The sequence below is a fragment of the Corvus cornix genome, chromosome 5, assembly GCF_000738735.6.
Source record: "Corvus cornix cornix isolate S_Up_H32 chromosome 5, ASM73873v5, whole genome shotgun sequence".
NCBI classification, from domain to species: Eukaryota; Metazoa; Chordata; class Aves; order Passeriformes; family Corvidae; genus Corvus; species Corvus cornix.
The window spans coordinates 38,847,744-39,091,536 of record NC_046335.1 but is presented as its reverse complement, the minus strand read 5'-3'; the positions used below and the strand labels follow the sequence as shown (position 1 = coordinate 39,091,536).

The following is a 243,793-nucleotide window of genomic DNA, read 5'->3' as shown; positions in this document are numbered from 1 at the left end:
AATAAATAAATAAGCCAACCCCGCTGCGTGAACGGCGAGGTGGAGGAGGAACACCCTCCCTCCCTGCCCGGCCGCGCGGCGAGGCGGTGCGCTATTCCTGCGAATAACATGGCAGGCCGGCGATGCGGGGAGGGGAGGGAGGGAGGAAAGGAGGGCGGCTCTTGGCCCGGGCGAACGGGCCGTGGCGCATCCGCACCTCATCCACGGGGATGAGGCCGCCGCGCTCCCGCGCTCCCTCCCGCCGCCGCCGCCGCCGCTTCCTGCGCGCGCCCCCCGGCCGCCCCCCCCGCCCCGCGGCCCTGTTGCATCAACTTCCTGTGCGGAGCCCCTCGCGGCAGGGCCCCGCGCGCCGGCTCCTCCCGCCCGCGCGCGCCCCCCCGCCCTTCGCTTCCTGCGCGCGGCCCCGCGCGCGCACCCGCGCGCCGCCCCCGCCGAGCCCCGCGCGCCGGGCCGGGCGGCGCGGGGAGGGACGGAGGGGAGGGTGGGGGTGTGTGTGTGTGTGTGTGTGTGTGTGTGTGTGTGTGTGGTGTGTGTGTGTTGTGTGTGTGTGTGTCTGTCTGTCTGTCTGTCTGGGGGGTGCGGGGGGGTCTCGGCTGGCGCGCGGCCGCCCCCGCACTGCTCTCCCCGGCTCCCGCGCCCTCACACCCGCCCGGTACCGGCGGTGCGGGGCGGTGCTGCCGCCCGGTGCCCCCCGCGGCCGCGGCCGGCGGCGCCGCTGCTCCGGCAGAGTTTGGTGCCCTACTTCACTCTACTTTAGTTTCACTCACTTTACATCCGGGCTTTTTCCCTAGGCAATGGGGGCCGCAGCACAGCCCGTTCCTTAGGCAAAGGGAAATAAATTCGCCGCACCGACACGTCAAGTAGTCCCCCCTCAGGAGAAGCCGCCGAGCCCGCCCTCCTGGTTCACCCCCCTGGCCTGGCCCGGGCCCGGCCGGCGGTGCCCCGCCGTCGCACCGGGGAGGGGGGAGCGTGGGCGTGGGCCCTCCGGTCCACGCTCCCCCCGGCGGGTCTCCAGCGGCGGGCCGGGCCGGGGCGGGCGGGGGCGCGCGCGGCGGCGTGTCGGGAGCGCGCCCGCAGGCAGGCAGGCAGGGAGGCCGGCGGCGGAGGGATCCCGGCGAGCGGTGTGCTGCGGCCGGGCCGGGTGAATGGGATTGAAGAAGAGTTCAGCTTCTCGGCTTGTTTTTGTGTTACAGTTTCTCTCCTCCTGCGCCTCTCCGGCTTCGTGCCGCCCTCCCCGCCCGCTCCCTCCTCCCCGCCGCAGGAGGAGCCCCCCGCGGAGAGGGGGAAGGAAAAGGACCCCACAGAGGCGAGAGCGAGCGAAGAGGAGGAGGAGGAGAAGGGAACAACCTACCATCTTCCACTCCCCGCTTAGCTTAAAGAAAGTGAGAGGAGGAGAGAGAGAGAGGCGCCCAGAAGAGGGGGACAGGGAGGCCCAGAGGAGCGGCGGCGCCGGCACCCTCCCCCTATGAAGAAGAGTCCTCCCCCTCACAGAGAGGTCCTGCCAGGGGGACCCCGGCCGGCCCGCAGCAGCACCGCCGCCGCCAGCAGGGTGTAGTATCCCACCTTTCGGATTCGCCTCCTCCTCCTCTTCCTCCCTGCCCTCCCCCCCCGCGCCCCCCGGGCACCGTCCCCCCTCTCCCCCCCGCGCCCCCCCGGGATGGCGCCGGCGCGCCCCGCACTCTCCGGCCAACTTGGCGATGAGGAGCAGCAACTTCGCCGCGGCCCCCCGGCCCCTCCCTCGGGGGGGTGGCGGGAATAGCGGAGCGTCCCGGGGCGGCCCCCCGGCCTCCCCGCAGAAGTTTGCGAGCGGGAGCGGGAGAGGTGGAGGAGGGTGACACTTGGGGTAAAAGGAGGAGGTGACACATTGGGGTTGGGGGGAGGAGCAGGGGAAGGAGATGACACATTGCACTGGGGATGGGGTGGGGGAGGGAGGCTTATCCCCTCCCCTCCGGTTTCCTTCAGGATGATTATTTCCAGGCCCTTTTCTCTCGGTCGGGTCCTTCGCCGCGATGCTGTCGGGGAAGTTTTATTATTATCTGGGAAATGATGCCGCTCTCGGTGATGGATAATTCGTAGTAAATCCGCTGCTGCGGTTTTTTTTTTTTTTTTTTTTTTTTTTTTTTTTTTTTTTTTTTCTTCCCTTCCCTCCTTCCTTTCATTCGTCTTTGTGGCCCGAGCAGCGCCGGGAAAATTCCGTTTCTTCAGCAACTTGTTATTCCGGAGCCGGGCCTGCCCCCCTCGCCCTGGGGCTGCCCTTCCCACACAGGTACGGGGCCGGGGTGCCCACGCCTGCCCCAGCATTGGGCACGGACAATTCTTTATTTTGATTTGTTTCCCTCCCTCCTGCGCCCGTGTAGGTGGAGTGGGGCTGTATGTGGGACTCTGCCATTTGGTGTAGTCCTCTTATGCATGTTCCTTTCCTTTCTTCACTTGCCTTCCTGCAGGATTTTTTTTTCCTCTCTTTTTTTTTTTTTTGTGGTGATGTGTGTTTTGTTTCTTCCTGTTCTTTATTATTCCATGCTTCACTGTCGGTAGAGCTTTCTCCTCAACCACCTCTGTAGTTTGGTGGGTGCTCATAGGTTTGTACGCTGAGGTTTTTTGGGTGAATTCGTATTTTATTAATGCATGGAGCTCTTCATTCAACTTCTTCTCAAGTGTCAAAAAATGAGGCTATGAACAGATGTGTTTCAATATGGAGAGATTTTTAAGTTCCTAATTCTTGGGGGTGGAGGAAAGAGTGCCATTGGAGAGTGGCTTTTGTTTTCGATTGGTGAACAAATGTCATCACATTTCAGTCACGTGCTGTAATATTCTTTGTTCAGCTATCAAAGTATGATATCTACTACACCTGTTCCCACTTTTTAATTGCAAGTAACGGTGATTGCCTGCAAATCTTATAATTGCAGAGAGGAGCACTTTCTCCCTTTCTCCCCCTTCTATCTTCTTGGATATTTGTTTGGGCCCAAGCACTGAGCTTGACAATGAACTTTTGTTCAATGTGAATACTGCATGTAAAAATGTCCCACTGGGGGTAATAACGTGCGTGTCACGAGAAAGTTGTGTACTGTGATGTACGGTGGGTCTGAGCATGGAGAAATCAGGTGGGGATGCGCGTTCTGTAATGGCAGGTCTTGAGGAAGAGGTAGGCTTCTTTGGGCCAGGGAAATTTTCTTGTGCTCTTGCTAGTTATCAGGTTAAAGGATAGATACTCCTGTACACCCATATGTGTAGGTAGATGCATCTTTTTTTGCTTAGCTGTATATTTTCTGGTATCAGAAATAAGAAGGATTTTGGCTGTCTGTTTACTTTTTTTTTTTTTTTTTTTTCCCCCCTCATTGTGCTCACTTCTAACAATGAAGACACCTGCTTAGTTTCAGTTTTGTAAATCGGCTTCCTCTGGCTTTCCTGTGATTTCCCGGAGTTAGCTGGTGAGGCTGGATCTGCTACATAGCAGGGGAATGTTCAACTTTGATGAAGAGAGGCTTATTTTGAGGCTTCATATGTGAAAAAAATGACATGCATTTCAAAGCCTTTTTAAAAAAAAAAGCCCTTTAAATTTTAAAATTCATTACTTCGACCAGGTTAACATGTAATGCCAAGACTTTAGTATTAAATTTGTTAGCGATTGTGTATAATATAACTTTATAGTTTTTATTAAATAGTTTCATTAAATTAGTACTGAGAACAGGATCTTAAAGAAATAAAATTATGCATAACTACCCATATTAGTTAAATAAGTTGATTATCATACTTTAGGAGAAAGATCACAGTCTTTGGAAATTTTGTTTATATCTGTGCATGCTTCACGATAGCTAAATGAAACTTTCTTTGGGGGCATTTTTTATTACTGTTTTCTGGAAAGGAATTCTGTAGCTCAGTAAATGAAAACTGTATTTAAAAAAGTAGATTATGAGATTCTCAAATGTTTTTAAAACTTTCATCTTCACTATGGTTGAGAGATTATTTTATGAGAGTTATATCAGCTAGGGGTTTGAGCTCATACAGAGGGATTATGGAGCAGCTTCTCTATCCATTCATTTCATGTTGTATAGTAGCATGTATAGAGTATGTCTTCAAGGTCTTAAGAGACCTGTTGTCCAGCAGAAGGTAGGTGCTTGCTCACTGAGAGTGCTTGCCACCAGATGGATGTCAGCTATGTCATATCCCAAGATTTTAGCCATAGTGACCTGAGCAACAGGAAATTTGGAGTGGATCCCATTATGGGTTTTGGTGATTTTTCATTTTACTGGCAAAGCTAACGCGTTGTATAATTCAAAATGTTGTATAGAGGAGTCTTTTGTTATTAGTAATTGTTTTGCCATTAGTCTTAGTAAGACTTTTACCTGAAACTTTTAAATCTTTGCTCTCCTCTATGTGCCTCCTGAACTAGTTTTGGTGATGGAAGCAGGCATTTGGAAGTGGTTTTCTTCCTTTAGGGAATGAAAATAAAAAAACTTTCCTTCAAAGAACTTAAAAAAAAGTGAAGGTAGGAAATTAAAACCTAGGCTGCTTAGAAAAAAGTGCTGTTGTGTTTTTCGGCTTCAACAGTGAGATCTCTGCTTTAAGTTTAGATTTTGTAAAGATATCTCTTCACTGTAGGCCATTCAGCTTCAGCTGTGTTTCAAACATTGGGCCTAGCTATTTCTTATTCCAACTTTACTTTTTTTTTTTTTAAAGAGATGAGGTTTTGTGTGTGCCTATTAAACTTCAGTGTAGAAATTATTATTTTAAAAAAATTAAAAATATCTTGGTATGGATCCTTACAAAGGACACAATTTTCCTGGACTCTTTTTTTAGAAAATAAGATTCATTTTATTGACTCCTTTAAAATTTGTATGATTCTGTGTGCAGTTGAAAAGCCTTGATAGTGAGCTTGGCTATCACTTGAGTTGTTCATGCAGTTTGTTTATAATGAACACATTGTAGCTGTTCAGTTCCTTTATCCTTACTCTCAGAGCCACGAAGAACTTTCTTTGGTCAAATGAATTGATACTACTGGAAATTGTTTGCAATGGAAATTTCTCTTTTATTTTAGTCCAGTTTGAAGGAGCCTTGATGGACTATCTTATTTCATGTGTTATTGGCATTTTGCACGGATACCAGAAACTCAAGATGAATGTCATGTGAGAAACATGTGTTGGTGACCCTAACCTTTTTACTGTTGTTTCAGGTTTGTTGGTTTTACTTGTTTAAAATCCTCCAGAAACAACTTCATAGGGTGATAGAGCTTTGCTTTTTGGAGAGCCATCTCACGGAGATGTGAGCTGTAAAGCGTCGCCACCAGGAGAGGCTTCTTGTGTAGAAGGGGCAGTGCTAAAATCCTATTATTAAGCTTCTAATAATATTTCTTCACTGTCCCCTTCGCCCTTTATGCTCACAACTGTGCAGTCACATGCGTAGCTGTATACTAGAAGTGTAAGACTCTACAAAAGGCCTGGCTCCTGTACGTTCATGAATTGCCCTTGTTCAATTACTCTGTGCCAGAAAGCAGCTCACATCCTGTTTCTGATGTATTTTAACAGCACAAAGGTTATTTAGGAACAAAACATATAGTGGAAAGGTGGGGCAGAGCGCAGAAGGGTTTTGAGATGTCTGCTGAATGCAAAGGGCTGTACTTACTTCTGTACCCTGTAAATAGAGGGTATAGAAAGATAGTTTTTATAGGTATCTTACATTAATATTTCATGTTCAGTATAGCACAAAGCCAGTGTCTGGCTTGTGCTGGTGGTAGAGATATGCATTATGCAGGCAAAAAAGAATTTTATTTACATTTGGAGGGGGCGGGGGGGCAACTTTGTATTTTCTCATTTTGCTTTCCTTTTTTTTTTCTTGTGGCAAATACAATCTTATTAAAAAAAAAAAAAAAAAGAGCCCCTTTGTTTCTTTCATAAGTTTTTGTTTTTATGGTTCCTGCACTTTACAAAGTTCCTCTCTGGACTAAAATCGTTAAAATACGATTTAAAATTTGTTTGATTCTGCTTTTGTTATGTCAAAACTTCACAAAAGTGAAGTGTAGTTCATAGAATGGCTGTAAAATGTACAGAAATTGAAAGAGTTTTTAAAAAGTACTTAGTGCTGAGGAAAGGTGCACTTGCATGGCAGTCAGACTTTGTGGTTAGAATCACCCGTCCCTAAAATCATTTTTATAGCTGTAGAAAGTTCTAACAGGTCCCTTTCTTTGGTCTGAGAGGATTTCCCTCCCTACTGTCCTAACAAAGCCCCAATCTTGCCACAGAACCTTTTGTTTTAGTACTTCGATCATTCCAGGTTTTTGGGGAAAACATGTGCTGCTTGATACAGGCTTATCTGCCGCATTTATTTTATGGTATACTGTTCACACCATTTTAATCTCTGATGGAGTTATCAAGTATCCTGTGCCTTAAAAGCTCTTTGCCTAGATGGTTTGACCTATTATTTGTTCCCTCTTCCCTGAGATTTCTTGTTTGCTGTGATTACAAATGCTCATTCTTTTGATTAGAGACTCATGCTCAAAGCATGCTTTAAAAAACCACACACCACAAAACAAACGTGCCGCCTCCATCCCCAGACCCCCAGCCCAAGCCTAATGTTTGTTGTTACTGGTGGGAATGCATCTATAAGTGGTACAGAAGCAGTGAGGCTCTGCTTCATGTGAGCTCTGTTCTAGGCCACGTTCATACAGCTTCTATGCATTTTTAATGTCCGATTTCTTAAAATGTGTGTTTTCTGATTCCACCCTTCCACCCAACAGTACTGCACTTGTAGGAGTAAGTTCACTTGGTACAGAAGTTGTGTCACCTGCCTCTGAAGTGAGGGACTCTGCCTTTGCACGTGTAATTAAAAGTATGCTTTGAGAACGTAGCTGGTGTGTTTCTTGAATTGCAGTATGGATATGTGAATGGTTAAAACAAATGAGGGCAGATTTGAGCCTGTGACTCTTAAAATGGCCTGTGAGAGAACTCCAGCAGAGCAGCCAGGCTTATGGGTGGTTCAGCTTCCTTGTTTCTGCCTATGAAATACAAGCTGTCAGTACGAAAGGGAGAAGGAACATTGATTCCTTCCCCTGTTCCACTTCAACCCTGTGGATCCAAGTTGACTGTGTGGATCCCAAAGGCAGCGTAGTTGCAAACAGTTAATTGAAGAGATCAAGTGGTATCCTATTGAAGCTTTAAATTATTTTAACAAAACTTCTGAGTAATCGCAATAATTATTTTCTGATAAGCTGGCTGATAGTAACTATGGCAACAGCTGTCTGGCCTATGGACAGCGTTACTGTATTGACAAAACCTTTAGATGCTCCTGAGGCCTCTTGCCTCTATAGGGAAATGCATCAGGATGACTTTCAGGTGACTGAAGCATCACCATTTCTTTCTCTTGCAGTGGGATGCTGTCTTTCTCTTGTCCCAGCCTTTTGCTTTTGCATGGTCCTTTTTCTTTTGCATATTTTTGCAGGTGCTGCCTGCTAGCCTGGAAATGCTGCAGAGACTGTCTTGTACTACAAGGACTGGGGAAGCATATAAGTACTTAGATGGAATTTTATATCCATATTATTGTTTTTTAATTGTTTTAATAATAATAATCCAGAGCTCAGGGAAGCGGGAGGGGAAAAAAAAGGAGGTCTTATTCATTTTGTTCCCTGGTTGTTTCCTTCCTCGATTAAAACCTTCTTAGAACAGACTGGTAGGGGGAGCTGCCATTCCCTTTACTGAAGTACAGCGTATTCCTCTCTGAGGCCTACGCTGAGACACAGCTCTTTAATTTTCAGCTAAGAGCCACTTCTTTTTAGAAGCGAGGCAAGCCCTTGCTTCAGCACGTTGTAGAAACGGAGGAAGAGAGCAATTTGTTTCCAGATAACTGAATTCTGGACGGGAGAATATGCCCCTCACCAAACATACTTTTCCTATTGCTATTCAAAATAGTACTCTTTAATATTATTAAATGTAGCAGTCTTGGGAGAAAAAACCCATAAATTCTTGTTGCACTTCAGTAAAAGATGTTAAAAAGCTACAGCCAACTGTGCGTGTTTGAAAGTAGACAAACTGCTGATTATTCTTTAGGGACTCTTGGTTAACTGATGCTTATTTCTGCAGAAATCTTTGGCTTCTTAGCTTCAACACACGAGAACTGGGTATCAATTACCTGACGATTACCAGCAGCAGTCTCCTTGTACGGTGTGTGTGTTGTTTGCAGGCCTGTGGAAGTGTGCAATATGGCCTACATCTGGTCTCATCTTGAGTAAGAATGTGGCTCATGGAAAACTACAGGCCCCAGTGTGCAGTGCTGTGTTTTTATTGCAATGGCCTGCCAGGATTGTGCTATTCTAAGGCATCCTGGGACCTGTAGTTTTCTTGAGCAGAAGTTGGGGATTTGGAGTGAAGAGTAAAAGATGCTATCACGTTCTAGAAACACAGTCCTTGATACCTTCTGCAGTTCTTGTTGGTCAACTTAAGCCTGTGCAGTCAGGTATTTTTATTTACAAGTCGAAAATGGTTTATAGTTGAGTAATATATTTAGACAAAAGCAGTTAATGAAAGAAGTCTTCCAACTGCTTACGTGTTTTTGTACAAAGAATGTATTAATTGTACTAACACCTTGCTTCATCTGTGATTGCAAGTATCTTATTTGATATTCTGGGAATTTTTAATCTTTCAAGTGATGTTATGGATGGAAACATTTGGCAGAAGGGAATTTCTGTTGCTGGCAGTATGGCAGCCATGTTGTCCTTTCCAGTTGCCAGGAGGACAGTGGGTCACAGTGGATTTCTTTTCACACAGTAAAAGAGAGTTTTAACAGCGTTTTTACCTGATGAGAACTCGCTTCTCTGCTGTGTTTCTTGAGAGTGAGTGATGATATAGCTATAGCATATATATCTTATGTATCAGAGCAGGGGTCCCAGTTTGTGTTCCTGCTGTGAGGGCCAGTGACTCCATTGCTGGTTCCCAAGGGGACACAGAGTCACAAGCACAAGTACTGGCAAGTGCAACCAGAATCAGAGCACATCTGGCAGTTTTTGTCAGGTGTGTTTAGTCCCAACCGCTGCGCTTGAACTCAAGTCAGACTCACATCAAAGAATGTGAAGTGTTTCTGAAGTAGGGACAGAGGAATAGCAACTTTTCAGAATACTTTTTATATCCATAAGAATTGTGTGTTCTCACACAACACTCTCAGATTTGCCGAGGTTAACATGGACATTAATTTGATTTTGGTTGTTCATCCAGAAGCAAGTTTAGTATTTGCTGTAATCTTGTGTGCCGTGATTTGGACAATGCAGTTCATTTTCAAGTGAGCGAACACTTCACTTTAACTGACTCCTGTCAATTTCTTTGTTCTTCAGTTTGTATGAGATATTAACATAAAAAGGCTTATATTTAAGTGTCACCCAATATGAAATAAACTGGTTTTATGTTTTTGGAGAAATTAATTAGAGCTACAGTCTTGCAAGAATTCATGTTATTTAACACTTAAGTCCTGCAGAATGCCTGAAATCAGAACCTATATAAGTAGCAGCAGGATTAAGACCTCCAAGCTTCTAGTGTTGGAAAGTAGCTTCTTTGTAATCACCATAATTAGCTAATATCTAGGTCTGTGTGGCAAAATTCTTCTTCTTTTAGTAAGTCTCCAGAAATTCTGCACATTATAGATTTGGAATTCACATGTGCTTCAGAGTTGTGCAAAAACCTCCCAAAGCCTAAAAAAAGTTGCTCACTCCTTTACCTGTACAGATTATATATATATGACAGATTTTTAGGTGGTAATAGCTTCCTTGAGGCAGGGATTGTATTTTGTCAGCCCTGATACATTGTACACACTGTATGTTGCTGATGCTCAGTTTAAAACTGATACAAAAAGGTGAAGAGATTCCTCGAAAACCTTACATATGCTGTAATTGTAAAGGACTTGGGAAACAGTAATATAGTTTTCTTTAAGTGTTCCCAGCCCCTTCGCAGCCCTCGTGGAGCAAATTGCTGACAGGACATGCGCTTAGCTGAAATAGTTACTATTAGTATCTTGACATGATTATAGAGGCTGACATTGTTGCTGTGCAAGGATGAAATTCCCTTTCATTGGCTGATTGGGCCTACACAACAGGCAAGAGAAGAAACCACGATAAATCTATATGTAGTGGAAAGATGATGTATCTTGTCCTTCAGGGATGTTTTACCCTCTGTAGAGAGCCTGCAACAGTGCCCTTTGTAACGCTGATGTATCAGGGTATTCTAGATAAGGAATGTGACTAGTAGGGATGTACAAAAGGGTTTGATGCATAGTTGTAAAGAAAAACTTCTGTAAGTGCTTCTTATCTCATAAGAGCAAATCCGTCCTGATCTGGGAAGAAATTGTGGTCCTGCTCAAGCCAATGAGAAACTTCACAGTTGTGTGGAGAGTACCAGGATTTCATTCTTTTCCCCCAAAAAGATAGTTTTAAGTGGATTTTGTAGGGCTGAAGCACTGGACAAAATTTGAAGAATCTGGCACCTGTTTAAGATGCTGCTGCTGACCCCTGGGGGATCTCACACTGGGTACTTTGTCTCCTAGTGTCTTTGCTATTCCTTTTAAAAGTGGCTAATATTGAGTTCTTGTAATGCTTTGTAAGAGCTTGGAATCTATTTATTCAGGGCTTTTACTTAATTTACTAGCGTGACAAAATTTTACATGAAAGCCAGAAATTAGTCCTTGATGTGTCCAAGGAATACTTTTTGTCTCCATCCCTCTTGCTAGTGTGACAAAACTGTCCCCATTGAGATATTTGGTCTGAAATTTGAATAACCTGACTCGTGATGGACTTAAAAAAAAAAAAAAAAAAAAAAAAGCCCAAACAATTAAAAGTGCAATAAAAATCCAATCCCCCACCCTCATTAACAAACTAACAAACATTTTTCATAACTCTAGAAAACAACTACAATGGCCTATATTACTAATAATGAAGCTGTTCGGTAATTTGCATCTAGCTGGAGCTCTAGATACCATTTCACTGCTGCTTAGCTTGCAGTAATTGTCTCTGATAAGCATCTTTATCATGTAAATCTATTGTTGTGTGTAGCGTGAATTTGCTGTATTAAGGATGCTTTTGTCAGTGACCCCAAATGGAAAGGATGTGGCTACCTGCGCTTCCCTTTTTACTCTTTCAGAGAGTACATTCTGGTCAGAAATAAATTGGGAAGCACTAGCAAGGTTTGTGTTGTTTCTGAATGCCGGGTACCTGCCCTTGAGTCAGCTGCAGTTCCTCTCTCAAGGAGGAATCCCACCACACCATACCTCTTATTTTGTGGTCTTAGGGAATTGTGCTGAAGTCAGTAGATTTGTCACTATGAAACTTGTTTCAGAATCAGAGACTTAGTTTCCATTTTCCACCTGCAATTTGGCATATGTCACATGCTCTACTTTTATTTTGAATGTCAACCTCTGAAATAAACATGAACATGTCCTCCCTTCCCATAATTCTCATCCCTGAGTGGCAGTTTCTTCTTGCCATAAGACTTACAAAGTCTTCTTCCACCTTACTTCTTGCAGGAATTATATTTTGATGCATCACTGTTGAGGAACTTGTGTAATGTTTAGTGTAATCACATGTTTTTTCCTGTGGTGATGGGCTGCTGTCTTTGCAGTCAGTCAAAACTTGGTGGTGTTGGCCTGTTAGATGCAGGTGCCAGGTTAGTGCCCTGCTGTGGTAACAGTATCTTCTCAGCTGCAGAGCTGATTAGTTGGGCATAGGGCAGTGACAGTGCGAATACCTGGGGCATTGACGTTGTCATTGCTACAAAATTACATGAGCAAAAATACTGATCTTAAGTTTGCTCCTTCCTGAAGTAAGATAAAATTGTACAATTCCTCACCATTTGGGACCTTCTTTCCGGCTTCCTTTTGCTAACTGAATCTACACTTCTGTGCCCTGCTTGTTTTTGTTAAAAATTGCTGTTTCTTTCCTTATATTAAATTCATTGTTAACATATTGGGTGATTTCATCATCATGTATATAGATCATCTCACTCTAAGACTTCTGAAAACTTAAATTAAAGGAGGGCACATGTATCTGTTAAATCTCTGTTTGTGTGTAGAAAGTACTATATATTAGACATGTCTGTACTTTTCTCTCAGGTATACCAGAAACTCCTGCCATTTCTTTACTCTTGCATAAATTGGGAAATGGAGTTAAATACTATCTGCGTGTTTTTAAACATAATTTTTCCATATTCCCAGATATGCAGGATGCATTTTAATCTTTCACTTATGACACCTCTTTGGTATTCCAGTAGGCAGTGAGACTCATATGGGTTTCTTGGGGATCAGAAGTTGTATTAGAAGGGGACTTATACAAGAACATTTATTGTATGATTTTATTTCTGGTCCTCATAGCTTCCCCTCCCTCCTCTCCAACACCCCCCCCCCCCCCCCCCCCCCCAGATAATAACCAGAGTTTAAATTGATAGGAGCTGTGATTTTTCTGAAAGGCATTTTAAAAGGGGGAAAAAAAACCCCTGTCCTTGAAATGGAAAGGGGAGGAATATGTAAGGACAAAGTAATGAGAGGAGTGCATGAGATTTGTGTGTGTGTGTATGTGTCTGTGTGTAGAGAGATATGTTTAAACATCTTTTCTAGTACACCAATAGCATCATTAAGAATCTGGGCATTAATTTTTAAGCAACAGAATTTGTTTAAAGAGTAACTTTGCAAAGCAGTCTCCACAATGATGGGCACTGCACTGATATCACAGTAGTGTGAATATTGGTCTTGATACAACTGCATATTGGCATATATAAATGCATACTGGCATAGGCAGTACTAGTTTAGTGCTCCACACTCTTTTGTCTCATCTTAGTCTCTGCTGTTGTGGTAAGTCTTCTTGCCACGTGGTGGTTTGCTCCATCTTCTAGGACAATGTTGGAGTTAGAGCTGTTGTATGCATGGGAATCAGTGGATACCAGGAGAGCAGGAGAAGATTGTGATGATGTTGGTGTGAGGGGATGTGAAGGAGTGTCCCTCAGGAGCATGTTACTGCCTTTTCCTCTGGGTGAAGCACCCAGGCCCGGAATAAAAATAGTTGGCTGCCACAACAGCCTTCTTAAAACTGCCAATCCTTTTGTTTAGAAAGTGCAATCATACCATGCTCCGTGATGCCCTTTCACTCTCTGTCAGCATTGTGAAGGTTGAAAATGATATGCCTTTCCATTGTTTATAGTAGCCACTAAAATTAGATAAACCTACAATTTATTCTTCCAGCTTTAAGTAAATAATCAGTTAAAAATCTGTGGCAATCAGTGTGAGTAAAACTGTTTTGGACGCTTTGTTTTCTTGTACCTGAAGTCTACATCCATTGTACAGCAGTCTTGCACTTTTCTTCCGTTAAATGCTAATTGTATGCTTATGTGATTCCATGTTAGATTGGCCCAGTGATTCAGTGTTATGTTTGTAACCTAGTGTGTAAATCGTTTTACTTGTATTGAATAATCATGGTTTTGTGAAGAAAGGAGCTAGGAAGTGTATGGTTACTTGAATTCTTCCTTTCAGATTAGTGACTACCATCAGTACTCCCACACTGAGTGTGACTACTCCAGCTACAAATACCATTCTCCGGATGCTACATTTCCCATTTGTGTTCTTTTGAGGAGAAGAAAGAAGAAGAAAAAAAGTGATTTTGGGGGTAAGGTGGGAGAATATAATAAAAGGGGAAAGAAAAACAGAATTTGAGATTGATACCTGTGTACAGGGAGCAGCGAGAGTGCCAGCTGACTGGCATGTAGGGGAAGGAAGATCAGAGCACATCAGTGTAGTAATTTTGGAGTGCTTCCTGTTGACTTGTTAATACAACATGGAATTTGGCCCAGACAATCTGCTGTTGTGAATCAGCATAGTTTATTCACTGGAGTATAGGTGTGCTTGTTATTATTTGAGAATCTGCTGTACTTAGAAGATAACAGGTCAGTCTGGTAAGTAGCATTATTCCCATGTTTGGATTAGAAATTGAGACAGAGAGAGAAATTGGTTTATTCTGCATTGCAGTAATTTTATTGAAGACCTTAAGCTAGGAATGGAGGCCTTCACTTGTGTGTTTAGTCCAGAAAACTGCCTGCTTCATTCATATCCTTAATGTTGCTATGTTGTAAACAAAAGTGAGCCTAGAACCAATATATTGATTAAGTATGGGTGGTGTTGTCCGAAAGGAAGTGAGATTCTTGTAAAACTGGTTGTACAAAATAAATAGGGTACATTTTTTTTCTTTTTTGAGTGTTGGATATATTTTTTTAGGTTATCTTCGGTTGAAGGAAAAGTAAAGGGTGAATGGGGATGGGAGACCTTCTGATACATAGGGAAGATAATGATTAATAAATGTGAATTTGAAATCCGGTACAATCTGAGTTGCATGGGTGAGCATTTGTGCAAAAAACCAGTCCTAAGTTAAGTTCTTCAGAACATGAAAAAAAGAGAAGAAAGGTGGTGGTGGCGGTTGTTGCTGTTGAAATTTTTTTTGTCTACCTTTCTAGCTCTGTTGTAATATACTACAATTAATACAAGAAATAGCATGTTATCATGTAGGCGTGATTGTTTCTAAAATATCTCCTGAATGTACTTATTTATGTCCTGCATGCGAATGAGATTCCAGTAACCTTACTGCATACCATCTCTGTTTCTGTGTCACACTTTGAGTCTGGTACAAAGGATTTTACAGATCTAGTTGGGTGGAATGGTTCAGTGCACAGCAAAAGTAACACTGAGTAACGAGTGTCGTCACTGCTGAAGTCTTAACCGCTTGTTAAAAGTATTTTGTGTAAAGCTTATGTGAGCAGAATTCTTCAATCCTCCCAAGTGAGTACTGTTCAGGGACAGATACCTTGTTCTGTTAATTTGGAGAAATGCCTTTTCCAAGTGAAAAATCAGCAGAGTTGGCAATACTCAAGTTTCTGCATCTGTCCCCAGCTGTCTGGGTCCAGTGTTGCTTCCACTAAGTCTTAGTGCTGCATAATAAGGGCACTATATTCCAATGTGAACATGAAAGTGTGGCTCCTTTTTAGTTATATGCCTCAGTGTTTACTGTAAATGGCTCACTTAAAACTGTGAGTCTCGTGCTTAGAACTCTGTGTCTGTGACTACCCATCTTGTTAAGCTCGGGTTCTGGTGGTATGTTGAATCATGATCTTTTAAATGCATGTCTCTTGTTCTGGAGTATCTCCAGCTACAGCCCTTAGTGGCACTGCTGGTGGTCTCCGCTGGTGTCTTAGAATATTTGTGGAACACAGAAACTTTGGCATATGCCCCTCTAATGTTTCGTTAGAGTTGTTCATGTTTTGAGACTGGCTCTGCATAAGCCTGGAGTTGTCTTTCATCAGTAAGGGGGGTTAGTACTGAACTATTTGTATGTTGTGACATCTCTACTCTGTAACTGTGGAGACAGCTTCAAGGCCAAACACAAGGCAGCTTAAATAACTACTGCATCTCATACTCCGCAATGTGACTTCTGTGAAGTAGAATTCTTGTTTTGGCCATGTCTTGATTTATAGATGGGTATAATGAAATTTCAGAGAGTATCTTCTTGTGTTAACAATTCAGTGATTGGCATGCTTCTCCTGTTCATGTGCAATTAGTCCCGCGTACATCACCACTGCTTAATGAAATGTTTGTAAAATAAATCTCAGGGCAGGGTATATTGCCTTGGCATTAAAGGCCTGAGATCCAAACAGACATTGTTGGCTGGCACTGCATTCTTTAGAGAGAAGACTTTAATTCTTGTTCTTTGTATTGCAAAAGAAGGCAGTTCTGCTTTGTGTGGAAGTGTCATGGAAATGAGAAGTACACAACTTCATGAGAACCGTATTGCACTGGAAAGATCAGCCTTCATCATCACTAAGATCAATAGCTTGGAATTGCAGGCAAATAGGCATAAATCTGGAGATATCTGTACAGTTGTCCAGTTGTTCCTCCATCTCTATGCAACCTAATGTGTGAGAAGGGAGGAAGAGGAATCAAAATACCTGTATTTTGGAATAAGTGGGAATCAACTGAGTTTTCCTGTGTAATAGTTGAAGAAGTATGGGTAGGTATGGGAAAAGAGCAGAAACTCACCTTGAACTTGAGAGGAGAGCAAGAGGATGAGCATTTGTTTTTTACTGGGAGCAGAAAATGTGAATGAGATTTGAGAGGAACTCTTTGGAGCTCTTCTATACTTTATCTATGCTAGTGTTTGCTCTCAATGAGACATGGAGCACTTGAGAAGAAAACTTTCCGAGTTATGTATCAGGAAGACAAATTATGCATGTGTGATGGGTTTACTGGTGGGATGGAGAAAAGAGAAATGTTGTTCCAAGGATGATCAACAGACGTACTGAAGCATGAATAAACTCAGTACACACACGATTATACCTTCTTGTATTTCTCTCAGGAATATCAGCAAATTCAACCTGCAACACTGAGCCTCTGTCAGTAAGGAGTGAGAAAACATCTAGTAAATCAAAAGTTCCCAGCTACCAATAAGAGTGCCAATTTCTTTGAATTGTTAGTTTGTAGTGCTAGTTGTTGCTGGTGTAGTTTGCACAAATGATCTCTAGGATGACAAGGGCATTGTGTTGCTGTTTACTTTCAGCAGGACCAATTTCAATGCTATTACTGGTCTAGATGATAACTCCCCCTGAAAAACAAAATGAAAGAACCCCAAACAAACCTATGTGATTCTGCAAGGAGAAGGTTATTTAAATAACAAAATTATAATTGCCTCTATGTGAGATGAAGGGGAAAAAAATAACATAGCCTGAAATTCTTATTTTCTTGTCTTTTTATGTGACTTAAGAGATTTCTGGTGTCAACTGGATCTTTCTCATATAAACTGGATCATGGTCAGCTTTCTCAACAGTGTAGATGAGCAATAATCTCATTGAGGCAGTATCTGCGAGTTCATGAAACTGCTCATAAAGGTGCTTCTGGGTTTTTTGCATGTTTTTATCCTTGATACTTGCCATGTTCCTGGTAAGGATGATAAGCTTATTGGGTATGTTCAACTTCGTCTTACTGCCTACAGCAATACTGGAAGGTGTTATATACTGGACACTTGCTTTGTTTTCTAGACCTGTTGTAATTTTGGGCTTTAGAAAATGAAACTTCCCTGTTTCCCACAGATTGAGACCTGCTTGTTTATCCTACATGGCTTTCAGTTTGGCTATCTTCAAAAGCTCATCTGTCAGAAGAGAAGGAAGCTGACAGTGATGACAAGGCAGACATTCACCAAATTGTTTAGGCAGTGCTTTCTAGCAGGATTAGCAGTACTTCTAGCAGAGTTCTGTTTGATGTTTGTCCTGGGCCTCAGCTTGAGCTTATGTATTTTCTGTGACAGTAGTACTTTTTCACCTAGACTTCCTTATTAAAAGGGAGAGCATCCTGCACTCTTCCAGGGTCAGGCAGGACCTGAGACAAATTCAGTTTTCTTGGAGAGAAGTCAGACATTCATCTACATGTTCCCTTTGAATCCATTGGTTCAGGAGATCTTTCCTCTGGTCAGCTGGGAGGATGCCAAATCATTGCCAGTCTTAAATGGGTTTTGGCAGTTTTCGCAGCCAACATCCATGGCTTATGTTTAGTGCTGCTTTCCAACTTCCTGAGTCTTTCTCAGTTAGAAGGGACTGCCTGAGTATCCTTGCTTTGACACCCTGACTGGTGAGGGGCTTGGAGGAGAATTTTTCAGCAATCTGGTGGGTTATATTTCCAACTTCCTGAGTCTTTCTCAGTTAGAAGGGACTGCCTGAGTATCCTTGCTTTGACACCCTGACTGGTGAGGGGCTTGGAGGAGAATTTTTCAGCAATCTGGTGGGTTATATAAAAAACTCTATAGTCTTGAATACTTGCTCATGGCTTTATTTCAGTGTTGCATTACATTACACAACAAGCATAAACCAGTTTGATTTCTGTTTCAGAAGTTGCAATTTCTGCTTTTAACATTACATGCTTGAATTATAGCCTGGTTTATTTACCAGAAAACCAACCTCCAAAACAAACCCAAGACGTACACCAGCATGGCTGCTCAATGTAATTAGACATAAGAACTAACATACTCTGCTGGACCAAATGTCCATCTAATCCAGCATCTTGCCTTTATCAGTGTCTAGCAGCAGCAGCTGACTGAACAGTGTAGGAAATGGGTGCATTCTGTCAGCCACTGAAATATTAGCAGTAGATTTCTGACAGTTGTTTAGCTGCTGTCTGAGATGGAAGCTACATTTGGGCTATTGCACTGTGAATAGCAACATCAAACTATTTATAGGTGAATTTGCTGCCTTTTTGAACTAATTTATAAATATCTGTGGCTTACACAGTGTTTCACAGCAGCAAGTTCTGTGCAGTTTACCTGCATTTTCTGTGTGTGTGATCGGTTGATGCAAGAAAAAAATAGTTTCATTTGTTTAAACATGCTCTGTTGTTGTCATTCCTCTCTGTACCATTTCTAGTTCTCCCCTTTTTGAGATGGAGCAGCCAGAATTATGTGCAGCATGCATCACAGCAGAATGTTCCCTGTTTTTTCTCTGTTCTGTTTCTAATACCTTCTGAGATTTTTCTCTGGCTTCTTGCTGCTGAGAGTTGAACTGTTTGCTTGCGGTAATCTTGAAATCTTTTTTGTAAGTAGTCATGCCTAGTTTCAATTCATCGTTGTGTATTAATAGCTAGATTATTTTTTCCTCTGAGCACATTATTTTGCACTTCTCGACCTGGGACAACAAAGTGACAAATGAAAACCAGTCATTTGGTATTATCAGATCCCCTGTAACTCTCTGAAGTTTACTTTAATTAAAACTATCTGCAATGATGAAAAGCATCGCAATGTCTGCAACCTTCCTTTTTGCCAGATCAGTTAAAAGTGTGTTCACAGACTTAACCCTGATCCTTGTTGTGGTAACTTCCCTGCTCTTTGGCTGTTTAGTGTTTTCTTCCTTTTTTTTTTTTAATTTTATTTTCTTTATTACTTTTGTGTAGATCCTCTCATGGATTTTACTCTAAGGTGGTGTGAGGTATACAAATGGGTTTGGTTTGCTTCCTTTTGTTTTTGTAGCAATATGGTGTATGAACCTTTTGGTATTTGAAATGTAGGTCTTCCAGCATCCCTTTTCATTTGCTTTGAAGTTGGATGTCCAAAAGCTTCATTTCATTAAGATTGCAATCTTTTATAAGAATACTTGGCAGAGAGTGTTCCTTAAAAATGTGAGGGTTTGTGTTGGGGCTTTTTTTTTCTTTGTATGTGTGTGTGGTTTTGTTTTCTATGTTTTGGGTTTTTGTTTAAATGACCAGTGCTTTGTAATCTTAGTATCATGAATTATATCACCTTCAAAGGGTGATATAATTCATTCCTGCCTCTATAATTTGTTCCTACATCCTGCCTCATCCCAGCCTCTTTTCTTCAGTTCTTTTCTCTTGCAGTTTGTGGAAGTCCTTGTGTTGCGTTTTTAACCAAGTCTGTGATGTTTTTACTATGATCAGCTGTGAGTTTATTTTTTTAATAGATACCAAGAATCCACTGCTCATCTCATTTTGTTATCGTGGTAGAATTTTAATTTTTTTTATTTGATACTCTGGTTTGAAACTCAAAACTTCTCACTTACCTAGCATTGGTATCAATGAGTTTTAACGCAGTTTGACTGTCAGGCAAATGGCAGGTGTTAACTTCCATAGGTTTGCTCCTTGTCTAACTAGACTATCTTAATTTGATTATGGGGCAAATTTGTATTAATTAGTTGAACTCTTAGGCGAATGGGAACAGGCACTTCTCAGAGAAGAAATATTGCTAGAAAGTAATGCTTCTTTTGAATATTATGCTTCTATATATATGAATTTACTTTTCCTTTGCTACTCTAAGTATTGATTGGGTGTTAAATAATTAAACTCACACAGTAGTGTGTGAATGTTCATTCCTATATCTGGAGGGTAGGAAGAAGGGCTACAACAGACACTTCTGTCTGGAAGACTCCTAGTCTGGAGGACAAGGAGACTAATGTGTCATGTAGGAACATGCAGATGTGACATCCAGACTGTAACTCGACAGAGGATATTCAAATGAACTAGTTCAGACCTTGGCAACACATGGCAGTGCTGATTTACCCGCTGTAGGAATTGCATCCTTTACTTCAGCTTTGCTCAGTGTGCATGGATTATACAAATTTTCAGATATCTAGATGGTTTAGGTTATTGTTGGGGGAATCAATCCTCCTTCAACTTCTTGCTATTTGTAAATGCCTTTAGTAATTTGAATTACAATTTTACATTATTGTATTCAGAAGCTCTTAGCACTCTGTACTCTTGTGTGGGTGCATGCAAGTTGTGGAAAAAATATTTTTTTAGTAGGTTAGTATTAAGCTGTTGTGGAATTTGAACAGTCTGTAGTGTACTGTGGGACTGCAGCAGGAACTTAATAACTGCAAAAAGTTTAATTCATAAAGATTACTGTAACCTTGAATGCTTGAGTAAGAACTTCGATGCAGATTTTTAAAAAGCAAGACTGACAGTTTTTGATGTTCGTGAATGAGAAGACTGAATAATGTGTTTTGGTTTTGTAGCTCATGAAGTTAAGCAGCTGAAGCTTGCTTTGGTTGTCAGTCCCTAATTGGACAAAGTGTTGTTTTGTGTGTTGGTGAACAAACACTTAAAACATACAAAGCCAAGAAATTAATACTTGCATTGTTATAAATCAGGTATCATTATTTTGTATTTGGAAGATGAAACTCTTAAAGTGACTTGACAGAGGCAAGCAAATGAACTAGTTCAGAAATTGGCAACACATGCTACTGCTGATCCCAGGGTCCTTTGGTCTGTTCAGTAAACAACCATTCCTGTCCTCTTCAGAAAAAAAGTATTTCTTGCCATTCGGCCCTCTTCCAGGACTGGAGCTTGTTGTGTGTATGAAAGGATGATGTACAAGCCTCTTCCCCCACAGAACTTGTGCCAGATGTTATGTGCTTCGTAATGCAACTTCAGAAAATAGGGCTGAAATAATTGAAATTCTTACTGTTTCTCCAATAGATGATTTGAAAATAGGCCATTTACCACAGGTTAAAATGACAAGAGGGACTGTTACTCACTGGGAGTGACTTCTGAGACATTAAATACCTCTGGTTTTAGACCTCTTTAAAATGGTCATGTTCGTTTTCAGGAACTTAAATACTTTGTCTGGAACAAGCATGTTTTTTTTTTGCAGCAGCAGCAGAGGGGACTGAAAAGGGTGTGGAGAGTGGTATCATCCTTCTTTTCCTTCCTTCTAGGGCAGGTGTTTTTTGAAAGACAAGGGACTGAAACAAAACTTGTAATTTAGTTGAGGTATATTGTGCAGAAAGGAGGAAACAGCTGCTATGATTAGAAAACAAATCTGTAATGGAGAATAGAAAACAGGTCTTTCCAAGGTGTGTGTATGTAAACTTGTTCTCACTTGTCCAGCTTTTTTGTGTAGGTTGTTGTCTAATAGTGCTTTAGGACTCTGTCATAAATGTTTTATGTATCAAGTGTTGTCAGGGTTTCCATTGCAATGAGCTAGTTAAATCACTGTTTAAATAATTATATATATTTTTTTAAGAAGTTGTTTATACTCTGGATTGTCTAGAAAAATCTTTTCTTTTTGAATCAATGTGAAGTGTTCCCTGGCAGAAACAAACTGGCGATTATTTTTTGTTTCGTTTAGATATTTTTTTTGAGTGTGGAATTACATTTTTTTAAGAAAATAATACAGTCAAACAATTTTTGCCTCCAGTGTTCAGGGAAAGTTTGCATTTCTGTACTTACCTCTAAGTCTTAGTGGTTTTTAAAGGATTTTTTGTGTGTGTTTATTTATTTGTTTATTTAATGCAGTATTCTGATATATGTTTGACCTCCAGAAGCTTACCCCTTTTTGTTTGGCTTGGTGAAGATGAATTTTGGGAGTTCATCTACACTGTAGTTGATGGTGTTCTGTTTCCCCAGTAGTTTTATGTCAGTCCCATGAGGCTGTGTTGCATCAAGTGGTTCACCTGAGTGTCATCCAGGGTAAAGCTCTAAGAAAATGTGGGTTTTATCTCACCATTATTCCATCTTGCCTGAATGAGAAAGTTCATGACTTATAGAGATAAAACTCTTTGTCCTGAACCTGAGTGTTGCAAAGCTATAGGGTAGATTAGAAATCCCAAGAGCAGGAAAATACTGCTTTAGGTAAAGTAAATGGCTCAAAGTAGTTGTCAGAATAGGACTACCCTGGCAGAAGAATCAAATTCTCTATAAAAGAACTTCTGAGGTACTTGGGCCACAGCTTAGTTGCACTTTTATTTAATAGTTTTGTATGAAAATAAACAGGGAAATAATGAATTGGTGTTGAAAGAGAGGAATGTGTGAATATTCAACAGTGTTGGACTTGTGTATCTGTTGGGAGAAAGGAAAAATCCGAATATTCACAGTGCTCAGCAGGAAGCAGGAAGAGGAGATTTTCTTCCTCTTAGAGGTGTGCTGTGAAAACAGTGATGCAGCCTGGCAGATCAAGTCCTGTTGCATTCAAGGAACAAAAAACAACAGCCGACAATGGCTCAGAAGCTGCAGGGTAGCTGGTGTAGTAAAGAAGGAAAAAAATTAGGGCCGATTCTTGCACAGTAAATTGTGATGCTGTCGTCTTTTTAAATACAGTCATTACTGCTGAAGGAAGCAGAGAGAAAAAGCTGATGCTGGAACAATCTGGTTGTTAAATCTAAGGGAAATAGGGAGAAGGGGTGGACTCCTGCTCATCTGCAGCAGAACTGCACACAGAGCCTACCTGATTTAGGCCTAGCGACAGTGCGTTGGAGGCCTTGGGAAGGCATATAGCTCCGCCAGTGTGTTTTGTCAGTGTGACGTACTTGGGAGTGTGTACAGCCTGCATGCTAAACGCCAGTGGCTGCCTTTGACTTCGCTTCTCACAGTTCTAAGAATGTAATGAAATCCCTTCTCACTCACGCTTTTATTTTGGGATGGAGGGGGAGAGAAAGGAGCTTTCAGTATTCTAGTTAGTTCAGAGTTTGAAACAAGCGTGTTTTACCTAATTCTGTTTACTGCCTTTTTATTTAGGCTGTGTGTGAAACACGTTGATACCTTTACGTGCTCTATCATAATTTATCCGTACACAAAACCAGAAACTCGTGGAAACCCTATTGATCCTTATCTAATTAATCTGTACACAGGGAATACAGTACTTACTGTTAGAAGGTCTTATGCTGTTTTTTTTCCCTTTTTAAAAATTTTTCCTTGCTGGTCTCTGTGCTCAGGAGATCAGGAGTACCAAAATGACAACATGGTTTAATGAAATAATAGCTGGTGAAATTGAAATAAGTTTGGCTAAAAAGTGAATCAAATGCAAATATAGAATGAGAATGGTTTTTACTGAGTGTGAGCAGGCTGTACTTAGAACAGATGTTGTAGTCAAAAGGAGAGGAAAATGTGATACCTCTCTGGTAGCAGCAGAGGGTCCCAACCACCTTTTCAGAGTTCAGAGCACCCGACAATCAGCAGAAGTCTGAGACTGTTTTACGTAGAACTTTGTGAAATTAAATTCCTGTATTCTTTCTAGAAAAAAATCACTTTCAGCACATGAGAAGCATTACCTTTTTCATCTTGTTCATAAAATCTGAAGACAGATTAAGAAAGAAACAATTGTTCTTTTGATGCTTTTTTCATGTGAACACTTGTTCACTAACAAATAGTTTTCATTTTGTCTTTTGGCAATTATTTAGAAGGCTAATGTATTAGAGCAAGTGACCTGTAGTGTTGTAAACGCAAGAATTTACGTATAGTTTCTCATTTTGAGCCATATCACCTTCTGTTAAAATGGAAGCTCTACGTAAGATGAAACAAACATCTATATTCTTACAAGTATTTTTCAGTACCATAAAGTACAGAATATGCAAAATGCTCTGTCCTGTACCAGTATAGCACACTGGAACTCTGTAACTGCTGAAGGAAGGAAGGAAGGAAGGTCTCCCTTCGGCTGCCAGCTTAAGCTTGTGCATGATGTTCCCCCGACCAATCTGTGAATCACTTCAGCTTTTTGTGGAGTGTGACACCCCCTCGCCCACTATTCCCCCCAGAAAAACTGGGGACTGCTGGAGGTAGGACTTCACAGCTGGAAGAGAACATAAAGGAGAGTGCCTTGGTCAGCTAGATTAGCTGCCTCTGGGTGTGTTATTTAGCCTGCAGGCTAAATGAAAATAAAGAAACTGGAGTTGAAACTATAGACTTTGAGGAGAACTAGGCTTCACTTAGGCCTCTTGATGTACTGGTAGTCTAAACTTTTCTTGTGCATGCTTGGCAAACTGTCATTTATGTTTCATGGACACATTGAGACGAGTTTTACTGAAAGTACAGCATCTGATTTTGAAAGAACTTTATAAATACAGAACTATAAAAGATTATGTGTTATTTTAAGGTGCCCTGCCATATAATCACTGATCACAATACACCTGCATTTTTAAATGTTTGCTTGTTAATTACATGTGTACCTGGCTTCTATCTGATGTTTGTGGAACAGTAACATCAGCAGAAGCTTGTGTAGCTAATCTCCCTAAATCTTGCACTGAAAACCTCACTGCTGCTCCTTGTGATTCTCAGCCAGTGATATTTTAAACAGAAAGCCCTTGTGATTGCAGGGCTTGTCTTTTATTCTTCATTGCAAGTGCCTGTTCAATTTCTTTGTTCAACAAATTATCACATTTTGCTTTTTTATTTCCTAATTTTAAAACGCATTGTGTAATTGTCTGTTTCCTGTCTGTTGCATGCAAGTTGCCCTTCATCAAAATGCATTTAACACGAATTTATTCACTTAACCAACACTCCCTTTAAGTAGTTTTCACTATACTTCATAAGCATGGAAATGCTGTATAGATAATATATAAGGTAGAAGGAAATTCGGGGTCTTTAACTGGAGCCCTGCTGTTCTGAAATCTCTTGGGGAAAAAAAAAGTCCAGACTCTTGGGATTCTGTATAAATGTAGTATGAAGTCTTCTGTAATGCAGAATAATCTTACAGAATATGTGTGCTCACTTTAAATAAATTAGTTCATACATTTATGTTGGGTAGTCCTTGAAAAATATATAATCTTTCAGCTTAGTTCTTTCAGTTGTTTAGTCACAATATTTTGCTTTTCATTAAAACGCTAGATTTAAGAAGACTTTAATTGATTTGCAGTCACTCTGTGCTAACATGAAAGTGAAAGCTTCCTTTTACTTGCTTGTGTTTTGGACTTGCACTTTCACTGTTTCCTCTCTAAATTCTGGAAGAATGCTTTGAGTCAAATATACTTCATTTATCCTGCTTTCCCTCTCAGAGAGCAGAGTCTCTTCCTTCCATCTCCACTGAGGAGACGTGTGTGGTTTGCCTAATTTTATTCCTCATGTTTAGTGTTTTCTCTCTTAACTTTTTTTTCCCTTCACTTGTTTGGCATTTCCCCCTGCTGGCCGACTGCGGTAACAGCACCTCTTTCCCCGTGGAAATGGAAGGCCAAGGCTGTCCTTGAATGTCACGGCTGTGTGGTTGAGGCGTTGGCTGCTCTTCTGACATTTTTTTGATGTCCTCTGAACGTGTCTGGCAGATAGATAAAATTCAAAGAATAGTCTGTGCAAGCAGGATGTGCACCTACCTGAGGTTCTCTGCATTAGAAGTGCAGTTGCACTTCCAGTGACAGTCAGAGATACCTCTAGTTTTGCATTTGATTACTGCAGTCTTGCAGCACTACCCAGATCATCTCCTTTGTGCTCTGGACCTCTTCCCAAAACTCTTAAGGCACTTCTGCCTCACTAATGCATCATTCCCACAAGCCAAACATAAAGTGGGTTGCTAGAAGGGGAAAAAGGGTTTGGCACTCAGTAAGAAATTTCTCCTCATGTTTAAAAGGATAAAACCAGAAATCAGAGATCCCTCCCTTCTTAATGGAATTTCAGGGGGGAAATTAATAGGTACTGGGGTAGGGTTTTCTTAATTTTTTCTTGTTCCTTGCATCTTTGGTTGTTAAATCAGTTACTAGGATTTACCACGTGTGTTCTTTCTAGAAAGAGTCTTCTCTCCTCCTCTCAACTCCCTCTCCTCCCCTTTTTCCCCTCTGTCTCTGAAGTATGAAAGGAAGGCAGGAACTTCTTAGTGACTGGAATGAGAAAGGTACAACACAGGTTAAGAACAACAGAGGTTAATAAACTGATTTTGCTCGACATACTATTAAAAAACCAAAACAAAACCATAAACCACAAATATTCAAATAGCTTCCCTTTGCATTTCTTACAAATTTTGAGACCAAACAGTGGGCTCTTACAGCTAGGAGGTGACAGCTCCTTCTGTTTTCTGTTGAGCTTCCATCTTAGTTTCCTTCCCAGTGGTATATATACTTTGTAAATAACTTGAAAATAATTCAAAAAGAAAAATTAGAGTTTTAAGACTTAACAGATTAACTGACATATTATTGAAGTTAAATTGTTAAACAGTGTTTTCTAAAAAAAAAAAAATTTAAAAAGTTTAAAAACCACCTGTGTTACCAGCAACTTTCCGGAATGTCAAATAATGCAGCAAAAAATTTTTAGAAATAAATGCCAAACTCTGCCTTCACATCGTGTAAATATTTTAATTTTGCAAAAATTTCCTCAGCTCCCTGCTTCAAATATGAAACTTTGCTGTTACACTGTTAGTAAAACGTAAACTTGTAGATCTTATTACTACTGGGGGTTTTCTTGGTGTGTGTTTAGCTAAACAGTCCTTCTAAAAAGTAATTCACTGAAACAAAAGTCCCGGTTATACAACTTTTTTTACCTGAACAAGAATTTAGCTACACTGCACGTAGGATGATTTTGTGTGTTTCTAAAGCCTGGTGAATAGTAACTCACTGAGCAAAGTGAGGCTTAGTGGTTCTGCAATACTAGAACTTCTGAATACAACAGTGCTGTAAAACATCCCTGTACACTGGTGTCTGGGTAAAAAAAAGGAGAATTTTATTGATGGTGATTTTGTGAATGTTAGGATTAGATGGGGAGACCTTGCTACCAAGTCGGAAAGAACATCTGCCAGGCTTACTAGTGGTCATAGGTTAGAGAGGCTTTTCTGATTCAAGAAATAGACAAAGACTGTGCAAAGAAGAGGGGTTTATACATGGGTAAAAAGTGTAGAGCCACATATCTTGGATCTGCTCAAGTGACAGAGATGATTCTGAGATTTTAAAACATGTTTGTGCTAATTTTCTACTAGGCCAAATGTAGTTAATCGTTTTGCCAGAGAGTGTGATTTCATACCCCATCCCACCCCCAAGATGCTAGGAAAGACTGCGTTCAGGAAGAGTTACTAATGCCCAACGTATCTGTAGTCATAGGACGAGAGCTAAGAGGGTAATCTTCAACTGTTTATATGTGTTTGGTGCCATGGCAAGTTTTGGTTGATATTTTAAAAATCTATTAAAAAAAAGTGAAGTGGTTTTATCTTTACCCTAGAGATGGTCTTTTAAACTGTAATGAGTCTTCTAGCTCATTTTCAATGTGTTAAATATAGTACTGCTTCTGCAAAGACAAATGATGGTGTCGCACACTTCTATTTAAACTTAGTTTGATGGTTTTATGAAGTGTTTCAGAGAAGGTGAAGCAATCTATCCCCAAGTGAAGTCAGCTTCAGGTGTCTTAAACTCCAATTTGCATTTGTTTCATGGCGAATCATACCAGCAGAACTTGGAGATAGAACTGAAGTTTGTAGTTTGAATCCTGTAAGTTGTCTGCATGCATAAGCAGAAAATTCAGGCTCCTTGACCAGTTTAGGAGGAGTTATTATATGGGGATAGGGAAGGAGGAAGAGAGAGCAGTTGTACAGATGGACAAACTGGAAGGCATGGCTTGTACACTTCAGTGCAGTCTCAGTTATCTTGAGCAATGTTGTTGGTCCCTTTACCACCTGCCTGGAATGTGTGACTGGGGCTGACTGGGAATTCTCCCAGCTGCAACACAACAGGAAGATCAGATTCCGTGTGCTGGCACAAAGGAGGCTTGTTTTTATCACAGAAGCAATAGCACCAGCACTGCTAATGATAGTCATTGAAACATGAGCCTTATAATAATTTATTTTGAAATTGGTTATATTCCCTATCTGGCCTGTGTTTGGTCTTTTTAAGACTGCAGAAATCCCACCCTGTTAAGGAATATGAGTTGCTGACTTGAAAATCACAGTAAAGTATCTGCTATGACTTGTTTTCTTAGAAGATAGAGATAGAGTGCTCTCTACATACAGGATATTATTCAAATATAGGAGGGAGAGCTGTTGCTTTGAGGAGTTCACAACTAAAAAAAAAAGTCCAGAGAAAAAATTCTGAATCCCTTCGGTGTGGTATGTATTTTGCATAAAAAAAAAAAAATTAATAATGCTTTACCCTCATATTGTAGGGCAATTCCCTGAAATGTGAAAGAATATCAGTCTCACAATTGCTTGTGCACAGCAATTAGTCCTTTTTTTTTTCTGAGTTCATTCTGTGCACTGAACAAGACTAAGATCCTTTTGGCAAAAAGTAAAATGTACATACTTAAATATTGTAACATGATATGAATGTATAGAATCCCATGGTCTGACAGTAAACATTTGATAGCTTCTAGATTTAGGAAATACGCAAAGAAAAAATTGCTGAACATGACATTTAATTCTTCCCAGTTTTTTCAAGTGAGTCTCTGGTTACAGTAGCATAAACTTTATTGTATAACTTGAAGGTAGTAATAAGTATCTAATTGTTATAATCAGACATCTTAATATACAGATAATTAGCATTTAAATAGTCTTAAGCCTTTGGGTGCTGTATGCTAAAATGTTTTCACCACCATGTGTTCTTCTGATGTCCTCAGGTGCTACAAAGCCTTAAACATAGGAGTTTTGAGATCTTAGTTTTCGTAACAGTCCCATGAAATGAGTAACTATTCTTCTGATTCAAAAACTTCAGTAAAAATCTTAAAGTTGAATTGCAGAATATGATTGTTTTGGCAATGGTGTTTTTTTTCCTTGCATAAGCTGTATAAAGTTATTGAAAAGGTTAAGAGCCTTTTCCAGGAGCTGGCATGGGTGTTACTGCTGTAAGTATATGTATATGTCAAACTACCCTTGTTAGTAATATTAACATTGGATTCTTAAGTCAATCCCACTGAGAAAAATGTATTTCTAAAAGTGGTTTATTTGGTTAATTCTAGTTTTGATTGAATTTTTGTTTTAATTAGTGGTGAACATAGGTAAGCATTTCTCAAGCTTTTTTTCTAATCGTAGGTCATATATATATTTTGGGAAGAAGACAGTGCTCTTAATTTGACTCCCAGACCTGGGGTTTAAAAACCCCCAAAATATTGCCAAATATACTGTAATAATCTGAGAGTTAACCTTGCAGGTTCCTACTTTGGACAGTTTACAGCATGTTTTTAGAGCCTTCAAAAGGCTGCCTCAGTAAATTGGATAGCTGAGATTTTGTGATACATTTCTGCTATTGAAGTTTTTGTTAGAAATCCCTGTATAATGCTAAACTCTTCAGACTTCTCTATTGATATGAGTGATTGTGAGCTGTCTAATCTTAACTTTCTAATGTGTTTTGTAGTGAGAATGAGAGAGGCAGTGTGAGTTTCTATATGTACTTTTACTGTGCACAAGAAATTATCTCATTTCTTCTACAGAGCAGACTTTATCTCTTTTTCATTAATACTATTCTGTGTTGGTTCCCAGTATCCACAAATGCAGGAGTTGTCAAGAACCAAAGTTACAGATTTAGTTGGTCATATGCTGTTCTCAACTATAAAAATGCTAAGAACAGTTGAAAACATAAATCTGTTTAAGATGCTTGGGTTTACCAATCTTGGGTGTTTGATCTTTATTTCTCTGTCTCAATTCTCTATTTAAGAAAACTTGCCTGTATCAGGCACAAGTTTTTCTGTGGCTCTCATCAGTCTGCTGCTTATGAAGAAATGAATTTTTTATTTGTCCTAGGGCTTAGATGTTGAGTTTAAAAAAACATGCAAACCAAAAGTTCAGAATGAAAAGAGATTCAACTGATACTTCATTCTTTGTGCTTGTCCTCTGTACTAAATGAGGCAGGGATGTTAGTAAAAATAATATACCTGCATGAGGGCAGAATTTTGTGTTGCCAGAGGTTTGACATTCAAAGATTAACCTGTTCTAAATGCTTAAGAAAAAGCCTGTAGTAAATTATGTGCAGAAGAGGATGCAAATGTATTTCCATTCCCTATATAGGTCCTCTCTAAGTGACTTCTCCAAGGCAACACAGTAGTTCACTTGGATAGTCATGATTAAACTCCTTGTGTTCTAAACTTTGTCCTTCGGAGCTCCTGGATTCTGAGTCTGGGGTTGCAGCAATATTAAATGCAATCTGAAGGTTTGTAACTGTGCAGCTTTTTTCTGCAGAGCTCCATCTTGATGGAACTAGGGTCCTGCTATGGAGGCGAGTGTCTGTGTAGGGGAGAAAAAAGGAAGGAAGGAACAGTTGCTGTTATTTTTAAGTGACAGCTTTCTTGTCAGGTTGTGTGTACTCGTGCTACAAGTAAATTGATATTTTTCTGTTTTTAAATAGAAATCATGCTTATTTATTCTAAGACTGCATTTGCAGATGTGTAGCGCTGACTATTTTGTTTAGCTTTCCGAAGTCAATAATCTAGACCAGTGAGATTTTTTTAATTATTGGTTTTTTATTAATAGCATGGATGTATAGTTGTAGTTGCTTGTTGAAGAGGGCAGTTAGTGCTTGCATGATGAAAGGGCTTCCTCTGTAGGTTTCTGGACTAATTAAATGACTGATTTATAGTGGGAGGTGGAGGTGACAAGTAGGATTTTAATACCAAAAAGAAACAACTAGAAATTGAGAATAATACCTGTCTCCTCAGCACCTTCAAAAATGAAGGTATTTAAAATTCTGTGGCATCCAGAGTGAATGTACTTACTTTGAATATAACCTCAAAATAGTCCGTACTTCCCAGTTCATAACCGATCATGCTAGCAGCTGGATGTTATGTAAACTAACCTGAAATTGCTCTAAAATTAAATATAGTCTAATATTTTGTGGTTCACAATGCACAGTAAAAATCGAGACTAGGAAACTGACAATACTGTCACTGCCAACAGTAGGCTTCCTGTTTTCTTTTCTGCTCTCAGTGGTCATAAGCACCCGGTTCTGCTGGTTGGTAAATGAAAACTTCTCCACTTGTGCTGGTCTCCAATGAGTGAGAGATGATTGTAGCTTTCTATTGCTGATCTTTTTATAAGGCTGGGGCATAAACTTCAGCTCTATGATGACTTACGTGTGGATAGAAACATCTGCAAAGATCTTGTTAGCTGTGAAGTTAAAGCTTAAAATATACTAATATTCTAGTATTTTCCTAGAAAATTTGGAGTATTTTGAAGGCTTTTTTTTAGCATTAGGCAAAGTAATTGAGCAAATGAGTTATCGTTTATATTATAAGTATCTTTTTAGAACTCTGACTCATGAGTTTTTTATGATTCATATGGCGATTTAAGAGGTATTACCTTGCTGTGCTACTGAATGTTCTACCTGTGACCCAGGCAGAGTAACGGGCAGTGCCTCTCCTCGGCCTCCACACTTCATGTCCCACCATATTGGCTTACACTGCTGTTTGTTTCAGTCTCCAGTAGTACTCTGGGATTTGAGCTCTAGTGACTCTGCTGACCTACCACCTGCTCTACCATCTTTGGGTGTTAGTGTAATCTCTAGCAGAGCTGCTGGGCAAATGTCTAGGGTGGGTAACCTTGTCATATTTAGCTGTGGCAACTGACAGGGCTTACGATACAGATTTTAATAAATGTGGTAGAGAGAAGGTCTTTCCCCCACGGGAGGAGGACACTGGCCTTGCATAGAACTAGAAAAATTTGTACCTATAATCGCTTCTCCACCTAGTGACAGTAGTAGTTTGTATTTTAATACAGGTTGAAATTGTAGGTCTCCTTAGTTTTCCCTGCCACATCAAACAGATTTTCTTTCAAAGTGGTGTTTTATAGTTAGTTTCAGCATTAAAAAAAAAAAAAAATTACAACCTCCCTGGAGAAAAACCAACCAAAACCCTCTTTCTAAAATCCCAACCCTTCCCTATCCAACTTTTCAAATATTTGAATTCCTTTTTTTTTGTTTCAAAGTCTAGTTAAAATATTTGTAATTATCTTTTTTTTTTGTTGTTGTTGTTGTTTTTCTTTTGTAGGAGGGGGTAGAGAGCTGAAAGGGATAACTTACTCAAAACTGGTAAGTACTTCTTCCCAAGGCTAAAATGGCTTACCTAAGAATAGATAGTATGAAGATCTGGTATCTATTCCTGGAAAAGTTTGATAGTTACTGAAACTGAAATTCTATCTATTCTTATATTCAGAAATTAAGTCTTAAAAAGTAAATGTTATTGATGGAAGCCCCAGTCTTATAAATAAAATCTCTGTAAGGCTGAGATTTGGGCCCAAGGGTCTGTAAAAGGGCATTTAAATTCATCTGCTCAAAAATAATAATATTAAGTTGGTTTTTTTTCCTGTGTAATGTGAAAACCAAATTTATTTGAAGGGATTTTTGGCTCAGAAAGACTTCTCTCTAAAGTTCCGAGTTATTCAGAGTCCTTCCGTACACACAGAAGGCATTCATGGCTTTGTGTGTGTCCTACCTTTGTTTGTATAAATATATATGCCTTGGCAGCTGTGTTTCTAGTGTAACTTCCAAAATAGCCGTAGTCTAAATAGCATTGTGATATTTTAGAGTTTCCCATGTAGATTGTATTTAATTGAGATAACAGAAGTGTGAATGCACTTATGTGATTGTTGTAGAATTTAAGGTTTCATTCAGTTTTTGAATATTTAAATAGCCCATATGCAGTGCATTGGGGCACTTATCTGAGTATGAAATTATAAGTCTTGAAGCAACCACTTAAGAAATAAGTGATTATTGGTAATAAATGAATGCCAGCAAGAAATTGAATGGAGGACTGCTGCCTCCAGTAGTTGCAATCCATCCAAAAATGCCTAATTTACCTCTTGCTCAGTGTTCTTTCTGACTGAGACTTGGAAGTATGTCCGGATGTACAAGAGATGTATGCGCTCCTGAATCCTGTGCTTTCCTTTTGGAAATCACTGATTCTGGCATTGAGCAAGGCATTTGCTTGTTTTCACTTAGAAATAATGGGATGAAGGATTATTGCAGGCCAAGCCACCCATGCAATTTCAGTCATCTACAAGCTTTTTATTTGAAATTATTCCACTGCCATAGGAGTAAAGGGGAAAATGTACCATGTTCTATGATTCATCCAGAGATGCTTTTACACCTCTTCGAATGTGGTACTATAGGTAGTTTATAAGGCCACCGAACTAAGTTTTTAAATCTTCCCTTTAAGTTCAGTCTAAAAGAATAAAAGTTCAAAAATACTGAAAATTTTTGCACTTGCAAAATGTATGGCCACTTAAGTAGTTTTGTGCCTCCTCTCAAAGGAAGTATGAGCAATATTTAAGCAGATGCCCTGATAGATATTTATAGGCATTATTCTATGTAAACCAGAAAAATGCAGTTTAGGTTTTGCTGGATGTAAGGACCGATTCTTTTTTTTTGGGGGGGGGGGGGGGGTGTGGTTTTTTTTTGTTTGTTTGTTTGTTTGGTTTTTTTTACTGTATTGTTTTTTTAACATTGGATAAGCATATAAGGTCCTTTGGGGGAATTCTAGGCAGGGATAACTAAATAGTTACTCCTGCTTGCAAGGAAGGGAAGCTGCAAGTGTGTGTTCTAGAAAGAAACAATTGTATATATTTCCTATTCATAATTTGGCAGCTTGACCAAACTTCTAAATTAAATATATTTTTTCATGTTTTTACCCCTATAAACATAGCTAGGCTGAGCAACAACTGAGCTAGGCTGAGCAAAGCAGTGTCACTTTTTTCTTGAACCTCTTAAAAATTAATTTTGAAAAATCTTGCTAGCTGTTCAAGGCATAGATGCAATTAGCTTGGATTAGTTTTTATGAACCATCAATACTACAATTTCTATCTGTCAAATTAAGTTGTGCATTAATAGAAGTAGCTTAATCTTTATATGTTCTTTTACAGAAATTCTGTGTCATATTTGCCAGGAACATGTATTGGACATTACAGTTACATATATTTAAGTGATGGATATTTTTTATATTCTCAGTTGAGGTAATTGTTTTGCTGTTCTGCACTCAACATTGAAGTTAGTGTGTTGCTACAGAGTGATACGAACTATTCATCATGTGTGCCTTCTGATTTGTTGAAGACACACTGAGAAAGAAACTGACCTTATCTGCCTGTATCTTTACACTGAAACTGAATTTCCAAGGGTCAAAAAGACTTCTTGCCTCTGTAGTGGGTTCCAGTTTTCATTAACCAGTCTCCCACGTGGTTTTCTGAAGCATGGCTTCTTTTGAAACTGCAGTGGTAGGGACTTGAAGCATGCTATAATTGTTTTTGTCAGTGAGTGGAAGTAATAATCCATGATTCTGTTTTCTCATTACTGTTTGTGGTAATAGGACAGGGAACTATATGTAATTTCCGTGTATCCCTTGATACAGATTACAATTTTATAGAGGCTAGTGCTGCAAAGGCAGCTGTTTTCACTCATCTGTGTCACATGTGGGAGAGGCCCTTTCGGAAGGTCATTTCATGTGTTGACTAGAAAGTTTGATCAGGCTTTTGTTATTTAAATAAGCAACTTTAGGCTAACAGCAGACAACACTGATGAAGAGTTTAAATATAATGCTTTTTAAACCCCCTTTATAGTCTTCTCTTTTTGTAACACATTTCTGTTTGAAAAGATAAATGATAAACAAACAAAACAAAACACACACCTTCAACCTTTTTATTTCAGGAATTCACAAATTTGTCCACTACTTCAGTTTACTGTAGTGAGACAACATTAAAATAAAATTCTTTAACTTATCTGAGTTACTATCTTTTTACAGCCTGCATGTTTAATCTAAGATGTCAGGATCCTTTTGAAAGCACTGTAGTCTCATTAGGAAGGCCACAATACCTGTGCAATGATTGTGAGCAATTTTCAAAAAATAAAAAATTAGGAACTATTTTAACTGCAGCAATTCCTTAATTGTGGTGTCTGGATGCAAAAGTGACTGGAAAAATTGCTATATAACGTTTTCCAGTGACTTTCATGTGTATGTATTTATAGATGTTTTTACACAGGTTGCCCTATGATTTGAGCATATGGGAATCTCAATCCTGTTTCAGAAGCTGATACTGTTAACATATTTCTGAACAGAAATCTCTTGTCCAGTATTCAAGGCTTTTAGGAGTATGTCTGATAATGCTTTTCTATGTCAGAGATTGGGGGGATTAATTTGTTTGTAGTACAAGTGAAGATGGTAAACTTTATACTCATGATCTTACAAGTAGATTTCCAAGATAAAAAATATTTTAAAGTTAATCTTTTTGAAATGTCTTGTGCTGTTTCATATCACTCTTCTGTCCTTCAGAACAGATTTCAACTGAAATTACTAACTTGGCACAAACTTTAGGCAGTGGGTTATCAATATATTAATGTTGTTCTGTTAGATAACATGCACACTGTCCCATCTGAGAACAGCTCTATAGTATCATGGAAGTGTGTTAATGCAGTACATTCAATTTAACTATTTATTGCAGTTGTAGAATTTTATTCTCTAGAATAAGTTTTCATCTACACAGATTTTTAAAACATTCTTGGTAGTTAAATTTTCTAATTTAATATGCAACTGCAATAGGATATTCATAGGAAATAGCCGCCTGCAAACTAAGATAAGGGATAAGTATGTCAACTTTGGGATATGTGGGAAGTAACAAATTTGGCTAAATGACTCCAAAGCAGGCATTTTGTAGAGCCTGCAGATTTCTTGTGTTCAAAAGACTGACTGTGTTTAGGTTAGAAAGCTGCGTTTGAGTATAGTTCACTATTGAATTCTTGTTCTGTTAAAATCTTCTTTTCTCAAATTCACTTTTCTCCTTCACCAACCAAAACAAAACCTTTATTTTTCCATAGGACTGGTGTTAAGGAGGAAACCAGAAACTAAAGGCACTGGAATCAGCAAAGACACTTCTAGAGAAAGTGGAGAAGGTAGAGAATGGAGCTGCAGACTCTACAGGAGGCTCTGAAAGTGGAAATTCAGGTTCACCAGGTAATTTATATTCTTTCTTGCTTTAGAGCAATAGCAGCATTAGTACTGCTGACAGTATTACTACTAATGGGAACATTAAGCAATAGCACTACGACTATAGTAATAATTGTTTTATAAGCTTGAAACTACTTCAGAATTTTATACTCTGCATTTTGACCTCACCACCTGTTGTTTTTTTGGCAAATGTGAAAGATCTACATATCAAGCTGTGGGTGGGGATTTGTTTTTTTTAGTAATCTGTAGCAGTAATAAAAACATTCTGAAAACCATGTTCAGCTGCTTCTGTCTGGAAGGTTTTTCTGATGTTCTGAAGCCACCTTCAGTATTCAGTTTGCAATGGAGGAATATGGTGGAGGAACTTTGAAGTGAAATGTATATAGTGCTGCACAGTTTAATCTGGTGCTTCTCTTCTGGCATGTTTTCTACTTTAGTAGCTTCTAAACTATATGTTTGATAACCGCAATGTTGTAGTGCTTGGGCTCTGTAAATGTTTACATGTTGGGTCTTTGTACTAGTAACCTGTTCCATACTACATGGCAGTAGGGTTGCCATTTTTGTTACAATGTTTTCTTGCCATTTTGTTACAATGCCAATGAGGAACTATTAAAAATAATGATAATAAAACCTAATTTAGTAAAATAGGAGCATATATGCATATTAATTCTTGGAAGAAAATTACTACAGCCATAGACACAGACTAGATGCCAACTTGAAACATTAAATTTAACAAGGAGACCTTCTCCAAACACAGTTCTCCAAGTATTTCTGAAGCTCTTCAGATACCTGAAACTCACAACTGTTACACAGTAGATAAAAGAAATATATGATGTTACGTTGATCAGTGTAGTCCATCATATGAAATTTGGAAAATGTTTCAAAATTACTTGGTGGCTTGTCTAAAATGTGATCTGGATGGCTTGTTCTGTACTTGCTGCAATGATGAGCATATTGCTAGAACTCGAATGGGTGAATTAGTAAAATCAAGCTATGTCTGCTTTAAAAAAAAACAACTTAGAGTTAGGGAGGAAAACCTGAAAAAGCTAAGGATGGATTTCCAGAACTATAGATGATGAATATTTTGTTCTCCTCAGAAACTCCAAGGCCTTTGTATTCAAAACTTCAGTGAAGTTTTTTTGTGGGGGTAAGGAAGTTCAGAAATTACCCATGGTATTTTGTTGCAGACATAGAAATGTTTAAGGCCAGTAAGTAATTTTTTCAAGTATTAACTACTGTAAAGCAATCCAAATGTTAATCATGCTTGTATGACAGTGTTTACCTCTTGTGTGCATCTTCATTCCCCTTTATGCCCAAGTGAACCAAAAATTTTAAGACTGTGAATTTTGAATAATCTTTGGCATCTGTTCATAATGGCACTGTTGAACAGGAAATTGTCCGAAAAGACTTTTTTTAACATCTTAAAGTTGGTGGGGCTTTTTTACTTTGTTTGCTTTAACTTTGCCCAGTTGTCATTAAAAGTGAGGTCTGCACAAGCATCAACTATAATTAAATTCGGTTTGAGTTGGTGAAACTAGAAAAACCATTATATCAGAAGGTTGTCCTTTTTAATTCAAGACACTCTATATTTCTATAATTAAGGCTAAGAAAAAGCCTATATGTTTACAGTGAAAAATAACACTTGCAACAAAACGTTGGGTGCTTCAGTAAAGGTTTTGCCGACCGTGCTTGTGTGGTTATTGCTTGCCAGTATGCACACTGATAGAAATTAAACTGGTTGGGGCACAAAAAAGAAAAACAAATCTTCAAATGAAATGCTTTAACTTTTTTGTATAGCTCTGAATTTTATAACCTAAAGACATACAATATGTTCCTTCTTTTTACTCAGGATTTGTAGAGAATTGTCTCTTGTCATCCTTTACTTCTCTAGTATTTTTTTTTCCTGAGGACTCTCTAACAAAGCTTGCCAACGGTCACACAGTCATGGTTTGTTGTCCCATTGGATGTGGTAGACAGGTGTCTGTGATGAACATAGGGAATTCAGCTCGGCACTGTAGCCAAATCCTCCCAGCTTCCTGATGCAGTGTGTTGCCTGTGGCTGCTTACGCTGTGGCTGTACAGGTGATGCTCAGTATGATGGTGATTTTGTTTGTAGAATAGCTCCTTGGGTTTTGCCTCTTCTGTTTCACTTCCAGAAGTCTGTTGGAAGCTTTCATAATGCTGCTTTGGCAAAGTGCATCTTAAACTACTACCAGTAAGGACCAAAAAAAGGTGTTAGTTGTTCAGAAAAAGCTACTTTTTTGGTTTACTTTCTATGATCAGAGAATCCACCATGAATGACATCTGACAAGATTATTTCCTGTATCAGTGTACAACTTGAATATTCAAATGTCTTCCATGTCAAGGCTATATTGCTTGTCCTGAGAAGAAATGCATCAAGTCTAAGTAGTTCATTCTGCTACTGTGTTGACTTAATTAAGATTATTCTGAAGCAGTTTGCTCTTCATAGTTTTGATCACAAGAGGTGTTAAAGGACTTATATTTAGCTATTCTTACAGAAGGGTTGAGTTTCATTGATGATTCCTCAAGCTGATGTGTGGAAGGAACCTAAAACATCCTTGTTCTTCTCTTATTTCATGGCAGAAAGACCAGTAGCTTTTAAAAATACCTTAAATTTAGCTTATATTTGAGGTCAGTGCAAAAAAAAAAATTATTTTTCCTTAGAATTGTATGACATAGTACTGTGTGATCCAAAAATTTAGCAATATTTTATGAAGAGTTTACAGTACTGACTGTATTGTCTTATGACTGTGTCTGCAGGAGCACTTTATATAAAAACTAACAGATTTGTTGCTTGTCAAGCTCCAATGTGGCAGGAAGCACTGAGGAAAAATAAGCTAAGTGTGTTCCTGTGATACTGAATGGCAGCATGACGAAACAATAATATTCAGTGTAGATAAATGCCAAGTGATGCACTGGGAAAAAACTGGCCCAGTTTTACATCTGCAATAGCAGGCTGTGAACTGGCTGTTGGCACAGTGGAAGGAGTTTTTGCAGTAGAGAGTACTTGAGTGTTTTGTGTAGTTTTAAACTTTGTTTCCAGGTGATAGAGACAAACTAGAGAATTTGTGCATGAGGAGTCTTTCAATCTGAAGAAGTGAGGACTGATGGGGGAATATGTGGTGTGGAAAAAATGTAAGAAGGAGCCGGATAGAGAAGCTGCCTTTGAATCATACAATGTTTCAAGTTGGAACTGATCTGTAAAGATCATCCGGTCCAGGTTCCAACTCCTCTTGACTCAAGTCAGCTCTGGTTTTCTGTAACCATATTAGTCCCCCATACTTGCATTGTAAGGAAACAGATTCAAAAGAAAAAGGTGGTCATCCATTTACGTAAGAGTCCTGTAATTTAACTTGGGAACTTACTGTCACAGAATCTAGAATGTTTTCCTGGTTCAAAAAGTAATTAAAGCAGATCAATGAAAGAAATGTGTGTTAGTAGCTACTAAACCTAAGACATAATCTTTGAAGACATTAGAGATGTAAATTTCTACAAATTTACCAAAAAAGATAATAGGAGTTTTTTGTTTGCGTTGTCCTCTTCATTCTGGGCTCTGGTTTTCTTTGGTAACTTTCTCCTTGCTTAGCAATAGACAACATTCTCCTGCAGCTGCCTGAAGGAAGTGAGGGAGGAAGAATAGTGAATGGTAACAATCTGTCTGTTTTCTCTTGGATGTGGAGGGCATCTTTCCTACAATGATCTCAATCTCTCTCTCTGAGGGAGAAAAGTGGCAAAGATACTTCTGAACATGGGTCTTCCATCTGGTACAGGCCAAGCCAACACACAGGCAGAGCTTTAGTACTTGAAACATTCTGCCCTTGAATATACAAACAGCTTTTGTGCCCGCAGCCGTTATCTGTGGTATGTGTTTCTTGCGACTGCAAGCAAAGAGGGCAGCAGTTCTAGAGGAGACACAGCTATTAGATTATCTTACCCAGCTGGCTTAAATTGTCTTTAAAAAGCATCATTTGTTCAAGAGCTGTTTAGGAGGAGCAAAAGTGATGGCTGAATACAGTACTTTTACTATATTAATAAGAATGGGTTTGGAAATGTTATAATACTGGACTCCAGGCTTTGCTATTGAAATGTTGTAAACTGAATATTTTGCTTTTACAAAGGTTCTTAAAAAATACTGAATTTTAAACTGTTCAACAAGATTCGTAATGAAAATCTTCATTGTATTGTTGCATCTTTTTTCTTTCTAGAAATTGGTTGCCCAAATGAAGCAAGATCCACAGGTAACTATTTATTTTCGTATTGGATTAATTCCATTAGAAATGCAGGAAATAGCAGTGCATGAAATTTGAGGATTTTAGATTTCTAGATCACCTTCTTCCTTGCTAACAAAGTGTTTAGAAGAAAACTTATGAACAAGTTTTTGAACAATGACTGTTGGATTGTTTAAAACAAAACCAAAATTCTTGCCATTATGGAGCCTTTTGCCTCATGCATATTCTTAATAGTCTAAATCAAGCGACTTTTCTGGGCTATGGTGCCGTTCAGATGTGCAGTAAGTTTCTGATTCTATTGGAAAATGCTCTTTATAAAAGCCGCCATTATTAGCAATCATTTTTTCCCTTTTTGGGAGTATCAGAAGGCTCACCGTACAAGAAGAGAGGGGATATTCTGTCCAAGAAATTTTGTCCAAACAATATAGCTTAAGCTTGTGTTCAGATTGCCTGTCTTGGGTATCTTACCAGCACTGTAGTGTCCATAGAATGGGCACTTGGCCTTGGGAAGTTTCAGAGCTACTGAGGTTAGATAACTGGACTCCTTGCATAGACAGCAGAAGTCATCCCTCTCCCAACAGCTGCGTAAGGTCCCTGGGTTTTCTTGTACAGCAGTTAAACACTCCAGGATGCTGGATAGGGAGTTCTGTGGAGCTCTCAAACCAGTCTCAAATGTTGAGTAGAGGGACAAAGGCCGCTCACTTGAGGTTTGCTGTTAAGAGCTCCCATCCCCATACAATAGTAAATGTCCTGTAATTTTCTGAATGTACATTTTTTTCTGAGCTCAGTGAAGTGAGAAGACAGCTTTTAGTAACACTCAGTTAAACCTCTGACAGGGAGGGTTAAGCAGGGTGTATTGAAAAATCTGGTTTTTTAAATGTACTTATTCTGATGGGATTTGGGTAAGATCTGCTGCTCTTATTCGCTGGTCAGGTCTGCTAACAATTAGTCTGCAGAGCAGTTTGCTTTCAGTTCATATTTGCTGAAAGTGACGTCATGCTGCAAGCAGCCATGCAAAGTTCCTAGAGTCAGGAAAAGTAAATCTGGTCCCTGTTTCCACTGGTCTTAATGCATTTTTATCCCAGATTATTAGGTAGAATCTAAAAGAAGGGAGGATGACGGGGCAGTATCTGGTTTTGCTGGAATTGGAGACTATCTGCAAGCTGAAATCAAAATGCATTTCAAAATTCTATGGAGGAATATAAAAATAGGGAATATGCATGAAGTTCCTGTGATGATATTAGTCTTATGTTTTAATATTTCTTCTTAGCAGACTAAACCTGCATAATCTAGTATAAAAACTTTACAATGTAAATGAGAGCAAAAAAAGTGAGAAAGGAAAAAAATTAAGGAAAACGTGCTTCCCTGTCATGTTTCTGCAGAGCTTTGCAGGTTTTAAACTAAGGACAGATGTTTCTTTAATTTCTTTTTATTTCAGTAGAAAAGAAAAAGTCCTGGTAAAAATTGTTTTCTGTCTACATCTTTCTAGTGATGCTTATGGCTTTAAAATCTGAAACTTAGGAAAGTGCTACTGTAAGCAAAATGCTGATATGAATTATGTGCCAAGGCAAATGTAATTCTCTCTAGTACAGTCTAAGGCATAAACATACATGGAAATAAGGACTTAGGTATGTTTTCCTTCAATTGATATATGTGTCAATTAAGATTTAATAGATACATTTGATACCCTACACAGTTAAATGTAAATGTCTTTGTATAAGTAGCATAGGTGAGAATGTTTTAGATAACATACCCTAGTGTACTGTTATATACAGTATGATACTATTGTATTGCATATTAACAAACATTTCTGGTTTAATTTGTAAACTTGGTGAAATGTACAAACATGCTTTATAATGTGAAAAGCACTAATGGATGTTTTAATGAAATCTTCTTTCCAAACTGGGCTATCTCTCTGAGTGCTAGAAAGGTCCTCTGATTATTGTTGCACTCAGCAACTTAAATAAGGCTTTGTTGAGCCATTTGAATTTTATTGACTGTACATCCAGAGGTGCTGTATTTATAGTACACTATGCAAAAACAAAAAACCCATCTTCCTGCTACTACTCTATGTTAACAAATGGAATATCTTTCTCACAGATATTTTTTCTTTCTAATCAGAACGCTGATTTGAAGAAACAGCTTCATGAACTTCAAGCCAAAATCACAGCTCTGAGTGAGAAACAGGTAGGGAAACAGAGATGTATTTTTAACACTGCGTTCTAAAGATGTCTCTTTTCCCAGCTTCCAAGAGAGCTGCTAAATCTTTAAGTGCAAAAATAAGCGTGGGCAACCAGACATTTTTGATTTTTATTGGATTTCTCAACAAAGGATAGGATGGGTTATTGTGAGTCTATCAAACAAGAAACTAGTTTAATCAGTGGGAGCTATAGCAATTTTTCTTGTGTTGAAACTAATGTTTTCTATTAAGGGAGATGGAAAAACGGATTAATTTTGTCACTTTCTTTATTATTATCTTGAAACTTCTAAACTTGACCATTCTGGTTTAGGCAAATCTTTAGATTTTGGCTTAGTACGTCCACACTGTGTGTATGGGTGAGTATGCTGGAATTTTTCTTAATGTTAAGACCAATTAAATTTATGTCAGTTATGGGTACTTAATAGACAATTTGAAAATTAGTTGGATGCTTTTACCGTGATAAATTACACCACAATTGTATTATGTTTGCCATTTTGTAGGAATTCTCTTTGACAGCTCTAAAGTGTGAGTAGTAATTACAACTGAATGCTTAATAGAAAGATTGTTGAACTTGAACATGGGCCTTGTGAAGAAAAATAGTAATACTAGTAATAGTAATACTGAGGTACCCACAAAACTTGTTCTCACTTTTGTTTTTAAAAAAATTAAAGAGCTACACATACACAAACCCCTCATACACCACACTATCCCATCCCTAGTTAATTAACTAAAGCAGTCCCTTAATTGTATTGCTTAATGTGTCAATAATGGAACCAAATTAGGTCAATAGATTAGACCTTTGAAGAGGGAAAAAATTTTAGAGCCTAGGTAAATGCATGCGTGTCACAACTAGATACCTCCATTCATCTGTTACTAGCTGCATGTGTTCTGAGAATTACTATCCCTAAGAAAATGGCCAGACAGTGATTAACATTTATCTAGAAATTTTGTTTACTGAAAAAATTACAGTATGTTTTAATAGGGGAACAATGAATCTAGGAAAAAACATGTAAGGATAATAAAGAAAATGATTTTTTAATGAGAATAGTAGTTCAACAAAAACAGGTTTTGCTGATGTGATAGCACGCCTCTCTTGAAGATGATTTATTCTCTAAAACCAGCATGAGCCTCTGCATGTGGCTATGTCTCACAGCAAGCTGTTTCAGGATTCTCTGGTAAGCTCTGGATGCCCATGGTAATTTCAAAATGAGCTTGTCTTGATGCCATGGAGCAAACTGTATTGACTGCCAGTTCACGTGATGAGCATGGACAGGCAGTGAGATATTGAGTGGAATGTGAGAAACCAAGTACATCCTACTGTAACTTTTAAACTTGTTTTTATAACTCTCTAAAGTTGTGCTACAGAATGGTCTATACTAACATGTATTTTAAATTACCCATCACTAGAAATGGAGCTGTATCTTTTCTATTGAACTCAAAGTACTAAAGCACACTTGTTCATGGGATGACCATGGGTTAAGTTTCCAAAAGATGTTGAAAAATAAGTTTGACTTTACTTCTACTACACAATGAATACAGTCAGCATGAAGTCACAGTAGTTTACTTCTTTGTATTTTTGTGGGTTTGATTATCAGAACAACAGTGAACTTCTCTATGGTTGTTGAAGTTTAAATATTTTGTTATCTCTACCACTGGACTGCAGAGCTGCCAGTGTTCCAGACGATAATGTTGTTAAAGTCGTATGACTGCTAAAATGCAATGATCATGGTAAATGTAAGTTCTGGGAAAAGAACTACAACTTCTCTATGCAGAGAAGTGCTCACTCCCTCTTTATTTACAGCAATCTATTGTATAGAAATCTGTGGCTTAGCAATGCAGTTGAGCAGCACCTTAGAGACTACAACAAAGCCCTTTTTTCTGTTTTCACTTTCACTTCTCTTCAGGAAAAATCATTATTATAAATTGCTTTATGGATAGAATATTAATCAACAATTTAATTTTTACACAGCATGGAGAAATGTGCAGTTTTGCATAGTAAATATAATAGTTTACATCATGCAGTGCTTGTGTTAAGAACAGGTACAACATGTGTAATCTGTAGTCTTGTTTAGAGTCAAGTAGTTTTGATGCCTGATATCCAATGAATAAACACTGAGGGCCCAACTCCACTGTGGACAGTTATAGGACGCATGATGGTCACTGTTCAATAAGCTTTTAATGAAGTTTGAGAAACTAAAGTTGCAGCCTGTGTGGTGTCCCTGTTGGAGACATGGAGCTGAGACCCTGGTGTTAGAGAGGCAGAATAATGAAATATTTCTGGCTTGTGAAATGTTATGTCAACCTAATGCATGCTTTTTCTTTGCTGTCTTATTTAATGAAGTTGGATGAAGACTTGTGCAAGAACCAAGTCAGCGGTAGGTTTAGCTAAAAGCTTTTAGTTGCTTTAGGACTTCCCTCCATTTCTGAAGCATTGTGAGAGTGGTGCCGACACTTGCTGCCAGTCGCTGCAGTGATTCATAGTGACTTAGGTATCTTGCTGAGAATTAATAATGACAGTTCTGTTCAGAAGTTTGTGAAATTGAGGAGATCTGGCAAAATACAAAAAGAAAGCAAGTAGGCTGTACAGTGTGTAGGCTTAAACCTAAAAAAAATTGTTAGCTGATGCAGGGTTGAACTGTTACAGCATAAGGTATGTCATATATTCATATGTTTTTTGAAAATGTCAGAGGTGAAAATAAAGTCTTTGATTTGTTACACCTGAGAGACGATGGAGCAGTGTATGCTGAGTGTGTTAACACTTGAAAGGAAAACTGCAAAAAGAGAAAAAACTTACTTGAAGATAACTTGCATTTGAAGGGCAGTAAACTTGAATCCTTCAGTCTAGCAGATTTCCCTCTGCTAGTCTCTTTGTGTTATTTTCACAGAGTTCTAAACTGTGCTTACTTCTTTTCTAATCTGAGGGCAATAAGGGGAATTCAGTTTAACAGTCTTGCTCCTCAGCTGTAAATGTGAGAGCTGCAGTCTGGAAACTCTGAATGCATTGGTTTTAAAAATGGTTTCCTCTTTCTTTCCCCACCCTCCTCTTCAGTAAAGAGAAGTCAAGAGTAACTTTTTTCAGAACAGTTGTAATTGCCAAATCTAAGCTTGGGTTGTAAATGTGAATTAATTCTGTTGCTTTGGAGCACTGTTTTTTATTATGTTTTCACATCTTTGGAAGAAAGTCATAGTCTTAGCACTTTTTCCTTTATATCCTATGACAGTGTCTTCTCTTGGCATTCTGATTTGTAGAATTTTACCCACAATAACTTATCACTACTTGGCTTTTGTCTGTGTTAAATACACTCTTTACAATAAAAACACCCATAAATAATGTATTTTTAAATTTTTCCATGAGGAAGTTTATCAGTGTATGCATCTCTCCCTGGTGCCTCTTTTGCCCCAAACTCTCTTGCAAAACTGGTGTTATAATATTTTGTATATGACTGAAATATTGCTAAGCTGTCTCAGACCTTTTATAAAGCTTAAATCATGATTAAACCCATACTGGCATGTAAACTTGGATTTCCCATTCTTCTCTTAATGTAACTCCACCTAGACTTCTCACTGTTGGTTTGTGAACTTAATTTTTGCATATCTAATGTACATTAACAGTGGAGTAACTCAATTTAGGAAATGTAAGTGACCATTTTTTTTGGGGGGGGTGAGGTGGGGTGGAAATTGTTACCAGTGACACTAGTGAAATACTGAGGTAGAGCACGGCTAGCATAAAGGAGCAGGAGGGATGTAATCTTGAAATAGTACCTTTTCTTCTGCCTCTTTTCCCCCCATAGTTAATTTAGAAAAAAGAATATGAACTGACAGATATATCGAGTATGTATCGTAATAGAACTTTATTTCGCAGACAAGGAAGAGGTCATGTGGGCAGCAAAAAATGTGGGGTTTTTTAGCAATATCGTGTCAGATATAGAGGAATTTCTAAATATGTCCTTATCATAATCTCTTGGAAAAGTTAGAGCAATATTCTGTCTTAAATGTGGAAGAAAGCTTACACAAATAGTCTTTTCAATCTATGATAACAAGGTGATGGTGATAAGCATGTACTAAAAAAATCACACGGCTCTTTCCCTTCTATTTGAAAATAAAATGCAAATGTCTCTTCCTGTAGTTGCAGTGAAATTCATTGAATCTTCAAGAAAAGTGTTGTGAAAACTAGACTTGTATTCTAATGTATTTCCTCTTGACATGGAAATAATAAAGTGGATCCCTTTATTATTTTGATTTCTGAAGAGCTGTATATATGCAGGAAAGAGTAATCAAAAATAGTTGTCAGCATATATATGCTAGATGGAGATACTTGTGGTTTTATTTTTTCACAGGGGAAAAACTCAAACATACTTTATTGTAAAGAGCAGTTGAAACTGTGGAATATAATTAGAAAAAATGCACACCATAAAAGCAGGTTTGTCTCTATTATTATGAATAGGCAAATCTAGTGAATTTTGCTTGTATTTAGAGTTTACAGCAAATTGAGATAGATGAGGTTATTCTAAATCCTGTATGTTCAGTGTGAGGCTTCTTTTAACCTTTTCACTAAGTAGCAAGTAATGAGAAAGGGGATTTGGGATAGATTTTAAAAAAGTAATTTAACCATGGTTTTGTATAGTTGAATAAGTGTAAACATGTGGTTTAGATTGACAAAGGAAACTTGTTATTTCAGTTTTCAAAAACTGTCAGAAATAGCTTTTAAGCATTACTGTTGCTATATTTATTACAGGTACCATAACTGAGTAATGAAAAGATTGGTAATGTGCATAAATTCATCCTATGAGACTGTTCTTCTTGAACAGTTGTCAATCATCATAAAGGTGAATTTTTATGGAGGCTTTTTGAGCACATTATCAGAAAATTGTACCTGGAGCATGTTCCATCGTGTTCTGTAAAGAAAAGAAGCAGTGTTTTGGTGAGAGGAAAGTAAGCTCAAGAAAGCTAGAGAGCAGGAGGAAAACTGGATACAGTTAACTGAGTACAGGTAGGAAAGAGCACTTCATGCTTATGCATAAGAAGGTAGGCAAGTTGTGCCTGTGTGTTGTAGATATACCTGATGAACACCATCAGAACTTAGGATTCAAAATCTGGAAATAAATAATAAAATCACTACTTACTCCTGCCAGTTTTGTCTGGAGTTTCTGATACCTCCTTTCTCCAAGATTGATCGAAGGTGTATTAAAATGCCAGTTATTCTGTCAGCAATGGATCAAGTCTGCAAATATGCCATATGAACGTTCAGTTACTAATAACTTCAGGCAGGTGATGCTTAATTTCAGTTCCAGTTGTTTATCTGGAACTGTACATATTACTAAACACTGATCTTTTTTAAGTAAATGGCATGAATGATAAAGATATGCTAATTTCCGTGTAACTGCAAGCATCCATTTATGCCAACTGTTTATAAAGCAGTTGTAAAATATAGGGAAAAAAACTGTTTGTAGAATCTTTCTTGGACAGTTTGAAGTAGTCAGTCATTTTTTCCTGTCAAAAACATACTGGTCTATCTGGACATAAAGAGAAGTCAGTTAACTGCCTCAGTGAATTGTCAGATCCTTTTGAACCCTCTAATCGGTGTGAACAGCACCTGTTTAGAGGTGAATATTTGAGAAATCTGCATAAGCTTACTATTTTAATCTTTGGCATTTATTTAATTTGCATCCAAATATTGTGTGAAAATGTGACTATAATGACTTCTCATTAAGTTATCATCTCCCATATTCTCAAGATATACTGTCTGAAGCAAATTTTGGATGTTGCACAGATGATTGTAGATAGGCAGAGTGCACGCATCTCTCCCTGGTGCCTCTTTTGCCCCAAACGCTCTTGCAAAACTGGTGTTATAATAATTTGTATATGACTGAAATATTGCTAAGCTGTCTCAGACCTTTTATAAAGCTTAAATCATGATTAAACCCATACCGGCATGTAAGCTTGGATTTCTCATTCTTTTCTTAATGTAACTCCACCTAGACTTCTCACTGTTGGTTTGTGAACTTAATTTTTGCATATCTAATGTACATTAACACTGGAGTAACTCAATTTAGGAAATGCAAGTGACCATTTCGTGATGTCATTAAAAAGAAGAAAAACTCTCCACACCTCTTCCCTGCTACTCTTCCCTCAGCACTGATTTTCTGGCTCAACTTTTAATTTTTGAGTTCACGCTGTATTTAAGCCAGATTTGGAGGCAGCTGGAGAACTTTTTTAATTGAACCTAGTTGGATACATCTTTCATCTTCGTATAAGCCAGGGCATAACTCCAAAATAGCCTGCTCTGCTTGAGAATCAACATTGTAGATAGAAAATGGGCAATTAAACTACAGTGTTTCCTTGAAAATCCCCTACTGATGGAGAGAGTTGGTTATTAGCTGCTCCTGCATGTTTTGACTTGCTGGATAACCTCACACATCAGTAGTTATTTCAAGGCCTACTATTCCCTTTTCCCTTCTATACTTGAAGGGAAGGCAAGCGAAGCATTAGAAGATGACTGGGATTTAGGTTGTTTTGTATAGCACCCTTAAATGCCTCTTAGTTGGATGCTGGGAAAAGGGATTAAATCTACTAATGAATTTTTATAAATTAAAACAGATTAAAGTAGTTCATTCTGCTCTGTTCGGCATGCCTCGGTGGAACAACCTCACAGCCACAGAAGCAGTATTTTGATTTATTCCAAGTGTATCAGGGTTAGAAAAGGAATCAAATCCAGGGATCTGCTTTTTCAGAGCCTTACGGATCTTTGGTTGCTTTTGGAATTGTTTGGTCCCCAGCTTTTCTGAAGTGTGTTGAATTTTGGAAGGGAGAAGAGAGAAAGACAGTATGTCCAATATTTAGAATACAGGCAAAAGCTTGTCTCTGCTGTTTGTTCTCTGCTGCCTGCTACTTGCTTTGAAAATAAGCCACTTCCTGAAATGTGGTGGATTTTTGCGCTATGAGTTACTGACTGTAGTACAGCTATGGGCTAAAATACTTTTATTAGTAAATATTATCTCATTTGTTGGTACTACACCAAGAACAAGACTGACTTGGGTAGACAGTGTTAGGTGGTATTTTCCAACATGTGGGTCATGTGTTACACCCTCATAAGGTATTGAGGAACCACTCAGTTCAACTCTTGGTGAGTACGTTTGAAAAGGACCGAGATGGATGTGATAATGTTGCATTGCTTCTGTAGTGCTAGTTTGGAATTTTCCTGTTAATTGTACTGGCTTTTACAAGTGGACTAAGGGTCCTTTGTGGTGGAAAAATAAAGAGGAAATACACCTTTCTGGAAGTGATTTAAAGAGATGACATGTTAGGGAAGCATGAGTGGGCCAAATGCATGTACACTATTTATAACAGTTTTTTTTGGGTTTCACTTTTCTAATTGAATGTTATCTGTCCTTATTACTCTCACTATGAATTTTTTCCCTCATTTTATTGTGGAGACTGGGATAGGCTTGGATTTCAAAGGGCTTAAAGAGTGAACAAACCTAAAGTATTAAAGGGTAAGAATGCCCTTCACAGAGTTTCATGAGTCTCTGTGGTTTCTTTTCTATATGGACACTGTTGGAAGCAGAGAATGCAGTCTTCATCCTTACAAAATCTTTATGTTCACTGAGTGATAGTCTGGTATACATTTTCTGTTCATGGAAATAGTTAAGAATGTTTTATTTTCTTCAAGTATGGGCCAAGTTGATGCGAATTCACCTAGTCCTGGTCATTCTACAGAGGCACTTTCTTTCAGTATTCTATTCACTTCTGAGCTAACTTCTCAAATAGTTCTTCTGACCTTCAGAAACTCCTGAAAGAGTATGGTCTCTTTAGAGCAACTTTTCCCCTGCTGTTAGATTGCAAGTTAGCAGAGACACTTGACATAGTGTCAGGGAAGATAGGTCGTGGCCAGACAAAATGCAGGTTTTCTTGGTGTGGTTTTGGTTTTGTTTTGATTAGGTCCATTATTCTTTGAGCTTCTCTTTTTGTTGTCCTTTGTCCTAAGTTTGTCAAAAGTGGTAGTGAAGTGCAAGGGATCTTCTTCAACTTTCCCCACTAATTGTAACACAACAGGTTGATTTAGGCAGTGGTGACTGCAGAATTCTGATGGAAATTTTGCTGAAATGAAGTCTGAATGTGGGGGATCAGTAGAGTGGTGGAGACTCTACCAGGAGACAATTCAGACAAGGGAACTTAATTTTTACTGTTCTGTGTTGGCTTTGTGAAGGCAACTCTCACTCTACTTACTATAAAAAACTACTATGAAGATTAGGCTTCAGTTCACTACTTGTTTTCCCTACAGAGTTTATCTAATGTGTTTTGTGATAAAGAATTCTTGTTCAATTCTGTCTCTTTTTAATTCTAAGTGTCTTCTTACAGAGGGCTTTTGAAAGCTAGCAGGGAGAAAGCCCTTGACGTAGGATGAACCCAGACTGCCCTGTGTAGCAAGGAGAAATGAGCCCGTTTTTTCCTTATTCAGCAAGAGAAAACATCAGTGATTGTTTATACTGTTTCTAGAAGGAAGAGTTTGTTTATCTTATTTTTCCTTTAAAAACAAAAAAATTACATTGGAACTGTAATACATGATATGAATTTTTGAGATATATGCTTTAGAGCTGCCTGATGTTCTGCAGAACAGCGAGTGACTATCCTTTTATTTCAGACTTCTGAAAATTTGAATACTTGGCAGTATTTAAGCCTGTGGAGTCTTGCTCCATATCCATTCACTCTCTTTATAAATTGCTTCATTTTCAGTCTAATATGGCAGTTTTTCAGAGCAGCGGTTGGTTCTTTAGAGTTGCGGCCAACCCAGAGTGGAGTGGAAGTGCATGAGTGTCAGCAGCTTTCTAGCATCAAAAGCTCCACACACACACCTTTGGGCTAGTAATAAATGCTTCAGCAATCAACTTGGACAAAATTAGGTTCTTGGATTCTCCAATTCATCCTAAATTTTGTCATATATCTCAAGAAACAGACGTGTCCCATTCTCCAAGTAAATAATTTGGTAAAAGCAGTTTGCAGCATCCCAGTACACTAAGCTCTTAACATTTGTCTGCTGGGCAATTAAAATTGTGTGGCCTAAAGGTACTGTTCTCTGTTTGAAACTTGGAAACTTAGTGTATATTAACTTCCTTTTAATATTCACTTAGGCATGACTATCACAAAATAGATTTGGAATTTATAGCAGAAGAAGGTTCTTAGGAGAACCAACGAGAGGCTCAGTAATTTCTCTCAAATTACTCTTAAATGCATTCAAGTAGTTGCATAGCTTTTTTCTGACGGTTTCAAGAATCAAGAATGAAATTTCTGCAAAGGTCTTAATTTTTGAGCAAATACAATTTAGTTAAATGGGAAATGCAGATACTACAAATTCAGTTTTGATCTGTTAATGGAAAGATCTTTTGGACAAGATTTTTAGTTATGAAATGTAGGAGTTATGAATTTGCAGATCAATTTGCGTTCTTGAATATCCTCTACAACCTTTTGTTTAGAGCTATGTGCATCCTCTGCTAACAGGAGCATTGGGCCAGGCCTTCAGTGAGTGTCAATTCAGATTTTAAAATCTAATAAATCCTATGGTAGTGTTCAGTAAGCACTGATATGAAGACACTTTTAATTATTAGCTTTTCATCTATTCTTCTGCTTAGACTAGCAATCTGAAGGCCTTTAAATCCCACTTTCATGGAGAGCTATAGAGAGAAATCTTCAAGAACCCACAGAAATTGACACTTAGAATTCAAACATCTCTAGGTGCTGCAAGAAGTCAAGCAGTCTCACCAGCAGACAAACAAAATGGTCTGTTGGGCAAACTAGCTTGCTGGCTGGATGGATTTGCAAACAGGATGTTTTTTGTGGTGACCAAAATTTGCTGGGTGTAATATTAGTCATAAAACCCGAGTACTTAGAAGAGAGGAAATAAATAGCCAAACATTTTTGGAAACAACTGTACTACCTGGGTGTACCTTACTGATGCTCTACAATACATTTTCGTGGATAAACCAGGTAAAAACACAGCTGATGGTTTTGTTGTGTCTTTGTAGTAAATGCCAAAAGCATTGCTTTTATCATTTGCAGTAGGAAGGTGCATTATGGTAGTATAAAAATGTGTCAGGTTCTGTATCCCTAAACCTTCATTTTTCTTTTGAGAATGCAGGCAATAATCAAAGTGTTATGTAGGACAACCCTGCAGCAGCGGTGTGACACTATATGGGACATTAATATAGTGTACCTGTTTATGGTAACATCACCTTGGACTGCAATGTGGCAGTGGTAGGTTTAAGTCCATATATGATACACTGGGGTTTATATTTGAATAACAAGAGACAGTTCCTGTCCTCATGGTCAAGAACAAAGTTTCCAACTTGAAATTCTGTATTTCTTTTATTCTGCTTTTTAGTTTTGAATAGAAAATGCTACCTTTAAATTTCTTTAGAACAAGAGTTAATATTTAATAAGCTTGTACATCCCCTATGATAGTCAGGTGTGCTCTGAAAGCACTCGTGCTACTGCACAGTGCATATGAAGTAATCTAGGTAGCACTTTTTAGAAAGTAAGGGGTAAATAGACAGGTTCTGCCCTTTCCTCTTTCTTTTTCCTGCTTCTCTTTTTGCTGTATTAAGTGATGTAAACACTTTATTCCATCATTTCATAATGGGTTTTATGTCATTTGGTTTTAGCTGTGTGGAGCTAAACTTGATGTACTTCTGAGAATAATCTTTGTGAGTTCCAAGTTATTCAAAAGTTGCTTGAATGAAAATTGCTGATCATTTGAAGCTTTGCAGGTGATAGGATCTCCTTCACCTTCATAGTTCACTTAATTATTTTGAATGCTGTCTGTTTTGCTAGATTTTAAATTTCTTTGTTCAGGAAAGTGTGTTTTAAACACCATGTGTGTTATGGCATTTAGCAGATAGTTAGCTTTCCTTCTGACCTCTCTCGAGTTAGCAGGAGACCCGCTTAACTGACACACATACAGTCATTTTGAGCCTTAGCTTTCAAAAATATTTTAGTGGGTCAAATGTCTCCAAAATTTCATTTCATCCTTTATTTGCCTTTAAAATATTAATGACCAGCTCTTGCAATATGCTGATTAGGACTAGAAAATGCTGAGACAAAAATTCATCTTAGCACTTATGGTCCTAGAGGTTTTTCTGTGTTTAGTTACATGTATGAGCCCATATAAAATACTCTAAGATCTTTTTAGTTTGAGTCCCTTCCTTGAAAAGGCAAGGTTTGACTTATTGTCTCATATACTTCTGTATGAGAGGGGGAATGCTTTGTTGTTTAAAAATTTACCCCACTTTGGGGCATGTGACAGTGGTATTTTCCTGTTTGTTTGGGGGTTTTTATTACAATTATACCCACAACCCACAGGATAGGGTGTCTGTGCTCTATTGAACGGATTGGGATAGCCAGTAAATCTCAGAGCATAGATCCCTTGTCCCCTTCCTCCCCACTTTGAAAATTAATTGTATAAATTTCTAAAAAGTTAAATTTTCTGCTAACAGCGTCTAATACCAGCATCACATTCTAAGGCCATGCAGAAATGCTGGGTGCTGTAATAATCCTTGGCTCACTTGGTAAACCCTACAGTAAGACTTGGTAGCATTACTGCTGTGTCAGTCTGAAAGATGAATCCAATTAGCTTGGACCAGAACAGGGGCAGGAGTGTGTCTGAGCCAAAAGTGAGGAAGACAGGACTGCAGAGGCCCTGTTAGCAGCCAGCTCTGAGGAGAAAGTTTGCACTAAACTTGGTGTTGTTACTGGGTCTTTTTTCTTATCAGTGAGTTTGGGTATTGGGGTATGTGTACTTCGATTTGAAGGTTTTGTAGGAGCTTGGCCTATTCTCACATGGTCTTTGTCTGCCTTACTGGTGTTTGGTGGGCAGTGTTTGTATCTCTTTGGCTGTAGCTTTCTCTCTGTTATTGAAGAAGTCATGACATAAGGTGCTGATTGATGCCAGAAGAGAAAGTTTTGCCTCTGGTGCTTGGGTTCGGATTGTGAGTTGCACCCAGATGCACTCTCAGCTCTTCAGAACAGTTGCCAATCTGTTTGCCCATCTAGGCTCTATTTGCTTGGTGTTTCCCAGCGTCCATTTCTGCTTTCATACCTGCTTTTAATGGAAGCTGTCCAGCTGTGCCATGTGTTTACCTCTTTCCTGCTTGGACTATTCCTATTCACTGGAGATTAAGCCCTTTATGCAGCCCACTTACTATTTCTGGAAGCCAACAAAGAGGAGAGAGTTTGGAGAGAGGGAGGGATGCATCACCAGAAAGGATGGTGCGGCTTGTGCATATCCTGTTTGCACTGATGTATGCTGTGGTGGTTTTACAACTGGGAAATGGCCTTCAAGTAGGCCTGTGCTCTCAGTGTGCTGGGAAAGATATGAAGACGATGGGTAGCAAATGTAGTATCATAAGAAATAAAAATCACGTATTATAAGGCTTCAGGTAATTTAATGTTTGTATTTAAACTGCTTTAGTAGAGAGCCCAATTAAGTTCTATAGAAAACAAAGTAATAAGAAAGTATCCTTAAATGTATTTTTTTTCTACAGTGCATTCTGTTACCTTGCCTGCCTTAAAAAATGCAGACTGTTTTGAAATCTTTTATTCTGTAGGGCTGAGTGCGTTTCCATAAATCATTTAATTGTTGTATGGCATATAAGGTATAGAAAGAGTTATTCTCTGTCTGTGCTGCCCATTATAGAACATAAATGTTTCTTTAAGAAGCTTTTTGACTTTTTATTTTTGTAACAGGCCTTGGGTAACTCAGACTAGAGAAGTACCTGCTTTTTTAAAGAAATGCTTGACTTACACAGAAAATACCCCCCCAAGCCTGCTTTTTAAAAATTGCTATTTTCTTTGTCTTTTCCTAATGGTCCTTGAAAGACTGTAAGCAGGTTGCTGAGAAATACCTATTTAAGAACATCCTGTGGTTGGGCTGATGATAACACTTGGTAGTGTCATTATGTGGAGTTACTGAAGCACTGTGCAGAAATGAGGAAAGTCAGATTGCACTTCTTTATGTTGTCTTCCTCTGGAGCTAGTGCTTCCAAGGCATCAAATTCACTGTATTTCAGAGACAAAACTGAGTTAGTATCCCATACTTTATCATTTTGTAGGCTGTGATTATACGGCCACTTTGATTATGCTTCAGATTTGAAAGCTGTGACTTGTCCTCCTACCTGGTCTAGCTGCTGACTTCTGCCCCTCTTATGCTGGAACTAGTGCTCATGTTGCTATGCTGTGACTGGAGTCAAAAAGTTGTCTGGCTGAAGACTAACTCTGAGATGTGCCATTTTTTGAGCATGTTCCATTTTGCTCACCTGGCTTGTGTGCAGTCACATGAACACAGCTTTTGACATAAGGGAAGTAGCAGAAAGGAAGGACTGAAACAAAGGAAGGGTGAAACAATTTTCATTTGATAACTCTGTATTTATCCTGGACTAAACAGCTGTGTAACCACAGCTTTGAACCCAGTCTGTGGCTTGGTAGTCTCCCTTTTCCAGGGATGCAGATCCTGTAAATGTACCTGCAGCTCCTAAATGGCAGAAAGGAAGGTAGGCTGTGTCTCTCTTGTTTCTCCCACTGGAATAGCTGATCCACACAGTAGCCCTATGCATGAAGCAGCCACAACAATGGTAGTGCGCCCAGATGACTGGGACTGAAGTACAGAGGATGGAGATTATTACAGGTGGACACAGAAAATTTCTGCTTAAGCTTTGCATTTTGTTTGTCACAATTGATACTGTTTTCAGTATTACCTAACAGTACAAGTATGAAGATGAAGCACAAAAAGAAATCCAAAATAGTTCTTGAGCATTCTTTGAAGAACTGAATTCCTGTAACTTGAGTTGTATATAGGAAGAGCAGCTGAGAAGACTTTTTGGAAGCTGACAGCAGAGAGCAACCTGGTTTCTGACGGCATTATGATTTTTGTTAAGCAAATTTCAAACCGAATTACTTGGAGACAGAATTTTAAATTCTGCTTGAGAGTTTATGTTGCAAATCCTGAGGGTTTATATAGGTCATGTGTAGTAGGTCCAAGCAGGAAGCAATGAAGTATCTGAAATCTTATATAAAGTCCTTGTTTATTCCTTAATCTCTGGCTTTGAATAAAACAATTTATGGACAACAGAAAATCAGACCTAAATGGTAGTCCACTGTGGCTATCCTCACTCCTGCTGCCCAGTTGTGAAAATGGAGGATGCTGGTAAATTCTGCCTAGGAGGATGTGAGTTTTTTCATCAGCTGCTTTTGTTTTCAGTGGTCTTACACAGCCATAGCTACAGTGAGAATTTTTCCTGTATGTGGAGCTTGGTTAAAAATTGTTGGGTCGTTTTTTATGTGTGAATTGGAATATAAACAAGGGGATTTTTTTTCCTCCTAAGTTCTTCAGAGTTGATTCAGCTTAAATAATAATAAAGCTATTTGTTTGGAACATCTGGGTTGTATTGGTTTTGCATGGCAAAGTTTTGATAGCAGGGAGGCTACAGGGCTGATTTCTCTGAGCATCTACTGGAAGCTTCCCCTATGTCCGACAAAATGATTCCAGCTGGTTCCAAGATGGGTCTGCCATTGACTGAGGCTGAATCCATGAATGATGGTGGTAGTGCTTCTGGGTTAACACATTTAGGAAGGAAAAAAATAAAGTTGTTGTGCAGAAGAAGATAGCAGCCAGAGAAGGGAAGAGTGAGAATGTGTGAGAGAAATAGCTCTGCAGACATCAAAGTCAGTGAAGAAGGAGGGGCAGAAGATGCTCCAGGTGCTGGAGCAAACATTCCCTTGCAGTCCATGGTGCAGAACGTGGTGAGTCAAGCTGTGCCTCTGCAGCCCATGGAGGTGTCCAATGGAGCAGAGGTCCACCTGCAGCCTGTGGAGAAGCCCACATCAGAGCAAGTGGACGCCCAAAAGAAGGCTTGTGACCCTGTGAGAAGCCCTTGCTAGACCCTAGAGAAGCCCTATTCACAGGCAGGACCTGTGTGCCTGAGGAGAAGGGAGCCCACGCTGGAGCAGATTTGCTGTCAGGACTTGTGATCCCATGGGGAAGCTATGCTGGAGCAGTGCATTCCTGAAGAATTGCACCCCATGGAAGGCACCTGCTCTCAGCAGTTTGTGATGCACTGTAGGAAGGACTCAGATTGGAGAAGTTTGTGAAACTGTCTCCTATGGAAGAGACCCCACACTGGAGCAGTGGAAGGAGTCCTCCCCCAGAGGAGGAAACAGTGGCAGAAAATACACGTGATGGACTGACCATAACCATTCCCATCTCCCTGCGCCTCAAGGCAGGAGGAGATAGAGAATCAGGAATAAAATTAAGTCTGGGAAGGAGGAAGGGGTGGGGGGACAGTGTTTTTAAGATTTGAATTTGCTTTTCATTATCCTTCTCTGATTTCCTTGGTAATAAATTAAATTTCTTTAAGTCGAGTCAATTTTACCTGTGACAGTAATTGGTGAGTGATCTCTCCCCATCCTTATCTTGACCCACAAAACTTTCTATTTCCTCTCTCCCCTGTCCAGTTGACAAGGGGATTGACAGAGCAGCTTTGGTGGGCACCTGGTGTACAGCCAAGGTCAAACCACCACAGGGGAGATGGCTTTGGTGTTTTTATTTAACTGTAAGTAGCAATCGAGCTACTGAGGAAGACAGCTTTTCTGCACTCATGTTTCAAAGTGTAGCTGAGTCTAACAGAAAGCTAGAAGTATGACTTAGCAAAATCATTTTCAGAATCAAGAATTCTAGAGGCTAACTTCAGTCCAATGTTGTAGGGTATCATTTTAGATTAATATGTTGCAGTTATTCTTAGGATATTTGTAACTTGATCATTAAAAAAATGCTCAAGAAACTCAAAGAATGCTAAAGCATGAGAATATGGGCATTCTGATTTAATTAAAAATTACCTTTTGGGGCAGGCACTTAGAAGAGGTCTTCTGCTTTTTCCAAGCAGGGCCACTTCTGAGTTTTCTGCTCCTCTGCCCCCTGAAAATTGCACATCATAATTGCTTTAAACGGTAGCAGGGTGTGGGTAAGGAGGAAAGACATCTGTGAAACTTTAACATGCTGTGTGCTGATGCAGTCAGGTTGTTCCTGGACAAAGCAGCAGCCAGGTCCTCAAGAAAAGAATTGTAAATGACAAAGACTAACATAATGGTGCTTAAAAACAGTTGAAAAACTTCCTCCTGCCCTACCAAGCTACCGCAGCCACTACAATGAAAAAAGAAATTTGGAGAAAACTCTCTTCCCATTCTCAAACAGTCTAGATATTACAAACTATATCATCTCAGAGATGCTCACTATGCAGGGATAGGCTTTGTTACATCCTTTGACCCTGGCTTATATTTGTTCTATTTCGCCCTCCTCAAAGTGCACTGCTAATAGAGCACATAGTTTGACTCTGGAGACACGAACTCCTGTAGGATGCTTCTTGGAAGTGAGTTATGCCTCAGTGGTAAGAAATAAGATTGTTATGAGACAGGAAAGTGAAAAAGATGGAGAAGTTCAGGCTTGGGGTATACTCAAGAGCATATAATGCAAGTTTTATTTTTGTAATGTTCATTCCAGGCTGATACCAAAATTGGTGTTTTGATGGGGTAAGTTGAAATCTGTAGGTACAAAGGGAGCTACAGGGGTCAGCTGGTACAACCTCCTGCTCAAAGCACATATGTACTTCATGAATACAGAGTGATACCACTCTCCCAAAAGGATTGATTGACTGGGCTTGCATTATTTGAATGGAAGTACAAGTTGTTTTCCCATTTGTGTTATTTAGTATCCCTGTCTGATCTCAGTGCATGTGCCATCAGTCTTAATACATTCACTTGTATATTTGACAATTTATTTTCCTGGGATGGAAAACCCCCTCCATTGCAATGTTTTAGGAAGATGTTTTGAAAACACTGGTGGTTTTTTTCTAAAGCTTTTCCAGGGCATTAACATTGCTGCAGCTCTGCTGGCACTAACACCAAAAGGAGGGGTGCTGTATGCAAATATTTTTTGTTACTGTAGTGTCTGCTAACTTAATGTAAAAGTAAGCAACCAATGCCTCTCTCCTGTGCATCCAACCTTTATTAAATGCAGTAGATTTGGAGAGGTGCTATGACAAGGAGATAAATGTTTTCGTTTGTCCATCTGCAAGGTCTTATTCCAGTCTGAAAAGAGTCTTAAACGGAGTGTTCCAATGTCAGTGTTTCAGATGGGATTTTTCTTACTCAGGTATAGTCTAGAGCTGTTGCTAAACTTGTATTTATTTTTTTAAATTAGTGTGGTTTTATGAGAATGTGAGGAGTGCAAAGCTTACTGCATTTTCCGCTGAATGTCAGCTCAGTTTATTCTCTGTACACATGTAAAAGATTATTCTAGAGCCAGCTCTGTCCCTTACACAGTTAATTAACCCCCCCTGCTGTGGGCCTAGATATGTGCTCTTGCTGTTCAGTGAGGTGTGTGAATTGACTGCAGAACACAGAGTCTTGTGCAGGCTGTACAGAGGGAGAGAGCCTCCAAGAAACACAGTGAAAGATGATGGGGTAGCATGTGGCTTCATAATCCGTCATGCTGGATGCTAGTAAAGCTTGCAGAAATTGGGGATTTCGGATAAAATAGGTAACTACAGAAAGGTACAGCTTACCACTGTATGTAATAGCTAGTCAGTTTTTAAGCCATTACTTTAGGAACAAACAATAATAGATGAAAACATCAATAACCTGGAAATGTTCTTCAGTATTTCAAGTATTTGAAACTCTCTAGTAACTACATAATCTGATACAAGTACCTGTTAAAGGACTGACTTGTGCTCTTAAAATACAGATGCATGCCATCCTAGAGGAAGACAACATACAAACCCTGGAAAATCAGTAAAAACAGTAACAATGCTGCTTCTGTTTAATGAAGTTTAATGAAAAAAATAGAATAATTCTTTCGATGTGTATTTTTATTGCAGAATTAACCCAGTTAGTTCTCAGGAGTTTTCACAGTCTTATTTCTATAAAAACTTCTATACAAATGCACACACCAAACTTCCACTGAATTTGGCATGCTTTGAAACTCAGCTGCTGCAGCAGAGTCTCCATTAAGTATTGTACAGTATTTTTTAATTGACCGCTTTTGAATAGTAGTCTATTGTGATAGATTTTAAATGGCTTTTTGTAGTTTCTTTCTGTTGTGTATATGGAAGGGTAGGCAAGTTCTAAAAGTGGGAAGGACATACCACTTACTATAAAAAACACAAAAGCAAGCTGTGCTAGGGCCTGAAGTCCTATCAGCAAATAGTAGGTACTTTGTTACCTGTGCGAAGACAGTAACTGGGATATAGCAAGAGTATCCCTACTCCCATCAGCTTGAATCTGCATGCCAGTCATACTAGCAAACTGCAGCATTAATATGCAAAGTGCTTATCTCACCTTCAGGGAAGTGGATGTGGAAATTAAAGCCTTTCTTCTGTCCAGCTCGAAGTGTGAATTTCAGCCTTGTTTCAAATTTCCACCAGGCCTTTCCTTTCGGTCTCTCCTGTGTTGATAGTGGCATTACCTGCACATTCATGCTGGGCCAACTCTGGCTGCTGATTGTTTTGGTTCCTGTGTGTGACACTGGCTATGGGGACTGTCCTGCTTTAACAGGGTTGGCCCTTGCATGTAAACATTTATTCTGAGTCCTATTACCTTCCATACATATACATGTTATGTGACATAATTTAATTCTTGACTAGGTTGCTCACTGGAAACGTGGATTCAAATGTGAATTTTGCTTAACTGTGAGCTGGCAGATGTCAGTCTGTATTTAAGGATATACAATAAATAACATAAGATCTGCAGTGTTTTCCTGTAACTTTCATGTGTCTTCATCCCATCTGCGAATGCTTCCACATTTTACACAGTTGACTGAGGAGTCAAAAGAGTTTCAGTAAAAAGAGGTAGGACGTATTCCCCCACATACTGTGAAAAAGGGCATGTTAGCACTCTATGGCTGTGCAGAAAGGGCACATGGATGCTCTGTAATGTGGAAAATCTTCAGACCAGGGATAATCAAATTTGAAAGTTTGATTTCTAATGCTGTTGAAGTGATAAAAATACAAGGGGCTTTCTGTTTAACTAGTGTCCCTTAAATGGCTGGTTTAAAATTTAATTACACTTATGATATGCTGATCTGTGTTGCTCACCCTAAAGCATCCCAGCTGCTCTGATGATGATTTTCAGTTGCTTGGAAGGAGGAAGGAACTGAGAGGGTACTCATGAAAGGAAGGGGGGAGGGGGACACTACAGTTTTGGTCATTCTCATTATGAAGTTTAAAGCAAAAAAGAGGAGGAAAAAAAGACGTTTACCATCTGTATTTTCCCCTTACTGTTTCACCATATTCTCTTTTCACAGAACACATTTGCAGCACGTTCTGTTCAGTGAGTAGGTAAAAAAAAAAAAAAAATCATAGTCTGAAAGTTAGGAACTGCTCTGAATTCTAATTCCTACTTTCCTGTCATTCACTGGATGTACTTACAAAAGCTTTTTGCTTCTCTGTGCCAGATCCCTGTTCAATTAAACATGGCTCAGAGTATTTCATCAAGTGACTAAGTAGCTGAAGATACATTAATTTCTGTTTACAAACTACCTAGAGTGTGCAAAGAGCTACATTACTATTAAATATAAGCAATCTGATACTGCACACATGGGCATGGACATGGAAGCACACTGTTGTCCGTATAGCTATACATATAGCTATGTATAAATGGTATGTCTTCTGATTTTTAAAATAATGTCTTTTTAAAGACTGTATTTTTTTAAAACCCTTTACATGTGGAAAATCGTATGTGGAAAAACTTTCAGATATATTCTGGTCTTCCAAGGGAGAATGCATGCAAGGCAATAAAAGCTTTTTCACTAGGCAGTAATGTTTGTGCAAGTGCATTACTTAAATAGTGAATTTAAGGAAGGGAAGAAAGAGAGAGCTTCTGCAGGACCCCTCCTCCTTTCCCAACAAAAGCAGTTAAAAACAAATCTAAGCTAAGTGTAAATTTAAACATTTTAAGATGCAACATTTTAACAGCACATACATTGCAAACAAACATGCATTAGTATTAAACTGGGGGAATTGAAACTTGGTTGAAGCTCCTTGCAGCAGGGTGATAGTTTAAAGAAGGCTGATCAAAGGCTATCAAACTAGTTTTACTTTCTGCTGAATTTAAAGAAGGCATAATCTAGATAGAAATAATGTCTTGACGTAAATTTTTTTTGTGAAGATTTGGGTAGGTTGTAGTGTTTCTCCACTTCTTTTCTTCAAGTACACTGTATTAAAAGTTGTCAGAATCAATCTATCCTTGAGCAACTTATCTCAGTTTTGAAATGGGTTTCAGTCAGTGCCATAGTGGTAAGTTTATGCTGGCCTGAACTTCAGCGCCCAGTGAGAGAGTTTTGTTAATGTATGGGAAAGATGGAAACATGTTTAAAGCTGTTAGCAACAGACCCAAACGTGCCCAGTTCCCTTGATTTACTGCAAATTCAATTATTAAATGGCCTGATATAAATCATTAAATGCACATTTTACAGTTCTAAGAGAGATTAATTTTTCATTGTTTTCCTCACATGTAGCCACCTTATCTACAATTTATAGTTCTGAGGGCTAGGAAAATTATTAGAGGAATGTCCTTCAGGATGCTGAAGTGAAATACTCACATCAGTAATCCTGTTTGGAATGTTTGCTTCTGGCATCATCGCTCGTAAGTGTAAATATTCATATTCCACCTGGAACAAAAAACTGCTGATTTTTGAAAGTGGGTAGTTTTCTTTAGAAATGAATCTTTTGGCACTTTTTATTGTGTGTATTTAATACTACATCAAACCCAGGAAACTGTGTGTCAGTGTTTGTCTGTAGATGTATTCTTCTGAAACTTAGATACCTTGACAGATCCACATATGGAGAGAGAGAGCTCATTCTCAGCCATATGAAGAAGGCTGCAAATGGGAAAAAGCACTATATTGTGGTATAGGCTCAGTTTGTCTTGTTCTGCTGTTTTCTTACTCACTTTAACTAATTCATTTAGAAGTAATTATGCTGTAAGTCACATAAAATGAAGATTTTATTCCCTAGTGCATGAAATGAAAGCACAAAAAATTGTTCCAACATAGAGAGTTGTAGAATGTAAAATTTCTACTTTGTAGAATTTACTTCTGTAGACTAACTTAAAAAAGACTTTCCAGATCAATTTGTTAATGTTTGTGTGGTCCTTTGAAGTATTAAATTGTCTCACACAATAGTGACAAAATACTATTATAAACTACTTTGATTGCTCATACATAAGGAAGGACAAATTCTGTTATAATCCCATTGGTTTGGTATAATGCCATAGTGTCTGGACACTGTCTAGATGTGTGTAGGTGGAGAACCATCTGTGTAGACAAGCCTACAAATAAAAACACCTATTTAGGACAAGGTCTTAATGTTCAGTAGTTTCACATGTGAATCTGGAACATACTTTCGTGCTTCATTTTGCTATAAAATGGAGTGTGGAAGGAAGAAAATAGAGTCTGATCTACTGCTGGTGATCTTCTCTCTGGTGTATTTACTTTATCTTATTTAGAAAGTTTTGAGCTTCTTCAGGAAAAAAATTGAGATTTTCATGTCCTTCACAGGTTCTTTGATTTTGGTTTGTCTCTCTTTAATGATGGCTTTCCCTTGCTCTGGGAGAAGCTCTTACAAGGCAATGGATTTTAGTTATTTGCTTTGTGTTGGAAGGACAGAAAAAGAATGAGTGGGTGGCAGCTCTGCAGCTAGGGCTCTGCCTTAAAGTAGCCAAGGTATTTCTGTAGCAAGTTGCTGCCCTGTCAGTGGAGGGAAGGAACAGGTTGAATGTTGAGTGCCACTTCAGTCCTGTATCATATCTCAAAATCAATGTAGTAAGTAGGTGTTTACAATGACATCACATTGTGAGCGGGTGTGGTTCTGGAACAGAATTATCCTCTGTTCTATTGATCGATTTATTTTTTGTGAACTAAATTTAGAAAAGTAGTAGGTTAATAGGTGCAGTGCTTGGAATGGCTAACTTGCACATCAATTTACACTGCTTGTTCAGGAAATTTCAGTGTACTCAAGACCACTCATGAACGTCAGAATAAAAATGGCACAGAAAAAGATACTCAAAATTTTTTTGGGTTGAAAGCCTGACTTGTTTACCTGTTGATGCATATGATGGGAGTGCTAAATACACTATACATATGTCACAATATTCGCAGGGGAGTTAGATGCCACAAGCACTGTTGTTTTATGCTCTCTCTTTTGCCCTACTGTCATTGGCTACTATTAAACATTCACTTCTGATCAATTCTAAGGATACTTTTCTATACAACTTAGCTAAGTTTACAGAAGGATAGGCTATGGGTTTTTTTGTTTGTTTTTCAAAACAGTAGTCTTAACTTCAATTTATGAGGAGAAATTCTGGATCAAAAAAAAGTCTCAACAAATATTTTCCTGCTTTTTAAAGCAGGCTAAGTAAAGTAACAAGATTTAAAAAATAGACCAAAGTTATTGAACAGTAACTTTAAAAGTTTGTTTGAATTTGCCTTGATATGAAGCAGAAATTCATAAATTTTATTGAATAAATCCTGTGTGGATGGATTCAGCAGTATTTAACTATAAAAGTTTGCAAAAATTTTATTTAACTTTTATAACTTACAAAGTCTGGTCTCCCAAATGGACCAGAATATTTACAATTAAGGTATCAAAGAGTTTTTCTTTGGGTATTGCTAATTATTTGGTACAATGTATACCATGTTCTAGCACCTCCCCAAATTTTATTCTCATCAATAAATATGTTTTCTGCTTACTTGAATTGGTACAGAATCAAGCATCACATGGAAAACTTGTATTTTCTGAATATCACTAAGAAATAAAATAATTGAACTCTAAGCTGCCTTTCATGTTTTGAATAAAAAATTTACCTCTGTTGTCAGAGAAAAGGGAGCTATAGCTCTTGAAATGGAAGCAGGAGGAGAACCTCCAGAGGAGAACCCAGAAACGTACTCCAACCATGGGCAGCCTGTGCAAAGCAGCCTTCAGGGTAGCATTCCCTGCAGTCATCCTGAACAGTATTGATGCTCTTAAAGATACCAGATAGCAAAACGGTGACAGTGTCCATAATGCTCTTAATCACTACACCAACCACAGAACTTTCTGAGTATTTAAAAATTATTATTGTTAATGATCATGTAATGCATGAAATGTGGTTTATGTCTTTCATTAATGTAAAAATGCAGATCTATAGTGGAAGTGGGTGTGTTCTTAAGCAGTTTTACTGGTCCTGCTGTCAGTTTTCACCTATCCAAAAATGAGACTCAGACACTTTTGGAAAGATGTCAGTTAGAAAATAGAGCCAGTTCTTGAAGTGCTCTTTGGGGTGAATTGGCAAAAAATTGTCTTAGAATATTGGGAGTGAAAAACAAGTGTGTAGCTTAGGTATTTAGTCCATATGTAAAAGTGAAAGTAAATGAAAAATCCTGGAAACACACCATTAGCAACATCTCTAAGAGCAGTTAAACCAGGCAATTAATGAAATAACATTATTTGCTAAGTTTTTTGCCAGCTTTTCTGTTACATCCTAGTTGTGTAAAAAAAATTTAGTTTCTGATCAGCTTTATTGATTCTGATACGTGTGTTGCAAACACAGGAACTGCTGCCTAAACAAAACTGCTTTTAATAGTGGTTTGGGTTTTTTATAAAATTGTGGAACAGACTGTCAATCTTGCTTTTTGTAGGCCTTAGTTCTTTCTCACATTTATTTACTTGTAGTCAGCCTGGGTTTGTCCATTTCAAATTTGAATAAATGTCCAAAGTCAGGACTTGCTGACTTCCATGAAGGTGCAGACTTTCAACTATCTACTCACCTTGTGCAAATGGAAAACAGACTTTGTAATCATTTGGACCATTGTGGAAAATTTGTCTTTATTTAACTTTGAAATTATTTTCTAAAGATTGCAGCAGGTGTAATGGAGTATAAAACTATAGCCAGGCTCTAGAGTTCGTTGGAAAAAAATATGGAGCAAACATTTTGCAAATTTTTTCAGTGTTCAGTCTTTTATTGCACTGGTACAAATACGGGTCTGTTTGTTTTGAAACATTGGTAAAATGAGTTAATTAAACTGAGTAGTCCTTTTTAAAATTAGAATGTAAATAGTGAAAAATATCTGAGGCTTGGTATTCAGATGATGCAAAGCAAAAAAAAAAAATTAGCTCCTTTTATAGCCTCTTGACTCTTCCCCAGTTATTTAATGAGATCTTACTAATATAAAAATGTTAAGAAACTATATTGTATTCTTCTTGTCAATGATACCTCCAGGTCCATTTTCCAGTATTAGGCAGTCATTCATATGATGTTTGTCAGATGCCATGTCATCAGCTGAAAAACGGCTAGAGTTATCTCATTTTTTAAAATCCAGATAGCAGTGAAGCTGATGTACATTTTCATATTTATTTCAGTGGGGCCAAAGTTTCACCTTTTGTCCTCTTTCTGTCTCTTATTCTTAGTTTTCTTTTTCTGCTACAGACAATACAGTCTTCAGTTTCTATGTTATTCAGGTGTGCAATTTTTAGATTTTTTTTTTTTTTTTTAGCATGTTCATTCCATTGGTTGTAGTCATCTAGGTCAGGTATAAATCTGGAGCTTGCTTTCCTAGCATCTTAAGACATGCTTTTTTTTTTTTTTTTTTTAAATCCCTATGAGCAAGCCTTATTTCATGCCTTGTCTTAAGCAGTGCACTATCTTCAGCTCTGTTCTAGACATGTCTATTATGACAGAAGGAATAGAGACTTTTTTCACTTCCTAACATGTAGCTGTTAAAATAATGCTTCCTGCTTGCTGATTTAATTGTCACTCTTATTTTTGTATTCCCCCTACTGTTCACCACCCATATTTGCATCAGTTTTGAGCTCTTTTCAGTACTTTCAAAGTTCTATATAATTCTGCCCTTCCTTACTTATGTTCCTCGATGAGTTTCCTGTCTCTCCCCCACTCGCTCCACTTCTTTAATGTTCCCACACATCCATCTGTCACTTCTTAGGCAGTTGCTTCCATGTCATCTACCATGTTACCATCTATGCATCCTGTGACCTCCCAGGACTCATCTGTACAAGTGCTTAGATTGGCCGCCTTCAAGTCCCGTTTAACAGCACACTTCTCAGCCACTTTTATGGAGCTGAGCTGGATTTTATTTTTAAAAAAACCCCATCTTTCTTGTTTATTATTCCTCCTTCTGTAACTTCTGTTGCTGTATCTATAAACTGTACGCTGCTCATATTACCAGCTCCCTTTGACTGCCTAGACAAGATACCCTTCTGCAAAAATGTCTCGAATAATTTAAGATATTACCAGCAGCAGTTACATCTTGCGGCACCTCAGCTAATCAAATACTTCAGATGTCTTAAAAGCTGATAGTGACAAAACTTGGGACTAAGTGGCCTCAAGTTTTCCTATGCAGAAGAGTAGAACATAGAAGTAGAAATGGGGATTACGAGATGGTATCTGCCGGAGCCCACACTGCTGGAAAGGAACCAACTAGCGTGTTGTTTGTGTACCAGAGGTATACTTTTAAACAGGTATAACCTCAGAACTTGCATTATGCTTGCAAAGATTAGGAATTACTTTCTGTGTAGTATCAGTAAGGGCCTGGGCAGGAATAGGAATTGATACTTTTTAATACTGACAAAACTTGAAGAACAAGTGAAAAGTTCTGGTCATTATTTCTTTGCTTGTCTGTGTCACCTATATTGATACTGCAGTCATGGTAAAATTTTGGTTGCTATTGAAAATTTTAGCTCAGCATGATCTTGTTAAGACTGATATAAGAGTGCAGGTAGTTGCATCTTGGGGGGTTTTTGTTTCTTTGTATTGGTACAAGACAGTGTTGTCTCTAGTTGTAGCATCCTGCTTGAAAAAGTCTGAAGCAAACAACTCTGTCTTGTGTTGCTCTAAAAAAACGAAGACATCAAATTAACCCTGATCAATGTCTTTGTTCTGAAGCGTGATGTCTTTTGCTGAGAGCATTGCTTCCAGCTTTCTTGAACTTTAAACACCAGTAGGTACATTGTACATGTTGATTTCAGTATTTTAGAGGAAGTGTGCAGTAGAAAATGTAGTCTTTAACTGATCACGCTGAAAATTCTGAAATACAGACTGTGTAATAACACACGAGTGTATTGAAATGAAATAATGTGCCTTCACTGGAAACAGCTACGAAACCAACTGGACTTTGAACTTTTTGGCCAAGGAGTGTGCAGAAGAATTGTGACTGCATCCCCAATTACTTGGGACATTATAATCATTAACAGCCCTTAAAGAAAATTTTTACTTGGGTACTCTGTCTTAAAAATGCCACTTATAAGAATATAGTCTGATGTAGTGGTATCTGAACATACAGTTTTGTCAACAAGATGAGATAAAACTAATACTTGTCTGACAAAGTAATTTTTCTATAGTCAAGAGAAAATACTTCTAAGGACAGAAGGTAAGTGTTCAAGTGGGAACGGTGTAAAGACTTAATGCAAGAAAATGTAAAATATTACAATTTTGTATTAAGCATTGTACTCTGAGAGCCACACTTTATATAATCACTCCAGAATGGTAATTATTATAAAGTATTTTAATGGCATTTCTGTGTGTAACAGAAATAAGTTGGCTTTGATTATAATTTGATTTTTATTTCATATGTAGTTTAAAAATGAGCTGGCAGACTTCCAAGCATGCTTTTCATTATGTTGATATTTGAAGAAGTACCTCACTGAGTTGGATAGTTTGTGTTGCTTGTATTATATAGGCACAGACTGGACCATCTTGTGATTGTTGCTGCAGGCTTCAGTGTTCAGGTGTGTATATATTATTTACCTGTGTCTAGTAGCACAGGCAGTTCAGTTGTTTCTCTAAGGACAGCTGAATTGTAATACAAAACATTTAATTTATAGCAACCAATGCAAATGTGCAGGCCCAGTTAGTGTGTACACATATACAAATCTGGTAAACAGTAACAGGTTAGTGGAGAATTATGTTCATTGTGAATAATCTTAAAAAACAAATGTATTTGTGCTTGTCACACCTATTGCAGAGTGTGGAGAAAATATGCAGAAATCACTACGTTGTGTTAGAAATCTAATAGAAATGGAGGGAGAAAGCAGAATGATGAGAGACAGCTGCTGCTGCTGCTGCCCAGATTGGCAGCCTATTTATAATCGGGCAGGCTGGTAGCTGGAGTGCTGTGCTGGGCTGTAACACATCACAGACCAGTGGTGGTTGGTTGTATATATACATTAAGCATTTTGTTTTTAAAGCAATGCATATTTTTCACATTCTAAAGAAATTAAATAAATGGACCAAACTGAATTTTCAGTGTTTTAAATAATTTTGGATGGTGTAGTACTTTCATATAAAGAAACTCTCTTTACCACTTTGTTACTGAATTTTTGCATGAATCAAACCTGTTGGGGTAGTAAGGCTTGTTTACATGTCCTGAATGCCATCTGAAATGATAACGTTAGGTAAGATTGAGCATCACAAATTTGGCTGCATATGAAAATGGGTATGTAGCAGTTCTCAGCCTGTTTCGTGTTTTGCTTTTTTCCTTATTTTTAATTGACATTTTAAACACATGCCGTGGTAATGCCTTACAAATACCTTTTTAAGCACTAGGGCAATTCCATTTGTAAGTCACATGGGGGAACTATAAAGGCAGGCATTCATTCCACTTGGAGGTGATTTCAGCCTAGGTGTCTGCATAACACACAAAGGCACAGAGCCCAAGTGACTTGTTTCACCACTCATATGCAGAAGTTTTACCAACTGATTTGATTTAATGTAAATGTCATTCTTCTCCAGCCTCTTACCTAGCCAGTAGTCCCAGCTCCTTTACTCTGAAACTGTGGCAAGCTTCCAAAATCTTTAAAAAAACCTCCATTTTTTTACATTTGGAATTGTTTCATGGTAAGATTATTCTAACCAGGCTGATACACAGCTAAGCAGTTTGGAGTATTACGTTGCATCTTGACCCGATCTGCTGTTTGGGGTACTCCTGACAAGGAGACAGGTAAAATATTTTTATATATTGAGATAATGTAATTAGCTTTCCTGCTTTCAAAATGTGCTATGGAGTTGTAATTGATTTGGTACCTTAACCCTTGAGAAAATCAGACTTTGTCTTTTGGGGACAAATGGAAAATAAAAGGGTAAAAGGAGTCTTTTCTTTACATAATGATGTCCATACCTAAATAAATGGATGCAAGATCTTCACCACACTACCTTGTGGCTATAAGTCCTGAAAGTTACTAAACAAAATCAGTTTGTTTCTTATTTTCCAAAAATCATTTGTTTAAATTTTTTTTCTAGATTCCTTTGCTGTTCAGTTTTTAAAAGGGCTAAGAGGACTTTGTTTTTTCTGTAGCATTTATTCACTCAGCTTCATCTGAATCAATTATGTAAGTCTAATTAATATGAAAATCTTTCTAAATCTTATTTATTTGTGTTGTCTACTACTGAATTAATGACACTTCGGTTGTTTCTGAGATCAGAATTAGGAGAATACGTACTCAGGATCCTAGGCCTACTGCTAATTCATAACATGCAGTATCATTTGTGTATTACATCTTTGCTTTTTCTAAAAATAATTTTTCACATTGTGTAAAAACTGAGATTCCCAAAGCAACATTCCAGTTTTTCAATGTCAGATATACTTATTGATGGATTTTGCTATGTCATTGCTGACCAACTTGTCTGTGCTAAGCAAAATGACTTACACTGAAGAAAAGGTGGTTAAACTGTCATTTCTGGGATTTCTTTTTGTATCTGTTGATATAGTTATAGTATTTACATTTTAATGTGGGGGTGTATATAAAATGCCTGTTTCTGTCACTTTCTCAAGTCCTTCATATTACGTTCCTTCATACTTTCATGGTATTTTATATGTATTCTCAGTGCTTATTTCTCCTGTAATTTTATCATCTTGATTCCAACATCTTCTCTTTGGCATCTCCCTTATCATATCAAGATACATGAGAAGTAAAGTTATAGGCATATATTCATCTTCTGTGAAGAAGACCTGTTACAAAGACATCATTTTGTTTTCTCTGCAAATTTTTGACCTGAGCTGTCCATTGATTCCTCTGCAGCCCGTCAGGTTGGTAGCTTCCTGCTTTGATGCGTTTCAGGAATGCCTTGGTATTGCTGGTGTAGCTCTGCTATTTGCTGTTCACATTTCCTCTCGTGTCTCCTTATTTCCATGTTTCATTTCACCTGTCACAACTGATGCTTCCTCCTACGGTTTGTGAGGGGTGAGTTTTCCCTTTGAAGGTTATACGCTTGCCTCTAATAACCTCTTCAATCACACCAGTAATGAAATGGGTTATTTTTTACGTCTTTCCTTCCTATTCTGTATGGGTTCTTTGCTTATTTTCTGGTATTTCTGAGTCTTTTTTGCTTGGTAAAAGGCTTTCTGGTAAATCTTGGTGTTTCGTTTCCCTGCTTTTATTTTTAGGCATTTTGACCCACATAATTTTTCTGAAGTTTTAAGCTGGCAGTTAGTGTTTGGAATTCCAGGTGTACAACACATGCCCTTTTCCAAAGGGATCCTCTCTGGAGAGTATTCACACACATTTGTGTGTATGTGTCTGCTTAGCTAGCTTGTGTGTTTGTAGGAGTTTCCAGGCACAACCGGAGAAACTGGTGGAGCTTGTGAACTGAGCCAGGGGGTAGTTCTGGATTTTTTCCCTCCCCTTTTGAAACCTAAAGTAACACAATGCAGACAGCTGTGCCGATGCTTTTAAGTTTTTGGCTGAGATTCAAAAGAAGTGATTTCCATTAGAGCATCCCCTGCCCGATAGACAGATATCACGGTTGGAGCCAACATCCCCATTTCATGGCGTTCCCCAGCCAGGCTTTCTGCTCCCTTTCCTCTCCTCCGTGCTTCAGCGACCTCCACCTTGTGTCGTCTTTCTGCTACTGCACTGACTTTCCTCATTGGATTTTACTGTCCCTGGCAGGAATCTGTTCCAGCCCAGAAACAAAGACCAGATCAGCTCTGGGCGAGTACATGTATTTCTCATTTCCGTGTGCTCACATAAGTCAGCTGCATGTTGGAATGTATTTCCTTTCACCAGTCCTCCCTCAGCACCCGCAAAGAACTGTTTCTTCTGTAATTATTTTAACAACCTTTTTGTTTGTGGGGGATGGAATAGACCAAAGTTGCAGGGAAAGTGCTGACCCAAAGCAAGGTCAGGTTTTGTTCCAAAAGATCAAAACGGATGTGTAAGATAGAAGCTGAGAAAAAGTTTGTTCACTGGTTATTAGAAAAAAATGCTGTGCCCTAAAGGGAAGTGAAGATAAATTAAGAGCACCAATGTCCTGCTAGGAAGTTATTTAACTTGAGCTAATATGGCATAGGATATACCATTTTCCTGTGGTGAATAATCAGAATAGCCAAAGGAGGCAATGGTAGTCTTTCTACTTCTGTACCATAGAAATCCATGCAGGAGGGTGTCCTCCCTGTGTAAGTCTGGAGCCAGCTTTGTCCTGCTTCATCTTAAAAACCAAAGCAAAAATGGTCCCAGGCTGGTGCTTTGGTTGCTGTAATTCTGACAAAGGTGGCATTGACACACTGTACAGTTCTTTATTCTTCAGAGTATTAAATAAAGGCCTCTCTGTGTTCCTATATCTGAAGAAGTAACAAGCATTCCTAGTTGTAATTAATTATTAGAAAAATGTAGGTAAGATAACAGCCTACAGAGTGTAACAGGACCTGGCCAACCATGCTACAGAACTGGACACCCATTTTATTAATTACGGAAAACAGTGTAATAAAATTTTAAAATATAATAGTAATAATAATACAATATTATAATGTAATCAAAATGTTAGCCCACAGTGCCAAATGTCTAAAGTCATACTCTGGAGAAAACTTGTTTTCACAGGCTCAGAGCTCCATCTGCTTTTATTGATTTTAGTGCCTTTAAAATTAGTCTTTTTTTGCTTAGGTCTTGACACTGCATTTGGGGGACCTATACTTGATTTTTGTTTCTAAATTAATCTCTCTGCTTCAGTTTTCCCATATGTGAAGTTAAAGAATAATGACTGCTTTACTCCCTACCAACATTACAAGGTTATTGTGAAGATTAACTATGCTTGTAAACATTATATAAAGGCCTGAATATTGCCAGCAGTATTACTGTGCTTTATTAGGTATTTGCCTGGTTCATCCTATAAATAAATGTGTAGTGTTCGATGATGAGTAGTTAGCAGTTGATAATTAAAAAAAAAAAGCCAAGAAAAAAAGATTGTTCATTTAAATATCTCCTTTTATTTTAAAATGCACCTACTTAAAATTATTGCAAATCAATGTCATGCCCTGCTTCAATTTGAATAAATCTAATTTTAATAAAGATAATATTAAACAGTACAAGGTTGTTTCTGACATCCTAAAAAACTCAAATGAACCACCTCATGGAAATCACTTGGTACACTGCTGAAATTGTATGTATGTGTTAAATTGAATTATGACAGTAGTAGTCCCTTCTGCAGGTAAACAGCATATTTCCTCATTAATGTGTATTCAGTTGATTTTGGTTTATAATTGCTTCATAAAGAGCTGAAAAACAATGATGAAGAAACTGTTTTCTATCTTAATCTATAAGTAAAAAGCAGCTGAAGAAAATCTTGAAGGACATGTTTACTAAAAACAGTTCAATTTTGTCTTATCAGATGGTCCTTCTCTGTTTAATACATCTGTTTTAAATGCAAATCAATCCTTGATAAACTTCTATTCCCCTCAAATACACAACACATTCAATACATTTGTACTGATCTTCTTTAAAATGTATAGTATTCTGGTACAATAGTAATATTCTTCTTGCCACAAATTATAGTCAGAGATTAAAACAATAAGGTCTAGTAACATGAAATATTTTTTGAACATAGCAGTGTATATGTGCATGATTTGAATAAATGTATATTTAGCTTTGTTTTTACTTTAAAATTATATTGATCTGAGTTAGAAAAAAAATAAGTAAACAGTTTAGGGACTGTTTGTTACATTGTTTTATAGATTCACTGCCAGTGAGAACCAGCTTTTTTTCTACAAAGTTACAAAGAAATACAAACTCAGGAAAGATTAGACCTCAGCTGTTTAAATGAAGATATTTTTGTTTAAAGGAAAAAATGAAAATCAAAGTTCACAAACTTTCCTGTATGCCTTAATGAATAAAATGTACCCTTAGATTTTAATTTAACTCATCTGAGAGTGTAGTAGTACATACAGATCTTTGTGTCTTGGAGTCACAGAGGGCAACAGCATTGCCCAAGTCTCTCTTTGTCCACACGATCTGTTTTGTTCGTAATGTCACTACTTTATCCTTCCAGTGTCACTGGATGTTCACTTCTTTATCTGCATACCTGAAGAGAGAGGTGTGTTAAAAGCAAAGGTCAACAGTATTGTGCTTTTGCTGCAACATTGTAGGTTGCTGTACGTTTTACTATTCTGTTGGCTGGCAGATTACCTCCTTGCCTTCCCTGTGTCTCGTGTGTGTTTTAGTCCAGCCACAGTTGAAACAGCAGACCTGAAGAAATGAGTAGCAACGAGGCTGAACTTTTCAGTAATGTAGCCATGTATAATAGCAGCATGTAACCACAGCCTTGCCATCAGCATCCAGAAGTGAATGTGTGATTCTCCATACTGGAATTGTGCTAACCTCATAGTTTACATTTTGCTGTTTGATTTTTCAAGAGGATGATTCTACAGTGCATTACTTTTTTTAGTGAAAACTTCTGTCATTTCAATACGTTTGATAGGTTCTTCTGGTTTTTTTATTGGATGGACTTAAATGGATAGTCTTTGGGGTGGTTGATATGAATTAGAATTTCACATTTTAGTCACAGCATGGTTTTGTCGCACCTGTTTGTGCATCTACCCTGATTAATATTCAGCTGATGTCATTCTGATGTAACTTGATTTGAAGCCGAAGTCCTGAGCTCATCAGAAAGAGCTTCTAGTGGCAAATGAGAATGCTGACACTCCAGAAATGCTTTAGAAGGCTTTAAAAAACATGTGAAGTGGCTTTTCTCTGTATATTCAAGAAGTTAAAGCAAAAGCCAACTATTTAAAATGAAAAATTGCTGGCCCTCAGACAATACAATGTGTCTGTCATAATGTGCACACAAAGGAACCATGTTAATTTTTAATCATCAAGGACATAGCTGATACTATGTGGAGAACTTCAAAACTGGGTATTTTAAAAAATAATATTGTGCTGGTGTATCAACAATACTTCAAACTTCAGAAAATGTTGATATTCACTGATAGGCCTAGGCTTTCAAAGCATCATTACTTCCCTCTAGGAGCTGACTTTCAAATAGGTCATACTGGCCTCTGTATATTTCTGGAAGTTTAATTTAGAATTATTGCTTAGTGTCCCTGTTCTTTTGTATCTTTAACTGGGATCCTGTCACAGTGAAGATGTGCTTTAGCTACAGATGCATGTGGTATGTGTTAGTTTTGCAGTTGTTCTGACAAGTCTTGTAACTTTTGCCAGTGCCTTGCACTGAGCTATGTTATTGTAATTTGTCATCTCCATGAGAAGCAGGCTTGGACACCTGCTGGTTATTAGAGATGAAGAGAAAGAAGGTGTTACGTTATCCTGCTGCCACGCACTCAGTTACTGTTCTTACTGCTTCACATTGTCTACCTGGAGTTACACAGAGCATCTGCATAAGTACACACAAACATTCATTATTGTTGTTTGGGGAGCTGCAGTAATTTCTGCTGCAAGTGTGTATTAGTGCAGTGTGTTTCAGAATCCAAAACGTGCAACAAATGTACTATAAACTATCAAAAGGCAACATTTGGATTTTTCCTAGTCTGCATACGGGTCTGGGAGTTCTGTAACTGATTTAGGTGGATTCTGTATGTGCTGTATGGACTTGATACTGGAGTTCACTTCAGTGTGAGAATGAACTTTACAAGGTACTTTTAGAAGAGGTTTAAAAAAAATATTAATTGATATGATAGACATTTCAGAAGAAATTTTGTACAGATTGAGAAGGGACAGCAGCTGCTGCTCCTCAGCTTGAATGGCAGAGGGAATTGTTGTGGCCTGCTGGTCAGCCACCCTGTACAGACAGGCCTCGTAATTTTCTAGTAACTTCTTAAAGCTACTGCTTATACTTTGGGTTTTTGCTTTGGTTTGGAAAGAAGGTTTTTGGAGGGGGAAACAGCAGTTAGTGGCATTTTTTCCTCTCTGTAAGAAACAGGGAAAAATATTTGTAGTCTTAAGGTGTAGTTATCCACAAATAACAACCTCATTTTAATTTTTTTCTGAGGCAACTGAGGGTAGAAAATGTTTTTAAGGAAAAAGGCTCTGAGACTTACTTGAACAGTTTCAAACAATTTAGTGCTTTGCATGTTGCAACACAGTTGTTTTCTGCTTAGAGTTGGTAGAGTTTTGCAGACCAGAATTTCTGAGTTGTGATGTTAGAGAATTTCTAAGAGTTCTCTTCAGTATATTCTGTATACAAGTTTTCATTACTTTGTATACAGTGTTTCAAGAAGAAAGTAAAATAAAAATGCTAGAACTATTTGATACAGAAGTTAATAAAGGAATCCAAACAAGACTGAGTAATAATATTGATTTAATTGATTCTTCAAGTGAAGCAGATAGAACCTGTAGGTAACATGTAGCTTTTCCACGTAGAGCTTTAAGACAGTCCTCCCACTAAACTGAAACCTGGCAGAAGCCCTTTGTGTGTGATTCTTGGTGGAATCTGGGTAGCAATATGCCTCTGGGATGTCTTGCAGAGCTTTGTTCACTCCATGGGAGGAGACGTGGCAGTGACTGAATGAGTGCAGAAGATGGAATTTTATAGTTTGTGTGCAGTGGAGTGGAAGGGGGGTAGTCCTGATAAGCCAGACTATATGGGAATGTATGGTATCATATGTATGGTATCTGGTGATTTTAAACACAAAATTAAAATAAACAGATGCTGGTGCTGGGACCAGCATTCTCTCTCAGGAGAAATCCCTCTGCTTTATACTTCCTCTTCCCTTCTCACTCCATCCCTGTAAATCTTGGGTGCTTTTCTACACTGAGGCAGAGAAGGGGAGATAAGAAGTGTCCTTGGCTTAGAAACCTCTTGGGGAAAAGAGATGTATTTTTGTATTATCTTAAGCTGAAAGGGGAAATGAATGTCATCTGTCACTTTTTGGGCAAGTTCTCCAACCACAAGGATATGTGCAGCCATGCATTGCCAGAATAATCTGGGTAGATGCCTAAGTGTGCAGAAAAGATGTGATTTCAGGCATTCTTTCTCTTCAGGATTTCCTTCAGGCAGATTTGGACTGATGGGATGCTAGGTGTTGTAAATACTTCTTTTGTGTTAGCTCTGCTAAAGTGTAGTGTCTGGAGGCTGCCCCAGCATGGTCATCTGAGTCTGCATGTATGTAGTCAGGATGAGGCATTTGATTCCACAATGTGGAGCTCCGCTGCACTAGGCAATAGGAAAAAAGTTTAGAAAAGTAAGAGTGAAGTAACTTGAAACTCAGCTCCAGGAGCTAGAGTGGCTTTTCTTGTACAATTCATTTGGATCCAGTTCAGTAATGGTTATTCCTCACATTTCACATGCAAGGGGTGACAAATGACTTTGCTAGCCTTTTAGGTTTGAGGCTTACATACAGTGGTTTCACCTGCAGTTTTTGCTTTCTTAATCTCTTTATCAGTCTAGAGGAAGCAAAAGCAGAGATGGAGATTGGGTTGGTAAATTGCCATTGCTTTTCCATTTCTCATAGGTGTAAAAAGTGAATGCTAAACACGTCTTTTGTACAGCTTTATTGCTGTATAGCCAAGTATGAATTGTGGAAAGTGAATTTACAAGAAGTAGAATCTTTCTCAAATTAAACGCATTCTTTTATTTAACTGTTGTGGTTAGTGTATTTTTACTGTTTTATTTTCCTTAAAAGTATTAGGTTCCCGAAATACTTTAGACGCAGTTAATATTAATGAGTAATTTAAAAAGAAAAGTTTAATTATTAATAGCACCTCAGAAAGTCAGTAATGTACTGGAACAAAAACGGCAGCCTCCTGAAACAAGATTGTTGGAGTAAGGCTCTTCAATCAGTGATTTCCAACAGTATCCCGGAAAACAATTTAGTAGAGTGCTCTGTTCAACATCTGGCTTTCTCATTTTTAAAACCTCTGTTCTTTCTGTTTCCACACTTTTATAAAAAGGTGCTTCTGTTTTAAGTAGAGAGATGTTCTTGTTGAGATGAAACAGAAAAATGGTTACATTTCTGTTTGATTCTATGTGTTCTGATGCGTTTTTTTAAATTACTACATTGTTATTTTTAGCTAAGTTCATCCTTGCACTTTCCTTATTTAAACATCCTTTTCATGTGATTCTAATTTTATCTTGAATTTTTTGTAGCATATTCGTCCTTACATGTTCAAACCTAAATTGAAGGACAAAAAGGTTGATGTTTTCATTCTTTTTTGCATTCACCAATATCAGTTTAACTCACCTCTTCGAACTTTTAAAGGCTTATTTTTGCTTAATAATGTAAACAGCCAGAAGACCTAGTTAGAATTAAAGTCTCTAGTATATGAAACAATTGTACTGACAGTTGTGTTTTTTCCCCTGGAAACAGTGCAAAAACGTCAAGAGAGAGGAAAGGAGGAGGTTTTTTTAAGTGCCTGGATACATTTAACTGTTTTATTTATAAAGTTTGGGAGCAGCAGATTAATCTCAGAACTGTGGAGTTAAGAAAAATCAATTCTTGTTCTTTCCAATGCTGGAGTTTCTGCTGACCCATCAGCCCCTTGGGCTCCTGCTCCCACAGAGCTGCTGGGACAGAGGAGGGCGGCGTCTCAGCCTCCACACACAGCGACATACGGTGTGTGGGACATCATCAAAATACATGAGAAGCGAGTGAAATTTCCAACACCTGTCTTCTGTTGTATGTCCATGTAATTTCAGTTATGATATTTTTGTCAATGATGATTTTTTTTTTTAGAAAATATTCATGTGTATTAAATCTGACAGTTATTTATGAAAGAAAACTAAGAAAAAAACCTAACAACCAACTAACAACAGATTTTGCTACTGGCTACCATAATAAATATGATACTTTCTGTCCTCATGCAAGTGGATTACAGGAAGGTTTGAAACAAGGGCCTTTCATTAGCTCTCAGCATGGCTCTGTCTTGAGGGAGTTAATGGAATAGTGGGAAAAGTAACAAAAGCAATTTGTTGGTGTGTTTGCCAAAAGTACAGCTATTTTTAAAGTAATGTTTGAATGTGCATTGGATTTCCTACAACCTCCTCCTATTTTGAGTAGAAGCACCAGATTAGAGCTGTGGTTTTATGCAGGACAGTCAAATATATGGATTTGACCTGTCAACTTAAATGCTGACTGGGTGAGTCTTTTTTCATTTGTATTGGGACTGTGTTTCATGTCTGATATTGAAGAAATGCCCTTGTGCATTCTATGTTAATTCATTTATAAGGGAAAAGAAATAATTTGTCACCCTTACAGAGGTGGAATGGTTTGTGTCCAGGTTCAATAATAAAATGTTAGGACTGAACAGAAACATGAATAGCAGTGAGTGAGTGTTCCTTGCCTTAGAGTTTACTGCACCTTCCTTAAGGCCACGTATTTTGTAGAACACCCTTTTTCTCAACTTCTGCTTTGTGACTTTGCCTCTCGAGGGGCCTTACTGACTCAAGATCTGAAACATTAAGATGTGTGATGCTGGAGAGGCCCGAAGTACCTGTCGGACAACTGGCACTGGCACACATCTCTGAGCGGTGCTCGTTAGAGTCCTGGCTGTCAAGCCAGCAGTAGAAGTGTCTGCTGCTCTTGAGTGTGAAACTTTTTATGTGCATGGATGTGGCCAGGCAGATTGCTGTTAGGAGCATGTGCAAATTAGTATCTGTTTTCAGATGATGGAATGTATGCCTCAGCATACATCAGGCATCCATCTTCATATGTAATGCAGGTTAGAGCAGGGTGCCAAAAATGCCAAGGTTGCGGGGTTGATCCACGTACAGGCTGTTCATGTAAGAGTTGGACTCAATGATCCCTGTGGGTCCCTTCCAACTCAGAGTATTCTGTGCTTTTGTAAATCATACTTTGCCATTACAGAAATTCAGAACCAGATTTCTTGTAACATTAATTTATTCACATTTCTCATATATATGTCTGTGTTGGTTTGGTTATGTTCTTCTCATTTGAGGACAGATGAAACTGGACCAGCCTTCGCTCTAAGTTGGAGGAGCCTGAAAGCCTTTTGCTGAACACCTGCTTGGCTGTACCTCCGTTGGCCATGAGGGTGGATAAATCTGAGAGTGGACGTAAGGTTCAGCTTTGGTTGTGCCTGGCAGTGAGCAGTGCCCAAGCTCATGTGCCAGCTGTGCCACATCTAGGAAGGGGCCCAGGCCTTGGGGGGGTGCCTGGGCTGCTCTTCCCACTGGCTTTTTCCAGCTGCCATGAACCACTGGAGCAGTGCACAGCAGCTGGAATGGAATTGGCAATGCAAGACTCTAAAGTCTTGTTCAGTCTTCTGTTAGAGCCTATGCAAATGCCATAATGTGCATTAGGAGTAAATAATGTCACACAAGAGAGGTTTAGTGCTGACTGTGGAGTTAAATCTGGAACAGTTTTGTTAGGAGATGAGCGTGAATGAAAACTTTACAGTGCAAGAGTAGCGCTTCAGTTTCACTGCAGACAGCTTTAGGTGGGGTTTGGGATCGGTAAAACCTCGTAGGAATTTAAGTTCCACGGTGGCGGTGAGCTTTTCCTATTGCTGCAAATTTTGATCTCCGCTGGGGCCTGATGAGAGCCGAGGGAGGGAGGGAGGGAAGGCGGAGCGGCCGCCGTCCCCGCTAGATGGCGGCCGTGCCCTCCCGGCTCCGGCGCCCGCGGAGCCTCCCGCCCGGGCGGGACGGCGTTTCTGCGTCCTCGGCGCTTGGGGACACCCGAATGACTGACTGCGTGTGAGAGCCTGGAGCCTGCCGCTTTTTAATGATCTGTGTAACTGCTTGAAAGCTTCTGGTTTCTCTGGCTTGTTATCATTTTAGAAAGTGCAGGTCGAAACTCTGTTGAAACTGGAATTTTCTCAGTATCTTCCAAGAAGAAGAAAGTTTTATAAAACAGAAATAACAACTAGATGATTTGTTAGCCATTGTGGTCGTTTGGCCGCAAGGAAAAGTGAAGTAGAAACCTCTTGTTTATTTTTAGGTTGTTTTAGTTTGGTTTGGTTTTTTATAGTATCCATTATTTTTAATTCTCTCTATAGTCAATTTGTGAGGTTTTGGAGTTTTTTGTTCTGTAGCAGTTTCAGCTCATTTAAAAAAATGCAAAACTTAGCACTTTTCTTTGTTGTTTTTTTGAGGGAGGGATGGGGTTAATGTGAAGAACCTACTCATGTGCATTAAATAGGTCATTTCTTTGAAGACCATTTCTTGAGGATGTCAGAGTTTCTGCTAATAACTTCCATGCTCTGTTAAAGTAAATTTTTAGTCTTACAGTGCAAACATCCTGGAGTGCAAATTCTTTGAGATGCATGGAGCAGCCACTAGTTTGAACAGCATGAGTTTATTTTCAGTACTTGTTTTTTACTGCCAGAATTTTAGTATTCAGGTTTCTTACTCTGAATATAATTCCAAGCCTAATTAATTGAAAAATAATACAAAAACATTTGTAGAGGAAAGTTTCAGAGAACATAGGTTTTTGCAGTGTGCACATACACTGTATAATTGAGTAGGTTTGGAAAAAAGTACAAAAGCAGAAAATAATAGGCTGAAGTGTTTGATACTCTAATTGACTTTTGAAGAAAATACAGCAGCAAAAGTATTTAGTTGTCTTGCGACAATACTTACTCAGTGTTGTTAAGACTCTGCATAAATGAAAACAAGAACACCAGTTTGATATTAATATTGCTAAGACTTCAAGTAAGTGAAAACATGAGCATATATATGATACCTCAGAAAGATGACAGGTCCAGAAGAAGGATGTGTTTTACAGATGCAATCACTTAAATGTTTTGGCATGGAAATACTTACTTTTAGCCATTATGGGGGTTACAAATGTTAATATATCCTAATTTTTAATCTGTGAAAAGCCTGTTGGAAGCAGGTAAGTTGCCTGCTTTTCATCGGCTTCATCCTATTCTGTTCAGCAAACTTTGATGTATGTCATCTGTTTTTATTAGATGTGAATTTAACAGAGGTCATCTTATTTACTTCATTGCTTATGCATCTTCAAGACTGATATTGCTGGTTCAGTTCTAAAATTGTCATTTACCAGCTACTAAAAAACATGCTGCTTTAGTTTCTTGTGCAGGTGATTGTATTTCAGTATAGTCATAGAGTCAGGACATTGGAAAAGCTGGAAGTCTAGAGATCCTTAGTAGTTTTCTAGTCTTGTGTACATTAATAATCTGGGAGAGATTACTTTCTTTCATTTCCCCTTCCTCACCAGCTGTGGAATTTCTGGCTGAAACTCAAAATGTTACAATGCAATATTGTATAGAAATATTTGTGCCAGTTTACCAATAGTATCTTGACCCTCTGCAAAAAGTTGAGTTCAGCAAAACTCAGTGTTAGGGCTCCTTTGATGCTGGAGCTAGTCTGTGGGAATTATTTGAAAATGCTTTGGTATTAACCTGAAGTCAGTCAAAACAGTATTCAAAGTTTAAAATATTTAGCTGAATATGGCAGAACTGTTTTAAGGGGATTTCCTAGATGCTCCGTGAGATAACACCTTTGTTTCTCCATTATGCTCATAACCAACCAAGATGTGTATAGACCATAGGAGATTGCCTGTGAATCTTGTCACTGTGGCAAAGGAAATGATAAGATCTTTGATTCTAAGAAATTACAATCAAGAACACCAGCCTTCTACAGTTGCAAAGCGGAAAAAGCACATTTCAAGCTATGAACACATTGAGAACAGTCACTCAGTTTTAATTGAAAACTGTCAGTCAGAGAGGAAGATGTGGGTGGTATTTGTGAAACAGAGTAAATGTCAGCAAGGGCAGAGGTGCAGCATTGTATTGCCTGTGCTAGCAACAGGATACACATCTGTAAGTCATTGCTGCTGTCAGCAAAGTGGAGGATGAGTGTGGTGGACAGATTCAGTTATAATATCAAACAGCGGTATATGCATACAAGTAATGGAGCAGTAAGGGATCTGGGGAGTTGAGGAAGAGATGTTCTATCTAGGGAGTCAGATCAGGGTTTCTAATTTCAGCTGTGTGAAAAGTAGTCTAAACTGTCTGGAATTTGTGAAGACAGGTCACGTGCCCAGCATTACTTAGTATGTTTGTGTTGTTGATGGCGCAAGAGATTATTTATTTTTTAATTACAGTATTAGAAGAGTTGAATACCATCCTAGGTACAAATTACCTTATAGGGGTTACTAATCAGTTATACTGTTGTGCTTGCATGGAATTTATAGTTGAACAACCCAGTGCAATAGCAGATACTGTGCAACTTGCAAACACAACTTTAATCTGTGTGGTATCACTGCAGAGTAGAAGTTCGTCCTTTGAAATGTGTGCGGTATGTGATTGGCAGTAGACTTTGTGAGAGGAACCCACTGACCTGGTTACTTGTCCCAGTCTCTTGATACTTACACTAAATTGTGATTAAAGTAACTTCAGCTGTATGACATCAGGCAGCTTTTTCACTGCAACACTACCATCCCTCGCAACTTAAAGCTCCTTCCTACTTACTTCCAGTCCCTTTCGCTCTTGCTGTTAAACTTACAATTTTACTAACCATTAGCACTTTGCAAATTCTCTTTTTCATTATGCTGTTCCTTGTCTTTCACTTTATATGTGAAACACAGGTAGCAATTATATGATGTGGCAAAGGAAATTCAGCTGTACATCTGAATTTTAGGCAGTGTAGTCCAAATTTAAGTCTAACCAAGCCCCTCCATGTCCTTAGTCACATTTCTGCATCCTAATTCGTCACTTCCAGCTAATTCCCACTAGCTATGCAGTGTTGTCAGGTATTTTAATTTTTACAAATATGTGTAATTTCAGCCCCAGCTCTTCCCCCTGCAGTACTGAGGCACTCTGGTCATTCTGCAGGAGCTCCTTGCAAATCCCTGAATCACTCTTTCCTGAAATGCTGTTACCATCACCGCAGCGTGTCTCCCTGGCTCCGCTTGCCGTTGCATGAGTCAGGGAACAGAGCAGAGCAGGCAGCTTTTCTTCAGCCTCAGCCTGCCATGCCACGTGCCAGCCGTGCTCCTGTCAGCAACAGTGAGAGCCCTCGGAGCGTCCGGCTGTCATGCTGTCAGGGGAAGCGGCTTTGAACGGGAGGGTTTGGGGTGAAAGAGGATTGCTGAGGAGCAGATGATGCGCAGGTGCTAACCTAGGTGTCTCAGAGCCCACTGTGGGCATGTTCTCTAGCTCCATGATTCCGGGGTCCTAGCTTGTGCGTTGAACAGGAGAAGCTCAGGCACCAGCAGGCAGCTCAGCCGACCCGTGTTAGGGGTGGTTGTTCTCAGCTGGCAGCGCCAGGCGCTCCTGAATGATGAGGTGGCACTTCCAAGCCAGACTGGAGTCTTCTGTAAATAGTACTGGGTAGCAGTGCTGCAGAGGGGAACGATTTATGAAGAGAGAGTGTCTCCAGTTTTAAATAAAGTGTTACAACAGCTGCACAGACCCAGATTTTAAGGTTCTGTGTTCCAATTTTAAATGTTACAGTCCCTCTAATTTTGGATTATTTTGACTAGGCACAGCTGTTAAACCTTTCTCTCTTCCCTCTCCCCAAAGAACATAAGCCTCCAAAGTCTATGATTATCTGTTGTAATATGAGCCTTGCTGGCTATCACATACTGAATGAATGCTATTAACTACCTGGTGATTAAGTTGGAAGAAAGAATGGAGAGTAACTTGAAAAAGTACAGTGGCTAATTAGAAAGACAATACCTTAACTTGTAGCAGAAGATTTTTCGAAATAATATGCCTAAAAATACATATTTTTTGAGAAATTCTTTAACTTGGTTTGTTTTGGGAACCATATATATATATATATATATATATATGTCATGTCTGAAAATCTTACAAAAAGCTTTTATAGGTGTTTCTTCAGAAGGCATTTTACTCTTGTTGCCTAAACTGGCTGACCAATTACAGTTGCCTTCCCAGGGCGGTGAGTTAATCAATGCCTTTGAGAAGTAAGATCACCTCACCTGTTTAACAACAGACCAGCTAAGTTACTAAGAGCACATATTAAATGTTTTTCTAGTTTTGTTAATGTTAACTAAAATAACTCACTGTTACTAATTTAATTTCCTGAAGTAAAATATGGGGTATTTTCTACATCTGAATGTCTTTTGCAAAATATCTTAAAAGACCAGATCGGGGTAAACAACAAAAAATTGAACCATATCACAAAATACAAATTGTGGCATTAAACAAACCATAAAAACCAGTGGATTACAAATTTGTCAGTTCGTAATGAGTTAAGTAAACAGATAAAATCATGTTTTGGGATCTGCTTTTTGCTTTTAATGTCTGATGGTAATTTTCCAGCAGTCTAGTTTTAATGAAAACATTTACTCATGTAAATGAGGGGTTCAATTTGGTTGTGTTGACAATATTATTTATTTTCATAGGGAAAAATCCTTCATTTCTTTACCATCTACTTTCAGAAATCTTTTGGAATGTACCAAGGAAATGTCATCCTTGCTTTGACATTCGTGTTTTGTTTGGGTTTTTTCTTTTATTTTAGTTTCTATGAAGTAATGTAAACTCTAGCTTAATTTGATCTGGCATCCCCGCAGTTGAACATTTGTAAGTATCTTGTATTGTGGCCCATCTGGGTTGTCATAGAAACCAGAGACCTCCATCCTCCTCATTGTTGTTGGAAATGGAATGCAAACAGGGCATCAAAGTGACATTTTTTGTAGTGCAAGTGAGAGCCCTGTGAGGAGCCAAACAGAAAGGGTTCTTACTAGATTTATGCTCCTGTGGCCTGTTGTAGCAGTTGTTAAAGTACACCCTGTTTTCTCTTGAATATCTAGCAGCTGGGCAATAGAAAAAATGTGAGCATTGTGGAAAAGCCAAGCTTGTGTGGTTAATATTGTCCACAGCTTTTTCTGCTCTATCTCTTCTTGATGTATTTGTCCTGGACTGGACTGTTAACTAGTAAGGAGATCAGAGCATATTACTGCAAATCATTTGCGCTGCGAGGGGCTGAAAGAACCAATTACATAGCATGTCCACATGGCTTAACATTTCTCTGCACTGATCTTCTATCCTCTTACAAGAAAAAACAGCCAAATACTTCTGGCAAATGTGTTGAAAGTTTTCACTTGCAAAATAGTAGAAATGCCAAGTGATCATTCTTCAAATCTGTATGCATTTAACAGATATAATTGCAGAATCACACACCACTTCCCTTCCCCCACGTATGCTCCAGCTGTGTACTCAGCAGTTCTGCCGGCATGCTGGTGAATGGTCCTGTCTCCTCCCCAGGACAAAGAACCTTTGAAATCGCCGCTGAATACTTGCCAGTGCTGCCAATTGTACATGACTGTGGATTTCCAGAATAGGTTGAGAAATAATTTCCTAAATAGCGACTTGCTCATCGACTGAGAGACAGGCTCCATCAGCACAAAGGGGGCACAGGAACAGTTTGGTTTTGTGTGTGGGAGAAAAATCTTAGTACAGTCTGTTCATGCTGAGCATGCTGTTGCTGGCCTGAAAGCAGCTGCCTCTATAGCCTCTGCTGCTGGTGCAGCTTCTTGAGCAATGTGGGTCACTGGGCAGGCTTCTGATCTTCTCTAAATTGATTAAGGAAATGAGTTTCTGCCCCTATGCAGAAGATGGATCCTCCAGTTCAGAGACCTACACAGTATGACAATCTGTGCTGCAAGAGTTAAAGGCTTCGAGCAAAACCCCCTATTTTGTCATTGCTCTGGTAATTTGGAAGAGGAAGATGAGAAAGGAGATGTGGAGGTAGAATGCTACAATCCTGCATTATTGGTCTAGCTCATAATAAATACATTTGAAATGCAGAGTAGGGAAAGGCCACTGAATTATTATTACTATTTACATAGTACTAGTATATCCTAAATATTTCAAATGATCTTTGCAGACTAAGTTTTTGGCCTACAGAGCATTGTGTGCTAATCATGCAACCTACCTACAGGGAACCAAAACAGGAAAAACAGTTAAGAATGTTGGTCTGTGGGGTTAAATCAAGCATGGTTTACTGCTCAGTTCTTGCATATGTATATATGAAATATATGTGAAATATGGACTTTTTTCTTCAATTAGATAGTTATTTGTAATACATTGAGAAAAATCTCAAAGTAATCCTTGCATTTTACTACTTCTGTCACCTCAGGCTTGCCTCTGGGCATAGGCCTGACATATCAGTGAGAAGGGGCTTTAAAAGGGGCTTGTGTGACTGAAGTGTGCCCTTTTTCCCAAGTCATTCTGATAAAATGTAATGCTTTCTTATACAAGCTGTCCCTAGCAGTGAGAAAGGATTAATTTTTGCTTGTCTGACTTCACTACTTTTCAATTCAGCTTTACGTTGTCTGTGAGTGCTCTTTGCTTGTGCAAACCCGTTTTTTCTTACTCTTTTCAGTGTTTCCTGATTTCTTTTTTTGATATTGTTCTTTTGTTTTCTTCTGAGCTTCCTCACAATCAGTGACAGCTTGACTGTCGTCCTATGCAAACTGACAGACGTGTTTTGGATTTACCGTGGTTTTTGATATAGAATCACAGAATAGTTTGAGTTGGAAGGGACCCAGAAGGATCATCGAGTCCAGCTCCTAAGTAAATGGTCCATATTGGGATCGAACCTGTGACCTCAGCATTATTAGCACCATGCTCTAACCAACTGAGCACGAACATATTTATATGATCCTCCAAACAATTGCCATGAACATGCTATTGGACTCGCAATGAATACTGGCTATACAGTGCAAAGTCAACTATTTCTGTCTGCGTGTTAAAATCTTGGTGCTGGGTTGGCATTTCTTTGTTTGGTTGTTTTATGTTTATTTAATTTCTGCAACACCTATTACACATTGACATTTTTGTTAAAATTGGTTGGTATTTTCTCAGCTTTTGGTCGCGGTGTTTCTTTTTTCAAAGTAAAGTTAGGTCACTATTTACTTACATGCTCTTGCATGTATTTAGTGATATAAAAGTGTGCATGTGTAGGATAGATCTTTTAAAAGCCTTTTTCCTCTGCTTACATCCTGTCTCAACTCCAGATGAATTACAACAGAGGATAGTTTTACCAAAACAAATAAATAATTATGATCTATTTTCTTGAATATGTGCCCTGTTGTATTTGTTAGAAAACAAAAAGAAACCCTGAAGCTTGTTTCCCCAAAAGAGCCCTGCATTTCAGCATCAACTTCTTTTATTCAGAGGTAGTGTGAGGGAAAATATTTTCTCAGTTGTTTCTTTCATCTAATAGCCCCTCAACCTCAGAGCCCACAGAACCTGTTCCCTAATCTTGAAGCTCCTTTTGGCTTCTCATTTTGTGGAGGTTATCTGAGAAAGAGGAATATGTGGAGGCTTATTTTTACGGACGGGAGTTTTAAAGAGCACATATTACACGTATAAAACTTTAATTAAACTCTTGTTGCAAAGACAGTGCAGCTTTAAGGTACTTTTCTGGGTTAATAATAGAGCTTGAGATCCCAGTATGAGTAAAGCTACCAGACCTGAGGGCACAAAGCAAGATGCCTTGCTGTAACAACCTGTGCTTCAGTTGCTAGGTTTCTGTAATCTTTCAGTCCTTCTCAACAGTGCAACATGTGATTCCTTTAAAAAAAAAATCCATCTGTGTGAAACCATGTGGAGGAAACTACTGTTTTATGATTTACAGCTATTAGAGACAGGTGTGATAGGTGTCTTTAGAGAAACGTGAGAGAGACCCCATGATGCTGTTTCTCAGAAGTCTGTGGGTTTTGAGTTACGCTTCCAAAAATATTCTCAACTGAAATGTCATGCAAGAAATGCTGAGTGAATGTCAATGAAATAATACTTCTGAGTTTCATTAAGACTGTCTGATACCTCCTTGTGCAGGTTTAGCTCGTCAGACCAGTTTGTAGAATGAAATGTGTTTATCCGGTTATATGTTGCATGTTCTCTGCAGTAAGTAGCAAGTCAAACATATGGTGTGAAAAAGAACTTGCACTTCATTATGTGATGAAAATATGTTTAATGTTTTTGTTTAATCTTTTTTTTTTTTAAGCTAATTTGCCTTTTAAATCTAATATGGGCCTGAAGTGGCACAGAAGAAATCTTGGTCTTCCCTAAAACCACATATATTGTATTGTTGAGAGTCGCATAAAGAGGAATTAAAGGAGACCTTACTTTCTCTTTCTTACCTCTTTGTCCTGGGTTAAAAGATCTGTTCACCCTCCTCATGGGCTCCCCAAGTGCTCAAGAAGTCTTCTCCACTGACATAATATAAAAGGAAGTACTTGGATTATTTTTGAGAGGTCTTCTGTACAATGAGAATAGTAAGACAGTGTAGAGCAAAATCGTTCCTTCTGAAATATTTTCTAAGAGGTGTTGGGAAAATAACAAACATTACCAAAAAGTTCTAAAGAGGTACATTTCTCAGGTGATTAGTTAAAAAAGTCTCCATCAGCTGCAATGTTGCATTCTTCAGAGGTGAGCATAGCCCACTTGTCAGAAAACAGTATTCCAAATGGGGTTAGCAGATGGCTGACCGCTCCAGGAAGTGGAAGCACTTCTGCAATACTTTTTTCTGAAAGCAGTTTCAACACTAGATGCTTACAGCCAGGAATTTTGGAGCTTTGAGTCATGATTCTAGTACATACTTCAAAAAATATGAGAGCGCAAGTTATAGAGGCACAGGGTACAATTCATGTGTAAAATTCTTTTTTACAGAAGAAAGAGCTAACTGTGGCACAGCAATGTTGTTCTGCTTTCCTTCGGTGCTATCCTAGTCTGACAAATTTTAATCCTAGCTCAAACAAGATTTAATTGCATTATAGCATTGAAGCACTGTGGATAGATTTTTACAGAACAGGAGATAGGGATGCTTTAGATAAATTTCTTCGATGTCCTAATTGTGTTTATTTCAAATTTATTAGGTTTAAGACAGAATATCATCTTTAGCAGAGAAATTATACCTGACAAAATTAATCTTGCACTTTGTTAATATCAAATGAATCCCAATAAGATCATCCATTATTCTTCAAAAAAAAATGTTAAAAAGGCACTTGTGTTCACACTTTGAGCAAGTGTATCTTAGAGGTAAGAACTAACTGTCCTCTGCCTATTCAGCTTTCCTGAGGCAACCTCAGTAGCCTGACAGTTTTGGATTCACTGTGTTTGTTCACATCCACGAATTCTGAACTTCTGTCATACATTACAGGCTTAGATGGCACAAGTTAAATCGCATTAAAGACTGAATTGGCATCTTTAGATTAAATTTAAGAAAATTTGAGAAAGGAGGTCCAAAATCTATTATAGATGTAGAAGGTGGGTCTAACAGTCTTTAATGATTGTACTTTTAAACCAAGTCTCTTCAAGTTACTTTTAGGTGGGTTCAGTAGCAGTATTTACCTTTCTGTTGTAATGGAAGGACCACCGCTGTTCTCTTTGTACTGGAGGGCATCTTTGACAACATTCACCAGAACTCTGAAATAAAATTCCTGAACCATTCTGAACAAGGACGGGGCTGGATTCATTGCCTGGCTTGTAGCACAAACAGATTTTGTTTCAGACACTGCAAAGTTACCAAGTCTTAGAAAACAGCAGTCATTTCAAAATATTAGCTGAAGGTTGGGAAACGTTTCATAGAAGTAAGTTATATTTATTTATGGAGATACATGCATATGCAAGTATCACACTATGTTAAAAAACAGGAGAGGGATGGGAGAGGATAATGGAGCTAATAGCAAGAAGAGTATTGCCATCACTCATTTATATAGACCAGTTCCATATATCACTTTATGTTGTGAAGTCATTTGAAACAGTTAAAAAATCCAATGGATTGTATAAAATGTCATTCAAAAGTGCAGATTTTGTAGTGTTTAATTTATTTTTAAAATAATTTGGATTCTGTTCCAGATTGTTTACAGTCCCTCCTTCCAAATTTGTTTCCCTTTTATCTGTGTAAGCATGTGCTGACACTGTTACTCAGTATACACAAATGCTAATCTACCTTCATGCACATGGAAAATAGCTTTCCTGGCACTGAGTTTAAAACTCTCATAGAATACATTATTAATCAAAGAAATCTCTCTTTTTAGAAAAGCTGTTCCTTTATGTGGTCACTGTTGAGAAGGTTATAGATAAATATAATGCTGTTTGTTAGCAGTGTAGTCTTCAGAACATACAACAAACAACCCCAGATACTGAAAGTACATTTAAAAAAGATTTAAATTTCGGAAGTAATTTTCCTTCTCTGTACTCTGGTTGCATACACTAACGTGATCTAATTATAATGTAACCACAACTTCTTTTCTATTGCCCTGCATGCTTTAATGCTCTAAATACGTTTCTCTTGGCAGGTCTTTGCAGCGAGGTGAAAGTGTGATAACTGTTGGGTTCCCCATTGTGAATAATTCCCTAGTTCTGCATTTGGCTTTCTGATAGATCATGTATCTCTGAAGTTCAAGGGGTAGATTTGTGAGGGAAGTGGGTAGAGTGAGGCTGGTGTCCATCTGTGTATAATTCAGCGGAATCTGACTGCAGCTCTGCAGTAACAGAGCGCCAGCGCAGCTTCTGCGAGGGCTGCTGAGCTGAACTGTTCCTTCAGTTACACGTGCTGGTCCTGCAAACGCTGCCGAGCCTTATCAAACACAGCCAGTTGGTGCTGCTGGTATGAAAGCACAGGGGAGCTCTCATGTGGAAGGTTAATGGAGTGTAATTAGAAAGAAGAATGAACTGCTCAACCACTCTATCTCACTCTACCTGCACTGAGAGTGACAAGTGCTCTGATCTTTTATAAACCCTAGAGCAGAGGTTTAACAGTCTAAAGTTATGACAGTGTAACTGTCAAACAAGCAGGCACACTGTGAAGTACTAGTATGAACTTGCGGGTAGGAATGTTTATATTCCCTTATGTGGGCTCTATTAGTACTTTTTTCATGCAGGATATTGTCCATACTTACATAGCAGGTCTCAGATACAGTCTCCTGTGAAGTATCCATTCATGTCAGAAAGATTTTTGTGTGCTGTTTGTGCCTTCTTCACGTCTGCATATCACATAACCATTACCTTGCAGGATGAAGTGATGGCACTATCCTAGGGCTTTGATATCAAGGAATTAAGCTTCCATAGAGAAGTTCTGGTGGAAGCAAGAACAGTTACTAGGGTTTATATTCTGGGAACTAAAAAAAATTTGAGATTACATGCATAAATTGAGATTGGATACTAATGCCTGATCCTGTAAATTAAGTTAGTTCCCTATTGCTGCACTATGCCCAGAAATTGTATGTATGTCTGTTGAAAACTGTCATGTTCTTAAAATGTTTTTTTGTCTTTCATCTACAGCATGCAGTTGTGGTTTTTTTTTTTCTTTTAATAGAATACAGATAAACTTGAATTATGAAACTGCAACTAGGAAGTAGAGGGAAGACAGCTCACATCAGTTCCAAAAAGGACAAGGAAATTACTGATTTAACTTCCTGCGTGTTAGAGGCCATTATGCTCTACCTCAGTAATTCTGTCTGATGTCTTTTGATTCAGGGAGAATTGGACAGTTTGGTTATCAAGGGTACCACATTTTTGTCTTCCACATCTTTGTTTTTCAGACAACAGGTGGTGGATTAGGCTGCCAGGTTTTCTGAAGGCCCTTGCAATGTCAGCAGGTTGATTAGGGGAAATTTGCCCAGCTAGTCCTAGCAGGCAATCCATATCCTGCATTGCAGTGGAAGGGAAAAAATATCCCAGCAAGTATGATCTGGAGAATTCCCATTCCAAGTCTAAAATCAATAAGAATCTAAATATGTAAAGAAGACATGCAACAAAAGGCAATCAGAGGAAGAAGAAAAGTTTGCTTTGCTTAGCCTCTTTTCTCTAGCTGTGGCCAGTGTCTTGTGTTTCAGAAGAAGGTGAAAGAAGAACCTTGAGTATATCTGGTTGTTTGTGCCCCTGTACATGTTCATGTTCTAAAGAGTAAGGCTGTCTTTATGTGGAGTTTCAGTGCTAGAGAACCATGCTGGGAACAGTGAGGGCACTTGCACTGTCCCTCGTAGGGGACAAGAATGAGCAGCGGCTTCCCAAGTCCCAGATCCCTCTCCCCCTCACATGTACTATACCATCTGCTCTGAAACTCACATTAAGCATTTCCTTTGGAAAGTTGTGTACCCTTTTTCTAGAGACTTTAAACCATGGTAGGCCATTACCTCTCATATTAGGCTGGTCCAGCATTTAACCATACCTGCATCTTATTTCAAGGTTGAATTTGTCTGCTTTCAACTTACAGATACAGAATCATCACTTTACATTTCTCAGAGAAACTAAAGATTCTCCCATCGCTGGATTTCTTTTCTGTATATAAATATCTATAGTCAGTGAGTTGTCGCCCCTCAATAAACTGGATATGTGGAGCCCCAGTAAGCGTCACATCACACAGCACTGTTTGTTGGGTCCTTGATTATGGTTGTGGTTTTCCTTTGAACTGTCTCCAGTAGCTCCGCATCCCTCAAGAAAAAGGTAGCTTTCCATTCTTTTGGGAAAATGCCTGTTCTCAGGTGTTTTAATTCAAGAGTGGTGGTAGTTCAGCAAATCTTCAGCTGTTGAGTAGTTTTAGCCTTGCTTAGTGACACACCTTTTGGGCCAAGATAAACAAAAACAGTTCCTCTCCCCAAACCATTTAAATTGGGAGGGCAAGGAAGAACCATGGCTTTGTTTTTCAGAGAGTCACTGTTGTCCGATCCACAAACCTTGATACAATTGAAGGCCAGCAGTTTGGAACTTCTGAAGTGATTTAATTTGATGTCTTCTCTGTGAAGCAGGCATTTTTCTTTCTTTTGATTGTCCTTGGTTAACTAAAGAGAATAGTACAGCAGGTATATTTAGCTGAACAGAACACCTGTATTTGATATACTGTTAAAATTACTGGGAAGAAGAGAAAAATCTCTCATTTGAGTGGGGTGAAACTGTGACTTTTTGCTCTAAGAACTCATTCTGCTTATGAAGTAGAGATCAGCAATGAACTGTGATGTGATGGTATTAGTGATAGGTTTTAATTGAATTGGCACTGAACAGCATTTAATTGACAGCAGGGAAAATGCTGGTATTTGTTTGTGACATTTGTAAAGCAACTGTGGAAATGAAATACTAGATGCTGTTAACAAAATCAGAGTTATCAATAGGGGCTATAGGATAGAGTTTGAGCATCTAGATCTTTCTGTTCACAAAAGAATGCTTTTCCATTCTGTGGTTTAGTAAAACTAGTCATCTTGCTTGATACTTCTGATCATGCATGAGTCACATGAGCATGAATTGTGTTTCCTTTTGTTAGGAAGAGAGGAGGTGTGATTCAGTCGTGAGAATACCCTAGTGAACTGACTAAATCTTAGTCAAGGACTGTGATACTGTGCACATTAAAATATGCAGTGGTATATTGTAAAATTACTTTATGACTATTCTTTCCACTTGAGTTATTCAAAATATATGAGGAGTTACCAGATCAAAAAGTGCACTTCTCTTTAGGTTGTTTGTTTATTTTAAAACATGAAATAAGTTTACTTATTTAAATTGCTCTACTTTACTTGCTTAATGCAGACAAATTCAGTTTAAAGGATGTCATGTTATAAGGTAAATCACATATAGGAGAAAAGAAACAGCAGGACTGGCCTGGCAGAGGTGTTTAGCTTTAGTAACCAGCTACTGTGTATAGATGCAAATGGCTTTTCCAATGGGGGTGGATGTTCCTGTGTGTTCTCCTGCGTAAGAATAACAATCCACAGTACTTTTTGTTCTGAGATTTTGTATTGCAGGCTTCAGTCTGTGATAGATTTTACAAGACCACATTACATGCTTCTAGTAAACTAAGTTCAGTTGGAGATCATACAAACCTTTTTTTACGTTGAAGTACAAAAGAACTCGTGTTTCATTTCTGAAAATATGTCTAGATGGCTTTTTTATTTTTCCCTTAGGAATGTTTTTTTTTCTCCATGAAACAGACAAATAGGGGTAGAACAATAAAATGAGCAAGATAAAATTAAAATGAGCACCTTTTCCAGTGTAGTCAGCAGTTTAATTCTTTAATTTCTTCAGTGTTTTCATGTTGAGCTTGTCCCAATATCCTTTTACCAGTTTGTATTTGTACCTGGAAGTATTTCTGTAATGGAGAAAAACCCAAAGCAAGACAAACTTTGTCAAACCTTGTCAAATAAAAAAAAAAAATTAATTTCATTCCTTTCATTCCATTCTTCCTTAATTACATTCATAGTACTGCACTTAACTCTTTTTCCTGTTCTGTTTTGCCTGTTATCACACACTTAATTCCCCATTCATTAATTGCTTCATTGTTTAATTATTGTTGCTGTTCTTGCAAGTTTCTTTCCGTTAACATAAGTGCTGGGGTGAGAAGCTAGATATTACTCTTAGTTAATATGTAAGCTGCAGGAAAACACTGTATGTGTGCTGCCTCTACTAGTTCATTCTCTGTACTCTGCTTTGTGCAAGAGTAAATATTCTAAAACAAGAAGACAGTGATGCATAAGGCATTTCACGGTACAGCATTCCCTTCCAAAAATTAATTGGTCTTGTGGTGCTGAAAATGGTAAAAGACACAGTACTGAAAATAAAGCAATCAAGAAGTCACATAAAGCAGAATAGCACAACAGCTATTTTTGGCCATTTTAATTTATGATTCTAGCTATGTTTTTAAATTAAAGAAAAAATTAAGCATTTTCCCCTGTTAAGAATGAAGGAACGAGCATTATTTTCAGAACTGTCATAATCTACTTCTGAATGATTTCTAGCAGCTTTAAGTGGTGGTTCTCTATCATAAAGGAAATATCCAGCATCTCTTTCAAAATATGTATATTCACGTCTGAACTGTGTGTTTGTTTCAGAATCACACCTATAGGAATTAATTTAAAATATAATTGTGATAAGTCTACCAGCATTTTTAATGACAAAAGTACTTTTCACATCATGCCGATGCTGTCTCACAATATTTATTAGACGTAATATTAAAGTAGATCTTTACAGAATTAAGTTTTATTTAAGTTCCATTTTACACAAGCTACCATATGCCGTAGTCAGAAATTGTATTAAAGGTATTAAGACTGCAAATCAAATTCATTTATTTAGGGGTACCAAAATGAAGTGGCTCATCTCTAGTGCTCATCAGTATTGTAAGTGTATTGTTCCGTTCGTCCCACAGGACCATCATGGCAGAGGGAGGAGAGGCATTCAGTTGCCCTCACATGCTCTGCAACCTCTTTTAGACATGCAGAAGTCCTTGTGTCTCTGTGCTGCTTTTAGCTGTGTTTTCTGTGAGCTGAATGCAGCACATGCTCTTTGGGACAGTATTGGAGTGTTGGCAATGCAGCCATTGACTGGGTAAGGTTAGATATCCATGTATTTTAACTAAAGCTTTAAAAAAAAATACAGGTTTTTCAGCTATAAAAAGAAATAGTGCACATTTCAGCAATGATGCCCAGTAAGGCATTCACATATGAGGTGGAGGTATCTCCCAGTCCCACTGCTACATTTCCATTCAGCATTCAAGCACCTCTGCCTCAGGGGAGCCTTTTCTGACTGAAAGATGTAAGTGCCATTTTGATCACCTTTAAGAAGTAGAAAATTGTATCACTCTCTTTTCTGGAAGTAAAATTATTTCTAGTTTAGTTGGTTTAGATTTTTTAGTTGATAAAAAGATCTGGCTGTAAGTGAAGCACAGCCACAAGTGCAGAATTCCATAAAAACACAGAATAACCACAGAAATAGCTGAAAATATTTCTGTAGTCCTTAGCTCATTCTTTCAATGGAATTTAATTCAAGCTGGTTTGTACAACAGGGTTTTTTTCCTTACTGGTGTAGATTCTGCGTCATCAATTTCTATAATTGGATTTTACTATTTTAAATTTTAGATACCATCTTAAAGCAGTAGATGAGTGTACAGTTGTTCTCCTTGCTTGTAATCTTTCCACTCCCAAATTCTATTCCCAAAATGCACCCTTTTTGCAGGTTAAAGACTAATAGCACCAGATCTTCAAAATCTTTTAGCTTCTTTCTGCTGTGGAAGTTCTGGTATCTTTCTCTTTGGGTAGTGATAGGGGATGGGACTGACAGAGAGAGAAGGGAGGCTGGAAAGGAAGATTGCAGAGCAGTGAAATTCCCTCCATCCTCCCCACTTCCAAGCTGGAGCTTATTTGAAATCAGTACTTCCTCTTAACCATTTCACTTGCAGCAGTAGGCAGCTTTTATATCCCAGAGAACATCTTGGTCATTGGAGGGCACAGGTAACAGAGGATCCATAATAGCTGACTTACTGAGATTGGGAGAGCAGGGAAGTGTGTCACTGGCAGGCAGCTGAGCAGCTCAAACCACATCAGCTTTGGGTTTGTGATATGAAATGTATGTATTGCAAGGTTATTTAGTAGGCTAGTTTACTCTCTTATTTAAAAAATATCTTTATATTTTGATTTTTATTGATTTTTGAAGTTTAAAAACAGACCTTCCTTTACGTATGGATGTTTTTCTGAATGCGTTTCCTGAAGGAAGAGGAAAATGTGTCACCAAATACAAGGGATCTAGTATTTAAAAAGAGAGATGTACTCAGAGAACTATATTTTTCTTGATTGACTGATTAAAATGGAAATAATGCGTAGCTGATAAGGATAAAAACCTTGAACCTTACTAAGTTTTAAGTTTGCTCCAAGGACTTTGATTATCCTATAACAACATATTCATGGTAATTTTTATAAGAACACAGAGATGTCTTTTGGCACAGATACATGGCCAACAAGATTTATTTTCTGCTTAATCAAACAAAAATAATCTTCCAGTGCTGTGTTAGGATCTGGCCTGTGGCATGAATGAGAAAGTGGTATAGCAAAATGTCACAATATTGATTGCAATTATTAACTTTAAGGAAGGGTCATATTGGATGTCTCAGGCTCTGAACTCAGTGGTGTGAACGGTTCCTGATGAGATTAGTGATAAAGATGTCAAGGCAGCAAGAGCTCTGAGATGATGTAGTGTGCTTACGGGGCACTGTTCGACAAAGGGGTTTGGAAGTAGTCTGATAGTAACCATTGCACAGGGCCAGCAGCTCCTTTTTGGGTAGGACACAGTTCGGAAGAAAGGATGAGATTATTAAATTCTTTCACATTGTGGATGTAAAGAGAGGATTGGCATTCAGTTTTGAGGAAGGTTCAGTAAACTTGGAAGACAAATACTTTTTATACATTCATATTATGGCAGGAAAAGAAACTATTCTAGGAATATGAGGAGAACTAGAGATTTATGACATGCAGAAAACTTATGTTGTGTGCATGATGATGTGTTTATGATTGAGTTAATCTCAATTTAAAATGCTGAAGTTGTCAGTAAGAATTAAATATTCTTAAATAAGAGTGGGAAGGGAAAATGGCAATGATTACATTTAAAGAATTAGGAATTCCTTACGAATTCTGGGGTACTTTTAGAACACCTGAGCCTGACTGGCATTCAGTCTGCAAGACATGCAGCTAGGACTTGGTATCAGCCTTGGCAAATCTCAGTCATACAGACTGTACTTTCTGTAGCACAAACTGTCTTTAAAATTGATTAAGAACAGTAAAATAACTGAGGAACAATTTTAAAATACAGTGTTAATAAAGTCTGACAGTAAACAAGCGTTTCTTTCATAGCACCCTCCTGTTTAATTCCCTGCCGAAGGAGGCTCTGCTGAGGTTGCTGCAGACAGCCGCGTGCTGGGCGCTTGTGTGGCTGCAGACCAGCACTTCCAGCAGGATGCGGAGGAGCCGTGCGCTGCGTGCGGTGTCAGACCAGCGGCGTGGGCTGAGGCTGTGCAGAGGGGGACGCAGAGGCTAGCACTGAAATTGGGAGTAGATCTGCTCTGAGTTCCTGTGTAGGTGCAACCCTGAGAGACTCGTCTGGGTTTGCTAATTCAGCTATGTAACTTTGAAATATGTTGTTCGGAGTGTCTCTCTTGATAATTACAAACAAACAGATAATCCCAACAGTCTTGCAGATAGTAAAATGTTTTCTGTAGTTTCAATGTAGTATTTTTACCGACAGCTGGTAGAAGCAGCTTATTAAACTGCGTAAGCAATTGGCATGCAGTGCAAACTTCAGTTTTACTCTCTGAATCTTAAAAGCATTAGATGTTTCTTCCAATTTAATATCTGCATAATGGATATGGATGGCAGGATATGCTGCTGCCAGGCAGCCCTCAGCAGCCTCTAACAGGCTAGTGTAGACTTCCAGAGCAATGGCGTTTTTCCGCTCATGTTATCCATCTTGTACCAAATATGCTGAGCCTCAGTTTTTGCACAAGGCTCTAATACAAATTGTGCTTTGGTCCTGTTTTACCCCGTCTCTGCAGGCCATGGTTCAGGCCCTGGGGTGGAGCAGGCGGTGTGTGGACGCCATGTGACTCACCTCGCTCCTGCTCCCCTGCTCTCCTCGCTGGCTCTTGCTCTGCTGTAGCAGTATGGCAGAGGAGTCCTCAGTCTGCCTCTCTCTTTTTTTCTGTTTTAATTTTTTTTTGATCCTTTCATTAATGTTCCTCCCATTGTAAAGAACAAGATGGAAATTCATTCTTGGGCCATTGCTGCTGATTTCCTCCAGTCAGGGAATCAGTAGAAGAGCACCATTATCCCTGAATTTCATACTGGCAGCTGTGGAAGACAAAAACTCCCTTCCTGTTCATGCTGGCTATGGTAATTCTTTAGCCTCCTGTGCAGTTTATGTGCAGTCCATTTTTTGGCAGGTATTCTATAAGCACGTTGCATTATTTCCTCTCCTACTTTTCTGCCTTCTCCTCTCCTCCCCCTTGGGTTAGTCTCTGGAAATGTTTTTTCAGTTCTTGTATCTGCTTGCTGATGCTGCACTTTGATTTGCTTGTTAACATGGTTGATCATTACAGAAAGCGATTTTAAATGATTGTTCAGTTATTACTTGTACAGGTGAGCTGATGACACAGGACATCTAAAACTATGTGAAATACCTGAATTAGGAAAATGCCTTCTACACTTCTATTATTTTATCCTTGTTTCAGAAGGGAACAAACAGTTTACAGCTTTTAGGTTTTGACAGCTTTTAGCACTTCAGTGGATGCAGGGTAAAATAGTTCCTTCAGGCTGCAGTCCATTACTAACTCCCTGAATTTTCAGTGAGGTTGGGCCTGTGTTTCCCTTGTCAGAGATGAGCAGGCATCCTCAGCCAGGGCTGTGGGTTTTATAGAAGCCAGGCAGCCCTTCTTCTGTACCTTCAAGTCACTGAATTTGGTCTTTTGCTAGAAGGTCAATCTTGTGAACTCACACATTTCAACATTATGAAACAGGGGTGGGGGCTTGTTGCTTGTGGGTTTTATTTGGCTTTTTAAAGTTCCAGTTTTCAAATCTGCTCATTTGGGAGCCTGCCCTTTTTGTTATCTTCTGGGCTAGAGGTACACACTCACTGTGTGAGGCATCATGCTGTTTTAGCCCATCATAAGCAAGACACTTAAAATCATAAGTCTACTATACACCTGCAAAATGAAGAGAACAGGTATTTTGTTAGCTCAGAATTTCATAACCATGTGTGAATGAGACTTGAGGGAAAATATTCTTCCAGTTGTTGTAAATAGCTGGATGTTTTGGGTTTTTTTCTCCATCTCTATGTTTTGTACTGTCTGAATATTAATGCTTCAAAACAAAACAAAAAAAATCAAAGCATTTGGTACTGTCAAAATGATTGTGTTATTTTTAAATTCCTTTTCCTTGTAAGTGCAACTTCTTGAGGCAACCCACTGAATTTTGGTCAGTGGGTTTCTACAAGAATAGTGAGATCACATTGCTGGGCTGTAATACTCCTCTGTGGCCTATTTTACACTATGCCTATTAGATAACACCAATACCTAAAATTCCAAAAAGAGAAATCTCACTAAGCTTCTGAGCAGCTCCTTATTTACACTAAATAAATGCATCTTTAGGTGTTACCATTTTCTCTAGTATGTGCAGCTAAATAACTGTCATCATTTCTGTTTATGGTTTCGTTTATCTGGTAGAAAAGAGTGGTGGAACAGCTTCGAAAGAATTTGATAGTGAAGCAGGAACAGCCAGACAGCAAATTTCAAATACAGCCATTGGCACAGTCAGAAAACAAACTACAGACACCACAGCCACAACCACTACAACAGCTACAGCAACATCACCATCAACAGCAGCAGCAGTCCACGGCACCCTCTCCAAACGTGATAGGATCACAGGTAAAAAGCTACAATTCTTTTTCTTACTAAAGGTGAAGCTCACTGAAAATTAGGAAATGTGCAAAGAGAAAACCACAAATTTTCACTTATGCCTGCTAGTGTACCAATATGAATTTCTTCTTCTATGCATATGCAGATATCAGTCTTCTGGGGTTTTTTTGGCAAAAATCTCCAATCTGAGTATAAAAAACTATGTACTGTTTAAAAGTTGAATCATAACCCCACAGAAAAGAAGGGTGGCAGTATCACCTTTCTTAAAAATAAGTGAATGTTTAGCAGATGAGCCTATCTTTTCCATAGGTGCATGAATGAGTCTGACCATACCTAGTAGGTCTCAAGAAACAGTAAATACTTTACACACACTGTATGAGGTATATGATTAGAATCCTTTATTTTTAAATGGCTAACAGAATGCCCTCTACAAATGTGAACAAAATGCAAGAAAACAGGTCCTTTTCTTTCTGCTTGGTTCTTTTTAAACAGATGTAATTAATACCAAATAATGCTTACCTGAATTTTCAAGGATTTGTCTAAAAGTGTACAGTGTTAATTGCAGAGTTCAAGTTTTAGAAAATAGTATCTTTATTGCGAAGGTGAACTGAATTTCAGTACTGTATAGGATTAGAGACATAATCCCAGAACTCAACAGAGAAAGTGGTTTGCTTAAGAGGAGAATTTCAAATTTCTCCTTTTCAGATATTTTGATTTACAAAAGTGTACTGAAAAAAGCAGGGAGGCGTTCTGTAAAAAGAAGTGTATATTAAGTCTTTTTTTTCCTATTGATGCAATCTTAGGAGCTCATGTTTACCTGGATAGGCAGATGGCAGAATTCACCCATGAAGTTTGCTTTATGCACATTGCAGTGAATCACACCCACAGCTTTGACCAGTTGTGGTTCTCATCTTCCCTTTTTCTGAAAGCAGAGAAGAGAGAAATGGTTGGGCTGTTAGTTCTCTTGTTAATTCAGCAAGCTGGTTTGGATGCGCTCTAAAATGCATTTGTGAAGCTTAGCTAATCGTATTTTTGAGAAAAGTATATTGAAGAAATGAAGCAAACCTAACTAAGGAAAATGCATTTTGAGCAGCAGCATCAATATCAAAGCTAAAATGGAACAAAGGAGCAAATATTACTGTGTCCTAAAGTATTTATAGGCAAACAATGGATCACTGTTTCTCAGTGATCTCTGTTTCTCAGTCAGGAAACATGAGAGCAAATACAGTTTCATGTGTTTCTCAGTATTCCACACTTTGCATTCATTCATTAACTTCCAGGTCATCTCCTGGGTTGTAAAAATTGAGGTTTTGTTCAAAGTTAAAGAGCCCTCTAGCGAAACAGACAAAAAATTGCTACACTTTTCTGACTATCACTGGTACAGTACTACTTGGAAAGTAGTTACAAATTGGAAGGCAGGTTGTCCTGTCCCTTGGACAAATAAGCCAGCTTTTATCCTTAACACTTTTTAAATTTATGTTGGTAAAATACTGAAGTATCCTCACTTGTTTCTGCACACATTTTGCATCTAAAGTTGTGCCTCTGTCTTACTGTCTCTCAAGCTCTTTCAGCAAAGAGAAGTCAAGTATTTTGTCTCTCTATGAAGTTTTTTCTTGCCTGCTTTTGTAAATAACACATTTTTCAAGGCTATGTCAGTACAGAGAATGCTTTCAATGATTGTTTTTGGAGTAATCAAGTTTAGGAATCAAGGTATAAATGCCATAATTAACAGTGACATTTTAATATACATAATATTAAAAGTCCAGTAAGAAGGGCTTTTAAAATTTTCATAAGCAGAAAGCCTCCTAAAAGATCATATTACTGCAATACTATGTGCAATAATGCAAACTTTCAATGAATGCCACTTCAGTATGAATTAATGCATTGACTGCTTTTTAGAATAAACAATCTAATTAATGCTCAGCAAAGTAACAGGGATATTCAAGCTCTGTGATCTTCTGACTGAAACTGTACTCTGAGTACTTGCAGAGTTAATAGAACCCCTTGAAAGAGTCACAGTCTTGTATTACATGATTGATTACACCTTTCTTTAAAACGTTTATGGCTGAATGTAATGCTTGTGAAAATGATACCACGTTACAACTCACTGGAAAAGCTTGAATAATGTTACTGCATTATAGGAATGGAGCCTCTTCTTTGGGGAAGGTGCAGCAGAGGTCGATAAACTCTTAGATCTCAGATAAAAAGTTAAGAAAATTGTGTCGCAACAAGGAAAATTTAATTATGTCTGGATTTTTCATAAATGTATGAAACTGAAGCATAAATTATCCTTTGATTTGACATTATACAGTGAATTTTTTCACACTTGTGCATATTTGACAGGGGACATAGCTTAATTATTATGAAATTAGAGGTGTGATGGTAAACTGTGTTTCTGTTTAAGGGAATAGTATTGGTGAAAATACTGAAGAATCCAACTGGAAATACATTATTTTGTTAGAAAAAAGATAAAGGTCTTGTATGATTAAAATCAAGTAGCCTAAATCAGGCATGTTCAGGACACAAAGACTGCCTGATGCCTGGTTTTCCGTTTTTTCTTCTGTAGAACCTAGAGCTGACATCAGGAGGCAATGGTGGTTATTTAGTACTAAGAGCCTTTGATCATGTCACTAAAGTTTTGAAGATGCAGTGCCGTCAGTGCAATGGATTTTTTACACCAAAGAGAAAAGAAATAAGATTATTTGCCGTTCTGTCAAGTGTCACTTGTCATGAGTTTTCTGTTCGCATCCTGTTCTGGTTTTATATTTAGATGCTCACCTTGTTGCTTTTCGAATGAGATTTGTAATGTCCATTTTCCTTAGCATTTGGAAGACAGTACCATTTACAAAACTGTGAAATGGTAGTTGCTTTAACTGTGGAATTTTGGACATGATGTATTGAGGCATTTCAGATAAATGCTGGTGTTACATGATTCAAAACCACTCTTTTTAAAACAGGCCAAGAGCAATCATGGTGTCAAATATATGTTCCAAAACTAGCCCATTCCACAGAAGTTAAACTTAATTGCCTGCAGCTGGACAGACTAACAGCCAGCTCTTACAACTTCAGGACAACCCTACTGATACTCTTAGGAAAGAAAGTTCAATGCAAGATAACTGTGTGTGTCACTAAAGCTGAAACTGGGATGCCCGAAATAAAAATATATTTTTGTTTTTAAAGAAACCAACTTACGAATGTTTTTCCCCCTCTTTCTCTGATTGTGAGGATCACTGTAACTACAGTTTCCATTGGAAAATAAGAGTTTTACTTGATGAGAAGCTAGTTTGTTGCTGCGTTTCATAAACTTCCACCTTATAGGTTTGATATTGGCAGTGCGTGTTTGGAAGCAATATGAAACAGAAAGATCCAAAATGCATATGCTGCTACTACACTTAATTGTAATTTTCTCAGGAATTTGTTTTGCTACAATCTGCAATGCTGCAGGTGATTAAAACAGACCAAACAGGTGCCTCAAATGAGAATGCTTTCTAGCTATCCAATTTTCATAGGTGTAAGATAATGTGCTTGTCTGAACAGCAGGTAGATAGGCTCAGAGCTGCCTTTTCTTTCTCATGCTGTCTATTGTTTCTGACTAACCAACCCATGTCCTGTCTGATATGGAGTGTCTCTGTCTCTTACAGTGTATTTTCTGTTTCCCTTAGAAAACTGTAACTACAGCTTCTATGATCACCACTAAGACACTACCTCTCGTCTTGAAAGCAGCAACTGCGACCATGCCTGCCTCTGTTGTGGGTCAGAGACCTACCATTGCCATGGTTACTGCTATCAACAACAATCAGAAAGCAGTCCTCAGCACTGATGCACAGAATGCACCAGTCAACCTCCAGACAACAAATAAGGTCACTGGGCCAGGAGCTGAGGCAGTCCAAATAGTGACAAAAAACACAGTAACTTTGGTAAGCGTTTCATGTGTTTGCCCTGCAGATATGTATGGGTTTGGTTAATAAGAGGGCTATTGGAAAAAAATAAAAGTCAGGGTTTCACACAGAAAGGAGGATAGTAGGGACATGTTGTGAGTCTTCACTAGCTGACATTGCTGAAGTTATAATCTACGAGAAAAACATTTCTCTCCGTGTGGGTTGTTACTACTGTTTTGCTTTATAGAATTAAATCAGTGCTATCATCATCTCTGTGTAAAGTTTCCCCTGTTAGTAACTGTAGTCATGGGGCAGTAGTGATTGTTTTGCCCTTACTGAATCTGTATGGCTGTGTTCTGCAGAATTCCTACTCTTTTCTTAGGCAAAGGAGATGTCAGACTTTCTTCATTTGATCCGTTTGGGTCTTCGTCTTAGGATATTTTTGGGTCATTCTCTTGTTCTCTTTGCATGATAAAGTCTCTGGTGTTAGACACGTCCCTTAAGTCTGCCCACTACCGTGTCCTCACTCACCAGTTTTTCAAACGCATAAACAGATGCTGTTTCTTTAAAAACCTGTATTTTGGAAGTACAAATTTTGTGGTTTGGCTACATCACACAGTCTTTTCCAGAATAGTTAGCCACCTAGAAATAAAAGAACCAGTGTTTCAGAATTGGATTATATAGGCTTCTTGGTCTGCAAACCAGGCATTAATTATATAACAAACAACATGACAGGGAAGTTTTACTTCTGAAGTAAAGGCTATGGCTTTATTAAACATAAATCCAGTTTATCTATATTTATTAAAATACAGTTTAATAATGTAAATGGAAGTAATTTTGCTTCCCAATCAAGCATTATGTTTGTGTTCAGAATAGAGAAGACTATTTGGAGTTTTTTCTACTGTTCTCTTTTCCTGTGTCGTCCCTTGCACCACTCTCATCTGTCCTTTGTGTCTGTGCTTCATTTCTTTGCTGAATAACTTAGATTTGAGGAGGTAATTCTGTTTTAATATTAGTCCATGATTTATGTTTCTGTAGCAAATTTCATCCAAAAAATCAGAATATTTTTCTGAGCATTAATTAATCACTACAAGACCTTTTTGAAGAAAATTGCAATCTTATGTAGGTGGACAGAAGTATAGGAGGGTGTAAAATAACATTGACATTAATTTCAGGGACTCTCCCCAGGTACTCAGGTAGTGCTATTCAGTGGTTAATCACGTGGCAGCTCCATGCAGCTGATTTGAGTTACACAGGGAAGTACTTAGGTTTTCTTAAAATCAGATCTTAATTGTTTAAATGAATGGCCTACTTTTGAAAATTTCAAGCTGTGTATGTAGAGCCCCTCATAGTGTCATTAATATTGCTAAAGGAGTTGTAACTTCCAAATCTTTACTATTTGCATGAGATGTTCTCTCATTCTTCTGTATGCCATTCACTATGAAAAGACCATAGTTCATATAGCTGGGTATCAAAGTCTGTTATTATTTTCTGTCTGTTGTAATGTCATTTTTCAATGATTAAAACAAATATGAATTTTTATTATCATCAAATGAAATGGTTTTAGACTGCAGAGCGCAGTTGTTAGTACAGCTGAACTAAAAGGAAATATGCCTGCAATTTGTGAAGCAAGGTGTGTAGGATCTAGAAAGTAAGGTTTAGTTCTGTCTTTAATACATTTCTAATGTGGAACCTCTTGCTGTGAAAAATTATTTACAGAGTGAAAACCAAGGACATCAGGTCTGAAAGCACATTCAGGCTGTTGATTTTGGTGAACAACTTCAAAGCTAAATTTCCTCTTACCTCTTACTGAGCCTTCTCATGTTCTTACAGCAGGTTCAGGCTACGCCTCAGCCCATAAAAGTGCCGCAGTTCATCCCTCCTCCCAGACTTACTCCTCGTCCAAATTTTCTTCCACAGGTGAGTATACAGAGAACAAACAACAGAAGGAGGAACTTAATTATAGCATAGATAGGAAAGACTTTTGATGAACATTGTGTTGTTTATTGATGATGTGCTGGAGAAGACAATCCATCCTCAACAGGTTTGCAGATGATACCAACTTTGAGGATGCAGTCAATATTCTTCAGGGTAGTGCTGACATGCAGAGAACCCTAGCCAAGGTAAAGGAAGGGGCCAGCTGGAATTTCTTGAGCCTCAGCATGAGAAAAAGGCAAAGTCTTGTGCCTGGAATGGACTAACTCCCTGCACAGGTACAGGCTGAGGACTGACTGGCTGAGGAGCTGCACGTCTTAAAAGGTCTTGTTCGACCGCAGCTAAATGAGTGTTGTGCCCTAACAGCAAAGAAGCCTATCAGCATATTGACCTGTATCAACAGGATCACAGCCAGTAGATTCAGGGAACAGATTATCCACCTTTCCTCAGCAATCATAAAACTGAGTCTGATAAACACCCTGCAGTTCTGGAAACCCTGGTTGATAAATTTGAATGAAGCATGGGAAGGAAGGCCACTAAGATAGCTGGGGGGGGGGGGCAGGGCAGGAATATATGACCTGTAAGGAGAGGTCAAGGAATATGGGCTCTTCCAGTTTGGAGAAGAGGCTTTAGAGAGACCCTAACAGCAGTGTTACTTCCAATATCAGCAAGGAAATAAAGAAGAAGCTGGAGACATTGGTGCTTGGCAGGAAAATTAGAGGCAATGCTCATAAATTGGAACAGGGAAGTTTTAGACTGCATATAAGGAAACACTTCTCTCTTTGAGGACAATTAGGAGTGGAAGAGGCTTCCCAGACATGTTGTGAAAGCTCTGTCCTTGAAGTTTTACAAGACTTATCTGGACAAAGCCTTGGGCCACCCAGTCTGCATTTAGTGTTGGCCCTGCTCGGAGCAGGAGGTCAAATTAGAGACCTCCTCAGCTGCCTTCCAGCCTGTATGAGATTGTGTTTATGAAATTTGTGTATGATGATTATGTATGATCCTGTTTGCATCAAATGAGATGAACCCATGGAATAGGTGTCATCAAAATCAAAGCATCACCCAAGGCCTTAAATCGCTCTAATTGTTGCTTGCTGCTCATGAGCAACAAAAAGGAAAAATGAGATGTCTCTAGATTATTCCCAAGTATTTCTGTATTGCAAGAGAGAGTGACCTCTGTTTTCAGGTGAGTAATAAAACTTGTGGTTTACTTTTTTCTTCATGGTTTGGGAAGGACAGAGATTGCTTCTTTATGTAACAAAAAAAATATCTTGGATGAACTACTTAATTTGTAGGAAATAAATGGTGCTGTGAATAAAAGTCTAAATCTTTTGGAAAGTGAGAAAGGAAAGTGAAGGCTGGTATCTGATTAAGATTTGGGTATGGTGAGATCTGTTGGAATGTGACCTAGTTTTTCATGGTAAAATGCTTTATGGAGTATTAAAGGCAGATAGGACAATAGGAATCAAGGAAAAGAAAAGCTTTATTTTTAAAGTAATGTGCTTTACTTCTTTACTCTGTAATGATATTATAAGGCCATTGTTGAATACAAACTTAACAATGGGGACAAGAAATAAGGAGGTATTGGTGATGGAGTTTTGGAAGATTCTTGTGGCTCTTTTCTTTCTTGTGAAATAAGAGAAATGACTGCATTTACCTGTACCTTCATCACTTTCAGTAAGGGATTAATATATAATCTTGTCACTTTTTTGGCTTATCAAGATTGGTTGTGCAGGTATCTAAATAACATATAGAGTTGACAAAAATAACAGGTATTGGCTGAAAAAAACAATTACTTGTTTCAGGGCACAGTCAACTGTTCATAACTTCTTGGAGGTTCATTACAAAGCCCTGAAACACTTTTAACATGAGCACCTCAGCTGTACCTGTAAATATTACATGGGTTTTTTGGCTTGTAAAACCAAGATGTTAATTTAGATACAGTAAGGCATTTGGCAATAAACATTCAGTATAAGTGTCTGTGTATCCAAATACCATTTCAGGGACAGTGACTATATATGCAAATGTTATGGATGGGTTTTATGTAAGTAGGCTTGAAAATGTGGTGCTTTTTTCTCTTAACATACTTAAGACAGTATGCTAAAATTACATTATCTAAAAAAAATCAAGCAGCCTCCTTCAGATTATACAGGATGAATTGAAAGACTTAGTAAAAAGTTGATCTGAAATACTGACATACAAATTTATCTTTCTTTTATTTTTGTAGGTTCGACCTAAACCGGTTGCCCAAAATAACATTCCTATTGCCCCTGCACCTCCTCCAATGCTTGCAGCTCCTCAGCTTATTCAGAGGCCTGTGATGCTGACAACAAAGTTCACACCCACCTCTTTACCCAACTCCCAGAACTCCATACATCCAGTTCGTGTAGTTAACGGGCAGACAGCAACCATAGCCAAAACTTTCCCTATGGCACAGCTCACCAGCATCGTGATAGCAGCACCGGGTACCAGGCTTGCTGGACCTCAGACTGTACAGATCAGCAAACCAAACATTGAAAAACAGGTACAGATGAAGTGTCTACTAATGCAAGATACTGGGTTTATTGCTTTACTGTGCAGGTTTGGAGAGAACGACAACCAGGGAGAAGTTTTCAGTGGATGCTGGAGATATTCATGTTCCAATGGCAGTACAAATTATGGAATGACTTGCAGCTCTTGGGATAGAAGTTACCATTGCCTCTAATATGGGCCATTGGCACCTTTTTCTCCTGCTTCAGTGTTTTTATGCTCCCTCTACTGTTTAAATGTCAGTAGTTCATAAGCGGGCTACGTGCAGGGTTTGACTAGTATCTTGGAGAACAAGTACAAGCTGAAATCCATCTTCATATCAAGCCCTTTTGTTTTTCAAAGGGTGGTTATGTGAAAGGCAAAAATTGCACAAAATTCTAGGGATATTTAATAGGATAAATGGAGCCATTTCTTCCGTGATCCCTTGATCTTGCGATCTTGTGATTGGAGGCAAAATAGTCTCACTCAGCTTCTGAAGTCTGATAGTTCCCTGTGTCTAAATTGGATTGAATGAACAGAAAGGAGACCCTCAGAAGCAGAGAATTCTGTATATTTAGTTTTAAAGTCTCTCTCCAGAAAATCCTTCTGTAAAATAAATTTACCTAAGTCAGCGTGGATTGCAACTGAGAGTCCTTGCCAGTCCATTCAAGTAAAGCAATAATCTGATTCACTTTTAACTCTTTTGTGTATTGTATATTAGTAATAGTGTAACGCTGTATACTATGTTACATACTATAATACATAATATTGATGTAATTTTTATAGATGATAGTAGTATATCTGTCATTTATAACTCTTTCCTAGACTAATGTGCCTTCTTTCTGCTTTTGAAATACTTATGGAGACTATGAAAATCATGTGCATGAAAGATGTGCTCGTGCTCAGTTCTGCTTGTGAAGTGTCAAGAGTAGGTTCTTGCATACCTCGGGGCTGTTCCACAAGTTACTCAGCAATGTGTGCCCTTTTCATGTGATTTGAAGTTGTACTTCTACAATACTCGACTTTTGATGCCTGTTCCTTTTGATGTCAGCAATATTCATTTGCTCTTGAATAATTACTGGCAACTACAGAAAAACGTAGAAGAATGGTGATGGTTTAATAATACATGAATTTTCTGTATAGTTTCTCCATATCATAAAAGGAAAAGTTTGTCTCTCTGTAGCTTACCTCACTCAGTTTATAGCCTCAACATCCATGCTATAGGCTGAGGAATTTCATGCAGAAGATTTATGACTTGAGAAAAGAAAAAGCTTCAGAAATATCTGAGATTGAGGGATTCAGAGAGACAGTTTCTGAGCCATTCATAATTCTATGAAATACGAAGACTGAGGAGTGAGAAGTACAAAATGTGCCATGCAGAATGGTTTCTAGGTGGAAGTCTTGATGGGATGAGTTTTCTTGAAGTGTCTATTATTCCCAGGCGTTTTGGTGATTTGAGGATGATGATTTGAGTTAACTCTTGAAATCACTGTTATATCTCGTGGGCTGTGTGGGTAATGGATTGGTGACAAGGCTGTTTCGTTCTTTGTTAAATGAAAATACCTTATTTAACATTCTTCTCACATCAGATTCCTCAATTAAGTACACTTCCAGCTCTAAACATTTTTTCTTCTGTATCTGTGAAAGTATTTGTTTTGCTTTAATAGTCAAAGTAAAAAAAGTCATTCTTATCACTGAATGAGAGAAACACTGCTTTCTTTCAGACTATTAAACCACATGTGGAAACAGAAGAGAAGCAAACAGAAAGTCGTACAGTTACTCCACCTGCTGCACCGAAGCCAAAACGAGAAGAAAATCCACAGGTACCAGAACATATCCAGAGCTTTCTTTTAAGAAAAGAAAAGGACACTGTCCTTCAGAAAATATTTTGTTCCCTCAAGACTTCTTACCTTAACATTCCATATGTTCCTGTTGGACAGCAGTAGTTGATAAGGGTACAGAATACGAAATCTAAATACATATAGTGCATTGCGTTTTTCAGTTCTGGAATACATTTGGCTTCTGATAGTTCTTTTGTAAGTTAGAAGATCATAGTTTCTCTGTGACACTTCCTTCAAAGAGGGGTTCAGATTACAGTGTTGATTGCCATTCCTTTGCGATTTTAGACTCTGGAGTTATTCTCAAAGCTGAAGAAATGTTTGTTTTGCTTTATAAAATATTTGTACTCTGGTGAGCAGGATGGAAAGAGTCACATATATTCACATTCTGCTCATGTTTTAGTCCAGTTTAGTTTGGGGTGAAAGAGAGGTCTGAATGGCCATTTCTTAAAGCGTTTCTGCCATGAAGAGCTTTGGAACTGATTACAGCTAAATGCTCTGCTACATTTGTTTCTGTAGATGGATTCAAATTGACTGTTGTGTGAGCTCTAACTGTTGTCAGTTATACAACAAAATTCTGATTTTTACATGTCTCTGCATTTCCTGCATTAAAATTGGAATCCTCTAAGAAAGCCATAGCCCTTAGCAAATAGCAAGTCTAAGCTAGAGTTGGCTCCTTGTACTTCACAATAGATGGAGAATGATCTTAAACTAGCAATATTTTTCTGGCAATTGAATGTGTTGGTATTTTCTAATAGTCAGTTCAGTGCTGGAATGGAAGTAAAGAAACTGCTCTCTTGTTCCCAGCTCTGCCAACTATGTGATCATGAGCAATGGGCATTTTCCAGTATCTCAGTCTAGGTTCCCATCTAGAAAATGGGACTCTTGTCTATCCTCTTTCAAGAAGTTTGACATACATGAATGAAAAGTGATTTATAGAAGCAAAGCATTACTAAAAATTTTTTTGGTGCTTAGTTACTGATCAATTGCCTTTAAAGGGCCTAAATGACGTAACTCATCCTAACAGTTGTACTTTCCATGATCTTTTTTCTCTCCCCTCACAGAAACTTGCCTTCATGGTGTCTCTGGGACTAGTTACTCATGACCACCTGGAAGGTAGGAAAAATGTCTTAGGTTGGTTCTTGAACTCCTGATTTCATGGTCTTTCTGAATTGGAAATAGGGTTCCAACATATTTCTTGTATTAAATGCAGTATTTTCTTGCACAGTAGCACCTTTGGGATGTCTGTACTCTTGGTCTAACTTAATATGTTGTGCATACTTTTTTGTTCCTCTTATGACATTGAAACAAAGCAGTTATTTATGCAACAGAGAGCAGAGGATGGGAAGAAAGTGTATGCTCTGATGGTAGGAAAGAAATCTGTGGCAATACCAATGCCTTCTGGACAACCCCTGTACCTGCAAAGATACACCATGGATAATTTTACTGTAACCTATGTCTAGATTTTTTCATTTATTTCATTATTTCATGGGGCCGTAATTTGTAATGAATGAGTTAATGGATTATAATTTGATTTATAATTTAAACTTCTAATCCCATATATTGAAAGACAGCCTATCATTTCAATGGCTTGCATATTCCTGTACGGTATTTTTAAGTATCAGCAAGGTTACCAGAGGCTTGTTTTTAGATCCCAGTTATACTTACCATGAGTTTAAAATGTCTTAGTCATGGACTACTCGGTGAGAAGAAGGCAATCATTTCATTAGTTACTTGAGCACTGTATTTGTATTCCTTGTCAGCTCTTATTTTTCAAACCTTCAGTAGTTATAACACAGTTGCTTATACTGGGAATGACTAGTGTTCTGTAGGAATCTTTACAGCTCTTCTCACGTGCAAACTGAATTCTGAGGACTTTATATATTTCTGAGATCCGTTGTTTTCTAACCTGAATGTTTTATTTCGCAAGAAATCCAAAGTAAGCGACAAGAGAGGAAAAGAAGAACAACAGCAAATCCAGTGTACAGTGGAGCCGTTTTTGAGCCTGAGGTATTAATATTTTGCTGGGGGATGCTGGTATTCCTATTCTGATCTTGACTGTCTTTCTAATATCTTGCTACCTTCTAAGCTTTCTGAGTTGTAACTTGAAAGGCAAGCTATCATTTATAGTTCAAAAAGCCATTGCAATGACATGACCCTCAGATTTTTAAATAGTAAATACACTGGGGTGTTCTTCTAGTACTCACGTCTTTTTCTGCCTTCTCCTTTCTAAAGCTGACGTCAAATGGCAGTGTGTGTTGGTCAGCTTATGTATCAGCCTGAAGCAGTTCGGATGTCAGAAGCAGTGTAAAAAAGCTAACCTTTCTGAAGGTGTGCTTCAGAAAACACAAAAGCCAGTAATCTCACTTAGTGCTTACTGTGCTGTTCCTCAGCTACTTCATGCAGTTATTGCCAGAAATGTTCCCCAACAGAAACTGTTCCATTCTTCCCTGCAGCGCAAGAAGAGTACAGTGACGTACCTGAACAGCACAATGCATCCCGGGACACGTAAAAGAGGTGAGGTATACCCAGACCATCTCCCCGCCCAATGCCTCTTCTTCCACATTGCATTTGTAGTCCCCATGTTGATTTGAAGAGCAAAACAAGAAGGACTCTACAGTACTTCATTTGCCCAGTAAATTTCCATGGTAGGCAAAGACCATGACTTCTAGGGATTAGCATAGCAAGTTCTATAAGGCAGCTCAATGTTTCGTTTCAGTTTCATTCTCAAAAAAAACCAAACAAAAACCACCCAATTTGCTAGATATTCACTAGAAATGTAAGATGTTTGAACATCGTTTGGTGATATGAAGCTGCTGTGAAGACCCCCTTGTTAATAACTAGATTGTATTGTTACTGTCAAGAAGACAGTGGTTATGGAAAAAGCATCTGTGCCCTGAATAGGAGAGGAAACTTAGTGTCACAAAAGCCTTGTTCCCCACTGGGAGTAGTGATGGGTCCTTCAAAAGAACTTACCTTGAGCGAGAAAAGCTATTGTGCTCATACTAAGCACTTTAACTGCAACCACAGTGCCACTTGTCCTAAAATGAGAGATGATCTTATGCACTATTATTCAGAAGAAATCCTTCTGTAGAACAAGTAAAATTTTAAGGCTTAGATTATGGTGAAGCAGAAGAGCATGGGGAAAATGTGATGCCATTATTTGTACATGGCATTGACCACACCTATCTGACAATCTTTACCTGATTTTTGATGATTTTCTGCAGTCCTTAAAGACTCCTAATACCTTTTCTGTTCCTAAGTTTTCTGTCTAAAAAAAGTAATCAATCAGATTAAAAATAAACCTGTCCCACCTAGCACTGACCAGTTCCACTATCTTTTGGGGGTTTTGGCTGCAAGATGAACTATTAATTTGTCATGTTCTCTTCTTGATACATGTTTTCAGTCCTCTGCAGCTATGCTGTTTTTAAATAAAAGACATGTCTCTACTGCTATCCCCTAAGAACATTAAATGCATTTTTAAAAATTATATTATGTAGATTTTAAATAGGGTTTTTGCATTTACTCTGTGGATAAGTAAATGTTCCTTCTGCTAGTAATGATTTCTTAATTTTATTTTAGACCTTATTGTGAACAATTACTGTATCAATGAAAATGATTGCATGCATTTGTACTTGATACTCTCTTAGCCTGTTTTTGCAACTGACTATTATACTTTCTGGTTTTTTCCTCACACCCTGTTGTGAGCCTTTACATTGCATCAGCACCAAATTACTAGCACATGTTTTCAATTGACAAAAGATTTGAAAGTATACATTTTTTTGGTAATTTAATACAGCAGTATATTGAGTGAAAAGCTTTTGTAAGCATGTGCCCTTGAGAGCTTTAGTTTAATTATAGATGGTGCTGAACATGTCAGAAATTTCACCCATGGACATCACTAGCAGAAATCCATTTCCAAGGACATACTTAGTTCTGGAACATATCCAGACCTTAAATGCAAGGTTTAGCATGTTAATAGGTATAGACTGACAATCTGTAAACATAAGTTCTAGGGAATTATTCCTAGATCCTAACTCCTTTATGTTTACATATCCATAAATTACCCTGGAGAAGGAAGGCAGAAATGATGATTGCATATTGGGTTTTTTGCTGTCTTGCTTTGCATTCATAATTTTATAAGAATTGTTATGAAGACATTTTGCACATCTGCTAATCTAAAGCAGTATCTAGGAACTGTGCATAATCACACGTACTTGGCTGAGAAAGTCTAAGAAAGAGCACAGAATTTGGAGTGGGTTACAGTAGAAGACCAGTGGTAGGTTAAAACTGATAGTAGTTATGGGTCAGACAACAATTAGGTAGCCTAATTTTAAAAATGTACCAGTAGGGTGGAAAGTGCTGATCTGTGAACTAACAGGTTTAAAAAATGGGAAGAAAAGCAGGGGGGTGGTGAGTGTTGGCCTCTGATAAAGGACTTAACCTTTGTGTAGATTTATGCTGGCACTAGAAAGATAGGGAGGTGTGGGATAACAGCAGAAAGGATTTAATAGTAGTTATTGTAGCTTCTGTGGAGCTTTGATGCCAACATGTTTTCCCTAAAAACTGAATAGCCTCGTTTGTAGGAGTAGCACCTGTCCCCATGCTGCTTTTTTGGGAATGATTCTTTGACTCTCTACAGAGCTTATTTCTATTTCCTTCTGAAATACATCTTTTAAATGTTCTTTCCTTGCAAAATTCTACTTAAAGATTTCTAAAAAATGTTTAAATCTTTGCTTCTGTCCTTCCACTTGTAACTTTTATATTAACTTCCTCTCTGTGCTACATCATTTCCTTTTTCACGCTAGCCAATGAGGACCACTGGCCAAAGGTATGTAAGATCATTTTTCCTTTCTTTTTTTTTTTCGTTTGTGTTCCCTGTTGTTAATATGTAGGTCGTCCACCTAAATACAACACGGTGTTGGGGTTCGGGGCTTTGGCCCCCACGTCCCCTCTGTCCAGTTATCCTGACTCCCCTGAAAATGAAAAGACAGAGACCACATTTACTTTTCCCGCAGCTGTTCAGCCTGTGTCCCTGCCTAGCCCCAGCTCCACAGACGTAAGTAACTCTTGGGGAGGGGGTTACTTTTAGAAAGTTATGCAAAACAGACACAAGGAAAATCATTGCAGATTTTGTTTCTTTAATCTCATTCATCATTTGTCCTGATTCAGTGCAGCGAAACAGTCCAGCATTTTTTAAACACTGTTCCCTTTTTCCTCCTGCACCTATGTTGTTATCCTGTAGAGATTTTATTTATAACTCCTCCAGTGGATTGAAACATTGGGAGGCACCAGGCATGCTAGATGAGCTCATTTCCTTTGTGTAGTGTCTGAGATCTTGTCTGACTGAATCGAATCTGTCATCCATGAAAAAGGGCCGGGGGGTGGCGGGAGGGGAAGAGGAGAATGAAAAGTATTAGTTACAGGCCATAATAACAAAAAGTTGTGTTTCTGTAATGAGAGAAGGATGGAAACTGCTTCGTCATGCAGAACAGTCAGGAGCAGCATTTGCAGCACTGATTTGGCAGAAAGTGTGTTGTGACTCTTCGGTGGGGGTAAAACAGTTCTCAGGAGCTGGAGTGTACTTTCATTTAAGTGCTTGCTTTTTAAAGACTGGTATTTACAGGGCACAGCTTAAGAATCAAAAGGTGCTTGCTTATGCTACAAACTCCTTCAGCAGTCCTTCTTTTAGAAAAGACATTGTCACATATACTTGAAGCCCCACCATTTGAAATGGCCTTTAAGGAAAAGTTGGTTGTTTCATTTTCATCTGTATAGTTGCACCACTATGAGAACATAGACTGAGAGACCAACTGACCACATAGAACAGGGAATAGAAGCCAGTTCCTTGCCACTGTATTTGTTCTGCAGAGGTAACAGGAATAGAAGTAGTACAAGTGTGTGTCTGAAGCACTGAAATAAATAGATGCAATTCTGATACCCAGGGAATATGCATGTGGAATCACAAGGTTCTCTTTTATATAATCATTTTTGAGAGCAGGATAGCACTTAACTGCAAAAACCCTTTCCTGATGGCTTAATGAATGGGACTGTGGGACAGCCCCTCATGGATAAGGTGGGACAGCTCCATCTTTGGGGACTTTTAAAAATAAGCAGTACAGATAACTTGCAAATATGCTGAAGAGCACATATTTTACATTGGCCCCAAGAGAAGGACTGGATAATGTGGTGGGGGTCTTTTCCATCTCTGATGTGTGTATACTGCTGAGTCTTCTTCTACTGTGTAAGAGCTCTCAAAAGAGCACGATGAGTTGTTGCCCTATTTTCTGCAGTGCCTGATGGCAGCAAGCTAAATCAAGAATAAATTTCTGTACCATTCAAATCTAGTTCTGAATGCCCTTAATTTTCTGAATTAGGATTGTATTAAGGCCTAGGTTCTGGATTGCTTTAATATACATTAATTAATGAAAATTGAAGCGATTTAAAGGAGACAATGGAAGATTACCTAACAGGTAACAAACATTCTGTTTTACCTGAACATACCATAATACAGAACAGTAACATTCTTTCCCCTATAAAATCATATATAAATCCCTTTTAACATTTCCAGACAAAGCATTTTGTTTACGCATATGCGACAGAACTAATATTTTTAAAGAGCTTGATTTTTCTAAAGAATTTTATACCAAAGTCACATTCAACACATATTCACTTTCAATTGGGCTAATTTGGTAGAATTTTCAGAAATACTTGGTATTGAATTCCATTTAATATAAAATACGTGTGAAAGTAGAAAATATATTTCAAAGTGCTCATAAATTTTTTAAAATTTAAAATAAACTATGAAACAAAATCTGAATCTTCAGAGACAGCAAAATATCAGAAAAGAGGTAAATATCTGTTCTTCATCACATCTTATAGTTCTTGCTAATTGTAAAGAAAGGAATGGTTTCCAGTCACCATCATAAGATGGAAGGTGTTCTTCTTTTAATATGTTTTCATAAGATTGCTGTATAAGCTTGTGCACTCACATCCCTTTTTTGTAATTTGGTTTTCTCTATTTATATATTTGTCATGCTGCATGCTTTTCCTGTCTGAGTTTTGAGAACTTAGCAATACTTGTAAAATCTTTAACATCCTTGGCTGGAAAACTGCAATACAGTGCTGGAAAAGTACTCTGTACTTAAACAGCAGTAGTACGAGTCATGCTGGTGGTGAAGACAAAGAGGAGGATTAGTTCTTTGACATTTAAGGACCTTGCAACTCAAATCAATGGAGAATACAGTATCCACTGAAATGCTCAGGCCACAGTTTATGCCAGGTGCTACCATTGAGGACAGCTATCCTGCCTGTCACCAGCAGTCTTTTCTCATCCCTTAAATGCCTCATGTGTCCTGTGTTGTTTCAGCACAGACATATCTGAGGCCATGTAGTGATCTGCATCGGGGAACTGACATAGCTAAAAATTCTTAGTCTTAGCCAGGATCACGCCCTAATCCAGTTAATTTTATAGACACAAATATTCTTGTGCCAGCTTCATGCAGGGTGAAATGAATAGGCATACAGAGAAATCAGGAGAAATCAGGATCACTTCTTTTGGCAGTGAGGCCAGACCATGTCATGTTGAAGAATGTCTACACTGTTAGTAGATGATGTGAATATAGAAAAGTCTCTTTATTCTAGATAGGACAGAAAATGTTTTCTGTAGTTACAGACTCTGATTTGGAACTTTTGAACACTTAAAAAGGAAAACACAAGTGCATGCCTAAGGAAAGGGCTATTTCAGAAGTCTCAATTAAAATAATTGAGCAGTTCATCAGACAGATAAAGAAAAAAACTGCAGCTTTGCCTATCTTTAAAATGTTTTTGCATTAAGGGTCTAATTCCTATAGGCTTTTGACATCAGGCACAGTGGACCAGAACAGCCTTCTTGAATTTCTCCTGAAGTGTTACTCTCTGAATGACAGGGAGAAATTTTGAAAGGAGGATGAAGCAGAAACTTAAGATGGTTTTGGTGATAACGATGGAGGGGTAGAAAGTAGGACTAGAACCTGGAAAAAGGAAGGAAATAATGCAGTAGGCAGGATTGAATAAAACCTCTTTTTTTTCTCTCTCTCACCTTTTTTTTTCTTCTATTCGGCAATTGTCTATGAGCCGCTTGGTTATGTGTGGTTCTCCCTCATGCAGTAGTGGCATATTCACCTGGAAGATGGCAATTGCCTTTGAAGGTCAATTACTCAGCAGTAAAAATTGTGCAACAATCTCCATTTTAGTGATGATTCAAGTCTTTGGTCACAAAATGCCTTTTTTATTAGTAAACACATCAAAACAGTGTTTCAATTGAGAGGAGCATTGTAGAACATTCAGATTGCAAAGTAAAGCCTATAAAAGTTAGGAAATGCCAGAATTAGTATTGCTTCTGATAATTTAATTCACTTACATCATACACTATGATCATCTTTATTTATATGGTCATGAACAATTCCTGTTGCAGAATATTTAGTTTTCCCATGTTATTCCAGTGAAATGTACATATAAGTATAGATATTACATACCCAAGCACAAAATACATTTGATACTGTATTATTCAGTTCTGTTGCCTAAAGCCAGGCCCTGCTGCTCTAGACACTTTATCAAAATAAAGAAAACTGTTAGCTGTCCAGAAAGCTTAAATTTATTTTCCTGGTCCCTTGTGAAGAGGAAGTAGAGCAGAAAGTGACATTAAATCACCTTTTATGGTATCTGTTCTGAAATTATTCTTCAGTCACTTCAGCCTGTAGCATGTCAGAGCAGCCTCAGTGAGCTCTGCTCTAGCCTAAGTTGGCTGTCTGTAGCCTACACAAAGCTGCTTCAGAAACTTAGGTTAAGTGGGGTGCATGTCACAACACCAAATCCAGCCCCCCCTTAATGCATATATTTATTAACTAAATAATAGTAAGACCTGGGGCATTTCTTTGGAATCAAACACTGGCTGGGATTTTTATAAAGATGGTTGTTAATGCTGAGAAAATGCCCTGAATTTTGCATTACCAAAAATAGAACTGTGAAATTTGTGCATGTGTGTTGTCATCTCCATGCATTCAGCTACACTGCACACTGGTCACCTGTATCACTACAGACTTTGCAGTATTCAGCTGAATTTGGTATATTCTGGGTCTAAATTTTTACATGTCTCCCCGTCAAGAAGAAACAGCACGTCTCTTTTGTAGGTCTCTTTCTGCAGGGTATGAGACATAACAGGTTTGGTTTTCAGCACACCAGTAATTTTGCACTTTGTTACCAAGAGCCATTGTGTAGTCTGTGGCAGCTAAAGCATCTTAAGATACATAAGTCTCTAGAACAGAATTTTTTTTCTAAAATGAGAGAATTCCCCTCTTAAACTTTTCCTTATCTTGAAGAGGATTTTATTTTAGCTTATATAACATCTCTTACCTGCTGCCTTTTCCTTGTATTCAGAGAATGCATGATAGAGGGAAAGAAGTTCTTCCAAGCCTGGTTACAACACATCACTTCACAAGAAGCATGAAATGTCACTCATTTAGATCTTCATTTAACACTGAGGAACTCTTTGGTGTTAAAGGATGAAGTACTACTATAACTCAGCTCTCAACAGTCCCTGGGAGTTATGGATCCGAAACATGGCACTGAAAATTCACTAAAGATTGATCCTTTACAAAACATGAAATCAGTGTTAGCCTTGGGAATTAAGAGTAGCCTTCCCTTTGAAGAAGGGCCTCAGCAGCAGTAGAGCTGGGAAGTAGAAACCTGAGCAGATTGCTCGTGTGTCATTCTTTTTACATGTGTATTATGATATCCATAGTGGAGATTACTGTAATTTTTCTTGCCTGGCACCTTAATGCGTGAGTGCATGGCCAAATCTGCTATCCCTCCAAACTGATAGAAATTATTTGCACACGTGAATAGATGATCTGTGCCAAAACGAAACCTTGCATACGCTGGTATTTCATACAGGGGAGTGTGTACCCACAGTTCTACTCAACACACACATCTTAAAATTGCAGTCTTGCAGATCTGGGGGGAATGTGTGAAACTTCATTATAAGTCAGTGACAAGTGTGTACTTCAGACGCCAGATGGGGCCTTGAATATGTGGAGTTGCCAGGATAGCCCCGTGGTCAGAGGAGAGGGTGGGCTGCCCCTCGCTTCCTCTATGAATGCCGAGCCGTCTTTCTATCATGCCTCTTTGTTCAAATATCCGAAAATCAAATCAAAACAGTAGAAGAGAGAAAGAAGAAAAAGAAACAAAAATCAGACCTACCTTTTTGGGATGCTAATGGCTGTAGGAAAGATTTCTCTCTGATGGAAAGGCAATAGTAACTAAACCTAGTTGTTTTAAAAGGCACAGCCAGTCATGTTTTCAATTCTTTCTTTAAAAAAAAAGTTAGAAAATCTCTCTTGGTATTTTTTTTATCCTGGCTCTCAGTCTGTGTTAGTGATGAAACAATCCACTCTCTATAGAGAATAAGAAAGTTTTGAGTCACAGCTGTTTTGATGCTACTTGAGGTAGCCCAAGTGAAGTAAAAAGAATTGTCTCAGAACATAATTCATTCTATTCTTTTTCATTTAGAAGCACAACACCTTTTCCTTACGGTTTCATTTTTAAAGGTGACCTAAATATTTGACAGTGTTATTTTAAGTCACTCAGTTCTTACATACTATTACTGGCAAGAGACAGCCTAATCAGCATTCCTGGAGTGGAGTTGGGCTTACATCCAAAAATCAGGAGGGTTAAGGAAGTGGGTAGCTCATCACTTCAGGCAAATAAAAAGATCAGGGTAAAGAGGGAATCTTGAAGAAAGGCTATGGGGTAGCAGTTGTTAAGAAAAGCTATGGTAATAAGTGTTTGCTGTACCATTTTGCCTTGGGAGGACAGAGGGAGTGTTTGGGAGGACAGATGTCAGTGTTTCTGACATCTGGCATGGTTTTCCTGTTTCACAGTCTAAAAAAGGCTTGACCTTTTGGAATCCCCTTAGAAACAGTTAGTGCTGTAAACTTTGAATTCAACTAAGATGTAGATATCAAAGGCCAAAGTTCACTTTTTGCCTTCTCTCTCTTGTGTTCTCTCACCCAAACCCTTTCCCCTCAATTTTGTAGGGTGATATCCATGAGGATTTTTGCAGCGTTTGCAGAAAAAGCGGGCAGTTGCTGATGTGTGACACGTGTTCACGTGTTTATCACCTGGATTGTCTGGACCCGCCTCTGAAAACCATTCCCAAGGGCATGTGGATCTGTCCCAAATGTCAAGACCAGGTATTGTTTGACAGACAGGGAGTTATGTACAATGCATGTGAGGACTTTTTGGTGTTCAAGAAAATAACCAGATTGCTTGGGTTACTTAGGCCACGACAGCCTGACACTGAACAAATCTATTTGATGTGCAATAAGGCTTGTGTGAATTTCATTGAATTATTACCTCTGTTGGAATGTGTGCTAATACAAAACTGTCGGGTCTTGCTTCCAAATTTGGGGTCTTTATTTGTTACCCTTACGTTTTTACTCTTTTTCTGGATCAAAGTATACAGACTTTTGGGAAAGATTATCTACAACCCATAGAAATTCTGCTGTTCATTTTAAGCTCATTGTTTCTTCAAAAGTTATTAGTATATTCTTCTGGACAAATAAATAAAACATTTGCACAAGCCTACCTCAATAGATAGAACAAATATAAGCCCCTGTTTGCTTATATAAATCAAATATCAGAAAGGTTGTCTTCAGTGATCTCTTTAATAATATCATCCACCATCAGTATAATGAGTATAAGAGAACAGTTTCGTGGTTCTTCCTTCCAGATCACTCTCTGAAAATGCACAATTGAAATGAGCAGGTCTTATTTTAATATTTTGTTGATAATTGCATTGCGATTACAAGATAAAGAAGTAAACTATTGTATTCCTAACCCTTCCATGGAGCTCCAGAAGTTGCAAAGGATTGCTGATAATAGGCAGGCTGAAGCTGCGTCCTGTCTAATGCAGTACATTGCTTGGTCACCCGCATGGCCTTTGGTGTGCCAGGTGGTAACATAAGGAAACAGCCTGACCTACGATGTGCTGCTCAGAAGAATGAAAATGCAAAGCTCAAGTGACTTGGTCAGTAGTTGCCAGAGAGGAGGGAGCATTATGACTTGGGTGCTCCTGCTCTTGCCTACTCTCATTTTATCCCTCCTCTTCATGTTTCTGTGATAGCTTCCAACAAAATAGGGAGGAAATTTGAGTAGCCTCACTGTAAACTGACCAAGTCTTCTGTCTTCTGAGACACCATGCTGATCATGTACTAAAAATATGTCTCTTTCCTCTGAAAGTTTGTTAGGAAGCAAAATGTAGGAAGCATCCGAAAGACATAAATGGTGCTTACTCTTATAAAGAGACTTTGACAAGTCTATTAAGATGATTCTGATAAGAAGGGGTGATAGGACAATTTAATGTTTTACTAGCCAGGAAGTGTGATGTTTGAATGTATGGTGTGGAGACTAGGCTGCAGCATGAAAAATTTTTTCCCAGAAAAACTAAGATCAGCAATTTGTCTGAACCATGAAGTAATGTTTATATCTCCTGGCAATTTTGAGTTCAGGTATATTATCTTTTCATTCCTCTTTTAAGTTGTTCAGTATCATTAGTAGACTTTATTTGTGGCTATGGAGGGAATTTAAGAAAATGCTGACATTTGTAAGAAATAGGCTTGCTTTGTAGGAGCCACAATACAGTTGTGAATAATTCCTTCTGTTAAATCTCAGATCAGGTCTGTGAAGCTTCATGTTAACAGGGCTGAGGCTAATGATAGCCATGAAAGAAAACCCTCAGTCTTTCCCTCTTTCTCTCTCTCCCCTTTTTGCTTTCTCTGAGGCAGGTTTTTTACCAGCTAAATCTCTATGAAAATTTTCTTTCAGATGCTAAAGAAGGAAGAAGCAATCCCATGGCCAGGAACTTTAGCAATTGTTCATTCGTATATTGCATATAAAGCAGGTAAGAAAATTATGAACACTTTTCTTTCACTTTTAATAATGGAAGATGTTATTTTGGGAGTGGGATAGAATGGTACTTCCTTTACAAAAGGAAATTTTGTCATACTAAAGGAAATAACCTTAATTACTAGTGAAGTGAAAATAGCAGTCTAAATATTTCTTAAGCTTGTCATGCTTGTGTCTGTAGATAAAATTTTGGGGGTGATTCAGTGCACAAGTTGTTAAGCATTGATTTAAATATAATTCCCCTCTTTATATGAAGCAGTGTAGACCTTCTATCCACTGTTGTAAGAGAAATATTTTTAATATTCTGTTTAATACTCTGTTTTGCAGCAAAAGAAGAGGAAAAACAGAAACTACTTAAATGGAGTTCAGATTTAAAACAGGAAAGAGAACAACTAGAGCAGAAGGTCAAACAGCTCAGCAATTCTATAACAGTGAGTATTGTCCTCCCAAATAACCCTTCACCTGTGTTCTGGTGCCACAAGGCAGGGAGAAAACTATTATAGAGTGACTCCATATGCCAGACCTGTCATCCACTGAATTTATTTAGAATTGAGTGAGCACTTTCTGTTGCTTTTTAGGACTTTGGGAAGCAGGAATGAAATAAAGGCAACATACACTTATATTGAGTCTCTTACACATGATCCATGCTGAACATGTAGGTAGACATACAGTTACATATAATATCAGCAGGTGACAAAAGTGACCCAGAGCGTTTTTGTCTGTGGGCAGTAGATTGAGTCCAATTCTCTAGTGGCTCACTTAAACAAGAATGGTTGGGCCTCTGTGTGTAGTGAGAGTTACAGCCTTGGTGCACTCTCCAGACCTTTCTGATGCAAAAGTGACCATTTACTCACGACTGACTCTCAGGACCTTGATGTGTTGCCTTGGCAGCTGGACACTGCACATACTTCAAACCAGAAACTATAGTTTCCACCTTAGTTTATTGCAGTAATTGGAATATACATATTAATTTGGTCACTCTTCTCACCTTAATATGCAAATCAGTCTCTTGAGTTGCCAGTGTAAAGTTTAAGCTCCTCATTGGTGCAGCCCTAGTCAGTATTACATAATGAAAAAAAGCAGAATCTGCTGTGTGGCAACATCTGTAAGGCTGCATTCATAATTGCAGACTTTTCTTTTTAGATACAGATGCACTTTCCAGGCTGCCTGCCTTTGCCTATTAGAGCAAAAGTGTCCCATGTTTACAGACCACTCAGTGCTGTCAATACAAATAAAATGATTGTGAGGTGCTGGTTGGCAGTCCTGGAGATTGTCACCTTCTGGTTAGCAGTAGCTGGGTGTAACCTGAGCAGCAGTAGACAACTCACACTGTTTCTCAGCGATGTACTGAGGCAGATGCAAGCCCTTAACATGAGGGATTGGCGGTGGGCAAGGAGAATGTTTATACTTATATTGGACCTGTCCAAAACAGGCACATTAGGTCTGGATTTTGTACTGCTATTGTGATGCCATGAGCTGCATGTGAAAGTAGTAAAGCTAAAACCAACATTGTCTGGAGATCAGCATGGATAAAAGATTTGAACAGTGTAGGAAGGTTGCCATCTTCATGTAAAAACCTGAGTGTAACAGACATAGTTACTGTTTCCTCATTTTTGTGAGTTTCAAATATACATATAAGCAGTTTTTCACTCTTGAAACATCATTTGTGGGCTTTTTTTAAAAGCCTTACCCTGGCTCTTAGCTGATGAGCTGGCTATGTTACTACCACTTCTAAGAGAATGAAGTGGCCACAAAATAAGATTTTCAAGTGAAGAGGAGTTTGGTTTCCTTTTCAAGTGCCCTTTTACTTATTGAGAGAAGGAAGTGATGTTCCTGCTAAAATGTATGTGAAAGCAAAGGCTGTATCCCATTAATGGTTTGCACACACACTGTCAGCAGTCAGCTGCAGTGGGATGCCTGAGCTTGCAGATCTGAGCTAAAGAAATTTCAGTAATGTAATACTAATAGAAAAAATAGTAAGAACATACACTTGAAAGTTTTCCTTCAAAAGAAACACAAAAGGATAGAGCTGTCTGTGTTCATTTGCACACCTTGGAATGAAAGGGAGCGATACCAGGTGACAGCTATGTCTTGGAAATTTATTTCCTCAGCCTGCAAATGTGAATTCTCCTGTGAACACAGCCTAGAGACTCTTGTTCTTCTAGGCTGGAAAAGTGAAATTGCAGCTGCAGTCTTTTCTGGGTACTTACATTTAGATCTGTGAACATCATATTCCTTCTCTTACCTCCTTTCATTCACAAGCTTGAACTTATTACTGCTTTTCTGTTTTGCTGTAGAAATGCATGGAAATGAAGAATACCATCCTTGCAAAACAGAAGGAGATGCACAGCTCCTTGGAGAAGGTAAAACAGCTGATCCGCCTCATCCAAGGCATCGACCTTTCAAAACCCATAAACTCTGAGGTCAATTCAGTAGCCATCTCCAACGGCATGGACTCCACTAACAATACTAATGCTGCCACCTCCACCTTAGCCCCCTCCCCTTCCCAGAGCTGCATGGTGAACTGTAACAAGGGCGATGAGACTAAATAACACAGTGAAGTTAAGAAGGAGCCAAGGGAGGTGGCGGCGAGGAGAAAGAGCAAAATAAAGAAACTCTAGAAAAGCAAAACTGGATTTCTTCTGGAAAGTGCAGAATTCTTTAGTTCTTTGGTTCCAGAGAGAGCGTGAAGATGCTTGTGCCAGGCGGCACCGGAGTTTGCCAATTGATCCTTCTTATTCTGTGTGTACATGCGAAGTTTGGATCATGTTACATGAATAGTGCCAGCTGGGGGTTCTTTGCCAGCACCATGCCAAGTGAAATAATATATTTACTCTCTCTATATTTTACACCAGTGTGTGCCTGCAGCAGCCTCCACAGCCACTATAGGTTTGTTTTATTTTTGTTTGGGGTGAGGAGCAGGGATAAGGGAGGAGAGCAGGTTTCAAGTTCCTATTTGCAGAACAGTTTGTTTAGCTAGGGGAAAATAAAAACAAGTCCAAAGAGCCTATGGGCTTTTCCTGTTTCTAAACTCTCAGTACTATTAAACCAAAAAACCAGAAATATAAATTATCAAATCCCAGTGCCCAGAAGGGACAAGTCTATCAAATAAGCAGTATTTACTATTGTTTAGACAGGAGATGTACAAAAGGAAAGGAGATGGACTTTTCACTGAGTAACCAGCACATAGAATCATAGAATATGCTGAGTTTGAAGGGACCCATCAGGATCATCGAGTCCAGCTCCTGGCCCTACGCAGGACACCCCAAGAATCACACCATGTGCCTGAGAGCCTGTGGGTCCTCACACTCATCCAGAAAGTCTGTGTTGGGAATGGGAAAATAGAGGGCCAGAATCCAGGGTCAGCTTGGAGCACTGGATGGAGGTGTCCCAAGAGAAAATGTGCATCAATTACTTGAAAATGAGATTCCATCCCTTTTCTGTATTTATAAACAACAAAGGTATCCTGAACAAAGTAGCACATAACCCAGATGTGTGAACTCAACAGAGAAATGTCCTTTTCTTTCACTTCCTTTCTCTTCTTTTGGTAACAAGAACTAAATAAGGAATAGAAAAGCTGTTTTTCAGGCTGACAGTCTAATTAAAGAGGTAGATGGGACCTTGCATGGTATAGATTAGAAGTAATAGTGTCAGTGAGATACAGTGAGTCTTTGTGAGTCCTTGTGTCATCGTTTTGGGCACTGTTTTTTTATGCAAGGGCAAAATCTTTGTATCTGGGGGAAAAAAACCAACTTTTTTAAATTAAAAAGGAAAATAAAAGATATTGAGGTCTTCCTAGTGTTACTTAAAATAAGATCAAGGTAAGAAACATTGTAAAAAAAATTACAAAAGTGCTATTTGTTTCCTAAACAAGTGATTTCTATTAAAAAGGTGTCAGAACTGGAGAAAATGCTGTGTACTTAGAATTTTTTAACACAGACTTTGCTTATTTATGATGACATTCTGCTGTGTTTGTGTTCTAAAATCTAATGGGACAGTTTCCATAGGTTATACCATATATCCACTGGCTAAAGTCTAAAGAGAATCAAATCCTACAGTGCTGGATCTCACCCCACCTGGAGGATCTCCCAGGCTTGTCTCTGCTGTTACCATCTCTCTCCCATTCTTCCATGTGTTTGTAACCCAGAGAAAAGCAGCTGGCAGTGTGCTTGTTTAAGGCTTTACTAGTTCTGTGCTATAGACTGATTCAAGCTTGAGAATGAAAGACATTGAGTTGGACTGAAGTCGCCCTCCGTTATCTCCTCTTGTTTAAGAAGTTCATCTCTAATGTATAGTCTTTTCACTCTAGACAGCAGAGCCTGCCTTGTGCTTCCTGATTGTGGGGTCTGGCTCAGTTTAGGGTGCTGATTCCGGTCACATCGGGTTGTGTCCCAGAGCTGTCTAGTTTCCCTTGTGCATATACACATTTGGGCAAAGCCCATTTCCACTGGAAGTACTAGGAAAACTCCCTTTGCTTCCAGTGGGAGCAGAGTTGAGCCACTGCACACACGAGGTGAGGCAGTGTCCCCGGTGTGGTGGCCTTGAGAGCATGTGTTGGGTGGCAAGGCAGACCTGCTCAGCTGTTTGTAGTGCAAGATAGAAAAGCTTTGCATTTCAAGGATGCATTTCTGAGCAAGTGAATACTCCAGACACTACAGAGCCTGAGAGGGTTTCTTTGCTGCCCCAGCCAAGTGGGCTTCTCTGGGGTTCTTGGAGCTGTTTTATTCCCTCTCCTTTAGGTTGCCCTTCTGCCCTCTAAGGACTTTTATTCCTTCTGTAGGAGTGTGCACTATTTTCAGCTCTGAGCTCAGAACTGATATCCTGAGTTCTCACATTTGTCTCAGTTGGGAAAGTGACTCTTACTCGCACTTCTCAGCTGAGCCAGTGATAACCACAACTCTGTCTTTTGATGTTTGAGTTCTGTTCTGGAACTAGCAGAGCTGGAAGGATAAGTTAGCAGAAGTGGCAGGCAAACAGACAGCTGGGCAAACAGCGTCAAAATGGATCATACTAAACATGTCCTTCCATCAATCCAGTTACCAATGGGGTCATTACCATTGGGCAGCACTAGGCCAGCAATCCATAGCATTTAAACAAAGGACTGTCTATGTCAAGGGTTGAAGAGAAAAAAAACTAACTGAACATGAGCCTTCTATAAATTGTGAGCCATCAGATAACAGCCAGATATTGAGGAGAAACTGCTTTTTGGAACATGTTGATCTTTAGTTGAACACCTGGGTGATTCTTAACATCATCTTCTGAAGCCTCGAGCACTCCTGATAAGAGACCATCTCCAAGGATAGGTGTGCTCTGTCTTTGTGGTTCTCATGCTCTTATTTCTGTGTTAACCTGAGCTCTTTTGGAAGAACTGCACTATTTGGAGGTAGGAGGCTGTGCCTGGAGACTTGACAGTCCTTCTGTTTTCTTTGCTGATTCAGGAAAGGATGGAAGTGAAATTCACTAGTAGCCATATTTAAATTTGAGCGCAATTAACCAGCCAGGAGATGCTAAAACAGCTGTTACTGCTTTCCTGAGGCATCTGCTTGTCCTTAGAATCCAAATAAATAAGTACAGAATTTTAAATCCCTTTTGTTACAGCATTTGTGTTCCAGCCTGTAAAAGGATGCCTTTAGTTAATCATTACTTGGCAGAAAAATGATCTTAAGACATTTTGATGCTGCTTAGGTAGTTTTCATTCTCTCTCACTGATCCTGTTTGGATGCTTTTTCTCCTGACTCTGCAACAGTATCAGCTGATAGGCAAGGAGCATTCCCAGGGCTGCATTGACACTGGCAATGATGCTGCTGTGTAGACACAGTAAATTGGAGTTATCTCTGCCCAATTACCAACATTAGGGTGGAAGGGGAATTGGTGTTCGCTAAAGATGGAGGAAAATGGGGTTTTTTTCCTAGCTGCTGTAAGAGGTGCTGAGAGGCAGAAGCCAGGATTCCAACAAGAGGTTCCAATCAAGGACAAATTTAAACTCTCTGACAGCTTAAAGCTCAACCTTGTCTTTTGGGTTTGTATTGGTTTGGGGTTTTTTTCTCATGTAATATTTGAGATAGAATGAGTTTGTACTAAAACTTCTGCTCTTTGGGAAGCTGTCATAATAGCTGTGGTTTTGTATTTCTAAACCATCATCAAGATATTAACAAATTCTTATGTCATTGGTGGGAAACAAGTGGCTTTTACATCTCTGTTATAAGGGAAGAGATGAGACCACAAAGGAATCTCATATCAGAGATGGTCCTGGCTCTCAGCCCAGCGCTAAGGGCTTTAAGAAGTCACCCTGCTCCTTTGCTCAGAAACAGAGCAAGTGTTGCAGAAGTTGTTTTTTCCCTTCTCCTTGCAATCTGTTCCTTAAACAGCTGGAAAGCTGTGCTGTGGTCAGAGTGGGAATGTGACCTGGCTACAAGAATTAGTATCATCATTGGTGTTCCCATTGTCTTTAGAACCAGCAGTGGGTTTAGTGCTGTACAAAACGTAGAGAAAGCAACTTCTAGGGATGATTGGAAGGTAGGGTGAGTAGCGTGGCCGATTCTTCCCAGACATCATTAGCCAGGAGTTACCATGTTGGTAGGAGGAACTAATGTTTTGCATGAGCAAAACAGAGCTTTGTTCTATGTTGCAAGCAAGTTTCTGTCAGTGGGAATATGAATTAAAAGCCTGGAAATTAAAGAGGTGGTAATTTTATGGGCAGATCTATTGGTCTTATTGTTGGCAGAAAAAGAATATTGCACTTTATCTTACTAGGCTTAAGAAAGTAAATCTGTATTCCAAATGTCTAGAAATGTGAAACCTAGTTCTGACCTCCTTGGCTTCAAATCATCTTCCCTGTACTGTTGCAGAGACAGCCCTGAAAAGCAGCATGGTCAGCATTCAGGAGAATCTGGAGTGAAATCTCCCTCTTAGCCTCACCAAGCTGTGGCAGCCCACAATACAGGGAATAAACTCTGAAATTTCTTTCCCATGTGGATACAGCAGAAAACATTTGTGAATTTGCAGTGCACGTTTCTCTCTCTTCTTTTCCTCAGCTGGGTTGCACCCTGCCCTCTTTGCTTCTGAAGCACTAATGATGAATACATGCTTTTAATGAAATGTGTTTTTAAAATAACATATTAAGATGTTAAACCAAATTCACTCCTTTACTGAGGGTGTCTCCCAGTGAGCTGCTCAGATAACCACCAAAATACTGGTATTATACTTCCTTGTGGACCACCCTCCTTTGGGCAGAGTTCGTTGTGTCTTTTTAGAATTGTTTTGACCTTTCTTCACCTCCTGTTGTTCTCCCTTGGAATTCTGGAGATCCAAGGCAAGTTCAACTTTGCTGGATTACTGCAAAGAGTTTTCTGATAAGTATGTAGGAGTCAGGAACCTGGAGAAAGAGGAAGATGTTTTGTTGTGCAGCTAATTCATTTGGCACTTAGGTTTGCCTGGCCAACAAACTACCTCAGCAAAGGCCATTCCCAAGCACGATGCATTCTGTAGTTTCTGGCATTCAGAAGTCAAAAGGTCCAAAGAACCCTGCAGCAGCCAGCTAGGTGCTGGTCTCTGAGGGCGTGTGATCAAACCTTGCAGTGACATGCTGTTGGATCCTTGTTTTCACTGGTCAGACCTGGACTGGGGAATGACCCAAAAATCAGATGGGATCAGGAAAAGTGAGAGCTGCAGATGTCTTGTCTCCAGGTTATTGCTGTCTTACTCAGATCCTTCTTTAAGCCTCAGTCCTGTTTGTAACTCCTACAGAATGGAATGTAATACTTGAAAAATATGAGTCTCTCTATCCTTTACCCTTAGCTCCCTTTTCCCTCCTGTTTCTTTCTTATCTGGGACAAGAACTTTCTGCATCATTGTGTCTTGTATAGGCTGAGCACATAGTTGATCAACTTACCAATAAAGAAAATTATTTATACCATGCACTGGTAAGCTTGGTAATTACAGACCCATGAAAAGACAAACACCTCTCCCAGAGGTTAATTTAATTGTTTCAGAAAACCAAGAGCTTACCTGTGTGAGAGTTTGTATCCCTGTCAGTATTACTAAAATATCTGAGTAGTGAACGGAAAAGAGGCTTGCCAAGAGCACGGGTGCTGTGGAAATCACTGTGCTGTGCAAGTCCCTGGAGTGTATCTCATGAGAATAGCCAGGCCAGGGCTTCCCATTTCCCTGGGCCAGAGGTGGGTGCCGTGAGGGACAAATTAAAGGACAGAAGCTTCTTTTGAGAAGTGGTACAGGGCTGGAGATGGAAAGGAAGAGAAAAAGCAGGAGCAGCAAAGGAAACAAAGGTTACATGGGGTAAAGCAGAACAGAGAGGAAAAAGATATGGAAAGACATGAGGAGGGAAAGCGAGGGTAGGAAAAATCCAGGAGTGAAATAGGGCTCCCTTCTGAGTAGATAGGTATTCCTGCAGTTACAGGGCTTGCAAGTTCAGTGGAAAGAGTAGAACAAAGCCACTCTTTATCCTACCTCGATTTCTGACAAGGGTTGGTCTGCATTCCAAAAGGAGCAGGTGTGGTGGGACAAAAGAGCTGCTTGGGTGCAGATGGAAGAGGAAGTAGGCACTAACTCATCCCCAGCTCTGCTTCTGCTGCTGAGTGATCCCATCCTGACGAGAGCCTTGTTTGACTTCTAAGCTACAACACGGGGATAAGGCAGATCAAGCAGACCTTGGGGGAGCCAGAGCCTACTCTCATCTGGACCATATTAATTAAACATTTTCTTGGCTAGAAACATTCCCAAAACTAGCTAAAGGTTCAGCTCTGCTGGTGTGGTTGCACCTTCCTAGTTCAAGTGCTACCATCGGCCTACCTGAAACCAGCATCAGCTCCCAGAGGTCCTGGGTTCTGTGTGAGTGAAGGAGACAATGTGGACTAGGATGTGTGATTCAAGTACTTCTCAGCCACCTCCTGGAGTGTCTGTGCAAGATTCCTGCTCTCTGGGCTGTCACATCTGGCAGTTCTGTGCTAAAATCCCTCTGTGTAAGCAATGCCTCCCTGTTTTCTCAGGATCTGGTTTCTTTAGGGACACGTGGAAAGGGCCATTTCACCAGTGCAGCTAAACAGGAGCATGTGTTAAGTTTAAGGTAACCTGTGAGGAGCTGAGGGCCTGCCTCTAGGCTACATTCAGCAGCCAGACCATGGGGCACCCTCCTGGGAAAGCAGCTGTCCCAGCTCTCCAGTGTAACCAGGGGTCAGCTCTGTGCCTGTTCTTCTTCACTCTCTAGTATCCAAGCAGGTTCAAAAGGCTTCAGGTGGAGAAACTCAGCCCAGTCCCTAGGTCTAGAAAGGAAGAAGTACTTAAGGGCTTGCTTGCTATCAGGAATGCCTAGGGAACTCAAAAGCCTTGTGAGCATGGCTCTGTCTGTCCTGGGTGGCGAGCTGGCACAGAAAGGCAGCAGCAGCAGTGAGCAGTATTGATCAGCTCAGCACCACCTTTTGCATCTTTTTTCTTTTTCCTAAATTTACACTGGCAAAAGTAAACCTCAACAAACTCCTGCCCTTTTGTCACCAACCTTCTTACATGTGTTTTGTTGGAAAACAGATGAAGTATTGTTGCCTTTGAGCTTCGAGAAAACTCTTCTCTTTGTGAGCAACCAGAACTCAGTGAACCTTGGGGGAACAGCTCAGGTGTGGAAGGGAGGCAGTGTCACAGGGCAGCTGCTGGGGCTGTGTTCCGTGGCAACCCTTGATTTTGGATGCCCAGCCCTGAGGTTTGATACTGCAGCAGCACTGAGTACGTGCTGTGCACGTGCAAGGGCAGGGGTTCCCCTGGCTTGTTATCCAGGTGTTGGCCTCTCAGGTGAGGCATGCCAGAACTGCAGGGGGAGGGAAGGAGATTGCTCTGTGCCTCACGTTCCACTCTGTAAGGCAGGTACTGGCAGTTCTGAGTCTGGAAGAGCAGATTTCCATGGCTGCAGGCACTGGGGTAGGCACTGCTGAAAGAAGCTCCATGCTGGGTGCGGCAGGAGGCTGCACGTTTCTGCTTGTTCTGGGCTAATGTGTAATTTCTAATCATAGTCCCTTACGTTTCTTTACTTAAATTATCACTGACATCAAAACAGTGATTGACTCTAGAGGCAGGCAGTGTCTTACCTGTCAGCTGTCCCTTCCAAAAGGTGTTGTCTCTGAGTCGCTCCTGATGTCATTTTGACAGGCAGCCAAGACCCTCCTTGAGGAAGGTTTTTGCTTCTGCATAAGCCTCTGAGACTCGGGCAGCTTCCTGGCCGCCCCATGCAAACAGAGCCAGCAGCAGTCATGTCCCACAAGTTGCTTCACTCCAATCACAGGTGCAGGGTCCCCTCCAAGTGCCATCTTACACTGTCAGAGGTGTCTCGGCTCCCTCTCACAGCCCCACAGAAGCAAAGCATGTGTTGCAAGCTCCATTAAGCAAAGATTAAGCAAGGTAACAGCGGGGAGCAGGGGAGACTGCTAATGCCGACCTGTTCGGGCTCCTGTGGAGGAAGGAAACAACTTTGCTGTGTCAACAGCAGTGAACACAGAGAGGTGGTGGTGAGCTGCTGCCACCTGCAAGGTCTGGTATGGCACTGGGGTGGCTGCCCATGCCGAGTTTTCTTTAGGGAGCTGACAGGCTCTACTCTGCAAACACCCACCATGTCTGCAGCTGAGGGCAGGAGGGTTGTGAAGGCAGCTCTGCTTGTTTAGGAGAAAATACTCAGGCTTCAATCATTGCTTCATGTTCCTGTGATCACAGCGGCACCATCTCCATGGATCTATTGATGCCACCACCCCACCTGTGTGCCATGCTTCGTCCCATTCCCTCATGCCCACCCTGGTGTTTCACCAAGACTGAGCTGTAAAGCGGGAGTCCTGGCATGGGCCCGGAGCAGGAGCTGACCCTGAAGGGCTCTGTGTCCGAGTGCGGTCCCTCCCCCAGTCTGTCTGATTTCTCCAGGGGATTTTGGTGACCAGCCCCCAGTTCTGGCAGTGCTGTCCCCGCAGCCATGGGCCTGGTGCTGCGTGGGACGATGGCAGCTTCTCTCCCAGCTGGGTTTCTAATGGCAAAGCCACAGGCTCTGTCCTCCATGAGCCAGTGGCACCTGTGCTGCCCCATTTGCCATCAATCTCCCATCCTTGCAGGCCCTGGTGTAAAATGCCCTTTCTGACTGGTACTGCTCTGTTGTCACAGAATCACACCATGAGAACACCCACTTGTGAACTGGTTTGGGTTTTTTAAATATCTCTATTTTTTTTAGCCTGATGCTCATAGTGATCTGCAGTATCTGCTGCCTTCAAGTTCCTTGTGGTTTCAGTTTTGGTACAAATGTGTTTAGATTTTAGCAAATTAAAGTTGGGGGGAGGGGGTACAGAGCATCTGATCAATTTGTATTTATTTATTTTAACATTTTACTAAATAAAACACAGTAAAATCTCTTGTCTCCTTAGCTGTATGTACCAGGTGGGGACAGTGGGTCCCACAGGCACAGGGGCTGTAGCCGTGCCCATAGCAAGTCCCCAGCCCCAGGAGGGGTTTCTGAGCGTGGCTCTCTGCGAGGGTTGTGTAATGCTCCAGCTCGTTTTCTTGGCAGGGAGAAGGGCACTACGTTAGGAGAAATGAATTTTAGCTCCAAAAGGGGCTGTGCTCAGTTCAGATAATCTCCCTGGCTCTGACTCTGTGAGTGCCTCACAGCTGATGCTGCCCGGCAGAGGGCCCACGGAGACCAACCCGAGCTGGGCTTACTTCCAGGTACCTCCACCCTTGCAGGCACATTTTGGGCTAGGGACTGTCTAGGCTGGGAAGGATTATGATGGTGTACAGCCTATATAAAAATGATGGTGTACAGCCCTCCTGCTACAGGCATGCCAGCACACCTTCCAAAACAACACAGAGCCAGCATTTCTATTGCTTCCTATCCACCAAAGAATCATCTAGAAGAGGCCTGCTCCATCTCAGCACTGCTCCACGTCTCTAGCAGCATCGAGATCTGATCTAACCCTCTGATCTTGCTTAGTGCAGCAGCAGCATAATATCAGTGAGCTTTGGCTGTGTTAAACAAAAGCTGTCTGCTAGGGACTGGTGGGGTGGAGCTGCACTTGGCTTCACAGTGATGAGCAATGTCTTCCCAGCCCTTTCCCAAATAAAGCCTCAACACTTGCTGCTGGCAAACTATCCTCATCCTCCCCCCTGAATGTGAGGCTGGCATCTCGTGGGGCCTAAGAGCCAGCTTTTATTTCTAAGAGTCTTATAAAGCCAAGGCTCTCAGGGATGAGCTGTAGCACTGCCACATGAAACCACAGTTTCTTCTACTTGGGTGTGATTAAACTGACACTGTGCCTGAGCTGCGATGCCCCAGGCTCCAGTTCAGGCGTGCTGGCTGTGTGGACAGGCTGCCTGGGTCCTGTTGCAGCATGGGAACCATCAGCCTTAAGCCCACCTCACCAGCCCTTTCAGGGTACCTGTGTGCCTGACCCTTGGTAACACCGGCACTAATTGTGTCTGCCACTGCTGTTCCCCAACCCTCCCACTGTGCCCAGCCAACAGGAAAGGGTTCCCAATGCACCAGGCAGAGCAAGCCCAATGATGCTTCTCCCCAGCCAAGGCTCGGGCTACTCCTCTGTTGCTCTCCTCCTGCTGCCTTCCCTCCAGGGAACACGAGCAGGCTCACAGCAGAAAGAAATTAATAACCAGGCAGTTCTAACAAGAATGTGAAAAAGAATAAAAAAGCTTTAATTTAAAAATTAAATTAAAAAGAGAGACTAAGCAAGAGGCGCTTGTGCCCTTTCCATACCCCGCGCTTTCTATGGCTCCTCTTAGCCGCTCCCACCATGGACGGAAATCCTCACCCTGCACAGAGCTGGCTCTTGCAGCCCAGAGCAAAGCTAAGAAGAGAACAGTGGAGGCTGCAGCAGCAACTGGCCTGGAGAGCCTCCAGGGCCACCAGCAAAATCATCTGGGAAGAAGAAAAGATTAAAAAAAAACGAACAAACCCAGACACCCTAATTACTGAATTCTTATGAGGAAAGTATTAAATAATTTAAATAGTGTGAGGAAAGCAATGCATCCTCTGTGCTCCAGTGTGCGATAGCGGGAGAACAGTGTCCAGTCAAGCTGCTCCCAGCATGGGGTTCCTGCCACAGTGCTCAGCTATGGTCTTGTCCAGTGTCAGCCACATCCCTGATTGTTGATGGCAACAACTGTGCTGCCAAGAGCTGGAGAGGAGCAGGGTGGTCCCCGCCGGGAACTTCTCCCAGCATGTGCTGGCCCATGAAGCTGCTGTTTTGCCCATGGGAAGGGTTGGAAGCCCTGCCCTGTGGGGCAATGCCAGCACAAGACAGGGTCTGTCACCAGCACGGTTGCTCCAGGAAGGTCCATCCTGGGAGCTCACTGCTGGGGACAGCAGACAGCCCATCCTGCTCTGGGAGCTCATCCTGCTGTGGGTGACTTCTACACCACCTGTACAGGGCCAGCTCCACGGGAGACTGCATCCATACAGATGGGGAGTAATAATATTTCCCCCCATTAACCAGCCAGCCTTGATCTGGGCTTGACCCAAGGCTCCAACTACTCCCAGTACTCCCTGGCCACTCCTCCCAGGGTGCTGGGAGGCTTCCTCTGGGCCTGCCTCCACAAAGGATGTAAAGGGATGCTCTACAACTTCATCTCCAACTCACCAAAGCCCCGGAGGGGTGTTGGAGGACTGGGACCTGGGACCATTGAGCAGAGGCAGAACAGGGTAAGGTACAGCTCCCAGGTCTCTGGAGGAGCCAGGCCTCAAGGTGAGGTGAGCTAAAAAAGACTGGAAATCCACATCCGCTAAAAGAGGGAAGGGAGGAGACCCCAACCCTGGCCCCTGGCATGGGGAGGTTCCCCTGCAACACAGGAAGGCTGCAGCAGCTTGACCTGCAGGCACTGCCTGTTCTTGCAGCTGATGTCTTCCATCTTATCTACAGGCATCCCTTGGGTGGGCTGCAGAGGTTGTGCTGCTGACTCCATTCCCTCGGGCCGGGCTGTGGCGGGGGCAGGAGGGAGGCCCTGCAGCCTCCCTTCTCCAGTGTGCTGCTTGTACCCTGCACCCACTGTCCCCAGGCATCACAGGCTTCTCTCGGCAGTGAGGTATTTGAGTGCAGCAGCTCCGTATCGCCGTGACAGGTCCTGGTGGAACTCCTCCCGCAGTGTCTGGAGGCAGCCCCGGTACCCTGCACTCAGGCGAAACTTGGAGATGTCGAAGCTGGGAGCGTGGGGCATGTGGATCATGAAGGCATTGGGCAGGACCAACAGCTCATACTCCTGGGGACAGAGCAGCAGCTCTTACCATCATCGGCGTGGTGGCACCAACACATCACTGCCCAGCCACCAGCCCCCGACACCCAGCGCCTCCGTGGTGCCAGGAGCCCCTCACCCACCTGCGCATCCAGCTCCATGATGTGAGAGACTTTATTCCAGCCGAAGCCCACGAACCTCTGGTCATACCTGGGGCAGTCTCGCCTCACTACAACGTAAGGCTCGAAGTCGGGCTGCCATGCCACGCGGTAGGGCACGGTGGCCGTCCGCCATTTGGCGTAGTCTGTTGGGGCGTGGCCTTTTGGCCACACGTGGTACCTACGGGGAGAGATGGAAATGAGAGACCGAGACAGTAGAGGATGCAGGGGGTCTGCTACCCCCCTCTGAGACCGGGGGTGCACAGCCCGAAGGCACAAGGGTACACAGCTGGCTTCTGCTTGGATGGTGGGACAGTGCTAGTTCCTACCTGAAAGTGTAGAGGGAGCCCATGTCCAGCATGGAGAGCAGCTCTGCTTTGGATTTGGGAAAGGTCAGACGGTAGTGCAGGGTCTCAAATGCCGGCACGATGAGAGCTGCCTTCCTCTGGGGCAGCTCCAGCTGTTGGATGGAGTTCCTATGGTAGTAGGAAAGGTGTGAGGTCTCACTGACTGTGAGGCATGGCCACAGCCTCCTTCCTCATCCCCTCCAGCCTGCCCACCACTCCACATGGGTATTAATGGGTTTTGACAATTTGCGGTGGTACCACGCAGGGACAGGAGGAACAGGGCAACCCTCACAGCCACAGCCCCTTCCTCATCTGCTAGTGTCTGACAAAAGCAAGGGCAGGATCCCAAGGTTGAACACAAAGGAAACAGTTTCTGCCCATTGAGAGCTGCTGCCCAGGGCATTTCCTGAAAACTCTGGTGCTTGGGGAGCCCAGCGGATTGAGCAAGAGCCGGCTGCAGAAAGCCTTACCTGAGGTAATCGTAGAGGCCGTACATAGGCAAGAAGTCGATGTCTGTCAGAAAGACGTACGGCGTCTGCGTGTTGGCCAAGGCCACGTTGCGCAGCAGGTTGATGGGGTAGAACTGCCCCTCCTTGTAGACAATGTGGTAGGCCACGTTGCGGCGGGCGCTCAGCACCTCCGAGGCCTGGGCGTAGCGCAGGAACTGCTGCGCCTCGGCGTCTGACATGTACAGCGCCAGGCTGATGGGGCCCGCCCAGTGCTTGCAGATGGCCTCCAGCATCTGTAACCTGCGGAGCACAGGGCACGGCCTGAGCTGCAGACCTGCCCCGCAGCAGCTTCTGAGCCAAACCCAGAACCGGGCGCCTCTGGGGAGCCGAGTGCCAGTCAAGCCCGGTTCAGGAGGGAGCAGGAAGAACTGATGCTCCCAGCTTGGGGTGTGAGAATGATGAAATGAAATTCCCTGGTAGCTCCGAAGCTGTGGAGCCTGCCCAGAGGAGCAGAGGTGGGTTCCAACCTCTCACCAGTCCTACTAGCAAGTACCTGTCCATGGAGAGCTGGGCCACAAGGGTGACATCGGTGGGGTTGGGAAGGGCCAGGAACTCGTACTGCAGGAAGAACAGGTGGATGCGGTGCTGCATGAGGTGCTGCTGGCGGAAGTCATAGCAGGGATCGTCCTCATCCAACTCCTCCAGCGTCTGCTGCAACTGCAACACCATGAAGGTGAGGGAGAGTCGGAGCCCCAGGAGAGGTTGCATGAGGTCTCTGCCCACACAAAGCTCTGGGGTTGGGGGCAGAGTCGCAGTCAGCCTCACCTGGTCCCTGGGTGGGCTGGGAAGACTGGCACAGCCAAAAAGCTCCCTGCGCAGCAGGTTCCCATCATACTCCAAGAAGGTCAGGTAGAGGTTACGGAAGAACTCCACGTGCTTGTTCTTCACCCGCAGCTTCTTGGGCGAGTTCCAGTGGATCACCTGGGCAGCAGTGTGTCACCCCATGAAAGGGAAGTCAGCAGCACCAGGCTCCCCAAGCCCTCAGACCCCATGCTGACTCCCCTGCACCTCCAGTGCCTGCACTGTCCTTCAGGCCCTCCCCAGTCTCAAAAGCAGCAACCCCACCCACCTTGAGATCCGAGAGCTCAGTGTAGCACTGCTCCGAGCGGGTGTGATCAGAGAGCTGCACGTTCCAGAAGCAGGGAAGCCGGTACACCAGGGATGGGTCCTGCTTGAGCACTGCATTGAAGATATCCTAGGAGAGAGAAACGTGAGTGCACGGGCGGACGAAGAAGGTCCCCTGTGCCAGCAGTGCTGTGGGAATGCAGAAGGACCGACCCGCCCCAGAGGAGGGACAGTTACCTGATCGGCCAGCGAGGTGGAGAGCATGCTCATGAGCTCCCGCTCTGCTGTCAGCCGCCACATCTGCTCCCAGCCCAGGCGACGCAGGCGGTCCAGCAGGAGCAGGATCACCCCTGAGTGCCAGGGGAGAGGGCACTGGGTCACCGAGAGAGCACCCAGCCACTGCAGAGCTGAGGCACAGCTGCCTGCATGTCTTCAGCCCCTGGGAGATGTCACTTCTCTGTGCCCACCCGCACAACCCTGGGATGCTGTAGCAGTCCTCTTGTGCCCACCACTCTCCTACTTTACCTCAGCCTCTCCCAGTCTCCCTGTGCCAAGTGCCACCTCAGCTGGATGTGCCATGAGGCTGCACCTCCCACCCTGGCAGTCCACACTCACCCGTGTTGAAGCCACGTCCCAGGGCTGGCCATGGTTTGTGGTTTTTCCACAGGTTGCCTAAGTACCAGTCACTTTGGTTCTCCACCAGCCCAATCACCTGCTTTTCTGAGGAAACACAGGAACATGGACGCAGCTCATCTTGCTGCTGGTTCAGAGGGCCCAAGGACACCCACTGTGCTGGTGCTGTGGCAGGCAGGCACTGCCACCCTGAGCCCAGCACCCAAGGCCCTGCCAGGGCCCCATGGGCGCCCTGTCCTCACCAGAAAACTTCCCGAAGACAGCCCAGAGCTCAGCAATGTCAGTGGCAAAGGTGATGTCCGTGTCCAAGACAATGACCTTGGAGAGGTTGGAGGGTAGTGCCTTGGTAAGTGTCAGCTTCATCAGCCCGTAGATGCCGGAGTAGTGCTTGTTGGGGATCCATGACACCTCTGGCTGCAAGGCAACACACCTCAGGGCTGGGCCTGGCCATGCCCTTCCCCTGCCTGGTCAGGACAGCTGCGTGTCCTGGCACCCCGTGCAGAGGAGGCAAGCAACAGAAGGGCATGCAGAGCTGTGGAGCCAGCCGAGCCTGGAGCACTTCTTCCAGCCACCAGAACTTCCCCCCGGATGCCAGTGTCTCATTGGGGCAGTCAGCTCTGCCACAGGGAAGTGCTACTGCAAGGGGCCTCCCCACCCTTCCAGTAACAGCCTTGTGCTCCCCTCTCAGCAGCACTAGCAACAAGCCCAGAAAGAGGAGGGGGTGAGCCAGGGATCAGCAAGAAAAAGTTAATCACCCTCCATCCACTTGTCCCCTCGACCCTCTGAGCATTGGCTTGGGACAGGGCAAAGGGAGGGCAAGCACCTGCCTTCAAGTCATCGGCGTTGTAGAAGCTGACGTGGACGGAAGGCACCATCCAGGACTGGAAAAGCGTCTGGAGGATCTGGTGGGCCACCGAGTCCGTGATGAAGTGAAAGTGGAGGGGGTTTTTCCTGCCAAGGGCAAGCACAGCAACACTCAGCATCACAGCAGAATGAAGAGAACATGGTCCCCCATTCCTCCCATGGTACAGACATCAGCTGAAGGGGCAAATGGAAAAAAAACCCTCTGGGGGGAAACAAATTCCCCTCTGTCGCTCTAAGCAGTGGCACAAGGGGTAGAGAGAGGTCCTAGAGCCCCTTTTCTGCAGCACTGCCCTGCTGCAGCCTGCAGCAGCTCATGTGAGAACCCCAACCAGCAGGCCTCTGGCACAACATCTCCCCATTACCTGTGGAAGAGGATGGATTTCACCAGGGTGACCACATCCCGGCTTGCATTGTGCCCGGCACACACAATCGCGACGTGAAGGAGCTGCCCAGAGACAAACAGCACCTTCTTGAGACTGGACATTCCCTCCTTGTGGGGGCTGTCAGCTCCTTCCTGGGACCACACTACAGGGTCAGACTCCAAAACCCAACCCTTCCCATGCAGAAGGAGCCCAGAGAGAGGTGGGGGTTCCCTAACTAAGAAGCAGGGAGCAGGAGTCTTGCTGCCACTCCTTCTGTCTGGTCTCCTTCTCTGGAGAAGGAAGATACCCTCACCCACTGCCCCCTGAGCACCATGAAGAGCCAGGATGAGGCTCCGGCATGGCCAGAGCATAGGGAGAGCAGTGCCAGGTGAGCTGCACGTACATCCATGCTCCACAGGGTCCCAGCCTCCCATCCGACATTGCCTATCCACGATGCCACCGTGCCAGTGCCTCCACCCACCTCACACTTGTGCACTGTCCGCTGCTTGGGGCAGGCCGTGCGGTTGCTCCTCTCGCCCCCGGGGGGGTCTCTGTCCTCGGCAGAAGCCCCCCACTGCGGGCTGCCGTCGCTGCCCTCCGCCTGAGCCTGGCCGAGCTGCAGCCGGAGCTGCTGATTCTCCTCCTCCACCCTGCGCACCCGCGAGGCCAGCGCCTCCCGCTCCACATCCCGGCTCGGCTGCTCACCCAGACAAGGTGGCAGCAGGAGGAAGCGGCCATCTGTGGAAGAGATGGGGTATGCAAAGGGCATGGCAAGGCCAGGAGAGCCCAGGTGTCAATAGTGGGGCACAGCCACAACTGAGAGGTCCCAGCACACCTCACAAGTGCCCAGCCAACATCTCAGCTCTGCTGCCCTGATCTCCAGAGATGTCCCTGAAGATGTTCTCAAGTCAGATACACCTGCAGCGACTTGCATGGCCAGAGCAACCACCCCTAATCCCCTGCTGCCCACCCTCAATTGTGGACTGTCCCTTGATCTGAGGAGGACAAGAAGGACTCACTCACATTCGAGGCTGCCCACAAAGAGGTAGAGCCAGGAGAGGAGAATGGCCAGGGTCACTGTGGCGAGCAGCAACTTCAGCTTCATGCGCCAGGAACGCAACATGATGTGCAGGACACAGGCAACGAGGATCAGGTGGGCAGCCCGAGTCCGGCTGGCCCTGGCATCCTAGAGCCTGTGAGGGACAGGGGAAAAGAGAGAGGTGTCACCAGTAGTTTGCCCCCAGGTGTGTCAACATCCCCCCAGCAGGACATCCTCCATCATCTGCTCCCTCCAGGACAGTACCTGGGCAAGTGAAGTAGCGAAACAGACACCCATTACCTCTCCAGACAGCACACTCCTGCCCATGATGGAACATTTGTCCCCCAGACTTGTCCCGCCATCCTGCCAGGACTGCAGAGCCTGTGGGGGGGAGCTCAAACATGAAGGAGGATGGGGATAGGAAGGAGGTCTCCAGGAGGTCTCCAGGAGGTTTTTACCCCAGCTCTGTGCCTTGCTCCCTGGCATCCCACAGGCCTAGGGCTCACAGAGGGGAGAGGTAATAATGCTGAGGCCCTCCCGAGCCGGGCAGCGAGTCCCAGACGGGTCCCGCAGCGTGCCCGTGGGAGGGGCGCGGTGTCTCCCCCGCCGCCTGGGCTGGAGCGCAGCCCACGCAGGGCCGGGGGCTCGGGAAACTCCCGCACCAAGCGCCGCCGCCCGCCCACTTCGGTGGGAAAACCCGAGACGCTTCGCTGAACGGCGCTCCCCGGCCGCGCTGGGACACCGGGCGGCCGCGGCAGCCTCCTCACCCCGCCGCGGCTCTGCCACTCGTGTTACCCCGCTCTCATCCCTCCGCCGCCGGCGGGACGCTCCCAAGACGCGGCCAGCCGTGCTCCCCGCCCGGGATCCCGCGGAGCCAGGTGCCCGGGCAGGCAAAGACCCCACGGGGAAGGGGACGCTTGCCCCCGCCGCAGCCTGCCCTCGCTCTGCACCCCTGCCCGCGGCTCCGCGCCCCCGGCGCAGCAACATCTGGAGGCTCAACAAAAGCTGCCGTCGGGCTGAATGGGCCGGATTAGGGTCTGCTCCCCCTGCACACACCCCGCTGGAGCCCATTGATGTGCAGATGCCCAAGGGGCCGCGGGGGCTGGAGCCTGGGAGAACACACACGGCCGCCTCTGACCCTCCCTCCCCGCGGCCCCTGGGGCCGGGTGCAAGCTCCAGCCCGCTGGAGGAATTGCAGATGGATGGCTCCATCCACCCGCAGTGAGGGATACCCAGGCTCTACAAGGGCTGGGGTATGGCCAGCACGCGGGAGCGTGGCCACGCCAGCCCACTGGAGATACAGCTGAGCTCCCGTGGCAGTAGGCATGGCCCCCGAGAGCTGCACCCCTTTTCCTGGTGGAGATGTCCCACTGGCATCACAGCTCCCTGCAAGCCAGGCCCGGCACTGACCTGCCTTTGTGCTCTATAGAGCAGGCCAAGCACAGGCATAGCAGGGAAGGGGGAGCTGACACATGGAACACACCAGGCCCAGGCACCCCTTCTCTCTGCCACAGCCACGGGCCATGCTGGACATAGCAAGGTCTCCACATGCTGCTGCCAGCCTGTCTCCAGCCCCACGTGCCGAGGTCCACACAAAGTCGGAGGGCTATCCAGGCCAGGCCAGAGGGGGATGGCAGGGGGGCATGGTGAGGAAAGGCCAGGGACGTCAGCCAGCACCCAGCATTCGGGGAAGATGAGGGGCAGGGAAGCAACTTTAGCACAAATGAAGGAGAGAGATAAGGTGGTGGCACACAGCAACACCCGTCCTGCTCCCACTTGCCCCCATGGCCCCTCACTGCAGGAATGGTACTCTGTGCCCAGCCTTCATGTGAACATACTAGGATGGCAATTCTGCAGGACTGGATGGGACCAGCAGCAAGTCAGTTTCCAAAACCTCTCCCGGAGGCAGCCAAGGATCCATCCATGCCGCACCTCATAGCACCCCCACCCCTCCTGCCACCCCTTGTCATGCTCCTCACCTGGCTGCTTGCCTTTCCCCCAGGCACTGATTTCCTTACCTGCCTCTCCCCTTGCCTCCTCCTTCCCCGGCGCCTCCCAAGCCGGCTGGCAGCCCACTGCTGCTGCTCCCTCCTGGGGCTGCCGTTCCTCGTCCTCCCTTTACTCCTCCCTTCTAGATCTGACACTTTCCCCCTCCTCCCCGCTCTCAAACCCAAGCTCCCCCCGCACACCCCGCCGGCCCCCCTTTCAGAGGAAGAAAGAACAAACAAAACAAGAGATTAAATTCGCTTTCTACTCAAGAGCCCCCAGCGCCAGGGGCGCAGAGTTGCCCAAAGTAAATTGGGAGGAATCCATCCTCCTTCCAGCTCCCTTCCCACTCCCAGGCCTCAATATCCCTCCTTTACTGCAAAAAAGGAAGCATCAGGATTATCTACCCCCTTCCTAGCTCCTGTCTCCTCCTTTATTGGGGCAGGTGCAGAAGGCTTTGTCCTCACTGAGAGATCTCTGGGGGCCTTGGGATAGAGGCAGAGCCCACCTGTTCTGCCCGTGACTGGCAAAGAGGGGCTCCACGGCCAACCTGGGATGCAGGTATGGGGAGGGTGGGATGCAGACCTTGCTGCTACCCAGAGAGAAGAGATGCTGGCCACCATCAGAGCACTTGCTCCTCAGCTGAGCAGAGTGCAAGCCCCACTGCGGATTTGAAAGGGAAAGAACTGTTCCCCTGCTGTCTCATCCTTGCTCTGGCCCAGAAGAGCAGGGCTCACTGAAAGGGTGAAGTGTTCAACCAGACCTGCCCAGCGCACCAGGAGTGAGCAGGATGGCGGGAGGAGGAGCAGGAGGCCGGGGCTGGGAATGCTAACTATGCAAAGAGAGACTCTACCTGCTGCTCCCCCCCGCGCCGGCCCCGGGGCTGGGCAAAGGCGGCAGCCCTGGCCCGGGGCTGGAGCAGGAGAAGCCCTGCCGGGGATGTTCAATGCCGCGGGCGCCTGGAGTCCCACCACCTGGTGTGGCGGGAGGGGGCCAGGAGCGGCAGCAGGCAGAGGGAGTGGGATGCAGACGGCCTGCACAGCACTCCCGATGCAGTGAATTGCCCCCGCCCCAGAGCCCCGGGCGAGGCGCGGCGGGCCCCGGCCTGCCCGCGCAGCCACAGCCGCACGCAGATCGCTGCCCTGGGAGGCACGCTTACCTCCCGCTCGGGCAGCTCCTGCTTGCCCTTGCAGAGCCGCCGGTGCAACAGGCAGCGGCTCCTCAGCAGCGCCCTTCTGGGCCAGCCCTGCCCCGGCAGCGAGAGGAAACGCCCGCGCTGTCCTGCTGCTCCTCTGAGCCAGCGGCTCCCCGGGGCAGGAGCCTTTCCCTTTGCTCCCCCAGCCCGCCCGGGGCCCATGCTCCGCTCTCGGAACCGTCCTCCCTCTGCCCCGAGGTATCCATCATGTGCTCCAGCTGAGGCATGGCCACGCAGGGCTTACCCATGCTTTGGGAGCAGTCCAGGCCTCCTGCAGCCCACCGCCAACAGCACTGCTTCAGGAGAGGAAACCTCCTCCTGGCTCCAGCGGACCTCCACAGCCTCTCCACACGCTTTTCCTGGCCCCCATACCTTGTTTGCTCCCAGCACCAGACCGAGTGCATTGAGACTCAGCCAGGCCCCTCTCCAGCCAGGGCAGGAGCAGGTAGGCTGCTGGGGAGCACAGGCACGGCAGGGGCATTTTTAGGATGTTTATGGGGGTGGAGGGAAGATGGCAAGCCAGAAGGCAGCTACACAGCCTCTCCTCCTCTGTGAAACATTAGAGGCACAGCAAGCAGAGGGCAAGGCTGGAAGCAGCTGCTGGGCAAGGGGCACAGTGAGTACCAGCGGCCGTGGCACAGCACGCAAGCCTCCCGGCTCTTCCCAGCCCTGCAGTCATGGCCCTGGGCCTCTCCGCCCTCCCTCCTCAGTCTCCTTGCTCACCAGACAAGCGCAGCCAGCAGTAAGACGAGAGGTTTCCCAATATTGCCGGCTTCCAACCCCAGCGCGGGTGCGGGGCAGAAGTGCTGTTCACAGCAGGTTATCCTCCCTCCCCCACATTCTTCCCAGGAGCAAGCAGCTCCTGCTTCAGCAGGGCTCAGGGGACATGGCCACTGGGACAGAAAAAGGCACCTCTCTCGCTGGAAGAAGCTGACAGCAGATACCAGGGAAGGGGCAGGCAGGACCCAGGTCTTGTCTCATGCCTGGGACACCCTGCCTCCAGTGACAACAGGGCAACGGCCAGGGGACAGGGAATGTCATGCCAGCAGAGCTGGGCAGCTGCACAAACAGCAGTGCATGCTCACACCAACCTCTGAGGCGTGGGCAGGAGCCCAAAGCTGGCTGCCTGCCAGCCACCCTTCCATGCACAAGCAACCTTCATTCCTGGGAAAGTCCAGCAACTTTGCTTGCCCCAGGCTCCCCCCTGAGAGCTGCCCATGTACTGGCACTCCACTCCTCCAAAATCCACTCTTTTTGCAGGAAATCCCCTTTTTTTGTAGGCCCCATCGCTCAGCCTGAATAGCCTTCGCTCTCTACGGCTCAGTAATAGTCAGGTGAGCAGTTAATGTTTAGGGAGAGCTGGCAGTGGAAATTTTGCCATCACATTACCGTGTTTCCTCCAGCCCTGCAAGCACAGAGGGGAGCAGCTCTGTTTTTCTACAACATCACATGTGGCAGCAAGGCCCATGGCAGGGTGGGTGTCTTAGCCTGTTGTATCTTCTAGAGCTAATGTGCACCTGCAGAGGGATGCTGAGGCACAATTACACTGTCTGTGGGGCCCAAGCCAGAGGCCTGTAGGGGCACAGGGACAGCCCCAGGTTTGCTGCCCCCTCTACTGCCTCCCCCTCAGGCATTACAAGTGAAGAGGTAGCCTGGCTGGTCCCAGTAAAGAGCTGCGGGGCAGCCAGGAGAGGAGTGATTTCATGGAGCTATGGTGCCTGTTCTCTTACCTAGCTGTAGGTGACAGAAACTGCAAATTCTTCTCCCAGGTGTCATTTTTGGAACAGTGACTTTAGCTGACCTGCTTAGACTGCCTCAGTAGAAGCCCAACACAACAACTTCCCAGGTTTGCAGGAGGTGAGAAAGGGCCCAAAAGCTGCAACAAGAGCTGCACAGCCAGACTGACAACTCGGGAAAGGCACCACACTTTGAAGAGAGGCAACTGGGGACAATCACTTTTGCTCTTACAAAGAGATGGGAGGGGACAGGCTGGTTCCTCATTCAGCAGATCACCTTTAAAGTTGTACTGCAGCACCCATCTGACAAAGTGCCTTATGATTCAGGGTCACCTCCCTGTCCCGCTCCCCATGCCTGAAATGCTGCCACTTGAGGGGGGCTGTGCCAGCCAGCAGATACCACACAGGCAGTGCAGAGCAGGATAGTTGCAGGAATTTACAGAGGCGGAATGGAATTTGGCCAGGAGAGCAGGATTAAAACCCCATGCTCCGGATTACCATGCTGTCCCTCCCTTCCCAGTCTTGTGATAAGCAAACCTTAAGTGAGAATTTCACCTTTGTATTTCCCTGAAAAGAGCAAAGTGTGCCAAACAGCCACCATGTTCTAGAGGTGGGATCCAGCAGCACCCGAGTTGGATACCAACATAGGCTGTAAAAGAAGGAAGCATCCTCGTCTCCCCACTGCCCCCAGACACCACCAAGCTGCTGAGAAAATCCTGGAAAGGATCCTCCTGGGAGAACAGGCAGCTGTGCCTCAGTTACAGCTCATTCTCAAACATCAAGCTCTCCCCAGGCCCGTAAGATTACCACATACACAATTCTGCCACTCCGAGTTCAGTTTTTTATTCTGCAGAGATCACACTGAAAAGCCATCTTCTCCTGCTCTGGTGAGACCATAGCACTTGGGGAAGAGGAACTAAAAGTCTCTGAAGGGTGTTGAAGCTCCAAACTTGGCCGAAGCAGGGACTCTTGTCACCAAGACTGTTTCCTTGTTCCCACAGGAAACCAGCAAGCTCAGGCTGGGTCTGACACAGGAACGCCTTGCTGCTTACCTCTCCATGTCAGAAACCCAGGAATATATCAGGGGAGCAGCTCCTCTTGGCAGGGACTCTGATCGCAAGGCCCTACTAGGCCCAGTCTGCTTTTGCAGAGCCAGTCTCCCTGCCCGCAACCAGGCACTGGGTTCAGCTGTCCATGAATGGAGGGCATGCGGGGCACACGTGGAGAGACCAGTGCCACGGCAGAGTGTGCAGGTGTGGCATAGGAGGCTTAAGCCTACCAGACATCCTGCAGTGCTTACAAGCTGGGCAGCTGCATTTTGCCACAACTCTCAGGCAAAGTAAAGGGCGCCCACCCAGATAGCAACACAGCCCCCAAGTGCTCTCACCCCTCTTAAGCCCAAGAAGAAGCTGGAAGGTTCCAGAGTGCTGGTTTGCACTCCTCTGCATGTGCTGCATTTGTCTCTCACTGCAGTAAGAAAAGAGCAGGATGGACCCTGAAGGCTTGCGTGTGTCAAGCTGCAGCACACTGGACACACTGCTCAGGACACCCACCCAGATGTGCCAACACTACCAGCTGGATCTCAGTCTGGGCTAGAATTAAAGATCACTTTTCAGGGCCAAACCACTCCCTGCCAGCAGAAAGCCCTTCACCCAAAGGCTGTCCAACCCTTTGGGTGGACATGGCTCTGGAGAAGTCCACCTTCCCCCAGCATTCAGCTAGCCCTGTGACCACAGTGCCAGGCTTGAGGCAAGGGAGCACCCTGCATGTCCATGGCAGTCATGGGCTCCCCACTTGAGCCCATTTCCTGCACAGCCTGGTGGGGGAACCAGTGCTGCTCCAACCTGGCACCTGGAGGTGACCCCAGTGCCTCCTCCTGACATGAGACCTTGACAATGTGCTGCTGAGACCCCTGAGAAACTCACAGAGGAGGTAAGTGTTTAACACACTGCTTCCATCTTTACCTCCCTGGACTACAAGTTGTTTGATGCTAAGAGGATACTCAGCAGGTGAAATATCAACACTGACTGGCCTTTTTCTGGGCCTGGTGAGGCACAAGCCTAACTGAGGACAGACACAGAGGCTACGAAGTCCTGAATCAAATCTCATCCACATGCCTCCCTGGCCAGCACGGCTTGGCACAGGAGGGACCAGGCCTGGGCACTGTGCAGGAGGGCCCCAACTGCCTCTTGAAACAGAAGCAGCATTGGGGCTGATCTCCAGCTCCCTTCCTCTCTGATGGGATTAGGTTTCTCCTATCTGCATTTCTGCTGATGTCTGTGCTGCAGCTAATGGCCAGCTCTGAATCCATTAGGTTCACCATGTCCTGGTCTCCGGATGTGCTATGGGCATCAATACCTATTCACCCCTGCCATTTCCTGACACTTTCACTGCTGTGGGTTTGCAGCAGTTCCTGGGGTCAGAGCTGAGCAGGGTCAGCAGCCGGGAACTCCAGCTTTTATCCAAATCAGCCTGCAGCAAGCCCTCCACCAGTTCCAGCTCTGCCATCAGCACAGCTGAAACACCCAGCAGGCATCATGCCAATACAGCAAGGGGTGGGAATTTCATCCTGTGCAGTACTGGCACCCCAAATTTCCAGCTAGCTGTGCCCATGGGTAGGGACTAACCCCGTGTCCCAAATCCCTCTGCTCCCCTTAAATGCTCTTGAACATCCTGCACCAGGAGATGCTCTCTGGTGGGACAAGAGACCATATCCCAGCACAACAGGCCAAACCTATCCCCTACACATGCTTGTTGAGTCTGCATCACCTCAGGCAAAATTAATTAGGTTAATTACAGCAAAAAAGGAGAGAAAGGGACTCCAACAACCCCAGATTGGCACTCTACCTGGAAAAGCTCACAAGAGGTACGACACCATCCACCTCTGGGGACATGCCAGGGGCATGGCCGTGAGCCAGGCTGTCAGGTGCCTGCTGTGCACTGTTACCAGCAGAACTGGGTAAGTGTTTTTGGCTGAATAGTTATTGATTGAAAACTGCAGTTTCCAGACAGCTCAGACCTATTTGCTCCTTCACTACAAGTTTTGGACAAGAACAAAATGCTCTGTTTTCCAAGCAAAAAAGTCTCATTTTGCATTGTTTTGTTTGTAATTGAGCTGCATTACATTTAAAAGAAAAGATAAAGAGTCTCTCAAATTTGTCTGTGTTGAGTTTTTTTCCCCTCCAGCTTTTCATTTTGGGCACTAAATCAAGCAATTAATTATTTGTCCAGCTCTGGTCTCCAGACAAGCTGAGGGCATCATGAGCCAAAAGGCTGGAGCAGCTCTGCCCAAGCAGCAGTGCTGAGGGGGGTGTTGATTTTTTTGTGCTGCAGGCTCCTTTCAGGCTTTAGCTCGAGCTCCTTCAGGGTTAGCAAACACTCCCTGGGGGGAGGAGAGCAGGGCCCTGTTCGAGGAATGGCAGGTACCCCACCACAAGGGATCCACCCGCCCCAGTGGGCAGCAGTTCAGGATACACAAGGTCACTGTCACTGCTTGAAGGACATGCTAGGAGCAGGGCTTGCCATGCCAACTGCCCAGCACAGAATCATAGAATATCCTGAGTTGGAAGGGACCTGCAAGGATCATCAAGCCCAACTCCCAGCTCAGCACAGGACAACCTCAAAAATCACACCATGTGCCTGAGTGCATTGTCCATAAGCTTCTTGAACTCTGTCAGGCTTGCTGCTGTGGCCACTTTCCTGGGGCGCCTCTTCCAGTGCCCAGCCACCCTCTGGCTTTTTCCTAATAACCAGCCTAATCCTCTACTGATATAGCTTTGTGCCATCGGCTCATGACACCACAGTCCCTCACTAGTCCTGCTAGTATCAGTCACTGGAGCAACTCTTCCAAATTCCATCTCTCACAATGCCAAACTCTAGTCCAGCAGCTAGGCACACACAAGGCACCAACCAACAAAGAAAGGCAATCCCTTCACTTCCTCTGCATGAAAAGCAGCTGAGCTCACGGATGCAGCCTGGTACATCTTCCACAAGGGACTAGCCCAAACTGGGACTGTGCTCACACAGCCACTCCTGTATCTTCCCTGTCCAGAGCTATTCCTAGCACCAATGCCCTCAGTGCCCAAGTGAGGCTGAAAGCAGAGCTCGTCCACACAGGAATGGAATAACTGCACTATAAATAGCAAACCAGAATGGCTCAGGGCAGGCTCTAAAAACCCAAGCAGCAATAGTGCCATCCACTCAGGGTGCCCTGGGCATTTTGTAAGGCCAGAAGTGATTCTGAGCTACAGAGAAGCTTGCACATTGCCAAGAGGCTCTGACAACACTGTGGAGGAAAAACTGCTGTCCAGGCTAAGACACAAAATTTACCTGCAAAAAAAGCATATAGGACATCTTGCAAACTGGAAATGAGGTGGTGACTGATGGGGGCAAAAAAAGGAGGGGAAGTGGATCCCAGAGGGGAGGCAGTTCCCAAAGCCAGGCAGTGGAAAGGAGAATACTCCCAACATCCAAACCCATTACTAACCATTCCCAGCCCTCCTCCCCTCCTGCTGCTCCTTGTGTTGCTCTCCCTGGGGCTTCTCACACTGCTGAGCTAAACCTTGAACTTGCACACCAAAGGACAAAGGCAGGGAAGAAACAGCATAGCTCAACTCAACCAGGCAGCAGATCAGTGGCTGAGGACAAAAGCTCACGTCTTCTGCAATCCACAGCAACCTCTGTGCAGTACCCAGCCTGCACCAGGAGTGGGACAGAGCCAAAAGAGCTCAGACCATCCTGTGATCAGGTCTTCCAGGATGCTTCCAGGAAGAGCCTTATGCTTCCCACTACAGTCATCCTCACTACTCCTTCTTTCCTGCTGAATCCACAAATACTCCACCTTTCCCTTCTCACTGACACTGTATGTCCTAAAAAGGGATCTCAGCTTCCCCAGATGAGAATACGACCGGCCTCATGCAGCACTGCCAGGCACCAGGCTCCTATTCTTGTGAGGGAGCCCTGCTCTTCCAGCAGTGCTGCAGCATGGCTCACTTGGGCATACACTGGGCATAAGAGCACAGAAGAGACTCTTGGGAAATCAAGAGAGGGGTGTATACACAGGGAAGGCACAGACCTGAACCAAATCACCCAGCATATAAATACACATGCACACTCACACAGGGAAGCAGTTGTTTCCTCTGACAGAAAGGTTATTTTGTCAGAATAGGAAGACAGCACTCAAAATACCAAAATAAAAACACCAAACCCCTGCTTTATTGGTCCTGGAGCACCAAACCCAGACAGGACACAAAAAGCAAAGACAGCCAGTGCTGACTACAAACCCACCTTGAGAACCCACCTCTGTAAGCCCAAAACTCACTTTGCTTCTCCCCCACGGCTCTCCTGTCACCCCTCGCCCTTCCTCTCCAACACAGCAAGCAGGAAGAGAGGTAGAGGCCTCAAGTTTGGCCAAGTTTCCACTCAGGGAACAGAAGCTTGATAACAGGCTGGACAGGATGTGAGCACCCATTGAGGAAGAGGATTAGTAACCCCTTAATCTGCACATTTTGGAGTCTAAGCACTTTGCTTTGCTCTTTAATTAAACTATGGAGCGCAAAGATTGCCAGAAGGTAGAGAACAAGGAAGAAAAAAGAAAGGAAAGAAGAGGCTGTGGCTTAAAGTCTGTTCCTTGTGGCTTAAGTGCAAGGAGGGGGGTGTTACTAGCAGGGATGTATTTCACCTCAAGTGCTTCGTACTGGGGCTGTTGAGCATCCTATTGCCTTCCCTGATCCAAACTATGGGAGTGTCGAGGGCAGGATGAAGGGCAAACTGCGTGATGGCCTGAGGATGACAAAGGAGGGAGCAAGGAGATCTATCAGACTGGACAAAGCTTACCTGTGGCAGCTTTGTCTGGCTGGCCATGACTCCCCTCCTGAGTCTCCTGCCTCCTGGGAAACAATATGAGCGCCAGAGCACATTTGTCTCCACTTCACACACCTGTCTGCACAAAAGGGCCTTGTTCCAGCACTTATCTGGCTCCAAGATGGGGAGGGGCCGGTGCCTCGCTGCCCTGGCACCCAGGCAGGATGTTCAGCTCCATGCCGGGCTCCTTTGGATCTGCCTGGCAGGGGAAGATTTCCTGACACAGGTACAGAGGGAAACCTTTTACCACAGCCCATGACAAACAAAGCAGTTCAAATAGTGCCCTGCTTCCCTCAAGCCGTGCTCAGGTGCACGTGCCCGTGCAGAGTAGGCCACAAGCCCGAGGCTCCAGAAGCTATCTGAGCAGTGAGGATAGGAGCCCCGCAGCACAGGGAGAAAGGCAGTTGGTGCCAGAGCTGGGAACAGGAGTGCCAAGGAATGGCCTCACCTCCTGAAATGCTCTGCCACCAGCTCTGCCCCACCAGACCAAGGGGGTGTGTGTGTGCAGAGGCAGCCTGTCACTCCAGCGTTCCTCTCTTCCCTCACTCCTATTCTTTGGAATTCCTCTCCTCTGTTTGCTTTGTTTCAGACCTCAATGAACAGGAAGAAAAGGGAAGGAGCCTTGACAAATCCGATCAAGGCGTAGACATGCTGAGGCTCCCTCCTGCTGGCATGCCAAGCCCTACACTAATGAGGGGCAGGGAGAGAGAGGTGACCACTGAGAACAGTGGCCCCAAAGAAACACTTGATGTAAAGGACAGAGGGAAAAGACGCTGCTAGGACAGAACAACGCCAGCAAAAGCTCACAGCCTTCACAAGGGGGTCTTCCCATTTTCCCTGGCCCAGAGAGCTTGTTCCAGCTCCTCAGTCCAGGTCCCAGTGACTTACTGCCCACTACACATGAAATAAGCAATAGACTATAGTAGTGTTCGGGGAGAAGGACCCAGACACGCATACTCAGGTGAACAGCCATAGAGATGGGATCACACTTTATTCAAAGGATTCATGTGGAGAATCTGGTCCTTCCCTCCCAAGAACTGGGCTATGGGGGCTTACAAGTGCCAGTGCTGTCTCCAGAACCTCCCACAGGTCCCAAATACCCACAGCCCTTCTGCCATGCAATTATCCCTTTTACTGATTTAGAAGCACTAAAACAGCACGGGAGCAACCACATGTAAACCATCTACTTAACACACATGATAACTAACCTTTGAAGGCTGCCAATGTTGCAGGAGCGGCTAGGAACAGCTGGAGAAGTTGGCACGGCCTGGTGGTGCCTGTGAGGAACCTCTCTAACCAAGGATTCTCAGCTTGAAGGGCAGATAAGACATCTCAGCTGTACTTGAGAGTTTTGGAGCTTGCTGTCACCTGAAACCCAAAGGACGGTCACATGAAGAGCTGCTGCATGAGAGAGCTCTGAGGACAGGGCCCTGCACATCCAAAAGCATAGAGAAGATCACCCAACACCTTGGTCCTGTCCCTATCCTCCAGCCTGTCACAAAGCATGGCTCGGTGTCACCAAAGGCTACCCAGACAGCCCAGGGGAGAATGACTACCTGCATGCTGCATGTTCCCAGTCCCAGATCACTGCACTGTCCTTGGCACGTTCCCCACGCCTGCAAGGAGGGCAGTACACGTGTCCCCAGAATTGCTGGGAAAGCCACAGCCACCATGTTGCATCGCAACACATGTGAGTCCTCACACCAATCCTCCAGCAGGATGAGGAGCTGGGGGAGGGATGCAAGTTCTCTGGCTCCCTCCCAAACATGATAACAACAGCAAGTGTCTAACTTGTGAGGCAATAAAGGCATTAACTATCGTGTCCAGTAACCTGAGCCCCCATGACATGCCCTGGGCAGCCCCATAATGGCAGTTAAGCGAGTCTGTCCAAATAGATGCGTACAGGGAGAGACCAGGAGTAAAGGCAGAGGAGAGAGAAAGCAAAGGCAAAGAACACCATGCACGCAACTTGTGCTGAAGAGAGCAGAGAAGTCTGCACATGTTACTCCTCCTCAGAGGAAATCCTCTTCTTCTGCTGGGATCTTGCCAGTGCACCCCTTTCCTACAACTCCCACAGAGCTGGGCACACACATTCCACAACTGCAGGATGAAATGGATAAGCCCTTCTTCCCGGAAGCTGGAAGGATTATTATCTCCTTATCAGGAGAAAGCCCAAAACAGAAGCACAGACATACAAATATGCTGGGGCAAAAGAATCAGACAAGAATTGGGAATTTTGTTTTAAAGACCCTCTATCCACATATCACTGCTCTAAGATGCAGCAGGAGCAGGACCTTAAAAGCGGGTAAAAATCTACTAAAAGCATGTGTCTTGTCTGTTCTAAAAACTCAGAGAAATAAGTGTGCAGTGTGCTGTATTCCTGCACCCTCTAGACACAGCAGACCCCAGGCCAGCCCAGCACAGCACAATATGACAGAAGGGAGGCGACATCAATCCCAACAACGGCTGGAAATAAAAAATAGTAACAACAGCTGCTACCTGAACAGTGAAATCCAGCAATTCTAAGAGTGAAGTACAGCACTGCACTGCTCAGCAAAACCCTCCTTCAGCAACAAGGCCCAACAAAACTTCTGCTTTGTGAGTCTCCCTCAGATTCTGGCTACAAGGTGGCAGCCAGTGAGAAAGGACATGTATGGACCCTACGGCACAAGTCACTAAACAGACATCTGTCTCCTCCACCATCCCCACTCTGCTTGTCCTGATCAGCTCCCGCCTCAGACCAAAGGGGTCTCAGAGGGGAAACTCAAAGACGGATACTTCTGGAGCAGTAGGAACAGGATATGAACCAGGGTGCCAAACCCTCCTGGTATACACCCCACAACCCTCACCCTGGTGCTGCTGGAGCTTTACATTTCCAGGAAACAGTTCAGCAGGTAAGAGCCAAATTCCTCCACCTGGGCTAGGAAGCAGACGCTGCTGGCAACAACACGGAGTACTTTCAATAGCAAAGAGCTCGAAAAGCAAAGGCCCCTTCAGCAGAGCTAATACTGAGTGGGCTAATACAGATGTGTGCCTGTCATACACAGCAGCACTGGGACAGCAGAGTTCCCCTTTGCACATGGCAAGGAGTCTCATCTCCAGGATGGAGTCCACATCATATGGCTGCAACCCAGCTACCAGCAGTTGTTTACACAGCACCATACAGGACCTGCAAGATCTGCAGCATGGTGGGACCGATTTCCAGGTCTCCTGCCTTCTCCAGGTGGGGTCAGGAGAGCTTAGGGTGACGCTGGGGGAAAGCAAGGTCAGAAACCACAAGCAGTTACCCCTCACACACCCAAAAGCAGTTGCAGTGCCCTCTCCCTCAGGGCCCAGCTGTATCTCTCCCTTGGAGTGTTTCCATCACCTCAGGCCACCAGAGAATTACGTGTCCAAAAGTTTTTTCCAACTGCATCACATGGTTATTAAAAGACATGGCCTCTCCCTTTCAGCCTTTGGCACAGGCAGATTTGAGTATTACAGGAGAGACTGCACATTGCTAATGAATCAGGGAAGGGAGTATTCCAAGTAACAATCTGTGGCTCTAAATGGCTTTCTGGAAAAGGCATCTGGAGGCAGGAGGCAGTCAGTATCTCGCAGCAGGGCTCTGCACACATTGCCAGACATGTAGTTCCTCCTGGGAAGCCAAAGAGTCTTTCTCCAGAGATGCCAAGTCTGAGCTAAGCTGGGAAGGGCAAGGGGCACCCTGACAGAGAACGGCAACAAAATGCCTCCAAGTCAAAACACACATTAAAAGGCCCCTTAAGCTTGTTTGACCTGGGTTTCCCTTCCCCTCAGACTACTGCTTCAAGTCAACAATTCAGGAACTTAGGTACTACACCACCAGCTTCCCCTGCCAGCTGTTGCCTTTCCAGACCCCAGGAGGGCTGTCCAAGATCAGAAGTACAAGCTGCCACCACCAGCATTGCCATGCTCAGAGCACAGTGTGCTTTATTGTCCTTGTCTCCTCATTTGGACAGAGATTTGGAGCTGTCCTGAAAGGTGTTGGCCTCGAGAGGGATATCATGAGTGAATGAAGCCTTCCATTCTAGGCAGGGTTCACGCAACAGAGACTAAAATACTCCCTGGACATGCCTCCATCTACAGGTTATTTGGAGCAAGTCTAATATGTCCCTAGCTATCCTAAAGTATTGGCTGAGCTCATCCAGAAGCAGAGAAAATACACAGCCAGACCACGGTGTGAGAGCTGAGAAGGGCAGGAAGGGATGCCCTAAAGAGACAGGGCCAGAAAGGCCATCTCATTCTTCATCACAACCGCTCGCTTTCAACCACAGCCAAAAAGATCCACATCCCTGACCTCGTACTGCCAGGCTACTTCCCTTCTGGCAGTGAAGGTCAGCAGGAAGACAAGGCTGGGGAGAATATCCACTTCCCACCCCAACTACCCATCTCCCAAGACACAGCCAAGCATCAATATACTGAGTCTGTTCTCACACATCCTGTTCCCCAGCTCCAACCCTGGCAGGTACTGTATGAAGACATCCTCACTTACCCCAGGACTCTGAAAGATGTGTTTTGAGGCTTACTGAGGATGAACTGCCTTATACCCATGGCAGTGCTGCACCTGGAGTCAGGCTTCCCAGAAATGGCATTGTCTCATGGATCTGAGCAAAGAGCAAGATGCTGGCAGCCAAGCAAGCTGGACTTCAGCACTGTACCCACAGATGGGCTGGCAGAACGTTTGCTTTTTTTTGTTTGCTTCTTTTCCTACCATTAGTGCTGAGCCTGCACCCCTCATCATCAGAGCATTGAAACTATGTGGCCTCGGTTACAGCCAGTGGATTTCCTGTAAGCACAAGCCCACAGCACCCAGACTGACAGTAAGTGCTAAGGAAAGAGCTGCTCCAAGATCATTCTGGGCACAGTCAAGAGACAAACTAGTCCCTCAAGCCAGCCTTTCACCTCCTATCCTGCCACCACACACACCATGGGCATCATAAGCCAAGGGAATTTAAGTCTTGCCCAGTCTCATGGACTTGCTGCTGCTCTGAGAAGCCACCCATCCTACAGTGCTCCCTTACAGCATATTTACCATAAAAAGGCAGCATGATGCTATTCAAACTGTCCTCCAAACTCAAAGGGTGAAGAGAAAGCATCTGCCAAAATGCTCCTTACTCAGGGACAGAACCTAGCTGTGCTGTTCAGAGTAGCCCAATGACTTTGTGCATCAAGCTTCACCTCTGGCTGAAGACAAGGTGTCTTTGGCAGTCTCCTAGGCAGCCAGCTCTCAGATTGCTGTCTGGCAGAACTAGAGCTTCTCCTTGAAGGAGAGCAGCTCTGGCAGTCTGCACTGGATATGCCCCTAGAGTCACCAGCAACACACACCTACCCCAGTAAACTGTGCTGGAGACCTCTGTCACGGGGCTTCGGGTGCTATCTCACCCGCCTTCGCACTTACACTAGCAGCCCAGCCACCGTGAAATTCAGAGAAGCTCGCAGGTAGCACTGCATATGAATGGCAAGTTGGGTCTAATCCATGTGATTCTGACTAAAAAGGTTTGTTTAGCGCCAGACTGCTTGCCAGCGGTATCTCGTGCCCTTTTTGAACTCAGCCTGCTGGAAAACGAACCCTCGGGGGAAAAGGAGAGATCAGGAAGAATAAAGTGCCTGCCCATGCAACTGTAATTCCCGCCGAGGAAGCCGCAGGCACACACTGTGCCCATTGTGCGGAGGTAACCGGACAGGAGGAAGGAGGGGCGGCTCGGCCCAGCTCTATGCGCACCCGAGAGGCCACGAAGCGCCTCCTGGCCCACGGGCAGCGCCGATCTTTGCCCCGGGCAGCGTGAGGGACCAGGCCCGGCTGCGGGCAGGGACGCCGGCCGGCAGCCTCGGCTGAGCAGAAGGCTGAGCCCGGGCAGGGCACGGCACGGAGGGAGGGAGGCCGCGGGACCGGGCACAGGCTGGAGCCACTTCTGCAACAGGCTGCAGCCAGGCGGGCCCCGCGCCTCCTCCCGCCTGCGAACGGGGACAGCCGTGCTGGTGCGGCAAACACGGAGCGCAGCGGGGCCCGTGCGGGTCCTGCGTGGGCTCCGGGAGAGCCCCCACTGCACGGCCCGACCACCGCCCCTCTGCTCCCCGCTCCGCTCCCCCGGCCCCGGGCGGGGACAGACACTGTCACGCACGGACGCGAGGATGAAAGCCCCCGTCCCCGAGGCCCCCCGACCTTTCCCAGCCCCCAGGGCAGCACCTCCCCTGCTCCGCACCCAGCAAGTGCGCACGGGCCGTTCAGCCCCGAGCGGAGCGGGGCTGTCCCTGCCCCCTCGGTCACACCTCACCCTTCCCCACGCAGAGCCCTCGCCAGGTGCAGAGTGAGGCTCCCCACTGCCGGGCAAGGGCGAACCGGCTGCCCATGGGAGCCGCCCCGAGGGTACCGGCCCTCCCGGCAGGGACGCGGGTGCCGCACGCCGCTCCCCGGTGGGTGACGAAGGGGCAAGCGCCCCTCCCGGCGCCTGCTCTCGTTCCCCAGCGCCACCGGGAACTTTTTACCGGTGCCGCAGCCAGCCCGGGCAGCTCCCCCGAGCAGCCCCCGACGGGCGATCGGTACCCCGCACACCGCCCCCAGCCACCCCGCGGAGCGCCAGACCCACGAGTGGGCAGACCCCCGCCCCCCCCAACGCTCGAGGAACGACTTCTTCCCGGGGCCCCCCAAAACTGACCGCACCCCGGCTCCTCGCCCGGCGGCAACTGCGTCCCCACTCGGGACACCCCCAGCCCGCCCTTACCTGCCCGGCTGCAGCCGCCACCGCCGCCGCTCCTTCAAACCCCCGCCCCGCCACCCATCGCCCGCTCGGCGCTCGGGCCGGCTCGGCTGGCCGGGGCGGGGCGCGCTGGGGGCGGCCCCGGAAGCAGCGCGGCGGCGGCGGCGCCATGGCGGCGGCAGTCCCGGCCCGTGCCCGCGGAGCCGGCCTGGTGTGGCGGCTGCGCCTGCTGTGCCAGCGCTACCAGGAGTACGTGAGGCGGCACCCGGCCGCCACGGCCCAGCTGGAGGGCACCGTGCGGGGGCTTTCCTACCTACTGCCAGGTGCGGGAGCGAGGAGGCGGGCAGACCTTCGTCCCTCCGTCTGGGGTCTGGGCCGGGGGGTGCGGGCACCGGGCCCAGCGAGGAGCGGGGGCTCCCCCGGTGCCGGGCGCTCGCTGTAGGTGCTCTCTTCTCTTCGCAGGTCGCTTCTCGGACTCGAACGCGCTGTCGGAGCTGGGTAGGTGGGCAGCGGGGCCGGGGCCGGGGCCCGTGCTGTGCCCTTGCCCGGGTGCATGCGGGTCCACTCCCCGGGTGCTGCTTTTGTCCATGACCGGCTGCATTCTCGAGCAGCTCCTGGGAGGAGTCTGCACGTCTTGCTGCCCTCCTTCCCTCGTCCCCTGTCGGGGACAGAGGCAGCAGGGCCGGTTTGGCTTGCTTTCTGTGCATCCATTCTGCGGTGTTCCCTTCTTTTTCCAGTGTACTCTGCGTCCAACCTCCTAGTGCTGCTAAACGACTGGATTCTCCGAAAGGACCTGCAGCAAAGCCTGCCAGTGGTAAGGCTGGAGTGTGTGGGAGGAGGATTTGGGACACATGCTTTCCTCCTTGCAGGAGCTTTCAGGGAGTGTCAGGAAACTTGACAGGTCTTTGCGGTGGCCTCTCTTTACGGTCGAGTATGGAGAAGCCAGAGGCAACCTCCGAATGCAAGCGAAACAGCAGCCCTGCCCCGTAGGTCCTGGCTTGGAGGCGTGGCCAGACCACTCCCTGGACCACAGAAATCAGGCCCTGATTTTAACCAGAAGCTTCGCAGGCTTTCTTGAGAAGCTCAGAACTTGAGCTAGGTAGAGGTGTTGATGAATAAACCATTGCTGTTTACATAGCAGTGGCTCTGGAGCACTGAAGCTCTGATTGCATCTGTCAGACTCTTCCTTTGCATATTCTATTGAGTAAGACAAAGGTAAGCACCTTGCTGCTGTGTCTCTCTTGCATGAGCCCTAGGCCAGCTCCCAGCCTTGTTAGACCCTTTGGGGAATGGGGAAGAGGTTGGTTTTTTCCCAACAAGGCTCTTCTGTTACAAACCTGCGCAGTGTGTGGGTTAGGTGTAGGCAGCTCCCTGAATGGAGCATTAGGCATGTAACAAAGAGAAATGCAGAAGACTTGCTTCCCTGGTGGTTAAAGTTGAAGAGAATTTCAGCTGTATTGTCTTTATTGATGCTTTTCAGTGGATTAAACCCTGTGGTTGGCAGCAGTAGTAAGTTCCTGTGTGGAGAGCAGAGACCTAGACTAGAAGAGCACCCACTGACTTGGGGTTCATGCCTGAAATCTAGACTGATGCTGTGTTCAGCACGCATTCACTCTGGTGTGCCTGTGGACTCTGGGTCCTCTTCCCTCCACTCCCAAGCATACTCCCTCATCAGCTCTAACCAGAGAAGAGATTGTCTTGTGTCTCAGCTCTGGGATGAGGGGGAGGGGAGAGTTTTGCTGTGGAGCTCAGGCACAGTGCCACAGCCCAGGAGGCTATCCTGCTGTGTCAGTTGGGGTAGAGGCAATATAAGACACAGATGTGATGGCCTCCCTGGTTTTGGAATAGTGACCCCATGTGATACTGTAATGTCTCAGTCTGCTTCTCCTTGGAGGTAGATAAATAGACTTGTGTGTAGGCTCCAGCTGCAGTGAAGACACTGCTTTTTGTTTCTGGAGCTGTGACTTCCAAGGCCATCTGGTGCTTATTTCTGAGGGTCCCACCAGACTGGGCTGTGCTTCTGCCCTCTTTAACTCCCAAGCAGAACCTGCATCCTGTCCCCCTCCTCCCCTCTGTGTTTTGCAGTCGCTGCCCCAGCAGAAGCTGCTGACCTGGCTGAGTGTGCTAGAATGCGTGGAGGTCTTTGCAGAGATGGGGACAGCCAGGGTGTGGGGGGAGATGGGCCGGTGGACCATCATTGTCCTCATCCAGCTGGCTAAGTAAGTGCTGTGGGCAGAGGGGAAGGGGCAGCATGCGCTCGGAAAGGGGACCTGGAGGGCACTTCATAGTACCCCAGGAACAATCCCACACAGGACTGAGCTGCCAGTCCCTGAGGCTGGGGCAGTTTGGAGCCCCACGGTGTACTGGATGCTGTGCCACAGAAGGGAGCACTTAACACTTTTCACCTTGCCAGTTGCTCTGAGGAGACCTAAGTGTTTCCCTCTTCTGTGGAAGCCATCTCTCCAGTGCAACAGGAGCCCAACTCCATAGTCTGGTATTGAAGACTTCCATGTGTCTGTTCACAGAGCCATTCTTCGTCTCCTGCTATTGCTGTGGTACAAAGCTGGCATCCAGATGTCTCCTCCCATTGTGCCACTGAACAGGGAGAGGCAACAGCCTCTCCACCCTCAAGGTGAGCCCATGGTGGTGTCATCGTTGGCTTGGTGCCTTGCTGAGCCACGCCTCTTGTCCTGCTAGAATTACTTGTCAGAGCAGCGGCTTGTGCAGCACATGGAACCGTAAGGTGTCCGTACTCAAGGCTGAGCTGTGTTGAACTTTCCACCCTTTGCAGAGGACGAGTTAGCTTAGTGGCAGGGTTGTCCTGCTATCTTGGAAGGAGGGGATGGAGAAGACTAAGCCAGGAATTTCTGGCTGAACCATGAGTCAGGCTGCACGTACCCTGGTCTGATGATGAGGAAAGAGGCCCTAGGCCTGGGCAATGTCAGGCAGATTTACCTTTTCACCCTCTGCCTACTGTTAGCCCCTGCAGAATTGTCCAGTTTGCACTAAATCAGCCTTTCAGTCTGCTCTTCTTGGTGGCAGCGTAGGGGAGGGTGCTGCTGCCAGCTCTGGGGTGTGAAGCATGTGGCTTTGAAGCCTGACCCCTGTGGCTGTTTTCTTCTGCAGGCATGGAAGACAGCTCCTCAGGGAAGGACCAGACCTATGTTGGCAGGCGTTCCAGCCGTGTTGTGCGCTCACTCCAGAGCAGTAAGTAACCAAGCCTGTTTTCAGCCTGAGCTGTTCCTGCTCTGTGCCTTCATGGATGACATGGGTGTGGTAAAGGGTAGAACCTTGTATTGGGACATATCTTGCCACTCACTGGGCCTACTATGGGTGGGTGGGGGTATGAAAGAAACCAGAGACATGCTGTAAGGCTAGCACCTGAATTGTGTTTCCTATGTGAGCCGTGCAACAGAGACAACTCTTCATCATGGTTATGCTTTGAGGAGCATGGATCCTACAAGTACCTCTTCGAGCTTTTCTGTTTCACACCTTCACAGTGCAGAAAGCAGGGAAACATGATAGGAAGGTGTCCTGGTTTTGTCTGGGATAGAGTTAGTTTTCTTCCTAGTAACTGGTACAGTGCTAAGTTTTGGGGGTAGTATGAGAGTAATGTTGATAACACACTGATGTTGTAGGTTGTTGAGAAGCAGGGGTTACTCTAAGTCAAGGATTTTTCAGTTTCCTGGGTTCTGCTAGTGAGGAGATGCACAAAAGCTGGGAGGGAGCATAGTCAGGATGGACGGCCTGAACTGGCCGAAGGGATCTTCCATACCATAGAGCATCATTGCCCAGTGTATAAACTGGGAGAGTTGGCTGGGAGGGGCCCGTCGCTGTTTGGGAATGGGATGGACATCTGTCTGGAGGTGGTGAGCAGTTGTATTGTGCATTAGTTGTGTTTCTTGGGTTTTCTCATCTTTTTTCATTGTTGTCATTATTGGGTTTTTGTTGTTGTTGTTATTTTATTTTATTTCAATTATTAAACTGTTCTGTGTCAATGCAGGAGTTTTACCTTTTTCTGATTCTTCTCCCCATCCCACTGGCCGCGGGGGATGAGGGGCTCCAGGTCCACGTGGAGTGAACTAGCAGTCATGTGATATGTAGTTTCCAGCTGGGACAAAGCTTTTATTTGTGTTAGTGACCGGACCTGCTTGTTTCAGCCCCATCCCTGCAGTCCCGGCACTGGGGGTCCCCCCAGCAGAGGGAGGAATCGCAGAGCCGAAGGGCGGAAGAGATGAACCAGCCTCCCACTCCTCTGGGTCTCCAAGAAACCATCGCAGAATCCCTCTACATTACCCGCCCCCTGCTCCACCGTATCCTGCCCTTCTCCGTGCGGGCTCCCGCCGCCCGCGGATGCCGGCAGAGGGTGCTGCGGGCTCGGCCCAGGTGCAGGGCAGTGTCTCACCGCTCTGTGCCCTGCGCAGCTCTGCTTGGGCATGGGCCTCGGGACTCTTCCCTTTCTTACACTTCGGTGGGTGGCCTCAGCTGCTGGAGCTGTGGGTGCAAGTCCTCCAGCCCTTTTCCCCGGGGCCCCCAGCCCTGCCTTAGGGTGTATTCGCCTGCACTTGGCAGAACTTTTTGGGTACCCAGGAGATTGCTTCTCTGTGTGCCTCTTGTTAGGAATCTTTTAATTCCTTGACCGTGTGTTCCTAGTATTGAGTTTAGGAGTATGGGGCCAGAGATCATGGAAGCCCTGGCTTCTCTCGGCAATCCTGGACATCTCGAGGTCAGTCTGATGAAGAGTCTTTCTTGGTGCTTGGTTGGTGGTGGCTGGGCATCGCACTTCCCCATTCCCCAGTCCTGGGCAGGCCCTACTGAGAAAAATACATACTGGGGCTGGTCCTTAGCTTGGAGATTGACACATCTTCTGCAATGCTTACAGTGCTCTCTGTTCTGAGCTGCTGCGGTCTGCTCTGCATGGAGCTGAGAGTGGAGGGCTTTAGAAACCCACTTTCTTTTCCCTGCTGGCTGCTGTTGCTGTGACTTAGCTTCCTCTGCCCTCTTCCTTCCAGTCTGAGCTTGCTGAGTGATCTGAAAGACCTGAACAGGCGAGAGCGGGTGGAGCTGAGGCGACGAACCATCCTACTGCTGTACTACCTGCTGAGATCTCCTTTCTATGACCGATACTCAGAGTAAGGGGCCCTTGCTGGGCTTTTGCTGAAAATTTCCCTTTTAACTGAAATAGCATCAGGGGACTGGGTGAGTAGATCTGAAGGTGTGTGGGTGCCTATGACTAGGTTAATCTGAGCCCTTGTGTAACAGCTGCCATTGCTGTTTATCTGTTCAACAGCTGGGGCAGGAGATGTCCAGCTGGACTTGTTCATACTCTCTCCCTTCCTAGGGGCAGGATCCTTCTCCTTCTGCGCTTGTTGGCTGATTATGTGCCTGGAGTTGGCTTCGTCACACGTAAGTGGGTCCCACTTTTATATCCCCATTTTTGTCTGGTGAAGAAAAATGAGGGCTGTTGGGAACATTTATCAGTTGGTTTCCAGTCCAGGGAAGGAATTGGGAAGTCCCTATAGAGGTTAGCACTAGAGCACCCAGTGTTGATGCTTGAGTAATTTTTAAATGCTGAAGGAAAAGATTAATTGCTTCCTGGCTTAAGGACAGTAGTAAACCACTGTGTGCCCTGAGGCTGCAGAGCTCGGTGTCTGCCACCTAGGCCTGTTCTCCTGGGCTTCCTTTCTGCACCTCAGCTGGTGCACCAGGGCCCCACTTTGCAGCCTTGTTCTGAACTCTTTTCCTTGATCCCTAGTCTGCAGTGTGGACGGGAGGGATAAATGGGTGCCTGGAAGTATTGAACCAGGCAGAAACGGACTGTAAATCAAAGGGGCCAAACCAGGTCTTGTGTTCTAGTCCTTCACCAGAGGATCCCTTTATTATAGGCCACCATTTCACTTCCCCCCACTCTTCCCCCGATGATGTGAATCCTTTTGTGGAGTGATTCATGGCAGTGATGACATTACATCAGCCTGGCATCATGGGATTGCCCTTTCTTTGGGGAGGTCACAAAGCTGGCTAGCTCAGGAGCCACTTCCTCCAGTTAGTGATTTCAGAGAGGCTTTGGAGCCTGCATTAAGCCCTGTGCAACATAAGCAATTTTGCTCTACAGCAGATGCTTCTGTGTTTGCACCTGCTCACTATTGCTGAGTTATCTTCCCTCTTCCCTGTCACAGCAGTGTCCTCTTGACTCTCTGCATGTGGGTTTTCCCCTTGCACATTGTAGACTCCTTTTCCCACTGAAGCTTGAACATGTCAGCTCAGAGGGAGTGGTTGGTGTCCCACACCATGGCTGTGCTGACCATGTTTCACACCCCTCTTGGTCCTGCTCTGATCTCTGGCACCGCACTGCAGCGTTGCCTCACATCTTGGCAAAAGTAACTGTTCTATTCTTGGGTTCATCTGAGTTGTGTAAATGGAGATTTGGGGTTGTTTGGATCATAATGAGAAGTGGGGATATGCCCCATAGACACACAGCTTTAAATTCTTGCATTTCTTCATGTGATCCTTCTGTTCTCTTGTTTCAGGGCCACTGATGGACTACTTGCCTGCTTGGCAGAAAATCTATTTCTATAACTGGGGCTAATGAGATGATTATTCTCTGCTAAAATCATGGCTGGACATTTTTAAGGAGGGCAAGCAGGCTGGGGAAGGGATGTTGATAATGTCTAATTTTCAGGTAAATCATAAATGAGAAGCTCCTGTTCTGCAGAGTGGGGAGGGGGTCGTATGTGATTTTTTAAACAGATCTAGGTGTGAATGATGGACACTAAATGTGTGGGGAGACCCTGGCCACCTATTTCTCTGGACCATTCTGCGGCTGCAGTGATGGTGATGGGGCAACCTCTTTTTTGAAGCACTTGATTTTTCTTCTTTTGTACAGCTGTGCTATAATAAAGCCAGGCAGTGTAGTGGTTTTTTGGAGAGCATTGTCTCACATGTCAAGGTGCTGAGGTTGACCTGCAACCTGCTTGTGTTGGCTGTGCCTGGCCCATCTGCTTGGAGCAGGTTTGTCTGTCAAATAAACTGACTGACTGGAGAGAACTGAGCTGAAGGGCCTCTCCCTCTTTGCATGGGATCCCCTGTATCTGGTTGCCAGCAGGTCTCTCTCTGTCAGAAAGAGCAGCTTTTGCAGTTGTCTGCCATGGGATACGCTGTCCCTTAGAAGCCTTTTGCTCTGTCCTGTGTCAGTCAGGGTGCCAAATGTTGCTCAGCTGATGACTATAGCCTCTGTAATGTCCAGTGCCTGCCTCAGTCCCCAGAGTCCTGGGGTTTCCCTGGGGGTACGCAGAGCTGCAGGGTGCAGGCTGCTTTCCTAGCACCTAATGTGTGTTAAAAGGGTTTGCAGAATGGCTGCCAGCCAGTGCTTGGGGGCTTGGCTAAGGGCAGAGAAGTGATTAATTCAGCAAATACTGCTGTGCCATGTTTAATAACGGGCCCAGGAGGGGCCTGTGTCTCCTAACTGGGGGACAGTTGAGGCACCAGTCTGCAGTGAGCTTCTGTGGAGGCTCCCTTGGCCAGGATGAAAGGTTAGTCAGCTGGTGGCACTGCATTGCCCCACAGGCAGCTGTCTGGGTAGAACGTGTGCCCCAAGTGGGTATCAGGAACATTCCTACCTGAACCATCCCTGAGGGATTCTCAGGCTGCCTCAGCACCTGGCACTGGAAATGTAGTCCTACATGCACAACCCTCATGGGCCACCACAGTTGGGGACCACAGGACTTTGCCAGTTTGAGGGGTCTGTGTTGCCACCTCAGCTGGTAAGGCCCTGCAATATGGTAACAGCAGCATGGAGAAGCCATGGGCAAGGAACTACGCTCCCTTTGCTCAGTCTTTCAGCAAAAAAAGATGCTGAAGTGTTGGCTCCTGGGGCAGGGTGGTACTGATAGGAGATGCAAGGGCCTGCTTTTGGAGGGTTTGAGAGGAAGGCACAAGCAGGTGTTGAGGGATAGGGGCAGCCCTGGAGCTGTGGCTATACAGAGGGACAGCACAGTGAAGGCTCAGCAGCTGGCAGGGCCCAGGCAGAGGCAGCCTAGGACCTGAAGGGGACAAGGTAGGAAGGGACAGCAGCATCACCTGGGAGGGGCCATGTCCCCTCCCCCACCCAGCAGGTGTCCTGGGCAACCAGCGTGGCTCCTCTGTGACCTCGCTGCTGTGGAACCAGTGGAACCGGTCAGTGTGTGCCATGCTGTGCTGCCTGCTGCTGCTCGCCCTGCTGCTGGGGGCTGCCCTCCCACAGCCTGCGCACCAGAGGTGATGGCACTTCCCCCCTCCTACTCCTCCCTGCCCCGGTACCTGCAGGTACCCCAGGGCCCCTGACATGGGCTGGCACTTGCGGCACCAGGCCTCAAGAGCTGGCCAGACTGGGTGGAAGACGCAGCACATGGGAGCTCTTGTGCCAGCCTGAGTAAGAGCTGTAGGACCTTGGCTCACTCCTGGCCCTGGTTTTCCTCTGTAGGGACAGCTACTCAGTTCCTGAGGATTTCTCTGCTCCCCTGGAGCTTCCACAGAAGCACTTTGGCCTGGTGGATGGTACAGTGCTCTCCTTGCCCTTCTGAACCCCCTTTCCATGCACTCACCCCTCCAGTGGGTGGTTGTCCCTAGCCCTGGGAGCAGCCGAGCCCAGCCTCTGCTGTGCCCGCAGATTACGGCATCAAACCCAAGCAGCCTCGCTTCATAACACGGGCGGAGCTGGAGCGGCCGGCGGAGCTGCGCAGAGCCGGCAAAAGCAAGCGCGACGGGCTGGACTTGCTGGAGTACTATGAGGATGTGCGCCTGTGAGCCAGCGTGCCCCCGTGCCCACCACAGCCCAGCAGGTGAGGGCTGGAGCAACAGCTGCCAGAAATCCCTTTGGATCATCATAGGATCTCTGGCCTCCCAGGATTGCAGCCAGGGCTCTTGGACCAATACTGAGAAGCTCCAGCTCCTCTTGGGGTCCCAAGGGAAAGAAGGAGCCAGGGCCCAAACCCCCTGCAGTGGGAAACAAACAGCACAGTAGCTCTGCTCCATGAACCATCATATTTAATAGTTGTTGCCATCACAGCAGATCCAGCTGAAGCACAAAGACCACTGGCTGCAGGGACCAGGAGAGCTCTTCTACCTCCCTGGTGCTTCGCACGGCTCCCTGCAGGCTTTAGCCCTTCCCTGCCCCACTTCGGGCAGACACCCAGCTTTGTGCAGGGACTGAGCCCCGCTGACCTGGGGTGTCCCTGCCCTGCCTCTGCCACCAGCAGCTTGGGGGAGAGGGGGAAGGGGCAGAGAAAGGCTTTCCCTCTCGAGGGTATAGTTACTGCAGAGAGGTATGAGGGGAATTTTTCTCTCTCCCCAGGGCATGGATACAAGATGGAAGGGGTGGGGACAGAGGCAGGGGAAAGCTGTCTCATCTCATTCTGGCTCTGGCAGAGGAGATTCTGGGGCTTCCTCTGCCACCCCTGCCCAGCAGCCATCTCCACAGGGCCTGGCAGGGAGGTGATCCCATCTCCCAGGCAGGAGCCAGCATGTGGGTCTTGTTTTCTGTAGCTGCTGTCTCATCATTCTGCAAGAGACTGACTCTGCCACTGCAATTAAAAGTCACCCCAGATGGATGTGACGGGAAGCTGTGCCATGGTCACAAGGAGGAGATGCTGTCACCCCAGCCTGCAGCTGGAAAGGGCATGAGCACGCTACTGCCCCCCCCAACCACTCACAAGTAGGGCACCCAGCAGGTGCTTCTCCAATAGAATAAACTAAGAGTATTTTGTACAATAAACACAATTTGTCCAGCCCTCCCCCCTCCCGTCCCCCCAGCCCGAGGAAGGGGAGTCACGAAAAGAGGCGGCGCTCCGTGCCCCGGGGAGCCCTGCCCCGGGCCCGCTCCTCCTCCAGGCTCAAAGCAGCTCTTGTCCATGCACGACACGGGGAAGGGGCGAGACTGCAGCCCTGGCTGTGCAGGAGGTGCCTGTCCCAGCCCCTACTCCAGGTAGATGTCCTCTGTGGGGCACGTGTACTCCACATACTCCTTGTAGAATTGCTGAAAAGCCCTCCTGCAACACAGCACCAGGTGAAGCTTAGCAGCAGCCTCCCCACAAGGCAATTATAGATCCCCGTTTCCATCCTGACTCTCACTCCCTACCCTGTGTCCTGTTTGACACCCCAGCTCCTAGCTCCTCCTGCATTAGCCTCCAGAGCTACCCTCAGAGCCACAGGGTCTCCCTGATTCCCTGCACAGTGCATTACTTCCAGCCATCTGCCTGCAAAGCCTTGCACTGGGACTTGTTCCAGTACTGTCAGGAATATGATGCCCATAGCCCTGTAAGCCCTGGCTCTCACACAAAGCATCTCACTTGAGGGAAGAGGTGCCAGCCTGGGGCCAGGTCTGAGCCCCACATGTAGGGGGAGATGGCAGGATTCAGCCTGGCTGTCTCGTTCCTCCTGCCCTTTATGAGCCAGCCTTCCCTGCCCAGCCAGGACTCACCCTACAGACTCTGCCAGTGGCTTCGTGGACTCCTCCGAGACAAAGACATGACAGGCAAATCTGTGGTCAGCAGGGTGCTTGGTGATGAACCCAAAATATCTGAGGGCAAAGAGAGTGGATGTGATTCGACCAGCAGACCAGCAGGCACAGGTACCCCCGCCTCTCTGAGGTGTACCCCCCCCTTAAGCATAGGGGTTTGGGACCTGAACCTCCCCCCAATAAATCCTACTGGCCATCCCAGGGTCATGCCACTGACCATGTCTGCAGCGCTGGGCTCACAGGGGAAGGGGAGCCCTCCAAACTAGGGCTCTGGGAAACCTCCTTTCCTTCCTAGCCCCAGTTGTGCTACCCCCAGGGAGCAGGAAGGCAGCAAAGCCCCTCTGCTGAGCTACTGCTGTCAGGAGTGGCACCACACTTCCTTGCTACTCACTTGTTGTTCTTTGGATGGTACCCACAAAAGGAAATGTTCTTCAGCTGGAAAAAATGGCTACACTTGTTTACCTGGGGGAGAGAGAGAAGGGAACTGTCAGAGCTTTTCTCCCCACCCCCTGCAGGGCAGCTGGTCTCTGGCCACTGGAAATGCGCATTTGGAGACTGAGGAGTGAAATTAATTGGAGCCTAATCCTGGGCTGCTATCAGCAGCAGTTTCAGGATTGCTCCAAGCACCTGAACAAAGGGAGCTTTTCCAGGCAGCCCTGCTGGCTCTCACCCCAGCTGCCTTTACCGCCACTAGCTCCTGCAGGATTTCCCTGGAGGCCCTGAGTCAGACTGTACTCAGGCTAGAGTCAGTGCTGCTGTTCACCAGCACACACAGCCCTCCTTCTTCAGTAAAAAGGCTCTCTGAAACACCAGGAGATACAAGGTGAATGGGTAACTTAGAACGAAACAAGTCATTCAAGCCCGGGTGTCAAAGGGTCCCAGCCAGAAACGAAAACTTATTTATACAAGTCTAAAGCACAACTAACTTGATGGCATCCTCTAGGTACAAGCAAGATTTGTAGGAACCTCAGCCCAGCTCTGTCACAGCACTCAGAGTCATGAGCTACTCCTATCCCCCAGCTGGAAGGGAGGTTTCCCATCAGCTTGCTGCAAAACCCTCACTTGCCTTTGCTCAGCATCCCAACGTGCTCTACTAGGCTACTTATGCAGAATGCTAATCAGCAGCCTGCCCTTGCCAGATAAAGAGATTACAGGGCAGATCTGGAGGACACCACTCAAAATAGTAGCAGAAAGGTTTAGAAGCAGCTGACAGATTACCGGGTACAGCTCAGCTCGAAGCATCCCAGCGCAGTGACATGCCTGGCAGCTGTGAGAGCATCAGCTGGCAGTACTGCCCAGAGCTGGAGCCTTGTGAGGCATAGGAGACCCTGATGGTGGGCCTAAAATGCTGATGATGGTGTTTCTCACACCCTCAGACATGTGGTGGAGACCCTTAATTTTCATATGCAAACATGGCCTGTAGCACATAGGGCACAAGCCAGCTCAGAGCAGCAATCAGGGAAGGGATGAGATGAGCAGAGAGCGGGGCACTACCTTGCTGTGCTCCTTGCAGTCGTCAGCTTTCACAGCAATCTTGACCCCGCGCACGCTGATCTCCAGGACGCAGCTGGAGGGTGGGTTAAAGTGCACAGTGAGGCGGCGTGTGGTGGCAATCTGCGGAAGAGACACAAAGCCGTGGGACTTGTGAGCAGTGATGATGATTCCCCACTGAGGCTCTGCCCTGCTGCCAGAAGGAGCGGGCGCTCCTGCTCCCTGGGATGGTGTGGGACACTACCTTCTGCATGGCCGCGCAGAGCACATCATTGCCCTTGTGATAGGGAACCTGCACAGAGCCAAGGAACTTCACCCGGAACTGGTCCACCCAGTCGCTGCTCTTGGCCAGAGCTGGAAGAGAGAGCACATGGCAGGGATCATCTCCAGTGACCAGGTATATGGGCTGAGCCCCACCTCCCCCCCCATCTCCCAACCCCTGTGCTTTTCCCTGCCCAAGAAAAGCTTCCCTCAACACCAGGTACCAACTCCCAGCCTCACAGCAGAAGCCACTCATTGCTTCCTGCTGGATGCCCAGTTTGGTCCTCCCCCCAGCCCCCTGCTCAGCACCAGACTGCTCAGCAGGGAGGATGTGGTACAAGATGGAGACATCAGCAGTCTGCACACAGAGGCTTGGTACCTGTTACATGGTCTGTGTCCTTGGTGACTTCAATAGCATAGTAGGCAGGAAAGATGCCCCGATCTCCTGTGCGCATGTTGTAGGCCTCATACCAATAATCTTCTGCCTGTACCTCCACCAGCAAAGGATCATCCACCTCCAGCTCCAGCTCGTCTGCGTGGCGAGGCACAAACCTGGGCAGAGAGGCAGTAGCAGCTGGCTGGCTAGCAGTGCTGGTGGCCTTCTCACTGGCACACTGCTGGGACACCCACCACCAACCCAGGCAGTGCCCTGGTAGCCATAGAGACCTGACACGCTAAATAAAGCATTGGAGGAGGTTTGGGCTCAACAGGCAGCAGCATCCCAGCACCTAATGCAAGGGTATCTCCTATTGCACCACCCAAGCTGCTCCTCAGAGGCTCCAGCTGCCCTCGGAGGTCTTGCCCACGCAGCAACCTGGGCAAATGTTGCTCCTGGGCAGGGCATGAGTTACAGGCACTGGTTTGTTCCCCAGGGCTTCCCACACCAGAAACACTGGAGTTTGTGCTAGCCCCACCTTGGCGGGAGTGCAGCACCAGCTTTCCCCTGCGAGAGGCTGGGGACACTGCCTGTGCCTGCAAGCTCACCTAAAGACAGCACGGTGAGTCTGCTCCTGCTCCTCCCCGTTGATCATGCAGGAGAACAACCCAAAGGACTCAGCACCTGGGGATGAAGGCAGAGGAGGACATGTCAGCATTGAGGGATCATCATCACAGCCAAGAGGACATGGGCTAGGCAGTCTGTTGAGGCTCCTGCAGGATGGCTCATCCAAGATAAAGCTATGTGCTGCCACAGGTGGGAGAGGCATAGCTGGAGCTCCTGAGCAGCCTCAAACACCTACTGCCACCCCCATCTGACACTCACAAAGTTTTTCCGAGCCCCACCATGCCTCCTGGACTACCAGGGACAAAGCCACAGGCTGCAACAAGCAGAACTGGGGCTCATGTCTGCTGGTGGCTTCCTATCTCCTGAGCGTGTACCACGGACAGGCAGGGCTGCCCAGGCAGGCAGCCACCAGCCCACCTCCCCCCAGTGCCCAGCACTCACTGGAGGACCGTGCCCGGCCACTCATGAAGACATTGAGGAACTTCTTGGAGAAGTGGATGTCTGCCTCGGGGGTGGAATCCTCGGAGAGGCAGACTGAGTCACGCTTCAGCGCATCCTCCTCATACTCCTCGCCAATGGCCGACTCATAGGGTGAGGAGATGCAATTGTCGTAGACTGTGGCCGAGTCGCTCTCATCACTGTAGCCCGAGTAGCACTGCTTGAGGCTGACCAGCTCCAGCTGCACGTTCTCATCCACCACCAGTGTGTATTTGACAGAGTCATAGGAGAGGGCACTGGTGTCCGAACTCACGGAGGCTCTCTGGAGGTTGTGCCCTGGCCGGGAACCACCACTCCCACCACCACAGGAGGCCCTGGGCAGGTTTGTCTTGTCAGGGGAGGACATGTAGTCCAGCACCTCGTCCTCCTCGCTGATGGAGGGGTTGGTTTTCCCTGCCAGGGCTGAATAGCCGGAGGTGTCAATGTCAGAGCTGATGGACATGCGGTTCTCACTAGACTGAGACAGGAACGGCTTGTCAGTCTCCAGGGGGTCCGAGTTCTTCTGCACGGGTGTCAGGTAGATCTCCTCTGTGGCCTCCAGCCTCACATCCGTCTGGTAGCGGATACGGTCCCGGTGGGCCTCGGGGCCCCTCGTTACCACCACGACGCTGGCACCATGTGGTGGGGCCCGGCTGGTGGCCTGGTGCTTCTCGGGCAGCCGGGACGAGGCAACGCAGGCTGGGGCCATCTGTGTGGCTGCTGTGCGCCGGCATGGGCTCTCCGTGGATATGCCCCGGTCTTTGGTGGAGGTTGTGCTGTTTTGGTGATTGACCTCATCACTCAGGCAAACGTGGTCATGGGGAGGGGTCTGCTCACCTGGAGGGAGAGGAGAGCAGCATTGACAGCCATGCAGAGGGGGAAGGTGTCCAGGGATGCCACCCAGACTCACGGAATCATAGAATCATTTCAGTTGGAAAAGACCTCTAAGATTCTCAAGTCCAGCCACTAACACTGCCAAGTCCACCACTAAACCATGTCTCTAAGCACCACATCTACACAATTTTGAACACTTCCAGGGACGGTGATTCCAGCACCTCCCTGTTCCAACGCTTGACCAACCTTTCAGTGAAGAAATTTTTTTGAATATCCAATCTAGACCTTCCCTGATGCAAATTGAGGCTATTTCCTCTTGTCCTACTGCTTGCTCCTTCGGAGAAGAGAGCAACTCCCAGCTCACTAACAACCTCCTTTCAGGTAACTGTGGAGAGCAAGATGGACATGCATCCTGCATCCATGTGGTATGTTTTCCCCAACCTCCTGCTCCAGCACCACTTGCCTCAGGCTCCTGAGCACCATGAAAGGGTGCAAGGAGCTGACCCTGGCCAAAAGCCTGAGAACTCACCCGTTTTCAGAGGGGACGATGACCGGGACACCCGCTCCTGCCAACTGTGCTTTTTCCCCAGAGAGTTGTTATTGAGAGTGTCCTGAGGAGAAGAACAAAGCTGCCTTATAGCCCAAACAGTAAACAGCATGTGGCACAGTGGCACCCATCCCTCCCTGGGTCCACAGCATCCACTCAGCTCCCCTCTCAGCTGGGCATGCTGGGGCATGTGATGCTCGGGGAGACCCCCCGCCAGCCCCACGTCTCACCATGATGCTGCTGCAAGAGCTGGCATGATGGCTGAAGCAGGGTGGGCAAGGAGCCAGCTGGGCTGAATTCATCCACCAGGGGAACTCAGCTGCAGGAGCCCATAGCTGGACAGTCCCAAGACTAAAAATTCAAGACCTGAGCCTGCCTGCATGCTTTGTTCCCATCCCGCCAGCCTTGCCTACCTTCAAACCACCCAACTTAATGAAATGGGGGAAATCCCAAGGACCAGGTGTTGTGCTGCTGCTCAGCTGGGAGCCAGCTACTGGATAGACTAATGCCTGCCCCTGGAGACATCGGTATTGGGTGTATTGAGGGGCACACACAGATAGTATGTATGCATACAAATCCATACATGCACACACACACACACGTATACAGCTCACTAGCAGATGTCAATCCTGAACAGCTGGAGATGAGAGGCAGGATCAGGCCATCCACGCTCCCACGCTTGGACAAATTTCTGTGGGTGCTGTGCCCTGCCTGCCCAGCCCTGGGTGGCTGGCCATGCATGTGCACAAGGGAACACGTGCTCAGCCTCGCTGTAAGACCGGGGGACCAAAGGGCACCAAGTCCCCTCTAACGAGAACCCTCCTGCAGATGGGGGACAAGTCCTCCCTACCTGCCTCCACAGGGTGTGACATCCTGCCTGGTGCAGCGCCAGCCCTCACCCACTCCTTCATCCCCAAGTTCTCCCTGGCTGCACACTCCCAGCCCCTCCTATGGGCACCGAGTGTTTCTGCCCCAGCTGCAGCAGTGGCATTTTCCACACTGTTAGTTTTTGCTCAAGTACCAAAGCCCCACTGGGACTCCCTGGATTTTCTCACAGCCTTATCATCAACCTGCAGCTGTTACCAGCAGCACAGGAGCTTCTCTGTCCTTACTTTGCTTCCCCACCGACATGAAGGAAGCCTTCGCCCCAAAATTCCATCATGCCACACACTGCTGAACCATGCCTGCCAGATCCCTGTCTCCATGTGGGGAGGAGAGACCCCCTTCACAGGGCTTTGGCAACCTCCCACCATGGCCTCCATGAATCCCTCCTGTGCCAAGGCAAATAACAGCACGTCCCTGCTAGCCTTTCCCAGGGACACGATGGGCCGGGATGCAGGCCAGGCAAGCTGTCACAGTGACGGCCTCTGTGTGCAGAGTGCCACAGGGCCAGCACACACAAGCCAGCCTGGCTGCCTGGACTGCGACCGGAGGCACAGCTCACTGAGCCCACCCATCCCACAGGGCCCCACAGCACTCAGGGGTCTGTAATGCCCAGCCAGGGTGGAGAGACCTTCACAAAGTCTTAGAGGATGAACCTAGCCAGTAACAACTGCTGTTTCTTGCCCTCTGGAGAGTTGGGGATGTTCCTCTCACCATTTCCAGGCCACCTGCCTGGAATGATGATCACAGAGCCCAGCAGCAACTGAGACATCACCAGGCTGGATCTTGGCCTCACAAGAGCAGAGGGTGAGATGACGCCTTGTTTTGTGAATGTCCTGTCTGGCAGAGTACCTGGTACCCCAACTGGGCATTCAAGAGAGGATGCATGGCCATGGTCCCTCTTCTGACTACATGCAGGAGGAGGGAGCTGGGCAGGCCAAGAGGATGCAGTGTCTCACAACTGGAGACAGATTTCAGGCTGATCCCCAGGGGATGCCCTGCACCCTGTCCTCTCCTCAGTGCACCACATGTAGACAGGGAGAAACTGCCTCTGGCTAGAGGTAGGCATCCAGAACAGGAATCCCAAGCACCTTACAGCCAGTCTCTCACTAGATCCTACCAACAGCACTATTCTACCTGGCCAGCCATGCCCCAGTCCTGTGCCACCATCCTTGCTGGCTCCAGGCTCCTATTGCCAGCTGCAGCAAAGCCACCTCTCCCATTCCCCACGTCCTCAGCTCAGCTGTGCCCATGCCTCCACCACCACCGGCTTCCCCTCCTCAACCTACCATCTCTGCAACACCCCCCACCCCCATCTCTCTCCAGGGGCCTGCTCCCACTCCTGGACACTGTTTGGGACTGAGTGCCTGGGAGAGGGCCCTGCTGTTCCCCACCTCCCCCAGCTGGATGTGGCTGCCACATGCCACTTGCTCCTTGGGGTCCCTGCACAGGGTGGGACAAGGCTGCTGCTGTCCCCTTGTCCATTATGCTCAGTGGGGCTCCCCCCGCCTCCCCAGCCCTGCTGCCTTTGTCCCTGGTGCCAGCTGCCTGCGGGCGCCTATCCTTGGCTCTGTGCCTTCCTCCTCCTCCTCCCACCCATGGCCTCAGGCAGAGAGCTGGCATCAGCTGCCGGTGCTGGGCTGGTGACACCCAGCTCCAACTACTCCCCATCTGTCACCCACGGGGACACCTGCCTCTCACTTCATGCTCCTCGGCTGAACGTCACCGCGACGAAAATCCTCCTACTTGGCAGAAGGCAGAGCTGAACGCAGGAGGGTGGCAAAAATAGCCCTGCATGTCGCACACTTTGCGTGGGTTTGTGAAGTTTGCAGAAATGACAGGGCAAAGGGACTCCAGCCGCTGCCTGGGGGGTCAGCATGAGGGCACCAGAACACCATCCACCCCAGGGGTGACAGTAACACCATGGCTGTATGGGGCAGGCAGTCTTGGGTAAAACCATCCAAAATCTTGTACAAAATCTGAGCATGAACAAGACAACAGAACCCCCTTGTCCTCCTGGCCACCATTTTGGGCGTTGCTTTTCTGTCTCTCAAATTTTGCACGGGGTTCTGACATTAATGCTTCTCTTGCCAAGCACCACTGCTCAGGAGCTGAGGCCACCAGGTCCCCGCTGCCGGGCATGGGGCACCTGGTGTCAGCAACCTGCCCTAGAACCGGTGCTGCCCCAACCTGGGGCAGCTGGAGCCCAGCCAGCTGTTGGCGCCGGCCCTGGGCTCGCCAGCCCGTGGCGTGGTGCCCCGTCCCGCGATGGCTCATTCACGCGTTCGGTATCCATGTCTCGTTTGCTCCCCATCCCACGGGAGCCCTTCGCAGCTCCCACCCTGCCCCTACCACGGCTCTCTGCCAGGCCACTCGGACCCTGCTGGGGCACATCTCAGTCCCGACACGATTTCTCGAGTGTTCCCTCTCCACCTCGGCAGCAGGGATGAAAGAAGGACCCACCCGGCGCCTAAGCCCTCTCAAAGAACCGCCGCCGAGCGCAGTGCTGGGATGCTCGGCGGTGCGCGGGGGCGGCCCGGCAGGGCGTGCTCAGCTCCCCGGCACCTGGGGACCCCCGGGCCCTCAGTCGCTCTCTCCGGCCGGGGGACACGAGCGGCGGTGAGAAGGGACCCCCGGGCAGCGGAGCCGAGCCCCGCCATCCCATTCTATTCCCCCCACCCCCGCCCTGCCTCCCTCCATCCGCCCAAGACAAAAGCCCCCGGCGGACGGCGGGAGCATCCCCCCTCCTCCTCTTCCTCCGCACCCCCCGATCGCCCCGAGCCCACCATCCCGCCTCACCTGGCTGCGAGGCACCTGCGGGAAGAGGTTGAGGGTTGTGGGTCGCTTCGGCCTGTAGACTTCGGTGGTCCCGGCCGGGGGGTCTTTCTGCAGCGGCTCGGGCGCCGTCTGCTCCTCGGCCGGCGTGTCCCCCGCCGCGTCGATGAGGTCGAGCTGGAGCATCTCGGCCTGCAGCCGGCTGGCCTCCCCGCCGCCCGCCGCCCGGGCCGCGCCGCCCGCCCGGCTCACATGGCCCTGCCGGGATTAGCGCCCGCGATCAGGCCACCGGGCGGGCGGGACGGGCCGCCGCGCCTCCCGCCGGGGCCGGGCAGGGGGGCCGGGGCCGCCGCATCGGCACCCGCGGCCGCTGCCTTTTAAAGGGGCAGCGATGTTATTCCCGCAGCCGGGGAGCCCCGCGCCCCCTCCCCGCCTCCCCGGCAGGTGCGGGCAGCATCCTTCCTCCCTTGCTGATGGGGCTCCCCGGCACCTCATCCCCGGCAGGTGCCTGTCTGTAGGTACATGCAGCCGTCACATTCACTACGAAGCACACAAACGTGCACACCCAGGTTTCATCTCGACATAACAAGGACATTTTTTTTACAGCGAGAACAACCATTCTGCAGAACAACCTCCCCAGGGAAATGGTAGAGTCCTCATCGCTGGAGATTTTCAAGACGCCACTAGAGAGTGTGCCAGATCGTCTCACCCAGACTCCCTTTCCCACACAAGGTTTGGCCAGGTGATCCTTTGAGGTCCTTTCCAGCCTAGGCTGCCCTATGATTCTTCCTTCCAAGGCAGACTGTGCCCTTTCTTGGTTCCTGTCCTGGCAGTTGGGACTCACACAAGCATGTCATCAATTTGATAAGCCTTGGTCCACCCCCTGCCTGGAGCAGGTCGCTTGGGGTCTTGCCCATCACACCTGAACATCCTCACAGATGGAGAACTCACCACCGTGTTGGGTACTGGCACTGTGTGCTGCACTACTGCTACTTTTTCTCTCTACAGGGTTGAAATTTTCACTGCACACCTCTGAAAGGAGTCAGGTTCCTTCTTCACTGTAATGCCCACTTGGATGAGCAGCTCCATCCCCCTTGTCTTACTCATCTAGGACAAGCCTTCTCTGCCTGCTCCTTGCTCCTTGCATTTGCATATATCGGGACCTGAGGCCATATGGGAGGGATGCCTGGCACTGGCTGTCCAGTTACCTGCTGGTGATGGCTGCGTTCTGGCTGGCGGCAGCTCCACTCTTTCCCCTGTACCCTTTTGGAGCAGGGTGGCCACCGTGGCCTGTGGTGACTGTGAGGAGCAGGTGCCCCATCCCACTGTCCCAGCTGGGCCCAAGTGCTGAGCCACCACACTGCTTGTGGCTGGGTTGCTGGGCAAAGAGGCACCAATGTCCCCCCCACGTGTGTTTAAAGGTCAGTGGTTTTCTTCCCAAGGCCCCTTCCTTGCATTAACTGGAGCTTGCACATGCACAAGTTGCTGCAGCCAGCAATAAAGGCGGCAACTTGGCATCAGCGAGTTGAATTGCCTGTGTTATCAGCTGTTTGTGGCGACTGCAAGCTCATCAGCAGGCAGAGGTGGGCAAGGGCTGGTTTTTGCAGCTGAACAATATCCACGTCTTCAGCCGCGTGGAGGATGCCCCTTGAGCCATGGGAGAAGAAACAGCCCCAGCAGCTCTGGCAGCCACTCCAAGAGCTCTTGTTGCTACCAGCTCATGACCTGTCAGACAAAAGCCAGCACAGGCAGGACTCTGCCTGCTGCAGGCACAACACAAACCCTCTCATGAGAGCCATTTCCCGCCAGTGCCCCTGCTGACATCCTGCAGTGGGTGAGCAACTGGAGAAACACTGCCACTGATACTCGTCCTCTTGAGGCTTTAAACATTTAAATCCCTTGTTTTGAGCATTAGCCTCCATGCCACCAGTTCTGCATTTCTGTGACACCAGTCTTCTGTGACAAATCACATGGATTTTAACAAGGAAACCGAGGCACGGGAAAAGAACTGGAGGGAAATGCCAACAGAATAGATTATACCTAGCCAAGGTGGGTGTATTGGAGTCAGCTGGTGACATTCAACCTAGACTGCTAATGATGCTGCTTCCATAATCCTGTAGCTGTAGCAATCACTTGGAAAACTCACAGAGGGAAAAGTCCCAGAAGGATTCAGAAAAGCAGATCTGCTCATTCTGAAGAAAAGGGCACCCTAGCAGGGGTGCAGCATTCCAGGTTCAAAAGCTGGGAGGAAACTACAGCCACTGCAGGTATTATTTATGGCCTGTAGCTCAACAAAGTGATTTTGAAACCCCACAGAAATCAATCACCTTACCATGTGAGTGAGACATGCAGTGATCTGCAAAGCAAGAGGGGGGACTAGACATTGGGAAGCCTTTCTAACTGCAAGGACACTGCTCCACCAGAACAGACTGTCTCGGGAGCCCTCTAGGAACAAGTTCATGTCACCTAAGGTCATCTTGAGCATGCTTATGTCTCAGCACAGATGCAATGGTGAGGTGACTTCCCAAAGTCCCTTCACCCTGTGGGAGAGATCAGGGTGTGTGGGAGAGCAGTACCAGTGCCCAAATCTTGCAGCAGGATGAACACAAGATGCACACCCGGCCCTCAATGCAGTCACGGGGACACTCGTGCTTCCTCACAGACCTATCCCTGGGACAGATGTGATGCTGGTGATCCTACCTCCCACCTGCATGGTGCCGTCCCAATGGCAAAAAGTCCCAGTGCCCAGCAACTAGTCTCTCTCTGATTGTCCCAATGTTGTTATCCATGGTTCCAGGGGGCTGCAGCAGAACGAGCCCTGCTGCAATTGAGAGGTGCTGAGATCACCCCTGGAACAGTGGTCTAAGCTGGGGAATCACCTGCGTGGGGGCTGCTGCCCACCTGAGGAAGCTGCTTGCTTCCCTAGGAATGAAAGGCTCTTGCAAGAGGAGTGGGGTGATATGCAAGATGTTGCTTGAGTGATGAAAGGCTCTTCCCTGCTCCCCCACTCTCACAGCCTTCACTGTCAGAGGAGGAGTGGCAAAACCTTCAGCTGGGAAAAGCATTTTGTGAGCACAGGGAAGCAAGGGGGACTTGCCGAGCAGAGGGCACAACTGTACCCCCCTCCCTACCACCGGCTGGCTTCAAAGCGCCAGGAGGAGCCTCTCTGCCCCAGCCTGGCACAGCCACAGCTGGCCATGGATCACATTTATGGCACAGCCTGTGAAAAGCTGCACGGGATAAGCAGCCACTTTGGTGCCCTATCCTTTGCTCCCAGCCTGCGCATCCAGCTCCCCACCAGTCCCTGGATCACAGGGTCATGGCAGCTGCTTCCCTCTTTGCAGTGGGTCCCACTGGCCTTCCAGGAGCGGCTAGCAGCAGTGGCACACTTGGATCAGTGATGCTGAACATCAAGAGAAAGCCCCTGGCATTTCTAGCAGTATTATTATGCTGAGAACACATAGTGGTTTGGGTTTTTCCTCCACATATCTGTATCTTCATGGCTCGGTCAGACATTTTCATGGAGATCCATGAAGGCTCAGCACAGCCCTGCGTCAGCTCTTTTCCCTTTGGGTGCTTGTTCTCATGCTCTTAGGTATTTCTAAGAAAGGTGTTTCTTTTTTAAATTTTTTTTTCATTCCTGCATTAACCATTTTCCACAGTTCCTGGAAAATAGATGAGGCACTAAACTCTTATTAACCTCTGCCTGGCTGTTTGCTGGGATCCATCTTGCTGAAAACAGGGTTTGTCACCCTGGATTTCCAAACCACTAAAACAAGGCCAAACCCCAAGTCTGGTGCTTTTGTTGCAACCATCCCTCTCAGCAAACCTGACCGCTGCCATTGGTGAGGTGGAGGATGTATCCCTCACCGTGGTGGCCCCTGCTCCTTTGCAGCTGGGCTCCTGCCTTGCCATTCAACAGCCCCAAAGACACCTCTGCTCCTCCTCCGAGCCTGCTCCTCAGCCTATCCCTCGCTTCTCTTTTCATTCACTGGGGACTTCTTGTTGAAATTAAGGCTTTTTTCAGCCACATGTGGGATTATTCCTCGTTCTTAGTACATGGTCTCCCATCCATGAGGTGTGGGCCTCATCAGTGGATAGTTCCCTCTTGCACAAACATCAGTCTATGCCTCCTTGCAGTTTCTGTGTGTCTAAGCCACTGTTTCTGAAGAGCTGCTAAAATAGCCGATAATGAGGTCATCTTTGTTTTTCTGGGACCAAAAAAACCCCCAACACCCATCTCTGTTTGGGTGTTGACCTCTGCACCAGCTGCCTGTTCCTGCCACAGGGTTTTGTCATCAACCAGATCTGCCCAGACCCCCCACCTCACCAAGGTCACTGACTGTCCCCCCCCAAGAGTCACCTTCACAGCCCTCGGGCAGGGTTTATCCCCTTGTTCCTTGTCAGTCCTTTTCTGCTTGCTGCTGAGTTACTGTGCCTGCCCATCTCTCCAGAGACACACCGTTGGGCAGCTGGATGACTCCAGCCCCATGTCTCATGGTGCTCCCCACATCCTGCTTCCCCCTTGCCCATCGCTCTCTGCTCTGGTGTGATCCAGTGAGCCAGCAGCTTGCTTTCACCTCACATTGCTCCATTGCCAGGCTTTCACCAGCTGCCTGGCACTGCAGGGGTGACCTGGGCCAACCCTCCACCCTCCGTACCACAGCTGCTCTGTGGCACTGGCACCAGGAACTCACCAGAGGCAGGGCATCAGCATGGCCCCCTCACGCCCTGGTGCCAGCGTCCCTGACTCGCCACCCCCAGGCAGCCCCACACGATGCAATTAGCTGGCTGATGCTGCCCGCTGGTCATTACTGATCTGCTGTCCCTCGCGCCGCGTGCACACCCGGCCAAGCTGCTCCCTCTGGGCCTGACTGCTTCCATCAGGCAGATCCTGCAACCGTGGCGCCCCGAGCTCGCTCTGGATGGCAATCAGCTTGGAAAGCTCCCTGGCTGTCGCCTTTGACATTCGGGATTGAAAAGGCCCTCTCACAGCCATTGTTGTCACCACTTTCAGTTCTGCTCCTCGGGCAATCCTCAGTGTCCCATATAAACCATTTGGACATATTTTTAGCAGGCATTTTTCCTGAGCGTGATAAGCTTCCTCCTTTGCTGTGTTTATGAATAACTCATTGCTTCCCCTACGGCAGCCTCGCATCCCCCTCCCGCCCCAGCAGACTCTCAGTGCACCCAGACGTTTGTGTAAAGCAGCTCTGAGCTGTCCCCAGGGAAGGCATGGGGCTCGCTCCCAGAGCCTGAGCAAACCCTCTCCTGAGGGTCAGGTCTCTGTATTGCAGCACAGGGATGCAGGAATGCCCGAGTTAACTGTTTCAAATGGGCAAAAGGGACTGTTTTCCCCCCGCCTCAAGGAAGGGCTGCAGCAGTTGTGCTTCAAGTCCCCCCTTCCTGCCAAACTTCAGCCAACGGCTGGCAGTCTGTAGAGAAAAAAAAATCCTGCTCTGAGCCCAGTGGTGCTATCAGCAGTAGGGAACTGGGACGGGTAATGGGAAGAATCCAGCAACACACCCACAGTCTCTGTCTGCCTCACCTACTGCAGGCAAGAGGATCTTCCCAATGCCGGGCCCTCGCCGTGGCTGTGCCCTCATGGATGCCCAGCACTGGGTTTGCCCTTGGTTTGCCTGCAGCATTATCCCTCCTTCCTTTAGCATACACAGCCCATGAGCCCAGACTGTCCCAGGGAAGTCTGGACATAACATCCTGAAGCAGGAGGAGGCTGCAGTTGGAGCAGAGATATCAAGCAGCAGCCCCATATCTGGGAACAGAGAAATTTGTGCTGGGAAGGTCACGAATTAGACCAAGGAGCACAGCAAGACACCTTCACCTCCCAGAGATGAGGTCTGCCTGTACCTTCCTGCCTGCAGTGAGGGATTCCAAACGACACAAATTCACTTTCTAATTTTAAATCTGCGACAAATTCTTGTGCCTTTCCTGTCCTCGCTGGGTCTTTATCAGTTTTGCAGAGGAAGTATTTCCTCTGAGGGACAGAATGACGCTCAAACCACTTGGCTGCTCCTCCAGCATTTGCATCCTTTAGCATGAAACACATGGACAAAATGCAGAAACTCTGTGTTGAGAGGTATTAGTTCTTAGCTTAAATAAGTAAGTTTTAAGTAGAATGAGTTAGAATGGGTTCACAGAGTTATAATACTGTGTGATCTAGTATGTTGTTTGCTCAGCTTTACTTGCCTAGCATCAGTAGCTGGATCTGCTGAAGCCTTGAGCTGCAAGCTGTGAGTTTACACCTAGAGATGTTTTTGGCTGGAATTGAGTTAATTCTCCTAGTAATTTTCCTAGTAGCTGGTACAGTGCTGTGTTTCGTCTTTCTTATGAGACGAGCATTGATACCACACTGATGCTGCTGTGGTTGTTGCTGAGTAGTGTTTATCCCAAGCCTAGGGTTTTTTATTTCCCCATGCTCTGTCAGTGAGCAGGTGCACCAGAAGTACAAACCAGAAGACAAGGAGACTCCAGCTGTCAGCAGAAGCTGTAACTCCACAAGATAAGAACAGTGTATGGCCTGCCTGCACAGACACAGAGAAAGAACCCAGTAAGATGTTAGAAGACCCCAGACCAAAAATCACCATTGGACCAAGAGGTGCATGGGGAGTGTCTGAGGAGTGGGTGCATGAGCTGTAAGGGTACAACTGCCCAGGGATTTCTTTGTTCAGGGTCCCTCTCCACAGGCACCCAGCTTGAGCTGACCTGCTGCTGTAGCTCTAAACTATTTTTTTTTAGAAAATCTGAGCCTGGGGCTTTGCTACAAGAAACCTAGGGTCGAGCCTGAAGGAGGAGGTGTCAGCCTTAGAGTAAGTGTGTGTTTGAGTGAGGGGTCAATAAGGGCACCTGTCAGCTTCCTGGAGCTGCCCACTGCAAAGAGATTCTGGTCCCAGCAGTTAAAAGTCTCAGGTGGTGTGTGTGTGATTCCTGGTGTGAGAATGCTCAGGACGTGCCTTTTCCTTTAACACTTTAAAATTCCCTGCATTATTTCCAAATCCAATGTAACTATCAATTTATCTCCACATTTCTGCCCCCATGGCCTTCTAGGTAAGTTCAAATAGTGGTGTGAACCCCACCAGGTTCTTGACAGTGTGCTCTGAGATGGATGGGAGACCCAGCTGCAGCACCTGCACAGGCTTCCCAGCTCCCATGTTTATTCCACCTGCTGCCTGCTGGGGTCAGAGCTACCTCCTTCATCCCTGTTTTGGGAGCCTCCAGGTCTCCAGCCTCCCAAAGACCTGTGAACAGCTCTAGCTAAAGCTAGCTAGGAAGCCACAAAGAACACCTCGGGTGAGCAGAGGACAGCTCTCACCATGCCAGTCCAGCTGCATCCCCATGTCCAGGGGACAGGAGGCACAGCCTATGTGGGACCTTTGGTGCCACCTTGCAAATGCCCTTGATCCCTGAGCATGCTTGTCAGGTGCCAGATGCTTGCTGGTCATCCTGCTCAAATGGGGACATGCCCCCATGTGCACCCAAATCCTCAGGCTCATCCCTGAGGTATAAAATCAAACCCCTATAGCACAGTGGGAACCAAAATGCACCAGCTTTGAGATGTTTTTTTTGTCCCCGGAGTTTGTCTGGCTCAGAAAGGATCTGCACTGTGCTGGAGTGAGGAGAGGGCACTGCCAAGCAGAGGGGATTAGGGCCATGGCAGTGGGCTCTTTGAGGAAGCATCACTCATCTGGGGATCTGGTGGTCCTGCATGGGGGCTGATGGTCCTGCCAGCCCCCCTGGCACATTCTGCCCATCCCTATCTTTCTCCCCATCCCCAGTGCACTTACCCGGGTGGCCAGGCTCTCCTTGCAGTGCAGGCTGATTCCACACTCATCAGTGATCTCAGAGAGGTCTTCATCCTCAAACTCCTCAAGGCTGATGTCATGGGTGAGCCTGGAGGGAGTGGAGATGGCATGGTCACACACTGCCCAGTAGTGGACAGGAGGGTGCAGGGTGCCATGGTGCCATGGGCTGGGAGCACTGACACCCTGGGAGAGGCTCTCCCAGTCTCTACTGGGAAGAAAGACTGGGAAGGCAGCTCGGTCCCAGAGGGGATAGGTCTGTCCCCATCCAGTGGCTGGGCTTGGCATGGTCCGTGGCTCTTGGGAGGCAGGAGGAGTGTGTCCCAAAGCAGTCCCTGCCTGACCAAAGACAGCAGGGACCTGCAGGTTGGGAGAACATGGACAGTACAGCCAGCCTTATCACAGGAGGTTTGTTCTGCTCACACCATCCCAGGGAGCTGCTGGGATTGTCCCAGCTGGGCACAGACACCCAACAGGGCAAACGTCAGGGGTACAGGAAGGAGAGAGGCTGGGGGTCCTGACAGGGCACAGCTGGAGGATGGACCTGCTGGGACAGGTGACCACATCAAGACCCACAGAGCTTGCAAGCACAGCAAACCCCTCAGCCATGGCATGACCAGACCCTGAGCTGCAGCTGGGGGCATGTCCCAGCCCAGGTGCCTGCAGTAGGAAAGGGCAGCAATTTCCCTCTACACAAAAATCACCCCCCAGGGTTACTATGGGCATCCCTGTGAACATTGGTGCTGCTGAGCTGGCCTGCACGGCCTCAGGGGCCCCTTAGAGCTGCCAGGCCCATCCACATGGACTCATTACACCCCTTCAAAACAAGAGATATCCTTTTAGCAGCTGAAAATGCGCTGATGAGCCCCGGGAGAGTGGTGAGGTGCTCCTGGTTTCTGAGCATTAAAACATTTCAACACGGTGGTACCAAAATGCTCTCCTCACTTATTCATTACCACAGGGATAAATAAAAGAGCCCAACTCAAAAGTCCTTGGCCAACCTACTCAGACCCCTGAGTTTTGTCTGGAATGGCCATGGGCACTGCTTTGCTTGCCACCATTTCCCTTTGCTCCCAGCTCCTCCAGCTGGGAGATACTTGGGTGAAAGGGCTATGCCAAGCTCATCACCCCTCTCTGGCTTGGCCCCCAGCAGTGCCGTGAGAAAGGAATGAGAATGGTGTTTTGTGACCTGCAGAGCTCCCGCTCTCACTTTAAGCACTGCTTGCACATCTTGGGGCTCCCCCCTGCAGTGGCACCAACCCATCTTCCCTATCCCAGGTCCTGGAAAGGGAAAAGAGCAGGAGAAGACCATGGGGGAATCAGCATCCTCCCTCTATTTCTGAGGACCCCACTAGTAGTGGTCTCCTGGGGTGAAGACAACTGGGAACAACCATACCCCTGGAGGCAGCCCCTGCAAGACACATCAGGAGTGCAAGGACACAGCCTTCAGCACAGGGTGGGATGCCTCGACCCCCCTTCGCCCATCTCCTCCTGCTCCCCATGGGAGGGAGGCAATGCAGAGCAGGAGGCTCGTGATGAGCCTTCAAAGCACAGATTGATTTCTTCTCCAGTTACACGGGTCACCAGGGTGGGACATGATCCATTGCTAAAGCTCAGGGCCTCCACCCGCCATGCTGTGGGAGTGCAGTGGGCACTGCGGGATCCCAGCGAGAGGCACAGCATTGCCGAGGGGCTGCCAGGGGCCCCTGGCTCTGCAGGAGCAGCCTGACAGGGTGGCAGTGCCCCCCACTCTGGGATGGGGACAGGCAGCCCTGTCCGTGCTCGCAGGGATGGGGAGATGCTGAGCAGTTCCCCAGCACTGGCCCTGCCTGCCAGTGCTGAGGCACAGCAGGATGTGTCCAGATGCCTTTTGCCACTCTGGTGCCTGACTGTCACAGAGCTCCCTGCGCAGCCAGGAAAACTTTGAGCTCAACTGGGTGCCAAGTTTCCTCCTGTCCTGTGGCCATCACTCACAGAGAAGGGTGATGCGCCCAGGAGCAAGGGGCCGCCCCTCGTTCCCCTGCATGCCCACGAGACGGTCCCCCCTCCCCTAGGCCCAGCAGGTCCCCTACCATTTCTCCCACTGATCTTCCAGCCAGCTCTCCTCTTCGGTGCTCGACTCCATTTTCAAGGGCAGCTGCATTGAGGAGGACCCCCCTTCACTGGGGGACACACTCCCACACCAAAAAAACCCCCCAGGCCCGCTGTGAGGAGTAGTGAGGGAGATGACAGCTGAGCCTTGGGTGCCCGCTGCCTCTCTGCCTGCCCCGTCGCAGTCTGTGGCTGCCGGCGCTGCTCTGTATCCTCACTGCGCAACCTGGGGAAGCTCATTAAAAATAGATGGAATCAGCTGTCCTGGAGGGGGAAAAAAAAATAAAAAAACAACCTCCCCAGCTGAGCCAGCGCCAAGTCCCTGCACTCTGCTGGGGATGCTGACTGCCTCTGTCTGCCAGCCAGCCAGCCTGGCTCCTGGTCTTGCTCCAGCACTCGGCTCCTCAGCACCCACAGTGGGCACAGGGGATCTGCTAACCCCGTCATGGAAACCTGCACCACCTGGCCTCCTCCTGCCCTTGCAGCACTGCTGTCCCCCACAGCAAGGGGACACAGACAGGAGCGTCTGTCCGGCTTCTCAGCAGGTAGAGTGAGGTCACTCACTGGTGCAAAGGCCAGAGTGTTTCCAGCACAGCAGGACCAGTGTCATGGCCAGCTGCACTTCCGAGCCCAGGGGAGCACCTTCGCCAAGGGGCAAGCCCAGCCAGCGCAGAGCAGTGCTGCCAGCACTGCCCCTTCCCTGTCTGCCCCCACCTAACACTCCCGCCTCAGGCAGGATCATCCCTGGGCTTCCCGAACCTCTAACCCATGTTGAGGGCCAGAGAAATACCTGGTGAGCTGCTCTGCCAGCTCCCACCCCTCTTCTGCTGATGAAGGAAAGAGGGGTCTTTCCCAGGAGGGGCCATCAGGTGTTGGTGACAAACTGCTGGCACAGTGGCCTCAGATAATCCTCCACCACCCCCATGCCTCACAGACCCACTCACCCCTTACCCCATCAGGATGAAGCCAAAGTAGCTCTAGAAGATGCACCCACCATGACTCTGAGATGGGGACAGGGCATCCCCCTCCCCACCAGCTGCATCCCCTTTGATACACAGTGGGATGGCATCCCCACTGCCACCCATCACAGCACTGCTCTCCTGCCTCTCACTGACACCCACTCCAGGAGCTTCAAGTATTGGGTGCATCTCCCACCACCTATTTGGGACCCAGCTTTGCTCCTGGACAGATCAAAGTGGGTGATGTCCACAGGAGCCCAGCTCAGGGCCTGGAGTGCCCTGCTGAGCTAACCTGTTGCAAGCTCTCTCCCCACCAGTGCCACACCACTGGTGAATGTCACTCATGATACTATGGTCACTGTCATTCAGCCCCACAAGAACAGCATCCAGGACTCCATCTTCCCTATCAGCTCTGCCTGGAGGCACCTCATCTGCTTGAAACCTCAATTAATGCAATGAATAAAGAAATCTCTACCTCCGTATTACTCGCGCCCTTTGCTCCTCTCACATGGATGCTCCAGGACTTCCTAGGAGATACAAGGAAGGTTTTGCATTACCACCCCTGCCTTTCTTTCTTGCTTCTCAAAGAGGCTAAAAATACCAGCAAAATGAAACAGCTCTGACTCCTCTCATTTCCATCATTGGCAGTGAAAGTCTGAGCAGGACTTACATGTGTATTTTGGCCAACTTCCCTCTCCAGTGGCCATGGCATCACAGGTATGTGGCAGTCTGTCCCCATCTGTGAGGGTGGGAGAACCCTACCCTTGCAGGTTATGGGTGCTTTCCTGAAGGATGTGCCAAGAGGCACCCGAAGGCTGGCAGCCCTGCTGTATGCATGAGAACTGATAAACTTGGGATTCTCAGGAACTGTGAGAGCAAGAGTACACCTGCGGGTGCATGAACGGAGGCAGACATTACCTGTGCATGGTAGGAGCAGCTTGATCACAGTCCTAAGAGCAGCCTTATACTCACTCCTGGCTGCTGTGCCTCTCTTGACCCCATCCCCTGCCGGGCCACTGCCACTGCAGGGGATTTTCCACGCAGGGGTTTGGCCAGGGCAACATGCTGTGATGAAGCTGGGGGCTCCAACAAGCCCAGCAACAAGCCACACTCTGACAGTCTGCTGTCGTGTGCTGTGTGCAAGTCCTGTAACCAGCACCAGTGGAAAAAATAACACTAACCTACATTAGGCTGGCCCCTGTCTTTTTCTTCCATCTCAATGGCCACAGAGACTGCTTTATTTGAACCGAGGAGAAGGCGCCTCTGTCTCTCCATCAGAGGAAGACAGCGCTTTCGTCTCCCCTCACAAGAAGACAGGTAGCCCCATTCCGACGCCCAGCTCATTCATTGCCTCCAAACAGGCTTTCCTGACAGCTTCAGATGAGCACGACAGACACATGAAACAAACCACAGCGCAAGAACTGATTTTTGCCTCAGCCTGAAGGTGCGTCTTTGAACTTCCCAACAAGATGTGGAGAACTTCTTCCCCCAGAGACCCCCTCCCTTCCCAAAGGGCTGTGATTTCTGACAGGACTCCCCTTCCCCTCTCTCCTGACCTATGCAAATAACTCCCTAAGGGTTTCTTTCCCTAGGAGCCTTCCTGTCCAGTAGCCAGATGGATGCCCTTTGCTTTTATCAGGGAAAGCTGAAGGAGATAGCAGGGATCAGTCAGTGACCTCCTCCCAGGTTCCAGCTACATTAGAGCCACAGTCCTGGGGGCAGTGGGGCAGGCAACACCGTGAGCTCTGCAGGGCCCTGCAGCCAGCTGCACCCCAGCTGTGCCAGCTCTCCCTGCCCTCTAATGCTGGGTGGAGGGACCCCCAACCCAGAGAGGCCCCAGAGAGCCCCTCACAGGAAAGCTTGCCACAAAGCACCGCCAAAGCTTCTTAGCAGGGCAAGGAGCTGCAACAGTGTCCCAGAGAAAGATGTTAAGGAGCTCCAGTGAACACAGACCCTGCTGGGAGGCTTTGGAAAGCTTAAGGACAACAGGGAGGCTGGATGAGAATAACTTTTCTGTCTCCTAAAATTTCTTTGCTGTCTCCTAAAATGCTGTTATTCTTGTCGTGATGAACAGACACCTCTGGAGGACCTCCTGGCTAAAGGAGGGATCACCTCACCATCCTTTTCCTCCCACTTCTTCTCAGACAGCACCAAACCATCACTGCCAGGCCACTATGCTTGGTCTCTTCAGAGCTTCAGTCTCCTTGCCAGCCAGGACCAAGCCCTCTCTCAATTCAAGCCAACCAACGCCTAATGATTGTGCTGGCGTGTCACCACTCGGAGCTGGGAGAGCAGGTGCATGTACCAGAGGGCAGAAATCTGAAGTACCTCATCCTGCAGGCAGCAAGCAGGGGCAGCAGGCAGGGCTCACTCGCTGCCAGCCGTGGTCTGAGCCTTCACCCTGAACCACACTCATCGCTGCTGGGTCCAGCTCATCTGCAGGGCACAGCCCCTCGCTGAGCCCCACAGCAGGGATGCAGGACCTGGGACATGCCCAAACCAAGCTGTGACATGTAACCCTGCTTGTGTTTCACTAGGATGGCTCCCTTCTCACACGATACTCCAGCCACAACATCGCCTCTGATCTGCCAGACCTTGCCCCAGGCTCAGACACATCACTGCATCTTCTTCCACTCCAAATCTTACACCCTGATCTCGGTGCCTGAGGAAGATTTTGCACTCCTGCCTTGATTCCCCAGTTTTCCACCCAGCTGCACAGCCTCCTTCACGGAGATCAGTTCTTCCCTAGAGCAGGCTGGCAGCACACGAGGCTCTTTTTCCAAAGGTCTGAGGCACAGCAAGAAGCAGCAGCTCATTCTCCCTCCCAGGGCATCGCTGCTTGCTGGGGAGCAGGAGGGTGCCCAGGGGACAGCCGCTGCATCCAGGACAGCGCCAGGTGGTAGGCCCAAGGCTGCTCAGCAGCTCAGCCTCCGGCCCCCGGCTCGGTGGCCAAGCCCCTTTTCCGTGGTGGATGATTCCAGAGGCAGCGTTTCATCGCTGGCTTTGCAGGGTACACCAGCCATGTTGCAACAGCTCCCAGCAGCTCTCGCAGGCAGCGCTGCAATAGGAGGCAGCTGCCAAAGACCCGGAGCCACCAGCAAAGGGGGTCCAGAAACAGAGCCCTTCAAATATAAATTGCCTGAACACCACCTTTGCTCAACTGCACCCGCCTGTTTCCTCGCAGGGACCCACGGGTTCCCCAGCCTCAGGGGCTGGGCCTGATGGAGGAGGGCACGATCTTAGCTGTGGTCTCAAGTGTGGACCGGCCCCTCCTTTCCTCCCAAAATCTCAGCATGCAAAACAGCTAGTACCATTCCCCCCTTTCAGGCAGCTCCCCTCCAGCACCCCTGGGTGGCAGAGGCAAGCAGAGAGCAATGGCTGACGAGGGCACGGCTGACAGGAGCAGCGAGCCTCCCCCGACAGCAAGCGAACACCGTACCTGCAGGCAGGGGCAGGGCTCCTCCCTCACCCACCCAGCACATCCCTGTCCCAGAGCTACCCTCAGCAGGTACCAGAGGCTCCAAAACCCCCAGGCATCCCTGGCCTGGCCCATGCCATCGGAAGTCCGTGTGACAAGCCTCATTGGGTTTCGGAGGAGACACAGCCCCCTGCGTCCCAAATCGATGGGAGCACTTGGTATTGCTAAGAGGATCAATTCTGGCACTCTCCCACCGTCTCACTTGGGGTTCCTGTTTCACAGCGGTAGGAAGGAAGCAGAAGCACCTGGGATTTCTAGGAAAGGACTAGAAAAAGGCTTTCCTTGGGGAGAGGAGTGAGCTGAACCTTTTTTCTTTCATGAAGAAGAGGTGTTTGAAGAGGAGGTAAGACAGGTAAGGGGGCGGGGGTGGTGTGTGGAGGGGGACATGAGGCCAAGCAGGGGGCTGGGAAGCTGCAGTGGTGTATGGATGGGGTGAGGGCCAACATGGCTTGGGTGGGCGGGCTAAGCAGCCCGTGGGGGGGCTGGAGCGATGTCTGCGGTGGGGGTCCGCGGTGGCTGGGGCGGGGGGCAGAAGGCACGGCTGGGGCGGGGGGCCGAGGGGAGGCGCGGGCAGGGGGCAGAAGCACTGGAGGAGGCGGGGGCCCGGCGCGGCGGTGCGGGCGGGGGCTGCAGCAGATGGGGAGCGCTGCCCCGGACAAGGGACAGGGGCAGCCCCGAGAGGGTTCCGCGGGGGGACGGCGGCCGGTACCTGAAATTGGGGGGCGAGGCGAGGTGCAGCCCCAGGAAGGGTGAGGAGGCGGGCGGGGATGCAGCTCCTTTCTCTCGCTCCGCCATTCTGTGGCTCTCTCCATGCAGGCGGAGGGCGGGCGGGAGGGAGGGAGGCAGGGAAGGAGGGATGAAGGGAGGGGGATGCTGGCGGTGCCGGCGGGGAGGGACATACCTGCCGCCGGGGCGGGGGGAGCGGGGGGCGCGGCCCGGAGGCTCCATCCCGCGGCTCCCGGCGGCAGCTGCAGGACAGGCACGGCACAGATGGGAGCGTCACCTCGCACCCCGACCCCATCCGCTCCCCCTGGCCTCGGGGAACGCCGGCGCCGGCGGGGCAGATGTGCCCGCAGCTGGAGACTGCACCCTCAAGGGCAGGTGCAGGGGACTGCCAGGGTCTCCCAAGGCCGGGAGAAGCAACCCCAGGAGCGGGGCCGGCTGGCCGAGCGGGCAGGCAGCAGCCCCGGGAGAGGGGCTGGACACAGAGAGCCACTTGCAGGGGTCTCCTCGGCAGCGGGGAGGTGCCTGGAGGCAGCAGGAGCAGCAGGAGCAGGCACGCTGCGCTTTGGCACCCATGGCAGGTTTGCAGCACCTGGCAACAAGTCTGGCAGCCCCAGTACAAACCCTGTCCGTGTCGAAGCTTACCAGGGCTGCAAGCACCGCAAAGGGAATTAAAGAAGCAGCATACACATGCCTTCCACAGGCACAAAGGAGGGGGAAAATACATCTCAAGGTTTCAGGTATCTCCCCAGAAAGGGCAGACCCACTTTTGCATCCAGCTATGTCCCAAGAAGCATTTTATCTTGGGTGGGTACTCATTGCTGCTACCCTTCCTTACCAACCTGAGCAGGTTTCTTTCCCCTGCCTCCCCTCCCCAAGCTTTGCAGGCTATCTCAGAAAACTGTGCAGGCTCTGCTGTGCACAGATATGGACAGCATCAGTATTTTTAGGTCCCAAGGCTACTTCTGTATCTGAATGGGAGAACTTTCCCTATTCCCTGGGTGCCCACTGTGCTCCCAGTCCCTGTCTGTGACAGTCCTGGATGGCACAAGTGGCACTTCTTTAGCAGTTCAAATGTTAAAGATACACCCAGTCTCATCAGTGTTTCTCAAACCACAGAGCTGACTGCCATTGAGGCAATGGTATTAGTTCTTGGCCAAGACCCAGGATGTCAGCTGCTCCTCCAGAGAAGAGCAAGCAGAGCCCTCCAAGGCATACAGTCCTGCTCTCTCTCTCAGGAGTCTTGGTCTCCTGCCAGGCAAACTGGAAAGAGATGTTACTCCCGGGCTAGCGTGGAGACAAGCACACACCCCCAGGGTCACCATGCACAGGTAACCCTGGGACAGCCTCCTGAGGATGATCTAAGTATTCCCTTTGCCATTTGGATGCACAGACTGAACTGTATTACATGCAGGACCCAAGAGACTCACCGGCATTCATTCAGGGAGCCTTGGGGGAGCTCCATCTCCAAACACAAACCCCACCTACCAAAATATGATTTCTCTGCAGCATGGCTGTCATTTGGCCTCTGACCTGGGGCAGAAGGTAAGGATGCTGCCTCATCCTACAGCCAGATCACCACCACTGCAGCTCACCTTCTGCTTGGATGCAAGCAACAAAAGCTCACCCCTTAGTGATGTGACCTTTAGTCAGGTTACCAGCCCTGGCTCAGGCTGGCCTGGCAGGAGACCCAATTTGACCTTTCTAGCTGCACTACTGTCAGCCAGGTCTATTCCTTAGATGCACAGTAGAGCACAGGGCCCCTGGGAGAGTGCACGCACATCTGCTGCAAATTAAGAGACCACACTTCCGTCCTAGCCAGCGTCTCTGCTCACAAGGCATCTGCTGATTTTTCTTTCTCTTTCAAATTCTCCAGCTGACCATCAGGTTCACCTCAGACCAACTGTTCTCAGTCTTAAAGGAAACCTGAGGGAAGGTTATGTGCTGAGAGACATTTTCCTGCTCCTCTCCCCCAGCTGAACCACCTGATCTCCACCTAGATGCAGCTGTGATACCAGAGCAGCACTCTGCTCTCTTTCCATCAGCCATCCTTCTCACTGCTCTTTCCCCCTGTGCCCCAGTGGTCACATTTCTGGCTCCCATCTCTTCATATGCAGGTGTTTTCTACTTTCAGACCTTTCAGCCAGCCCCTCCTGAAGCCACTCCAGCTCCTTCCTTACGCAGACAGAAGAGACATGGGGGAATTTTCTCAAGCACCAGCACGTGGAGCAGGCAGTCAAGTCTCTGTTAGAAATCCAAGGTTAGCCATTTCCAATCCTGAGCCACATCACCATCATTCCTTTGATATCCTGGCCAGCACAGAGAAAGAGCCTCAAACCCAATCTCTCCAGCTTTAATTTGTATTATTACACTCTGGGTAGAGAGAGCTGGACTCAGTTTGCTGCCATCCTGGCTCCTCTTCTTCTAAGGCACAGGCTACTGTTTTCAAAAGGTTTTTGCCACGTGCGAGTCTCCCCAAGCACTGAAGTTTTACTTTTTCAAGATCAGAAGGTCCTTGCCAGAGAACAATTCAGCAATACCATGAGCCTTGACCACATGCCCTCTCGTCAACTACAGTACTGCATGCATTTCCCACCTTGTAGCCCAGACATGCTCCAGCACCCCCTGTTGAGAGATACTAGTTGTTTCACTTAAGAGGGGGGGTGCATGAGTCAAAAGGGTATAACTGCCTAGGGGTTTCTTTGTTCAGGTCCCCTCTCCACAGGCACCCAGCCAGAGCTGACCTGCTGCGGTACCATTAAATTACTTAGTTTTAAAAATCTGACACCTGAGACTCTGCTACAGGAAACATGGGGTCGACCCCAAAGGAGGAATCAGCCCGAGAGTTTGTGTGTAAGCAAGGGGTCAAAAAGGGCACCCATCGGCTCACAGGAGCTGCTCCCCACAAAGGGCCTCTGGTCCCAGCAGTTAAAAGTCTCAGGTGGTGTCTGTGTGATTTCTTCAATGGGGTGAAAATGCTCTCCATTAGCATTCTTTGAAACACCCTAATCTGCATCTTCAAAAACTGCCTTCTTTGTTCCAAACTTGCTGAACAAATTAGATGTCAAGTTTTAAATGCTTATTTACACAAAATAAAAATCGTGTCTTGGTTTTGTTGACTTGTTTGCAATAATCACTTACCTGGTGTTCAGACTGGTGTTATCTGAACATGCCCAACCGAGGCAAAGGCTGAGACACTTCTACCCCAGATTAGCCCCACTGCTGAACCTCGACAAGGAACTGCATGGCTACATGTATTTTTTAAGTCTTGCTGGTTACTAGGAAAAGTAATGTACCTCATGTAATTGTCCTAAGATAGAGCTTCCAGGAAGTGGGTCTACACAGGAGCACGGAGGAGGATGACAGGGTGCACAAGAACTTGTGTCCTTGCTAGTTATTAGACTGCTAAGTCTAGTGTATTTATCAGTCATGACTTAGCTGAAGAACTGCAAGAGCCAAGGCTCAATCACTGACAGGAGACCCAAGCTGAACAATTGTTCACCGCTCTGTAGGACTTCTCTGCCCCAGTATCCACCCTCAGCTGAAAGGAGCCCTCACACCACCCTGGGGAGCATCCCAAAGCCACTGCTCCCAGAGCATCAAAAGCCAACTGCTCCCTCTGCCTGAGCAAAGAGCTCACACTGTGCCTGTGTCGGGGGTGCCTATGTCAGGTCAGATATTGCCACCTTGCCCCGAGACACGGAAAACGGGCGTTACCCAGGAAACACAAACCTCCAAAGCCATTTCATGCTACTGTCTTTACATCAGCCTCCAGCTGCTTCTGAAACAAAAGATCATATTTTTACTAATGGTTACCGATGGCTTCTTCTTTCCCCATGAGCTGGCCAAATCCTTTTGAACTCAGTCAAACTGTTAGCACCCACAACTGAGGAAGAACTTGCCACAAAACTAAGTAAGGTGTAGACTTGTTCAATCTGCCACCTTGTACTTTCACCAAACATGCTCAATTCTAAACATTAATGAAAACAATGAACAGTCATCCCCTACCTGTCACACACTTTTACCTACCTTTATCATTTCAGTTGGGAAAAGATGCCAGAGTGTATGAATCCCAGCCTACTTAAAAGGTTTTTTGAAGCAAGCTTTTCCCTTATCTTTCTTTGGCTGGCCTGATGTGTCTGTGTCATTCCCAGTGCTACTACCCGAGCTGCACCTCTTCCAAATACCACCATCCATATTCCAGGTGCTGACAGAAACCTTGCAAATGTGATCTCCCCCACCGCCACAAAGCCTTCTAGATCACTTAGGATATGTAGCCTCCCCTCTTTACCCCCACAGATCCAGCCCCAAAAATTCCATTTACCAAGTGAAATAATTTGGGTAACAGCAAAAAGCGGGTTAAAGACATTTATAAAAAGTTGTATTTACAGACCATTGCCTAAGCATGAAACTCTCCAAACGACAATTTCTGTAACCTATGTGTACAAAGTGCATGTCTTTCCCCTTTCTTCTCTCTGCAGCAGAAGATGGGGGTAATGGAGCATCTCTTTTTCTTTATACCCTTATACCCCCAAGACAATGGGAGTAACAGCTGGGTCAGACTGAAGGGGACAAAACCTACTGATGACTGGGTCATCCACAGGCAGACTATGAATAGTAGTTTGGAAGAAAGTAAGGTTAGGAAAAGAGAATCTTTGTTTACTTGTTCAGTCTGCCCAGTGGATTCTCTGTGGAAAAAGAACATAAGATCAGTGCCCCAGGGAAGGGGGAAGGAAAGGTTATTCAGCTATTCATTAAATTTATTCACAGACTCAATTCAACCGCTTCAGGTTTCTCAGGTACATTTGACTCAGTTTCTATTTGCAGCCTTGTTGCTCTGGGTTCAAACACAGGCTCCAAAACTGAATCTGATTATCCCAGTGGGAGATAACTCCTGTACTCCCCAAGCAGTTAGTTGCATAAACTCACATATAGCCCCACACTATCTGTGCCAGGCAGGGATGAAAGGTTTTGGACAGCAACTGAAAACAGTGCCAACAGCAGCCCATTGCTCAGGACTAGCTACTCAATCTAATCCTTCTTTGAAACAGCCATGAGAGAGAATCTTCTGCAGTACTACTCTCCCTTGCACTCATTGGTGGCAAGCAGAGGCACTCTGCCAGCACTGTGCTGACCTGACAAGTAACAGGACCCGACAAGGAGCGTATAGTTAAGAGCCAGGAAAGCTACACAATCACCTTGCTAGGCTACAAAGCACCAGTGTGAATGCAAGGGGCAAGGGGGAGCAGTGGGCAGGGCATGAGGTACAGGAGTTTACTCTGTGCAAACTGAAAACACAGATGCCAATACAGAAAGGAGCAAACAGAATGGACACTGGAGACTGAGCTCGAGGAAGACTCACTTCAAGGAGCTGATGTGTAATACATCCTCTATCAGTATGAGGCACTGCACAGGCTACACACCAGACAGGGGTCACTTCATTTGAGCGCTCTCATTAAGGGAAGGAAATGCTGTAGAATGCTGGGCCCAGGTGTAGCTTCCTTATTACTTGGATCAGATCTACTCTTTCAAAGCAGAGATACTGCGTTTGCTCATATCAAGGCATGATCTTATTCTCTGAAGAATTCCTCCTTCTCAGAGTCACAGAATCAACTATGTTGGAAAAGACCTTCGAGGTCACTGAGTGCCACATCCAGTCTTTTCTTAAACACCTCTGGGATGGTGACTCCACCACCTCCCTGGTTCCAATGCCCAACCATTCTTTCTGTGAAGAACTTTTTCCCAATGTCCAGCCTTAACTTCCCACAGTGCAGCTTAAGACTTTGTCTTCTTGTCCTGTCACTGGTTGCCTGGGAGAAGAGATCGACCCTCACCTGGCTACAACCTCCTTTCAGGGAGTTGTAGAGTCCCTCTTTCCCCAGATGTCAAATAGCTCTTAAGCCGCCCATTCCAGGCAATAGCACTATGGCTCACCTGCAGTGGCAAGGTTCTTTTGTAGGGAAAGTTTTAAGTGCTTTTCAAGTGTATCTGTTCTTGTGCTACAGTTGACCTTCATTTTGTTTCCATCCCACATAAGCACTACCTTGATTAACTCAGGAAGCATTTCCTTCCTCATCAGCCTAGCCTAATGAAAGAAATACCGAGTTTTCCCTGTTCTCTCGTAGGATGGGTACTTTCATTTTTGACACTGTAGCAGCTTCCTTCTTAACTCCTACTATAATTTGAATTAATCAGCATACATCACTACCTAGTACTACTGATGAGAAAGGATGTTCACTATTTCTGAGATGTGCAGATGCTGATTCTTACATCAATGCATCAAGTCACGTGCACTGAGCCATTGTCAGAAAAGAAAGATACACCTGGGAGTGAGCAAGTTGACAGAAGGTTCTTGCCCTCTTTAATGTGGGCAGATTTTGGGCATGGCTGAGAAGAGATGTATTTGGCTCTCTGAAGACCAGAAAGCCAAATATTCCCAAGCACGAGTAATGCAGTGCCCTTCTGTGGCAGCTATTGGAATTACACGGTTATATGAGACCCCGGATTTTCTGTTGCGGATCACAAGTTCCAGTCCCTCTGCGACAGCAGTTCCTACTCTTCTGGTCACCTCTTCAGCACTCTCCCTCTTCACTTGCAAGGTGCTTGTCGCTGGCTGCAGGAGAAAGCAAAAGAGAGAATTTGTCTTGACCTCCCGTCATACTGAAAAGTTGGCAGAACATGTGACCAGCTGCTTCCCTGCCAGGCTCTGGAGCATTGCAGGCAGATGAGTGGCCCTGCTTGCTCTCCTGCTCTAGCCCATACCCTCACCAGATGGGCAAACCTGGCTGTGGACAGCTCCAGCAGCAGGGTACCGCTCTTCACTGGACAACTGAGCTAATGGCATGTTACACAAAATCAAAACAACTGGCAGGCAGACCACTGCCATATTACTGGGCTGTGGAAATCCACTTAGGAGCCACATCCCTCCACAAGGAGGTCCATTTTGTTCATTAAAATGGTGGGAGTAAAGATTGAGCCTTGTTAGCTTCCAGAACCAGGTAGTTTAAGCCAGATCACATTAGGAGCTACTCACAATCACGAACTCTTTCCAGGGATCTCTGAAGCTGGGAGACCTGTCACTTTGGCTCTTTTGTACAGTTCTTCAGTGCATGGCTCGTCCACTCCCTCGTGTTTGCGTTTTGGAGAAGCCTGGTCTGCTTGAGACAGCCTCACTGCTGTAGAGGGAAGAAGAGTCACTGGAATGGTTCCCCTGTGTTTAGATGGCCTCACAAGTACACCCTGGCCTACCCTGCCACAGAGCTGGGAGAAAGAAGACTGCACAAGCACAGAGACATTTGGTCACAGCCTCCCTGAAAACTTTTACAAAAAATCTTTGTTAAAAGCAGAATTAAGTCACCCAGAACAAACACAAAAGTATCCTCCTTTGACAGAGGACAGCTTAATTATACCTGATTAGCCCTACAGTGATCTGCACTTCTACCTTAAGTGGCTGTATATGATCCCATACAGGCAATAAAAGATTCACATTAATGAACTCTTATTCTTCAGCCCTTTTAGAAATGAAGGCTCACTGGGGACTTCTGAAGAAAGCATAAAGGAATGTGAATGTAATCTATATTTTCCTAGCTACACACCCTCTTCTTATTAGCAAAGGTCATCTCCTGCCTATAATCTTTAAGTTGACATGAAACTCAAAAGCACACAAATAGCTCCAACTCACCTGTACTGGTGCTGCAGCCCTGCCCCGAAGCTGAGTCTGTGACTGGGCCACTGAGATCTTCCACACATGAAGGGACAGATGCCAGTAAACCTAGAGAACGGCAAGAAGATCTTAGTTAAGAAACAAAGCACACCTGGGCTGGGAGAAGCTTTTCACACAGAAATACCTTAGTGATCACCAACCAGCACACCCATATCCTAAAGCAGGAGGAGTTCAGAGCTGCACTCACCCAGTGCTGACCACAGACACACATGGTGATCCAGCAGTGAATTTATTTAGAATACACTACTTAGGTTCTTTTCCAAAGTGAAGAATGGACCATTGGTGGTATATGGATGGTGCTATGCTATCAGCAGCTCTCAGACCTAAACAAACTCCACTCTTAGCTGTCTGAGAACATAATGGAGCTCTCCCTGGAAACCAACTGAGAAGATTTGAGAGGGACTGCTTCCTCTTGCAAGGACAGGCCAGAGAGACAAGTAATACCTATTTTAAATTGTGACCTCTCCTCTCAGCATTCTATCTCCTGTTAAAGACACAAACTTTTGCAATTGCTGGTACTTACAGAGGCCCCTGTAGCGTGACAGCTGCTGGTAGATCTGCTTCATGCGCTCGATGTTCAGTCGGCTGGTCTCTGCATGGTTCACCATGGGTTTGGGGTAGTCCACCCCAATGATGCACTTGGCTGCCTTCTGCACAGACTCTGGGGCATTCCACGGTTCATATATATATCGTGAGGGGAAACCCTTTAGTTTGGGCAGATACCTCCTGAAGCACAAGTAAAAAGCACACACAAAAAAATGTAGCACATACAATGCACGGAAAGTGCCGTGCACCTGTAAGCCACTGATTGATTTGGGCTTACAGATCCAGAAAGATAGATCAGCTCCAGTAACATCACTCACTTTACATAGTCACCACTGGGGTCTGTGCGCCGTCCGAAGCCCACAGGACAGTAACAGTGGAAGAACTGCTGGAAGAATGCGCTGCACGAGAGCCACATCCAGCTGCCTGCATTCACACTGAAATCTGCATCCAGTAACAGTTCGTCAAACACCTGCAGCAATTGGAGGAAAAGGCACTGAGACCATCCCTGGGCAGGACTTTGTGGCAGTAGGACCCAGGATTGCTATTTCAAATGGCAGACACTGAGCTATGAGAAGAGAGCAGCAGCATAGAGGTGATCTGCTGGCTGAAGTCAGCTGGCTGGTCAATGTATCTCACTTCCTGACACTTTCACTTAGGGAGGCATGGTCTGCTCACACAGATAAAGTGCTGACTTATCTCTCATGCAGCTACAGACTAAATCACTACCTAGTGTTGCAGCAAGCTTTGGGTATTGATCCTAGCCTGGCAGGCATAACAAATATAAAGCACCAACCTTGGGAAGGAGAGGATGCTGCACAGAAGAACGTGCACCAAAGCAACAATAAGGAACCCCTCTGAAGGTCCCACAGCACACTACCACCACGAGGCAGAAAGGTTTCAGCAGTAACTCACTCACATGCATGCACAGATGCTGCACTTAGGCAGCACTTTCAATTATGCTCTTTGTCAGCTCCCCTGCCTCCACTTTTTGTGTAGGGCAGTATGTACACTGGGTAGGTTCGAGCTGTCTGTCCCTTCAGATGGCCCAACAGGAGGATCTTTTACCTCTTTCCTTGAGAGACTCTAGACTCAGATTTCACAGTCATGGAGCGTTCCCTGACCGGCACGGTGATGGATTTTATAATGAGGAAAAAGGTCCAGTTAAGAAGTGACATTAAACTTGCAAAGAAAACAGATGGACTGAGAGAATATTCCCAAAAAACCCCCCAAAACTAAAAGGTCTCCAAAATCCTAGTCCATATTTACCAGTGGGTCCCACATACATTTAGTTACGGTTACTTGAGGCTTGTGATACTGTCAGAGCCTCACGGTAGAAGGCAGAAAGAAGTCAGGCTATTGGCTGTCCAAGAGCCTGCTAGCAAATCCTCTCTTCCATGCACCTTTTACACATGAAGCAAAATCCATACCTGTGTGCCCATCCTTGCAGCAAGTGCCAGGGACACTTTGTTTTCTTTATGGCCTCCTGCAAATACCTGAAAATGCCAGGACTCACCCTGACTCCTGACTCCCAGCTGATCCAGAGGTCACCCCTGGTCAGGAAGCAGGCCACTGCGTGCCTGGCCAGATGGTGGATCCACCCTTCTTGTCTCAGTTGAGTCATGATTGCATCAATCCAAGGGAAGCCTGTCTTGCCCTCTGCCCACTTTGCCAAGGCTTCAGGGTTCCTGTCCCAGGGGATCTGTATGCAGATGGGATTCCCCTCCATGCGATCAAACTTCGGGTTGTTGGTGGCTGCTGTGTAGAAGAACTCCCGCCACAGAAGCTGTCCATACAGAGAGAGGGGGGGTGTGCTGTTCCGCTTCACCTGTGCAGAGGGAACATGGATATTCACAAGCATGAGAAGGACTGGCTTCATGAAGCTGAGCTGTGAGCCACCCATGCATTTACACACATTTCCTGAGTCAGCTACTGACCACTGCGATAAAGGAGCTCAATGCCAGATCACTCCTTATCAGAAAGCCCAGATGGTGAAGTCAGAGCACTGACACGGGTTCACTCAGTACAATGACAAGTGACTGGAACAATGTAAAACTAACAGTAAAAGGCTCTATGTGGCTCGTAACATGGAAGTCCAGACTGAAGAACAAGATACCACCAGATTTAAGGCCTGTGTGAGTATATACAGGAGAATTACTTTTTCTTACCCAAAAGCCTCCTCTGTAGTAGCAACAAGCTCAGCCCAACAATCAAACACTAGGGAGGCAACTGTATGTTTTGTACCAATTCTGGCACGTTGTCTGGCAACCAGCATCCTGCTGTATATGCTCAAACCCCGCCTGCCTTCCAGATGAACCTTTTGTCTTACCTTCTTATACAGCTCCCAGAGACGATAGTAAAACAAGCGGCAGGACAAGCAGCCAAAACGCAGGTAGGGACTGAGTCCTGTAGGGCTGGCCAGCAATGAATTGGCGTTCATCCTTGGTCTTTCGTAATTCGCAACCCATGCCTAGACAGATTCAGGAGAAATAAGCCAAAAACCCCTTGTACTTGTGGGACACTGCTAATGGCAAGCCTCTGTGCAGGTGGTGAGGCCACTAAGGTCTGACAGCAGTGCCTCTTCTATTTACTTCCAACCACTGCTGGGAGAGATCTCCAGCAGGCAATCCCAAGCCCCATGCCCCATTGAAGAAATGAAAAACCTTTGCTCCAGAATTTAAACCAGTCCATTATTTTGCCCAAGAGGATTAATTTGCTTTGCATACAGGAGCTAACAACCCTGAGAGCTCCTTAGGATACAAGCTAACACAACTGTTTATGTCCAGGTATGTCTATCTCATGTCACACACTGAACAAGAAGATTGGGGAAATTCAGACCCTTTTGTGGAGCATTATGTTGATAGTTTACTCCCTCTTCAGCACAAGTATTTATGCTTTGATTTCCATATCAAGCCACCCAGCATTAAAGAAGTACAAAATGCTTAAAATTGAGTCATGCTTCTGCAGCTGGGCCACCTTTCATTACTTTGAAATTGTTTGCCTTGTGCACTATAATCAAGAACACAAGCCCTACTGAAAAAAATCTGATTATTTCAACAAGGGGCTCAAGGAATGCCAGCCTGTGAGACACCCTATTAAGAAGCTGATGAACAAGGGGAAGGCATTCTTTTGTAAGCACGTACTCACACTAATACCTCAGGTGAAGATAAAAAGAGACCGTGTGCAGTGTGGCAGGGACTGAACAACTTATGGGAGAATTTCCAAGTTTGCACTCCTCTAAAGGAAACTGAGAGGTAGAAACAAGGAAAAGAGTCCCATGTGCTTCAAACAGCAGCATAAATAATACACTGCTCTAAATTTTTTGGGCCTGAGGAATCCCATGAGCTCCCTGCTCCACACACAACCCAAGATCACAGGAATACTCCAACAATAACAAACACTCCTTTCCAGAGTGAATGTTATGAGCACTGCTAGGAAGAGCAGGGAACAGGGTAATGGGCAGCACTACATTTTTCATTTGGAGGCACAGTCTGAAGGAATCACCACTTAAATAATGGGTTACCTTTCTTTCCAAGTGTTTATCCAGCCGTGCCAGAGCTTCTGTCTCCCCTCCTTGCCAAACTGCAGGGGCAAGACCATCTGTAGGAAAGCCTGAGAGAAAGAACTTTGTAAGATTTGAAGCCATGCCTAGACAAAGGCCATAGATATGGGATTAAGCATTAACAACAGCAAGACAGTACATACTACAGTTGCCTAACATGGCTTATTTGCTGCTCTAATCCTTGTACAGCAGGAAAATCATGTAGGATATGAGGAGAGCCTGCTCATGACACTGCACTTCAAGGGCCTCTCCCTGCAATGCTTCAGGCTGCCTTGTGGTGACTTTCCCCACTGCTCACAGCCAGCATTCTCTCTGGTGTGTCAGCACTACCCACAGGGTTCTGCTCCAAAGGCTGAGCAGCTGGCAATAAAACATCTGCTCCACAGCTCTGCCTTACAAAACACCTTGCCATCAACATCAGCAGCTCACTAGGTAGCCCAGCTGCTTCTGGTGAAGCTCCTAAATCTGCTGAGGCTGGTGCTGGGGAAGGCACTGGATTAGTGCAAATGAACCACTGCAAATGGGGAAGCAGTAATGCAGTCTCCCTGCACTGCTCTGGGCTGACAGAGGAGCCTCCCCTGGCAGCAAGCAGAGCAGTGTAAGGTTACAGGCAGTCTCACATTTGGCCAGACAATAAAGAAGGTCGATCTATGCAGAACTGCAGCCTTTAGGATACTCCTGTTGTGAAGCCCCACGCTTTTACATGACTGTCAAAACTGCGCCTTAAGGTACCAGGAAGGTACCTTAAGGTACTTCCTATAAAGCTGGTATGGAGCCTCCAGTCACACACACACAGACAGTATTCTGCATTAGTCCTTTCTTCCCTTGCATTTAGATCCACTTCCCTGATGTAGGTCTTGCATTCATCTCCTTCTTCAAGTCTTACAGGACTGTAAGGCACAGCAGGATGAGTGAAAGAAGTTTTTGTAATATCTTTTGTCTTGTTAAGTTCCCAAACTGGTGCTGCTTGGCAGTAACTGAATGAAATTATCTAAAGCTGGTACACAGTTAGTTTACCTCTTCAGGTCTGTTACACAACATGCCTGAGACGGCAGTAGGAGGAAAGCAGCTGCTGAGGACATGAGATCCTAATACAGTGGTTACATGCTCAGTATAGCAGAGAACATAAGGACAGATGCAGAGCACTTCAGAGCAATGCTAAAGGGGATGCTGGGCATCCACAGCAGTGCAAGGGATGCCAGTGTGTTATCACAAGGTCTGGCACTTGCTGAAAGAATTAGGCTGTTCTATGGCTAGAGGCAGCCCATGTCAGGTAAGAACATGTGCCAGCCACTGGAAACAGTTCCACTAGATCCCATTTCAGCTGGCAGTAATCCTTGCCTTCACTCTTGACACATACCCAGCTCTTCCAGGGATGGGACCCCATAGACATCATCATGGTTTTCCTGGATGTCCACTTTACATGTTTCCATCTGCTGACTTATTACAGTGCTCACTGGCTTCTTTGGGAGCTCCATACGGCTAATGATGGCCTGGAAGCGCTTGTAGGTGAGGGGTGGCTTGTGGCCATTCAGCTCAATTATTCTGGAGACAAAATAAACAAGGTGAAACAAACAGCCTCACTACCACAGACGACACAAGGAAATGACATCCAAACTGGACCCTGCTATCTCTACTCAGGACAGCCTTTCATTCTGGATACAGAAATCCTTATAGACCTATATTTCACTTGATGCATCCCTCAAAGGGATATTAAAATCAACTGAATAAAATCCTAAAATACATCAGAAGACAAAACAGCACATACTTCCTCATCTCCACAGGGAAAAAAAAAAAAAAACCGAAACAGCTACAGCTGAATCAGGCTGAATATCACATCTCTCTCCCAGAACTCCTCATCAAACCCCTGTATGAAATCTTTATCTGATTACTGCCTTTCTGTCTCCCCAAGATGACAAATCCTAGATCTGCATCTGTTCCCCTGACACCTTGTGATATCCTAACCTGATTCTGACCGTACTTCCTTCTTGTCTGACACAGAAGACCCAGCCTGCTAGTGACCCCTCCTCCACCTATCTTGGATGAGACAAATCCCAGTTTGCATCATTCCTCTCTCCCCGTGATTAGAGAGATCACCATCCTCCCCTGTGCCATAAGGTCACGAGCAGCCCTGTCTCATGGTATGGACCTCTGTCAGATCACACCATGGAAAAAGACAGTCACGGTTCCCCATTCCTCTACTTCACCAAGCACCCACAGCCTGCTGGGGCCACGCGGTCTTATTTTTCCTGGGACTGAGAGCTCTGAGAAGCCCCATGGGCAAGGTCAATTTCCCCAGGCTGAAAGATGCCATTTTTAACCCCTCTCCTGCAGGAGAGGAAGGAGTTAACAGCAAAGCCGACAGCACGGGGATCGCCAGCATTACATAAAGCGGAGGGAGGCAACCCCACAGCTCACTCAGGAGCTGCAGCACAGCAGCCTTCCCCACCCATTACAATCAACAGCTTATGCAAGGGGCCGGTCTTAGAGCCGAGTGTTCCGGCGGCGCCATGTGCCGCCCCTTCCCCCGAGGCCGCACGTGTGGCGGGGCGGAGCGACACGCCGGCGCCGGGCGCTCCCGCACGTGTGCTCCGCGGTGACCCGGCTTCCCCGCCGCACCGGGAGCAGCCCCGGCCGGCAGCCAGGCCTCCCACCCCCCGCCCCGGCCGAGTGAAGCGGAGCCTTCCCCACGGGCAGCACGGCTGAACAGATTAAAAATGAAGCCTCCTGCAGTTTCCTCTCGGTTTTCTGCTTTTTAGTTGTAAACACTGGGAGATAAAGACATTAACGAACAGGACAGGGAGGGAAGGCCGTCGGGACGTGCACAGAGTCCAAAGCACTGTACATTTTTAGTGCCAGGCTATAAGCATGGCCACAGTGTGGGCACAGCACTGACATACGCACAGAGGCAGATGTGTTTGTTTGCATTTGCCTTACAGCCAACACTTTCTGTCCTGCATCACCACACCACACAACAGCACATGTCCTCTGCTTTCCTGCATACACTTTTTCGCTGTCTGTCTCCATGTTCCGCCCCAGAGATGGCACGAAATGATAGAACTCTCATGAATACTGCCCACCACAATCTTCTCTGTGGCTGCTTTGTGAGCCCCCGAACAGGACCAGCCAAAGATCCCCAGAAAATCAGTGTTTCCACTGGATGAGAAGTGAGGCATTTCCAGTTGCAGCACTCTAGAGAGGCTCACTTGTTTCCATAGGAATTCAGAGCTTGAAAGAGAAAACGTGACAAAGCTGCACCATGTTTGCCCTGAGGTGCTTGGGATGGGGGCAGGGAAGCTGCTTCTTCCACACTGCCTCTTTTTTCAGTCCTCTTCCACACGCCTGCTAAAGCTGCCATTCAGTCCGAGATCCACACCATTATGCAAGATCCACAGCTAAAACTTCTGTGGACAGCTAGCTAGTTGGAGCAAATCACTGTTGACTGGCAGATGGATGCCAGCATCTGTACTTGAAATCCTCAAGGATGTGAATATGAGTGAAGTTACCTAGTACAGCTCCTGAATTCCTCAACAGTTACTGGATCTGGGACACAAACAACTTTAAGATAGGACTAGGACAAGTTGCACATTTCACTGCATCTGACACGGGCATTATGCACTAAATCTGGACCTTTCACAGTACTGCCATGAAAAGAAGTATTGAATATCTGGTATTGCACAATATAGGATATTATACCACACATACTAGGTATTGTAGTACTGTTCAGCCTTCTGTACAAAAATTTGCACAGGAAGCTCCCCAAGCAGGAGTCCTTTCCTTCCTCATACTGACCTTCTAATCCAGACCATATACTTCCACAGGACTTTCAATGACAAAAAAAGGGAGGCCCCTCTCCAGGATTTAATACCCTCACTTCATCCATCTCCCCCAGCCCAATTTGCCGCATGTGGCAATTGCTCTAGTTTTCTTGAAGCGGAACAGAGAATCACTGTATTCACCACACAGAACCTAACCTTAGTGAGCACACCCAAAACTGGCTGTGCTGCCAAACTAGCAATATGCTGCCCAGCATCTGACCTTGATGCCAGAAGTTACGAGGGTCTTTTTGACCATCAGTCACACAGTCACACTTCACCTCAGGAAAGCAGGCAATCCAAATCTGACCAAACATAGTTCCAGCACTGCTATGATTATTAAAAGGTATCCTACAGTCAGTCACCTGTGACAGCAGTGTCTGCACACTCAAATGCACACCCTCACAGGTGTCAGCTTCTGACTCACATCTCCACAGCAGTGCCCCTGCGGGATGGCTAGTGGGCTTAGGAAAGCTGCTGGCCTCAAAAACCTGACACCTCAGCTCACTTGCAAATGACAAGGCTGGGTTCTGGCAAGGGACTGGATGTGCTCCCCCGCTTCCTTGCGGGAGGAAGAGCTGGCTGCCAGCACTCAGCACGCAGGCTGCCCAACGCACCCCAGTACCAATTCACGCGGACTATTTCGTTAGCCTTGCCAGCTTATGCAATTGCTCTGATCTAAATCTCTGCTCCAGAGAGCTCATGGAGGACTTCGTGGACACAGAACAAGGGGTATTTCTACAGATTCAGAGAGGAGAGATGGAGAGATAACCAACTGATCTGTCCATCCAACAGATGCTGAACAAAGAACAAACAATTCAACTTCTGCAGAAACACTGAGCAGATGAGAGATGAAGAAGTGACTTGATGACAGGCTGGGTATAGGCAGTGGGGAAAAAAACCTGACACCAGAAAACCATGCAAGACAGGAGAGGATAACAAGATGTGGCAGGCAGAAGTTTGACTAAACCTTAAAAATAACCCCCCTTTTTGGCATAGTGTACTGGCCTGCAGAACCACCAAAGTATGCATGCTTCCCCATGCTTTGGTTCCTTTAAGTTAGTACATACTCCTATGAGAACACATTTTACTGTCATTTCAGCCTTAGGCTAGGGTATTTGAGGAAAAGCTGATCCTGATGCATGCTACAAACACACAGGATCACAGTGTTCTTTTCTGACCTAAACCACTCCCGCTGAACAACCCAGCCTGCCTGGGATTACAGAAACCACAGTGCTGACCATCAGTAAACACACTACAAAGGATTTAGATCCTAAGGAGGAGAAAACAGGCAGATCCAGGGAAACAACCTGTCATGCAGAAGTTGTCAGACAGAATAATTGTCAAGTAAAGGCTTTGAGCAAGCTCAGCTGATACCCAAGAGATTATCTTTTCTGTCTGACTTCTACAATCTGAACATTGCTAATCTTGACTGGGAATTCTCAGATTTTCTTAGGAGTATTTACCAGCAATGATAATAAGTTTCTATACCACTCTCCTTGTTTTGGGGAAAAGGAGGGGAAAGATGCTCTGATAATTGCACAGCTATGCTGGCAGTGCCAACAAGGGGCACACTGTAATCTTCCTACTGGGTAAAACGGGTCAAATTCACAAGTTAACTGAACAGGCTCTTGGCAAATGTTTGAAAGGAGCTGGTGGAGGTGCTACCAGGAATACACTGCAGGGGACAAGAGGAGACATGCTGGATTCATTTATGTAGGAGTGAAAGAACAGTCTAAATTGTTTGAAACCCAGCTGACAATCTTGTCAGAAACTTGACTAAAGAAAGATGAGAAATAGGATGCCACCACCAGGTATTATTATCACCTGCTAATTATGCAGGAGAAACATTAGGGTGAGCAGAGGGACAACACATACCATGAGTTAGAAGGCTGGGTAACACAGCTGGAGGGAGAGATACTCTGAGACTTCATCCAGTATCAAAACTGTATTACCACCTGCTGAGAAATCTCAGAGATGCCAAGAACCAAGAAATGTCAGAGTAACTGGAGACTTCAGGTACATCCACACAGACTGGGTATCTATCACGCCCCATCACCTGCCAAAACCTAGTTTTCTAGTAGCCATAAATGACTGCTCCATGGAACCAGAAATCAAGAACCCACAAGGAGTGTCACTTCATGATTAGGTCTTAGACAGTGCTAAGGTATAGCTGAAAATGTTAGTTATCACTTGCCTGCTCTAACTGTGACTTTAGCATGCATCAATTTAACACCCTTCTAGGAGCAACAATACCATACTGATGTGAAAAAGTTATTTCAGAAAGATCCCAAAAGTCAAAACAACTAAAGAATACCATCGGCAAAGATAACAGAAGGCAGAATCCTTCAGAAAAATGAAAAAGATAGAAACCTACCAAACTTTGGTAGGTTAAATTAAAAACCACAGCCTTCTTGCACCTCCTAATCTAAATGAAAGTTTGAGGAACCTCAAAAAAAAAAGCGTAAGTAGTAAAAAACCAAAATCAAACAAACCAAAGAAAACAAACACCCAAAAAAACCCCAATCAAAAACATCCCCTTTACAGACACTCCAGGATATTTATAGGGCTAAGAGTTGATCAAGTCATTAAAGAAAGGAGAGGCTGTAACAGCACAAGAAAACCCCCGCATATATTTTTGCAGGTGTATTCACTATGGAGGTATCTAGGGAGGTTATGACTCTCGGGGTTTTTTTAGGAAAATGTATCAGATGCTGTGACAGACTGGGATATCAGGAAGAAGTACCACAAAACAATGCTATGCTTGAAAAGCAAAAGCTTGCCAGGGCCACCCAGAAATATCCACCCAGAAATTGTAAATGACATAATGAAATACACAAAGGAATAGCTGCTGCATGTAATATAAAAGTGTCCAAATACTATGAGGGAAAAAAGAAAGCAAATACAACTCCAGATTTTAAAAGCATTTCAGGAGCATCGGAGGGACAAATGAATAGACTGATATGAGCATTAGGCAGATGGGTAGAAAATACTAATGGAAACAGTGAATGCATGGATATATGCAATATACTGGAAAGTTAATGTGGCCTTGGTAAAGGGAAGTTGTGCCTCAAAATCTATTAGAGACATTTGAGCCTGGGGCAAGGGAGATTCAGTTGATATATCCTATATGAATTTTGAGAAGCCATCTGACTAGATCCCTCACTGAAAAAATTTAAAGAAACCACAATAATTTGCAATAAAGGAAAAGGTCTATGCAGACAGAAAATTCTTTGAGATACAGAATTAGAGAAGGAATCTATTTTTCCAACAGGAAGAGCAATCCTACACAGAGCTGAGCTAGGGCTTGTGCTGCTCAATATTTTTTATAAAATATCTGTGAAGGGACAAGAAAGAGCACGATGATAAAGTTTACTGACGCAATAAGCTATCTGAGATAGCTAAAGATAAAAGGTAACTTAAAAATTTCCCTATATACCACACGACTAGCTGACAAAAATATCAGATGAAATTGCAGTGTTGGTCATGTTGTTTCTCCATATGCATAGCTATGCAATCTTAAACTTATTTATACCATAGCAGCCTCTCAAATAGCTATGACCATTCTGGAAGGAAGCCCTGAGACATCAGTTCAATGTCTAGCAGCACTCAGAAAAAGCAAAAATAATGCTACTGACTATTAGGAAAAGACAGGACACATTATAGCGCTCTAAAAATCCATGCTGCTCCTACATTTTGCACACTAGTTGTAGTTACCACCACTGCTCTCCACCTCTAAAAAGCATAGAGTATAAAGAAAGTATGAAGTATCCTTTATATAAAAGTATAAAGAAAGGTGACAAAACTTAGAAGAGATACAGAAGAGATTCCACCTGAAAACTTAAATGAACTAGGACTCTCCACCTTAGAAAAGACACAGGTGACATGAAGAAGAATGTGATGGCCATTGACACTAGAGGGGTGAGGATGTAATAAACATTGGTAATAAATACGGTTTTCTAATACATAATTAGAAAGAAGCACCTGCTCACAAGACAGGTTTAAGAACCCTCCTCACTCCAGAGACAAACATTTCCACACAGTATGTGCTAACTGCAGAGCTCCTTCCCATAGGAAATGATGGATGTTAAAGATTTATAGGAGAAATTCTACATTCAGCATTACTGGCACAAGTCACATCAGAAAAAGGGGGAAAAAAAATGGGGAAAGAAAAAACAAAAGTAAGCAACCTGTAAGAATAGTACTGAAACACTGTACTGACATTGAAGTCAAGCATAACCTAGAGTCTTAGCTGAAAGACTGTCACCACTGTTTAAAATCTCATGTACAGAGAGATATTTATACATAATATAAGTAAATGTATAAAACTCAACATCAAAACAAACCTCTCCTACAGCAAACACACAACAAAGACAAGACATTCAGGTTTTACAATAAGAAGTTTGTCCCAGTCTACCTTGTTTTACTTCTTCCAGCTGTCCTTGCACATCCATCAGTTAAAAGCCCTGCTTTCATAACCTGTTTGAGACAACAGCTCAACTACCTTTATTACAATGAAGCAAGAAAAAGCAGTCCATACATTGAAGACATGCTCAAGGAGAGCAATCAATAGGACACAGCTGAGCAAATTAAATGACAGTCAAGTACAGAGTTTAATAAGCTTAAGGCAACACCTTTCTGTACATTCACGTCACTGTCAGCACTTTGACGTGTTCTTATCAAAAGTTGAGTGTGCAGAGTAATCCTTGTAGGCTCACTCAGGATAACAGTGATCAGTGTAAAGGAGGAGACTGCAGTCTTTGCAGACACGACAATCCCAGCCTAGCCCAGGCAGCACCTCTGCCCTTTCTCTCCCCATACCTGTCCAGGTCATAGAGGGTGTGGGAGTTCTCTATCACCACTTCCACACCAGCCTCCTTGGCCAGTTTGATGATAGCTGCATCCCTCTCCTTTCCAAACGGTTCCGAGTCGTATTCAAAGGTGAGACGAGTGACTCCCCATTCCTGCAAGAAAAACAATACACCCAGATGTCAAACAGAAGACTCTTTCTAACCAGCACAATTACAAATGAAGATATCAGAATTCCTGAGCAGTTTAAAGTCCTGGAAGCTTTGAGACTGTTCCTGTGAGGAACAGCAATCTGGATTTGAGATAACCAAAGAAGCAACAATTTTATCAGCTCTAGCAAACATCACATCTACTATGCAAATTTGTAGATGTCAGGTTTAAAACACATCAGAGGAGGTTCAGTTCTTGTCTATTACTATTCTTAGGTTTCAGCTCAGTCCCCAAGTCTACCAACATCAGGTTTTGTTGCGCATGCTGTCCCAAAGTAACCTTACCATCCTCTTCCAGCATTTGCAGAAACAGCATTTCAGAAAACTCTTTCAATAAAAGTTCTGCTCAACCCCATGTGTTTTTATGTGGAGACATTAAAACCAATACATTCTAAATTTTTCTTGGTGTCTCTTTAAAGACATCACACAATAGGAAACCAATGTCCAACCCAAACAGCAAGAAACAGAGAAATGCAGGACATAGGATGGCAACTGAATGAACCTTTCTAGTCTGCACAGTAGAGTATGATACTGCAATTCAGATTTAAAGTCCTGCCCTCTTGGAGTAATTTTAGAATCACAGAACTATGGAACGATTGGGGCTGGAAGGAACCTTAAAGATCACCTAGCTCCAACCCCCCATGTCAAGCCATGCACTTATTCTGATCTTCATACCTTTAATAGATCCCTCACAAATTACATGGTATAAGCCTTATGAAAGAGCATTCAGCCTCTTCCAGGCTTTTCTAGAGCACAGATTGTTCTCAAAGTCTATGGCCTAGTTTTCCTCAGAAAATGAATCCTATGAGAAGAGGTTTAATGGTTTCCACAGCGACCCTTCCAAGACATCCATCAAGCAGAGCAGCAGCCCACATATTTGTTTAGCAAACACAACCAGAAATCTACAGACACTTAAAAAAAACCCTCACACAACTAAGAACCATGTTCTCCAAGTGAGGCAGTCTAAACAACCCCTGTGATTTAGATATACAGATATCCTGTGATATTTAGATATCCTGTGATATACAGGAGACTTTTCTACGTGCCAAACAGAAACAAAGCACAAAGAACAAATCTGGCTAGTTTCCTGAAGATCATTAAAAATAATGCCAAAGGTGGAGAAGGGAATTTAGAAGCAGAAAACAACTGTAAAAGCCACCTACATTTCTAAACTTGCAGATTCAGTCCTAAATTTAATTTTAGGAAGGACACAGAAATTATGGTTGGTACAGTTGCTACCAATATTGGTACAGTTATGTACCAATGAATGTACATCTCAAAGAGATCCTCCACTCATTTTTCAAAGTAAGAACATGACAGCATCCATAACTCAGAGCAGGGATCAGACGGACCCATTCCAGGCCCTGCCCTGCTCCTATGTGATTTAACAGCTCCATTTTAAACTTTTCTTTCTTCTATAGGAAAGCTAGTATCAACTGGAAGGCTTGGATAAGATGGATTTGGTCTCAAAGAAATACACATTACTACCTTGAAAGAATGGAATAAAAAGCCATTAAGCCTTACAGAGATTTTAGGTAAGCATCCAACACTTTAAATTTGTGTACTTCCTAGAGTTTTGAGAAGGTCACTGCTCTGTGTAATGCAGTAGTACACAGGAAGCAGAGCACAACCAACCAGAAAACCTGTTACCTGTATGGCAATAAATTGCTGCAGATATACAAAAGAAGAGTCATGACTGACAACTTGCCTCTTAGTATCTAACCTAGAGCAAAGAAAAAACGTAGGGGGAAAAAAACACCAAAGGGATTGTGAAAACACTTCAGTGAACAAACAGTGCAGTTTGATAGAAGAGGTAAAACTACAGACATTTATTCAGAAAGAGTGAGACAAAAAACTTCTGCAAAGGTTAACACATTGCTAACAAGTACACTTGTCATGGTATCCATGCGCAGTAGTGCCTTTGCAGTGACTGTTAGTGACAACATAGCTCAGCTACTGGCAGCAAGAGCAGAAACTACATTAGCTCTAAGTATTGCAGTAGCAAATGTGACATAACTCTCCTCTCCACAAAAGCTGACAGCAAGGCACAAGCTGCTGCTAATGCACTGTTCAGTGCAGCAGCTCTGGAGAGGCCTCAATCCCCACAAAAGCCATACATTTACCATGTAGTAGCATCACCTTCCCTTTACATCTTCAGCTCTGTTACAGCACACCTGAGATAGTCATCAACTCACCTGCCCAGACAAAACAGACTGCAAAAAAAGCAGTTCTGGCTGATTACACAATCAGTCTCTCCAGACTTCAGGCTGTGCTAACTAGTTTTTGTTCTTTAACCAAAGTGAGCATTTTTCTCCAAGAAAGTTTTAATTATCCTGTGAATACCCTGAACTAAAGAGGGCATGAACAACTATTAGCCAGAACTTATTTGCAGATCAAAAGAAAAAAAAATAATCCAGACTCTGAAAAGGCTAAAAGCAGCACATAGTTTGTGTCATGTGTTAAGATGCAGAAGCCAAAATAAGTATCAGTGCCCCTTCTCATGTGTGCAGTCCAGTTCCTCTCCCCAGTACTAACGGCCCTCCTCCAGCAAATACACATCAGAACCATTTACAGAAGGAGGGTACAGATTCAAGTTTACCTCTCCTTCTGGGCAGCTGGTCAATAGTAGGATTTGGGGACACTAGCTCTGTCAACCATATGTAAGGCACAGCCCACATGACAACCCCAACTCACAGGGCTATTGGGAGCCGTGTTTTATTTCATTTAGTTTTGTAACACTATCAAAGACATCATCAAAAAGCTTCAAAGACTTTGGGAAATACAATTTTAGAGCAGGATGGAGAAGAATGATACTGTATGAAAAGCCTTGATATTCAAGGAGATGCTCTTGTTAGCCCTGACATCTGCAGCACTGACATACCACTTTAGAAATGTACCCCACTAATCCATCATTGACCACCAAGGTAACTGCATATTCCATATCCTAAACAGAACATCAGCAGGAAGCTTGGACCCAAGCTATATCCTGCTGCTGAGATAACTAAACCACAGTCTTGAACAGAAGAAGAAAAGGAAGGTCAACTAACAGAAAAGCTCCTGAATTTTTAAATTTTAACACAAAATCCTATTTGCAATTCACATATAGATCAGTGTACTTTCTTCTGTTGTCTGTAAAGGTCTATGGACACAGCAATCTTCCTAAGTCAAAACTGCAGTAAGCAAATGGCCAGTAGGGAAGAAGCTCTCAACAGAGAAAGGTCTGTGTGTCACAGAGAAGCCCTGTGAGAGTTGACTTAGAGAAACAAAGTTCAAGACCACCATCCAGAAACAGAAGCTTGAGCACCCTCATACTAGGTTACACTCTACTACTACATTTCTTGCAAGTCTGAGCTCCCATGTGGATCTGGCTCCCAAGCTGGCCCTTATGGACAGTAGTTAGTAGCTAAGGAGGAAAGTTTGTTACAGTGAAGAATTAGTTATAGTTAAAGAGATGCTGAGGGAATCACCAATCATTAGGGAGTAAAAGCAAGTTTAGCACCAGGTCATCAATTTTTCTTCACTATGCTCCAAAAAATTATTCTCTTACTTTAAAGAGTCTTGGGAAGACATCTGTTGGCTGCCCTCGCACGACAAACAAGCGAGAGTTCAGTTTCCTTAAACTGTTGTCCAGATCTTCCAGGGACTGGAGAAGAAATCTGCAGAGAAGAAACAACAGCAGTTAGTGTCAGTCAGATGGGTTACAGCTAAAAGGCAAATGAGAATTTGCATGGAACTCCAGCAAACCTGCCATCACCAAATCAAACTGGAAGTTTGGACAAGAACCAGAAAACAAGAATTCATATTTATCCCTGGTTTGTCTAACAACTTCTATGAGATTGCAGCATCAGCCAGCTCCCATTCACTCATATGCAATTTGTGCTTGTCCAGATGCAAGAGGTTTTCAGGATTTTCTTCTTACTGCAACCCACTTCCCATGTTCTCCCTCAGAGGTGGGAGAACACCCCTGTCAACTGCTCTCTCCACATGGAGAAAAGCATAAACTATGTAATTCCCTTCTGTACATATTTTCACAGGTTTTGGGGCAAGAAAGGATTTTGCATATGAAATAGAAAATTTTGATGCATTACTCCAAGGAAAGTAATAAAATACTGCAAGAACTGTGCAGGTTTTACAGTTCTAGCTACAAATACACCATGTCACAGCAGAGAAATGTACTCTCCTAGCTCATCAGTAGCACAAGACTGAGCACCAAGATCTCCCAAGGCAAGAATTATCTGTACTTTGAATAATTGCAAAGAGAACTGCAATTCACCTTGCACCATGAAGGCAGAGATGAGAGCATACCAAGACATTCATCTATTCCCTCTCACCCCAAAACTCTAAAAACCCATGTAAGTGCTTTCTGCATTTAATGGTATGTCTTACTGATCCCTCACTAAGCTAAAAGCCACCAAATGTATAATATTTGCTCTCCCAGTCACACATCACCCCATTTACACAGTAACTTCACTTTGTTTTGTTTAGCTCTGCAAAAGACACCAGCTTTAAAACTTTAGTCTCTCCTCAGCACCTGGCACTGCTGGCAAACACACAACCCTTTGTAAGTGAGCCTACCAACCCGTACCTTTCCCTCAGTCCTCCATGCCCACTCTGCAGTGCAATCTGCGAGAAGCAAGTATCTGCTTCAGCTCCCTAAAGCTAACGAAAGCTAAGCTACAATTGCACTGCAAAGTGGCAACTTCTCTCTCCTCAGCTGCACAGCCCATAAGGTGACCTGTGAGCTTCCAGATAGAACAAGTTTGTTCTGCACTTCCCGGGGGAGAAAAGGGCGCAGGGTTCACAGAAAGAAGGGCACTCTATCACAAAGGAGAACACCCAGAACCTGGTCCAGGTAACCTAAACAAACCACTCCCTGAGCCCCAGCCCACTTTCCATTTATTAAATATGAGCATCAACTCTCCCAGGTGTTCCAAAAATTTTAACAAGCATTAGTCCCATATGGCTCACACATGCTGTGCAGTTAAATAACAAGAGATTTGCAACATGATAAATTTGTGACAACTAGGTAAAACACAAGCATTTGCCTTTGAAGAACAGAACTCTGAATACAAGTATTTGGATTTAAAAAAATTAGCAAAACAAAGCCATGGCTCCCAATGGGAATGAATGGAATTTTGGCCAACATAAGTAACTTGCTAATATGTTTTTTGCCTAACAGCCAGCAGTGCTAGTTTCTGACATCTGCAGTAATTCCACACCTCCAAGAAAACATTATTTTTAAAAGCTTTCCTTGCTCATATATTCCATGATTACAACATAAAGGAGACTACTACCTGCTTCCCTCCCTTTGCAAGGCTGGTGAAAACAAACTAGGATTAAACAGATCAGGAATTAATCAGTTGTGGCACCACTTTGGTTCTTCCAAATGAGGACAGTCAGCAACAACACCAGCACGTGAAAGGCATTTCTGCTTGCTGCTGCCTGTAAAGAGTCTGGTCTATGGAAAGATCACTTCAGACTCCTATAACAGAATTCACAATTTTTTGTAATTTGAATGTCTACATTGAGATAATTTCTGCACATTTACAATTTTTAAGCCATCCTGTACTGTGGGGTTCTAGAAACACATAGATATGGCCCATAAATCCCATTCCTTGAGAGGAAGCTAAGGTCCACAGCAGAGGCAACCAGTTACAACTACAGTTTCCTTAGCGCACAGCCATGTGACATTTCCAAGAGCTCTCAAAGGATCTTTAGCCAGGTGGTTGTCCGTCGACTTCCTCTGAGGGGGTAGTGGGAGATCTGCTTCACTTGTATTCAGGGGAGTCTTGTGCAGGAGAATCCCTACCTGGCGGTTCCAAATGTTGAGGCTGCTGAGACCTGACACAACAGCATTATGTAATGTTACTGGCGACAGGTACATGAGGTCTTGATCTTTGCATAGACATGACTCATGCTATACATTTTTCCATTTGTAGAGATGAGGAAAAGCCCACACAGCTTCATCTCTACTTTCTTAGCAGCAGCCGATGTGTATTTCCCTAAAAAATCTGAGGGACGGGAGGAACGGAGCTGCGTGTGCACATGCCCACGCGCGCCCGGCAGCCAAAGGGCAGACGGAAGGCGTGGTGCGGTCACGAAGCTGAGGATTCTTTGCCCTTGTCTCTAAATTCAAGGAAAAGCGTTTCCCAAAGCTAAACGTCCATCGGTTGCTGCTCTCATACGCTTGCCCTACTGATAATGAGAAAGTCTAATGACATTACATAAAGTTGAAGGCATCCTCCCACAGAGTCAGGCAGCACCGCTGAGAAAACCGCGGCGAGGCCAAGCGGACAAGGCACAGCCGCCCTCCCGCGGAGGGCCGAGGGGAGCAGCGAAGGGGCCCGACACGGAAGCGTGTGCTGCTGCGGCCCAACCGACACGGCCCACGCCGCGCCCAGAACGCTCCGGTGCTGCGGGAGCTTCCTCGTCCCGCACGGTCCCACCCGCGGCCCGCAGGCCCGGTGCCACTCACCGCCAGCGGTTGATGCCCACGGCGGAGGAGGCGGCGAACCAGGGATCCAGGATATAGATGCAGCGGAGGGACGTGGCGTCCCGCAGCGCTTCCTGCAGCGCGGGGTTGTCGTGGAGCCGCAGCCCGCGGCGGAACCAGTGCACGGAGCGGCAGAGGGCCGGCGCCGGGCCCAGCGCGGCCGCCGCCGCCGCCGCCATCGCCGCCACCCGAGCCGCGGCCCCCGCGCGCCGCCGGCCCCGCCCCGCCCCGCGATCGGCGCACGCGGCGGCAGCCAATGAGCGCGGCGGGCGGGCCGAGGGCCGGACGCGCTGTGCTGCCCCCCAGCGGCTGCCGCCTGCGCGGTCTCGTCGCCCGAAACCGCCCCGGAAATGTCGCTGCCACCCGGCACGGGAGGCGGGAGCGACCCCCGAGCTCAGGCAGCAGGCTGGCCGTCACAGGCCAGCGCCAAAAATCTCCCTCTCCATAAAAAAACCCACAAAAACAAAAAAGTTCAAGGGCCCCAAATGGCTGCTTGCATCGAAAAGGTACCTATGGTCATGAAACCTGGAGCAGGAGCCCCTTCCACTCCCCCAAATTCAACAGGAACATACTCTAGGCAGAAATGGGAGTGTTCTTCGGTAGGTGTGGCCAGACATCAGTCACGGGGCATGTCACGTCATTTAGGATCCACGGGGCAGGGTATGAAGCAATGGCAAGGACTGCCCAGGATCGCTATCAGAGTAACTTTATGTTTGAAAGGGCCAGGGATTTAGAAGGCTGGTGCAACATCGCAGCTCGCTACAGGATGTTGCTGCTGACCCCAGGGATCAGAAACCGCAGCACAGACTATTGCACAGAACCAGATGGGGGGGGGGGGGGGGGGTGTGTGTGCAGAGATTTCTGCAGAAGTGTTCAGCAGCAAGTTCCAAGGGAAGGATTGATGCAGTTGAGCAAAACTCATTGCATTGAAGGATTCACAGAGCTGAAAATGAGCAAGTCAAAAGGCAGACTGCAAACACTAGAGGAGCTACAAAGTAAACACGGAACAAGTCCCCTGAAACAAGGGAAGGGGTAACAACCCCGTTTTCGATACAAACCTACCCCCTACAAAGAGCGTAAAGAGAACTGGGATCCCCACCCTACAGCAGCAAGTGTTACACAGTAACTTTTCCACTCCTGCCTGCCACAGGGAGACACAGAGGCCAAGCTCACACCTCCATGAGAAAGGCCACCGGAGCGAGATGCTCTTCCTCACTGGACACAGTGCAAAGAGAATGAAAAGTTTAATTCCTGAGTCTTAGCATGCTTCCTCAAACTGAGAAACCAGGTGTAGAGCAACACAGTAAAAAAACCTCAGAAGGATGTGATAATGACTCTTTGGAAAGGTGTTTTGGAGGCACTGCTGTTGCTTACACTTGTACATAGCCAGAAGGGAGAGAATTTCCATCCTCTGCACTGAATGGGGCAACAGGAAGAACGGCTGTTGCAAAAGCCTTATACAGCAGAACAGTTTACTGAAGTCTAACCCAAACAGTCTGGCTACTTGCCTCTTCCTTACCTGGAGGTTCAGGATTTTATAACTTCAGATTGCATTCATTCAGTTAATTCTAGATCCCTAACTACACGAAGCTCCCATTCCAGTCTTTGTCTGATATGAGCCCACCCCCCCAGAGATGCAAATTTCTCAGATTATGTAAATAACAACATCCATTTTAAAAAACAATCACAAAAAAACCTCCAATTGATCTCTACAACACATGCTCTCCCCAGCTCTGACACAGGGTGATATAAAACATGATCCAGTCAGGTCTTTGGCTCTGGCTCCTGACACAATTCCCCATACACTTTGCACGTGTATTTTTTCATGCTCCTTGCTCTTCTTCTCCCCAGGAGGAAAGGAGCACCAAAGGTTATCCCCCCCAGACACAAAAATAGACGTGCAGGAGCCGCCTACACACCAGTCTCATTTCTTTCGCTGCTTTTGACATTAGGATCCTCTTGCACCTTTCTCATCTCCAGTCCTTTCACCCATGTGTAGGCAAAGGAGCCCCCCAGAACCATCAAGTTACTCGTCCACCACAAGAAGCTCTTTGTCTCCTCGAAGTAGATAACAGCCAGCACTGTTTGGGCACAGGCCTTGGCTGTCCCAGACACGTTGTGGGTGAGTGGGCTAGTGAACTTAATCTGAAGTCCAGTCACATACCCGATGGCAAAGCCAAACACTCCCCCCAGGGTCATCATGCCCCAAAAACTGGGGCTCCCCAGCTTGTCGAAGTGGTAGAGAGTGCGGAACTCGCCCAGCAGCATCATGAGGGGGAAGAACAGGACACAAGCATTGACGTTGTTGTAGAAGGTCAGGCGCCAGATGCTACCATCCACCACAGGCAGCACCTTCTTGGTGTAGATGGCATTGAGAGAGACACAAAGGCTTGCTAAGATCCCAAAGAAAATACCTGTCCATGACAGAGTGCCCTCTGCTCCTTCCTGGTCAACACCCAGCCAGAAGCCACCTGCAACCAAACAAATCAGGCATCATCTGAACAACTGCTGAAAGGCTCAAAACTTACAGTCAAGAATTCATTATTTTCTTTATAGTGAACAACAACAAGAGACAGGCTTAAGGGCTTCCCCTTTCTATTAACTGAACCCACAAAATATCATGACTAGTGTCCTGAGAAGACTTATTTTGGGAGTACGGGAAATTTATTGTGCGGATAATTCAGTCTCAGAAGACTAATTCCCACACTGAGCAGGCAGCACTAGTTCAGAAACGATTAATCCAGCTAGTCTTTGCATATAGATAATTTTCAGGAGACCATTTTTTTTAATTGAAAAGGCTGAAAAGTGACACACGGGTAGAAAAAATATTTTTCAAAGTTTGAAAAAAATCCCACTTTATAGACTTTTCTCTGCTGTTAACAGGAAGGAAAAAATAGGTCAGAGAAGAAGATGGAAAGATAGTAAAAACATGAATGTAATAGTAAGCATGATCCAAAAAAAAAAAAAAAATCACAAGGCAGAAACTGTGTGCAGTACATTCATGTTAAACTTTGATGGGCAAAGCACTCTCTAACCACCTCCAAAACAGGAGCTACAGGCTTTGCATCTCCAGGGCAGAGAGGGAGACCTCTCCCCATCCAGCTCATAAGCAAAACATAAAAGGGAGATGAGCTACTGAAGGAGCACTGCACCACATTTTCATTAGCTGCTTCTTGTTGGAGGTTGCCTGGAAAGTTGCCTGCAAAGCACCTAAGACACTTGAAACTAAGCCCAGATACAAATGAGTTCAGTGCACAGATGGAAGGGCTTTGTGTCAGGCCAAAGAGGATGCTCAGCTACGCTGCTATAGGCATACAGGCAATGCTCTCACAGTGAAAGGAGATGGAGCCACGAGGACAGAGTCCCAGTCTTAGAGAAATCCTGTCAGGCTGCCAGGCACCATACTCCTGGGCAGTGCCTGAACAAAAGATGAGCTGAAGGCAATTGCTTGCATCACTTGGGTAGAAAATACAGTAGCTCTGTTCCTGTTCACGTCTTCCGTGGAGATGAGATTCTCTTATTTTCCTCTGATCCATCCACTTGTCTAAAACTAAAGTGAAAGCATGCACACCTGGAACCAGACTGAAATCAACATTTCATCATTCTTGGCATCTAAATGGCCCTCCAGCAGAAGGCAGCTTTTGGGATTACTTTGTCCTTGGAATGGAAGGCTTATAAGCATTCCTGTTAAGCCAGTCAGTGGCTTGCCCCACATCCTAACTGCATAACCAGATCTTCTGGTGGTGTTTTACGCTTGGCTTGGTCAGCTAACCCTCTATCAAATGCATTCAGCCTATTGTAAAAACCAATTGGCTGGCTCTATTGTATGGTCCCAGTGGTGCTGACATAAATGTCATTGTTACCAAAGTTAATAATCAACAAGGACTTGGGAACAGGGAGAAAGCCACCTGCTATTTTATGGTGGGGGAAGAAAAGAAAAGGTAAGGCAAGTTAAACCTCATTAGAGGGTAGATAGGTTTTAGTGCTCAAAGGAAAAAGGGAGTTATGTCAAACGAGAGCAATTTCTTCTCTTAACGAGTTACCTACATCCTCCAGACATACAAATTTGGTTGCCAGAGACAGAGCAAGGCACAAGCCCTGAGCTTCCCCATCTAAGAGGGAGCTGCCATGCAGGTGGGGATGACTTCCCAAGGGAAAGATACCCCACCACCATCTCTCTGGGGCTGGCTGTAGGATGGGTGCAGGCAGCCCTTTCTGCTCCCCCTCACCTATGATGACTCCGCAGGCCAGGAGGGCATAGAGGGAGGTGGTCTGCTTGAGGAGGAGGTAGGAGAGCAGCACGTTGAATACGGTGGTGAGGGACCGCCCCACATTGTAGAAGGCCACGCCGACATGCTTGAGGCAGAGGTTGTTGGAGGTGACCATGCCGATGAAGACGGCGGAGAGGGGCAGGACGCTGCGGGACACCTTGGGGTCGAGGCGGAGGGTGGGCAAGCCGGCGCAGGGGGGCCCGCAGGCCGCCCCCAGGCTGAGGCCCAGGCAGAGGGCGGCCGTGAGGGCGCACTGGAAAAAGGTGACGAAGAGAGGGGCGTCGAGGCGCAGCGAGGGGCTGTCCAGGAGGTACTTGTTGAGGAAGACCATGGCGATGGAGGTGAACCAGTAGAGGCAGACTACCACGGCGATGCGCAGCGCTCGCAGCAGGAAGGGCGCCCGCCGGCCCCCGCCGCCCTCCGCCGGCAGCAGCGGGTCGGCGCCGCCGCCCAGCGCCATCCGCAGGATCCCCGTCCGCGTCAGCTGCGCTCTGCTCATGGCGGGCCGGCCCCCGCCAGCGACGGCCGCCGGCCCCCGCCTCCTCCCGCTGCCGGCCCCGCTCACCCGCCTCCGCCGCCGGCCCCGCGCCTCCCGGAGCGCCGCAGCCCCGCCCGCCGCCCTTTATTCACGCCCCGCGGGCGCCGCTCGGCACCGCCCCGGCCGCGCGCCATGTCGGGGGAGGGCCCGGCCCGGCCCCGCCGCCCGCTCCGCCCCGGGGCAGCGCGGCTGTTGCCAAAAACGGAATTTATAAAAGAATTCCTAAGAAAGGATGTTATTTGGTATTTGAACTTTGTGTACTTTCAGGCTGAATCAACAAGAAAGGAAATTTGATCGGTGCAACAGAAAGCAGTGAGCAAGCAAGCTCTAAGTGATGCCCGGGCGTCAAAAAGAAATTACTTGTCGGCAGAATAGCTTTGTTAAGGTTTAGGTCTCGATGGGTTTCAACGATCTCAGACCCAGGTGGAGGCTAGCAAAGCTTGGGGGGCAAGCTGACAGGGGACACAAAGAAGGTAGAATTTACAGGCCCCAAGGACATTTGGCAGGACCCCTAAGATAAGGAAGAAACTAATAAAGACAATTCAGCAGCTCTGCTGAGATCAGCTCCAGCTGGGTAAAAGGTAATTTCAACAGGTGGAGAATACAACCACCAACTCATTGACCACCAACTCAGGAAACCCACTGACCTAAAAGAAACACTGAGCATGCAGACTAATTACCACAAGAAGCGAGAAAGCCATCAATCGATAGAAGATAGAATACAAATTAATAAAAAAACTGGGTAACTTGTAGCCAATGAATTACCTTTGTTCTATAATATTGTTGTTACAATGCCTTTGTGTGCTAAAATGTGGGAATAGTGAAAAGTTTTGGTAGCTGACATGCTGGCCTCGTGGATTTGCCACCCAGCACCTCTTCCCATGCAGAATTGTAAATAAATCAAATACCTTAACTCTGTGTGTTGATCGGCATCTTGCACACAGGGTGAAAGAACCTATTTTGGGACAACAGGAGCAGACAGCAGCTGGGGCAGTTTAATGAGGAGCAGTCACCTGAGGACAGTCCTTGGGCAACCTCCACAGCCAGGAGTGAGGGTCTTGCTGTGGGACTGCTGGGGAGGGGCTGCCATGCTCACCATGGTCATTAATGGTGACCAGCTCCGTATCCACCTGGCATGGCTGGGCAGTGGGTGGCAGGAGGGGACTGGTAGCGGTCCTTGTGTCAGGAACAACACGACTCTGCTGGCTCATGTCAGCATCCTTTTTGTGCTGGTTGGAGCAAGTGGGATCTGGGTGTTTGACATGCACTGGTTTCCTAGCATGGATTTTGCCCACATCCCATCAAAAGCACAGTGCGCTCTGCTGCCTAAGCCTTCTGTACAGAAAACAGGTTCGCACTTCTGTGGAGGTAAATCAAACCTTCCCAATATGACCTAAATGAAGTAGGCATGGTGACATGTGCAAGCAAGGACAGCATGGGTAAGAGTTTGCTACCTAGTTCCCATTCCTGCATCAATAACTTTGATATCTAACCAGGAGGATGTCTCTCCAGTACTGAGATGCAGCCTGTGCACTACCCCGCTACATTGCAAGCAATACAGGGGCTAACTGCTTTCAAAATAGCCTGGGTGTTAGGATAGGCTGCACACATTCTCATGCTAAAGCAGTTATCCCACAGTCCCACATCATCATTCCAGTTATAAAACACCCATTTGCCCATGCTCACATGCCAAAACATCCCATGTTCTTTTAATGGTGCTTTATAACTGATCCGGTTTGGCCAAATTTAGAAATATATCCTCTGAGAGAAGGCAGGTCACCACCCCTCCCCCACCAGGTTTGGGGAAAATAAATTTTCCTCAAAGGAAAGTGAAAGAGATAAAACCTATTTATTTAACAAACACACGGGAAAAGGAAAATAATGCTAAATAGCAAAATCTCTCGCTGTGGAGAAAAAACCTGGGAAAGTGTTTGAGTCCTCCCTTTGGTCTCCTCGGAGCTGGGGCTTGGCCCAGGGCCAGGCTCTTTGTGCTCAGTGGAAAGTCCTCCTGATGTGCTCTGATATTGAAGCAGTCCAGTGGAAAAGGGACAAAATACAAAATTCCAGGGAAGGGAAAAAAATTCAACTCTATGTCTCTCTCCGGAGAAAAAGAAGCTGAACAACTGGCCAAAAACTGACCTGGGGGCAGCAAGCCGGGTGCTTCCTCGCTCCCCTGCCACAGCTGGGAAAAAAAAAAATGCTATCTCTGTGTGACCTTGAACAAGCTGCAAACTGCTTTGAAAAAGTTTTGCTCAGTTTTTCCTTCCCCCTCTCAGGCTCAGTTTAGAGGCATAGAAAGGCACAAAAATTAATTTCTGGGCATAGGGCAGCAATATGGGATACACATCATAAAGTCACCCCAAGACAATAACAAAGAAGCCTTTCAATACCAAACTCTAGCATGTTGTGAATTCAAACCGCTGGACAGAATGAAATAAATTAAAATTAATGCCAGATTCCATGTGGTGGGGGAGGCAGCAATGTCTGTCAAACATTGGTCAGTATGACCTCCTGCTTCTTATTTCAGCTGAGACTGCTGCAAAGTGTCTGGTCTGCAATGTCCTGGGGCCCAGCAATTTGCACAGGGCATAATTAAGAGGATTTTGGAGGCAAAGCCAGCAGCATTAATTGCCCCCCGCAGTCTTTGCTGCTCTTACAGTTGGGAAGGACAGAAGCATAGTAGAGGTCATGGGAGACAAGTGATGTACTTAATTAGACCAGTTGGTACAGCTGGAAAATGTTTCAGGCATAACGTGCTTTTCTCAAATCTCTGAAGTCACACTTGATTGTTTTTTCTCCCAGGTGCATGAGTTGGTTTAGTAAATGATGCTGCCTTTCCTCACAACCCTTGCCTTCTAAGCAGCATCTGAGTGCTGATGGGAATCACGTTCCCTCTGTACAGAGAAAGTTGGTGCTGGTATGCTTTCTTTGGACTACGTAAGTGCCCTGCAGGCTGATGGAGTGTTCTGGGTTGTGTTCTGAGCACCATCTCTCACCCCTGCACCTTGTGATAGGTGCCTGGTAGAGCCCTTGCAACCCCAAGTGAGTTTTGCCTGCTCACCTCACCCACCTCCTTGCTCTGCCTGCACAGCCGGGAGAATGACCCCATGCATGGAGCTTGCCTGAGCTCACATGGGGTGTGACATCCCATGGATGCAGGCCTGCAGCTCCTGCCGTGGAAACAGCAGAGACTGTGGCCTGCAGAGGGGCTGGCATTAGAGCAGGGAAAGCTGCTATTGAAATGACCAGACAGTGTTCCCTGTAGCCCAGCCATGCTTTGATCCTGCTGCTAGAAGTGCCGGATCACTTACTTACTCGTTACTTCATATCCTGTGCTCCTTCCCATCCACCTTCTTCCAGTGCCTGGCCCAGCACTCCTCTCATAAATGGTGTCAGTCGGGAAAAAAAACAGAAAGCAGTCTGGGTGTGGCACACTCGGTTCCATAGGTCCTCACGGCCTGTTACACATACCTGTGGCTTCAGCATCACATATTTGTCTTGAATTTCAAGGAATTTGACCTCTCCTACCACTAATGTTGCAAGAATGACAGTGCCTCTGGCAGAATCAGAGTCAGATATAAGTGATTTTTTCCCCTCTCTGCCACTTGCTCGTGCTGTTCAAAGTGCCTTCTCTAAACTAAACCCAGGAGCTGGAGAAGGCAAAAACCCCAGCCTTCAGTTGCATCTTGTCCATTCATTCAGTGCACAGAAGATTGCTTTGGCCTGCAGAAGTTTGAAATATCCCAATCAATAAAATCCTCATTGCTTCTCCTGGGGGATTATTCTACAGCCCTATCACACATGTATGGCACGTCTGCATGGGAAAATTGATCAGTATAACTCCCTCACCTCTGCCAATATAACTCCCTGGTACTGACAGTGTATTCCAAAATAAAAGTGATTTGTTCTCGAATAATCAGGTAGTTGTGATAGTTGTGCTGGTCAATCTCTCTAGGCAGAGCTTGTCTACAGCATGGCAATGGTTTTGACAAGTGCTTTGAATAAAGGCTTTCCCAGGTGCAAAAACTGACCAGCAGAATTACTCTGCCATAGCTGTGCCTGCCTACCTGCCTCACAAGGATGCTTTGCTTTGAGGGGAAGGTGGTTTAAAGTCATAGGTGATTTAAAAATGTCAGAGTAAAGGTAGGAATAAGTAGGTTATAATACTAATATAGGATGTTTAGACAATGTAGCCTGGCCTCCTGCACAACATCAGTCTTAGGGTTCCCTGAATTAAATCTTACTTGAATTAAACCTGATCTTCTGTGAGAAAAAAAATCAATTTTGATTAAAAATACTCCCAGAGACTGAATTCAATAGGGCACTAGCAATGTTATTCTGACGGCTGGTTCTTTCCCACTAAATAATGCACACTCCTTTTCATGCTTGGCATTGTCTGGTTCAAGTTTTCAACCTCTGGATCTTGTTACAGCTTTACTGATGTTTTTTTACAAGCAAGCAGTTACAGGCAGACAAAGTTACCTTCTAGCCTTGTTTTTGGAGATGATAAATGATTTAAACTTCCTTACAGAACATGTTTATTATGCTACAGCAGCAAAGATTCACTTCTTTATGCAGATGAGACCTCAGTATTTTCCTGCCCTGCTGCTTGGTTGTATATTAACATGGTAGCACATATTGTGAGGAGCCTGCACAGGATTATTCCTGGTTTAGGAGTGTGCTGCTTCATGTTGCCTGAGTGCTTACAAAATAAACAGTTATCACTAATGGAGGTCTGAGGCTGGAAAATAAGCAGCTTTGGCGGGTTCTTCATGGGGGGAAATCTGGCTGGTAGTGTCCTTTCTCCCATATCTTGTGAGGTGCCTGCACTGCTGCTGGTGTCTGGCATGCCTGATACCCTGCCTGCTGTTGGCATGCACACATACATACATACATACATACACTCCTGCATCTTATTTAGTTCTTTCCTATGTGATCAGAAAACCTTTTTAACTATGAGAGGTGCTGCTCCTCCGAGGGGAGAGCTCTCCCCTTCCCACTAAAATTAGGTGACCTACTTGAAAGCATGCAAATCAGCTGATAGCCAGCAGTGTGGCTGATAAAACAGCGATGGGCTCAGGGTGTACGTCGAACCGGTGGTGAGACAGAGCAGATTGCATTTCCTGGCCACACAGGAGACCTGGACATATCGACCGGTGTGTCATTGTAGGAACAGGCCCTCTGTAAGTCATGTAGAAGAGCAAACAAAGCAGCAGAAAACATTGCCAGTTTTGTTTCTGGGTTTGGGGTTAGAAATAGGACTCATTCCACTACCTAGAATGGGACATGGGAAAAAAATCCACTCAGCAGTGAGGTCATTCCAGTGTATTTAAGAATTTATTGTTCCTTACAAGCATAGGTATCTGACTTCCCATTAATACAAACATCCTTGATGCTGACATTTATGAAGTGTGGAGCTTACAAGTCAAAGGTATCAATCCAGATCCATATATGTATCAACACACACATATATACAAACATTTAAGTACATTTATATCTGCACATATATATGTGTGTGAATATGCTCAGATTATGTACAGACAGTATGGTGCCATAGTGTCCAAGCAGGGACCAACAACCCAGGAGGGTTCATCTGGCATGGCAGGAGTATTACTTTATTGTGACAGGGATATTACTTCACCTACCAGTGATTCCTCTTGTTTGCTGTGTATCTCATCAAAATTAGCTTGAGCTTTCAAGGTTTCAAGTTTGAACTGCAGATATTGCCTGGTGACAATAGGTCTCAGCTGTCATACCATTATTTGCTATATGTCTTCTCCTATATTGATTATCAGCAAATAATGGTATGTCATACCATTATTTGCTGATAATCAATATAGGAGAAGAAGGCCAATGCAAAATCTGATTTATCAGATCAGATTAGCTGAATCAGGTCTCTCTCTGCTAGGGTAGTAAACATGGATCAGGGGAGACAACTGAGTAAATCTCTTAGTATTGTCCTCAACCCATTTCTAGCACGTGTTTCCCATTACAGTACAGCTTCTTTCCAGACTCCCCCACTTCATAGGAGAAATGGCCTTGGCAGGGTTGTGCTGCTGTAGCTCTCCATCGTGCAGGATAATAGATATTGCTGCAGTCTCATTGTGGAAAAACAGGGACCACCAGGGGAGTCCAGTGCAGAGGAGGCCTGGTGTCACTGCGGAATTGGAACAGTTTCGGTCTAGGTGGATTTTTTAGCTGTGGTTCTGTGCCAGCTTTGTTGGCCTGGACAGCTGCTGCAAAGATGCTTTGGTGCCTTCCCCATATACTATCCTCCAGGAGCCTGGTGACACTAGCTGGGAAGTGCTTGGATCCAGCTGCACCCAGCTCAGACACCTTCCTGGACCCTAAAACATGGGGCACTCATACAGAACCTGCTGGAGCTCAGCCCAGAAGGGGCTGACTCCCAGCTGGATCCAATCTAGCTTGGAAGCTGGATCTAAACCAGCGCCGCCTGGGCTCTTCCATCTCTGGACGTCTGCTGCCAGGTCCCTGGAGCAGTCATGCTGACTCAGCTCTGTAGAGAGGCAGTGGGGTCCAACAGGACCTCTGCAAGGGCTCTACCGTATCAAAGCAGCCCTTGTCTTTGCAAACCTGAGCTATTTCTGGAAGCAGTGCAGGTGTCCCATCAGCTAATAAAATTGACTGCATCTCAGACTCTCTCTGCATCTGGGGCATGCTGGATCCGCAGCTGGGAGAGTCTCGCTGTGCATAAATGGAAATGCATAAGAAATAGTTAATGAAGGTTTCTACTGGTTGTCTTGTTCCCTCCTGGCTTCCTTAGGATTTTTCCTGGACTGCAGAAATGGTGGGTACCTACTTTGACTATGGGCAGAGACTGAAGGTGAAGGTTCCTTCCACCCCAAATTACAACATCATCATCTGGCAAACATCTGAGCCTGAGTCCTTCCCCTTTCCTGCGCCCCTGGCGTGAAAGCCAAGCTCTGCCTGAAACAGTCACACCTAAGTCCCGACTGAGCATCTTTACCAGCGGTGCTGCGGGAATGATCTGGATTACAAGGAGTGGCTGTGGCAGAAGTGACACTAGAGGGCAGGGCTGGCCCACGGTTGGAGCCTTCCCAGGCAAGGGTGGGACAAGCCTGGGGCTGGACTGGGGTGCAGGTGGGCAGGACTGGGCGAGGCTGGGGCAGCGCTGGGGCTGGGGTGGAGGGGGACCCTGGTCATGCTGTCCTACTTTGCTGCCCGCCTGCAGCCGTGGGAGGCAGGAGTGGGTGCACACAATGCAGCAAGGGCTGAGAGCTCTGCGACTGTTTTCTGGGATGCATGGGGATGATAAGGCATGGGGCACATCGCCAGCTGCCCATGCTGGCCTCTGTCACCACCCAAGAAGGGTATGGAATCAGGCCTTAAAGGCCTAGGTGACAAATTAGAAATTGCAGCGTGACACAAAACATCACGGATTAAATACATTGCCCAGTTCCTGTATGTTTCCCGTGCACTCCCCATTATCCACCTCATCCCCGTGGGCTGCAGTAGCCTCTGTTTTCCACACATGCCAGGCAGGAGCTGGCTGGGACCTGACTGCCTGTGCAGCAGAAATGACTCTACAAGGCAGGGTGAAAACCGTCAGCCCACAGCAAAAAAGTGTGAAGAAGCTGCTGCTTTGTCCCTCTGGCTCTGAAGAAGAGGGATAACCTTGAGGGAAGGTGGCCTGCATCCCAGGGTGACCCCCAGTTTGAAAGGATGGTTGGGGAGCAGCCTGGCTGCAGAGACGCTGAGCTCTCTGCCTCGAGCTGGAAATGCCCCTGCTGCCATGGCCAGGTCAGGTGAGGGAGCAGTAGCCCAGCCCCTTAGGAGCAGGGCAGGCAGGTAGTGGGCTGTGATTTATGAGGCAAGCCCTTGGAAACTCTCCAAACCCAGTGCTTAAGTGCTTCTGAATGGCAGCATTAATTACTATTAAAAACACACATTTATATCTCTCTCACCTGCTTTAAATCCTGTGAAATTAGATTTCCTACCCAACCCTTCCAGCCTTCGTGGCAGATCAGGGTGTTTTATAGGCCTATAAAGCCCCACAGTACCTGCTGTCTACATGGGCTCTTATTTACGAGGCCTTTAACAGTCTTCCTGGCTGCACCATCTGAGCCCCCTAATCATTTAGTTTCCATGTGCCTTGGAGGGAGTGGTCCCTTCAGCCACCCCAAGAGCCATTCCTTCCCACAGGACTGGCTGATTCGGAGACATAGCTACCTGGGGTGGGAGTGAGGCTGTGCTGGGGCATCCTGACAAGCCCAGTTCCAGCATTTGGGCCAGCTTCCCTGGTTTTACGTAGAAAAGGGATTCAGTGAGACAAGCGCCTCATGACAATATTGTGAATGTCTTTGTGTCTTTTACATCAAAGTCACACCAGGCATCATCAAAAGCTACCCAGAACCTCCCAGGTCTGGGCTAAGACTCCAGATTTACTGAGCACAGAGACAGTAGTTTATGTACCTAAAAAGCAAATATTATTTCCATACATTATCCTTTCTTTTGGATACAGACTATGTAGAAGTATCTTAAAATAGCCAGCTTTTCCCTAATGGACTTCAGCCATTTTGCAACTCATCCTATTTCAGATGCCTTGACGGTGTTTAAAAATGTGGTGGACTTCAGACTGAGACGTGAATCCCACTTTGCTGAGGGTGCTCTTGTCCCCAGGTCACAGAGGACAGGGCGAGGCGGAGTCAGGAGCTCCGTTCTTCTCCAGGTCTCTCCTACATAATTTCCCCACCTGCCTCCCTAGCACTTCTGGGTCGTCAGATCTGCTGGAGACTGGATGATGCTCTGGGGAACTGGCCAAATTTGTGTGCCCGCATCAGCCTGCTGGAAAGGAAGTGATAGATATCTCTGCATCCTGACTCCCAGGCTGAGCATGCTAATTTATAGATTGTATCTGTCACTCCTGATAAACTATGTCTTACTTCCCTAATGCCACCTTCAAATTGAGTTTTTAAGGCTAGGTCAGGTGGAGAAACCAAAGGGGGACTCTGCTTTTCCTTTGCTCTGACTTTGTTCTCTGCACTTGGGCTGAAGTTGGCTTTTCAGTAAGAGGTGGATCTGTTGTGGCATCTGCTTTGCTGGCCAGTTGGGCAGAGTGCCCGCCCCTCATGGGGCTCTGAAAATTCCTGCCTGGCTCCCTCAGGTGCTTGGTTTGTTCTGATGTGGTTTTGGGGAGGGCTAGCTAAGGCATCTCCATCCAGCTCTGTTCCCAGTCTCTTCCAGCACTGCTGAGCTGGCTGAGATGGTGAAGGTGGACTCAAGGCCTTGCTAAAGAGGGTGCCAGAGCCTGAGCTTCTTCAGGAGCACAAGGCATTAGCAGAAAGCTCCCAGCATTGGCTCCTGCACACACCTGAAGCCAACAGTATGCCCATGCCACTCTTCGGGGGAAAGTGGCATTTTCCTTTCTCTGCACATTTCAGGTGGGATCTGTTGAGCATTAATTTCTTCAGGGGTTGTGTTTGAATGAGCACAAGCAAAGCTTTGGTGAGCATCCTTCTCCAGCAGCAGAGAGGACCGTTTCCTGGAGCACAGCCAATAGCTTAGAGCTGTACATACATGAGCAGCTTTGTTCCTCCTCCAGGGAGCTGACTAACAGAGTTAAGAGTTGGCCAAGCAGGCCAGGATTAAGCATATCATTGCTCTAACCCTCCTGGGGTTATGGTGGTTAAAGGCACGTGAGTAAGACCTGTTTATCTTGTCATTATTAAGCCCTGACTATTTTCTTGTTCCTTGAGAAGAGAGTTTGTTGAAGCTACCTCCTTATGCCCTTTAGGCCTGAATGTCATGGCAGTAACACAAAATAAATCAGCCCAGTGAATACCTTCCACAGGTGATGAAAGAATGCACCAGTAATGCCTCTCAGAGGCATAACCTTCTGCACAGGGCTAACTCTGAAACCTAGTAAACCATCATCTGAGCTACACCACAGCCCTTGCTCAATCTAGCAGCCACAGCAGTTAAAATTTCCCTGCACAACAATTACAGCCATTTGAGATTGCAAATCCTGCAGCACATTGGAAACTAAAAATGACAGAGCTGGGAACAATAAACTGATTTTGAATGTCCAATTAAAGAAACACAGAGGAGATGGCTGTGTTTTGATTCAGATTTAATTCAATCCAAGTTTCTCCCTTTCAAGGTTTGTTTTTTCCCTCCAGCCGCTGCAGACTCCCTCACCCATTGCAATTCAGGCTGCGGAATAAACCTTGCTGTTGAATTTAGGTCAAGCTTGGCTGGGAATACACTGGGCCTTGGCTATTATTTAATGAATATGTATAGCATGAAGACCACACTGCAAATGCAGGAGTGGATGCTTTAAAGCCGGCAGCCAGTTCTGTTGCACCTGAAGGACCCGTGAGCAATTGAGGGGAGACAGGAGCTGGCATGGGCACAGGGGATCAAATGGGAGCTCTGTCCTCCAAAACTATTAAGTTGAAATCCTCACCCTCCCTGTCACTTGAGACCTTGGTACTGAGGAGGCACTACCCCAAGTCAAGAAAAAGTCCTGGTCAGAGGAACCCAGGGCAGAGTGGAGGCTGACAGCAAAGTTCTGTCCAGCTGCCTCCTCCCCTGCCATTCCAGCTGGCTGCACAGGAGAATTTTCATGACATTATATTTGTTCTTTTTAACCTCTGGCTCCCATTGGCATGATGTTGAACATTCTCCCATCCAGAGTATTAATAAGAAGATTGAAGGACCCACGTGAGTCCAGCACTCATGACTGAATGGGAGGAAATGGGGCAAGGAGCCCTGACCTCCCAAACTTCTTGGAGCAGCAGGAAAGCAAGTGAGGGCTGCCCACAGCCAGGAGCTGCTTCTGAATATCCAGCTGTGTTTAATGCATTCTTTGCCTCCATCTTCAACACAAATGAGGGTTGAAGGGGGTCTCAGAGCCCTGAGCTGGAGGACCGTGACTGCGAGAATGATCGGCTCCCAATTGATCCTGAAATTTCTCCAGCTGGATCCCTACAAATCTATGGGGCCTGATGGGATTCATCCAAGAATCCTCAATGAGCTGCTGATGTCATTGCAAAACCTCTCTCGATGATTTTTGAGTAGTCTTGGGAATCCAGAGAGGTCCGAGCTGTCTGGGAGCTGGTGAATGTTATCCCGATTTTCAAGAAGGCCAAGAAGAACCCCAGAAACTACAGGCCTGTCAATCTCACCAGGGCCTGGTAAAGTTACGGAGAAAACTATGCTGGGAGGCATTGAAAGGCAACTGAAAGACACTGCAGTCACTGGCCGCAGCCAGCAGGGCTTCATGAGAGGAAAGTCCTGCTTACCAAACCTGATTTCCTTTTATGGCAAGGCAACCCACCTGGTTGATCAAGGGAAGCCAGCTGATGTAATCTTTTGGGATTTCAGTGAAGCTTTTGATACTGTCTCTCACAGGGTCCTTCTGGACAAAATGTCCAGCCCACAGCTGGATAAACACGTCATGGGATGGGTGAGCAACTGGCTCATGGATCAGGCACAAAGGGTTACAGTGAAAGGGGTGACATCAGACTGGTGACCTGTCACTACTGGGGTTCCACAGGGTTCCATCCTTGGCCCTGTGCTCTTCAGCATCTTCATAAATGACTTGGGCACTGGAGTGCAAAGGATACTAAGTAAGTTCTCAGATAATAAAAAAAACTGGGAGGAACTGCTGGCTCCCTCAAAGGCAGGGAGGCCCTGCAGGAGACCTTGACAAATCAGAGGGCTGGGCATTCACCAATCATTTGAAGTTTAACAAGGCAAAGTGCCGGATTCTGCACCTGGGATGGGGCAACCCTGGATTTGTGGACAGACTGGGGAACAAAAGGCTGGAGAGCAGAGCCACAGGAAAGGGACATGGGGGTCCTGGTTGACAGAAAGTGGATTATGAGTCAGCAGTGCCCTGGCAGCCAGGAGGGCCAAGCGTGTCCTGGGGGGCATCAGGCACAGCATCACCAGCCGGGCAAGGGAGGGATTGTCCCGCTCTGCTCTGCGCTGGGGCAGCCTCACCTGCAGTCCTGGGTGCAGCTTTGGGTGCCACAATATAAAAAAGACACTATTATAGATTGTCCAAAGGAGGGCAATGAAGATGGTGAAGGGCCTGGAGGGGAAGCCATATGAGGAGTGGCTGAGGTCACTTGGTCTGTTCAGCCTGGAGGAGACTGAGGGGACACATCATTGCAGTCTGCAGCTTCCTCATGAGGGGAAAAGGAGGGGCAGACATTGATCTCTTCTCTCTGGTGACCAGTGACAGGACCAAAGGGGATGGCCTGAAGCTGTGTTAGGGGAAGTTTAGGTTCCATATTTGGAAAAAGTTTTTCACCCAGAGGGTGGTTGGGCACTGGAGCAGAGTCCCCAGAGAACTGGTCACAACACCAAGCCCGAATGAGTTCAAGAGGTGTTTGGACAATACACTTGGGCACATGGTGTGACTTCTGGGGATGACCCCGTGCAGGGCCAGGAGTTGGACTTGGTCATCCTTGTGGGTCCCTTCCAACTCAGCATCTTCTGTGATTCTGTGTAAATGGAATGGTAAATGCAGCTGAAGAGGAGAAGCCTTTGTGAGGCTGAGAAGCAGGCTCAGGCTGGGCATGGGGCCAGGAAGGTAGCTCAGTGCTCCTGCTGTGGCGAAACCAAAACAATCTCTTTTATCTTTCTCTGTGTATCAAGCACGCAGGATATGAGCAGCAAGAGGGCTGCTGACAGTGCTCCAATGCACAGCAAGTTGCAGCCTGAAAATTATTCCATGGATTAAAGCATAGAAGGGCCAGTTTACGCCTCACAGAGGAGCTATTGGCTACTGTAACATAACCGAGGAGCTGCAGGGCTCCTTGCAGCAGCTTGTATTCTGATGACAGAAATGCATCTTGTGGCATTGCCTCCCTGCTGCCCTGTTCTGTGTGGGTCCATATAGTAAGAACCAAAAGGCAGGCACCCCTTCCTTGCTTCCACTTATTCACCAAAGGGTATAAAAAGGGTATAAGAATAATTCCCAAGAGCTCACTGAACACAAGCACTCACATAACTTCTGCCCCACTCCAGCTCTGTCTGATCCCCAGGATCCCCTGCTAGCGGGGCAGGTGGGCTAGAGGAAATACAAGTACCAAAGGCTGGAGGGGAATCATCTCACGGGCACAGCCAGTCCCACAACATGTCCCACATTAACTGGTCCTGATGCAGGTGCCTGGGGGCTGACAGGCTGAGGAGTGAGGTCTGTTGGTGTGCGTCTTGTCCCCAGCTCATCCGCTGCCTGTGCTTCCCAGCACACTTGGAATGGCATCAGCCTGATCCCCCCAGCATCACTAGCCATGCCCTCTGTTACACACCCCGTGCTGAGCTCCACATTCCCTAGCACATGGGTTCTCATATCTCATTTTGTGCTTGGGGGGCTGCTGATGTGACTCTGATTGCCTGATAAATGTAACTGAAGTGAGTGGTTTACCCTGGTGTTATTACCTGGAGCTGCTGGTGGGAGTTAACAGTAGCTGGAGTGCAGCTGTGGTGCCTCCTGCCCTTGCAGCAGCACAGGGGTCTCCTGGGCAGTCAGTGCTGTGCTCTGGGCTGCTCCCCTCCTGCCTCCTCCAAGCTAGGAAAATGCTCTGCCATGCAGCTCTGCTGTATCCAGCCAGCTCTGACAGTTCTTTAAGCTGCACCTTTTTGGTTGTGTAGAATCTTGCTCACTTACGCATTTGAAGGAAGCCCTTTAATGCACTCCTGTTTTATTGCTTGTCCTTTTCAATATGCCTCTAGCCTGTTGCACTGGGTGAGGCCAAACTCTCCTGCACAATATTGTGCTGTGGCAGACAAAAAAGCCTCTCAAAGTACTCTTCAGATAATGTTACATCTCAAAATCTATTGGTAAAAGTGGAGACCAGAGCACGGGCAGGACGATTGCACCAGGCAAAAAGGAGTGGATGTATGTGATTGTAGAGAATGGGTTTGGAAAAGAGCTTGTTCTCCAGCATCCTAAGGGGTTACTGAAAGATTAGGAGCATTATTCTGCATCAGGATAATTTGAGTGTAGAGTTTCTTAGTCAACAAGCTAAGCAGCAGTGTTAAAATGAGGCATGGAAGTCCAGATTTCTGCAGAGAAGGGGCTGGACAATCTTCTCCTGATGTGGAGCCAGTCACTGTAGGGTGGTCGATCTCCTCTCAGGGAAGTCAATAACCTCTCAGGGAGTACACTGATAGAAAACCAGTGACAGCTGCAGGGCCAGGACTCTGACAGCTATTATCCCTCCTTTTAATTGCAAGCTCTTTTCTTTAAAGAATGACCACACATTACATTATATCAGCTAAAAGTGAGTGCATCCCACACTGAAGAGATCTAGGAAGCATAGGCCATCTGGGATGTGTCTTTTCATGTGTTTTATTGAACAACTCTTAAAGATTTGGAGCCCCCATGGTCTTCCACAGTCTCAAAAAGCTCATCCAGCCAACACCTGTTCAGCATCAGGGCACTTCTCCTACCCACCACCCCTCTGCCCCCCATCCCAAAGTAAAGTTAGTGCTCACCATTGCTGAGCAAGCAAAGGGAGGCTTTGTTTTTAGGGTGGGACAGCCACAGAGGGGCCTAGAGTCCCTGGTAATGGGTGTGTGAGGGCAGTGGTAAAAGCAGAGAAAGGGGCTGCAGGTCAGCCCCAACTAGTGAGGTTCATGACTCTAAAGCCAGCCCATGGACATCCATTTCTGCTCGCAGCACTGTGTGCCAGGTGTCTCATCCCTGCCAGTACTGGCTGCAGACCCGGCAGCAACCCCACAGAATGAGGAAAGTGAGCCCAAGGCTTGTGGTCACACAATGGAGAAAGCTGGGGCAAATTTGCCTTTGAAGAGAAGGGGGAAAGAACACAAAGCAGGCTGAAGTCCCCTTCTGAAAGCATTTGCTGTGGGGCCCAGTTGAGGTAACATATACCCCCAGCACACAGTGTAGCCAGGGCCAGGGCTGACTACAATTTTGTCAGGAGCTTGTGCCCTTCCAGGAATGGCTGGTATTTCTCTATCAGAAGTGGGTGCTAAGAAGAAAGAAAAACCTTTTTGTCCATCCTTGCAGAGTTCCTGTAGCGCCAGAGCACACATGGCACAAAACAAGTTCAGAATTGTGCAGGATGGACATGGTGCCTGACCACGCCGGATCCACACCATGCCATGCCATGCCATGCCATGCCATGCCATGCCATGCCATGCCATGCCATGCCATGCCATGCCATTCCACCCCCACACAGAGCAGGCTGTCACTGCTGCTCCCACAAGGACAGCTGGCCTTTTGCTGTCACATCAGCCATGGCCATGCTGCCATGTCGCCATCCATGCAGGCAGTCACTCTGCATGCTCCCAGCTGCAGTGTTGACCCAGAGCTCTCTATCTACAGCCTTCCATCCCTGGGAGGTGTGGAGCTCACAAGCTCTTGCAGCAGGGATGTTGTGAGGTTGTCCTTCCCTCAGTAGGGAAAGTAAGGCTGGAAGAGCCAGAGCAAGAGCATAGGCATTTCTTTGTCCCTCAGCTTCTTCCAGGCTATTCGTTTCCTGCCATCTTTGCCAGACTTGGCCATCTTATGGGGCAAAGGCCCACCTAGCAAAAAACCAGCAAACATGAGGGGGAGGAAGAAGGCATGACACAGCCCCCAGGCTGCAAAATTCTGCCCCCACCCCTTTTGCCTTGTAGGGCTGGCCCTGTCCCCTCCCAGGAAGTCCCAGGCTCTTCATTTAACTCTCAAAGCACCTGGGGCAGCTCAGCTCACAGAAGTCCCCACCTCGATGGAAACCTTTTTTTTTTTAAATTCTGTTTTTATAGAGGCCTTTGAAGATGCTTGTTGCTATGGAAACATGCTTTAAAGAGTGCCTTTTCCCATCCCTATCTTGAGGACTTCTGTTGCCATAACAGCTGCATCCAGCTCCTCCCTTCTCCCTGCCGGCTGCCCCACTATGGGATGCAGTGAGGTTCTGCCTTTGGGGTCCCTGAGCCCCTGGCGGTCAGAGGAGACCTGTGGGGCCACAGGCAGGGCCAGAGGAGATGTTTGTACTCCTGCAGGTGTTTGGTGCCCCTCCTGAAAGAGCATCTCTGGGCCATGCAATGTCTGCAAGCCCCTTTCTTACACAGTGGAGGGGCTCTGCCCTCACCCTTGGCCCTCACATCCCACATCAGTGACACTGGCTGTTTTTTTGAACCATTTCTCCTAAAGCCCTTGCCTGAACCATTCCCCTACAGTTCAGTGGGCAGCATTGTGGCTCAGCTGAAAGGAACACCTGTGATTAGGGTGGCTTTGATCTCTGCAGCACACAGCACAGGGCAGCTACATCTGTTTTCTGGTCCCCTTACGGGGCAGGGTTCC

The 243,793-nt window shown here is 44.9% G+C and overlaps 7 protein-coding genes and 1 long non-coding RNA gene across 25 annotated transcripts; 3 read left to right on the top strand and 5 right to left on the bottom strand.

The window, feature by feature from the left end:
• The first annotated feature begins 1,100 nt into the window (after positions 1-1,100).
• On the top strand, positions 1,101-136,389 carry PHF21A (PHD finger protein 21A). 12 transcript variants are annotated; one of them, XM_039552367.1, is made up of 20 exons: positions 1,101-1,549; positions 2,181-2,266; positions 32,137-32,177; positions 34,007-34,096; positions 35,949-36,084; positions 40,305-40,337; positions 42,429-42,515; positions 101,707-101,907; positions 105,561-105,815; positions 107,610-107,696; positions 109,939-110,235; positions 111,944-112,042; positions 113,122-113,173; positions 113,988-114,067; positions 114,514-114,574; positions 116,953-117,116; positions 123,133-123,288; positions 124,922-124,997; positions 125,330-125,433; positions 127,300-136,389. In XM_039552367.1, exons 5-20 carry the CDS (start codon positions 36,031-36,033, stop codon positions 127,552-127,554), a joined length of 2,061 nt encoding a protein of 686 aa, XP_039408301.1. In that variant the 5' UTR covers positions 1,101-1,549; positions 2,181-2,266; positions 32,137-32,177; positions 34,007-34,096; positions 35,949-36,030; the 3' UTR covers positions 127,555-136,389. The 12 variants fall into 12 exon arrangements, with proteins under 12 accessions (XP_039408301.1, XP_039408300.1, XP_039408303.1 ...); XM_039552366.1 differs by lacking the exon at positions 34,007-34,096 and adding an exon at positions 13,486-13,618; XM_039552369.1 differs by lacking the exon at positions 2,181-2,266.
• LOC109143938 lies at positions 95,485-107,663 on the bottom strand. The gene is made up of 3 exons (XR_002044345.3): positions 107,580-107,663; positions 102,716-102,820; positions 95,485-95,817 (listed from the first exon to the last, which is right to left on the bottom strand). It is a non-coding gene; the product is annotated as an uncharacterized LOC109143938 (long non-coding RNA).
• Positions 136,390-137,665: 1,276 nt separating the features above from the next.
• Positions 137,666-162,135, bottom strand: LARGE2 (LARGE xylosyl- and glucuronyltransferase 2). 5 transcript variants are annotated; one of them, XM_039552357.1, is made up of 16 exons: positions 161,719-161,803; positions 156,184-156,343; positions 144,181-144,350; positions 143,639-143,895; positions 143,158-143,240; positions 142,759-142,882; positions 142,174-142,345; positions 141,914-142,018; positions 141,536-141,648; positions 141,303-141,428; positions 140,999-141,154; positions 140,727-140,890; positions 140,195-140,473; positions 139,707-139,853; positions 139,363-139,558; positions 137,666-139,246 (listed from the first exon to the last, which is right to left on the bottom strand). In XM_039552357.1, exons 3-16 carry the CDS (start codon positions 144,278-144,280, stop codon positions 139,049-139,051), a joined length of 2,220 nt encoding a protein of 739 aa, XP_039408291.1. In that variant the 5' UTR covers positions 144,281-144,350; positions 156,184-156,343; positions 161,719-161,803; the 3' UTR covers positions 137,666-139,048. The 5 variants fall into 5 exon arrangements, with proteins under 5 accessions (XP_039408291.1, XP_039408294.1, XP_039408292.1 ...); XM_039552360.1 differs by lacking the exons at positions 156,184-156,343; positions 161,719-161,803 and adding an exon at positions 162,008-162,135; XM_039552358.1 differs by lacking the exon at positions 156,184-156,343 and having other exon boundaries at positions 161,719-161,800.
• On the top strand, positions 161,853-168,742 carry PEX16 (peroxisomal biogenesis factor 16). The gene is made up of 11 exons (XM_039552376.1): positions 161,853-162,017; positions 162,157-162,192; positions 162,432-162,508; positions 163,780-163,913; positions 164,220-164,326; positions 164,821-164,901; positions 165,855-166,007; positions 166,348-166,420; positions 166,707-166,826; positions 167,036-167,100; positions 168,222-168,742. Exons 1-11 carry the CDS (start codon positions 161,864-161,866, stop codon positions 168,278-168,280), a joined length of 1,059 nt encoding a protein of 352 aa, XP_039408310.1. The 5' UTR covers positions 161,853-161,863; the 3' UTR covers positions 168,281-168,742.
• Positions 168,743-168,835: 93 nt separating this feature from the next.
• On the top strand, positions 168,836-170,602 carry C5H11orf94 (chromosome 5 C11orf94 homolog). Its single transcript, XM_019280954.3, has 3 exons — positions 168,836-169,947; positions 170,153-170,226; positions 170,339-170,602. The coding sequence occupies exons 1-3, from the start codon at positions 169,880-169,882 to the stop codon at positions 170,473-170,475; spliced, it is 279 nt and encodes a 92-aa protein (XP_019136499.1). The 5' UTR covers positions 168,836-169,879; the 3' UTR covers positions 170,476-170,602.
• A 91-nt stretch (positions 170,603-170,693) lies between these two features.
• Positions 170,694-195,630, bottom strand: MAPK8IP1 (mitogen-activated protein kinase 8 interacting protein 1). Of its 2 annotated transcripts, none has more exons than XM_039552362.1 (12): positions 195,511-195,630; positions 188,259-188,364; positions 180,481-180,714; positions 176,782-176,863; positions 175,383-176,255; positions 174,923-174,998; positions 174,318-174,490; positions 173,922-174,031; positions 173,681-173,800; positions 172,578-172,648; positions 172,148-172,246; positions 170,694-171,716 (listed from the first exon to the last, which is right to left on the bottom strand). In XM_039552362.1, the coding sequence occupies exons 1-12, from the start codon at positions 195,594-195,596 to the stop codon at positions 171,644-171,646; spliced, it is 2,103 nt and encodes a 700-aa protein (XP_039408296.1). In that variant the 5' UTR covers positions 195,597-195,630; the 3' UTR covers positions 170,694-171,643. The 2 variants fall into 2 exon arrangements, with proteins under 2 accessions (XP_039408296.1, XP_039408297.1); XM_039552363.1 differs by lacking the exon at positions 195,511-195,630 and adding an exon at positions 190,346-190,487.
• Positions 195,631-199,878: 4,248 nt separating this feature from the next.
• Positions 199,879-222,866, bottom strand: CRY2 (cryptochrome circadian regulator 2). 2 transcript variants are annotated; one of them, XM_039552492.1, is made up of 12 exons: positions 222,661-222,866; positions 219,733-219,841; positions 215,989-216,131; positions 208,713-208,897; positions 207,314-207,402; positions 206,120-206,260; positions 205,307-205,618; positions 204,111-204,262; positions 203,771-203,973; positions 203,206-203,295; positions 202,558-202,699; positions 199,879-202,137 (listed from the first exon to the last, which is right to left on the bottom strand). In XM_039552492.1, exons 1-11 carry the CDS (start codon positions 222,855-222,857, stop codon positions 202,560-202,562), a joined length of 1,761 nt encoding a protein of 586 aa, XP_039408426.1. In that variant the 5' UTR covers positions 222,858-222,866; the 3' UTR covers positions 199,879-202,137; positions 202,558-202,559. The 2 variants fall into 2 exon arrangements, with proteins under 2 accessions (XP_039408426.1, XP_039408427.1); XM_039552493.1 differs by having other exon boundaries at positions 202,558-202,696.
• Positions 222,867-223,903: 1,037 nt separating this feature from the next.
• Positions 223,904-227,468, bottom strand: SLC35C1 (solute carrier family 35 member C1). The gene is made up of 2 exons (XM_010397540.3): positions 226,908-227,468; positions 223,904-225,149 (listed from the first exon to the last, which is right to left on the bottom strand). The coding sequence occupies exons 1-2, from the start codon at positions 227,446-227,448 to the stop codon at positions 224,590-224,592; spliced, it is 1,101 nt and encodes a 366-aa protein (XP_010395842.3). The 5' UTR covers positions 227,449-227,468; the 3' UTR covers positions 223,904-224,589.
• Between the last annotated feature and the right edge of the window lie 16,325 nt (positions 227,469-243,793).

Coding starts and splice junctions, on each gene's coding strand:
- LARGE2 (XM_039552360.1), bottom strand. CDS start 144,280: ATGTTGCGTTCCTGGCGCATGAAGCTGAAGTTGCTGCTCGCCACAGTG. Junction 140,891..140,998: donor CCAGCCCACCCAGGGACCAG/GTGAGGCTGACT, acceptor ATGGTGTTGCAG/TTGCAGCAGACGCTGGAGGA. Junction 139,854..140,194: donor GGCCTCTACGATTACCTCAG/GTAAGGCTTTCT, acceptor CTACTACCATAG/GAACTCCATCCAACAGCTGG.
- SLC35C1 (XM_010397540.3), bottom strand. CDS start 227,448: ATGAGCAGAGCGCAGCTGACGCGGACGGGGATCCTGCGGATGGCGCTG. Junction 225,150..226,907: donor GGCCTGCGGAGTCATCATAG/GTGAGGGGGAGC, acceptor GTTTGGTTGCAG/GTGGCTTCTGGCTGGGTGTT.
- CRY2 (XM_039552492.1), bottom strand. CDS start 222,857: ATGGCGGCGGCGGCGGCGGCCGCGCTGGGCCCGGCGCCGGCCCTCTGC. Junction 207,403..208,712: donor CCCATCCCTGGAAGAGCTGG/GTATGTGTCAAG, acceptor TCTTTCTCTCAG/GCTTTCCTACAGATGGTCTT. Junction 206,261..207,313: donor ATAAACACTTGGAAAGAAAG/GTAACCCATTAT, acceptor GAATCTGTCTAG/GCATGGGTTGCGAATTACGA.
- PHF21A (XM_039552370.1), top strand. CDS start 36,031: ATGGAGCTGCAGACTCTACAGGAGGCTCTGAAAGTGGAAATTCAGGTT. Junction 112,043..113,121: donor AACGAGAAGAAAATCCACAG/GTACCAGAACAT, acceptor CTCCCCTCACAG/AAACTTGCCTTCATGGTGTC. Junction 124,998..125,329: donor GTATATTGCATATAAAGCAG/GTAAGAAAATTA, acceptor TCTGTTTTGCAG/CAAAAGAAGAGGAAAAACAG.
- PEX16 (XM_039552376.1), top strand. CDS start 161,864: ATGGCGGCGGCAGTCCCGGCCCGTGCCCGCGGAGCCGGCCTGGTGTGG. Junction 166,008..166,347: donor TACCCGCCCCCTGCTCCACC/GTATCCTGCCCT, acceptor GTGTGTTCCTAG/TATTGAGTTTAGGAGTATGG. Junction 166,827..167,035: donor TTCTATGACCGATACTCAGA/GTAAGGGGCCCT, acceptor CTCCCTTCCTAG/GGGCAGGATCCTTCTCCTTC.
- C5H11orf94 (XM_019280954.3), top strand. CDS start 169,880: ATGCTGTGCTGCCTGCTGCTGCTCGCCCTGCTGCTGGGGGCTGCCCTC. Junction 169,948..170,152: donor CCACAGCCTGCGCACCAGAG/GTGATGGCACTT, acceptor TTTCCTCTGTAG/GGACAGCTACTCAGTTCCTG. Junction 170,227..170,338: donor GCACTTTGGCCTGGTGGATG/GTACAGTGCTCT, acceptor CTGTGCCCGCAG/ATTACGGCATCAAACCCAAG.
- MAPK8IP1 (XM_039552362.1), bottom strand. CDS start 195,596: ATGGCGGAGCGAGAGAAAGGAGCTGCATCCCCGCCCGCCTCCTCACCC. Junction 180,715..188,258: donor AGGAGAGCCTGGCCACCCGG/GTAAGTGCACTG, acceptor TAATCCCGGCAG/GGCCATGTGAGCCGGGCGGG. Junction 176,256..176,781: donor ATCGTCCCCTCTGAAAACGG/GTGAGTTCTCAG, acceptor CTCTCCCTCCAG/GTGAGCAGACCCCTCCCCAT.